The sequence below is a fragment of the Chlorocebus sabaeus genome, chromosome 27 (assembly GCF_047675955.1).
Source record: "Chlorocebus sabaeus isolate Y175 chromosome 27, mChlSab1.0.hap1, whole genome shotgun sequence".
Lineage (NCBI taxonomy): Eukaryota > Metazoa > Chordata > Mammalia > Primates > Cercopithecidae > Chlorocebus > Chlorocebus sabaeus.
Window position 1 is genome coordinate 10,734,578 of NC_132930.1, and position 264,661 is coordinate 10,999,238.

General features: G+C 42.5%; 1 protein-coding gene and 2 pseudogenes across 2 annotated transcripts; 1 reads left to right on the forward strand and 2 right to left on the reverse strand.

The window, feature by feature from the left end:
- Positions 1 to 2,566: 2,566 nt before the first annotated feature.
- On the reverse strand, positions 2,567 to 4,669 carry LOC103246193 (keratin, type I cytoskeletal 18 pseudogene; annotated as a pseudogene).
- A 56,321-nt stretch (positions 4,670 to 60,990) lies between these two features.
- Positions 60,991 to 228,863, forward strand: PDS5A (PDS5 cohesin associated factor A). 2 transcript variants are annotated; one of them, XM_008017599.3, is made up of 33 exons: positions 60,991 to 61,439; positions 62,288 to 62,465; positions 115,274 to 115,477; positions 116,594 to 116,680; positions 117,218 to 117,315; positions 120,417 to 120,543; positions 122,732 to 122,812; positions 125,969 to 126,109; positions 129,667 to 129,782; positions 132,647 to 132,741; positions 134,390 to 134,535; positions 138,561 to 138,712; positions 140,276 to 140,389; positions 142,205 to 142,286; positions 143,663 to 143,711; positions 143,953 to 144,092; positions 154,010 to 154,125; positions 167,063 to 167,168; positions 169,713 to 169,873; positions 172,459 to 172,582; positions 173,699 to 173,857; positions 177,628 to 177,696; positions 180,061 to 180,197; positions 183,900 to 184,023; positions 184,288 to 184,492; positions 185,027 to 185,141; positions 198,676 to 198,808; positions 199,345 to 199,464; positions 202,530 to 202,592; positions 203,613 to 203,758; positions 206,303 to 206,411; positions 213,186 to 213,538; positions 226,227 to 228,863. In XM_008017599.3, exons 2-33 carry the CDS (start codon positions 62,328 to 62,330, stop codon positions 226,228 to 226,230), a joined length of 4,014 nt encoding a protein of 1,337 aa, XP_008015790.1. In that variant the 5' UTR covers positions 60,991 to 61,439; positions 62,288 to 62,327; the 3' UTR covers positions 226,231 to 228,863. The 2 variants fall into 2 exon arrangements, with proteins under 2 accessions (XP_008015790.1, XP_037864544.1); XM_038008616.2 differs by lacking the exon at positions 60,991 to 61,439 and adding an exon at positions 61,536 to 61,647.
- LOC140710550 (polyadenylate-binding protein 1 pseudogene) lies at positions 64,230 to 65,154 on the reverse strand (annotated as a pseudogene).
- Positions 228,864 to 264,661: the final 35,798 nt, after the last annotated feature.

Sequence of the window (264,661 nt, forward strand, 5' to 3'; positions counted from 1 at the left end):
TTTTTTTGTATTTTTTAGTAGAGACGGGGTTTCACCATGTTAGCCAGGATGGTCTCGATCTCCTGACCTCGTGATCCACCCGTCTCGGCCTCCCAAAGTGCCGGGATTACAGGCTTGAGCCACCGTGCCCGGCCTATTATTATTATTATTATTATTATTATTATTATTATTATTATTACTGAGACAGGATCTCACTCTTACCTAGGCTGGAGTGCAGTGGTACAAACACAGCTCACTGCAGCGTCCTGGGCTCAAGGGATCCTCCCACCTCAGCCTCCTGGTGGTTGGGACCACAGACACGCACCATCACGTCTGGCATTTTTTTTTTTTTTTTTTTCTGGTAGAGACGTGGCCTCACTATGTTGTCCAGGCTGCCTTGAACTCTGAGTTCAACCTATTCCTCCCAGCTCAGCCTCCCAAAATGTTGAGATTACGGGCATGAGCCACCTCACCTGGCCCTAAATTCATTTTTTCCTCTTTTTTTTTTTTTTTTTTTTTTGGTTTTTTTTGTGTGAGATGGAGTCTGGCTCTGTCCTCCAGGCTGGAGTGCAGTGGCGCAATCTCGGCTCACTGCAACCTCCGCCTCTTGGGCTCAGGCGATCCTCCCACCTCAGCAGCTGGTACAGGCAGGTGCCATCACGGCTGGCTAATGTTTGTATTTTTAGTAGAGTCGGGGTTTCACCATGTTGCTGAGGCTGGTCTCAAACTCCTGACCTTAAGTGATCCTCCTGCCTTGGCCTCCTAAAGTACTGGTATTACGGGTGTGAGCCACTGCGCCCAGCCCTACTTTCTAAATAAATCTGTAATATATCCACTTTTCATTATCTCTACTGACACCTCTCTACTTCAAGCTGTCAGTCTTCTCCTTCCTACTTCATCTTCTTCATAAATCACTACAATAACTTAATTAATTCCTCCATATTCACTCTTGTTTTACCTCAGTATATACATGGCCATGTGACACACATGTCTTACAACGTACATCTATTTTAGATAACTTGCCACATTCCCTCACATCATGTGTGGGCCTTTACATATGCCACTTCCTCTGCCTGGAATGTTGTCTCTTCCCTCTTTGCACAGCCAGCATCTAGCCATTCATCAAGCTTCAGTGTAAATGTCATTTCCTTAATAATATCTTCACTAATCATATACAAATCAGAAGTTATATTCTCCCTTACTCTTCCTTCATAGACCAATTGCAATTGTAAATTAAATATTTTATTTACGTTATTATTATTATTATTATTATTTTAAGGTGGAGTCTCACTGTGTTACCCAGGCTGGAGTGCAGTGGCATGATCTCAGTTCACTGTAACCTCCCACTCCCGGGTTCAAGAGATCCTCCCACCTCAGCCTCCCAAGTAAATGGGACCACAGGTGCATGCCACCATGACCTGCTAATTTTTGTATTTTTAGTAGAGCCAGGGTTTTACCACTTTGCCCAAGCTGGTCTCAAACTCCTGGGCTTAAGTGATTCTCCCGCCTTGGCCTCCTAAAGTGCTGGGATTACAGGCATGAGCCACTACAACCAGTCTCACTATTTTAAAACTCTGTCACAGTGCTTGGCACACGATAAAGGTCTAGTAAATATTTGTAGAAAGAATGCAGTTTTTTTTTTTTTTTTCCGAGATGGAGTTTTGCTCTTGTTGCCCAGGCTGGAGTGCAATGGCTTGATCCTGGCTCACTGCAACCTCCTCCCAGGTTCGAGCAATTCTTCTGCCTCAGGCTCCCACGTAGCTGGGATTACAGGCCTGCACCACCATCCCTGGCTAATTTTTTTGTTTTTAGTAGAGATGGGGTTTCACCATGTTGGCCAGGCTGGTCTTGAACTCCTGACCTCAGGTGATCCTCCTGCCTTGGCCTCCCAAAGTGCTGGGATTACAGGCATGAGCCACCGTACCTGGCCTCACTGTTGTATTTCAAAACTCTGGCATAGTGTTTGGCACATGATAAATGTCTAATAAATATTTGTAGAAAAATGAATAAATAAATATTTGTAGAAAGAATGCAGAAATTTTTTTTTTTTTTTTTTTTTTCTGAGATGGAGTTTTACTCTTCTTGCCCAGGCTGGAGTGCAGTGGTGCAATCCTGGCTCACTGCAACCTCCAACTCCCAGGTTCAAGTGATTCTCCTGCCTCACCTTCCCAAGTAGCTGGGATTACAGGCATGTGCCACCACGCGCCCAGCTAATTTTTGTGATGTTTTCTTTTGTTTTGTTTTGTTTGAGACAGAGTCTGGCTGTGTCGCCCAGGCTGGAGTGCCGTGGCACAATCTTGGCTCACTGCAACCTCCACCTCCCAGGTTCAAGCGATTCTCTTGTCTTAGTCTCCCAAGTAGCTGGGACTACAGGTGCCCACCACCACGCCCAGCTAGTTTTTGTATTTTTAGTAGAGATGAGGTTTCACCACATTGACCAGGCTGGTCTCAAACTCTCGACCTCAGGTGGTCAGCCTCCCAAAGTGCTGGGATTGCAGACGTGAGCCACCATGCCTGGCAATTTTTGTATTTTTAGCAGAGATGGGATTTCACCATGTTGGCCAGGCAGGGAAAGCATGCAGAATTTTTAAATGAATATTTAAGTAGCCGAAAAAATGAATGTTTGAATAAAACATCAAAAAGTGGCCAGGCACAGTGGCTCATGCCTGTAATCCCAACACTTTGGGGGGCCAAGGCGGGTGGATCACGAGTTCGAGACCAGGCTGGCCAATATGGTGAAACCCCCATCTCTATTAAAAATACAAAAATTAGCTGGGCGCGGTGGAGTGCACCTGCAGTCCCAGCTGCTCCAGAATGTGAGGCAGGAGAATTGCTTGAACCCCAGAGGCGGAGGTTGCAGTGAGCTGAGATGGTGCCACTGCACTCCAGCCTGGGCAACAGAGCAAGACTCCATCTCAAAAAAATCAAAAATCTTAAAAATATTTATTTATTTTACCTCTGAACTGATTATTGGCCTCCTGCTCCCCAAAAGGTACCCTGCTTCTGCTGGCTTAATGTCTCAGAACTTTGGTGTCGTTGCTCTCATACACCACTTTGCCATCCACTGTCCTGCGGGTGGCGGTCTTCTGGATGGTTTGCATGGAGTTGCTGCTGTTCAGGGCATCGCCAAGATTGAAGTCCTTGCCATCTTCCAGCAGACGGCGGTAGGTGGCAATCTCAGCCTCCAGCTTGACCTTGATGTTCAGCAGGGCCTGGGCCTGGGGCTGTCCCTCTGCCCGGGTCTGTGCCAGCTCTGACTCCAGGTGCAGCAGGATCCCGTTGAGCTGCTCCATCTGCAGGGCATAGCGGGCCTCCACCTCCCTCAGGCTGTTCTCCAAGCTGGCCTTCAGATTTCTCATAGAGTCCAGGTCGATCTCCAAGGACTGGACTGTATGTCTGAGTTCCATGAGTGGCATCTCAGCAGCTCCAACCTCAGCGGTCTGAGTGGTGACCAATGTGGTGTTCTCCTCAGTCTGCTGAGACCAGTACTTGTCGAGCTCCTCTCGGTTCTTCCAAGCCAGCTCGTCATATTGGGCCCGGATATCTGCTATGATCTTGGCAAGGTGTTGAGATTTTGGGGCATCTACCTCCATGGTCAACCCAGAGCTGGCAATCTGGGCTTGCAGGCCTTTTACTTATTCTTCGTGGTTCTTCTTCATGAAGACCCGGTCCTCCTTGAGAGCCTCCATCTCTGTCTCCGGCTGCAGCGAGTGACATTGGTGTCATCAGTGACCTTGCGAAGCCCATGGATGTAGTTCTCCACAGAATGGTGCATGACCAGCTCTGTCTCATACTTGACTCCAAAGTCATCAGCATCAAGATGGGCATCGTCAATCTGCAGAACGATGCGGGCATTGTCCACAGTATTTGTGAAGATCTGAGCCCTCTGGTCCTCGATGGTCTTGAAGTAATGGCCTGGGGTCCCTTCTTCTCCAGGTGCTCCCGGATTTTGATCTCCAGCTTCCGGTTCTCGGTCTCCAAGCTCCTCACTCTGTCCAGGTAGGAGGCCAGGCTGTCGTTCAGGCTTTGCATGGCCTCTGTATCGTTCTGGATGCCTCCCATTCCTGCCAGACCCCTAGCCATCCCGGCGGCCAGGCCCACGAACACAAAGCTGTGCCGGAAGCTGGTGGAGCGGGGCACGGAGATCCAGGAACCAGAGCCCCCGGGAGCCCCCGGCACCTGCATAGATACTGACTGAGCTGCTGACTGGCCGAGCACCATAGCTGGGCACCTGGACAGAGCCCAGGGACTGGTAGTTGGTGGAGAAGGTGGAGCGAATGGTGAAGCTCATTCTGACTGGGGAGGAGTGAGAGGACAGGACTCAGGCTTTGCCAATGACCATTTATTTATTTTTAAAATTTATTTATTTATTGAGATGGAGTCTTGCTCTGTAGCCTAGGCTGGAGTGCAGTGGTGCGATCTCAGCTCACTGCAACCTCCGCCTCCTAGATTCAAGCGATTCTTGTGCCTCAGCCTCCCAAGTAGCTGGGATTACAGATGTGTGCCGCCACACCTGGCTAATTTTTTTGTTTTTAGTAGAGACGAGGTTTCACCATGTTGGCCAGGCTGGTCTCAAACTCTTGACCTCAGGTGATCCTCAGGCATGAGCCACCACGCCCGGCCAAAAATATTTCTATTTTTGATTCACCATTCATTCTTTTGAGACTTGTATTATGCGAACAGTATTAAATATGGGCAAGACTTTATATGTAACCATCTTTATTTCAGTCTTATTTATAAGGACAAAATGTACAGATGATCTAAATATCCAATAAAAATGAAACATCAGTATATTAAGATGAGGTAAACGGTGCTTTCTTTCCCAAATCTAGCTTATCATCACAATCCCCTGAGGAACTTTTATAAAAATAGAGATTTATGGGTCTTACTCTTGACCCACTAAGTTAAGATCTCTGGGAGTGGAAATAGATTTCTCTCCCTCTCTCTTTTTTTTTTTTGAGACAGAGTCTCACTCTCTCACCCAGGCTGGAGTGCAGTGGCTCGATCTCAGCTCACTGCAACCTCTGCCTCCCAGGTTCAAGTGATTCTTGTGTCTCAGCCTCCCAAGTAGCTGAGATTACAGGTGTGCACCACCACGCCCGGCTAAGTTTTGTATTTGTAGTAGAGATATGGTTTTGCCAGGTTGGTCAGGTAGTCAAAAGCTCAAAAGATCTGCCTGCCTCAGCCTCCCAAAGTTTTGGGATTGCAGGCATGAGCCACCGTGCCAGCCAGATTTTTCTCTTTCATGGTTAGCTAGGCTTTGGAACCACTGGGTTTAGTGGGAAGAATACAGATTCTGAAGTAAGACTGACCTTGCTGCTTATAAGCTCTGTCACTTCAGGCAAATAAGTTTTCAGCCTTCCATGAAGTCATTTTCCTCATCTGTAAAATACTAATCTCTGGAGGTGCTAATTACTGAATAAAATGATGTCTATAAAGCACCTGACATGCACATTAAGTAATTGCCATTGTTGTTGGTATATTGGCACTCTAGAATATTATACAGCTACTAAAATTAATCTTCCTGAAAAAAACTTTGTTCTTCTCCTATGTATCAAAGTCCTAGAAGAAAGGACATGGTACACTCAAACTGGGTAATTTGAGGAGATTTAGCAAAGGAATCATTTACAAAAGGTTCAGGGAAACCAATAAAGATTATTGCAGAACTTGTTGCAGCTGTCTATCAACAGCAGTTACCAAACGTAGGCTGAAATGGAGATCCCAGAAAGCATGGCCATATGGAAAGAGCCTCTGACAAGAGGTGAGACCTTCAGTAAAGGGGCACAGCCAACCCACCCCACTTCCTCAAAGGAGAACTTCCTCAAAGGAGAAGGGAAATTAATACCCTATCACAGTGTCCCTATTAGGTAAACCCAAATAGAAGAGCTCAGTATAATCCATTGATGGAGTCCTCATGAGTCCCTCCTGAGACACAAAGCAGAATGAAGACGAGAAGAGAGGCTCTGGACTAAAGAAGAGACAAATCAACTGGGCGCGGTAGCTCACACCTGTAATCCCAGCACTTTGGGAGGCCAAGGCAGGTGGATCACCTGAGCCCAGGAGTTTAAGATCAGCCTGGCCAACATGGTGAAACCTCCTCTCTACAAAAAATACAAAAATTAGCCAGGTGAGGTGGTACATACCTGTAGTCCCAGCTACTGAGGCAGGGGGATGAATCTCCAGCCTGCATGACAGAGCAAGACCTGGTCTAAAAAATAAAAATAAAAAATAAGATACAAATCACATGCATAAGTATTTCCACTGGGTACAAATATCCATGGAAATTTTATTGTAAGTAAATACTTCAATATTTTAATATTGGCTGCCTTTGGAAGATGGATTACTGATTACCTTTTCTTGCTCTTCCTAATTTTTTGAATTTTCTAAAGTTTCAACCACAATTATAGCATTTATTGAATACTTACTGCTCTATGTATTTATGGGTGTATAAATACATTTCATCTTTTTTTTTTTTTTTTTTTTTGAGAAGGAGTCTTGCTTTGTCTCCCAGGCTGAAGTGCAGTGGCACGATGGCTCACTGCAACTTCCACCTCCCACTTTCAAGCGATTCTCCTGCCTAAGCCTCCCGAATACCTGGGGCTACATGCATGCACGACCACTCCCAGCTAATTTTTGTATTTTTATTGGTTTTTTTTTTCTTTTTTTTTGGAGACAGAGTCTCACTCGACATGTCGCCCAGTCTGGAGTGCAGTGGTACGATGCTGGCTCACTGCAACCTCCACCTTCTGGGTTCAGGAGATTCTCCTGCCTCAGCCTCCCAAAAAGCTAGGATTACAGGCGTTCGCCACCACACCCAGCTAATTTTTGTATTTTTAGTAAAGATGAAGTTTTACCATGTTGGCCAGGCTGGTCTCAAATTCCTGACCTCAGGTGATGTGCCTGCCTCAGTCTCCCAAAGTGCTGAGATTACAGGTGTGAGCCGCTGCATCCAGCTAATTTTTGTATTTTTAGTAGAGATGGGTTTTCACCATGTTAGCAAGGCTAGTTTCGAACTCCTGACCTCAAGTGATCTGCCCTCCTCAGAATCCCAAAGTGCTGGGATTATAGGCGTGAGCCACCGCACCTGGTCCATTTCATCTTCGTAGCAACCCTGTGAGGTAGGTACTATTATCCTCACATTACAGACAACAAAATTGCAACTAGAGAGGTGAAGTAAGTGACTTATCCAAAGTGTACAACTGCAAGTAAACTGTGGAGCCATGACTTAAATATAGCCATTCTGCTACAGTCTTCATTCTTTTAAAAACACTACTTCGTTATATTCACAGTAGGTAACAAGAAAGATCTTTACTAGGGGAAAAATAATTAATGTTTTTTGTTTTTTGGTGTTTCTCTGTAGCCCAGCCTAGAGTGCAGTGAGTCACTACAACCTCAACCTCCCAGGTGCGAGCTATCCTCTTACCTCAGTCTCTCGAGTAGCTGGGACTAAAGGCATGCCCCACCATGCCTGGCTAACTTTTTTTTTTTTTTTTTTTTTTTTTGAGATAGAGTCTCCTTCTGTTGCCCAGGCTGGAGTATAGGCGCACAGTCTCAGTCCACTGCAGCCTCAACCTCCTGGGCTCAAGCAATCCTCCGACCTCAACTTCCCAAGTAGCTGAGATTACAAGCAGGCACCGCCATGCCTGGCTAGTTTTTGTCTGTACATAAGGGTCTTACTACATTGCCCAGGCTGGTCTCAACCTCCTGAGCTCAAGCAATCCTCCTACCTGGGCCTCCCAAAGTGCTAAGATTATAGGCATGAGCCACCATGCCCAGCCCACTTTAATTTGTTTTAAAGAAAAATATTTTTATTGTATATTTTCCTGGTATTCAATAAATATTAAAAGCATACAATGATATAATACTATGTATAATAAACAGTAATATATAATAGAAATATGTATAGTTTTGATTTACTAATCTTATTTCTTCTTCCTTACTAATAAAATCCTGGCGGGGCGCAGTGGCTCATGCCTGTAATCCCAGCAATTTCGGAGGCCAAGGTAGGTGGATCATTGAAGTCAGGAATTCAAGATGAGTCTGGCCAACATGGTGAAACCCCGTCTCTACTAAAAATACAAAAAAATTTAGCCTGGTGGCCAGGTGTGGTGGCTCACACCTATAATCCTAGCACTGTGGAAGGCCGAGGCAGGCAGATCACTTGAGGTAAGGAGTTCGAGACCAGCCTGGCCAACATGGCGAAACCCCTCCTCTACTAAAAAAACAAAAATTGTCAGACATAGTGGCTTACACCTGTAATTTGGGAAGCCGCGGCAGGCGGATCACAAGGTCAAGAGTTTGAGACCATCCTGACGAACATGGTGAAACCTGTCTCTACTAAAAGTGCAAAATTAGCTGGGTGTGGTGGTGCATATCTGTAATCCCAGCTACTCAGGAGGCTGACGCAGGAGAATCGCGTAAACCCAGGAGGCCAAGTGCAAACCCAGGTTGCACTGAGCCAAGATTGCGCCATTACACTCCAGCCTGGGCAACAAGAGCGAAACTCCGTCTCAAAAAAAAAGAAATTAGCGGGGCACGGCCGGGCGCGGTGGCTCATGTCTGTAATCCCAGCACTTTGGGAGGCTGAGGTGGGCAGATCACGAGGTCAGGACTTCAAGACCATCCTGGACAACATGATGAAACTCCGTCTCTACTAAAAATACAAAAAAAAAAAATAGCTGGATGTGGTTGTGGGCACCTGTAATCCCAGCTACTCGGGAGGCTGAGGCAGGGGGGAATCGCTTGAAACAAAGGCAGAGGTTGCAGTGAACCAAGATCGCACCACTGCACTCCAGCCTGGACAAAAGAGCAAAACTCCGTCTCAAAAAAAAAAAAAAAAAAAATTAGTGGGGCATGGTGGCACATGCCTGTAATCCCAGCTACTCAGGAGGCTGAGGCAGGAGAATCCCCTGAACCCGGGAGGCAGAGGTTGCAGTGAGCCAAGATCATTCCATTTTATTTCAGCCTGGGCAACAGAACAAGACTACATCTAAAAACAAAAACAAAAACAAAAAAAATTAGCAGTCAGGTGTGGTGGCTCACACCTGTAATCCCAGCACTTTGGGAGGCCGAGCAGGCAGATCACCTGAGGTTGGGAGTTCAAGACCAGCCTGACCAACCTGGAGAAACCCCATCTTTACTGAAAATACAAAATTAGCTGGCCGTGGTGATGCATGCTTGTAATCCCAGCTACTTGGGAAGCTGAGGCAGGAGAATTGCTTGACTCAAGAGGTGGAGGTTGCAGTGAGCCGAGAATGCACCATTGCACTCCAGCCTGGACAATAAGGGCAAAACTCCATCTCCAAAATAAAAATATTATGTTGGCATGGTATTGGGCTCCTGTAGTCCCTGCTACTTGGGAGGCTGAAGCAGGAGAATTGCTTAAGTCCAGGAGGTATATGTTGCACTGAGCCAAGATTGCATCACTGCACTCGAGCCTGGGTGACAGAGCAAGACTCCTCTCAAAAAAAAATACAATAGGCTGGGCGCAGTGGCTCACACCTGTAATCTCAGCACATTGGGAGGCCAAGGCAGGCGGATCACCTGAGGTCAGAAGTTCGGGACCAGACTGGCCAGCGTGGTGAAACCCTGTCTCTACTAAAAACACGAAATTAACTGGGTGTGGTGGCACGTGCCTGTAATCCCAGCTACTAGGGAGGCTGAGGCAGGAGAATCACTTGAACCTGGGAGGAGGAGGTTGCAGTGAGCCAAGAGAGCACCATCGCACTCCAGCCTGGGCAACAAAAGTGAAACTCCATCTCAAAAAAATTTTTTTAATTAAAAAAAATTAAAAAGGCCAGGCGCGGTGGCTCACGCCTGTAATCCCAACACTTTGGGAGGCCAAGGTGGGTGGATCACAAGGTCAGAAGATCAAGACCATCCTGGCTAACATGGCAAAACCCCGTCTCTACTAAAAATAGAAAAAATTGACCGGGTGTGGTGGCGGGCACCTGTAGTCCCAGCTACTTGGGAGGCTGAGGCAGGAGAATGGCGTGAATCTGGGAGGCAGAGCTTGCAGTGAGCTGAGATTGCACCACTGCACTCCAGCCTGGGCGACAGAGCGAGACTCCATCTCAAAAAATAAATAAATAAATAAATAAATAAATAAATAAATAGAAAAAAGAAAAAAGGACCAAAAAAGAGAAACTAAAAAAGAAAAAATAAATTAAAAAAAAAAAAAAGGCCAGGTGCAATGGCTCACACCTGTAATCCCAGCACTTTGGGAGGCCAAGGCAGGAGAATCACCTGAACTCATCAGTTCAAAACTAGCCTGGCCAACATGGTGAAACCCTGTCTGTACTAAAATACAAAAATTAGCTGGGCATGGTGGTGGGTGCCTATAATCCCAGCTACTGAGAGACTAAGGCAGAAGAATCGCTAGAACCAGGGAGGCTGAGGTTGCAATGAATCAAGATCACGCCACTGCACTCCACCCTGAGCGACAGAGTGAGACTCTGTCGCAAAATAAAATAAAATAAAATCCCTCGTTTTCTTTGATTTGTTTTGTTTTGTTTTTGTTTTTTGAGATGGAGTCTCGCTCAGTCGCCCAGGCTGGAATGCAGTGGCACGATCTCGGCTCACTGCAAGTGATTCTCCTGCCTCAGCCTCCCAAGTAGCTGGGATTACAGGCACACACCACCACGCCCAGCTAATTTTTGTATTTTTAGTAGAGACGAGGTTTCACGATGTTAGTCAGGCTGGTCTGGAACTCCTGATCTCATGATCCGCCCACCTCATCCTTCCAAAGTGCTGGGATTACAGGCATGAGCCACCACACCTGGCAAAATCCCTAGTTTTCTTTCTTTTTCTTTCTTTTTGTTTATTTCTTTCTTCCTTTTTTTTTTTTTTTTTAATTTAACAGAGTTTATTTGAGCAAAAAGTGATTCACGAACTAGGCAGCACTCAGTACTGAAATGGGTTTAGAGCACTGCGCTCTGCAGTGTGAGCAGTGAGCTTTTATAACCTGAATAGGAAAGTAGAGTACAGAAATAGCTTGCTTGGTTACAGTTCTGTGTTTGCCTTATTTGAACTTGGTCTGATCAATCAACTGCCTGTGATTGGGTGAGACACAGTAGTCTGTTACAAAAAACATACTTCTAGATTAGGTTTGAGTTTGTTTATATACTAAGTTATAACAGTTGCAGTTTGTTACATAGGAACTCAAAGTATGGAGATAGTGTCAAGCCACTAGCCTCTTATTTCTTTCATTTAATAACTCCCTCCTCTTTGTCAGCCTGTCAATTTTAAGAGATTGACCAAAACCTTAGGCATTGACATCACTTTCTGTCACCATAATAATGGACTTGTTTGGTTTTGGTATGCAACTCACAAGTCACAATATTATGAGATTCCTGATTTTCACTTGGGCGTGAGATGGTCCAGAAGAAAGACTACATTTCCGGCACTGCCTTGTAACTAGGTGCAGTCACCTCTAAATTCTGGACGGTGAATTGTAAGCAAAGATAATGTGCGTAACATCCAGAAATTGTCCTTGAAGGGAGGTATAGGCACTTCTGTCCTTTGTTTTTCCTGTTGACTGGAATATGGACATGATGACTGAAGGTCAAGCAGCTTTGCTGGTCATGAGGTGAAAACCACATCTGAAGACTGGCTAAGTAGCAAAATAAGAATTAGTGAAACCCTTTTGTCTTAGCAGCCCTAGAATACCTGCATCCAGACCTTTTTTTTTTTTTTTTTTTTTTTGAGACAGGGTCACACTTTGTCACCCATGCTGGAGTGCAGTGACACAATCTTGGCTCACTGCAGCCTGGACCTCCTGGGCTCAAGCAATCCTCCCACCTTGGCTTCCCAAGTAGCTGGGACTACAGGTTCACACCACAACGCTCATCTAATTTTTTATGTTTTTAGTAGAGACAGGTTTTGCCATGTTACCCAGGCTGGTCTCCAACTCCTGGGCCACTGGGATTACAGGCAACTCTACTTCTTTCATAATACACTTATCTGTTTTTGTTTGTTTGTTTGAGATAGAGTTTCGCTTTTTTTTTTTTTTTTTTTTTTGAGACAGAGTCTCCCTTTGTAACCCAGCCTTGAGTGCAATGGCACAGTCTCGGCTCGCTGCAACCTTCGCCCCCTAGGTTCAAGAAATTCTCTTGCCTCAGCCTCCTGAGTAGCTGGGATTACAGGTGCCTGCCACCAAGCCAGGCTAACTTTTTTTTTTTTTTCCTCCAGACAGTCTTGCTCTGTCGTCCAGGCTGGAGGGCAGTGGTGCGATCTTGGCTCACTGCAACCTCTGCCTCCCAGGTTCAAGCAATTCTCCTGCCTCAGCCTCTCAAGTAGCTGGGATTACAGGTGTGTACCATGATGCCCGGCTAATTTTTGTATTTTTAGTAGAGACGGGGTTTCTCCATGTTGGTCATGCTGGTCTCCAACTTCCGACCTCGGGTGATCCACCCACCTCGGCCTCCAAAGTGCTAGGATTACAGGCATCAGCCACCGCACCTGGCCATAACTTTTGTATTTTTAGTAGAGATGGGGGTTTCATGTTGGCCAGGCTGGTCTTGAACTCCTGACCTCAGGTGATCTGCCCACCTCAGCCTCCCAAAGTGCTGGGGTTACAGGCATGGGCCACTGCACCAGCTATTTACCTGTATTTTTTTAAAATCCTAGCATACCTAAACTAAGTTATGGTGATATAAATCAAAATAGTGCAGTTAGCTGCAGTGACTCACACCTGTAATCTCAGCACTTTGGCTAGCTGAGATAGGAGGATTGCTTGAATCCAGGAGGAGTTCAAGATCCCGTCTCTAGTAAAAAAAAAAAAAAAAAGACTTAAAAAAAAAATTAGGTGTTAAGGCGCGGTGGCTCACGCCTGTAATCCCAGCACTTTGGGAAGCCAAGGTGGGCGGATCACAAGGTCAGAAGATTGAGACCATCCTGGCTAACACAGTGAAACCCCATCTCTACTAAAAATACAAAAAAATTAGCCGGGCATGGTGGCGGGCACCTGTAGTCCCAGCTACTTGGGAGGCTGAGGCAGGAGAATGGCGTGAACCCAGGAGGCGGAGCTTGCAGTGAGCCGAGATCGCATCACTGCACTCCAGCCTGGGTGACAGAGCGAGACTCCATCTCAAAAAAAAAAAAAAAAAATTAGCTGGACATGATGGCATGCATCCATAGTCCCAGCTACTCCAGGGGCTGAGGCGTGAGGATTGCTCAAGAATTTGAGGCTGCAGTGAGCTATGATCACACCACTGTACTCCAGCCTGGGTGACAAATTAAAACCCTGTCTTGAAAAAAGAAAAAAGAACAGTGTTTGCCTGTGGTAGGCACAGAATTGACTGGAGTGCACCTAAGGGAATTCTCTGAGAATAATGAAAATGTTCTTTATGTTCTTTTAGGTAGCAGTTACTTGTATGTACACTATTGTCAAAATGCGTTGAACTGGCGGGGCGTGGTGGCTCATGCCTGTAATCCCAGCACTTTGGGAGGCTGAGGCTGGCAGAACACCTGAGGTCAGGGGTTTGAGACCACCCTGGCCAACATGGTGAAACCCATCTCTACTAAAAATACAAAAATCAGCCAGGCATGGTGGTGCGGGCCTGAAATCCCAGCTAAATGGAAGGCTGAGACAGGAAAATCACTTGAACACAGAGGCAGAGGTTGCAGTGAGCTGAGATTGAGCCTCTGCACTCAATAAAGAATTAAAGAACCTGTAATCCCAGCACTTTGGGAAGCCGAGGTGGGCAGATCATGAGGTCAGGAGTTCGAGACTGCCCTGACCAAAATGGGGAAGCCCTGTCTCTACTAAAACTACAAAAATTAGCCGGGCATGGTGGTGCTCGCCTGCAATCCCAGCTACTCAGGAGGCTGAGGCAGGAGAATCACTTGAACCCAGGAGGCAGAGGTTGCAGTGAGCCGAGATCGCGCCATTGCACTCCAGCCTGGGCAACAGAGTGAGACTCCATCTCAAAAAAAAAAAAAGAATTAAAGGCCGGGCACGGTGGCTTATGCCTGTAATCCCAGCACTTTGGGAGGCCGAGGTGGGCAGATCACCTGAGGTCGGGAGTTCAAGACCAGCCTGACCAACACAGAGAAACCCCAATTCTACTAAAAATACAAAATTAGCCAGGCTTGGTGGCTCATGCCTGTAATTTCATCTACTCTGGAAGGCTGAGGCAAGAGAATCGCTTGAACTCGGGAGGCAGAAGTTGCGGTGAGCCAAGATCACACCACTGCACTCTAGCCTAGACACCAAGAGCAAAACTCCGTCTCAAAAAAAAAAAAATTGAAGAGCAAATAATAAACCAACAAGCAGAAAACCCTCTAATCTCACGAATTCTGATTCAGTAGCTCTATGAAGGATACCAGCATGTGCATTTATTTATTATTTATTTATTTATTTATTTTTTTGAGAGGGAGTCTCACTCTGTTGCCCAGGCTGGAGTACAGTGGTGTGATCTCAGCTCACTGCAACCTCCATATCCTGGGTTCAAGTGATTCTCCTGCCTCAGCTTCCCAAGTAGCTGTGATTACAGGTGCCCACCACAATGCCCAGCTAATTTTTGTATCTTTGGTAGAGACAGGGTTTTACTATGTTGACCAAGATGGTGTAGATCTCCTGCCTGACCTCGTGATCCTCCTGCCTCAGCCTCCCAAAGGGCTGGGACTGGTGGCGTGTGCCTGTAGTCCCAGCTACTCAGGAGGCTGAGGCAGGACAATCAATTGAACCTGGGAGACGGAGGTTGCAGTGAGCCAATATCGTGCCACTGACTCTAGCCTGGGTGACAGAGCAAGACTCCGTCTCAAAAAAATAAATAAATAAAATAAAATAAATAAAGACCATGTGCCTACCTCCCAAGAGTTTAAGGAAAAGTACCTCCTCAGTGATGCTAACAGAGGGATCAAATTCAACCTAAGCTGGATCAACGTTCTTTCTGGGATAGCCTCCTATTGTAGCCATTCCCTTGGTGCATTTCTGCATAGTGTCCTGGTTACTGGTCTGCATCCTACCTGCCATGTTCTCACTTCACTATTGAAAACCCTCTTCAAATGGCATCTCTCCAGCTGGACATGGTGGCTCACACATGTAATTGCAGCACTTTGGGAGGCCAAGGCAAAAGCATCACTTGAGCCCAGGCATTTGACACCAACCTGGGCAACATGGTGAAACTCTGCCTCTACAAAAAATACAAAAATTAGCTGGGCATGGTGGTGCATGCCTGTGGTCCCAGCTACTGGGGAGGCTGAGGCTGCAGCATCATCTGAGCCTGGGAGGTAGAGGCTGTAGTGACCCCTAATTGCATCACTGCACTCCAGCCTGGGCAACAGAGTGAGACTCTGTCTCAAAAACATAAATAGGCCGAGCGCGGTGGCTCACGCCTGTAATCCCAGCACTTTGGGAGGCCAAGGCGGGCAAATCACCTGAGGTCAGGCGTTCGAGACCAGCCTGGCCAACATGGTGAAACCCAGTCTCTACTAAAAATATAAAAAATTAGCCGGGCATGGTGGCGCATGCCTGTAATCCCAGCTACTTGGGAGGCTGAGGCAGGAGAATCACTTGAACTCGGGAGGTGGAGGTTGTGGTGAGCTAAGATCATGCCATTGCACTCCAGCCTGGGCAACAAGAGCAAAACTCTGTCTCAAAATAAATAAATAAATAAATTAATTAATTAATAATAAACCTTATAAGATAGTTACTACTATTCATCTCTATATCATAGGAAAAGAAACTAAAAGACAGAAATGCTAAGCAGCTATAGAACCAGGCTTGCTGGCTCTAAAATTCAGGCTCTTTCTAACTCACTATGATATGACTTTAATCAGGGAAAAAATATATTCCCTTTCAAAATTTATACATATGAGGCCGGGAGAGGTGTCTCACACCTGTAATCCCACCACTTTGGGAGGCTGAGGCAGGCGGATCACCTGAAGTCAGGAGTTCGAGACAAGCCTGGCCAACATGGAGAAACCCCATCTCTACTAAAACTACGAAAAATTAGCCGGGCGTGGTGGCAGGTGCCTGTAATCCCAGCTACTCGGGAGGTTGAGGCAGGAGAATCGCTTGAACCCAGGAGGCAGAGATTGCAGTGAGCCAAGATTGCACCACTATACTCCAGCCTGGGCAACAAGAGTGAAACTCTGTCTCATAAAATAAAATAAAATAAAAATTACTCTGGTAAAAGCATAAAAGAATTTGGGCCGGACATGGTGACTCATACCTGTAATCCCAGCACTTTGGGAGGCTGAGGCAGGTGGATCACCTGAGATCAGGAGTTCAAGACCAGCCTGGCCAACATGGTGAAATCCCATCTCAACTAAAAAATACAAAAATTAGACAGGTGTGGTGGCAGGCACCTTAATCTTAGCTACTTGGGAGGCAGAGGCAGGAGAATCTTTGAACCCCGGAGGCAGAGGTTGGAGTGAGACGAGATCAAGCCATTGCACTCATACCTGTGTGACAAGAGCGAGACTTCTCTCAAAAAGAAAAAAAAAAAAAAAAAGGAAGAGTAAGGGTGTGGCAGTGGCAAGCAGGTAAGCAGAGTGGTATGAATGAATGAATGATGGGAGAAGGTAAGACACGAATAAGAAGACTACTGTCTCCTTATTCTATAGTGATCAGAGTAAATGTTCAGACCTAAGCCAGGAGGGTGGCAGGAAGGATGAAAAATAGAACACAAATGGAGCGGCAGGGGAAGGTAACAGAACGATCAGGACTGAGTGACTTAAATCCTGGCCCATGAGGCATGCCATGGAGAGGCTGGCTTGCCCCATGCTCTGTGTGTGTAACAAGTGTTGGGGGTCAGCGGCTGTGGTGATTTAGGCCAACTACAGAGAGAAGCAAAGGGGACTTATCATTTTATTGTTGATCTTCATACTTACAAGATATACAGGAAATGCACAGGGAGCTTGGGGGGAACAGTTATTGAGATTGCAGGAGTAGTGGGGGTAACAGGCCCACACAAATAGTACACTGAGCCCCCACTGTCTTTCTGGCTACCCATGGTGGTGCTGAGAAAGTAACTATGGCACTGGTAGCCGACTCTCAACTTCACGGGGGAGCATTTGAGCTTTAGCCCCTAAGTTTCCTTGGGAAACTCAGTGGACAGGGTCCCTCCGTGGCTGACGCAGCAGTCAGTAAAAAGCAAATGAAGGCCAGGCGCGGTGGCTCATGCCTGTAATCCCAGCACTTTGGGAGGCCAAGATGGGCAGATTACTTGAGCCCAAGAGTTCAAGATCAGTCTCAGCAACATAGCAAAACCCCATCTCCATAAACAAAGCAAAGGGAATAAGCCCACTGGTTATTTGGAGGCAATTGTTCTCAGGCCAGAGTAAACCACTGGGGTTACTGGATTTATCGTGCATATAGAAACTCTTTGGAGAAAATAAACCATCCATTAACTGCAAAATGGAAGTTCTAGCTATTTCATTTAAATCAGAGATCCCCAACAGGTACCAGTTCTGTCCTCGGCCTATTAGGAACTGGGCTGCACAGCAGGAGGTGAGCGGAGGGTGAACCAGCAAAGCTTCACCTGTGTATACAGCCGTTACCCGTCACTGGCATTAATGCCTGAGCTCACTCCCTGTCAGATCAGTGGTGGCATTAGATTCTCATAGAAGTGTGAACCCTATTGTGAGGGATCAAGGTCGTTCACTCCGCATGAGAATCTAATGCCTGATGATCTGTCACTGTCTCCCATCACCCCCAGATGGGACTGTCTAGTTGCAGAAAAACAAGCTCAGGGCTCCCACTGATTCTACATTATGGTGAGTTGCATAATTATTTCATTATATATTTCAATGTAATAATAATATAAAGTACACGATAAATGTAATGTGCTTGAATCATCCCAAAACTATGCCCCAACCCAGCATATGTCTGTGGAAAAATTGTTTTCTGTGAAACCAGTCCCTGGGGACCAATGATTTAAATACCTTAAAAACGGCCAGGCGCGGTGGCTCATGCTTGTAATCCCAGCACTTTGGGAGGCCGAGGAGGGTGGATCACCTGAGGTCAGGATTTCAAAACCAGCCTGGCCAACATGGTAAAACCCCGTCTCTACTAAAAGTACAAAAAAAAAAAATAGCCATGCATCATGGCACTTGCCTGCAGCCCCAGCTACTCAGGAGACTGAGGCAGGAGAATCATGTGACCCCGGAGGCGGAGGTATCAGTGAGCAGAGATTGAGCCACTGCATTCCAGCCTGGGTAACAAAGCAGGACTTTGTCTCAAAAAAACAAAAGAAGAAATTACTTAGGCAAATAGTAAGGGTACAGAAGTCCTGGATAAGGTTTTCTTTTATTCATTTATTTTCTTTTTTGAGATGCAGTCTCCCTCTATTACCAAAGCTGGAGTTAGGTGGTGCAATGTCGGCTCACTGCAACCTCTGCCTCCCAGGTTCAAGCTATTCTTCTGTCTCGGCCTCCCAAGTAGCTGGGATTACAGGATGACAGGAGTGAGCCACCGTGCCCAGTCAAGGTTTTCCTTTTAACGAAAAGTAGCCCCCAAGACCAGCCTGGCCAACTGGTGAAACAAGAAAGTAGGTGTTACAGATCGTTAGTAGAGACGGAGTTTTGCCACGTTGCCCAGGTTGGTCTTACACTACTGGGCCTAAGTGATCTGTCCACCTGTGTCTCTCAAAGTGCTGGGATTACAGGCGAGAGCCACTACGCCTGGTGCTAAGATATTTCCAACAGTGGTTTAGCAGCAGAGAATAACATGAAATGGAATATTCAAAGAGATGTCTCAGAATATTCTAGTCAGTGGATGACAATGAATAATGATATTTTTACATAGCCTATAAGACCTCAATTGATAGCCCCTCTTACACTTTTTAATTTTTTCCTGCCATCATTCCCTCAACTTTATATGTCACTCATTAACTAGGGCAAGCTTGTTCAACCTGCAGCCCCAGATGGCTTTGAATGCAACCCAACACAAATTCGTGAACTTTCTGAAAACATTATGAGATTTTTTGGCGATTTTTTGGTGGTGTCTGATTTACATAGGGCTCACAGATTGGTTCAATCAGGTATGATGTTTACATACCTCTCAGGGAAGGCTGGCATCATGGATATACCACGATCTATTATCTTGTTGATTCAGCTCTGCATTTAAAAGAATGTTAAGGCCGGATATGGTGGCTCAGGCCTGTAATTCCAGCACTTTGGGAGGCCGAGGTGGGTGGATCACTTGAGGCCAGGAGTTTGAGACTAGCCTGAACAACATGGCAAAATCCCATCTCTACTAAAAATACAAAAATTAGCTGGTGGTGGTGGCACACACCCGTAATCCCAGGTACTAGGGAGGCTAAGAAAGGAGAATTGCTTGAACCCAGGAGGCTGAGGTTGCAGTGAGCCAAGATTGTGGCCATTGTACTCCAGCCTGAGTGACAGAGGGAGACGCTGTCTCGAAAAAAAAAAGAGAGAAGAAGAAATACAGCAAAACAAAAAGAAATTAGCTTACAAAAAGGCCTTAGGAGTCCTCCCTTGAAAGAAAATTCCTGCAAGATGTGTTTCTTTTCAAAGGAAAAAAAAAATGTTTTCAGCCTGGGCAACATGGAGAGTTTCTGTTTCCACAAAAACAATGGAAAAATTAACTGGACTTGGCCAGGTGGGTGCTTTGGGAGGCCGAGGTGTGCAGATCACCTGAGGTCAGGAGTTCTAGACTAGCCTGCCCAACATGGGGAAACCCGGTCTCTATTAAAAATAAAAAAATTAGCCGGGTGTGGTTGTGGGTGCCTGTAATCCCAGCTACTCGGGAGGCTGAGGCAAGAGAATCATTTGAACCTAGGAGGTGGAGGTTGCAGCGAGCTGAGATCATGCCACTGTACTCCAGCCTGGGCAACAAGAGTGAAATTCTGTTTCAAAAAAAAAAAAAAAGGTGGGCTGGGTGGATCATGAGGTCAAAAGATCGAGACCATCCTGGTCAACATGGTGAAACCTCATCTCTACTAAAAATACAAAAATTAGCTGGGCATGGTGGCACATGCTTGTAGTTCCAGCTACTCAAGAGGCTGAGGCAGGAGAATCACTTGAATCTGTGAGGCAGAGGTTGCACTCCAGCCTGCTGACAGAGCGAGACTCAGTCTCAAAAAAAAAAAAAAGAAAAAGAAAAAAGAAAAAAGGCCGGGCGCGGTGGCTTAAGCCTGTAATCCCAGCACTTTGGGAGGCCGAGACGGGCGGATCACGAGGTCAGGAGATTGAGACCATCCTGGCGAACACGGTGAAACCCCGTCTCTACTAAAAAATACAAAAAACTAGCCGGGCGAGGTGGCGCGCGCCTGTAGTCCCAGCTACTCGGGAGGCTGAGGCAGGAGAATGGCGTGAACCCGGGAGGCGGAGCTTGCAGTGAGCCGAGATCGCACCACTGCACTCTAGCCTGGGCAACAGAGCGAGACCTCCATCTCAAAAAAAAGAAAAAGTTTAAAAATACTGTGTTTGTTTATATATAGAGAGAAATATGAAAAATTCACTGATGACTGATATTCTTAATACTATCATATTTGTATAGTGTTGTAATTAATTTATAGTGACTACAATTGTGATAATCAGAAAGCATTCCATGCATATGGGAGTAGCACTTGACCTTACACAGCCAACTCACCATTACTAGTTGTTGCAACACAGGGACATATCTAGCTTCTGCTGAACATGCAGATATACTAAAAGTGCCACGGGCTTGCACAGTAAGGCTAGAGTTACAGATCTTTGCTTTCAGGTCAGTCCTGTAGGGGAAGTAGGAAAGAGGAAGTAGGATTAAGACTATTTGGCAGCAGATAAATAATCTCTTCTATACTTAGGAATTCTTTATTAAACGTGAGGGTATAGACAAGATCGGTTCTCCACCTCCAAGCATCAGCAAGGACCCTTTCATATCTGGACACCTTCCATCTCAAAGTATGGTTCATATATCAAATTTTGGTGATACGGACTCAGGCCAGGGAGATGCTATGGCTGTGTTGAATTACTTGACCTAGCTCTTCTTACCTGCAGTTGCTAGAACCCAAGTGCTTTCATGAGGTCAATGAAAGGATCAGATAGGGCCGGGTGCGGTGGCTCAAGCCTGTAATCCCAGCACCTTGGGAGGCCGAGACGGGCGGATCACGAGGTCAGGAGATCGAGACCATCCTGGCTAACACGGTGAAACCCCGTCTCCACCAAAGAAAAAAAAAATACAAAAAACTAGCCGGGCGAGGTAGCAGGCACCTGTAGTCCCAGCTACTCAGGAGGCTGAGGCAGGAGAATAGCGTGAACCCGGGAGGTGGAGCTTGTAGTGAACTGAGATCCGGCCACTGCACTCCAGCCTGGGGGACAGAGCGAGACTCTGTCTCAAAAAAAAAAAAGAAAAAAGAAAGAAAGGATCAGATAGGTATTAAACTATTCCTAGCTCTTTTATTAAAACTGCTGTACAACGAAGAGTATATTCTTGCTTTTACACTGCAGTGAGGTGGGAAAAACAGTGGACTAAAAATCTCACATCTCTTATACAAGAATGTTCATAGCAGCTCTATTCACAATGGCCAAAATCTGGAAATAACCCAAATGTCTATCAACCTATGAATAGATAGATAGATCATGGTATATCCTTACAATAAAATAATGTTCAGGAACAAATACCTACAAATACAACAGCATGGATGAAACTGAAAACATTATGCTAAGTTTTTTTTGAGACAGAGTCTTGCCCTGTCACCCAGGCTGGAGTGCAATTGTATGATCTCAGCTCACTGCAACCTCCATCTCCCAGGTTCAAGCAATTCTCCTGCCTCAGCCTCCCGAGTAACTGGGATTATGGACGTATGCCACCACACTCAGCTAATTTTTTTGTAATTTTTAGTAGAGAGGCCCAAGCATCGGCCTCCCAAAGTGCTAGGATTATAGGCCTGAGTCACCGCGTCGGGCCCACATTCCACATTATGCTAAGTTTTAAAAGCCTTATACAAAAGCATATATGTTGCATATTCTTTAAATTTCACTTATCCAGTCGGCTCTCCTTATCCATAGGTTCCTTATCTATAGATTCAACCAACCACAAATACAAAATATTCAGGCCAGGTGAGGTGGCTCATGCCTGTAATCCCAGAACTTTGGGAGGCCTAGGCATGCAGATCACCTGAGGTCAGGAGTTTCAAACCAGCCTGACCAACGTGGAGAAACCCTGTCTGTACTAAAAATACAAAATTAGCCAGGCGTAGTGGCGCATGCCTGTAATCCCAGCTACTTGGGAGGCTGAGGGAGGAGAATCGCTTGGACCCAAGAGGCGGAGGTTGCAGTGAACTGAATCACATCATTGCACTCCAGCCTGGGCAACAAGAGTGAGACGCAGTCTCAAGAAAAAGAAAAAAAAAACAAAGCAGTTGGGCATGGTGGCTCAGGCCTGTAATCCCAGCATTTTGGGAGGCTGAAGCATGTGGATTGCTTGAGCCCAGGAGTTTTGAGACCAGCCTGGGCAACATGGTGAAAACCCATCTCTACAAAAAATACAAAAAGTAGCCAGACGTGGTGGCCTGAGCTGTGATCCCAGCTTCTGGGGAGGCTGAAGTGGTAAGATCACTGGAGCCTGGGAAGTTGAGGCTGCACAGAGCCTGGGTCACAGAGCAAGACCCTGTCTCAAAAAATTAAAGTTTAAATGTAAATTTAAATTTTAAAAAATGTTTAATCTTTATTTACTTATTTCTTTGGAGTCTCCCTCTGTCGCCCAGTCTCCCTCTGATGGTCCACTGGAGTGCAGTGGTGCCATCTTGGCTCAACACAACCTCTGCCTCTGGGATTCAAGAGATTCTGGTGCCTCAGTCTCCTGAGTAGCTGGGATTACAGGCATGCACCACCACATCCAGCTCATTTTTGTATTCTTAGTTGAGACAGGGTTTTGCCATGTTGCCCAAGCTGGTCTCCAACTCGTGACCTCAAGTGATCTACGTGCCTCGAACTCCCAAAGTGCTGGGATGACAGGCGTGAGCCACCGCGCCTGGCCTAAATGCTATATTTAAAGGAAAAAATAATAATAATTACAGCTTAATACCAAGGCCAAAAAATAAAAAAAAGATTGTTTGGAAAAACAATTGTAGGCTGCGCGCGGTGGCTCACGCCTGTAATCCCAGCACTTTGGGAGGCTAAGGTGGGCGGATCACGAGGTCAGGAGATCAAGACCATCCTGGCTAACATGGTGAAACCCGGTCTCTAATAAAAAATTACAAAAAATTAGCCGGGCGCGGTGGCAGGCACCTGTAGTCCTAGCTACCCGGGAGGCTGAGGCAGGAGAATGGCATGAACCCGGGAGGTGGAGCTTGCAGTGAGCCGAGATCGCACTACCGCACTCCAGCCTAGGCAACCAAAAAAAAAAAAAAAAAACCACACACACACAGAAAAACGTATGTGGGAGGAATGGGAGGAACATCTAGTCTATGCAAATACTAGGCCTCTTTTATATAAGAGGCCTTATATGGAAGTTGAGCATTCGAGGATATTTGGTGTCCATACAGCTCTGAGAACCAATCCCCAGCAGATACCGAAGGATGACAGTATGAAGTTTCAGAACAGGCAAATTAATTTGTTGGATTCATTCACCACTTTCCGATTGCTTATGGCACACTAGTGTCAACCTGAAATAATCAAAAGGATCAGAATCCACCTTAAAGACTTTATTCAAGCAAAAAATTGGAAATAGCCATTTGGGAGACAAAGCCTACAGAAAAATGGGGTCAGTGCTCCAAAGTTAAAAGTTAGGTTTCTGGGCCCGGTGCAGTGGCTCAAGTCTGTAATCCCAGCACTTTGGGAGGCCGAGACGGGCAGATCACGAGGTCAGGAGATCGAGACCATCCTGGCTCACATGGTGAAACCCCGTCTCTACTAAAAAATACAAAAAAAAACTAGCCGGGCAAGGTGGTGGGCGCCTGTAGTCCCAGCTACTCGGGAGGCTGAGTCAGGAGAATGGCGTGAACCCGGGAGGCGGAGCTTGCAGTGAGCTGAGATCCGGCCACTGTACCCCAGCCCGGGCGACAGAGCGAGACTCCGTCTCAAAAAAAAAAAAAAAAAAAAAAAAAGTTAAAAGTTAAGTTTCTTTCCTTCTATTTTTCCTTATTTTTAATTTTAATTTTATTTATTTATTTATTTATTTTGAGACGACATCTTGCCCTGTTGCTGAGGCTGGAGTGCAATGGTATAATCTCTTCCCACTGCAACCGCCGCCTCCCGGGTTCAAGCGATTCTCGTGCCTCAGCCTCAGCTAGGATTACAGGCATGCACCACCATATCTGGCTAATTTTTTTGTAATTTTAGTAGAGACAGGGTTTCATCGTGTTGGCCAGGCTGGTCTCGAACTCCTGACCTCATATGATCCACCCGCCTTGGCCTCCCAAAGTGCTGGGATTATAGGCCTGAGCCACTACGCACGGCCTTATTTTATTTCTTGAGACAGAGTCTCGCTCTGTTGCGCAAGCTGGAGTGCAATGGCATGATCTCAGCTCATGGAAACCTCCATCCCCAGGTTCAAGTGATTCTCCTGCTTCAGCCTCCCAAGTAGCTGGGATTACAGGCGCCCACCGCCATGCCCCACTAATTTTTTGTATTTTTGGTAGAGACGGGTTTTCCCATGTTGGCCAGGCTGGTCTCAAACTCCTGATCTCACGTGATCCTCCTGCCTCAGCCTCCCAAAGTGCTGCGATTACAGGCATGAACCACCGTGCCTGGTCAATTTTTAGTTTAGTTTTTTTAAGAGATGGGATCTTACCATATTGCCCAGACTGGTGTCAAACTCCCAGGCTCACAAGATCCTCCTGCCTTGACCACCAAGTGCTGAGAGTATAAGCGTGAGCCACTGCACCCTGCCCTTGAATTCCTTCTTACAAAGACAGAAGAAAGCAAGTTTAGTAGGATTATAACATTTTCTATACTAGCCTGGTTTATGAATTACAACAATTTAATTAATTATAGTTTACTTTTTTCCCCATATGGCTTGTTTTCTTTTTTCTCGCTTTGCTTTTCTTTTTTTTTTTTTCTTTAGACAAAGTCTCACTCTGTTGCCCAGGCTGGAATGCAGTGGTGCAATCTTGGCTCACTCCAACCTCTGTTTCCCAGGTTCAAGCAATTCCCCAGGCTTAGCCTCCCGAGTAGCTGGGACCACAGGTGCCTGCCACCACACCCAGAAAATTTTCGTATTTTGTATTTTCAGTAGAGATGGAGTTTCACCATATTGGCCAGGCTGGTATGGAACTCAAGGCCCACCTTGGCCTCCCAAAATGATGGTATTACAGGCATGAACCACGGCTCCCAGCCTGTCTTCTTTTCTTTGTGCTAGTTTTCATTACCTTTCCAATTTAAAAGAATGTACTTAACATTCCATCTTAAGAGGATGTGATAGCCATGAAATCTCTGTGTGTGAGAAAAGTAAGAGGGAAGTTAATCTATGATGAAGATTAACTGTGAAGAGGGAAGAGGTCTGCCCTGGCCCTTTAGTCTTTTGCAGTATTTCAAAAACAATGTAGATAAGGAATAAGAATAATCTATAGGGCCGGGCGCGGTGGCTCAAGCCTGTAATCCCAGCACTTTGGGAGGCCGAGACGGGCGGATCATGAGGTCAGGAGATCGAGACCATCCTGGCTAACACGGTGAAACCCCGTCTCCACTAAAAAATACAAAAAACTAGCCGGGCGAGGTGGCGGGCGCCTGTAGTTCCAGCTACTCGGGAGGCTGAGGCAGGAGAATGGCGTGAACCCGGGAGGCAGAGCTTGCAGTGAGCCGAGATCCGGCCACTGCACTCCAGCCTGGGTGACACAGCGAGACTCCGTCTCAAAAAAAAAAAAAAAAAAAAAAAGAATAATCTATAATCAGATAAACAAAGTTTCTAGTTGCCTAGGTAACAGCTGCCTGTCACATGATTCAGGCCTTATAATCTCACTCCTTTAAAGCTCAAAATAATTTACAGTTCCAACATGCTAGATTTTAAATGTATTTTCACAGTAGCTACACTAGCATTTTTTTTAAGTTAACAAGTACTTTTCTACCTCAGAGCCTTTTGTTCTGCTATTCCCCCAAAATAGGTTATTCTTTCTTCCCCTTTTAATCTGGATTACTACCCCAATTTAGACATCCTGTTTTTCAAGGAATCTTTCTGGTTAGCTCTCTTGCACTTATTTTCTGTCATAATTATATACTAATTATAAATAAGTAATAATTGGTAAATTTACTTGTTAGGGGCCTATTCCACCTTAGACTGTGAATTCCTTGATGTGCAGGACTATTTACATGTATTTAGTGTTCTACTCCCAACCTCTATCAGCATTTTTGAAAATACTGTGGCAGCCGGGCACAGTGGCTCACACCTGTAATCCCATCACTTTGGGAGGCCAACGCAGGTGGATCACCTGATGTCAGGAGTTCGAGACCAGCCTGGCCAACATGGCGAAACCCTGTCTCTAATGAAATTACAAAAATTAGGCTGAGTGTGGTGGCAAGTGCCTGTAATCCCAGCTCTTTGGGAGGCTGAGGCAGGGGGATCATGAGGTTGGGAGTTTGAGACCAGCCTGATCAAGACTGTGAAACCCCATCTCTACTAAAAATACAAAAATTAGCCAGGGGCAGTGGCAGGGGCCTGTAATCCCAGCTACTCAGGAGGCTGAGGCAGGAGAATTGCTTGAACCCAGGAGGCGGAGGTTGCAGTGAGCCGAGATGGTGCCACTGCACTGTAGCCTGGATGACAGAGCAAGACTCCATCTCAAAAACAAAACAAAACAAAACAAAAAAACAAAAAACTAGCCAGGCATGGTGGTGGACACCTGTAATCTCAGCTACTTGGGAGGCTGAGGCAGGAGAATCTCTTGAGCCTGAGAGGCGGAGGTTGCAGTGAGTCAAGATGTTGCCATGGCACTCCAGCCTGGATGACAGAGCAAGACTCCATATCAAAAAAAAAAAAAAAAAAAAAAAGAAAGAAAAAAGAAAATAAAAATAAAAATAAAATATAGTGGGCAACTAATAAATATTTACGGATTAAGCCAAACAGTCGAATGAATCCATGTTTCCATCTTCTCATTTTCCAAAAATTTGGTGATCTTTGGTCATCTTTTCATAGGGCAAAAATTTGTAATATTATTTTCCATATAGAGAATGAAAAGATAGTCTCAATTAGTCAGGCATGGTGGCACACACCTGTAGTCCCAGCTTCTTGGGAGGCTGAGGCAGGGGAATCCCTTGAACCAGGAGGCAGAGGTTGCAGTGAGCCAAGATCGCGCCACTGCACTCTAGCCTGGGCAACAGAAGGAGACTCCCTGTCCAAAAAGAAAAGGAAAGAGAGAAAAAGATATACATTTCTATGGTCCAGAAAGGGGGGACAACTCAAAGGGGTGGGAGGGGGCACTTACAGGCTATAGGTAAATTTGAACATTTTCTGGTTGACAATTGGTTGAGTTTGAGTAAAGACCTGAGATTGATAGAAAGGAAATGTTCAGGGTAAGATAAAGATTGTGGAGACTGCTGGGCGCGGTGGCTCACACCTGTAATCCCAGCACTTTGGGAGGCCAAGGTGGGCGGATCACAAGGTCAGGAGATCGAGACCATCCTGGCTAACACGGTAATACCCCATCTTTACTAAAAATACAAAAAATTAGCCAGGTGTGGTGACGGGCGCCTGTAGTCCCAGCTACCTGGAGGCTGAGGCAGGAGAATGGCATGAACCCGGGAGGTGGAGCTTGCAGTGAGCCGAGATTCCGCCACTGCACTCCAACCTGGGTGACAAAGCGAGACTCACTCTCAAAAAAAAAAAAAAGATTGTGGAGACCAAAGTTCTTTGTAAGTCTTACAGTGGCTGCCTTTAAAGACAATAGATGACAAATGTTTTCTATTCAGATCTTAGTTAATCTCTTCTGCATTGGGAGGGTCTGGAGGAAAAAGATATAGCTATGTTAATAGAGATCTTTTAGAGTTGCAAATTTCCCCCACAAGGAACAGCTTTGCAGGGCCGTTTTAAAATACGACAAAGAAACACATTTTGGAGTAAAATACTTTGATTCTGGCCAGGCGTGGTGGTTCACGCCTGTAATCCCAGCACTTTGGGAGGCCGAGGCAGTTGGATCATGAGGTCAGGAGATTGAGACCAGCCTGGCCAACATGGTGAAACCCCATCTCTACTAAAAATACAAAAATTCTCTGGGCATGGTGGTGCATTGCTGTAATCCCAGATACTTGGGAGGCTGAGGCAGGAGAATCTCTTGAACCAGGGAGTCAGAGGTTGCAGTGAGCTGAGATCATGCCACTGTACTACAGCCTGGCAACAGAGCGAGACTCTGTCTTAAAAAAAAAAATACGCACCAGGCACGGTGGCTCACACCTGTAATCCCAGAACTTTGGGAGGCCGAGGCGGGCAGATCACAAGGTCAGGAGATCGAGGCCATCCTGGCTGACACAGTGAAACCCCGTCTCTACTAAAAATACAAAAAAATTAGCTGGGCGTAGTGGCAGGCGCCTGTAGTCCCAGCTGTTTTGTTTCTCTATTACTATTATTAATAGACGCAAAGACTAAATATCAATAAAGGCCAAAATGAGCGAAGAAAGTGGTAGCCCTTTTATTTGCAAATATGCACGCACTCTCGGGCGAGGTTCACTGGTCCGCCGGAAAGGGCCAGGGAAGTCGTGCTGGCGCTCTCGGGTGAGGTTCTCCAGTCCACGAATGCGGGGGCCGAAGAAGTCACATCGGCGCTTACCAGAGGCGGACTTTTATGCCTGGGAGCTGGACGGGGAGGAGTTTGGGGCATGTGTGTAGGAGTGGCTTCTTGAATTTCAGTGTCCCTGGCTTGACGTCACTCTGCGCATGCTCAGTTGATTTGGTTCTTTTCCTGGGTGCGGGAAAATCTGTGATGAAGAACCCGGAAACAACAGGGACTGCTCCATCTTGTTCACCTTCCTCCATCTTGTCCCTTCTCCCTCACCCAAACAGTCCAACCTCTTATTGATTATAAGAATTTAGGGCGGGCTGGGTGCGGTGGCTCAAGCTTGTAATCCCAGCACTTTGGGAGGCCGAGACAGGCGGATCACGAGGTCAGGAGATCGAGACCATCCTGGCTAACACGGTGAAACCCCGTCTCTACTAAAAAGTACAAAAAAACTAGCCGGGCGAGGTGGCGGGTGCCTGTAGTCCCAGCTACTCGGGAGGCTGAGGCAGGAGAATGGCGTAAACCCAGAAGGTGGAGCTTGCAGTGAGCTGAGATCCGGCCACTGCACTCCAGCCTACACGACAGAGCGAGACTCCATCTCAAAAAAAAAAAAAAAAGAATTTAGGGCGCCGTGGTCTGTCTGGCTGCTTCCTGCTGTTAAGGGGCATAGTTAGGGTCTGAGGTTGGCAGTTGGGTGTAGGGATGCAGGAGCATTTGGTTGAAGGTGGCTTGGGTGATCTCTTGGACCCTGGCTCGGAGAAATTTTATTAGAATGGGAGCAAGACATAACATAAGGCAGAGGATTAGTATGGGAATTAGGAATGGAAGCATCTGCTGTACTACAGGCAGCAGCCATACCGGTGGTCCGGGGGTGAAGGGGGCGTTAAATTGTTGAAACTCCTTTTTGATTTTGTTTAATGTTTGGACGTTGGTGTCAACCAGGCCTGATTCATTTACGTAGTAGCAACACTCCTCTCCTAGGAAGAGGCACGTTCCTCCTTTTTCAGCTGTAAGAAGATCTAATGCCCGTCTATTTTGTGCTGCTACCTGGGCCACTGAGGTGATTTGACGTTGTAAAGTGGCTAAGCTTTCAGCTGAAGCCTCTATAGCTGCCTGGACCTGAGTGGAGAGGGTCTGTGTGGATTGAATTGAGTGGGTGAGGGCCCCTGTTCCAAGTCCTGAGGCTACTAGGGACGATGCTAGGGAAACTCCGACAATTAAGGGAAGAAAAACGGCCCGCTTTTGGATGTTATTGCTGGAGCTGAGCTGGGAAGCTAGTACGGACAATTCTCCTTCGCTATATAGGGTTAAGCTAGGCACTAAAGATACCGGAATGCAAAGGGACTGGGTGATGGAGGTATGGTTAAGAGTTTTAGATAGAGTTTGGTTACACCAAAAGTAGCCTCCAACGGGGGCTGTCTGGGTCCTGCTGGGAGCTTGAGTGCAATCACACCATGAAGAGTTTGGAGTAGAGTAGCAAAAAGGAAGAGTTTGACTCTGTGGATTACAGTATAATGGGACTTGAGGCAAGGATGTTGCTTGAGAGGAGCTGGTAGAGTCGGTGGTGATATTGAAAGCGGTTGGTAGCGGGACTGCCACTAAGGGAGGTTTTCTGAGTGCAGCGCAAAGGAAGCAGTGGGAGAGGTTCCTTACTCCAGCAGCCTGGGTTAAGTCAAGTCCCTGGCGAATAAGTTATAGCCATGAGAATGGGTCCTCATTGTTAGAAGGGCTTGGGGGGCTTAACAGCTTCTGTATTTTCTGTTCATGAGATTTTACAACTGAGGTTAAATTTTTTAGGGCCTGTACACTCTTAGGAAGATGTACTTGTTTACTCTTAGGGAGGGGTACTTGTTGCACGTATACTCTCTTTATTTGGAGGGTTGCAGTGGGATACAAGGACCAAGATGTTGCATATAGTCCACCTTTAACTCCCTGAGCCCAGCAGGGGTCCTAGGGATCTTTAATATTAAGAATATATCCTCCTGATATTCTATTTCTTACAAAAGGTAGATCATTGGGGGTGCAAATGCCATTTGCACACGTTAAATCTATCTCATGCATGTTGCAATAGTTGTATGGACACCCCAGGTTGGTTTCTTGCCAGTAGTTCTTACAATTATATTCTGTTTGGTCGTACAAGAAACATGTGACTGGGTGGTCAGTTGCCGACAGAACTCAGGTGAAAGTTAAGGAGGAGGGCAGCTTGACAGCCCTGGGGGGAGCAATCTGCAGCACCTTGTGTTTGTGAGTGAGCCTGGTTGTCAGTAGACCAGGTTTCAGTTATAGAAAATCTCCATACAAATTTAGGATTAGTAAGGCTGGCAGGAATAATTAGAGTGAGCCATAATAGTGGTAACAAAGGTGTAGAGGGTAAATTGAACATTGCTGAAATCATAAAGGGCACCTTGCCAAGCTAGGTCCTCTATGATAGTAAAAAGTAGGGAAACCTACTGGTCGGGGGAAGGGTCAGGAAGGAAGGTTTCTAGAGGGTCTATGAGGGGAAATTCAGTTAAGTTGAGATGGAGAATAGTGAGAAAGCAGGAGAATTTCAGAAGAGCGTAGCTCATTTAGTTTGTATTTAGTCTGGTTATTCTCAGACGGGTGGGTGACAGTTCAGTGGACTGCCACTGAGCCTGAGGGGGCGGGGCTCTTTTCAGTTGAGTAAGGTGGACCCAAGAACTGTGGCCTAAGAGTTTGGCTGCTGTGGAAGTGGCAAGAATTACTGTGTATGGACCTTTCCACTTAGGGGTAAGGCCTTTTGCGTGCAGGTCCTTGAGTAAAACCTGGTCACCTGGTGAAAGGGCTGAGGGGGCTTCCGAATTTCCTTGTGTAGGGTGGGGAAGTGAACTCTCAGCGTGTTCTCCAAGTAATTGTCTTAAGAGAGAAAGGTATGGAAGGTAGGGTGCTAACGGTGTGGGGAGGGTAGGGAGTTCTTGTAGTGTGAGGGGGTGCCCGTATACTAATTCAAAAGGACTGAGGCCTGTGGGGCCTCTAGGTGTAGCTCGTAGCCAGGTAAGTGCAAGGGGAAGCAAGGTTACCCACGATTGATGTGTCTCTATGGAAAGTTTGGTTAGTTGTTGCTTGATGAGTCCATTTGCCCATTCAACCTTTCCAGATGACTGGGGATGGTATGGAATATGTAGCTTCCAAGTACTGTTGAGAGAATCTGTCACCAGCTGGATCACTCTGGAAATAAAAGCCAGGCCGTCATCAGATTGGATGGACCGGGGAAGCCCAAAACGAGGAATGATTTGTTCTATGAGAATGGAGGCTACAATGGATGCACTTTCTCCTGTGGTGGGGTAGGCTTCTATCCATCCTGAAAAGGTATCTACCAGGCAGAGTAGGTAACGAAGCTTTTTGTGCCTAGGCATGTGGGTGAAATCAATCTGCCAATCCTCTCCGGGTTGATGCCCTCTAAGCTGATGACTTGGATGGGCGTTGCGTATTCCCCCTTGAGCATTTGCCTTTAGGCAGATTAAACACTGTTGGCTAATTATCTTGAGGTGAGAAAGAAGGGATGGACACTCAATGATGGGATTTAAAAAGTTGTATAGGGCCTGGTGTCCAATGTGTAAAGAGTTGTGAATATCTCTTAAGATGTGTTGTGTTTGAGCTTCATGGAGGACGACACGGTTATGGATAAAGATACATTGGTCAGGGGTAATAGTTGCATGTGGGTTCTGTAAAAGCTTGTTTTTTTCTTCTGAGGAATAAGAAGGGGTGTATTGAGGAGTTAAGAAACATAGGGATTGAGGGTTTTCTGTAGATAGTGCTATGGATTTTGCAGTGGTATCGGCCAAGTTGTTGCCTTGGGCAATGGGGTTGGTAGGTTTTTGATGTCCTCTACAATGAACTATAGCTACCTCTTTAGGGGAGGTTAGAGCTTCTAGCAACCGTTGGATATGTTTCCCATTTATGATAGGGGTTCCTTTGGTGGTTAAAAAACCACGTTCTTGCCAGAGGATGGAGTGTGTGTGCGCTATCATGTATGCATACTTGGAATCAGTATATATATTAACTGTTTTTCCCTCAGAGAGATGGAGTGTCCGGGTTAAGGCAGTAAGTTCTGCCTTTTGTGAGGCTGTGCCTAGTGGTAGAGGCTTGGCTTCTATTACCTGTGTGTTAGTGACTACTGCATATCCCGCGTGTCTGTTTCCATGGGGGTCAACGAATGAACTCCCGTCCACAAAGAATGTCAGTTGTGGGTCTGGGAGGGGTTGATCCCATAAGTGGAGATGGGTTGGGAGAGCTAACTGGATAATCTCTGGGCATGAGTGTTCTGGGGTGTGTGAGGTATTTGGGGTAGGCAGGAGAGTAGCAGAATTGAGAGAAGAACAGGTGGCTATTTTAATGTCAGGATTTTCTAAAAATAGGACATGGAATAACTGCATGCGGGAAGGAGTGAGATGACTGATGCATTTGTGGGAAATTAAGTCTTGAAGATGATGTGTGGAATGGACCGTAAGGGGGCCTCCTAAGGTAAGTTTTAAAGCTTCTTTGGTTAGTTCTGCCGCTGCAGCAAGAGCACGTAGGCAGGGCTGCCATCCCTGTACTGTGGTGTCTAGTTGTTTGGAGAGATAAGCGACCAGTCTGAAGGTTGTGCCTATTGGCTGGGCCAGGAGACCTATAGCTATCTTGTGACATTCATCAGTGAAGAGGTAGAATAGGTACAGGGGGTTGGGTAAGGAGAGAGTAGGGGTGGACAGGAGACATGATTTAAGGCATGTGAAGTGTGTAGCTATTAATTTTGGGTCTGTTAGGGGTCCTGTTGGGGATTCCTTGGCAGCTTGGTAGAAGGGTTTGGCCAAGACCCCAAAGTTTGGGATCCAATGTCAGAAGAATCCTACAAGACCTAAGAAAGATAGGATTTCTTCTCCGTTAGATGCGGGGGTGAGACTCTGAATGAGACTTAATCTATCTGTAGTCAGCAATTTGGACACTGGGGTAAGTTCTATGCCTAGGTATATAACCTTGGGAAGGCAACGCTGGGCCTTTTGTTTGGTAATCTTATAGCCCAGCCTACCTAAGAAGTTAAGTAGGGTGGCAGTATCCTATAAGGAAATGTCATGTGAGGGGCTACATAAAAGTAAATCATCAACATACTGGATAATGGTGCTGGAGCGGAATGGGCACTGGGCTAGGTCTTTGGCCAATGCCTGCCCAAAGAAGTGGGGGCTGTCTCGGAAACCTTGGAGAAGAACCATCTAAGTGAGTTGAGTAGAGACATGGGTTTCGGGATCTTCTCAAGTGAAGGCAAAGATAAAGTAGCAATCAGGATGTAAAGGAATAGAAAAGAATGCATCTTTTAGATCAAGGACGGTGAAGTGGGAGGTCTCAGGAGGTATGCGTGAAAGAAGGGTATAGGGGTTAGGAACTACTGGGTGTGTTGGGATTACTGCCTCATTAATGATACGTAAGTCTTGAACTAGTCTGTAAGCTCCTGAGGGTTTCTTAACAGGGAGGATGGGGGTGTTGCATGGAGAATAGGTAGGGATTAAAATCTGCTGTTGAAGCAGACAGTCGATGATGGGTTTGATTCCTTGCCGGTGACACAGTGGGAGAGAGAACTGAGGACGAGACGGGAAGTGGGTAGAGTCCTTCAGGTGGGTAAGGACTGGTAAGTGATGTCGAGCAACAACTGGGGTAGATGTATCCCACACCTGAGGGTCAACTGGCACCAGGAACACCAGGGAAGGTGAATTGGGGCCCTGATTATGGGTACACAAAGGCATTACTAGGGTAATGTTGGAGCTGGGGAGGGGATGAGAGGGCAGGTTAATGGAAGCCTTGAGCTTGGTTAAGATGTCTCGTCCTAAGAGGGGGGTGGGACAGGAGGGCATGATGAGGAAAGAGTGGGCAAAATATGCATAGTCCAGGCAGCAGTTTAACATTAGGGTCTGGCGAGGGTTAGATGGCTTACCGTCTACCCCCACTAATGAAATAGTGGAGGGTTGACTAGGTCCACTATAGGATGGCAAAACTGAGTAGGTAGCCCCCGTATCGATGAGAAAAGAAATTGGCTTACCCGCTACCTGTAGCGTTACCCTGGGCTCAGCGAGGGTGACTGGGGTCTCCAAGTGAGGGCACCGTCAATCGTCGTCAAGGTGTAGGAGCTGGAAGGAGCCTTCCGACCTTTGAGGAGAGGCACCACGTTGAGGCGCGGGGCCTGTCCTGACAGCGGGGCAATCAGACTTCCAATGCCCTTCCTGATGGCATACTGGACATGGCGCGGTAGGCAAGCAAGGATTTGGGCACTTCCTGGCCCAATGCCCAGTTGTGCCACACTTGAAACAAGGATTGGACGGTAGACTCCTCTTTGCCTGAGGGCACTTATCAGCCCAATGCTTGGGGTCTCTGCATTTGAAGCAAGTGCCCTTAGGAGACTTTCCCTGTGTCTTCCCTGCCGGCAGAGTGGCAACACTGGTTGGAGGGCAGCCACTAGAGCTTGCGCCTGAAGCACAGCCCTTCTTTTCTCCTTGTCTAGCTCTGCAGCCTCAACTGCTTCTTCTCTGGAGTTAAAAACTTTAAAGGCCAATTTTACTAAGTCCTGTATGGGGGTTTGAGGCCCATCTTCAACCTTTTTTAGCTTTTTTCGAATATCTGAGGCTGACTAGGAGATAAAATAGGAGGCTAAGACAGCTGTTCCGGCTGGGGAGGTGGGGTCTAGCCGAGTAAATTGGGCTAGTGCCTCTGTAAGGCAATTTAGGAAGGAAGCCGGGTTCTCATCTGGGTGCTGGATGATTTCCTTTAGTTTATCAAAATTGACCACTTTGTTAGAGGCTGCCTGCATACCGGCCAAGAGACATTGAACCATAATGTCTCTCCTATGGCGGCCGGACTGCTGTGGTTGGTAATCCCAATCTGGTTCTATGGACGGGACAGCCATCTCTCCTAACGGGACGGTGGTGTCAGTTAAATGCCATTGATCTGCATGTTGCCTGGCGGCTGCAAGAATACGCTCTCTTTCCTCTGGGTTAAGGGAGGAGGACAAAATGACCTGTAAGTCATGCCAGGTTAGATCATATGCCTGACATAGGTATCGAAACTCCTTGGAATATAGGGTGGGGTTGGCAGAGAAATCGCCGAGCCATTTTTCAATCTTGGAAAGGTCTGCCAAGGAAAAAGGGACAGGGACTCTAACTAGTCCTTCGGCTCCGGCGACCTCTCGGAGGGGGGCCAACAAACTAACAGGGGAGGTTGAAACAGACTGACCAGTTGGGTAGGTTGAGAGCGGCTGACCGGTAGAGGGGGTTGAGGCAGGCTGACTGGTAGAGGGGGTTGGGGCAGGCTGACTGGTAGAGAGCTGACTAGTGGGGGCCGCTACCACGGTCTTGGAGCGAGTGTGGGGGAAATGGGAGAGGTAAGAGGAGTGGCTGAGGGAGGGGCGGTAGGAGGAGCATAGGGAGGGTGTTGGTAGGTCGGGAGGGAGGTGCCCCACCGTCGGCCTCATCTGAGATGGAAGTAGAATCTTCCTCTGCTTGTGGTGTGGGGGCCAAGGGCTGGGTTTTAACTAACAAGACCTGGGCCATTGAACACTGGGCGCACAGGTCTGGGTGAGAGCGCAAGTCCCAAAAGCCTTGGACATAGATAATCTCTGACCACTTTCCAAGCCTTTGGCAGAAATTAGAGAGATATAATAGAATGTTATAGTCAAGTGTGCCGTCTGGTGGCCATTGAGATTGGTTGTCTAATTTATACTGCGGCCATGCCACAGTGGAGAGGAAAATTAGCCGCTTTCATTTTAAATCTTGAGCTAAATGTAAGACTTCCAAGTTTTGGAGGAGACACCCTAAGGGGGTGTTCCTAGGGATTTTCGATTGTGAGCTTCCCATTGTTTAACCACCAGAAATGGAAACTGACCTCATGCAGTGGCAAAGCGTCCTTTGCCGCTGCTGGAGACCGGGGGCTCCTGGAGCCACTAACGGAGAATTGAGGATCTTCAAGACGAATGTCTCTGGGTTGAAGACCTCACTGCGCCACAGGGTGGCTACATCCTTGGGTGTACGTACGACTCTAGGCCAAGGACACGGAAACGGACGGAGATGGTTAACAAAGGGGAGTACTCACCGAAGAAGAAATTCTCAGAGCGGCACCAGTGGAAAGCTGGAACACTTGTTTGGTGTTGGTGGCTGGTTGGGTTGGGAGCCGGTTCGCTGGGGAGGAGGTTCCTTAGACCCCTAGGGGATGTTGAGGAAGGGTCTCCTCCCGGGTTTCGGCACCAACTGTTTTGTTTCTCTATTACTATTATTAATAGACGCAAAGACTAAATATCAATAAAGGCCAAAACGAGCGAAGAAAGTGGTAGCCCTTTTATTTGCAAATATGCACACACTCTCGGGTGAGGTTCACTTTCCCACAGGAAAGGGCCAGGGAAGTCGCGCTGGCACTCTTGGGTGAGGTTCTCCAGTCCAGGAATGCGGGGGCTGAAGAAGTCACACCGGCGCTTACTGGCAGCGGACTTTTATGCCTGGGAGCTGGACGGGGAGGAGTTTGGGGTGTGTGTGTAGGAGAAGCTTCTTGAATTTCAGTGTCCCCAGCTTGACATCACTCTGCGCATGCTCAGTTGATTTGGTTCTTTTCCCGGGCATGGGAATTTTTCCCGGGCGTGGGAAAATCTGTGATGAAGAACCTGGAAACAACAGGGACTGCTCCATTTTCTTCACCTTCCTTCATCTTGTCCCTTCTCCCTCACCCAAACACCAGCTACTCGGGAGGCTGAGGCAGAAGAATGGTGTGAATCTGGGAGGCGGAGCTTGCAGTGAGCCGAGATCGCGCCACTGCACTCCAGCCTGGGAGGCAGAGCGAGACTCCATCTCAAACAAAAAAAAAAAAACAAAAGTTTGCTTGGCATGGTGGTGGGCACCTTTAATCCCAGCTACTCGGGAGGCCGAGGCAGGAGAATTGGTTGAACCTGGGAGGCAGAAAACTTGCAGCGAGCCAGGATCGCAACACTGCACTCCAGCCTGGGCAACAGAGGGAAACTCTGTCTCAAAATAATAATAATAATAAAAAATAAAAATAAAATAAAAACACTTTGATTCCTCATCTGTTAATGTTATGCAAGAGTCAGGTTGGGAAATAAGTCAAGATACATAGGGATAAATAAAACCCATCTGGCCAGGTAGGGTGGCTCACTCCTGTAATCCCAGCACCTCGGGAGGCCGAGGCAGGTGGATCACCTCAGGTCAGGAGCTGGAGACTAGCCTGGCCAACGTGGTGAAACACCATCTCTAGTAAAAATACAAAAACTAGCTGGGTGTGGTGAAAGGCACCTCTAGTCCCAGCAACTCAGGAGGCTGAGGCAGAAGAATCACTTGAACCCAGGAGGTGGAGGTTGTAGTGAGCCGAGATTGTGCCATTGCACTCCAGCCTGGAAGACAAGAGCAAACCTCCATCTCAAAATAAAAACAAAAACAAAAACCCATCTAATGAGAATGTATGATTTGTAGGACATAACTCCCCAGACCCTTTGGATAGGAATTTGGGCAAGATAAAAAACAAAAACAAAAAACAGTTTAGTCCTCACAGGTCACACCTTGTAACTCATCTTTAGGGGCCTGCTCGGACTTGAGTCTAGTTATACATCTAGAAGCAAAGTGGGTGGTGGAGGTGGGTCTTGAGGAGAATCAGCATTGATTGACATGGCAACTGCCTCACTGAAGGCCATTCCCATTCCTCAGCCATTACCAAAGCAGGGTTAATGCAAAGCCTAGTATCACTGCCACTGAGGCTACTTCCAGGGAGATGGGGGAGGCCACTTTCACTGGGGGTGCGGAGACCTCTTCCACTGACAAAGACTCATCAGAATTTAGGGGCTCAGAATCCACAGTTTCATCAGGGTCTTTCCACACATTCCTATCTCAATATATACAATGGGATTCCATTCTTTCCCAATTCATGCTCTAGCTTTAATACTGGATACCCTTGAAAAGCTGGGATTTCAATCTGCGTCATCATTCAGCCAATTGCAGATGATTTTCAGCAATTTCAGTCCTGAGGCTACAAGTGATAAGGCTCTTTAGGGCGCACCTACAAGCTCCTAGGTTATGTATATTGTGCTTGAGTTGGGAATTTGAATTCCTGAACTTATTCTTTTCCTTTAGCACTTTATCCAGCAACACTAAGAGCAACCAACCAACATCATTATATCCCTTAGTTTTCCAAAAATATTTGGAAGTATCATATACAGAGTTACTTAGCTCCTTGCTGCTCATACGTGGTTGACAAGGAGTATCCAATGCTGATATCTCTGTAAATAGTTCACTCCATAGACTATCAGTGCTCTCTTTCCTCCTGAAAACAGAGTCATTAGCATCTCTAAATCTAATCAGATTAAAGATCCAATTCCAGAGACCCCAAAGCCAATTCAGAAAACTCATCCTTAAAATTCTGCTCCTGGCTAGGTGCGGTGGCTCACGCCTGTAATCCCAGCACTTTAGGAGGCTGAGGCGGGCGGATCACGAGGTCAGGAGTTTGACCTGCCTGTGCAAGATGGTGAACCCCCATGTCTACTAAAAATACAAAAATTAGCCAGGCGTGGTGGCGGCTGTAACCCCAGGTACCGGGGAGACTGAGGCAGAAGAATCGCTTGAACAAGGGAGGCGGAGGTTGCAGTGAGCCGAGATCGCGCCTCTGCACTCCAGCGTGGGTGACAGTGGGAGACTCGCTCAAAAAAAAAAAAAAGAAAATTTATGTTCCTTGGCTGGGAGTGGTCGCTCATAGGCCTGGCACCTGTAACCCCAGCACTTTGGGAGGCCGAGGTGGGTAGATTGCTTGAGTCCAGGGATTCTAGATCAGCTCAGGCACCATAGTGAGACCTTATCTCTACCAAAAGAAGAAAAAGAGTTACCTGAGCATGATGGTGCTCACTTATGGTCTCAGCTACTCTGGAAGCTGAAGTGGGAGGATTACTTGTGCCCAGAAGGTCGAGGCTGCAGTGAGCCATAATGGTGCTTGGGTGACAGAGCAAGACTCTATCTCACAAAAACAAACAAAATTATGTTTCTCTAGGACCACTCCCGGTAACAAAATATATATCAGCAGAATTCTCCAGAGAAACAGAACAAATAAGATACACGTAAGTATATGTATAAGAGAATATTTAGGCCGGGTGCGGTGGCTCACTCCTGTAATCCCAGTACTTCGGGAGGCTTCAGCTGGCAGATTACCTGAGGTCAGGAGTTAGAGACCAACCTGGTGAACATGGTGAAACTCCGTCTCTACTAAAAATACAAAAATTAGCTGGGCATGGTTTGTAATCTCAGCTACTTGGGAGGCTGAGGCCAGAGAAGCACTTGAACCCGAGAAGGGGAAGTTCCAGTGAGCTGAGATCGTCCCATTGCACTCCAGCCTGGGCAACAAGAGTAAAACCTGGTCTCAAAAAAAAAAGAAAAAAAAGGAGAGAGAGAATATTTCTTATGGGAATTAGCTTAGCTTATATACTTATGGAGGCCTAGAAATCTCACAATCTGCCTTCTGCCAGCTAGAGAACCTAAGAAAGCCAGTGGTCATTCAGTTTGAGTCTGAAGGACTGGGAACCAGAGGAGCCAGTAGTGTAACTGTCACTCCAAAACCAAAAGCCTGAGAACCATAGGAACTGCTGGGGTAAGTCCCAGAGTCTGAAGGCCTGAGAACCAGGAGCTCTGACGACAAGAGAAGATGAGTGTCTGAGTTCAAAAGAGAGAGAGTCTAGCGTGGTGGCGGCTTACGCCTGTAATCCCAACACTTTGGGTGGTCGAAGAGGGTGGATCACTTGAGGTCACTAGTTCGAGACCAGCCTGGCCAACATGGTGAAACCTCATCTCAACTACAAATACAAAAATTAACCAGGCATGGTGGCACACCTCTGTAATTCCAGCTACTCAGGAGGCTGAGGCACAAGAATTGCTTGAACCCAGGAGGCAAAAGCTACAGTAAGCCAAGATTGCACCACTGCACTCCAGTCTGAGTGACAGAGCAAGACGCTATCTCAAAAAAATTGAAAAATAAACAAAAGAGAAAGGAATAATTCATTTCTCCTTCACTCTTTTGTTCTATTAGAGCCCTCAAGGAATTGCATGATGCCTACCTGCACTGATTAGAGTAGATCTTCTTTACTCAATCTATGGAATCAAATGCTCATCTCTTCTAGAAATATCCTCACAGACACACCCAGAAATAATGTTTTACCAGCTATCTGAGTATCCCTTAGTCTGGTCAACTTGACACATAAAATAAACCATCACAAGCAGAGTTTACATCTAAATTTCATTTTATTGTTATTTTTTAACAGGGTCTTGCTCTGTTGCCCAGGCTGGAGTGCAGTGGCATTATGTCAGCTCACTGCAGCCTCAACTTCCTGGGCTCAAGTGATCCTCCCTGCTCAGCCTGCAGAGTAGCTATAACCACAGACTTGCGCCACCACGCCTGGCTAATATTTGTATTTTTTGTAGAGATGACATTTCACCATGTTCCCTAGGCTGCATCATTATCATTGTGATGATTATCATATATATACAAACTCTTGAGCTCGAGTGATCTGCCCACCTTGGCATCCCACAGTGCTGGGATGACAGGTGTGAGCCATTGCACCTCATCTACTGGTTGATTTCTTTTTTTCTTTTTCTTTTTCTTTTTTTTTTTGAGATGGAGTCTCACTCTGTCGACAGGCTGGAATCCAGTAGTGTGATTTCCATTCACTACAACCTCTGCCTCCCGACCTCAAGCGATCCTCCCATCTCAACCTCAGCCTCCTAAGAAGTGAATAGCTGGGATTACAGTTGTGTGCCCCCATGTCTGGCTAATTTTTGTATTTTTAGTAGAGAAGGGGTTTCACGATATTGGCCAGGCCAGTGTGGAACTCCTGACCTCAAGCGATCTGCCTGGCTCTGCCTCCCAAAATGCTGGAATTACAGACTCGAGCCACCATGCCCAGACCTGCTGGAGCGCAGCTGCGCAATCTTGGCTCACCACAACCTCCATCTCTTAGGTTCAAGTGATTCTCCTGCCTCAGCCTCTGCAGTAGCTGGGACTACAGGCAAGCACCACCATGCCCGGTTAATTTTTGTTTTTTATTTTAATTTTTGTATTTTTAGAAGAGGTGGGGTTTCACCATGTTGACCAGGCTGATCCTGAACTTGTGACCTCAAGTGATATGTCCTCCTCTGCCTCCTAAAGTGCTGGAATTACAGGCGTGAGCCACCGTGTCCGGCTGATTTCTAATGAAACGTCAGAATTATGGCCTGAATAGGAAATGCAGAGGTGGTACAATCCAATACAAAACAATCCCTCTGTTAGCCAGTCAAGCATATATATACAATCTAGAACTTATTTAATTGAACAAATATTTGTTGAGTAACTATAGGTGCCAGGCGCTCAGGATATATCAGTGAACAAAATAAACAAAGATCCTTGCCCTCACAGAGCTTTATTCTTACAGAATGTACATAATAGTCCCTTGCTTCAAGTTAGTGTCAGAGCTCCCAACTCCAAGCCCCAAGGGAGTAAGAGTTTGGAAAGAGTTCCTCCATTCTTTTCATATCAGCTTTCCCATTTATCCTTAATGGGCAGTGGTCCATTTAGGACACCTTCTTTTAGGTCCATTGAGCTGCCCTACATGGCCACGCCTCTTTTTGCCCACAAATACACACTCTCCCTTTGGGATCTTCTCTTTCTTTTCTCCTCCCTCCATGACAGAGACTTGCACCCTTTCCCTAGGATCCTATCTCTTCTCTACGTTTGGCACAGGCTTGAGCCATTCAGCTCTGCTCCACTTTAGATGAGATCAGGAGTGTATCAATCCTATCCGTGGTGTATATACAATCAGACTGTTCACATTGAAAACACTGCCCTTCTCCAATAATATTAAAAAAGAATCTCTGTCTGTCTCTCTCCCTGCATTTAGTCACATTGCCAAATATCCCTTCTGTTCCCCATGGCATTTGCTAAATACCCCAGAAAGGAAATGGCACACAAGGAGGAATAAAAGTCTGTCTTGCGACACCAACTGTGACAGACTCAGGGATGCAGATCATGGGCCAGCCATGGAGTTTCTTATGAGTAATAGTTTTCTTTCTTCTTCTTCTTCTTTTTTTTTTTTTTTTTTTTTTTGGTTGTTGTTTGAGATGGAGTCTCGCTGTGACACTCAGGCTGGAGTGCAGTGGTGCAATCTGGGCTCACTGCAACCTCTGCCTCTCAGGTTCAAGTGATTCTGGTGCCTCAGCCTCCCAAGTAGCTGGGATTACAGGCATGCACCACCACGCCCAGCCAATTTTTCTATTTTTAGTAGAGAAAGGGTTTCACCATGTTGGCCAGGCTGGTCTCCAACTCCTTACCTCAAGTGATTCGTCTGCCTTGGCCTCCCAAAGTGCTGAGATTAGAGGTCTGAGCCACCGCGTCCAGCTGTATTATTAATTTTGAATCTATAAAATATATTAAGGATTACTTGTTAAAATGTGAATAGTGGGCCAGGGTCGGTGGCTCAGACCTATAATCCCAGCACTTTGGGAGGCCAAGGCGGGTGACTCTTTTGAAGTCAGGAGTTTGAGACCAGCCTGGCCAACATGGTGAAACTCCGTCTCTACTAAAAATACAAAATAGCCAGGCTTGGTGGTTTGCACCTGTAATCCCAGCTACTCAGGAGGATGAGGCAGGAGAATCGCTTGAACCTGGAAGGCCAAGATCTCGCCATTGCGCTCCGGCTTAGACAACAACAGCGAAAATCCATCTCAAAAAAAAAAAAAAAAAAAAGAATTTAAAAAGTCAAACTCTGAAAATTTCATTTAAATAATTAAATGTGATGCTGAGAGAGATTTTATTTTTAACAGATTGGTGGGTACATTGTGAATGTTGGGTGTGTGTAATATAAAGAACACCAAGTTGGTGCTACTTTAACAGAAATAAAACTTTGGTGGAGATCTTTTGGAGGATATAGCTGGTACATGATTCTTCCTTTCTCTGAAAATTGCTACTGGTTTCCCAATTCATTAATGGTGGTTCACTTCATGTTTTAGACATGACCCTGCACACTTGGCCCCAGTTGATTAAACAAGGCATGTGCATCTGGAGAAGCAAACCATAAATAATCAAAAAAATAAATAAGTAAATTATTTTGTATTCTAGATGGTAAGTTCTATGGGAAAAAGAAAAAAGAATTCCATTTATTATCCTTGGCATTTCGTATTTGGACTAAGAGATTCTAGTTTAGTCTGGGCTAGTCTAAGATGTAGGAGATGTAAACTCAGAAGATGAGAGGTGGCTGGGTGTGGAGGCTCACACCTGTAATCCCAGCATTTTGGGAGGCAGAGGTGGGCAGATCAATTGAGTCCAGGAGTTGGCCTGGCCAACATGGCGAAACACTGTCTCTACTAAAAATACAAACAAGGCTGGGCACAGTGGCTCATGCCTGTAATCCCAGCATTTTGGGAGGCTGAGGCAGGCGGATCACAAGGTCAGGAGTTCGAGACCAGCCTGGCCAACATAGTGAAACTCTGTCACTATTAAAAATACAAAAAATTAGCAGGAGCTTGGTGGCTGGCACCTGTAATCCCAGCTACTCGGGAGCCTGAGGCAGGAGAATTGCTTGAACCTGGGAGGCAGAGGTTGCAGTGAGCCGAGATCGCACCTTTGCACTCTAACCCAGGCAACAGTGAGAGACTCCGTCTCAAAACAAACAAACAATGAGAGGTGATTCTCTACTGCATGTCATGCGGACTGAAAAGCAAAGAAGGAGCTCTTTTTTAAAAGCAAAGTATGAAGGGCCAACTGCAGTGGCTCACACGTGTACTCCCAACATTTTAGAAGGTCAAGGCAGGTGGGTCACCTGAGTTCAGGAGTTCGAGACCAGCCTGACTAGCATGGTGAAACCCCATCTCTACTAAAAATACAAAAATTAGCCTGGCATAGTGGTGCATGCCTATAATCCCAGCTACTTGGGAGCCTGAGGCAGGAGAATCACTTGAAGCCAGGAGACAGACATTGCAGTGAGTGGAGATCACACCATTGCACTCCAGCCTGGGCAACAAGAGCGAAACTCTGTCTCGGGAAAAAAAAAAAAAAAAAAAAAAAAAGGGAATGAAGGAGATGTTGAGAGGAAAATTAGGAGTAGAATGTATTCCTGATATCATCTTTCAGTTCTTACCTGACTCTTTTCTTGAAGTCTAGCTATAATTTTACTTGGGTTCCATGAAGCACCCCTGTTATCATTATCATACATATGATGATGATTTTATATATATATACATTTTTTTCCTTGCTTAAGCTAGCTTAAGTTCATTTCCTTTGCTCCCGGAAACCAAAGAGAACTAACAGCAATAGTGGCAATAATATGAACAATATTAACAATAGTAGGCTGTGCATGGTGGCTCACGCCTGTAATCCCAGCAGTTTGGCAGGCCAAGGTAGGCAGATAACGAGGTCAGGAGTTCGAGACCAGCCTGGCCAACATAGTAAAACCCTATCTCTACTAAAAACACAAAAAATTAGTTGGGTGTGGTGGCAGGCAACTATAATCCCAGCTACTCGGGAGGCTGAGGCAGGAGAATCACTTGAACCTGGGAGGCGGAGGCGGAGGTTGCAGTGAGCCGAGATCGCACCATTACTCTCCAGCCCAGGCAACAGTGTGAGACTCTGTCTCAAAAAAAAAAAAAAAGAAAAGAAAAGAAAATAGTAGACAACAGCTATTAAGCACATATTATGCTCCAGGCACTGTGCTAAGCACTTCAGGTACTTTATCTCATTGAGATTATAGGGGTGAGCCACAATGCCCAGCCTATCCTGTGCTTTCTAAGGACTGAAAAAAGAACTGATATATTCTAGAAATATTTCCAAGAGTGGAAAGAAAAGGAGTTTTCTAGTTAAGATGCAATTTATCAAATAATTCAATTAACAAGAAACTTGCTGTATCCTGAAAATTATGATATATCTCAGTTATGATTAGAAGGTGAAATTAGTCCTTAAATTTCCTGCAGACTCTGCTTAATTTTCTTTAGTCTCTAGACAAGCCTCTGCATAACTGAACCCTGTAGAGTTTTCCCAAAACAGTATTTATCTAGGTAGTCCACATTCCAAGAACTGAGCAGTTTCTATAATTACTTGGAAAAATTTATAAGGCAAAAGTTGCGCAAATCCTTGGCACATCTCTCAGACAAGTCAAATAGTGTTGGCTACCAGTTCTAATTTGGTTACATTTCCAGTTAAACTAGAAATTTGAAGTTCAAGTACTTAACAATCTGCTGGTTATTATATAACGACTTTTTTTTTTTTTTTTTTTTTTTGAGACAGAGTCTCACTCTGTCCCCCAGGCTAGAGTGCAGTGGCATGATCTTGGCTCACTGCAACCTCTGCCTCCCAGGTTCAAGCAATTCTTCTGCCTCAGCCTCCCAAGTAGCTGAGAACACAGGCGTGAGCCACTGTGCCCAGCCTATAATGACATTTGATTGGTTAGAAATAATAGAAAATGCTTTTCTTGGCTGGACTCTGTGGCTCACACCTGTAATGCCAGCACTTTGGGAAGCTGAGACAGGAGGATTGCTGGAGCTCAGAAACAAGATCAAGGCTGCAGTAAACTGTGATTGCGCCACTGCACTCCAGCTTGGGCAGAGTGAGACTCTTCCTCAAAAAAAGAAAAACAGGCGGGGAGAGAGCAATGGTTCACGTCTGTAATCCCAGCACTTTGGGAGGACAAGGCAGGTCGATCACCTGAGCTCAGGAGTTTGAGACCAGCCTGGGCTACCTAGTAAGACCCTGTCTCTACAAAAAATACAAAAATAAGCCAGGTATCCTAGTGAGTGCCTGTAGTCCCAGCTACTACTTCAAAGGCTGATGTAGGAGGATTGCTTGAGTCCTGGAGGTCCAAGCTGCAGTGAACCGAGATAATGCCACTGCATTCCAACCTGGGTGTCAGTGAAGCACCGTCTCAAAATAACAAAATAAAACAAAACAAAATAAAGTAACTTCCTTGACTTTTGTCCTTTCAATTTTGCACAACCTCAGTTATTCATTATATTCTTCCATTCTTTTTTTTTTTTTTTTTTTTGAAGTGGAGTCTCGCTCTGTCGCCAGGCTGGAGTGCAGTGGCGCAATCTTAGCTCACTACAACCTCTGCCTGCTGGGTTCAAGCAATTCTCCTGCGTCAGCCTCACGAGTAGCTGGGACTGAAGGCGCGCACCACCACACCCAGCTAATTTTTGTATTTTTAGTAGAGGCAGGGTTTCACCATGTTGGCCAGGATGGTCTCAATCTCTTGACCTCCTGATCCGCTTGCCTAAGCCTCTCAAAGTGCTAGGGTTATAGGATGAGCCACTGTGCCCGGCCTTTTTTTTTTTTTTTTTTTTTTTTTGAGACAAAGTCTGGCCCTGTCATCCAGACTGGAGTACAGTGATGCCATCTCAGCTCACTGTAACGTCCGCCTGGAGGGTTCAAGCAATTCTCCTGACTCAGCCTCCCGAGTAACTGGGACTACAGGCACACACCACCATGCCTGGCTGATTTTTGTATTTTTAGTAGAGATGGGGTTTCATCATGTTGGCCAGGCTGGTCTTGAACTCCTGACCTCGGGTAATCCACCTGCCTCGGCTTCCCAAAGTGCTGGGATTACAGGCATGAGAGACTGGGCCCAGCCTATACTTCCATTCTTCTTCTTTTTTTCCCCCCCTGGAGACGTAGTTTTGCTCTGTCACCCAGGCTGGAGTGCAGTGGTGTGATCTTGGCTCACTGCAAACTCTGCCTCCTGGGTTCAAGCAATTCTCCTGCCTCAGCCTCCCGAGTAGCTGTAATTACAGGCACCCACCACCACATCTGGCTAATTTTTTGTATTTTTAGTAGAGACGGGGTTGCATCGTGTTGGCCAGGCCGGTCTCGAACTCCTGACCTCGTGATCTGCCCGCCTGAGTCTCCCAAAGTGCTGGGATTACAGGCGTGAGCCATCACGTGCAGCCTATACTTCCATTCTTAAACTGCTTTTAAAATTTTAGTTTGAACTTTTGCACAGCTGAAAAATGACAAATCAATACTTGTAGCTAGGGTTTGGTAAAGCTGTCTGCCATACAACAGTTCCATTTTTGCAGTTTTTCCACATTAGTTGTATAATTATTTAAATATTTGCTTGCATATTGTTCTATTGCATAAGAATGTGTGTAAATGGGCCTGGCACGGTGGCTCATGCCTGCGGATCACCTGAAGTCAGGAGTTCAAGATCAGCCTGACTAACATGGTGAAACTGTCTCTACTAAAAATATAAACATTAGGGGGCTGGGCGTGGTGGCTCACACCTGTAATCCCAGCACTTTGGGAGGCTGAGGTGGGTGGATCATGAGGTCAGGAGTTTGAGACCAGTCTGACCAACATGGTGAAACCCCATCTCTACTAAAAATGCAAAAATTACCTGGGCATGGTGGCATGCTTCTGTAATCCCAGCTACTCAGGAGGCTGAGGCAGCAGAGCTGCTTGAACCTAGGAGGCGGAGGTTGCGGTGAGCCAAGATGGCCCCACTGCACTCCAGCCTGGACGACAGAGTGAGAATCCGTCTGAAGAAAAAAAACAAATTAGCCAGGTGTGGTGGGGGGCTCCTGTAATCCCAGCTACTTGGGAGGCTGAGGCAGAAGAATCACTTGAACCTGGAAGGCAGAGGTTGCAGTGAGCCAAGATCGCGTCATTGCACTCCAGACTGGGCAACAAGAGTGAAACTCTGCCTCAAAAGAAAAAGAAAAGAAAGAAAATGAGAAAATATACATGGACATAAAGCTGGGAACACTAGCCACTAGGGACTCCAAAAGGAGAGAGGGAGAGGGGAAAGGGCTGAAAAACTTCCTACCGGGTACTATGTTCACTGTCTGGGTGATGTGATCAATAGAAGCCCAAACCTTAGCATTACACAATTTACTCTTTTTTTTTTTTTTTTTTTGAGATGGAGTCTCACTCTGCCACCCAGGCTGGAGTGCGGTGGCACGATCTCGGCTCACTGCAAGCTCCGCCTCCCAGGTTCACGCCATTCTCCTGCCTCAGCCTCCCAAGTAGCTGGAACTACAGGCGCCCACTACCATGCCTGGCTAATTTTTTTTGTATTTTTAGTAGAGATGGGGTTTCACCATGTTAGCCAGGGTGGTCTCAATCTCCTGACCTTGTGATCCACTCGTCTTGGCCTCCCAAAGCGCTGGGATTACAGGTGTGAGCCACTGTGCCCAGCCACAATTTAGTCTTATAATAAACCTGCACATGTACCCCTGAATCCGAAATTTTAAAAAGAGCAAATAAAGAAATTGATTTATGCTCACAAAGTTAACACAACTGAAAAAAATGTAGAAATCAGGTAAGCTGTTGTTTACAGCTATATAGATGTTTCACAGTTCTTTAAAAGCAAATGTTTAGGTCAACATGAGAATGACGACATTTTTCTCTCAGACGGTAAATGTTTTTGCTTTCTTATGGCTACTAACTACTCCACTTTAAGACAGGTTTTTTTTCTTCTTCTTCTTCTTTTTTTTTTTTTGAGACAAAGAGTCTCGTTCTGTCACCCAAGCTGGAGTGCAATGGCGTGATCTCAGCTCACTGCAACCTCTGCCTCCTGGGTTCAAGCAATTCTCCTGCTTCAGCCTCCTGAGTAGCTGGTATTACAGGCACCTGCCACCTCGCCTGTATAATTTTTGCAGTTTTAGTACAGATGGTGTTTTACCATGTTGGCCAGGCTGGTCTCAAACTCCTCACCTCATGATCCGACCACTTCGGCCTCCCAAAGTACTGGGATTACAGGGGTGAGCCATTGTACCCAGCCAAGACAATTTTTACATATGGCTGGTGTATTGGTTTCATAGGACTGTTGTATTGAAGTGCCACAAATATGGTGGCTTAAAACAACAGAAACTTACACTTTTACAGTTTCAGAGTCTAGAAGTCCGAAATCTAGGTGTGAACAAGGCTATGTTCGCTTTGAAGACTTGAGGAAAGAATCCTTCCCTGTCTCTTTCTCTGTTTCTGGTGCTTGCTGGTGATCCTTGTCATTCCTTGGCTTGCAGTCATCACTCCGTTCATTGCCTCCATCCCCACATGGGACTTCATCCCTGTGTGTCTTCATATCTTCTTATTAAGACACTGGTCAGTGGATTTAGGGCCTACCCTAATACAGTATGAATTTGTTTTAAATAATTACATCCGCAAAGATGCTGCTTCCAAATAAGACCATATTAGGAGGTTCCAGGTGGACATGAATTGTGTGTGTGTGTGTGTGTGTGTGTGTGTGTGTGTGTGTGTGTGTGTGGTGGGGCACTATTCAACCCACTACAGATGGGTTCATGAATCTTGGTTAAGATTTCATAAAGTCCAATTGTTCATTCTAAGTTAGGTCATATTTGGTGGTTAACATCAGAAATGTACTCAAATTAGCTCAGATAAAAGATATTTTACATGAAGAAAACAATTTTTTTGTGTTGACAGTCTTGCTCTGTCGCCCAGGCTGGAGTGCAATGGTGCGATCTCGGCTCACTGCAAGCTCCACCTCCTGGGTTGATGCCAGTTTCTCATCTCAGCCTCCTGAGTAGCTGGGACTACAGCTACAGCGTGCCCACCACCATGCGCGGATAATTTTTTGTATTTTTCAGTAGAGACGGGGTTTCACCATGTTAGCCAGGATGGTCTGGATCTCCTGACCTCGTGATCCACCTGCCTCGGCCTCCCAAAGTGCTGGGATTGCAGGCGTGAGCCACCGCACCTGGGCATGATTATCTTCTCTAATACCTTTGATAAATGAATCTATTCTGCCCGTAACTGTAGTAAAGAAGTACATGTCATAAGTTTACTTTCTTATTTTATTTTTATTTTTTTGAGACAGGGTCTTACTCTGTCACCCAGGCTGGAGTTCAGTGGTGTAATCACAGCTCACTGAAGCCTCGATCACCTGGGCTCAAGTGATCCTCCCACCTCAGCCTCTTGAGTAGCTAGAAATACAGGTACATGCCATGATGCCTGGCTAATTTTTTTTTGTCCTTTTTTAGACTGAGTCTTGCCCTGTTGCCCGGGCTGGAGTGCTGGAGTGCAATGGCACGTCTTGGCTCACTGCAACCTCCACCTCCCAAGTTCAAATAGTTCTCTTGAATCACACCAGGCTAATTTTTGTATTTTTAGTAGAGAAGGGGTTTTCACCATGTTGGCCAGGCTGGTCTCGAACTCCTGACTTCAGGTGATCTGCCTGCCGTGGCCTCCCAAAGCGCTGGGATTACAGGTGTGAGCCACTGCACCTGGCCCTATTTATTTATTTATTTTTGAGGAGGAGTCTCACCCTGTCGCTCAGGCTGGAGTGCAATGATGCGATCTCAGCCCACTGCAACCTCCACCTCCCAGGTTCAAGCAAATCTCCCACCTCAGCCTCCCGAGTAGCTGGGATTACAGGTGCATACCACCACACCTGGCTAATTTTTGTATTTTAAGTAGAGACAGGGTTTCACCATGTTGGCCAGGCTGGTCTCAAACTCCTGAAGTCAGATGATCTGCCCGCCTTGGCTCCCGAAGTGTTGGGATTACAGGCATGAGCCTCTGTGTCTGGCCACGCCCAGCTAATTTTTTATTAGAGACGGGGTTTTACCATGTTGGCCAGGCTGGTCTTGAATTCCTGACCTCGTGATCCACCAGCCTTGGCCTCCCAAAGTGTTGAGATTACAGGTGTGAGCCACTGCGCCTGGCCTTTTTTTTTTTTTTGAGAAGGAGTCTCACTCTGTCACCCAGGCTGCAATGCAGTGGCATGATCTCAGCTCTGCAACCTCCGCCTCCTGGGTTCAAGCGATTCTCCTGCCTCAGCCTGCCAAGTAGCTGGGACGACAGGTGCGCCCCACCACGCCCAGCTAATTTTTGTATTTTTAGGGGAGACGGGGTTTCACCACGTTGGCCAGGGTGGTCTCGATCTCCTGACCTCATGATCCGCCCGCCTCGGCCTCCCAAAGTGCTGGAATTATAGGCGTGAGCCACTGCACCCGGCCTAATTTTTTATATTTTTAGTAGAGACGGGGTTTCACCATGTTGGGCAGGCTGGTCTCAAACTCCTGACCTCAGGTGATCCACCCACCTCAGCCTCCCAAAGTGCTTGGATTACAGGTGTGAGTCATTGCGCCCAGCCTAATTTTTTATTCTTAGTAGAGACAAAGTATCACTATGTTGCTCAGGCTGATTTTGAACTCCTGGGCTCAAGTGATCCTCTTGCCTTGGCCTTCAAAAATGCTGGGATTATGGGCATTAGCCACCTCACTTGGCCAATTATTTTAAGTTTTTTAAAAAAAATTTTTATTTTTTTGAGATGGAGCTTCATTGTTGTTGTCCAGGCTGGAGTGCAGTGACGTGATCTTGGCTCACTGCAACCTCTGCCTCCCAGGTTCATGCCATTCTACTGCCTCAGCCTCCCGAGTAGCTGGGATTACAGGTGTGTGCTACCACACCCAGCTAATTTTTGTACTTTCAGTAGTGATGGGGTTTCGAGATGTTGGCCAGCCTGGTCTCAAACTTTTGGCCTCAAGTGATTTGCCCACCTTGGCTTCCCAAAGTGCTGGAATTATAGGTGTGAGCCACCACGCCTGGCTTACTTTAGTTATATAGAACAACAGGAGGCTGATATCCCAAGCTTCATAACAAAAATACACTGTAATGTGATTGTTGAAATTTTATTTACCTTGAAAACTCTTTCAGTTTTATAATCATCTGTCATCCTAATACTAGCAACTTGAGAAAGGGTTAAAAGGTGGCATTTGTACAAAATATAACTCTAAATAATTTCTTATGGTACTACCATTACTAGACAAAAATTGTAATTATCATGAGGGTATAATTTCTTTGACTTCAGGGATATAATTGAAAAAATATTAAATTACAATATTAAAATGTTTGGAAATTTGTTGAGTTTGGTTTTATTTTTTTCTCTTCTGGACCTCATGTGCCCCAACTAGATTAATTATAATTCTTGGGTTACGAACACATCCCTCATTAGTCCATTGGCTGCCTTTAGTCATTCACCCATTCATTCTTTAGCATAGTTAGCATATGTGAAATCACCATCTTGCCCAAGAATAAAACTTTAACAGAATACATCTACCAATATATTCATTTTCCCATGTTGTCCCACTGTGTTCCCTGCTTCTCCTCGTACTCTAAGGGTAACCACTATCCTGAACCTTGCTTTTGAACTTTATGTCACTAAGATTTATCCATGTCACTTATACCTGCAGTTTTTTTCATACTTGAAAATATTTAGGATTAGGCTCAGTGGCTCACGCCTGTAATCCCAGCACTTTGGGAGGCCCAGGTGGGTGGATCATTTGAGGTCAGGAGTTCAAGACCAGCCTAGCCAACATGGGAAACCCCATCTCTACTAAAAATACAAAAATATGCTAGGTAGTGGCGGGCACCTGTAATCCTAGTTACTCAGGAGGCTGAGGCAGGAGAATCACTTGAACCTGGGAGGCGGAGGTTGTAGTGAGCCAAGATTGTGCCACTGAACTCCAGCCTGGGTGACAGAGTGAGACTGTCTCATAACAACAACAAAAGAAAATAATCAAAATCAAATTAAATTAAAAATTCACTTCTCTTGTGGCACTAGCCACTTTCCAAGTGCTGTACAGTCACGTATGGCTGGTGGCTACTATTTTGGACAATGTATGTGTGGAACATTTCTATTGCTGCAGAAATTTATGTTGGACAGAACTGCCCTAGATTTTTGCTCTAGAATTTCTTCCTCCTCCTTCTTTTTTTTTTTTTATTTTTATTATTTTTTTTTTTTGAGACGGAGTCTGGCTCTGTCGCCCAGGCTGGAGTGCAGTGGCGGGATCTCAGCTCACTGCAAGCTCCGCCTCCCGGGTTCATGCCATTCTCCTGCCTCAGCCTCCAAGTAGCTGGGACTACAGGCGCCCGCCACCTCGCCTGGTTAGTTTTTTGTATTTTTTTAGTAGAGACGGGGTTTCACCGCGTTAGCCAGGATGGTCTCGATCTTCTGACCTCATGATCCACCCGTCTCGGCCTCCCAAAGTGCTGGGATTACAGGCTTGAGCCACCGCGCTATTTTTCTTTTTTTTTTTGAGACAGAGTCTCACTCTGTCGCCAAGGCTGGAGTGCAATGGCACGATCTCAGCTCACTGCAACCTCTGCCTTCCAGGTTCAAGTGATTCTCATGTCTCAGCCTCCCGAATAGCTGGGATTACAAGTGCCCTTTACCCTGCTTAGCTAATTTTTGTATTTTTAGTAGAGACGAGGTTTCACCAGGTTGGCCAGGCTGGTCTCAAACTCTTGACCTGAGGTGATCCACCTGCCTCGGCCTCCCAAAGTGTTGGGCGTACAGGCGTGAGCCGCCATACTCAGGTCTTTTTTCTTTTTCTTTTTTTTTTTTTTTTTAAGACAGAGTCTTTCTCCGTTGCCCAGGCTGGAGTGCAGTGGTGCAATCTCAGCTCACTGCAACCCCTGCTTCCCAGAGTCATACAATTCTGATGCCTCAGCCTCCCAGGTAGCTGGGACTACAGGTGTGCACCACCCCACGAGGCTAATTTTTGCATATATATATATATATATATACATATATTTTTTTTTTAGTAGAGATGAGGTTTTGCCAAGTTGGTCAGGAGCTCTAGAATTTATATATAGAAGGAGTTGTAGTGAAATTGGGGGTCGGAGTTTGTCCTCAAATTGCACTGGACGCAATTTTGTACATTGATTATATAATTGAATGTGTGTGTGAGGGGGACACTGATTGAAATTATGTGGGGGGTAGAATAAAGACTCACAAAGCCACCCCTTTGTGCAATTATTAACCACAGAAAACTCTTTTTTTTGTTTTTAATTGAGACCATGTCTTGCTCTGGGGTCCAGGCTGGAGTTGGGAGTACAGTGGCATGGTCTTGGCTCACTACAACCTGCGCCTCCCAGGCTTAAGGGATTCTCCCACCTCAGCCTCCCAAGTAGCTGGGACTATGGATATGTGCCTGTAGACTAATTTTTGTATTTTTTTGGTAGAGACAGGGTTTTGTCATGTTGGCCAGGCTGTTCTTGAACTCCTGGGCTCAAGGCATCCTCCTGCCCTGGCCCCTCCAATGTGCTGGGATTATTAAAACTTTTTCCTCCAAAACAAATTGGATTAAATCACTTCTAAGCCTTGTGTGGTTTTTTTGTGTGTTTTTTTTGTTTGTTGGTTGGTTGGTTGTTTTTGAGACAGAGTCTCACTCTGTTACCAGGCTGGAGTGCAGTGGTGCGATCTCAGCCCACTGCAATCTCCGCCTCCCAGGTTCAAGCGATTCTCCTGCCTCAGCCTCCTGAGTAGCTGGGATTACAGGCACACGCCACCAGGCCCTGCTAATTTTAGTATTTTTAGTAGAGATGGGGGTTTCACCATGTTGGCCAGGATAGTCTCAAACTCCTGACCTAGTGATCTGCCTGCCTCTGCTTCCTAAACTGCTGGGATTACAGGGGTGAGCCACCGTGGCCCGGCTGTTGTTTTTTGTGTTTTACCCTGTGGTTACGTTTATTAGCTATTCTCTCCACAACAACTATTCGCTGCAACTCATTCTTCAAGGACTAGCCTCAAATGCCTCCTTTGTGAAGCTCCCTAGCATCGCTTTTCCAGGCTCCCAGACCATGTGGTTCACATCTCCAATATAAAACACATCACAGTGGCCAGGCGCGGTGGCTCGTGCCTGTAATCCCAGCACTTTGAGAGGTTGAAGCAGGCAGATCACTTGAGGTCAGGAGTTTGAGACTAGCCTGGCCAAAATAATGAAATCCTGTCATCCCTATTAAAAATACAAAAATCAGCTGGTTTTGGTGGTGCATGCCTGTGATCCCAGCTACTCAGGAGGCTGAGGCAGGAGAATGGCTTGAACCTGCAAGGTGGAAGTTTCAGTGAGCCAAGATTGCACCACTGTACTCCAGTCTGGGCAACAGAGTGAGACTCCCTCTCAAACAGAAAACAAAATCAAAAACAAAACCAAAAACAAAAACATATCGCAGGCTTGTCTCAAATTGGGATTAGATGTATGTCTCCAGTTCCTCCAATAGACTGTGATCCTGTAAAGCATAGGGACTTTGTCATGGTTTTTTTTTCTGAGATGGAGTCTCACTCTGTCACCCAGGCTGGAGTGCAGTGGTGCAATTTTGGCTCACCGCAACCTCCATCTCCTGGGTTCGAGTGATTCTCCTATCTCAGCCTCCTGAGTAGCTGGGATTACAGGCACGTGCCACCATGCCCAACTAATTTTTGTATTTTTAATAAAGATGAGGTTTTCACATGTTGGTCAGGTTGGTCTCGAGCTCCTGACCTCGTGATCCACCCGCCTCCGCCTCCCAAAGTGCTAGGATTACAGGTATAAGGCACCCAGCCCGGCCTTTTTTTTTTTTTTTTTTTTTTTTTTTTTGAGATGGAGTCTCACTCTGTCCCCCAGGCTGGAGTGCAGTGGTGTGATCTTGGCTTACTGCAACCTCTGCCTCCTGGGTTCAAGAAATTCTCCTGCCTCAGCCTCCCGAGTAGCTGGGATTACAGGTGCCCACCACCATGACCAGCTAATTTTTTGTATTTTTAGTAGAGACAGGATTTCACCATGTCGGGCAGGCTGGTCTTGAACTCCTGACCTTGTGATCCATTCTCAGCCTCCCAAAGTGCTGGAATTACAGGTGTGAGCCAGCATGCCCAGCCGGATTTTGTTTTTAACATATTCTCTCAGTGCCTAGTTAAATGCCTTACCCAGTATAGGAGCTCAGTGACTGTTTAATTAACTTTTATGATAGCATGGATATCTTTTAGGCCCTAAATCTGATCTGATCCAAGCACAGTCCTCATTATCTTGATAGTGGTTCTAGTTACTCAGGCTGAAAACTTTCAAGAGTCATCTTTGATTTCTTTCTTTTCTTCTTCTTTTTTTTTTTTTTTAACAAAATTTTATTCTTAAATGTACAACAGCTCCAAAACAACACTTAATTCCAGCTATCGGTGGCAAAAGATGTTATGGCAGGGAATACTGATGTTTAAATACTGATGAAATAAAGGGTCATCATTTCCTCAGGCACAAGGAACAGCTTACTTTTTGCCAGATTTCTTAATTCCACCTGTGGCCAGGGGCCCCTTCCCTGCCACCTTCGCTTTTAGCTCCTCGAGTTTCTTTTGCTCCTCTTTTTGTTTCTGCTTGAAAGCCTTCTCTTCCTTGTGCATCTCCTTGGCCTGCTTCTTGGGCTGTTTCAGGGGCTTCTTCTTGCCACCTTCGCGGCTGGACATGGCACCTGCTGTCATCCCTGATTTCTTGTCTCTTCTTTTCTTCTTCTGCCCCTTTTCACCACCTCTACTGCCATTACCTCTATTAGCTATCATTCTAAGAAATGGTTGTTGTTACCATTTTTCCTTGGGATTTTTATAGTTGTCTTACACCTACCGGGCTACCCTTCTTCCGCATTTGCATATCTACTGCTATTTTCAACCCAGCAGCTATAATGATTTTTTTTTCATTTTATGAAAAAAAATTATGTAGAGCTTAGCATATGCGAGTTACTATTCTAGGCACTTTGCAAACATTAACTTATGGCCAGGCGCAGTGGCTCACACCTGTAATCGTAGCACTTTGGGAGGCCAAGGTGGGCAGATCACCTGACATCAGGAGTTCGAGAGCAGCCTGGCCAACCTGGTGAAATCCCATCTCCACTAAAAATACAAAAAATAGCTGGGCATAGTGGTGCGCGCCTGTAATCCCAGCTACTAGGGAAGCTAAGGCAAGAGAATCTCTTGAACCTGGGAGGCAGAGGTTGTGATGAGCCAAGATTACAGCACTGCACTCCAGCCTGGGCGACAGAAAAAAAATAAATTAACATATTTATTCCTCAAGATAATCATCTGAGGAAGATACTATTATTATCCTTGTTTTACAGATGAAGAAAATGAGGGACAGAAGGATTAAGTGGTTTGTCCAACATTGCCTAACTCAGGACACACATCAGATCACCTCTTTGCTTAAAACAGTCCATTAGCTTCCCATCTCAATCAGAGGATAGCCACAGTTCTACCAGAGGTCTAAAAGGCTATGTGTGATCTGTACTCTCTCTCACTCCCGGGAGTCTCACTCTGTCACCCAGGCTGGAGTGCAGTGGTGCTTTCTCAGCTCACTGCAACCTCCATCTCCCCGGTTCAAGCGATTCTCCTGCCTCAGCCTCCCTAGTAGCTGGGATTACAGATATGTGCCAGCGTGCCTGGCTAATTTTTGTATTTTTAGTAGAGACAGGGTTTCACCATGTTGGTCAGGCTGGTCTAGAACTCCTGACCTCAGGTGATCCACCCGCCTCGGCTTCCCAAAGTGCTGGGATTACAGTCCTGAGCCACTGCATCTGAGCCACTGAGTCTAATTTTTTTGTGTTTTTAATAGAGATGGGGTTTCACCATGTTGGCCAGGCTGGTCTGAAACTCATGACCTCAAATAGTCTGCCTGCCTCCCCCTCCCAAAGTGCTGGGATCACAGGTGCAAGTCACCGTGCCCAGCTCTTCCCTACTTCATTTTCATATACATGTATTATTGTTATTTTGGTCTATTTCTCCCCAAACAAATTAAGGTCCACCAGGAGGGCAGGCCTTCATTTGTGAAACAATTATTTAAAGAGGCCTACAATATAAGGCATTGTTTTGGGCACTGAGTGGGGAAGAAAAGCTTGGTGGAGGTTGGGTGCAGTGGCTCATGCCTGTAATTCCAGCACTTTGGGAGCCCAAGGCGGGTGGATCACCTAGGGTCAAGAGTTGGAGACCAGTCTGGCCAACATGGTAAAACCCCATCTCTACTAAAAATACAAAAATTAGCTGGGCGTGGTGGCGCATGCCTGTAGTCCCAGATACTTGGGAGGCTGGGGCAGGAGATTTGCTTGAACCCAGGAGGCATAGGTTGCAGTGCGCCCAGACTGCACCACTGCACTACAGCCTGGGTAACAGAGCAAGACTTCGTCTCAAAAAAATAAAATAGGCCAGGCACAGGGGCTCACACCTGTAATCCCAGCACTTTGAGAGGCCGAGGCGGCTGGATCATGAGGTCAGGAGTTCAAGATCAGCCTGGCCAGTATGGTGAAACCCCATCTCTACTAAAAATATAAAAATAAGCTGGGCGTGGTGGTGTGTGCCTGTAGTCCCAGCTACTTGGGAGGCTGAAGCAGATGATTCTCTCGAACCTGGGAGGCAGAGAGGTGCAGTGAACCAAGATCACACTACTGCACTCAAATCTGGTGATAGAGTGAGACTCCATGTCAAAAAAAGAAGAAAAGATACAAAATCAACCAGTAAGGCCAGGCACGGTGGCTCATGCCTGTAATCCCAGCACTTTGGGAGGCTGAGGCGGGCAGATTACCTGAGGTCAGGAGTTTGAGACCAGCCTGACCAACGTAGTGAAACCCTGTGTCTACTAAAAATACAAAAATTATCCAGGCATAGTGCCGGGCACCTGTAATCTCAGCTACTTGGGAGGGTGAGGCAGGAGAATTGCTTGAACCCAGAAGGCAGAGGTTGTAATGAGCCAGGATCACACCACCACACTCCAGCCTGGGCGACAGAGGGAGACTCTGTCTCAAAAATAAAGTAAAATAAAATAAAAATTAGCCTGGTATGGTGGCGCACACCCGTAGTCCCAGCTACTTGTGGGCTTGAGTCACAAGAATCGCTTGAACCTGGGAGGCAGATGCTGTAGTGAGCTGAGACCATGCCACTGTAATGGAGCCTGGGCGACAGAGTGAGACTTCGTCTCAAAAAATAATAAAATAATAAAAAAAATAAAATGTATGTACATATACAAAACTCCATTGAATAATGGGCAAGCTACTGAGGAGAATGAAAGATAAAATCATTGCTGTTTAATTAAATGTAACACAGAAAAAAATATCAAAAGTTGGCCGGGCGCAGTGGCTCATGCCTGTAATCCCAGCACTTTGGGAGGCTGAGGTGGGCGGATCATGAGGTCAAAAGATCGAGACCATTCTGGCTAACACAGTGAAAACCTGTCTCTACTAAAAATACAAAAAGATAAAATTAGCTTGGCGTGGTGGTGGGCGCCTGTAGTCCCAGCTACTCGGGAGGCTAAGGCAGGAGAATGGTGTGAACCCGGAAGGCAGAGCTTGCAGTGAGCCAAGATCGCACCACTGCACTCCAGCCTGGGCGACAGAGCAAGACTCCGTCTCAAAAAAAAAAAAAAAAAGAAATATCAAAAGTGACAGGGAGAGCCTAAAAAGAGAGCAGCTTTTGGTCCACTTAATAGTTTGAATGAAGACAATTTTAAATGGATTCTGCCTGGTACTGTAAATGCCCAAGAACAAACCACTGACTTTTGGGCACAGTTCTAGCAAATCAGCAACTGGAGTGTCAGATTCGCAATGACTGCTCTCTTGTGTAATACGTCAAAAACAAGTCAGTGAGCTGCAGTACCTTTACTATTTTTAAGTTGACGTTAAAGGATGTAGGAAAAAAATAGACCAATGGATATCCATCAAGAATAATTTGAATAAACAAACGAATATCATTTTAAACTATGGTAGTGGTCAGTTTCAAGAGCTGAATGCGATTTCATATTATTGTATCCTTTTTTCAACTTCCTCTTCGGAAATTTTGTGTATGCTCTTGATTTTTTTTTAAATAGGTAAGTGTATGCTCTTGCGTTCATTTATTTCACAAACATCAAAATGCTCAAACACTGCTGCGTGCACTTTTTTTACCTGATAGTTTTTTCCTTTGGATGACAGAAAACGTTAATGCTTGGTAGGTTTAAAACATTTAAAAAAAATGAGTTCTTCCTTTTTGACAAGAATCACCTACCTAATTAATAAATGCTTATTTCTGGGTTCCACTCTCAGAGATCCTCGCTTTTTTATGTTTGGAGTTGGAAACCTATGTTTTCAGCCAGTACCCAAAGCGATTGTGAGGCCTGGTGGCCCAAAGATCATACCTTGAGAACGACTCGACCCAATGCTATTTTCATGTTTTGCAGCTTTCAAAATATTAACTTCAGAAATCTAAGGACGCTGGGCAACTCGGGTGGCTGTCAGAAGACCCGAGAGTGAGCAGCTCACGCTGTGCCCCGTTGCACAACTTTCCTTGACTTTGCAGATCTCTCCCTGAGGAGGAAATCAGTTCATTTTCACCGAGCAATTAACTACTCCCAACCAGTTCCGTCTATGTCCCTCAGGATGACCCCCCAAAGTCACCAGCTCATCGCCGCTGCGAAAAATAAAGCGCTGTTTGCCCCGCGTGCCCTCGCAGGACCGCGGGAACCTGGGCTCGCTTCCCGCCACCCGGGCTCCTCCTCCTCTCGCCCTCTCCGGTCGGGTCCTCCCGGAGGCGCCCCGCGCGGCAGGTATTGGCGCCAACCGGGTGGCGGCGCTGTCCGCCCTGCGCGCGGCCGCCTCGGGCCCGAGGGAGGCGGATGCACGGCCGGCGGAGGAAGGGGAGGGAGCGAGGAGCGCGCGCTGCTCTCGCGTGCTCTCGCGCCGCTCGCGTGACCGGCCGGTGTGTGCGCGAGGGCCGGCACCCGGGGCACGGACGGCCGGGCGCGCGCCGCTGCGAGGGGCGTCCGGGTCCGAGTCGGCGGTCCGGGCCCGCGCGAGGTGCGTGCGGGCGGGCTACGGGGGTCCCGGGCGGACACACGCGCACACGTTCCCGGAGGAGCCTTCGAGGCTGCTCTTCCTCGGCCAGACGGAGAGCGGCACTGTCTCCCCGCCCAGAGCTCACTCGCCCCGAGTCTCCCCCCGCAGCGGCTGCTCCTCCTCGGCACCGCCAGCCCCAGCGCCGCTCCCGGGCGGGCGGGCGGCGGCGGCGGCGGGACCCGCGGAGCCGCTTTGTGTGCAGCCCGACGAGGGGCGGCGGCGCAACCACCTGACAGAGGCCCGGGCGCTCGATGCACCTTCCGCCCGCATGAGGAGGAGGTAAAGGCGGCGGTGGCTCGGCTCCCGCCCTAGGCTGCTGGAGGGAGGGGACGGAAGAGGAGACCGGAGGGGGGGCCGCGGGTCCGAGGCCCGGTGGGGCCGCCCGGGGGTGCCGGAAAGGCCTTGGCGGTGCCGGAGGCGCCAAGCGGCCGGGGGCCAGAGAAGCAGCTGGGGTCCCTCAGCCGAAGTTGAAGGAACAAAATGTGAAGTGCGGAGCCGCGTCAGCCGCTTCCTGGCGTGGGGCTCGGGGTGGAGGGCGGCTTGTTTTCCCATCCCGCGGGGGTGAGGGAGCGGAACAGGGGAGGGGCGGCAGTGCGGCGGGGACTACCCCGGGTCCGAGGCTCGGCTGGGCAAGGGCGTTTTGTTCCCGGGAGCCGCCGCTGCGCGTGGGTCCGCTGGGTCCCTAGTTTTGCGGCCTAAGCCGAGCCGTATAGGCCTCGCGTCTGCTTTCCCGGAGGGGACTGGCCGGGCGGGACTGGGCGCTTCCCCACGGCCGAGCGGGGGCCTTGGGGTCCTTGCCGGCCTCCTGAGGCCGCCAAACTTCGGACCTTGGTCCTCGGGGCTGGATTTCATTGTGAAAGGCGGAATGGGAAACTCCTGGCGCTATTCGGCGCCTCCCGCGGCCGCGGCTGCTGGTGCCGAGGAGCCCCGTGAGCCTGGGGCTGGCTGGGCTGGGGCTGGTGGGGGCGGCGGGGTTCGAGCCCCGGGAAAGAGCGGGTGGCAAGGCCGCTGCCGGGTCCCTGGCGTCCGGGGAGAAAGGGCCTTTTCCAGATTAGAAAGATTTGAAATGAAAAAAGAGGTTACAAAGTCGCCCCTTTCCCGCTGAACTTTGGTTTTCTGACCGATAGAGGCCGGTAGAGGACTGTGAACCAAAAGTTGTCCCCCAGGATGGACTTCACCGCGCAGCCCAAGCCTGCCACTGCCCTCTGTGGCGTCGTGAGTGCCGACGGGAAGATCGCTTACCCTCCGGGGGTAAAAGAGATCACCGACAAGATCACCACTGACGAGATGATCAAACGCCTGAAGGTAAGCGTCTGGACGGATTGTTCGCTCTTCAGATGTCTTTGGTAGGAGGCGCTTTCTCCTGTCATATTGCTACCCTGCTCGTTCTGGCCTTTGGAGTTCCAAGTGTTTTAGATCTCTTACGCCCTGTGAAAGGTACTGTTGTATCTCAGATAAGTTATCTTTGAGTAAGCTTTGTAAGGACATAACCATTGTGGGAAATTTAAAAAGAGTGTGATTTTTCAAAAACTTCCTGGTTTTCAAGCATAAGAATTTGTGTGTTTTTAGAGTTTTTTCTGGAGGTATTTAATGAGAATACTGTTCAGAGTGGCTTGCACACTTACGTGTAGGCAGTAATTTGCCCAAGAAGTTTCCTATTTTCAACTTCTGAGGAGGACTGATTAAAGCGCAAAGTCCTTTTTAAAAATTTGCATAATTTTCTAGTGTCCAGAAGCTTAAATATGTATATATGGTGGTTAAACTTTGACAGAAGGTACACTTTTCATAATTCAGGCTTAAAGTAAGATGATTTAAGTCTATACATAGTTCAAAGGAGTTTAAGAGTATTATGGCTCTTTTTATGAGGTGTCAGCTAATTTCGTTTAAGCATGGCAGTCCTAAGGTTAAGGTTTTAAATTTCAGCCTCACGTTTGTAAGTTTTTTTGGTTTCTGTTCCACTGACATAGATTGTGGCCAGAATCTTACCAGATAAGTGATACTCTTCTTGTAGGATCAGCTTGAAGCAGTGGTTCTGAGTCAGGGCAACTTTGACCTCCAGGAGATGTTTGGCAATGCTGGAGACATTTTGATTGTCACAATTGGTGCTAGATTGGAGTAGGGAAACACCAGAGGCAGTGAGTCCAGCTAGGAAACTATGAACAGTAGTCTAGGTGAAAGATGTTGAAATCTTCAGATAGGGCTATGGCATTGGTAATAGTGACTAGGAAATGATTTAACAACTTTTCAGAGTTAGAATCAATCAGAATTGGTGGGAGGTGAGGGAAGCAACATTGTTGACAATGTTTCCATCTTGGGCGACTTGGCAAAATGTATTTTAGGGAATGAGCTTGGCCTCTTGCTCTTGGAGCCCAGTAAATGTACCTAATGTTGCATTTTAATTAGTACAGTGTTTAAAATATTCATGTGGCTTAGTTTTCAAACTCTAATTTGGTTGTGCTATTTGTTGCCTTTTTGGAAGGAATAAGACAACAGTTTCTTTCATTAAAACAAATCTATGTGCAGTGGTGTTAGCTCACTGCAACCTCCACTTCCCAGGTTCAAGCTGTTCTGCCTCAGCCTCCCAAGTAGCTGGGACTACCAGCGTGCGCCACCACACCTGGCTTATTTTTTTTTTTTTTGAGACAGAGTCTTGCTCTGTCACCCAGGCTGGAGTGCAGTGGTGCCGTCTTGGTCCACTGCAACCTCCACCTCCTGGGTTCAAGCAATTCTCCTGCCTCAGCCTCCCGAGTAGCTGGGATTGCAGGCGCCCAACCCCACGCCCAGCTAATTTTTGTATTTTTAGTAGAGATGGGATTTCACTGTGTTGGTCACTTTGGTCTCGAACTCCTGACTTCGAATGATCTGCCCGCATCGGCCTCTCAATATGCTGGGATTACAGGTGTGAGCCACTGCGCCCGGCCCCTTTCATTAAAACAAATCTTGGGCCCGGTGCGGTGGCTCACGCCTGTAATCCAAGCGCTTTGGGAGGCTGAGGCAGGTGGATCACCTGAGGTCTGAAGTTCTACTAAAAATACAAAATTAGCCGGGTGTAGTGGCACATGCCTGTAATCCTAGCTACTGGGAGGCTGAGGCAGGAGAATCGCTTGAACCCGGGAGGCAGAAGTTTTGGTGAGCGGAGATTGCGCCATTGCACTCCAGCCTGGGCAACAAGAGTGAAACTCTGTCTCAAAAAAAGTAAAATAAAATAAATAAAACAAATCTTGATACTAAAGATTATATATGAATTGAGGTGCTTGATTAATGCTTCTAAAAGTTATACTGTTTTGAGAATGATAAATTATGAAATATAAAACTGCTAAACAATTTATGTATCTTTAACATTAAGTTTTCAAATTAAGAATATTAAAACCTTGAATTCTAATGTTGGATAATTTTGGTTAAAAAATGGAAAGTTGATGTGTTAGCAACACGCTCTGTTGACATGACTCGTGGAACCTGTGAAGAAGCTGGTCTCATAGTACTGAGTGGTGGTCTAGGAGCAGCTGGGTGGATAGCACCAGGCATATTGGAATGGATGAGGTGTGGCACCCTGAGCAGTCCAGCGAGGACTTGGTCTTAGTGGAGCAGTTTGGCCAGGAGGAGAGTATGCAGCATAGTTCTGAGTGTGGAATAGCTGCCATGAAGTAACCAGGTGCTGTCTGGTAGGGGCTGATTACATGGTTGGGTACAGCTTGTACACTTGGCCATTCTCTGCGTATACTGGTTAGTGAAATGAGCCTGGCACTCTTCTTTGCTCTGAGCTAAATCTACATACAGTGGTTTTTGTGGCCACAATTCTACCGTTCATTTCTGTAACTGCTTTAGTGGCTTCTTCCGGGAAGGGGAAACACAGAAAACCAAACCCTTTGCTGCGACCACCCTCCATCATAGCCTTTGCACTAGTGATTGTACCAAATGGAGAAAACTCTTTCTGGAGACGGTCATCATCAATACCATTATCAAGATTTTTCACATACATATTGACACCCTGGTGTCTGCTGGTATCTGCTGCAGCTACTCCTGCTGTCTGCACCGTTCCACAGTATAAATACGCTGCGGGAGTTCGCAGTCCTCAGCAACATCTTAATGCACAGCCACAAGTTACAATGCAATAGCCTGCTGTTTATGTACAAGGTCAGGAACCTTTGACTGCTTCCATGTTGGCATCTGCCCCTCAAGAGCAAAAGCAAATGTTGGGTGAACAGCTGTTTCCTGTTATTCAAGCCACGTACCCTACTCTTGCTGGTAAAATCACTGGCATGTTGTTGGAGATTGATAACTCAGAACTTCTTCATATGCTTGGCTGGGCACAGTGGCTCACATCTGTAATCCCAGCACTTTGGGAGGCTGAGGCAGGTGAATCACAAGGTCAGGAGATTGAGACCATCCTGGCTAACACGGTGAAACCCCGTCTCTACTAAAAATAACAAAAAATTAGCCGGGTGTGGTGGTGGGTGCCTGTAGTCCCTGCTACGTGGGAGGCTGAGGCAGGAGAATGGCGTGAACTCAGGAGGCGGAGCTTGTGGTGAGCTGTGATCACGCCACAGCACTTGAGCCTGGGCGACAGAGCAAGACTCCGTCTGAGTCTCCAGAGTCACTCGGTTCTAAGGTTGTTGAAGCTAGCTGTATTACAAGCCCACCAAGCTAAAGAGGCTACCCAGAAAGCAGTTAACAGTGCCATCGGTGTTCCTACTGTTTAAAATTGATCAGAGACCACAAAAGAACTTGTGCTTCACTGAAGAAAAATATCTAAACATAGGAAAACTTAAATAGGGAAAAAAATTGCGAAATATAAAATAAATTAAATGCCAGGTCTAGCAAACATAATATTAGTCCTAGATTACTTACTGATTTTTAAAAAAAAAAACCCACAAAAAAAAATAAAATATAAAAACAAATTAATGTTTTATAGATCCTGAGAAAAATAATTTTCAGCAAAGTACAACAATTTAAAGTATTCCTTTCTTTAATTTTGTAATTCTTTACTGTGGAATAGCTCAAAATGTCAGTTCTGTTTTAAGTAACAGAATTGATAACTGAGCAAGGAAATGTAATTTGGATTATAAAATTCCTGCTTTAATAAAAATTCCTTAAACAGTGAAAAAAAAAAAAAGGACAGTTGTGGCTGGGTGCAGGGACTCATGCCTGTAATCCCAGCACTTTGAGGGCCAAGGCGGGAGGATCATTTGAGCACAGGAGGTTCAGACCTGGGCAACATAGTGAGACCCTGTCTCAATTTTTTTAAAGGTATAGTGAGGAAGTTTATGACTACTTACATACATTTTCTGTTTGAAAATAGATTATCAGAAGTGCTGTTAACTATAAATGTACATATATCAGTGGAGAATGAGTATCGAGTTAGATTATCCATTTGTTATTCTTTTGGAAGTTAAAATCAACATTCCTATCAACCAACTTCAATGTCCTACTGCCAAAATTTTGATTTTCTGAAAAATTCTTTTGATTTTGTATTTCTTCTGCCTGCCTTTCTATTTTGACTTTGTGCTTATTACGGATCCCTGTTTAAAGTGTTATGTCTCATTGGAAATGCAGATTTTTAACAATACTTAAAGTATTTTTGAAATTTTGTTAATTTTTTATTAGAACCTTAGTTATTGGTAATTTTATAAATTTGGGAGTTTTTTATTATTATAGCATAGCAATAGTGTTGAAATGCTATACAAATACAAAGAGAGCTTAAGCCCGGACACAGGGGCTCTTGCTTGTAATCCTAGCCCTTCGGGAGGCCAAGGCAGGTGGATCGCTTTAGCTCAGGAGATCGAGACCAGCCTGGCCAACATGGTGAAACCCCATCTCTACTAAAAATAGAAAAATTAGCCGGGTGTGGTGGCATACCTCTGTAATCTCAGCTACTCCTGTGGCTGAGACATGAGAATCACTTAAACACAGGAGGCAGAGGTTGCGGTGAGCCATTATCGTGCCACTGCACTTTAGCCTGGGTGACAGAGTGAGACTCTGTCTCTTTAAAAAAGATCTTAAAGAGGCCGGGCGCGGTGGCTCAAGCCTGTAATCCCAGCACTTTGGGAGGCCGAGACGGGCGGATCACGAGGTCAGGAGATCGAGGCCATCCTGGCTAACACGGTGAAACCCCGTCTCTACTAAAAATACAAAAAACTAGCCGGGCGAGGCGGCGGGCGCCTGTAGTCCCAGCTACTCGGGAGGCTGAGACAGGAGAATGGCGGGAACCCGGGAGGCGGAGCTTGCAGTGAGCTGAGATCCGGCCACTGTACTCCAGCCTGGGCGGCAGACCGAGACTCCGTCTCAAAAAAAAAAAAAAAAAAAAAAAAAAAAAAAAAAAAAAAAGATCTTAAAGACAGGCCCGGCACAGTGGCTCACGCCTGTAATCCCAGCACTTTGGGAGGCCGAGGCGGGCGGATCACGAGGTCAGGAGATCAAGACCATCCTGGCTAACACAGGTGAAACCCCATCTCTACTAAAAATACAAAAAAACTATCCAGGTGTGGTGGTGGGGCCTGTAGTCCCAGCTACTCGGGAGGTTGAGGCAGGAGAATGGCATGAACCCAGGAGGCGGAGTTTGCAGTAAGCCACCATGGCGCCACTGCATTCCAGCCTGGGCGACAGAGCGAGACTCCGTCTCAAAACCCTGCTCCCCCCCGCAAAAGAAAAAATAAAACATCTTAAAGGCAAGTACAATCTCGGTCAAAGGAATTCAGCGGTGTTTGGTCCTGTTCTCATCAGTTTTCAAGAATGGAGCAAGGCTGGGTGTGGTGGCTCATGCCTGTAATCCCAGCACTTTAGGAGGTCAAGGTGGGAGGTACGCTTGAGCCCAGGAATTTGAGATAGGCCTGGGCAACATGATAAAACCCTGTCTCTACAAAAAATACAAAAATTAGCTAGACATGGTGGCATGCAAATGTGGTCATAGCTACTCAGGAGGGTGAGGTAGGAGGATCACTTGAGCCCAGGAAGGTCGGGGCTGCGGTGAACCACGATCCTACCACTGCACTCCAGCCTGGATGACCGAGTGAGACCCTGTCTCAAAAAAAAAGGAACAAGCAGTTTTACAGTGGAACCATAATTTTAGAATTAGAAGGATCTTAAAGGAAATTCTGGGACCTCCCCTTACTTCACAGATAATAAAAGTTAGGCCAAAGTATCCAAGTAACTTTTACCAAAATCAGTCACAGGTCAGTTTGGTGACAGAGATGGGGCAATAACGCCATATTTACTTTGGTTCTTATATAGTTGCTGTCTTTTAAGGAATCTAAACTAAGTAGAACTAAAAAGTTGTGATTTTTATCATGTAGTTGAAGACATTGCAGTGAAATGTGAAGAGAATCAATGAGAGTTAGTTTGGTCTTTTGTAGGGAGAAAAAGGACAGCTTTTTTTTTTTAATAAAACATTTGAGAGAAACTATTGTGAAGCTTTGAAGCTTCGTTGACAATCAATTTTAGAGTATGTCTTTGAAATAGCTAAGATATGCTTTTGTATACTAGAACTTTTCATTCCTGTTTCCAGGGCACTACTTTACCTATTTTTGTTATGTGAGGCCACACTGGTCTTCGGTCAGTTCCCCGAACATGCTTTACTTATTTCTGTCTAGACAGATTCCTCACATTAAATAGCCCATAAGATAATTTGTCACTCATTTGTTACTTCTTAAGGGAAGCCTTTAAGATTCTACATCATGGGCTGGGCGCGGTGTCTCGCGCCTGTAATCCTAGCACTTTGGGAGGCCAAGGTGGGCGGATCATGAGGTCAAGAGTTCAAGAACAGCCTGACCAACATAGTGAAACCCCATCTCTACTAAAAATACAAAAATTAGCTGGGCGTAGTGGCACGTACCTGTATGTGCCTCCCATCTACTTGGGAGGCTGGGGCAGGAGAATCGCTTGAACCTGGGAGGCAGAGGTTGCAGTGAGCTGAGATCACACTACTGCATTCCAGCCTGGGCGACAGGGTGAGACTCCGTCTCAAAAAAAAAAAGAAAAGAAAAAGAAAAGAAAAAAAAGATTCTACTCTTTAACTTCTTCATATTACATTTATTCATATATTTATTTGGTTTATCTCTCCAGCTTCTCTGTAAACCTTATTAATACAGATACCATGTCTGTTTTTGATTCCTCTCAGTGCCAAGCTTAATGCCTGGCACATAGTTGGGTGCTGAACAAATATTTGTTAAGTGAATGAGTGAACATTTTGTATTAATATTGGATCAGAGAAATGTTTTTATTTTTTAAAGTAAAGGGTAATTTGAAAAAATTTCAAATTGCAACTAAGAACTTTTTTTTTTTTTTGGAGACCAAGTTTTGCTCTTGTTGCCCAGGCTGGAGTGCAATGGTGTGATCTTGGCTCACTGCAACCTCTGCTTCCTGGGTTAAAGTGATTCTCCTGCCTCAGCCTCCTGAGTAGCTGGGATTATTGGCGCCCACCACCACGCCGGCTAACTGTATTTTTAGTAGTGACAGGGTTTTACCACACTGGTCAGGCTGGTCTCGAACTCGTGACCTCAGGTGATCTGCCCTCCTTGACCTCCCAAAGTGCTTGGATTACAGGCGTGAGCCACCGCGCCCGGCCAGGACTTTTCAAACTAAGGAGTTTGTGTCTTAGAGATGGTAACATAGGTACAGTACTTAGAATTTTGGAGTCAACAGGTAGTTTAGAGGTTATATATTTCTCTTCTAATTTTTCAGCTGAAGAAACTATTTGAGAGGTTGTGAACAACTCTGGTCACATAAAGCTGAAAAGTGTCATTAACTTCTGCTACTTAGATAAGTTACAATTATATATTAATTGACAAATTTTAAAACCATACTAAAGTTAGCTGTGTGGAAGGACGGCCAATAGTTTAGTATCATTGTTACATTAAGAATCACAAATAGCTGGGCACTGTGGCTTACGCCTGTAATCCCAGCACTTTGGGATGCTGAGGCAGGTGGATACCTGAGGTCAGGAGTTTGAGACCAGCCTGACCAACATGGAGAAACCCTGTCTCTACTAAAAATACAAAATTAGCCAGTGTGGTGGCGCATGCCTGTAATTGCAGCTACTCAGGAGGCTGAGGCAGGAGAATTGCTTGAACCCAGGAGGCAGAGGTTGCAGTGAGCCGAGATCATGCCACTGTGCTCCAGCCTGGGGAACACTGTCACAAGGAAAAGAAGAAAAAGCATATACTGAACAAGTGATTTTTTAAAAAAATTCATACTGTAATTAAGTAATCTAAGCACGATTGCACTCCAGCCTGGGCAACAAGAGTGAAACTCCATCTGAAAAATAAATAAATAAATAGTAAAAAAATTAAAAAAATAAAAATGATAATCACAAATAGCCATCCTTCCATATAGTTGTGGGTTCTGAAACTAATGCAGGGTTCACATCTGATAAGTGACATTTAAAATACACTTATAGGTCTGGTGTCCTGGCTTATACCTGTATTTCCAGCACTTTGGGAGGCTGAAATGGGCAGATCACTTGAGCTCAGGAGTTTGAGACCAGCCTGGGCAATATGGCAAAACCTCATTTACAATAAAAATTTTAAAAATAAAATACGCTTATAAATAGCTGTGCAAATTCCATAAATGGCTTAATGGAATTAAGTTAGTTATGTAGTATATCCTATGTCATGGATTGCTACAGAGCTATTTGCTACACACATACTTTGTTGTTTCTTTCTTGCTTGCTACTTTGGAGGTGGGAGGGCCTTGATAATTATTGATCTTTTTTTTTTTTGAAACAGAGTCTCTCAGTCTTTTGCCAGGCTGGAGTGCAGTGGTGCGATCTCAGCTCAGCCTCCTGAGTAGCTGGGACTACAGGCGCCTGCCATCACACCCACCTTACTTTTGTATTTTTAGTAGAGGTGGGATTTCATCATGTTGGCCAGGCTGGTCTCGAACTCCTGACCTCATGATCCGCCTGCCTTGGCCTCCCAAAGTTCTGGGATTACAGGAGAGAGCCACCATGCCTGGCCTTTTTATTTTTATTTTATTTACTTATTTTTTTGAGATGGTGTCTTGCTCATAAGCCACCGTGCCTGGCATTTCTTGGTTTTTAAATGGAGGGATGGATAGAGTGAAATTTGTTTCTTTTCTTTTCTTTTCTTTTCTTTTCTTTTCTTTTCTTTTCTTTCTTTCTTTCTTTCTTTTTTTTTTTTTTTGAGACAGAATCTCGCTCTGTCGCCCAGGGTGGAGTACAGTGGCAAGATCTTGGCTCGCTGCAACCTGTGCCTCCCAGGTTCAAGCAATTCTCCTGCCTCAGCCTTCTGAGTAGCTGGGATTACAGGTGCGTGCCACCACATCCAGCTAATTTTTTATATTTTGGTAGAGACAGAGTTTCATCATGTTGGCCAGGCTGGTCTCGAGCTCCTGACCTCGAGTGATTCACCTGCCTCGGCCTCCCAAAGTGCTGGGATTATAGGTGTGAGCCACCGCACCCAGCCTGAAATTGTGTTGTTTTTTTTTTTCTTTATTTTTTGAAACGGAATTTCACTCTTGTTTCCCAGGCTGGAGTGCAGTGGCGCAATCTCAGCTCACTGCAACCTCCACCTCCCAAGTTCGAGCAATTCTCTTGCGTCAGCTTCCCGAGTAGCTGGGATTACAGGTGTCCGCACCATGCCTGGCTAATTTTTTGTATTTTTAGTAGAGACGGAGTTTCACCATGTTGACCAGGCTGGTCTCGAACTCCTGACCTCAAGTGATCCGTCCAGCTTGGCCTCCCAGAGCACTGAGATTACAGGCATGAGCCACCATGCCTGGCCTGAAATTTGTTTCTTATATTCATCTCTTAACTATCTGATCTCAGAGAGCAGTGCTCCAGACATTAATACAGCTACTCTGGTCTGCTATATTATTTTGTCACAGAAACAAATAAAAGTACCTACTATCTTGATCTAAGAATTAGAACAATTAAATAGGGTTTTGTGAAAGTATCCCCATTTTTTTCCCACCAGGTTTATTTTCCTTATCTCTAATCTCTAATCTTATCTCTAATGTTTCTTCCTGTATCAACCATTCTCATCTGGCCTATTTGATGGTTTAGTAGAAATTAGGATATAGTGGAATTGATTTTAATGTAGGGCATCCCCTTTTCCTCACAAACCTTGTTAGAGGTAATGAATAGATTAAGGGCAGGAAGGCCATAATTCTTTCCCTTTGCTTTTCTCCAGAAGGACCCCAGAAGTACTGGTTTGGTCGTAATTGTTTTTACTTCCATAAATGATTTTTATTTATCCCTCATTGCCACACAGTGTGATAATTTTGTATGTGATTAAGTATATAATTTTAACTCTAAATTCTGTTCATATGTTTTAATATTTCTATTAATGTAGAAGATTCTGCTCAGAACATTAAAAATTAAATGGAGAGGCAAGACTTCTTAAAATCATGTCCTAAAATAATAGCCAATATACATTTGTGAAAGGAGACTTAGTGCAGTATAGTTCTTATTTCAGACTTCTGTTTGTGTATAACTGTTCTGGATATCTGTTGCTGTGTAACAAGCTTTTTAAAAGATATTTTAAAAATTTCATGATAAAATATACGTAACATAAAATTTATCATTTTAATCATTTTTAAGTGTACAGTTCTTTGGCATTAGGTACATTTACATTGTTGTGAAACCATCACCACCATTCATCGCCAGAATTTTTCATCTTCCCTAACTGGAACTCTACCCACTAAACCCTAACTCCTCATTTTTCCCTTCCCCAGCTCCTGGCAACAACTTTTCTGCTTTTTGTCTAGATGACTTTGACTTACTGTCCACTTGATCTTAGCCAAAAGGCTCAGAAGCGATTGCCTTACTCTCAAATAATTGAAATCACACAACATCTGTCGTTTCGTGATTGGCTTATTTCACTTAGCATGTACCTTTAAGGTTCATCCGTATTTTAGCATATGTTATTACTTCCTTCCCTTTTAAAGCTGAATAATAATCCATTGTATGTGTGTATCACATTTTGTTTCTCTGTCAATGAACACTTGAATTGTTTCCACTTTTTAGCTATTGTGAGCAACTTTTCTTATTATCTCACAGTTTTGTGGATCAGGAATTCAGGCAGGGTTTGTCTTGCGTCTGCTACACATGGCTGCTGGGCTTACTCATTGGTATTCAACTAGTGACTACATTGGTCTAGAGGATCCACAGTGGCTTTACTTAAATTAAACACTTGATACCTTAGTGGGAACAACTGAAAGGCTGGACTCAGCTGGGTTCTTTTCTCTAAGATGTAGTCTTAGGGTTTTCCACATAGTCTTTCTAGTAGAGTAGTTGGGCCAGGGGTTCCAAGACACCATGGAGGAGGTTGCCAGAAATTGGTCCAGAAATGGCATTGTCACCTCTACCTTACTCTGTTGGTTAAGAGAAAGTACCGTTGTCATAGCCTAGCCCACGTTCAAGGGGAGAAAAAAAGATGGGCCTTACCTCTCAATGGAAGCAGGAAAGAAAATTTGTAGCCATCATTAGTCTACCACAGGAGCTCTTGTGACAAGTCAAAGTATACTAACCATGTGTACTTTAAAATTTTTATTTTATTGTTATTATTATTTTGAGACAGTTTTGCTGTCGCCCAGGCTGGAGTGCAGTGGCGCGATCTCAGCTCACTGCAGCCTCTGTCTCCCAGGTTCAAGTGATTCTCTTCCCTCAGCCTCCCGAGTAGCTGAGATTACAGGGATGTGCCACCATGCCCAGCTAATTTTTTATGTTTCACCATGTTGGCCAGCCTGGTCTCGAACTCCTGACCTCAGGTAATCTGCCCACCTCGGCTTCCCAAAGTGCTGAGATTATAGGCGTGAGCCACCACACCAGGCCATATTTTATTTTTTGAGATGGAGTCTTGCTCTGTAGCCCAGGCTGGAGTGCAGTGGCACGATCTCGGCTCACTACACCTCCCGGGTTCAAGTGATCCTCTTGTCTCAGCCTCTGGAGTAGATGGGACTACAGCTGCAAAACCCCACCTTGTAATTTTTAAATTTTTTGTAGCTTCGGGAGTCGCTCTATGTTGATCAGGCTGGTCTTGAACTTCTGGCCTCAAGCGATTTTCCCACCTCAGCCTCTGAAAGTGATGGGATTATAGGCATAAGCCACTGAGTCTGGCTTGCATTGCTATTAGGATATAATTTCTTCAGGCCCTTTCAGTGTATACGGTTGGGAAATACACCCCCTTTATTTATATAACTTAATTTAATCAGCCTGTCAACCATGTTACTCCAGTTGAACCTCCAGCACAGAGTACTTCTGAGCTTCTTCCATTCCATATTTCTGTCTTCTACAGTCAAAACCTGGATTTTCTCTAACATTCATAAGGTTGTTTGTACTACCTACCCTACTGTAAACACAATCTAAATTCAGATCTGCTTTACCAGTATCCTTTACAGAATTTCTTTGCAGTTCTTTTTGTCCCATGAAAAGTATATGAAGTACCATGTTTGTTAGTTACTTAAATTTGAATTCTTTATGTTAATCAATTTTTAATTATAGCTCATTTCAGGCTGAGGTAGGAGAATGGCTTGAACTTGGCAGGCAGAGGTTACAGTGAGCCAGGATTGCACCACTGCACTCCAGCCTGGCAACAGAGCAAGAGTCGGTCCAGGGGAAAAGAAAAAAAGCTAATTTCTTTGTGTTCTGTTTATCAATTTATATATATATTTCTTGACACTCCGTCCCACCCCCGGCTTTTTGAGACAGAATCCCACTCTGGTACCTAGGCTGGAGTGCAGTGATGTGATCGTGGCTCACTGCTGCAGCCTGGTTCTCCATAGGCTCAGGTGATCCTCCTACCTCAGCCTCCCCAGTAGTTGAGACCACAAGCATGCACCACTAGGCTGGGCTAATTTCTGTAGGTTTTGAAGAGACAGAGTTTTGCCATGTTTCCCGGTCTGGTCTTGAACTCCTGGGCTCAAACATTCTACCTACCTCAGCCTCCCAAAGTGTTGAGATTACAGGCATGAGCCACTGTGCCCAGCCGACCTTTTATTTCCGCTGTTAAATGTAATCCTTGCTTTATTATTATTGTTATTTTGAGAGTGACTCGGGTTACAGGCCACCATGCACAGCCTTTTTTTTTTTTTTTTTTTTTTTTGAGACAGAGTCTGGCTGTTGTTGTCCAGGCTGAAGCACAGTGGCGCAATCTCAGCTTACTGCAACCTCTGCCTTCCAGGTTCAAGCGATTCTCCTGCCTCAGCCTCCTGAGTAGCTGGGATTACATGCGCCTGCCACCATGCAGCTAATTTTTTTATTTTAGTACAGATGGAGTGTCACTGTGTTAGCCAGGCTAGTCTCGAACTCCTGACCTCAGGTGATCCGACTGCCTCGGCCTCTCAAAGTGCTGGAATTACAGGTGTGAGCCATTGTGCCTGTCCTAATTTTTGTATTTTTAAAAGAGATGGGGTTTTACCATGTTGGTCCATGCTGGTTTTGAACTCCTGACTTCAAGTGATCCACCTGCTTCAGCCTCCCAGAGTGCTGGGATTACAGGCGTGAGCCACCACTCTCGGCCTGATTTTTTTTTTTTTTTTATTGCCATAAACAGATAAAATTTACTCTCTTAACCATTTTTATTTTTATTTTTTGTTTTTTTGAGATGGAGTTTTGCTCTGTCACCCAGGCTGTAACGCAGTGGTGCAGTCTTGGCTCACTGCAACCTCCACTTCCTAGGTTCAAGCGATTCTCCTGCCTCTGCCTCCATAGTAGCTGGGACTACAGGCATGTGCCACGATCTCTGGTTAATTCCCCTGCTCCCCGTCAGACAGTCTCGCTCTGTTGCCATACTGGAGTGCAGTGGTGTGTTCACTGTAACCTCTGCCTCCTGAGTTCAAGCGATTCTCGTGCCTCAGCCTCTTGAGTAGCTGGGATTACAGGCTCGCGTCACCACACCCAGCTAATTTTTGTGTTTTTAGTAGAAACGGAGTTTCACTATGTTGGCCGGGATGGTCTTGACCTCATGACCTTGTGATCTGCTCGCCTTGGCCTCCCAAAGTGCTAGGTTTACAGGCATGATCCACTGTGCCCAACCTCCCTACTTTTAATTTGCAGTCAAATAAACTAATTAATGTTTTCCAATGAAGCCAACTTACTGCTTCCTGGCAACAAGAGTAGTTCTGTGTGAGAATAATTAAACGTAAGTGTCACATTGAGGTTCAGAGGGGTAAGAACTCTATTTAGATTTCCTTAAAAACTCAGAAAGAATTGAGCGATACGTTTTTAGTTTGGAGAAATTAGGGTAGGAAGGGATGGGGACAGAATTTTAATAACAAATAATGTTGAAAGCTTCAAGCCTCACTTAGGTCTTAATTGAAGATCTTGAATTAAATAGAAATTAGGTTAAGGCTTATTAAAAACCCCATATATGAAGTAAGTAATATTGACATGTATGAAGGCCAATACCATGATTTATATCTCTTGTATCAGAAATCTGTATAATGCTCACAGTAAGAGAACAGGTTTAAGGATATTAATGAATTTTATTTCTGTTGGCTTTTATTTTCACAGTTAATTGTTAAACAATTTGACTGAGGTTATTGGCACATTAAAATATGTCCACATGGCTGGGTGCGGCGCCACATGCCTGTAATTCCAGCACTTAGGAAGGCCAAGGCAAGAGGATCAATCGAGCTGTGTAGTTCCAGACCAGCTTGGGCAAAATAGTGAGACCCAGACTCTATTAAATATAAAAGGAAAGATGACCAGGCACGGTGGCTCATACCTGTAATCCCAGCACCTTGGGAGGTCGAGGTGGGCTGACCACAAGAGGTCATCTGTTCGAGACCAGCATGGCCAACGTGACAAAACCCCGTCTCTACCAAAAATACAAAGAAAATTAGCCAGGCATGGTGGCGGGCACCTCCCAGCTACTGGGGAGGCTGAGACAGGAGAATGACTTGAACCCGAGAGGTGGTGCAGTGAGCTGAGATGGCGCCACTACACTTCAGCCTGGGCGATGTAGCAAGACTCCATCGCAAAATAAATAAATAAATAAATAATAAAAAATAAAAGGAAAGAAAAGATTTCTTGAATTCCCTGGTGCAGAAAGATAAAATTCATGGAGCTAGTGGAGTTTTTACAATGTGTAAAATCCAAAATTATACTTTTCAGGGATCAATTCTATAGTTCGTTACAATCTATGAAATCCTAATAGTTTTTATTTGCTGAAGACAACAGATCAAGAAAGTTCTACCTAGGTGTGGCTCATGCCTGTAATCACAGCACTTTGGGAGAGTGAGGTGGGAGGATTGCTTGAGGCCAGGAGTTCAAGACCAGCGAGACCCCCACATCTACAAAAAATAAAAAATTAGGCCAGGTGTGGTGGCTCATGCCTGTACTGCCAGCACTTTGGGAGGCCGAGGCAGGTGGATCACGAGGTCAAGAGATTGAGACCATCCTGGCCATGATGGTGAAACCAGGTTTCTGCTAAAAATACAAAAATTAACGTTGTGTGGTGGCGGCAGGTGCCTGTCGTCCCAGCTACTTGGAAGGCTGAGGTGGGAGTATCACCTGAGCAGTGAGCCAGGATTGCACCACTGCACTCCAACCTGTGTGACAGAGCAAGACCCTGTCTCTTAAAAAAAAAAAAAAAAAAAAAAGTTCAAGATAACTGTTGCAATAGAAAGTTGAACGTAAGCATAATGAAGAAATTTTCTACATTTCTTTCCCTTGCTGTTGGCATTTGGTCTTTGACATTAATTCATGGCTTCCTAACTAGTTTGCTTCCACACAGTTACAATTGTGCCTAGACCCAGAGTCCCTCACCCTTTGGAACTTATACACATATCATTGTTTTTGTGTATTATGTGATATTTTAAAAGTTGGCAACCTCTATACTATATGTGGTTTTTGGTTTTTTTTTTTGTAGTTGGTTTTTTTTTTTTTTTTTTTTTTTTGAGATAGAGTCTCCCTCTGTCACCCAGGCTGGAGTGCATTGGTACAACTTCGGCTCACTGCAACCTTCGCCTCCTGGGTTCAAGCGATTCTCCTGTCTTAGCCTCCTGAATAACTGGGATTACAGCTGCGTGCCACCACGCCCAGCTACTCTTTGTGGTTTTTTTGTTTATTTTTTTGAAACAAAGTCTCACTCTGTTTCCCAGGCTGGAGTACAGTGGCGCGATCTCACCTCATTGCTACCTCCACCTCTCAGGTTCAAGTGATTCTCCTGCCTCAGCCTTCCAAGTAGTTGCGACTACTGGTACGCACCACCATGCCAGCTAATTTTTGTATTTTTAGTAGAGATGGCGGGGTTTCACTATGTTGGGCAGGCTGGTCGTGAACTCCTGACCTCATAATCAGCTTGCCTTGCCCTCCCAAAGTGCTGGGTTTATAGGCGTGAACCACCACGCCTGGCCTAATTTTTGTATTTTTACTGTAGACAGGGTTTCACCATATTTACCAGGCTGGTGCCGAACTCCTGACCTCAGGAGATCCACCTGCTTCGGCCTCCCAGTGTGCTGGGATTACAGGTGTGAACCACCATGCCTGGCCTTATGTGTTGTTTTTCTGTTATAAAATTAATGCCTGGCTGGGTGTGGTGGCTCATGCCTGTGATCCCAGCACACTGGGAGGCCAAGGCAGACGGATCACTTGAGCTCGGGAGTTTGCTACCAGCTTGGGCAGCATGGTACTAAAAATACAAAAAATTAGCTGGGTGTGGTGGTGTGCATCTGTAGTCCCAGCTACTCAGGAGGCCAAGTTGGGAGGATCACCTGAGCCTGGGGAGGTAGAGGCTGCAGTGGTCATGATCGTGCCCCTCTGCTCCAGCCTAGATGACAGTGAGATACTTGTCTCCAACAACAACAACAAAATTTAGATTCAACATTTTTAGCTTGCTAGTAGGGTATAAAATAAAAAACTTTAAAAAAAGATAAACATTTAACATTTCCTACTAAAGTGGGGGCATTGTTATTTGTGTTGGTAAAGCCAGCCCTTAAATAACAGCATTAGTTCAGTAAGGGAAAGTGATACTGGGAATAACAGTAGAATGGATTTCCATGTGAGATTATCATATTTTGAGATTATTGTAATCTACAATGTAAGTGCCAATTATGTGGTTGGATTGCATTTGTTTCTTTAGATAAAGTGAAAAGATCACTAAGAATTTTGATTGTCAAGAAATTCATAGAGGTGACAATTGAGCTGGGATTTGAAGTCTCAGACTTGGGTAGGCAAATGAGTGGTAAAACATTCCAAGCAGATGAATGGCAGAAAGGCAGAAGCATGTTTGGTGTGTTTAGGGAAAATAAATAAGTACAGCAGGGCGCAGTGGCTCATGCCTAATGCCTGCTCTTTAGGAGGCCAAGGCAGGCGGATCACTTGAAGCCAGGAGCTTGAGACCAGCCTGGCCAACATGGTGAAACCCCATCTCTACCAAAAATACAAAAATTAGTTGGCGATGGTGATGTGCACCTGTAATCCCAACTTCTCAGGAGGCACAAGAATAGTTTGAACTCATGATGCAGAGGTTGCAGTGAGCAGAGATTGCGCCACTACACTCCACCCCAGGTGATAGAGTGAGACTCTGTCTCAAAAAAAAAAAAAAGAAAGAAAAAGACGAAAAATGAGTACTACTATTTTGCTAGTGCTGAGGCAAGTTAAGGCTAGGTAAGGCTTAGGTAATTCCCTAACCGTACTTTTTTTTTTTTTTTTTTTTTTTTGAGAAAGCAGTTTCGCTCTTGGGCTGGAATGCAGTGGCGCGATCTCAGCTCACTGCAGCCTCCCCCTTCCGGTTTCAAGCGATTCTCCTGACTCAGCCTCCTGAGTATCTGGTACTACAGGCGCACACCACCTTGCCTGGCTAATTTTTGTATTTTTGGTAGCGACAGGGTTTCACTGTGTTGGCCAGGCTGGTCTTGAACTCCTGACCTCATGATCTGCCTGCCTTGCCTTCCAAAAGTGCTGGGCTTACAGGCGTGAGCCACTGCACCCAGCCAGATTTTTGTATTTTTAGTAGAGATGGGGTTTCACCATGTTGGTCAGGCTGGTCTCAAACTCCTGACCTCAGGAGATCCGCTTGCTTTGGCCTCCCAATGTGCTGGGATTACAGGTGTGAATCACCATGCCTGGCCTTATGTGTTGTTTTTGTTATAAAATTAACACCTGCTTGGGCATGGTGCCTCATGCCTATGATCCCAGCACTTTGGGAGGCAAAGGCAGACGGATCGCTTGAGCTCAGGAGTTTGCTATCAGCTTGGGCAGCATGGCAAAACCCTGTCTCTACTGAAAATACAAAAATTAGCTGAGTGTGGTGGTGTGCATCTGTAGTCCCAGCTACTCAGGAGGCCGAGTTGGGAGGATCACCTGACCCTTGGTTTCTCCATGTTGGTCAGGCTGGTCTCAAATTCCTGACCTCAGGGGATCCACACACCTCAGCCTCCCAAAGTGCTGGGATTGCAGGCGTGAGCCACTATGCCTGGACTGTGGAGTGTTTTTTAGCCTCATGTCCAGATGACATAGCATCTTTGTTTGAACAGGAATCATTTCTTTTTTTTTTTTTTGAGACGGAGTCTCACTGTGTCACCCAGGCTGGAGTGCAGTGGTGCAGTCTCAGCTCACCGCAAGCTCTGCCTCCCGGGTTCATGTCATTCTCCTGCCTCAGCCTCCCGAGTAGCTGGGACTACAGGCGCCCGCCACTATGCCCAGCTAATTTTTTTGTGTTTTTAGTAGAGATGGGGTTTCACTGTGTTAACCAGGATGGTCTCGATTTCCTGACCTCGTGGTCCACCCTCTTCGGCCTCCTAAAGTGCTGGGATTACAGGTGTGAGCCACTGCGTCTGGCCCAGGAATCCATTTCTAATTGATGCTGTCTGAGTAAATTTGTTAGTTGCTGAGATTATAGTCATCTGACAATAAGTGTGAAAGCCGTGGATGAGTAAAATTTAAAGAGTGGCTAGCAACATTTTATGTACTTAGATTACTTAATTATAATACTAATTTAAAAAATAACTTAGTGAATGCTTTTTCTTTTTCTTTTTTTTCTTGTGATGGAGCCTCGCCCTGTCCCCCAGGCTGGAGTGCAGTGGTGTGAACCCCCACGCTGGCCCTAAGTAAACCTTAATAGTAAATTGATGCCATTTTTTTATTTTGTTAAGTTTAATACTTGAAAATTGGGTTAAGTTCAGTGGCCATGTATAATTATCCTGTAACTTCAAATGCTCATTGAATATCCTTCATGTAGCCACTATAGAATAAGTAGACGTGACTTCCTTGTGTGTGAAAAGAAAATTATTGAATAAAAATTTTTTCCTAAGATTCATGAAGATTGAGTCAGTGTGGATAGAGAGAATACTTTGTTTCTGGCAGAAGTTATTTAGAAAATGTCTTTTGGCTGGGTGAGGTGGCTCATGCCTGTAATCCCAGCACTTCGGGAGGCTGAGGCAGGCAGATCACTTGAGCCCAGGAGTTTGAGACCAGCCTGGGCAACATGGCAAAACCTCATCTCTACAAAAAATACAAAAATTAGCTGGGTGTGGTGGCAGGTGCCTATAGTCCCAGCTACTCAGGAGGCTGAGGCAGGAGGCTCGCTTAAGCCGAGACAGTCAAGTGTACAATGAACCATGATTGTGTTGCAGCACTCCAGCCTGGGTGACAGAGTGAGACCCTGTCTCGAAAAAGAAGTAAGAAAATCTGTCTTTCTTCTTGAAGCATATACCTGTACAGCTTTGAAGAAAGGGTAAAAACCAGATAGTAATAAAATTGTCTTTAGTTGTTTTTTGAAATGTTGTATAATTTTGTTTGTTGCCAGGCGCAGTGGTTCATGCCTGTAATCCTAGCACTTTGGGAGGCTGAGGTGGGCGGATCATGAGGTCAGGAGATTGAGACCATCCTGGACACCGTGAAATCCCATCTCTACTAAAAATACAAAAAATTAGCCAGGTGTAGTGGCGGGTGCCTGTAGTCCCAGGTACTCGGGAGGCTGAGGCAGGAGAATGGCATGAACCCGGGAGGCGGAGCGTGCAGTGAGCCAAGATGCGCCACTGCACTCCAGCCTGGGCAACAGAGCGAGACTCTATCTCAAAAAAAAAAAAAAAAAATTTGTTTGCTGTGTTCAGTTCTCGTATTTCCTTGCTATTTTATCAGACTTTTTTTTTTTTTTTTTTTTTTTTGAGACAGTGTCTCGCTCTGTTACCCAGGCTAGAGTGCAGTGGCACAATCTTGGCTTACTGCAGCTTCGCCTCCTGGTTTCAAGCGATCCTTCCACCTCAGCCTCCCAAGTAGCTGGGACTACAGGCTTGTGCCACCATGCCTGGCTAATTTTTGTATTTTTTGGTAAAGATAGGGTTTTGGCTTGTTGGCCAGGCTAGTCTCCAACTCTTGATCTCAAGTGATTTGCATGCCATAGCCTCCCAAAAGTGCTGGGATTGCCAGTGTGAGCCATCGCACCCTGCTAGATGTTTAATACTGTAATCCACTGCTGCTATGTCAGTTGTTCTATACATTTTTCTTATAAATTTTTTGTTTGTTTGTTTGAGAGGCAGTCTCAGGCTGTTACCTAGGCTGGAGTACAGTGAAGAGATTGCGGGTCACTGCAACCTCTGCCTCCCAGGTTCAAGCAATCCTCCCACGTCAGTCTCCCGAGCAGCTGGGACTACAGGTGTGCACCACCACCGTGTCTGGCTAATTTTTGTGTTTTTAGTAGAGATTGAGTTTCGCCATGTTGGCCAGGCTGGTCTCGAACTCCTGACCTCAGGTAATCCACCTGCCTTGGCCTCCCAAAGTGCTGTGATTTCAGGTATGAACAACCACACTGGCCTTAATTGTTCAAATTTTTAAACAGACTTTTTTTTTTTAGGGCAGTTTTAGGTTCACAGCAAAATTGCTGGGATGTACAGAGTATTCCCAACAAACCCCCTGGACTCACCCCTCAGTAACACTCCCGTCCCCCAGGAAGACTCCCCCTCCCCAGTCATACCTCCCTCCCACAGTAATGCCTCCCCTCAGTCACCTTCCAGAGTGCTACAATTGTTTGTTTTGTTGTTGTTTGTTTTTTTATGACAGAGTCTCACTCTGTCACCCAGGCTGGAGTGCAGTGGCATAATCTCAGCTAACTGCAACCTCCGCCTCCCGGGTTCAAGCTATTCTCCTGCCTCAGCCTCCCAAGCTGGGATTACAAGCATCCACCACGACACCTGGGTAATTTTTTGTATTTTTGGTAGAGACAGGGTTTCACCATGTTGGCCAGACTGGTCTCGAACTCCTGATTTCAGGTGATCTGCCCGCCTCAGCCTCCCAAAGTGCTGAAATTACAGGTTTGAGCCACCATACCCAGCCCTAGAATACTACATTTCTAAACCAACATCACAACATTATCACCCAAAGGCCATATTCCTGTTTTGTTTCCCTGTGTATTTTTTAGCATGATAAATCCCAAATGTTCTATTCACATAATGCTCTTGGTTTAAACTCTTAAGTTAGATTTAGCATATTGTCCTTTAATATTCCAAATTTTGGCTTTTGTTGTTTGGCCAGGGTGAGCTCTAAGTGCCGATTTACTTTAAATCCTGAAGATAATCAGCATGCTTTATTTATTTATATTTTTTGTTTGCGACAGGGTCTCACTCTATCACCCAGGCTGGTGTTCAGTTTCATGAGCATGGCTCACTTCCGCCTCCACCTCCTGGGATCAAGCCATCCTCCCATCTCAGCCTCCCAAGTAGTTGTGACTACAGGCGTGTGCTGCCACGCCTAGCTAATTTTTGTATTTTTTGCGGACACTGGCTTTGTCATGTTGCCCAGGTCTCGAACTCCTGAACTCACGTGATCCTCCTGCCTCAGCCTCCCAAAGTGTTTATGCCTATTAACGGGCATGAGCCACTGTGCCTGGCCTCATAGTTATTTTAACATCTCTGTCTGATAGCTTTAGGGTTTGGTCCACCTCTGTTTCTGGTTTTTTTGACTTATCTCTTGACCATGGATACTTATTTATCTCTTGACGATGTGTTTCAGACTGGGCACGGTGGCTCACACCTGTAATCCCAGCACTTTGGGAGGCTGAGGCAGGTGGATCACCTGAGGTCAGGAGTTTGAGACCAGCCTCGCCAACATGGTGAAACCCCACGTCTACTAAAGATACAAAAATTAGCCAGGTGTGGTGGCACATGCCTGTAATCCCAGCTACTCAGGAGGCTGAAGCCAGGAGACTTGCTTGAACCTGGGAGGTGGAGGTTGCAATGAGCTGAAATCACGCCATTGCACTCCAGCTTGGACGAGAGAGCAAGATTCCATCTCAGAAAAAAAAAATTTATTTCAGACTGGGCATGGTAGCTCACGCCTATAATCCTTGCACTTTGGGAAGTCAAGGTAGGCAGATCACTTGAGCCCAGGAGTTTGAGACCACCCTGGGCAACACAATGAAACCCCATCTCTACAAATAGCCAGGTGTCATGGTGTGTACCTGTAGTCCCAGCTACTTGGGAGGCTGAGGTGGGAGAATCACTTGAGCCCCGGAGGTAGGGTCTGGCTGCAGTGAGCTATGATCGTGCCACTGCAGCCAGTCTGGACTACAGAGTGAGACCGTCTCCAAAAGAAGACATATTTCAAAGTAAGTTGCAGTTATCCATGTGTTTCACTCCTAAACACTTCAACATGAATATCATTAAGAGTACACCATTCATTTACAGTATTTTTACAGGGGTGTAAAATTTATGTGCAGTTAAAATGCACATATCTGAATTGTGTCACTTGATGAGTTTTAACATATGCATACTTTTGTGTAGCCCAAATTTACAACATTACCATCACCCCAGAAAGTTACCCCTTGTCCTTTTTCAGTCAGTCCCTTTCCATCGCCGCCGCCACCATCCCTCCACCCCGCTGTCACCCTCATGTAGGCAACCACTCTTCTGTTTTTGAGACAGTCGCGCTCTCTTGCTTAGGCTGGAGTGCAGAGGCGCGATCTTGGCTCCCTGGAACCTCCATCTCCCAGGTTCAAGCGATTCTCCCATCTCGGCCTCCCAAGTAGCTGGAACTACAAGCATGCACCACCATGCCCGGGTAATTTTTTGTATTTTTAGTAGAGATAGGGTTTCACTACGTTGGCTACGCTGGTCTCGAACTCCTGGCCTCAAGTGATTCGCCTGCCTCGGCCTCCCAAAGTGCTAGGATTACAGGTTTGAGATACTGTGCCCAGCAGAATGTTGTATTTTCAAGGAATTTGTCCATTTCATCTCAGTTGTTCTAATTTATTCACATAAAGTTGATATTGATAATATACTATCCTTTTAACGTCTATAAGATCAGAAGTAATATTCCCCTCTGGTAGTCTTCATTTGGCTCTTTTGTTTTTGTTTTTGTTTTTGAGACGAAGCCCCGGTCTGTTGCCCAGGCTGGAATACAGTATCATCATCTCGGCTCACTGCAACCTTCGTCCCCTAGGTTCAAGCAATTCACCTGCCTCAGCCTCCTGAGCAAACTGAGATTACAAGCATGTGCCACCACACCTGGCTAATTTTTTGTATTTTTAGTAGAGATGGGGTTTCACCATGTTGGCCAGGCTGGTCTCAAGCTCCTGACCTCAAGTGATTCACCTGCCTTGGCCTCTCAAAGTGCTGGGATTACAGGCATAAGCCACCACGCCCGGCCTGGCTCTCTTTTTTTAGTCTGTCTACAAGAGACTTATGAAATCTGTTTCTTGGCCGGGCACAGTGGCTCACGCCTGTAATCCCAGCACTTCAGGAGGCCGAGGCAGGTGGATCACCTGAGCTCGGGAGTTCGAGACCAGCCTGACCGACATGGAGAAACTCCATCTCTACTAAAAATACAAAATTAGCCGGGCATGGCAGTGCATGCCTGTAATCCGAGCTACTCGGAAGGCTGAGGGAGGAGAATCACTTGAACTTGGGAGGCAGAGGTCACAGTGAGCCAAGATCGTGCCACTGCACTCCAGGCTGGGCAACAAGAGCAAAACTCCATCTCAAAAAAAAAAAAAAGAGAGAAATCTGTTTCTCTTTCCCTACAGACCTAACGTTTCCCTTTGTTAATTTGTTCTATTAATTGTTTTTATTTTATTTCATTAAATTTTGCTCTTTATTATTGCTTTCCTTCTATTTTGTTTGGGTTTTCTGACACAGTGTTTCCCAACCTAAGCACTGTTGACATTTTAGACCGTATAATTCTTTGGAGAGATGTCTTGTGCCTTGTAGGATGTTTAGTGGCTTACCTGTCTTGTACCCATTAGATGAGATGACAGTAGCAACCCTCCACTTCCCAGTAATGGCAACTAAAAATGTTTCCAGACATTGTCAAATGTTTCTTGGGGAGCAGAATCGTCTTTGTATTGAATACTACTGTGCTGACATAAACTTTTAAAGCGATTTCTTTCTTTGGAAACACTGTCTTGTGTCCCACTAGTTTTGATAAATTTTCATTACCATTTAGTTAGAAATGCTTTTCATGTTCCTTGTGATTTCTTCTTTGACTTTTAAGTTACTGGGAAATGTGGTTTAATTTCCAAATATTTGAAGTATTTATAAATACTTATTTGTTAATGATTTCTGATTTAAGTCTACTGTGGCTAGAAAACATACTTGTAAGATTTGTCTTTGACATTTATTAGGATTTGGCTTTTTGGCCCAGCATATACTCTGTTTTTGCAAGTATACCATGTACACCTGAAAAGTGTGTATTTTGCTGCTGTTGGATGACTCTTTTATTAGGTCATTTACTGTTCTTTAGGCCAGGAAATTGAGATTTTTATTCATTTTCTATGTTTTAGTGACTTTTTTTTTTTTATTTTTTTAAGACAGAGGTTTGCTCTTGTCGCCCAGGCTGGAGTGCAGTGGCGCAATCTTGGCTCACTGCAACCTCCACCTCCGGGTTCAACCGATTCTCCTGCCTCAGCTTCCTGGGTAGCTGGGACTACAGGCGCCCGCCACCACGCCCAGCTAATTTTTGTATTTTCAACAGAGATGGGGTTTCACCATCTTGGCCATCAAACTCCTGACCTCGTGATCCACCCACCTCAGCCTCCCAAAGTGCTGGGATTACAGGCACGAGCCACCACGCCCAGCCCAGTGTTTTACTGACATTTTAATTTAATTTAATTTTATTAATTATTTTTTTTTTATTTTTTTTTTTTTTTTGAGGTGGAGTTTCACTCTTGTTGCCCAGGCTGGAGTGAAATGGCGCAATCTCAGCTCACTGCAACCTCCGCCTCCCAGGTTCAAGCGATTCTCCTGCCTCAGCCTCCCTAGTAGCTGGGATTATGGGCATGCGCCCCCACGCCGGGCTAGTTTTGTATTTTTAGTAGAGACGTGGTTTCTCTATGTTGGTCAGGCTGGTCTCAAACTCCCGACCTCAGGTGATCCACGCATCTCGGCCTCCTAAAGTGCTGGGATTACAGACGTGAGCCACTGCGCCTGGCGGCATTTTTATTTTTATGCTTAGTTCTCTTGCTGAGAAGGGGGTGATAAAGCCTCAAACTGTGATTGTGGAATTGTCTGTTTCTCCCTTTAATTCTGGATTTTTTGTTTTATTTATTTTGAAACACTTTTTAGGTATGTTTGCATTTATGATTATTAGACCTTTCCAATATATTGACCCTTTTAGCATTATAAAATGTTCCTCATCTCTCAACTGTACCCTTTTAGTGGTTTCTATCTGTATTACATATTTTTCCACACTTTCAACCTCGGTGTGTCTTTAAAATGTATCCAGCATATAGTTGGGTCTATTTTTTCTCCTGTTTTTAATTTTTTAACTATCTTGACAATCTCGGCCTTTAAAATTACAGGGTATAGTTTGCTTATATTTGATAGTATTAAGATTGAATATATGCCTACCATTTTGTATTTTTTTGTTTGTCTCATCTTTTTGCTGTTCTCCCTCCTTTCCTGCCTTCTCTTTTTGTGTGTTTGTGTGTTTGTTTTTTCTTTTTCTTTTCTTTTTTTTTTTTTTTTTTTTTTTTTTTTGAGACAGAGTCTTGCTCTGTCACCCAGGCTGGAGTGCAGTGGCATGATCTTGGTTCACAGCAACCTCTGTCTCCCAGGTTCAAATTATCCACCCACCTCAGTCCCGAGTAGCTGGGACTACAGGCAAGCAGTACAAGGGATAATTTTTGTATTATTATAATTTTTTGGTAGAGACAGGATTTCGCTATGTTACCCAGGCTGGTCTTGAACCTCTGGTCTCAAGTAAGCCTCATGCCTCAGGCTCCTGAGTTGCTAGGATTACAGGAGTGAGCCATCACGCCTGGCCTTTGTTTTTATTTTTATTTTTTATTTAATGTTATTTCACTTTATGTTATTTTATGTTATTTTATTTATTTATTTATTTTTGAGACGGAGTCTTGCTCTGGCGCCCAGGCTGGAGTGCAGTGGCGTGATCTCGGCTCACTGCAACCTCCGCCTCTCGGGTAAAAGTAATTCTCCTGTCTCAGCCTCCCAAGTGGCTGGGACTACAGGCATGGGCCACCATGCCAGGCTAATTTTTGTATTTTTTTTTGTTAGAGACAGTGTTTCACTATGTTAGCCAGGCTGGTCTCAAACTCCTGACCTCAGGTGATCTGCCCTCCTCAGCCTCCTAAAGTGCTGGGATTACAAGTATGAGCTGCCACGCCAGCCTCTTTTGTTTTTTTAAGAGACAGGGTCTCGCTCTGTCACCAAGGCTGAGGTGCAGTGGCACTGTCATGGCTCACTGCAGCCTCAAACTCCTGGGCTGAAGCAGTCCTCTCACCTCAGCCTCCTAAGTAACTGGGACTACGGGCACATGCCCCCTGCCCAGCTAATTTTCTTTTTCTTTCTTTCTTTTTTTTTTTTGTAGAGACAGAGCCTCCCTGTGTTATCCAGGATGCTGTCAAACTCCTAGGCTCTAGCAGTCCTCCCACATCGGCCTCCCAAAGTGCTGAGATTACAGGCGTGGGCCACCATGCCCTGCCTCATCCCACTGTTTCTTTTTCCTTCACTTAGTACCTCACTTGGGGCCTATAGCATTTTGTTTTGTTTTTAAATTGGTAGATTGTATGAAAACTTCATTCCAAGGGATTCTGACTTCATTAGGACACTGAAGTTTCCTATGAACTTTTAATATTGCATATTGTGCCTTGGCTATTGAGAGTGTGGTGTCAGTTCACAGTAGGACAAATGCAGAAATTGAGAGTAAACAGAAACATTTATAGGTCATTTGCTATTGATTACAACAACATCTAAGTGCGTCTCAGTGTTTTATATTTTACAAATGTGTTGGAATTTTACTTTACTTATTCTTTTGAGACAGGGTCTCGCTCTGCAGCCTAGGTTGGAGTGCAGTGGTACGATCATGGCTCACTGCAGGCTTGACTTCCCAGTTCAAGTGATCCTCCTGCCCCAGCCTCCTGAGTGGTTGACATTGCAGGCATGTGTCACCATACCCAGCTACATTTTAAATTTTTAGTAGAGACAAGGTCTCACTATGTTGTCCAGGCTGGTCTTGAACTTTTGGGCTCAAGTGATCCTCCCACCTTAGTCTCCCAAAGTGCTGGAATTACTTTGAGCCGCTACTCCCAGTGTGTTGGAATAAAAAAACCACAACTGATTCTTCACCATTGATAGTTTGAAAAACACTGCCCTACACCACCTGATGAGCTCCAGAAATAGTTCCCCCTGCCTTTATTTCATACTAACAACCTAGGTTTCTCACAATAGTTGAGATCAGTTACCCCAGCCACAGTAAAACTTTTCTTTAACTGTTGTTTCAGCTGGCATGAATAGCTCGAAATGGTCAGGTGACAAGCTCAGCTTCACTGTAGTGGAACGGTGGTTGTGTCCTAAGGTAGAAGTATTCCTCTTACGGAAACCAAGACCTCTAAACCAGCTGACCAAATGTTTTAGGGATGGAGGCAAAAAATTTTTTGAGTAGGTTATTAGGTATGATAATGAGAGGGGGCACTCTGATTCAACCTTTAAATTTCCAGATCTGGGCTGGTGTGGTAGCTCACACCTGTAATGCCAGCACTTTGGGAGGTCAAGGTGGGTGGATCACCTGAAGTCAGGAGTTCCAGACCAGCCTGGCCTGACATGGCAAAACCCTGACTCTACTAAAAATAAGAAAATTTGCCAGGCATGGTGGTAGGCGCTTGTAATCCCAGCTGCTTGGGAGGCTGAGGCAGGAGAGTCGTTTGAACCTGGGAGGCGGAGGTTGCAGTGAGCTGAGATCATGCCATCGCATTCCAGCATGGGCGACAAGAGCAAAATTTAGTCTCAAAAAAAAAAAAAAAAAAAGAAATCCGGATCTATGTACTATGGGACAAATAGCACAATTTATTGGTCACTAATTTAGACAGTGTATCACATCTTATAAAATAAGCACCTCATCTTCTCAATGCATTATCTTTCAGCTGGTATTATCACAGTAAGCTAGCTATTCCACTTTACTATTAAGCTGGCTGTCCAGAATGATAGGATAGAAAGACCAAGGATTACTATGAGCCCATCATTAAAAAGAAAAAAAAATTAACAAATTATGATCTGGTGATTTTTAACACTTAGAAAATTTTAATTTTATACTTGTTGAAAGAGCTCCTATAGTTAACTCATGTAGACAAATTTTTTTCCACATCACCTTTTTACATATGTAAAGGAAAATAAAATTGAAATAATTGGTTTTTGTTTTGTTTTGTTTTGAAACGGAGTCTCACTCTGTTGCCCAGGCTGAAGTGCAGTGGCATGATACAAGCTCACTGCAACCGCCGCCTCCCGGATTCAAGCAATTCTCCTGCCTCAGCCTCTGGAGTAGCTGGGACTACAGGCACGTGCCACCACACCCGGCTAATTTTTGTATTTTTAGTAGAGACAGGGTTTCACCATATTGGCCATGCTGGTCTCGAACTCCTGACCTCAGGTAATCTGCCCGCCCCTGCCTCCCAAAGTGCTGGGATTACAGGTGTGAGCTACCGTGCCTAGACAATTGGTTGTTATTCCTATGTTCACATTCATAGTTTGACCATTGTGATCTTTTTTGTTAAAACTAGTAATTGATGCTTGTGTTTTTCCACAGTGTTGTCATCACCAATGGTGTTAGTGACACAGATTTTTTTTTTTTGAGACAGACTCTGCTCTGTCACCCAGGCTGGAGTGCAATGGCGTGATCTTGCTCACTGTAACCTCCGCCTTCCAGGTTCAAGCGATTCTCCTGCCTCAGCCTCCTGAGTAGCTGGGACTACAGGTGCCTGCCACTATGCCCAGCTAATTTTTTGTATTTTTAGTAGAGATGGGGTTTCACCATGTTACCCAGGATGATCTAGATCTCCTGACCTCGTGATCCGCCCGCCTTGGCCTCCCAAAGTGCTAGGATCACAGGTGTCAGCCACCACTCCCGTCATGATATAGAATTCTTTTGAGTGCTCCAACTATTGTTACTGAGATGTTCTTCTGAGCCATTAACACTTAATGCTGCAAGCTGTGATGCTTGTGCTTTGTAAATGTTATCAGTTGTTATCAGCACAAGATTTTCAAGGTGAAATTTGTGTAAGTGCAAGTAACAGTAGTTTCCTTACAATTGCTTCTGGCTGTCACTGATTGGAAAACCACTGATTTTTGAGACACATCCCAGTTTCAGAGATGTGAGCCTTAGAATTGATAAAACATGGTTATTTAATTTGTCGCAGCCCCCATGTATGCCAGACAGTAGATCTGGCACTTATCATCTCTAAATATCACAATCTTACAAGATTATATTGCTGTCTTCATTATGTAGTCACAGAAAGACTAAGTAATTCAGATTACCTATCCATTAAGAGGCAGAACAGAGACTGGATGGAGTGGTTTATTTCTGTAATCCTAGCACTTTGGGAGATTGAGGCAGGAGGATCACATGATCCCAGAAATTTGAGAAACATAACAAAACTCTGTCTTTACAAAGTGGGGAAAAAAAAAAAAAAAATTAGCCAGGCATGGTGGTGTGCACCTGTGGTCCCAGCTACTTGGGAGGCAGCAGTGGGAGAATTTCTTGAGCCTGGGAGGTGGAGACTGCAGTGAGCTGAGATCAAGCTGCTGCACTGCGGCCTCCAGGGCGACAGTGAGACCATGTCTCCATAAAGATGGAAAACATTGATGAGAGGTGCGTTTAACAATTATGCTGAGATAATAGGTATGAATGGGGACTATATGAGTAAATTGGAGCATATGGTCACTTTATGAATACGGAACTGTAATACCGGGATATTAATTTGGTCTTTGATCTAGAGTGGATTATAAATTTTAATTCTTAATCTGGGAACTGTGAATTTGAATGTAAAGATTTATGTCTGAATCCTGGATCTTCTGCTTACCAACAATCAGTGTGACCTGTGTGAAATCTATTCTCTAAAGTTCACTTACTTTCTTTTGTAGAATTTTTTTTTTTTTTTTTTTTTTTTTTTTTTTTAAAGACAGAGTCTTACTCCATCACCCAGGCTGGAGTGCAGTGGCATGATGTCGGCTCACCACAACCTCTGCCTTCCAGGTTTAAGCGATTCTCCTGCTTCAGCATCCCGAATAGCTGGGATTACAGGCGCCTGGCACCATGCATGGCTAAATTTTGTATTTTTAGTAGAGACGAGGTTTCAACATGTTCGCCAGGCTTGTCTTGAAATCCTTACCTCAGGTGATCCAACAGCCCTGGCCTCCCAAAGTGCTGGGATTACAAGGGTGAGCCACCGCACACAGATCTTTTGTAGATAATTAAGTATATGGACATTTGATGGGGATGTTGCAGATTTGGTACTAGAACACCACAGACAAGCAAATGTGGAAATAAAGCAAACATTCCAATAAAGCGTGTCACGTGAATTTTTTGGTTTCCCAGTGCATAAAAAAGTTATGTTTATGCTATGCCATAGTATATTAAAGGTGCAATAATATATATATATATATATATATTTTTTTTTTTTTTTTTTTTTTTTTTTTTTTGAGATAGATACTTGCTCTGTCACCCAGGCTGGCGTACAGTGGCGCAATCTCAACTCACTGCAACCTCTGCCTCCCAGGTTCAAGCGTTTATCCTGTCTCAGCCTCCCGAGTAGCTGGGATTACAGGCATGCACCACTATGCCTGGCTGATGTTTGTAATTTTGGTAGAGATTGGGTTTTACCATGTTGACCAGGCTGGTCTCCAACTTCTGACCTCAGATGATCTGGCTGCCTCAGCCTCCCAGAGTGCTGGGATTACGGTCGTAAGCTACTGCGCAGGGCCTATTATTTTCATTTTTAGAGACAAAGTCTCACTCTGTCACCCAGGCTGCAGTGCTGTGGTCTAGTCATGGCTTATCATAGCCTCCAACTCCTGGACTCAAGCCATCCTCCCACCTCAGAGTCTCTTGTAACTGGAATTACAGGTGTGTGCCACTGGGCCTGGCTAATTTTTGTATTTTTTTCTAGAGACAGGATTTTGTCATGTTGCCCAAGTTGGTCTTGAACTCCTAGGTTCAAGCAATTCGCCTGCCTCAGCCTCCCAATGTGTTGGGATTACAGGCATGAGCCATGGTGCCTGGCGTTTACCTTAGCTTAAAAAATACTTTATTGCTAAAAAATGCCAATGATTACTTGAGCCTTTAGCAAGTTATAATATTTTTGCTGATGGAGGAGAAGGGGAGCTTGCCTTGATACTGATAACTGCTGACTGATCAGTGTGGTATTTGCTGAAGTTGGGGACACTGCCAGTTTCCTAAAATGAGATAGCAATGAAGTTTGTCACATGGATTGACTCTTCCTTTCACAAAAGATTTTTCTAGCCTGTGATGTATTTTATCCACAGTAGAATTTCCTTGATAGCATAGTTAATCCTCTCAAACCTTGCTACTACTTTATCAACTAAGTTTATGTAATAGAAGTCTTTTGTTGTCATTTCAGCAGTTTTCACGGTATATTCACCAAAGGTACATTCCATCTCAAGAAATTACTTTCTTGGCTCATCTGTAAGAGGCAACTCCTCATGCATTAAATTTTGTTGTGAGATTGCAGATGTTCAGTCCCACTTTCGGCCTCCACTTCTAATTCTAGCTCTTGCTCCTTCTACCACATCTGCAGTTACTTCCTTTATTGACATCTTAAATCCCTCAAAGTCATCCATGAGACTTGGAATCAATTTTTTTTTCTTGGAATCAACTTTTTTTTTTTTTCATTTCCACAGCTTGACTTCTTCCAAAACTCCAGTTAATGTTGATATTTTGACCTCCTCCCATGAATCATAAATGTTCTGAATGGCATCTAGAATGGCAAATCCTTTCTAGAAAATTTTTAATTTGCCATGTCCGGATGCATCAGAGGAATCACAATCTACAGCAGTTTTAGCCTTACAAATTGTATCTCTTAAATAATAAGACTTGAAAGTCAGAATTATTCCTTGATCCGTGGATTGCCAAATAGATGTTGTGTCAGCAGGTCTGAAACCATTTATGTCCTTGTACATCTCTGTCAGCACTCTTGGGTGACCAGGTGCATTGCCAGTAAGCAGTAGTATTTTGAAAGCAATTGTTTTTTCTGAGTAGTAGGTCTCAGCAGTGGACCTAAAATATTCGGTAAACTGTCTGGGCATTGTGGCTCATGCCTGTAATTCCATCACTTTGCAAGACCAAGGCCAGATGATTGTTTGAAGCTAGGAATTTGAGACCAGCCTGGGCAACGTAGTGAAGCCCCGGCTATACACAAAAAAGCAGAGTATGGTGATGCATGCCTGTAGTCCCAGCTACTTGGGAGGCTGATGTGAGGATTGCTTCAGCTCAGTAGGTCGAGGCTGCAGTGAGCTATGATTGTGCTGCTGTATTCCAGCCTGATCCACAGAGGGGAGACCCTCTCTCCTTTAAAAATTAAAAAAAAAAAAAAAATCAGGCTGGGCGTAGTGGCTCCCACCTGTAGTAATATCAGCATTTTGGGAGGCCGAGGCTGGTAAATTACCTGGAGTTAGAAGTTGGAGACCAGCCTGGCCAACATGGCGAAACCCTGTCTCTACTAAAAATACAGAAGTTAGCCTGGGGGGCAGCATAGACCTGTAGTCCCAGCTACTTGGGAGACTGAGGTAGGAGAATCTTTTGAACCCATGACCTGGTAGAGGTTGCAGTGAGCTGAGATGGTGCCATTGCACTTCAGCCTGGGCGACAGAGCAAGACTTTGTCTCAAAAACAAACAAACAAAATTCTTTTTTATTTATTTTAGTAGAGATGGGGTTTCATCTCTACTAAAAGTGTTGGCCAGGCTGGTCTTGAATTCCTGACCTCATCCACGTGCCTTGGCCTCCAAAGTGTTGAGATTACAGGCAGGGGCTACCGCACCTGGCCATCTTAATAATTTCTAACTTTTGTTTTTTTGAGACAGAGTCTTGCCATGTCACGCAGGCTGAAGTATACAGTGGTGTGATCTTGGCTCACTGCAATCTCCACCTCCCAGGTTCAAGTGATTCTCTTACCTTAGCCTTCTGAGTAGCTGGGATTATAGGTGTGACCCACCGTGCCCGGCCTAAATTTTCTTCTTTAAAAACGGTTGTGTTGAGATACAATTCTCATACCATAAAGTTAACCCATTTAAAACGTACAATTGGCTGAGTGCGGTGGTGGCTCACACCTATAATCCCACCACTTGGGAGGCCGAGGTGGGCAGATCGCCTGAGGTCAGGAGTTCGAGACCAGTCTGAACAACGTGGAGAAACCCCGTCTCTACTAAAAGCATACAAAATAAGCCTAGCGTGGTGGCATATGCCTGTAATCCCAGCTGCTCTGGAGTCTGAGGCAGGAGAATCGCTTAAACTCGGGAGGCAGAGGTTGTAGTGAGCTGAGATCGCACCATTACACTCCAGCCTGGGCAACAAGAGCAAAACTCTGTCTCAAAAATAAACTAAAATGTACAGTTCTTTTTAGTATCATCACAGATGCTTGCAATGATCGCCACAGTCAGGTTTTTTATGGTGTTTTTCTTTTATTTTGGGTTTTTTTTTTTTTTTGAGACAGTCTTGTTCTATCGCCCCAGCTGGAGTGCAGTGGTGCAATGCACTGCAGCCTCGGCCCCTGCAAGTTCAGTGATTGTCCCATCTCAGCCTCCTGGGTAGCTGGGTGTGCACCACCATGCCCAGCTAATTGTTAAAAATTTTCTTTTTTTTAGAGATGCGATTTTTACCTGTTGCCCAGTTCCGTTACCCAGAACCCCAAAGAGCTGGGATTGTAAGTGTGAGTCACTTTGACCAGCTCATAGTCAGTTTTAGAACAGTTATCATCTCAAAATGAAATCCCTGTGTCCATTAGATATTATCCTCATATTCCTCACCACAGTCCTAAGGAATCACTAATCTACTTTTTGTCTATGTACATTTCCCCAATCTGGACATTTCATTTAAATAGAATCATAAGCAAGTGGTCTCTTGTGGCTGACTTATTTCAGTTAGCATAACATTTCGCCCAGTCATACCGTCAGTACTTCTTTTTTTTTTTTTTTTTGAGATAGGTTCTTGCTCTTTCATCAATGCTAAAATGTAGTGGCCCCATCTGGGTTCACCGAAGCCTTGACCTCCCACGTTCAAGCAATCTTCCTGCCTCAGCTTCCTGAGTAGCTAGGACTACGGACATGTGCCACCACACCTGGCTATGTTCTTTTTTTGGTGTTTTTTGTAGAGACAGGGTTTTACCCTGTTGTCCAGTCTCAAAATCCTGGGCTCAGGTGATCCTCTGGCCTTGGCCTCCCAAAGTACTGTGATTATAGGTGTGAGCCACCACACCTGGCCTTTATTATACTTTTTATGGCCAGATAATACTGTGGTATATAGGTGTAGCAAATTTTGTTTATCTATTTGTTTAGTTGATAATAAATGGGGTTGGGCTGGGTGCAGTGGCTCACACCTCTAATTCCAGCACTTTGGGAGGCCAAGGTGGGCAAATAACCTGAGGTCAATAATTCAAGACCAGCCTGGCCAGCATGGTGAAACCCCGTCTCCACTAAAAATAAAAAAACTATCCAGGCATGGTGGCACATGCCTGTAATCCCAGCTACTAAGGAGGTTGAGGCAGGAGAATTGCTTGAAGCCGGGAGGCCGGGGGTGGAGATGGCGCCACTGCACTCCAGCCTGGGTAACAGAGTGAGACTTGGTCTAAAAGAAAAAAAGGTTGAGCGTGCATGGTGGCTCACACCTGTAATCCAGCACTCTGAGAGGCTAAGGCAGGTAGATCACGAGGTCAGGAGTTCAAGACTAGCCTGGCCAAGATGGTGAAACCCCGTCTCTACTAAAAATACAACAATTAGCCGGGTCTGGTGGTAGGCACCTATAATCCCAACTACTCGGGAGGCTGAGGCAGAGAATTGCTTGAACCTGGGAGGCGGAGGTTGCAGTAACGCAGTGAGCCAAGTTCGCACCATTGCACTCCAGCCTGGGCAACAGAACGAGACTCCATCTCAAAAAAAAAGGTTGATTCACCTTTTGGCTATTGTGAATAAACATTCTTGTGCAAATTTCTCTGTTTCTTTTCTTTTCTTTTTTTTTTTTTTTTGAGAGAGAGTGTCTTGCTCTGTTGCCCACCTCCTGAGCTTAAGGAATCCTCCTGCCTCACTCTTTCAAGTAGCTGATACTACTGGTACGTGCCACCATACCCAGCTAATTTTTTAATCTTTAGGAGAGATGGGGTCTTGCAGTGTTGCCCAGGCTAGTCTCGCATTCCTGGTCTGAAGGCATCCTCCCTCCTTGTCTTTCCAAAGTGCTAGGGTCATGGGAGTGAGCCACCATTCCTGGCTTATGTGCAAATTTTTGTGTGGACATTGCCTTTATTTGGATATGGTTTGTCCTCATCAAAACTCATGTTGAAGTTTCGTTCTCATTGTAGCAGTGTTGGGAATTGGGGCCTACTGGGAGGTGTTCCATCATGGGGCCAGTCCCTCATGAATAGATAATGCCATCTTGTGAGAGTGAGTTCTCATTCTTCTGGGACTGGATTAGTTACCCAAAGAGTGGGTTCTTCTAAAGCAAGCTTCGTCCAACTCACAGCCCGTGGGTCACATGTGACCCAGGACAGCTTTGAATGTGGCACAACACACATTCATAAACTTTCTTAAAACATTATGAACCTGTTGTGCAATTTTTTTTGTTTGTTTTAAGGTTATTAGCTGTCATTAGTGTTAGTGTGTTTTATGTGTGGTCCAAGACAATTCTTCTTCCAATGTGGTCCAGGGAAGACAAAGGATTGGACACTCCTGTTATAAAGCAAGTTTACTCCCTCATGTTTGTTTCATGTTTCCTCTCTCACTCTCTTTTTTTCCCCCTTTCAGACAGAGTCTCTTTCTGTTACCCAGACTGGAGTGCAGTGGCATGATCTTGGCTCATTGCAGCCTCCGCCTCCTGGTTCATATGATCTGCCTCAGCCTCCCGAGTAGCTGGGAGTACAGGCACCATGCCAGGCTAATTTTTCGTATTTTTAGAAGAGATAGGGTTTTGCAATGTTGGCTAGGCTGGTCTTGAGCTCTTGACCTCAAGTGGTGCGCCAGCATCACCCTCCCAAGTTGCTGGGATTACAGGCGTGAACCACCATGCCTAGTTATGTTTGTTTAATTTCTTTGTCAGATTTTTCATTCCAAGTATATAGAAATAGGATTTTTAAAATATATATTTTATTAATTTTTTTTTCCCAATAGAGATAGGGTCTTCCTGTGTTGCCCAGGCTGATCTCAGACTCGTGGGCCTGAAGTAATTCCCCTCACCTCATCCCCTCACAGTGCTGGTTTTACAGGTGTGAGCCACCACTTCCAGCCTATAGTAATCCTTTATGATGAGTTTTTTTGTTTTGTTTTGTTTTGTTTTTTTTTTTTTGAGACGGAGTCTTGCTCTGTAGCCCGGGCTGGACTGCAGTGGCCGGATCTCAGCTCACTGCAAGCTCCGCCTCCCGGGTTTACGCCATTCTCCTGCCTCAGCCTCCGGAGTAGCTGGGACTACAGGCGCCCGCCACCTCGCCGATGAGTTTTATTTATTTCTTTTTTTTTTCCGAGACACAGTCTCGCTGCAACGCCCAGGCTGGAGTGCAATAGTGTAGTCTTGGCTCACTGCAACCCCCACCTCGTGGGTTGAAGTGATTCTCCTGCCTCAGCTTCCCAAGTAGCTGGGATTACAGGTGCCCGCCACCACGCCTGACTAATTTTTTGTATTTTTAGTAGAGACGGGGTTTCACCATATTGCCCAGGCTGGTCTCTAACTCCTGACCTCAAGTGATCCGCCTGTCTTGGCCTCCCAAAGTGCTGGGATTACAGGCATGAGCCACCACGCCTGGCCAATGGGTTTTATTTCTGTAAGGTAATTAGTAACTTTTCTATTTTCTTTCTGAATCTAGTAATTTAGTCTTTTTTTTCTTGGTCAGTCTAGCTGAAAAGTCATCAATTTTGTTGATGTTTTCAAAGAACCAGCTTTTTGTTGCCCTTTCTCTAGCTGCCATCAAGTTCTTCTGGGTGGTAATATTTTTGGCAACTGATATAGGAAGGTGGTGCCCATTTCTGCTTCTCTGCCACTGTCTACTTTTTCCCACCACCCCCTTTTCATCGTGCTTGTAGGGGAATTTCCCTATACTTACTGTTGATTTTTCCTCTAACTCTCACTGCTTCAGTGCCGTAATTAATTCCATCTGTCTTTTTCCCACATATGTACACTTGTCGGCTTGAATCTCTTTTCGTTTCCTTTTTTTCTTTCTTTTTTTTTTTTTTTTTTTTTTGGAGTCTCACTCCATCACCCAGGCTGGAGTGCAGTGATGCAATCTCAGCTCACTGTAACCTCCGCCTTCTGGGTTCAAGCGATTCTCCTGCCTCAACCTCCCGAGTATATGGGATTACAGGCACCTGCCACCATACCCAGCTAATTTTTGTGTTTTTAGTAGAGACAAGGTTTCGCCTTATTGACCAGGCTGGTCTCAAACTCCTGACCTCAAGTGATCCACCTTCCACAGCCTCCCAAAGTGCTAGGATTACAGGGGTGAGCCACTGTGCCTGTCCTCCTTTTTTTCTTTCAACTCTTAATCCATTTAACCTTAGAAAAACTGCTGTGTTTTATTTTTGAGCAAAAATACCTTACATAATGTTTGATCATTTTAAGTATAAGGCAAACGATTTACCTTTATGAAGGAAAAGGAAAGCCAGGGTACTTGACATTCAGTTAATGGATTAAGAGATCTATTAAGTTGCTAGATGCTCCCATCTAAATTTTCTACTATAGTCTTCAGCTAACTAAATTGTGACAAAGTGGGCTTTTTGAGTTTGCCTGGGAACATAATCACTTAGTAGTTATAACTAATACAGTACAGTTTTTATAGTATAATGTGTGTATTTCAGTAGTCATTTGAGTAAGCATTCCTCCTATATATAACATATAGGATGGCCGGGCACGGTGGCTTAAGCCTGTAATCCCAGCACTTTGGGAGGCCGAGGCGGGTGGATCACGAGATCAGGAGATCGAGACCATCCTGGCTAACATGGTGAAACCCCGTCTCTACTAAAAAAATACAAAAAAACCCCCAAAAAACTAGCCGGGCGTGGTGGCGGGCGCCTGTAGTCCCAGCTACTCGGAGGCTGAGGCGGGAGAATGGCGTGAACCCAGGAGGCGGAGCTTGCAATGAGCCGAGATCGCGCCACTGCACTCCAGCCTGGGTGATACAGCGAGACTCCGTCTCAAAAAAAAAAAAAAAAAACATATAGGTAAGAGTACTAAGTAGTGATTGACTAGCTACATTGCCTGCATTTAAATTTTTATGCCCTTGCACAACTTACTTGGCCTGTTTCCTTATCTGTTAAACGGGGGTATTAGTAATAATGCTTCTCATAGGTATCGTTGTATTACATAAGTTAATAGTGTATTTAAATTATTTGAAATGTGCCTCACACATAGCAGGAACACAATACATGTTAGCTATTAGTACTATTGCAAGTAGTTCTTACTAAAAAATAGGCTTTAAGAATTGAGAATTCGTAAAGAAAAGAAAATGGAAATAGTTTGTGTTGTAAAGAAAAAAAGAATAGAGAATTTATTATATGAGGGTCAAAGTATAGAATGATTGGTTTGTGTCATATTGTCTTCACTCACTTTATTCTTCCATCTCACAAATACCTGAAGATTAGAGAGCATCTGAGGTTATGTTAAAACCAAGTCTCAAAGCCTTTGAACCCGCCATGCACGTGTCAAACTCTCAGCCTTTTTAAAATTTTGTTTTTTTGAGATGGAGTTTCACCCTTGTTGCCTGGGCTGGAGTGTAATGGCGCGATCTTGGCTCACCACAACCTCCGCCTCCTGAGTTCAAGCGATTCTCCTTCCTCAACCTCCGAGTAGCTGGGATTACAGGCATGTGCCACCAAGCCTGGCCAAGTTTTTGTATTTTTAGTAGAGACGGGGTTTTTCCATGTTGGTTAGGCTGGTCTCAAACTCCTGACCTCAGGTGATCCACCCACCTCGGCCTCCCAGAGTGCTAGGATTACAGGCGTGAGCCACCGTGCCAGGCCAAACTCTCAGCCTTTAAGGCTACTCAATGTTTTAGGACCTTATGAATTCCCCTTGAGGCTAAAAATAACTTCTATGATGCTCTGTTATAGTCAGTATCCTGGTAATTTTTAAGAATCTTATTTGTGGGTTATCTGGAAGGCAGAAATAAATGGAGTAAACCCTTTTTACCTACATTAGAAACCTTCCATAATGATTAATAGTATATTTTGTAGTATGTGCTTGTTAAATGGTTTAGGTCCGATAGAATGGATCTTTTTTTTTTTTTTTTTTGATACGGAGTCTCACTGTCCCCTAGGCTGGAGTGCAATGATATGATCTCGGCTCACTGGTTCAAGTGATTCTTGTGCCTCAGCCTCCCAAGTTACTGGGATTACAAGTGCACACCACTACACCTGGCTAATTTTTTTTTTTTTTTTTTTTTTGTATTTTTTGTAGAGATGGGATTTCACCATGTTGGCCAGGCCGGTCTCAAACTCCTGACCTCAAGTGATCTGCCCGCCCCGGCCTCCCATAGTGCTGAGATTACAGGCGTGAGTCACTGCACCTGGCCAGAATGTATCTTTAAAGTAGAATTGGGTTTGGAGTTCAGGAAGAAGCTAGTAAAATGTGTGGCATCTGATTTTTCTGCACCACACAATTTAGGTATGAAATAATAACCTTGTCTTATTAAGTAATGCTAACCTTGACTAAATATATTCGTAATAAATTATATATTCAAGTAATTTATGCTGGTTTATTAGAAAAATGCCAAATGCGAGTTTTGGAGGCATTTCTGTTCTCAGACTTGGTCAATCACTGAAATCTAGAACGTGTAAAAAATATACTAATAAATTTCATTCCTTCAGAAAACATCTTGTACATATATCTTAGTATGTAAGGCAGATGTGGAATATGTAAAACACAGCCCCCATCCTTTAGGAGATCCTTTAGGAGTTCACTGCAGCCTTGAACTTCTGGCCTCAAATGATCCTCCCACTTAAGCCTCCCAAAGTGCTGGGATTAGTGTCTTGAGAAGATATAATTTTTATACTAATGATCACAGCATTAGATGCTGTAAAACAATTGCTTCATAATTGGTACAGTGTTTCCAGTACAAAGGAGTCAGTGATCCCTTCAGAAGAGGAAGTTGACTGGGCGTAGTGACTCAAACCTGTAGTCCTAGCACATTGGGAGACCTTGGCAGGTGGATCGCTTGAGCCCAGGAGTCCAAGACTAGTCTGGGCAACATGGCAAAACCCTTCTCTACAAAAGATACAAAAATTAGGTGAGTGTGGTGGTGCATGACTTTAGTCCGAGCTACTCCGGAGGCTGAGAGCTTAAGGCTGTAGTGACCTGTGATTATGCCACTGCACTCTAGCCTACGTGACTGAGTGAGACCCTGTCTCAAGAAAAAATGGAATTTGGGCAAAAACATTAAGGATGGGTAAGAATTTAGTAAAAGTATATGTTTGGGTAGGGTGGCTTGTATTGAGGAGCAGAAGCAATTCTAGGACATATTCACATATTTTAAAAAGTGTCAAACTCTATGAGCTTTCTTTTTTCTGTGTAAAGCTGTAAAGAGGCTCAAGATATTTTTGGAATATAATGAATTAACCCAGTTTGACTAGAGTGGAGAGTTGACATTACATAATGTTTTATAATTATATATAAACATATACATATGTGTAAGTATACACGTGGAAAAGGCAAACAAAATTATAAAATCGATTATGATATTTAAAATGTCGTAAGGAATTCGGCAATAGGAAATCACTGTTTGAGTTGGGATAACATTAATTTAGGAGCACTGTGTTTGGTTTTAAAATCTAAAGAGACTCAAGTTGGGTATAATGCAGTAAGGGCCTAAACTAGGCATTTTGGCAGTGGAATCTAAATGTTACCAACTTTATTCAGTATGAAACTAGCTCGCTGTTTTTGTTGTTGCTGAGATGGGGTCTTGCTCTGTGGTTCAGGCTGGAGCAGCAGTGGTGCAATTATAGTTCACTGTAGCCTTGAACTCCTGGCCTCAAGAGCTCCTCCCTCCTCAGCCTCCCAAAGTTTTGGGATTACAGACATGAGCCACCACTCCTGCCTGTGAGGTTTTCTTAAAAGGAATTTACAATCTAGGTGCAATGAAAAGGCATAATAATGATGTGATAAACTTGGTCAGTAAGCCACTTGAACTTTGAGCCTTGGGCCCAAAAGTTGCTCTAATGTGCTAAATTCCAATATAGGGAGTTTGTGTGTATTCAATTCTAATGGCTTTATGCATTAACTGTGCTCCTGCACCACCTGCCTTAAGTGTTCACCTTGAATGTGTATTAAATAAATAAAAGGGCTATGTTAGAAATAATGGTACAAAATAGAAAAGGAAGCTGCAAAGAGGCACATGTTGGCAAATAGGTTGTTCATTCTCAGTCTGAGCTGGCAGTCCATGTATATGCTTAGTGAGTAAACTGCCATTTTAATATAAAAATTAGATGGCCTGTTTAATTCAGAACTCACATTGTCTTTACACCTGACAGGTGAATTTTTGTTGTTGAAAGATTGGTGTACATGTAAAGTTTTCTGGGATAATAGTTTCATTAATTCAAGAAATACTGAGTACTTACTCTGTATGAGGCACATTTTTTATAGACTCTAGGACTACACAAACAAATTTTAAATCTATTGCCTTCACAGAACTTAAAAGTCTAGTACAGGAAAGACAGAGTAAGCAAGTAAAATGTAAGAAAAGTGAAGAAAAGTAAAACTAAGAAACAGTGCTTTTACAGCATATGAGTTAAAATGGTGTCCTTGCAAGTATTAGATTGGCAATACTGAAACCTGGGTTTTAGTTTTCAGTTCTAGACCTACCATTAACTCATGTTTCTTCAGTTAATATCTCTAGGCTGAGCATAGTGGCTCACACCTGTAATTTCAGGACTTTGGGAGGCCAAGATGGGCGGATTGCTTGAGCCCCAGGAGTTTGAGTCAGCCTGGGCAACATGATGAAATCCTGTCTCTACAAAAATAAAAACAAACAAAAAGACACTAAAAATTAGCCAGGCATAGTGGCGCATGCCTGTAGCCTCAGCTACTCGGGAGGCTGAAGTGGGAGGATTGCTTGAGCCCTGGAGGTGGAGGCTGCAGTGAGTCCTGTTCACACCTCTGCACTCCAGCTTGGGTGACAAAGCAAGACCTTGTCTCCAAAAAATTAAAGTAAAATAAAAATCTGTAGGTCTGTTTCTTCCTCTCTTTCTCTCCTGTTCCTCCTCCTCTCTATTTTTATGTGAAGGAGTTCACATTTCTGAAGCCCCTACATTATCTAAATGGTGATTAGATTAACCGCTTTAAAGAGAACCTGAGATTCTTATGTATCTAAAATTCTTACGTATCTTTAGATTCCTATATATCTGAAATGTAACATAAAAGGTGCATAAAACAAATGCAGTTTGGTAAATAACCACAAAGTGAATATATGAATAAATAGAATATCATCAGCACCCCCAGAAGTTGTGTGTTCCCTTCAGTTGTAAGTTTCTTCCTTCATACGTAATTCCTCCATTACCATATTAATGCAATCTCCTTGGTTTTCTGATATTTTCACTATATATCTCTACAAATAATAGGTTCTTTTTTTCTTTTCTTTTTTCTTCCAGACAGGGTCTCGTTCTGTCACCCAGGCTGGAGTGCAGTGGCATGATCTTGGCTCACTGCAACCTCCACCTCCCGGGCACAAGTGATTCTCTCACTTCAGCCTTTCAAGTAGCTGAGATTACAGGCGCCCACCACCATGCCCAGCTAAATTTTGTATTTTTTTTTTTTTTTTTTTTTTTTTGAGACAAAGTCTGGCTCTGTCTCCCAGGCTGGAGTGCAGTGGCGCGATCTCGACTCACTGCAACCTCCGCCTCCCGGGTTCACACCATTCTCCTGCCTCAGCCTCCCGAGTAGCTGTAACTACAGGCGCCCGCCATCACGCCCGGCTAATTTTTTGTATTTTTAGTAGAAACGGAGTTTCACCGTGTTCACCAGGATGGTCTCGATCTCCTGACCTTGTGATCCGCCCGCCTCGGCCTCCCAAACTGCTGGGATTACAGGCGTGAGCCACTGCGCCCGGCCTAAATTTTGTATTTTTAGTACAGATGGGGTTTCGCCATGTTAGCCAGGCTCATCTCAAACTCCTGACTTCAAGTGATTCTCCTGCCCTGGCCTCCCAAAGTGCTGGGATTGCAGGAATGAGACACTGCTCCTGGCCAGTTTCATTGTTTTCTAGTTTTATTTATTTTTCACTCTATTTAGACAGAGTCTCTCCTGCCCAGGCCAGAGTACACTGGTACAACCATAGCTCAATTTAAATATATCCAAATTATTGTACAGTAGTTGAGCTATACCTTAATAAAGCTATTTTTTGTTTGTTTATTTTTGTTTTTTTTTTTTTTTGGAAATGAAGTCTTGTTTCGTTGTCCAGGCTGGAATGCAGTGGTGCAATTTCAGCTCACTGCAACCTCCGCCTCCTGGGTTCAAGCGATTCTCCTGCTTCAGTGACCCGAGTACCTGGGATTTCTGCAGGCGTGTGCTACCATGCCTGACTAATTGTTGTATTTTTAGTAGAGAAGGGTTTCAGCATGTTGGCCAGGCTACTGTCCAACTCCTGACCTCAAGTGATCTACCTGCCTTGGCTTCCCATAGTGCTGGAATTAAGGCATGAGCCACCTCACCCAGCCCCAATAAAGCTATTAAAAAAATTTTTTTTAATTTTATTTTTTGAGAAAGGGTCTCACTGTGTCGCCCAGGCTGGACTGCAGTGGTGTGATCAGAGCACATTACAGCCTCACCCTCCCAGGTTCAAGCGATCCTCCTGCCTCATTCTCCCGAGTAGCTGGTACTACAGGTGCATGTCACCATGCACACCTAGCTTTTATTTATTATTAGTAGTAGAGATGAGGTCTTGTTATGTTGCCCAGGTTGGTCTCCAACACTTGGACTCAAGCAGTTTTCCTGCCTTGACCTCCCAAAGTGTGATTACAGGCATGAGCCACTGTACAATGTACAACCATAGCTCAGCCATAGCCTTGATCTGGGCTCAAGCCATCTTCTTGCCTCAGCCTCCCAAGTAGCTGGGGCTATAGGCATTGGCCAACATGAATGACTTTTTTCTAGTTTTACTTTTTCAATTTTATATGGCTAGAATCATATTATATTCCTTGTATTACTGTGTCTTCAGTGTTATGTTTGAGTTTCGTGTTACTGCATTTTTTTTTTTTTTTTTTTTTTTAGATGGAGTCTCGCTCCGTCGCCAGGCTGGAGTGCAGTGGCGCGATCTCGGCTCACTGCAACCTCAGACTCCCTGGTTCAAGCAATTCTCCTGCCTCAGCCTCCTGAGTAGCTGGGATTACAGGCATGTACCACCATGCCCAGCTAATTTTTGTATTTTTACTAGAGATGGGGTTTCACCATGTTGACCAGGATGGTCTTGATCTCCTGATCTCGCAATCCATCTGCCTCAGCCTCCCCAAGTGCTGGGATTACAGGCATGAGCTACTGTGCCCGGCCTAACTATATAGTATTTCATTATACAGTTTAATCATTCTTCTGTTGACATTTTTCACTTGTAGATTTTTGGCTTTTACAAACCACATTGCTGTTGTTAAAATAAAAACTTTAGACATATTATTTTTGAGACGGAGTCTTGCTCTGTCACCCAGGCTGGAGTACAACGGCGCAATCTTGGCTCACTGCAACCTCTGCCTCCCAGGTTCAAGCAATTCTTCTGCCTCAGCCTCCCGAGTAGCTGGGATTACAGGCACCTGCCACCATGCCTGGCTAAGTTTTGTATTTTTAGTAGAGACAGGTTTTCACCATGTTGGCCAGGCTGGTCTCAAACTCCTGACCTCAGGTGATCCACCCACCTCGACCTCCCAAAGTGCTGGGATTACAGGCGTGAGCCACCGTGCCCGGCCCAGGCACATTAAATTTAACAGAATTTAATTGAGCCAAGAATGATTCACAAACTGGGCAGCCCCCTCCAAACTTGAGTGGGTTCGGAACAGTTCCAGAGCTACCAAGTGGTCGGATAGCATTTATGGACAGAAAAAGGAAAGTGATATACGGAAAACGAAAGTGAGGTACAGAAATAGCTGAATTGATTACAACTCAGCGTTTGCCTTATTTGATCACGGTTTGAACAATTGGCCACCCATGATTGGCCACAATTCTGTGTGATTGGTAGGAAAGTAGGTTACAGTCTTTTTACAGTCTGGTTAGGTACAGCTCACTATGTATGGAGAATCCTTTAGGCTGAATTTATGCAAGGAGGCAGCTTTAGGCTAAACTTAACACTCCAATCATCCTTGTATGCATACTCTAGCTGCTTTAGGGCACCACTAGAGGTGAAATTGTTGAATCATTGGTCATGCATGTCTTCTGATTAACTGAAAGCACCAAAGTGGTTGTACCAACTTACATTTCAATTAAAAAGTGAGTGAGAGTTCTCATTTGCTATGTTGGACTTACAAAAAGTTCATTTGGCCTGACACAGTAACTCACACCACTTTGGGAAGTCAAGGCAGGAGAATCGCCCGAGGTCAAAATTTGGAGACCAGCCTAGGCAACATAACAAGACCCTATTTCTGCAAATAGTAATAAATAAAAATCAGCTGCGCATAGTGACATTCGTCTGTGGTCCCAGCTACTCAGGAGACTGAGGCAGGAGGATCCCTTGAGCCAGGGAGGTTGAGGCTGCTGTAAGCACTGATCACACCACTGCAGTCCAGCCTGGGCAACAGAGTGAGAACCTTTCTCAAAAAATAAAATTAGAAAAAAAATTTTAATAACTATATTGAGGTATAATTGAATTACTGTACAATAATTTGGACATATTTAAATTATATGACATATAATAGTCTATCTGATCTTTGTTCTGATTCTTGGCACAGAGCCTCAAAAACCCTTGGAACTTCCCAAGTGAGAGTATCTTTGTTACGCTAATGAGGCAGCTTCTGGCAGTGCCACTAGATAACTTCAGGATGGGGCTGGTCACTTAAATTAGAGGATTGGAACTTTCTCCCAGGAGGAGAGGGAGGCTGGAGATTGAGTTCAGTCTTGATTTTATCATTCATGCCTATGTCGTAAAGCCCAATGAATCCTGTGAACACTATAGCTCATGGGAGGTTACTGGTTGGTGAACACAGTGATATGCTGGGAGGATGACACGTCCGGATTCCATGAGAAGAGGGAATGAAGCTCTGTGTCCCCATCCCATCCACACACCCCTCTTCACCCCCAAGACTTTGGCTTATGTATCTCTTCAGTTTGACTGTTCTTACGTTATATACTTTTCTTCCACTTTGTTATTTTCTGTTTCTTTTTCCTTCTAGCTCACAGCACCTGGTATTCCCCAGTGGTCTACCATCCAAGATCAAGCCTGCTCAATCCTGTTTAGGCTTCCAAGTATTTCCTTTATAATAAAACTGTGACAGTAAACATAGTGCTTTCAGGCTGGGTGCAGTGGCTCACACCTGTAATCCCAGCACTTTGGGAGGCCAAGGTGGGCAGATCACCTGAGGGCAGGAGTTCAAGACCCACCTGGCCAACATGACGTAACCCCATCTCTACTAAAAATACAAAAAAAATAGCCAGACGTAGTGGTATTCACCCAGCTATTAGGGCAGGCTGAGGCATGAGAATCACTTGAACCTAGGAGACGGAGGTTGTAATGAGCCGAGATTGTGCCACTGCACTCCAGCCTGGGTGACAGTAAAACTGCGTCTCGAATAAATAAATAAATAATACATAAAAATATAGTGCTTTCCTTGAGTTGTGAGTTATTCTAGCAAATTTTTAAACCTGTGTGTGTGTATACATACATACATACATACATACATACATACCACAACAGAGAAAATCTTTGCAACTTTTGGTTAGGTAATGATTTGTTAGGTAGGACACACAAAGCACAAACCATAAAAGAAAATAGTTGATAAAGTTAGATTACATTAATTAATCTTTCATCAATTAAATTTTTCTATGCTGTTAAAGACAAGCCTCAGACTGCGAGAAAATATTTGCAATACACATATCTGATAAAGGATTGGTACCCAGAATATATGACAGCTGAAAACACATAAGGAAAAAAGAAATTTGGAGAGGCATATCACCAAGAAAATGTAGAGTGATGGCAAATACGTGAAGAGATGCTTAATTTTGAGTTAATTTGTCTCAAAAAATAATATTTATAGAGTGCTGGAATGTAAATATTCAGTAAATGTTAATCATTATTAATAGTATTGGTGTTAGTGTTTCTTTTTTATCAATATTATAAAAATCTAGCTCTGGGCAAAATACTTTGATTTTTTCCTGCTCGTTTCTTCGAAGACAGAAAGAAATACTGAGACCACAATAGATAAATAGCCGGAGGGTATTAAAACACAATCCACAGGAAAAAACCTCACACAGACATACCAAGAAATTGTTTCTCATAAGTGTATGATAAATTAGATGAGGTAAGAAGAGATTAGTCTACAAAGAGCCAATAGCATTTAAAAAGGCCCAAAGGGCACAGGGGATTCTGATGTGTTTAAGGATCTGAGAAAATCAGAGTCATGTTTCAAATACCAGTCAAGCTTTAGTTATGTTATTTTAAGCAGACAGGGAACTTGGTATTTAAAAAGTGATTTGGAGTTGCTGGAAGAGCACCCTTAATTCAGGCTTACAGGACTAGACTCCCAGAACACTTCATATAGCTGGCCCACAAGAAGACCTGAATCATTCGCTCTAATCAGAAAGGGGGGGAAATCAGGAAGCCACCCTGGAGCTCTTAAGTAGGGACACACTTATAGCCGTAATCCAGTGATTAGGAAGTCACCATTGGTACAGTTTGCTACAGAGCCTCACGCAGTTTAATAGATTAGTACCAGCACAAAATGGGTGATTCTTCCCTCTGTCTTCACAATACTAACACCCAGTCAGTAGAAAGCTGCTGTGTATGTGCATGCCCACACGCACACACACACACAACACCTCACGCCATACTTGCCATATGACAACAGCAGAAACTACACCACCACCTCTTCTGAACTTTCACCTTCCAAATCTTGAATAAGTGCCTCTGATGGGCTATACCAGAATTACAACTTCAACTCCATTGCAAGGGAATCTAGGAAATGTAGTTTTTAGCCTCAGTACAGCACATTAAAAATGCGCACAGACCGACATATTTTAAAAAAGGGAAGAATGAATGGAATTTCATTTGTGTTCCTGTGTGGTAAAGCAAAATCTAGTGGCTTAAAGGGACCACAAAGTCTATTCACAGAATTGTAAGAAACAGTTATTCAATAGACTTTATGGTCCTTCTTTTCCATGTGGTGCCTGCCGGGCTCACTTTTTTTTTTTTTTTTTTTAACAGTTTATTTGAATTTAATAACAATCTGGGAAGTCTCCATCAGCTGTTCCAGTGCAATATCAAGTGCAATTGGGAATTCAGAAATCTCAGTTGACTGTTAGTGTAGCGAACCTTGTAGGTAAAATATATGTATACTTTAACTCTTACTTTTCTAGAGATAGCGTTTTGTTCTGTCACCAGGCTGGAATGCATTGGCATGATCATAGCTCACTGCAGCCTAGAACTTCTGGGCTCAAGCAGTCATCTAGAGTCAGCCTCCCAAGTAGCTGAGATTATAAGTGCAAGCCACCATTCTTGATAATACATACATACTTTTGATAGCACACAGGAACAGATCTCTCTAAAATTGCCCTCAATGATTTCATTCTCAGCAAACTGATATGGGTCACTCAACATGTTTTGGTTTTGGTTTTGAGACAGAGTTTTGCTTTTGTCACCCAGGCTGGAGTGCAATGGCACGATCTTGGCTTATTGCAATCTCTGCCTGCCAGATTCAAGCGATACTCTTGCCTCATCCTCCCGAGTAGCTGGGACTATAGGCACCCACCACCATACCTGGCTAATTTTTGTATTTTTGGTTGAGACAGGGTTTCACCATGTTGGTCAAGATGATCTCGAACTCCTGACCTCATGTGATCCACCCACCTCAGCCTCCCAAAGTGCTGGGATTATAGGCATGAGCCACTGTGCTCGGATTCAACATGGCTTTTGATTGTTCCTCATGTTAGTGCATGTTCTCTCTCTCTCTCTCTTTTTTTTTTGAAATGGAGTCTTGCTCTTGTAGCCCAGGCTGGAGTGCAGTGGCGTGATCTCAGCTTACTGCAACCTCCGCCTCCTGGGTTCAAGCGATTCTCCTGCCCCAGCCTCCTGAGTAGCTAGGATTACAGGCGCGCACCACCAGGCCTGGCTAATTTTTTTATTTTTAGTAGAGATGGGGTTTCACCATATTGGCCAGGCTGGTCTCGAACTCCTGACCTCATGATCCGCCTGCCTCAGCCTCCCAAAGTGCTGGGATTACAGGTGTGACCCACCGTGCTTAGCACTGCATGTTCTCTTTTTATAATAAATTCATGACCATCGGAAGATACCAGTTTGACATACATGGCATCAGGACCTTCACAGCCACCACAGGTTTTCTCCCCTTCATTGTGTGTATTTATGAAGCTCTACTTTGCTTCTACAGGGCCACTCTTGTGGCTAAATTTAGATGACAACTCAAACAGGTCACCTTAGTTCTGTTCCACGTAGTCTATGTGATATACACAGCCTCTGTTTTTTGAATAGTCTGGGATTCCTAATAGCATGGTGGGTACATTCCCATAGGGGCATTGCAGTCTCAATGTACAAATGCTAATCAGGCCTGTTCTTACATCAGGCTGACTAATGTCTCTTTGGTCAAAATAAGTCACCTGGACTGGGCACGGAGGCTCATGCCTGTAATCCCAGCATTTGGGGAGGCTGAGACAGGTGGATCACCTGAGGTTGGGAGGTTGACGACCAGCCTGGCCAACATGGTGAAATCCTGTCTCTACTAAAAACGCAAAAATTAGCCAGACGTGGTGGCGAGTGCCTGTAGTTCCCAGCTACTCAGGAGGCTGAGGCAGGAGAATCTCTTGAACCTGGGAGGCAGAGATTGCAGTGAACCAAGATCATGCCAGTGCAGTTTAGCCTGGGCGACAGAACAAGACTCTTTCTTTAAAAAAAAGAGTCACATGGCCAAATCCAGAGTCATTGTGGGAGAAGACTATACAAGGTATATATATGAGAAGGCGTTGTATCATATAGCTCCAAGATAGCCCTGAATGATCCTTATTTCCTTGTATTTACTCCGTACAACACTGAACAGGGCTGACCTGAGTAACCAACAGGCTGTGGTAGAAGTGACAATGTATGCTTTTCAAGGTTAGATCATAAAAGACTGCCGCTTCAGATTTGCTCTCTTGGATCTCGCACCAGGGGAAAACCAACTAACTGCCTTTTCACTCGAGCTCTCAAGAAAGGCCCATGTAGTGAGGAACTGAGGCCTTTCAACAACAGCCAGTGTCAACTTAGAACCGTAAGAGTGAGTTACCTTCAAAACATACCCTCCATACCCAGTCAAGCCTTCAGATAACTGCAGCCTTGACCAGGTACAGCCTCTTGAGAGATTCCAGGCCCACACAACTTAGCTAAGCCACTTTCCAATTCTTCAACTACATATGATAAATGTTATTGTTTTAAGGCACTGAGTTTTGGGATAGTTTATTACATAGCAATAATTTAAAAATATTTTTTAGCCTGGGCAACATATGGCAAAATCCCATCTCTACAAACACACAAAAGAAGTACAAAACTTAGCCAGGTGCGGTGGTGTGTGCCTGTAGTACCAGCTGCTCAGGGGGCTGAGGTGGAAGGATCTCTTGAACCTGGGAGGTAGAGGTTGCAGTGAGCTGAGATTGTGCTACTGTCCAGCCTGGGTGGCAGAGCCAGACCTTTGTCTTGAACTCCTGGGCTCAAGCAGTCCTCCTGACTTGGCCTCCCAAAGTGCTAGGATTACAGGTGTGAGCCACCACACCCAGCCCTTCTCTATCTTTTGCTTCACAAACCCTGGTTCTAGTTTATTTGGATTTATCTAATTTCTCCAGATGGAAATATAGATGATGGATTTTTCATTCTTTCCTTTGTAAAATATACATTTAAGATTATAAATTTTCTTTAAGTACAGTGGTAAGTGCATCCTATGAGTTTTGGTAGTTCATATTTACATTATAATTCAGTTCAAAATATTTTCTTATTTCCATTATGATTCCTTCTTTTATCAGTCATACTTTCCTAACTATTTAAGGAAGAAATAAAACCAGCCTTACTAGCACACTTTTGATATACTGCGATAGAAAAAAAGAGGGATTACTGCTTATTTTGTTTCAAGCCAGTATAATTTAGTACTAAAACCTGATACGGTTGTCTTTAGAAGTTATAAGCCAGTTTCTTTCATATAATTACAAAGAAATAGAAATAATGTAATAGCAAATAAAATATAATACATAAAGTGTTATGACCAAGTTTATTAAGTGTTAATTCACAAGGCCCCACAATAGGTTGTCTGCAAACTGAGGAGCAAGAAGAGCCAGTCCAAGTCCCAAAACAGAAGAACTTGGAGTCTGATGTTTGAGGGCAGGAAGCATCCAGCACGGGAGAAATATGTAGGCTGGGAAGCTAGTCCCGCTTTCCCTTTTCACGTTTTTCTGCCTACTTTATGTTTACTGGAAGCTGATTAGATTGTGCTCACCAGCTTAAGGTGGACCTGCCTTCCCCAGCCGGCTGACTCAAATGTAATCTCTTTTGGCAACACTCACACAGGAACACCCAGGATTAGTACTTTGTATCCTTCAATCCAATCAAGTTGACACTCAGTTTAAGACACACAGATTAAGTAAACTATGATTTATAATTAGACAATAATTTTTAAGGTCTGGGGAAATTATTGTGATTTGGTACATAAAGAATTATAGTTATTTGCATAATTACAGAGAAAACAGGCCAGCATAAAGTACACAAAAATGTGAATAGTAGTTTCTGGAGTTGATAAATTATGGATTTTTCTTTTATTATTTTTTTCATGATTCTTTGCATTTTATAATGATTCCAAGGTGTGTGTTGGTTAAGTTTATAACCATAAATAACAACAGGTTAATTATACCTAAGTATTTTACTTAGAAATACAACTGCATTAAAATTATTCTAAAATGCCTTTTTTTTTTTTTTTTTTAAAGACAGTGTCTCTGTCACCTAGTCTGGAGTGCAGTGGTATGATCTTGGGGCACTGCAGTCTCCGCCTGCTGAGCTCAAGGGATTCTCCCATCTCAGCCTCCCATGCAGCTGGGACTACAGACACATGCTACTATACCCAGCTAATTTTTGTATTTTTTGTAGAGACAGGGTCTTGCCATGTTGTCCGGCCTGGAAAATGACTTTTTATTGTGAAATGTAAAAGTCATTAAAGCATGCAATGAAGTAGCAATTTTAAGGAGCCTAAACAATGCACCTTTAATCATAAAATATAAAAGAAACATAGTCAATGATGTTGCCAAATATCAAATGAATATTATTGTCCACATGGGGCCAGGGACTACCTGGGCTAGATTTAAAATGAGTAATAAGAGGCTTAAGTTCTTCATAAATGAGGTGCTAGTTCAGATAATGTGTCTAAGAAGTTGATACTTGTTTATGGGTTTTTTAGACTAGCTGTTTCATGCTTGTGATCTTTTCTGAAATTCTTAAATGAAGATTTATAAAAAGTTGACTGAATTGTCTGGTGGCCACTGATTGCTAATGGAAATGACTTTTTTAAGAAAAAATTACATCCTCCACTGATTTCTAAATGCCAGGAGTTGATATTTTGTGTTTTTGCACATTTTTACAGATGGTAGTGAAAACTTTTATGGATATGGATCAGGACTCAGAAGATGAAAAACAGCAGTATCTCCCACTAGCCTTGCATCTTGCATCTGAATTCTTCCTCAGGAACCCTAATAAAGATGTGCGTCTCCTTGTAGCATGTTGTTTGGCTGATATCTTTCGTATCTATGCCCCGGAAGCTCCATATACTTCCCATGATAAACTTAAGGTAAATACAGTCTTTTTCATTTTATTGTATTTTTCATTCACCGCTGTGCAGAAGGTATACTTTTATTTTTATATTTTACCTTTATGAACATAGGTTTCGTATTAGTCTCTTCATCTTAAGAATATATCATAAGTTGCAAAACTATTCATTCAGTTAGTATTTCCACAAATAACTGGGTTAGTTGGTTGTTTGATTTGAAGCACAGAAAGGTGTAGTTCAGAACTAGTCCCTGTGTGCTCAAATCCAATTTTCGGGTTAATACATCACAAAAGCCCAGATGGCTATGTTCCAGGGATAAATAGCAGATTAATGATACTTTTTAAAATAATAGCATACCAGAATTTACATATTCATATGACTGTTTTCCCCTATAAGTTATTCAGCATGCAAAACTATAGCTCATCTTGGTCATTCTGCCTTTGTTCAAGTGTTTGTGGAACTCATATTGATCTCTTGAGGAGATTTTGTATTTTGAATAATTTTATTTTTGGCAAATTTTAATCCTGTAGGCTGCTTTCTTTAAAAATAGTCCTAAAATTATTTTGTATTATTTGTATTATTTTGTATTATATTGATACTACTGTGAGTTAAAACTTCTAAAGAAAGCTTATTAAGAAATGAAAGACTATCATGAAACATAGTACCATTGGACTAGTCTTTTGCCTTTTTTCACACTCAACTTCGTAGTCATACATCAACTTCAAAACAAGTTCCAAATGGCTAAAAATTACTGTTTACTTGCAGGAAATAGTAATGGAAATACTCATATCCAACTCTTTAAAATGAAGATAGTTTTTGCCACTATGCAAGGTGGAGATAGTGAGTAAAGTGAAAGCACGATAGTAGAAGAAAATATAGTGAGATACAGAGCCCGTGGTCCTCTCTGAAAGAGAAAGCCTAAAGATTTGTGGTTTATTTTTGCTTCTAGAGAGTATAATTTTATTTGATTGGATCTTTTGAATCATTTTGAATAATAGACTAGGCCAATCCCAAGACATTCATCTAAAGGAGAATTTTCTTTTATTGTAGTTTGTACACAAATAATAAATTTACATACTATTAGTGTGTTGTGAAAGAAAAGTATTTGTGTCTAATATGTTTTATTTTTTTTAACAGGACATATTTTTGTTTATTACCAGACAATTAAAAGGTTTGGAGGATACAAAGAGTCCACAGTTTAATAGATACTTTTATTTATTAGAGGTAAAAAACCAAAAACTTTATTTAATAACTGTTATATTATTTCACATGATAGAAAATTCTTCATGTTAACTTTGTAATGTAAAATGAGTCTTTTTGTTTTGTTCAAAGCCTATAATGTCTTTTACATTTCATAAGGAAAATATTATTTTATTTTTCTTCCTATCCTGAAGAGATAAAGTATATTCTGATGGAAAAACTGTAGATTATTTGAAGCTATGCCTTTTGTTTGTATCTTTCTATTTTATTATTTTCTATTCTAGAAACAGATTTTTTAACTGCTTCTTAAATTTTGTGTGTAAATATATCTACCAACTTAAAATATTGAGTATTTTTCAGTTCGAGAAAATTGATGGCATCAGGTATATATCTTTTTCAAGTCAGAATATGTGATTAATTTAACACTTAAAATTTTATATGTTGAGTCTTTATAGACTTTAATATGTTTCTAACTCTAAAAATTAATTTTTACTGAATTTTTATTATATAACTATTCTGTTTATATATGTATAATTCAATAATTATTTTTATTTATTTAAGAATTTAGCTTGGGTTAAATCATATAACATCTGCTTTGAATTGGAAGATTGCAATGAAATTTTTATTCAGCTTTTTAGGACTCTCTTCTCAGTGATCAAGTAAGTTATTTTTCAAGCATTTCTGCTTGTCTCTTTTTCTTGATGTATATATTCAGATGTTGTATACTCTACATCTACACTAAGATATTTCAGAGTTATAAGGAATTGTTTTCCTTAGAAAACTTAACATGAAGGGGAAAGTAAAAATTCTGTTGTCCGAACACTGCCTTTGACCTTCTACTACCATTTTAAATTACGCTATCAGTTTACTGGTTGGCCCTTCAGTGCCCCAGTCTCTCCTGGAGGCTGTGGACCAGTAGAGAAGTATAAAGTGGTGCTCTTGTTTTGAAGGAACTTACTATCTAATAGAGGCAACCACATATGGTTGTAAAGCAAATCCTCTGAAACCTTACATTAATACAATGAAGTATTAAGTTATGAGGTAGAAATTATGCATATTGTATATACCATTAGTGCTGGGAGACATAATAGCTCAGTCTTTAAGCTCACTAACTTTGACAACTTCATATTCTAGACCTAGAAAAAAAGTCTTAAACATTGCCTAAATTGGCCTTCTCTTTATAGAAATAGGGAAACTAATCCAGAGCCAGGAAGTGTAGTGGCTTGCCCAAGGACCAGTTGCTGAACACGAGGCTCAAATTCTGATTTTAGCCCATGGTTTTTGGTTTGTGGGTTTTTTTGTTTTTGTTTGGTTTGTTTTTTTTGTGTGTGTGGGTTTTTTGTTGTTGTTGTTGTTTTCTTCTGTGTGGGTTGTTTTGTTTTGTTTTTTTGAGACAGTGTTTTGCTCTGTGTCACCCATGCTGGAGTGCAGTGGTTCCGTCTTGGCTCACTGCAACTTCCACCTCCCGGGTTCAAGCAGTCCTCCTGCCTCAGCCTCCTGAGTAGCTGGGACTACAGGTGTGTGCCACCACACCCGGCTAATTTTTGTATTTTTAGAGAGCCCTGTTGGCCAGGCTGGTCTCAAACTTTTGACCTCAAGTGATCCACCCACCTCAGCCTCCCAAAGTGCTGGGTTTACAGGTGTGAGCTCCTATGCCCAGCCTGGTTTGTTTTTTGTATAGTAAATCAAGCACTGCTATGAGATGTGTTCTAGAGCATTACATTATATATAAACATATCTCACGTAAGTTTTCTAGTAGTCACATTAATAGAAAATAAAAACAAGTGAAATTCATTTTGATAATATATTTTATTTATTCCACTGTATCCAAAAGTATTTTCATTCCAACATGTGGCCCTCGTCATGTTTCACATGTTCACCAGCCATATGTGGCAAATGGCTTGCATATTGAACAGCACATTTCCAGAGTTTTCTGGAGATTTTTATGAATGCTGTATCGTATTTTCTTTTTCCTTAGATGGAATGGTAGGATTAGACATGATCCTGAAACAAACAGGAAAGGATCACTCCAGCTTGGCATAGGATAGAAGCTTGTAGAAAGACAGCATGAGAAAAAACTTCCTGTGGCATTTGACTAGCAGTAAGCCTTTAAAGTAAATGATAGAACATATAAACCTTACCTTTGTGTTTGTTAGCTTTTGCTGCATTACAAAGTAACCTAAAACTTGATAGTTTAAGACAGCCACCATTTTATTTAGCTCGTGATTCTGCTTGGCAGTTGATTTTATTTGGGTTGGATTGCACCTGTGTTTGTAGTCAGTTGGCAGGATATCTGGCCGATACCTGGCTGTTGGCTGAGGTGGGCTGAAGTAATAGAACTGTGTCACATGTCTCACCCATTCAGGAGGTCAGCCCAGGCCTCTTCATATGCTGACTAGGTTCAAAAGTAGCAAGAAAGGGCAGGCCTCACTGTGGAAGCACTTGAAACTGATTCTTGGCCTTATAGTTTATACTTTATTGATTTTTCATTTGTCTGTCTGAAATTCTTTGAGAGATACTAGGATGACATTTTCAGAAAAACCTTCTAGGTATTGAAAGCATTTTAGATGAAACTTTTGATTTTCAGTATTGGTGAATTAAAACTTCTAGTGGCAAGGATACATCAATAATTGCTTATGTTGGCTTATGCATTTGGGGGTATTTAAATAGGTTTTTATCTTAATTTGAGGAATTTATTAAGACCTAAGGTGTGGGAGTTGAAAAAAGTGTCTGCCTTTATTATCATACTTTTTGTTTGTTTCCTTAAAATTTTATCACCTTTAAAAATCTGGGGCATGTGAGCAGAAGTGTCCTTTCTTTGAAGTGGACGTGTGTGTGTGTGTGTGTTTTGAGACAGGGTCTTGGTCTGTCACCCAGGCTGGAGTGCAGTGGCATGATCATGGCTTGCTGATGTCTCGACCTCCTGGGCTCAAGTGATCCTCCCATATCAGCCTTCTGAGTAGCTGGGGCTATAGGGACACACCACCACGCCTGGCCAATTTTTAACTTTTTAGTAGAGACAGGGTTTCGCCACGTTGCCCAGGCTAAAATTGACATTTTTATTAGGCAGAATTTAATTTACTCTTGGAATCCTAGTTGTATAGAGACTTAATTTATTTTAAAGGTCTTTTTTTCCCTTTTCCTTTTCTTTTCTTTCTTTCTTTTTTTTTTTGATACGGAGTCTCACTCTGTCGCCCAGGCTGGAGTGCAGTGGCATGATCTCTGCTCACTGCAAACTCTGCCTCCCAGTTTCAAGTGATTCTTCCACCTTAGCCTCCCCAGTAGCTGGAATTCCAGGCGCCCGCCACCACGCCCCACTAATTTTTGTATTTTTGTAAAGACGAGATTTCACCATGTTGGTCAGGCTGGTCTCAAACTCCTGATGTCAGGTGATCCACTCGCCTTGGCCTCCCAAAGTGCTGGGATTACAGGCGTGAGCCACTGTGCCTGGCCTTTTTCTTTTTTAAAAAAATGTGAATTGAGGAAAACATAGTTTATTAGAAATTAGGTTTGTGTTTGTTTTTATAAAATACAACAATACCTTACAACTGTTGTAATAGTCAACAAAAGGAGAAAGAAAATAGAGCCCCCCAAATTTCTCTGCCATTATTGGCACTGTCCCTCAAGTGAAAATCCTTTACATGTGAGATTGTTGTTTTAAACTAGGAAGTTTAATTTCCTATTGGAAGCTTGAATTCTCTTATTCTTTTCCTCTTCCTCATACTTATTCTTTTTTTTTTTTTTTTTTTTTTTTTAATAGCAATAGCCACAATAAGAAGGTACAAATGCACATGCTAGATTTGATGAGTTCTATCATCATGGAAGGTGATGGAGTTACTCAAGAGTTATTGGACTCCATTCTTATTAACCTCATTCCTGCACATAAGGTCTGTAAAGTATGAAGATATTAAAGGTTAATATTTAACAGTGATGCTACACATAAGAATGAACAGTTGTTTTCAGGCCATTTGCAATCCCATATAATTGTTCCCATGACCATTCTCCACCTCAAATAAAATAGGTTAACATACATTAGTCTTGTGGCTATTATTTTTACAAAATATATTGATTAACATATCATGTAAGAGTTTCATTCAAGAAATTGAATACGGAACTGAAAATGTTTCGTATTCACACAAATAATCTGAGAATTGTAAGGGGTTAGGGGTGTTGTCTTTTTGGTTAATTGTGTTTGGAAAAGAAATGTATTTCCTCCTTATTAACATAGATGTGACACATAGGAATTTGGATTTCTTTTCAGAATCCGTATCATACCTTTTTCTTAGGTACTCTCGGAAAAAGATTTGGGCAGAAGCTGTATGGTTAATGTTAAGAAGAAAAGGATGATTCAGAGGTGTATCATTCTTCCCCATTTACTTTTTCTGTTTATCTCCACCAGATCCTCCTAAGAATCTGAAGGACTTGGCTGCCCTCAGGCTCCACCACTGGGCTCTACTCAAGCCTACCCCAGTGTTGATATTTGCCCTCCTGCTCTTTTCTTCTAATGGTTCAATAACCTGTTATCAGACATTAGAGGAAAAATATGTACTCATTCACAGAAAGATATAATTAATTTTAAATTATTGAGTCTAAATATTATTTACATTTTATTCAAATGTAGTTTATAAAATTCTGAGACTGTGGCAAAGGAGAGTATATTTTGGCAGATTAAGACAGTATATTTGGTTTTTATATGCTAGGTAAGTAGGTTGGTGGTATGTTTTTGGGACGGGGTGTCACTCTGTCACCTAGGCTGGAGTGCAGCGGCACAATCTTGCCTCATTGCAGCCTCTGTCTCCTGGGCTCAAGTGATCCTCCTACCTCAGCCTCCCAAGTAGCTGGCAATACAGGCATGTGCCACCATACCTGACTTTTTTTTTTTTTTTAAGTTTTCTTTGTAGAAACAGGATTTCGCAATGTTTCCCAAGCTTATCTCAAACTCCTGGGCTCAAGCGATCTCCCGCCTTAGCCTCCCAAAGTGCTGAGATAACAGGCATGAGCAACTACACTGGGCTTGAGAGAATTTTTATTAGTAGTAGGAAATAGACTTCTTTTAATAAATAGAAATGTTAACTTAATTTTAAGCAAATCTTGTCCTTTGCCAATGAAATAAAAGTGTAGAGCAGGGGTCAAGAAGCTATGGCTTGTTAGTCAAATTTGGACCATTGCTTATTTATGTAAGTAAAATTTTATTGGAACACAGCCATGTTCATTCATTTTCGTTTTGTTTATATCTGCTTTCATGCTACAACAGTAGAGTTGTGTAGTTGTAGCAGTGATTTGTATGACCCACAAAACCTGAAATATTTACCATGTGGCCCTTCATAGAAAAAGTTTGCCGACCCCTGGCCTAGAGTGTAGGGTTTCCTAGCCTCATTTTGGAAGAGGTATGAGATGGTGGTGAATGAATAATCTGTTTGGTCCAGAACTTCAAGATATAGCGGTGTTACTCAGTGTTATTCAAAACAAGAATTTCCTTTTCAGGCATTAAAAAAAAATTAAATATATATTTTCTAAGGTCCTTCTCAGATCCTTTAATTTATTTGAGTACATTGGGACTCTTTAAGCAGAAGCATATTATTCAGCATTTCAAAATTATAATTGATCAGTAACTCTGTTTATTTGAAACACTTACCAGGTCTACTCTTCTCCAGAGCAAGCATTGATTAAACAATGAAATAATTGAGCATGTTGTGTTAGATTGGGGAGTGTATGTGTTTAAGATACATGGGTGTAGTTGTCAGTTTACATTGGTTAACACATAAAAACCAAAAAGCATTAGGTCTATTTTGAGTTTAGTAAAACTTAGTATAGGGTTGTGCTTTTGCTAACTAATCCATTTTAGTTTTTGATTAATAAATGAGTTTGATTTGCAACGTCTGCATTTAAGACCACTTGACTAGAGGATATTTGCAAAACCTTGAAGAGAATTCAGTTATTTTTATTTTTGCTTCGTATTTTAGTGAAGAAAAATTCGTATTTTGTTACAGATTTGAAGACTACAGTATTCTAGTGTTGCTATCTCATAAATTAACAAATTCATTTGTAACTTTCCATGTTTTTATTATTTTTCAGAACTTAAATAAACAGTCCTTTGACCTTGCAAAAGTGCTATTGAAAAGAACAGTCCAGACTATTGAGGCATGCATTGCTAATGTATGTATTTCTTTCTGTGTTCATTCTGTATTTTGTAATTCTTAATCCTTTGTACTAATTTATTAGAACCTCTTACGTAGAAGTTTATTTAGCTTATAAATGTAGAAGAACTTATGTCCAAATGTGACCAAGGTTAGAGAAATGCAGCATTAGCTTCATGACGTTTTTAAAGGGTGGATGTTACTATAAGAAAAGTTGTCTGCAACTCCCATCCCCTTATCTACATTTGTATTTATATTTATTTCATTGTCTCCCAGATATGCTGATCTCTTTCATTTTTTCTCTGCATCTTTATCCTTGGGTCTCTGTGTCTCTATATATTTTCTTCTTTGTGTCTTTTGGGTCATTCTTCTGAAGTCCTCTAATGTTTCTTCCTTTTTTTTTTTTTTTTTTTTTTAAAGATTACAGAGATTTATTTAGAAAATTGGTTGTTTTGGCTGTTGTTTTTGGCAAACATTTAAATACTTTGAGTAATGAAAGATTGTGATATTTGCTATATAGTAATAGTTTTAAAAAACTGTACTGAGGAATTTGTTGCTGGGTTTTTTTGTTTTTACTAAAAAAGTTAATAATTTGGGAAAAAAGTTTGCAATTTCACTACCTTATAACAACTAATTCCATTGTATATTGGCTCATATTTATAACTATTTTCCCACATACTTTATGAAAAAAAATTTTTTTTTTTTTGAGACGGAGTCTTTCTCTGTCCCCGAGGCCGGAGTACAGTTGTGCAATCTTGGCTCATTGCAAGCTCCGCCTCCCGGGTTCACACCATTCTCCTGCCTCAGCCTCCCGAGTAGCTGGGACTACAGGCTCTCGCCACCATGCTTGGCTAATTTTTTGTATTTTTAGTAGAGACAGGGTTTCACCGTGTTAGCCAGGGTGGTCTCGATCTCCTGACCCTGTGATCTACCCTCCTCAGCCTCCCAAAGTGCTGAGATTACAGGTATGAGCCACTGCACCCGGCTAGTTTATGTAAAATTTTTATTGACTTACTTGTATTTACATATTTTGACATTCTTTTTAAATATATAAGAATGACTAGAAATGTTTCTTGATATGTATTTCCTTATTGTCATAGATTTAGGTCTTTTCAGTGTTTCTTTCCTTTCCTAATCATCTTTGTGAATCTTAACATTTGTGTGTTGTTGAATTATTTTCCATGGATAAAAATACAAAGAGGCTTTTAATTTAAATGTTATCCTATTAATATTGCTTGGATTGCTAAATTAATATTTAAACAGATTAAACAATAATGGTACTAAAGAAGTGTCTGTCTTCAGCCTTGAATACATTTCTCAATTCTCAGAAATAACCATCCCCAGTAGTTTTTCTTATATCCTTTCAGAAGTAGTATTCTATGCTTTTTTGTGTGTGTGTATGCATATATTTTGATAAAACTGTCTTCTTCATTATTTTCAACATCTGCATAGTAAATATGAATTTTTTGGTATTATTCTTATGCAATGGGAATGATTTTTTTTTCCTTTTTTTTGGAGATGGAATCTCACCTTGTTGACCAGGCTGGAGTGCAGTGGTGCAGTTTCAGCTCACTGCAACCTCTGCCTCCCAGGCTCAAGTGATTCTCCTGCTTCAGCCTTCTGAGTGGCTGGACTGCAGGCGTGTGCCACCACACCCTGCTAATTTTTATATTTTTAGTAGAGATGGTGTTTCACCATGTTGGCCAGGCTGGTCTTGAACTCCTGACCTCAGGTAATCTGCCTGCCTCGGCCTCCCAAAGTACTGTGATTACAGGTGTGAGCCACTGTGCCTGGCCAATAATGAGCATTTTCTAACTCTTAATTTATGCTGCTTTTCAAATTATGTTACTACCAGAAATGTATGCTTGTTTCAGTTGCGTACAATTGCCCCTGAGACATTTTAAAAATTGAATTCTTCTGCATTTGTGGCGGTCGTGGTGTGCAATGCTGGTATCTTTTAATCTGTGTTCTTGGCCTTGTATACTCTTTATTTCCATCTAGCATTAAAAAAAAAAATCAGTTAGCTTTTGTATTACCAACTTTTTGTTCTTTTTGTCATGCGAGCCAAAACATATTTGACTTTCTCTGAGTATTAAAAGAACCAACCCAACAACAACAACAAATCCTTCCCCTTTAAATACTCTTTATTACTAAACTCATGGGAACATTATTCTGATTTTTTCTTTTTTTTTTTTGAAACAGGGTCTTGTTCTGTCCCCCATGCAGGAGGAGTACAGTGATGTGATCACAACTCACTGCAACCTCGACTTCCTAGGGCTTAAATGATCCCACCTGCCATGGCCTCCTGAGTAGCTGGGGCTATAGGCATGCACCATCACGCCCAGATAATTTTTTAATTTTTGTAGAGTCAAGGGTCTCACTGTGTTGCCCAGGCTGGTCTCCAACTCCTGGGCTCAAGATTGTCATGCCTTGGCTTCCCAAAAGTACTGGGATTATAGGCGTGTGCCACTGTACCTTTGATTTTTTAAAAAATCAAAGGTTGAGGCCAGGCTCAGTGGCTCACACCTGTAATCCCAGTACTTTGGGAGGCCAAGGCTTGTGGATCACCTGAGGTATGGAGTTTGAGACCAGCCTGGCTGACATGGGGAATCCTTGTCTCTACTAAAAATACGAAAATTAGCCGGCCATGGTGGCGGGTTCCTGGGGCTGAAGCAGGAGAATTGCTTGAATCTCGGAGGTGGAAGTTGCAGTGAGCCGAGATCACGCCACTGTATTCCAGCCTGGGCGACACAGCCAGACTCCATCTCAAAAAAAGAAAAAAAAAAAAATCAAAGATTGAGACTTTGTAATATTTCTCTGCTACAAGGAAATTTTTCTAAAATCCTTTGTAATGAACTACACAAACGGTCTAAATTGTTTTAATGAAAACAAAGATTCCTAGAAAAGTCCTTATTTGAAATATACCCAACAAACCAATTTTGTGTTTTGCTTTTCTCCTTGTAACATTCATGATTTGATATTATTAGGAAATTATTTCTTCCGCTGTTTAGATGATTGTCCTATTGTATATTAGTAATCACACATGTATTTGTATCACCTCCTTCAATTGTATGTGTAAAACCTAATTATATAGTTTATAAAAATGTTTATAAAAATGTATCCATGTTTTTAAGTGAACTGGATGTTTTATTTTTGTTTTTAATATCTCTTACAGTTTTTCAATCAAGTCCTAGTGCTGGGAAGATCATCAGTAAGTGATTTGTCAGAACATGTATTTGATCTGATTCAGGAACTTTTTGCTATAGATCCTCATTTATTATTATCCGTCATGCCACAGCTTGAATTCAAACTAAAGGTAAGATTGACCAATTTTCTTTTCTATTTTGTTTTTCATGTTTTTCTTATTTCTAGAGCAAGTACAATGTAAAATTGACCAATTTTCTTGCCCTTTAAACTTTCCAGGAAAAATGTATACCGCATAATTTTTCGGTAACTGTAGAAGAATAAAGTATGACTTCAATTTATCTTTTTCTTTGTTTTTTTTGGACGGAGTTTTGCTGTTGTTGCTCAGGCTGAAGTGCAGTGGCGCAATCTTGGCTCACTGCAACCTTCGCCTCCTGGATTCAAGCGATTCTTCTGCCTCAGCCTCCCGAGTAGCTGGGACTGTAGGCGCACACCACCATACCCATATAATTTTTATATTTTTAGTAGAGACGGGGATTTGTCATGTTGGCCAGGCTGGTCTCAATCTCTTGACCTTGTTATCTGCCCACCTCGGCTGCCCAAAGTGCTGGGATTACAGGCATGAGTCACCATGCCTGGCCACAAAATTATGATACTTCTAATTTTTAAATATCTCCTGATAATCACAGTGACACAAGCAATAGATAGGAAAAATGGTATTATCTTAGAATTTTTTTTTTTTTTTTTTTTTGAGACGGAGTCTCGCTCTGTCGCCCAGGCTGTAGTACAGTGGCACGATCTCAGCTCACTGCAAGCTCCGCTTCCCAGGTTCACGCCATTCTTCCACCTCAGTCTCCAGAGTAGCTGGGACTATAGGTGCCTGCCACCGTGCCCGGCTAATTTCTTTTTTTTTGTATTTTTAGTAGAAACGGGGTTTCACCTTATTAGCCAGGATGGTCTCGATCTCCTGACTTCATGATCCGTCCTCCTCGGCCTCCCAAAGTGCTGGGATTACAGGCTTGAGCCACCGCTCCCGGCCTATCTTAGAAATTTATAGTACACGTTGGTATTAAATGGTATCCATTATTAGATAGATATGTTTTAGAACATCCAAAGATTTTAAATGGAATCCTAATATGGTATTGCTTACAATTTTATGACCTTTTCATGGTACAGATTAAGGACAGAAATTTGACTGTCCTAAAAATAGTGTATCTATTTTTTATAGACAACTGAGCAAGTAATTTGTAATTCTTGCTCATTTGATATTTGTAAAAGTTTAATACTGCCTTGAAGTCTTGGGCTCAAGTGATCCTCTTGTCTCAGTCTCTTGAGGAGCTGGGACTATAGGTATACCTCACCATTCGTGGTTATATATATATATATTTTTTTTTTTTTTTGGTTGAGAGGGGTTCTCAATATGTTGCCTAGCTGGTCTCAAATTCCTGGCCTAATGCGATTCTCCTGTCTTGGCCTCAGATTACTGAGAAGGCATGAGCCACTGAGTCTGGTCAAGGAATGTATTTTGACTTTTACAAATAGCAGAGGGGCGAGTTTTCGGTTAGTTTTACTTCTGTGGTTAATAGATGTTAAATGTCACCTCGTTTGAAATAATCACCGATCTACTAAAATAGTTACTTGCTATTAGAATAAAATTACCATATATTATTTCATATTTAAGGGGCAGATTACTTTTTCTTTAAGAAATAAATCATATTGGCTAGTAAATTGAACTTATTAGAAGGTTGTGCTACTCTGCATTATTGTCACCTTGCTTGAGAAAAATTTTGTCAAGGAAAATCAATCTGGGCCAAGTGCTGTAGCTCATACCTGTGTAATCCCAGCACTTTGGGAGGTGGAGGCAGGCAGATCTCTTGAGCCCAGGAGTCTGAGACCAGCTTGAGCAACATGGTGACACCCCATCTCTACAAAAAATACAGAAATTAGCCAAGGATAATGGCACACACCCATAGTCCCAGCTACTCAGGAGGCTGAGGTGGGAGGATGGCTTGAGCCTGGAAGGTGGAGGTTATAGTGGACTGAGGTTGCTCCACTGTACTCCAGCCTGGGTGATAGAGCCAGACCCAGACCTTGTCTCACAAAAAAAAGAGAAAGAAAATCAGGCCAGGTGTGGTACCTCATGTCCATATAATCCCAGCATTATGGGAGGCTGAGATGGGAGGCTTGCCTGAGGCCAGGAGTTCAAGACCAACCTTGTCAACGTGGTAAGATTCTGTCTCTATAGAAAAATAAAAAATTAGCCAGGTGTGGTGATGCACACCTGTATGTCCAGCTACTCAGGAGGCCAAGGTCGGAGAATCACTTGAGCCCAGGAGTTCAAGGCTGCAGTGAGCCATGATCATGCCAGTGTACTCTAGCCTGGGCAACAGAACAAGACTCTACTTCTTTTTTTAAAAAAAATCATTTTTGTCATTTGTAATTAAAATAGTTAATACTTGATGTAATTTTCATTTTTACATTGGTTAAGTGTGCCTGTTTTACACACAAAACCCCTGTTCTTGAGCGTTAAAACATTCATAAGGAAAATATTTTATCCTGTTGTCTTTATTTTTCTATTTTTACTTCTCTTTTGCCAAAAATATTTTGTTTATTGGATATCTGGTATTGCTTTAGCCACATATTGTATGTGAACACCTAAAAAAAAAAATTAGCAGTTGCTTTTAGATGTTGTGTTTATTTTCCTAGCGAATATGATTTTTGAAAAGTTTCACACAACATATGGTTTCAGAATAACTTATTTTACATTAAAGCATGGCATCACCACTGAAACTGAAACAGAATTTTTATCGCATATACTGTTTCAGGATAAGAAAATAAGAGACTCTTACTAGAAAACAATGAAGTTTTGCCTTTTTATAGTATTTAAGTTGACCTTCAGATCGTCTTTTTGATTCTTGGGCTGCTATTAAAATGAGTTTCCACGAATCATGAAATTCTGTAGTATCGTATTCACCAGTCAGTAGGGGATTCTTCATTAAAACTTTGTATATCGGCCAGGCGCGGTGGTTCATTCCCATAATCCCAGCACTTTGGGAGACTGAGGTGGGTGGGTCACGAGTTCAGGAGTTCGAGACCAGCCTGGCCAAGATGGTGAAACCCCATCTCTAAAATGTGAAAATTAGCCGGGCGCAGTGATGGATGCCTGTAATCCCAGCTATTCGAGAGGCTGAGGCAGGAGAATCTCTTGAATCTGGGAGGCAGAGGTTGCAGTGAGCTGAGATCGCGCCACTGCACTCTAGCTTGGAAGACAGAGCAAGACTCCTCAAAAAAAAAAAAAACTTTGTATATCAAAACTTGAATTGATGTGTATTTATGTTGGAATGTAAATTGCAGATTTCGTATAAAGTAAGTTTATTAGGGTGGTAACTGTAGCTTTGTCCTTCATAGACGTTTTTATAGGGTTCGTAATGTTAGAAGTGAATTATATGTCTGTATTTACAATGTCCATAACCAGTGTATAGAATGCAATTAATCAGTGAAGTAGACATAAATTAGCAGTTGGGAAGGTGTGAAATAAGAGCAAAAACCCAGATGATCTAACATGAAATCAAATCAATTTCTGCATAGTAAATGAGGACATATGATATTTTAAACTTCTCACAGTTATAAGCAGAAATATGAAATTGTATCTTCTTGAGAATGTTTCAAGATATTTTCTGTAATCTGATGAATAAAGCGCAGGCTTCACTTTCTGTTTTCCCTTCTTAGAGCAATGATGGAGAAGAGCGATTAGCTGTTGTTCGACTTCTAGCTAAATTGTTTGGCTCCAAAGATTCCGATTTGGCAACACAGAATCGTCCTCTTTGGCAATGTTTTCTTGGACGGTAAGAGAACATATAATTCTGATGTTTATATTTTGGAAAATAGTCAGTAGGGTGCAGTCCACTTGATTAAAACTATACATATCAGAACTTTCTTTGATAGATGTTGGTTTCATTGTCATCTGTGTTGCCATCCTTCTTATGGAATAAATTGTAGGAAAAATTTTTTATGGAGAAAGCTTAGTATTTTATCTGTGTAACACTTTTTAACTTCTTGTTAAAATAATGTCATGGCCAGGCCTGGTGGCTCATACCTATAATCCCAGCACTTTGGGAGGCTGAGGTGGGCAAATCACTTGAAGTCAGGAGTTCAGGAAACCAGCCTGACCAACACGGTGTCTCTACTAAAAATACAAAAATTAACCGGGGGTGGTGACCGGCACCTGTAACCACAACTAGTCAAGAGGCTGAAGTGGGAGAATCCTTGAACCCGGGAGGCGGAGGTTGCAGTGAGTTGAGATCGAGCCACTGCATTCCAGCAGTATATTCTAAGTCTTAAGATTTTTAAATCATGAAGCTGAATACATACTGATCCAAATTTAAGAACCTGTGCCATTTGTCAGCCTACCAACTTTTTCATTTACTAGTGCTTGCCTTTTGGGTCTGTAACTTATCTGAACACACTGTATGGTGTTTTTTAAGTAATTTGGTATAACTGTATAATTTTTAAATGGAAAATATTATTGCCCTTAACTCAGATAGTTTTTAATGTTTCTTCTCAAGAGCTTAGAATGACTGAATTCTATTTGGCTTGATAGTAGTGTTGACAAATTTATGAAATTCATTACATTCCTCCTTGCGTTCCATTTACCTGTTTTGCTTTTAAAGCTGATTGGAAAGTAGATATTTACTATTAATATTCTGGAGATGTTTGAGATTCCCCATTATTTAGTTCAACTGATTCAGAAGTTGGTGCCAGAATTTTTCTTGATGTAAATTCACCACAATAGTTCTCATACTAATCCTAGGTTCTGAGAAATCTCTGACAAGGCCAGAACATGCCATTTTGAAGGCCTTATAGGAATAAATACTAAATATTTGAATAGCTAAATGTGACTCCATGAGAATTTTGAATGGTGGGAATGAAGCAACTGCACTTTCAAAGTTGTGGGGGAAGGAATTCCCTATCCCAGGATGGACATCAAATATTTTTTGTAAATAATTTAAGCAAAAATGCAAGGCTTGATTTTTACTTGGGTTACTTACGAAAATGAAATCACCCATAGTAGGTTTCTGACACTCATTATTTTACACTCACTGCTAACTGTAGTGGTGTCTCTGATCCATAGAAACAATTCATAGTCTGCAGTATTATTTTCCATAATTATAACTTATGTATTTTCCATAATTAAGTGTCTTGATACTTTGTAATTACTTGATCATTAATAATGTATAATTTTTCTCTGCCAGCTAGAGAATTATAAATCCTAAATGCAAGATTTTATTAAGACATGAAAATTATATCTGGGTAAGAAAGTAGGAGGCCATAGACATTAAGACATTTATTAAACAACTTTCTTTTACTTGATTATTTCATGAGATCATTTCAAAAATAAAAATATTTCCAGCTATTTCAGGTCACATTATTTATCATTAATCAGCATATTTTAAAAGTTGCCTAATAATCTATTTTAAATTTGAGGGTTCCTTACCTTATCCTTAACATGTGCATTTTTGAGTCTACATATTGTGTTGCGTGTTAATTGAATTCGTACACATACTAGACCTTTAAAAGAGCATTGTAATACAAGGTGGTGCTGGCCAAAAGAAACTTACGTCAGGCAGTGCAACACACATTTTTTTTTTTTTTTTTGAGACGGAGTCTCCCTTTGTCACCCAGGCTGGAGTGCAGTGACGTGATCTCTGTTCACCGTAACCTCTGCCTCCCGGGTTCAAGCAATTCTCCTGCCTCGGCCTCCCAAGTAGCTGGGATTACAGGCACCCGCCACCACGCCTGGGCTAGTAACACATTTTCTGCACTCATCTTTGAACTTCCAGATCTGCCCCTTATATATGGTTTGCTCTCTACCTCAAGTTCCCCAGTGTTTGTCTCATATAAACCTTTTGTCTTGTTTTGTTTTGAGACAGGGTCTATTACCCAGGTTGGAGTGCAGTGGCACAATTATGGCTCACTGCAGCCTCGACCTCCCAGGCTCAAGCAGTCCTTCTACCTCACCCTCCCGAGTAGCCGAGACTACAGGGGAATGCCTCCACGCCCAGCTAATTTTTGTGTTTTTTTGTAGAGACAGGGCTTTGCTATGTTTTCAAGGCTGATCTTGAACTCGTGAGTGCAAGCAGTCCACCCACCTCAGCTTTCTGAGTAGTAGCTGGGACTACAGGGGCATGCCACCATGCCTGCCTAAGTTTTGTATATTTATAGAGACAGGGTTTGCCATGTTTGCAAGGCTGGTCTTAAACTCGTGGGCACAAGCAATCTACCTGTCTCCGCCTCCCAAAGTGCTGTGATTACAGGTGTCAGCCACCGTGCCTGGAATCTCCTATAAACTTATTCTTCAAGAAGATTTTGTGTGTTTTGAATATTTTTACTTTGTAGCATAATATTAAGCTCTCAAATTATAACTCCATAAAGTGTATAGTTTGGTTTGAGGGATGTGTTTGTTTATACTGTTTTTTGTTAGTTTTAGCATGGTAAATAAATTCTCTTTGTGAAAATGTTTTTGTGAAATTGTGTCGTTTCACCTTGTAGTGTACTTTATATTCTTCCTCCAGAATACCTTAGCTCATATAACAAATTATCTAATCAGTAACTATTGTTGTGTATAAGCATTTTCATGTTAGATATACCTGTGATTTGAGAATAATTTTTTTGCCTTACAATTAATGTTTAGTAATCTTTTTCTATGTAGATTTAATGACATTCATGTTCCTGTGAGATTAGAAAGTGTGAAATTTGCCAGTCATTGTTTAATGAATCACCCAGATTTAGCGAAGGATCTCACAGGTAAGTTAGCTGGTTTATTAGAGATATTAGCATAATCATAAAACTGTTTTGTAGATACGGCTTGTGACCTAACTTCACTTTCCAGGTAGATTTTAACTCTAGTATGGTCTCGGGTTTTCATTTGTTGTACACTAAGAAATGATTTCATGTTCATGTAATAAAATTACACTTAAAATCTTTTTATTTATTTGTTTGTTTAAAAGAAAGGCTTTCAGTCCTGGGCTCAAGTGACCTCTCACTTTGGCATCCCGAGTATTACAGGCAGGTGCTACAATGCCCAGCTTAAAATCTTCATATTTTAATCCTTTGAGATTTTTTGAAAATCATAATTTAAGGAAGTAGCGTATTTCTTAAGACATTGGATTTGGGTAGAAATCATTAAGTCTATTTAATTAAATATAGTGGCATTTAATAATAAGTGGGAACACGATTATCTTCTGCACTAGACTAGAATTTTTCATTCTTTTGAATCTAGAGCATTTAAATCTGCCTGTTTGGTAGCAGCACATAAGTGGTTTTATCAACAGGCTGTTATTTACCAAAAAGAACAGGGGAAACATTTTTTTTGTTTAGATTTAGTTTGTATTATAAATTATTTAAGAATTTTTAAAGAGATTATAAAGTAGTCTGGATTTTATAGTGTGTAATTTGTAGGTATATACCTATCAGTTAAATTGCCATAAGCATTTTCACTGTTTTTCTTTTAAGCCTTTTAATTTGTAACTGAAATTCAAACTGACATAGATCAGATACTGCATTGTGAATTGACTTTTCCAGGATAACTGATGAAAATACATTATTAAAATGTAACTATAGGCGTGGTGGCTCACGGGTGTAATCCCCTGCACATTGGGAGGCCAAGGCAGGTATATCACTTGAGGCCAGGAGATCAAGACCAGCCTGGCCAACATGGTGAAACCCCATCTCTACTAAAAATACAAAAATTAGCCAGGCATGGTGGCAGATACCTGTAAGCTACTCGGAGGCTGAGGTACGAAAATTGCTTGAACCTGGGCAGCAGAGGTTGCAGTGCACCGAGATCACTCTATTGCACTCCAGCCTGGGTGACAGAGTAAGACTGTTTCAAAAAAAAAAAAAAAAAGAAGAAGATGTAACTATGAAGTATTTTATTTTATTTTATTTATTTTTTGATACAGGGCCTCACTCTGTTACGCAGGCTGGAGTGCAGTGGCTCGATATTGGCTCACTGCAGCCTTGATCACTGGGCTGAAGTGATCCTCCCTCCTTAGCCCCCCAAGTAGCTGGCACTGCAGGGCCAGGCCACTACACTTCTGGCTAATGAGTTTTTTTATTTGGTAATTTTCATATAGATGGGGTTTTGCCATGTTGCATAAGCTGGTATGAACTCTTGAGCTTGTGTGACCTGCCTGCCTCAGCCTCCCTAAGTGCTGGTATTACAGTTGTGGGCCACTACACCTGGCCAACTTTGGAGTTTTAAGTGCAGTTTTGTGATTACAGTAGAGTACTGCTGCTGTAAAAATAACATGATTTAATTTCATTTCATATTTTACAAACTTTGCTTTAGTATGGACAAAAACTTAACGTATTTCTGTTCTTTTTTTGCCATTCCAAATCATGACAAATTACACAGCTAACATTTAGCCTAAGTTTTTTTCTCTTATTACAGAATATTTAAAGGTTAGATCACATGATCCAGAAGAAGCTATTCGTCATGATGTCATTGTTACTATAATAACAGCTGCCAAGAGGGACCTGGCCCTAGTAAATGATCAGCTGCTTGGATTTGTAAGGGAAAGAACACTGGATAAACGGGTAAAATCTGAGGCATTTTATTCTTCTGTAATTTACTGTTTAAATTGCTAAATACAATTGGGTATCATTTTCTGTTACATTTAATATCTTTCTGTGTGAAAATCAAATTAATAACAATGATAAAGGCTCCTAATTTGTATGTTTCCTGCATATCTTTTAATTATCCTTATGAGTAAATACATGAGATTCTATACTTTTTGAGATCTTAAGCATGGGTTTCTTTTCTAGCATACCTTTATAAGAGAACCACTAAGTTAATCAAAATTTTACCTTTTTATTTACATGATGAGTTTCGAAAGAATAACAATTGATCATATATTCTTATAGTTAACATTTTCACATATGACTTTCTTGTATAACTTAGCTGTGTCTGTCATTCATTGAACTAAAGAAAGTGACTTTAGGAAAGTCACTTTCCTAAGAAAGTGACATTTACATATTGATGTACCAAGCTAAGGACGATAGTGATGGTTACATGTTTAGTTATTTTTCCTGTGATTTTCTCCATTTGATGCAGTTGAAAATATGGATTGCTGGGCGCGGTGGCTCACGCCTGTAATCCCAGCACTTTGGGAGGCCAAAGCGGGTGGATCATGAGGTCAGGAGATCGAGACCATCCTGGCTAACACGGTGAAATCCCGTCTCTACTAAAAATACAAAAAATTAGCCAGGCGTGGTAGCGGGTGCCTGTAGTCCCAGCTGAGGCAGTAGAATGAGGCAGGAGAATGGTGTGAACCTGGGAGGCAGAGCTTGCGGTGAGCCGAGATTGAGGCACTGCACTCCAGCCTGGGCGACAGAACGAGACTCCATCTCAAAAAAAAAAAAGAAAACATGGATTGATAAGGAAAAGGATAAGTAGTGCTAAGAATACAACTAACGAATAGGGTCAGGTATAAACAAGAGACATACCTGTAAGGCAGGCTGATTAGGCCTAACATTTCTAACATGTTTCATGATTGCCTTGCAACATACTATTATTTTATTTGAGGTGTAGTTAAAAATTACTTTCCTCTGCAAATGACTATTATAGTTTCAGTGTAGAAAAATAATTGATTTTGGTTTTAAAATATAGAAGGAGGTATTATTTAAGTTTTTACTTTTAAAATTGTCATAGGAGCCAGATGTTTAAAAAAAGGTGGATACTTTTTAACTTGTTCAACAGTGTTAGTAATTCTAACTTTGAAGATTTTTTTTCCCTTGGCTTTAATTTAAATGAAATTACTCTCCCCCTAGTGGTTATTTGACATTCCTCCCTTCCCCCTTTTAAAAAAGTTTCACTACTATTACAGTTTTTCCATAGTTTCAGAAGGTTGAATAAATGAATCTTCCTAACTGAAACTGTATGATGTGGTAACAGTAACACCTACTGGATATTTTCTGACCCAGATTTTGGTTTAATAAGTTAGATGACCTTTATAGCCTTTCTGGGAAAAAATTATTTTATCTCTGGAAATTTGGGAACAGGATTTCATCTTAAGATTTTATTGCTCGTTTTTTTTTTTATTTCATGTAAGAAATGTCAAAATGCTTTTGCTAATCTGTTATATAGGGACAAAATTTTATTTCATCTAATAAGTGGCCTAAAAAATGAGAAAATGATACAAAACATTTATAAGAAAGTATTGACTTAAATACACCAAAGATAACATACTCCCACCCACCTCTCTTTTTTAGAGGTGACGTGTTGCTATGTTACCCAGGCTGAACTTGAACTCTTGGATTCAAGTGATCCTCTTGCTTCATTCTCCTGAATAGCTGGTACTACAGACACCCACCACCACACTCAGCTGCTTCTGCTGCTGCTTCTGCTTCCTCTTCCTTTTCCTCTTCCTCCTCTTCTTCCTCTTCCTCATCTTCCTCATCCTCCTCCTTTTCCTCCTCCTACTCTTCCTCCTCCTCTTCTTCTTTTAATACACAGATATATTTTTTTACTACTATTTTTCTTACATCTTATGATGATCCTCATTCTGAGTTTTTATGGTCTCCTTTTTCCTATCTCTTCTCTCACAGCCTTTCTTTCCTACCCTATTAAACCTTCCCAACCTCTAAAAGTCCCAAAGAGTCTTCTGCTAACTAGCTAAATCGTTTGCCTTTTAGGCTTGCAAGGTAAGGGTGTTCACTTACGGTGATCACTAAGGTCTTTTTTTTTTTTTTTTTTTTTTTGAGACAGGGTCTCACTTTGTTGCCCTGGCTTGAGTGCAGTGGTGTAATCTCAGCTCACTGCACCCTCCTCTTCCCAGGCTCAAGTGATCCTCCCACCTCAGTCTCCCAAGTAGCTGGCACTACAGGTGTGCGCCACTACTCTTGGCTAATTTTTGTATTTTTTGTAGAGACGGGGTTTCACCATGTTGCCCAAGCTGGTCTCGAACTTCTGGGCTCAAGGGATCTGTACCTGTTTCCACCTCCACCTCCCAAAGTGTTGGGATTACAGACGTTAGCCTGTTCTCTCTTTTGGGAACTCTTTAATTTGATGTTGAAATTCTTGGACTGATAGTTTGATTTTTTTATCTTTGTTGTTTTACTTCATCTCCATTTTTAATTTCCAAAAACTCCTCTCATTATCTAATTTTTCCTTTTTTTTGTCTTTTCTTTTTATTTTTTAAATCATTTTCCTCAGGTTGAATTATTAATTTTTCTAACTTCCTTTCTCCCTGCCTCTTCTCCTTTTTTTCTTCCCTCCTTTCCTTCCTTTTCTTCTTCCTTGCTTTCTTCCCTCCTTTTCTCCCTGCCTCTCTCCCTACCTTCCTTCCTTTCTTCCTCAGAGGAATTGAGTCTTATTTTATGGTGTAAAATCTTATCTCCCTGAGAATATTTGAAAGTGTCTTCTACTGCCTGTATTATCTCTGTTTCTGCTGAGTCCTGTTTTCCTCTTCTGGCCTGTTTGTTTTAGTCCCTCTCGTTTACTGTTGAAAGCGTTCCTCAAAGGTCTGATGATCTTTGAATATTTGGTCAGTTTTTTGTTTTTTGTTTTTTTGTTGTGTCGCCCACGCTGGAGTGCAGTGGTGTAATATTGGCTCACTGCAACCTCTTCCTCTCAGGCTGAAGTGATTTTCCTGCCTCAGCCTCCCAAGTAGCTGGAATTACAGGTGTGTGCCACCGTGCCCAGCTAATTTTTGTGTTTTTAGGAGAGACTGGGTTTCACTATGTTGACCAGGCTGGTCGTGAACTCCTGACCTCAGGTGATCCGCCTGCCTCAGCCTCCCAAAGTGCTAGGATTACAGGTGTGAGCCACCATGCCCACGCTTGGTCAGATTTTTAACTGAATCCCTGCACAGCTGATTGGAAGCTCTGTGTGAGTGGGCAGGTTTTGTCAGCTTGTGAGCGTATTTTTAGATTGACTGGGTAGTCAGCCAGCTCAACTCCTAGATTCAGTACAATTTTAGATTTACTAGGATTTTAGATTCACTGGGTCGTCAGTTCCCCAAGTCCTGAGCTCAAGTGATCCACCTGCCTTGGCCTTCCACAGTGCTGGGATTACAGGCGTGAGCCACCGTGCCTGGCCCAGAATTCTTGATAGTGAACTTTGTTCTTATCCGAAGTTAACATCTAAAGGGATGTAACTGGCAATTAAAACATTCCAGATAATAGGGGTTTTGTTTGCAAGGAAAATTATAATCACCTCTAAAACTTGGTGAATTTTCTTTCAATAGAATCAAATGAAATCTCCCGTAAGATTATTACTGGTTTTCAAGGGAAATAAAAAATCAGTAGCCTGTAGTTCTAGCTACTCGGGATGCTAAGGCAGGAGGATTATTTAGCCCAGGAATTTGAGACAAACCTAGGCAACGTAACGAAACCCCAATTCTTTAAAAAGGAAAAAGTAAATCATTAGCAATATTTGCATTGGAAAATTTCTAAATAGGAACAGATTCAAAATTGTTTGTAAAGCCTTTTATGAAGAGAAATAATGTGCCAGTTTATAAAGGCACACATAAGATTGTACAACCTAATGAACCCAGGCAATCTCTGGAAATTAGTACAGAGTTTTGTTATCTTTCTCATCTAATAAATTTTATGCTTTTTAGTGGCGAGTAAGAAAAGAAGCTATGATGGGTCTGGCTCAGCTTTATAAGAAATATTGTCTTCATGGTGAAGCAGGAAAGGAAGCTGCAGAGAAAGTCAGCTGGATAAAGGACAAACTTTTGCATATTTATTATCAGAACAGCATTGATGACAAGTGAGTTTAATATGTTGGTAGAATGAGTATAAAACTACTTTTTACTTTAAAAATGTCTAATATTTTAGTAATTTCTTATTTTTATGTATTTACTTCATAAATAAAATTAAGTTCAGTCAACTTGATTAGTCATTTATTTCTAAGTTTAGAGATAACTTTACATATTTTTATATACTGTGTTTAAACAAGACTCTGTCCGTGATTATAAGGTAGCCTTTTAATAGTGAAATAGGCATGGACTTTGGAGTTAGAGACCAAATGTTCACTCTGCCCTTTATTAGATGTGTATTCTTACAGAGGTTCGTTAACTTCTTGTGCACTTCAATTTTATATAAAAAGGAAAAATAATAATGCCTTTCCTATAGGATTATCATGTAGATTAAATAAAATAAAGAATATAAAGCATCCTAGCCCAATGTGTGGCAAGAGAGTACTATTCAATTAACTACTAGTTACTTTCCTTTTTACACCACTACCAATAGAGGAATTACTAAGTTGTTTTCATTTTCTGAATATTACTTGTAATTCTGTATTGGATCATACAGATGATACTTGGTTTGTGCAGAATAGTTTCTTTTGTTTTGTTTAATTAAGCTAACTTCTTTGGCATCACTGGATATGTATTTCGTTTGTTAATTAAGAGTCCTTGTATATTTTTAATCCAGTGATGTTAAATAATAAAAGCAAGAAGATACAAGCAATATGCACTAGCAAGAAGGATATTCCAGTATTGGTAAGGAATTTAGATTATGGAGAGAAGAATGATCAGATATACACAGGAATAACTACATTTTCTGGAAGTAATATGAAGCAGGGGGGACCCTGTTTTTAACTATGTGACAACATGGGAAATGAGCTGAACTGTAATCAGAGGAAATTTAAGGAGTTTCTTGAGAATTAGCTCTACTGTGGATCATAGCTTTATATGTTGCATTAATGCATTCGCTGTTGTTCTAGACTGCTGAAGAGTAGGTGGAACAGCCTAGCACCCTGTATTTAGGAATAACATTTAAACCTTCTAGAACAAATGTTTCGTACTGACAAATTATAAAGCCACAGATAGTAACCATGTCTCTGAAGTTAAACTGTACTGAATGTTTTCCAAGGAAGGAAGTCATTATAAACTGATACCTTCCGTTGTATGTGCACACATAGCTATTATCTTGGTATGGTATCTTGGCACAAGATGGTTAAAACTTAAAATGTTGGCTGGGTGCGGTGCCTCATGTCCGTAATCCCAGCACTTTGGGACGCTAAGGCAGGTGGATTGCCTGAGCTCAGGAGTTCCAGATTAGCCTTAGCAACATAGGGACACCTTGTCTCTACAAAAAATGTAAAAATTAGCCGGGCATGGTGGCACACGCCTGTAGTCCTAGCTACTGGAGAGGCGAGGTGGGAGAATTGCTTGAACCTGCGAGGCAGAGGTTACAGTGAGCCGAGGTCACACCACTGTACTCCAGCCTGGGTGACACGGCAAGAACCCTGTCTCAAAAAAAAAAAAAAATTGCTTCTTAAAAATAGAATAATTGTGTCACTTAGGTTTTTGTTGTTGTTATTTCCTAGACTGTTGGTAGAGAAAATCTTTGCTCAGTATCTTGTCCCCCACAACCTGGAAACAGAAGAGAGAATGAAATGCTTATATTACTTATATGCTAGTTTGGATCCAAATGCTGTAAAGTAAGTTACTTTTCAAATAACTGCTGTATTTCCTAAGGATTTCATAAAACTACTTCATCTTATCTAATTAATTGTTACTGATTGGGTTGTTGCTGCTTCTATAGTTGAATCAAGAACCTCAGGTAAATCTTTATCAACAAAATATTATGATTTATGTTCAGGTCAGTTAACACCAAAAGTTTCTTATTCGTATATGTGAAGGCGTGTTTGGCATCTGGGTCAGTAGTAAGATGGTTTCAGGTGTTCAAATAAATGACCATGTCAAAATACCTGTGGCTAGTGTTTGAAACTGCTGGTGCTTTATCCTTCCAGACTAAATATTAAACCTAGTAACTGAATAGTGATTCTTTGTTGGGTGAACATATTCAGATCTTCTCTATGTAGGATGGCCATATGATTGATGGTCCAGCTGGATTATTTTCAGAGTGAAAGGGATCACTATTGGTATTTTTGTTCAGATAACCAGCATAATCAAACTGTCCCAGGCCAACCAGGATGTGTGGTCATTTCACTTCAATATATACATATATTATGTTGTACATCATAGTATATGTAATTTTTGTCAAAAATACACAAAGTAAATGAGTGATGTCATTAGAATTCTGATCTCAAGATGGAAGGGTCTTTTCAGCCTAGAAGTTTGACTGTCCTGGGCAATGTAGTGAGACTCTGTCTTTAAAAAGAGAAAATTCTGAGTTAGGAATTTGTCTGTTTGCCCTTGTGGCTTCTTCAGGTGTTCCTGCATTATTAGATTAAGACTGCATTTTTAGGCCAGGCGTGTTGGCTAACCCCTGTAATCCCAGCACTTTGGGAGGCTGAGGCGGGCAGATCATTTGAGGTCAGGAGTTCGAGACCAGCCTGGCCAACATGGTGAAACCCCATCTCTACTAAAAATACAAAAAAGTTAGCTGGCGTGGTGGTACACACCTGTAATCCCAGCTACTAGGGAGGCTGAGGCAGCAGAATTGCTTGAACCCAGGAGGCAGATGTTGCAGTGAGCCGAGATCATCCCATTGTACTCCAGCCTAGGCGACAGAGTAAGACTTGTCTCAAAAATAAAAATAAAAAAGACTGCCATTTTGGCAGAAGTTCTATTAAGATAGCGTTGTATCGTGGTTACTAATGCCTTTCCTTGCTCAAGGTTTCGATGTTTGTTTACATTTCAAAATATCTGACAAAGAGTGCTTAGAGATTAGTGATTTCTCAGAGCTCTGTCACCTGGGCACCTGGAAATATGGATGGTATTTCTGAGAGAAGAAAATCTGTGTTCCTGGAGAGAGAAAGTTTAGAATGAACACAATAATGCAAATTTGGCATCTTGAATCTGCATCATTTTTGATATTTCATTTTTCAAAATAGTCTATAGTGCTTCATGTATACGCCTTAGCTTGTATAATAAGGCCTTCATGATTTGATCTGTGTCTGTGGAATGCTCCAGCTTCCTTATGCTCCACACACATGCCCTGTGCTCCAAGTATATACATGGTTTTCAGTTTGTTGTATGTCCCTTATGCTTTGACATTTTCTTTCCTTGTACCAGAACTTTCTAGCTACCTGTATTTAGTACATCTTTCAATCTCTTTATTACCTATTAATCTTTCTAAACCCGTCAAATATTTTCTCTCATAAGAAGGCTTATATTTACCATTTGTACTAAATTGTTTTAAATCCTAATAAATATATTTCCCAGTGTTTAAACTTTTAGTTAGATGTGGAAGAGTGGTGTATATACAGCATGCAAGAAGAAAGGTTGTAATGCTGAATAATTTCCAGTATTGTTATGTAATGCGTTTTTTCATATACATAACTTTACAGAGCTCTCAACGAAATGTGGAAGTGTCAGAACATGCTTCGGAGTCATGTACGCGAACTATTGGATTTGCACAAGCAGCCTACAGTAGGTTCATGATTTGTTTAAATTCATAGTTTATTATATCACTGTTCAGATTTTCTGTAGATCTACATAATGAAGCAAGGAAAAAGTATCTCAGGTGTTTTATTTTCCAAATGTCAGTTAAATATAATTTCTGTAGTTGTCCAGGCTAAATTTCCATTTAAAATAAATATAACAAACTCTTATTTTCCAGTGTAAGCAAAGAAATGGTGGTTTCTAGTTTATATAAAGTTTTCAGACACTAAGAGTTTATATATAGTTAATCAGTTTTCAAATAATTAGAATTAAATTTCAAGATAAAATTACATTGGACATCATATTTCTTTTTCACTGCCTGATTCATGGTCTCTCAGTGTAGAGTGAATATTCAGATATCAATCCTGTAAATATGCCAGTGGCAAACTAAAAGAAATAATGCCATTAAATTTTTGCAAGGTGGGGAAAAAAACTTTACATTTTTTAGTATATTTACTAGAATAGGTGTTCTTAACCAGGGGACCATATATACAGACCCCTCAAGGACACATGGATGCTGGAACAGGGGCGGGAAACTTTTTTTTTTTTTTTTTTTTCTCTTAAATACGCAGGATCTTAGTCTGTTGCCCAGGCTGTCACATAGTGGCACAGTCACAGCTCACTGCAGCCTCCATGTCAATGGGCTGATCCTCCCACCTCAGCCTTCTGAGTAGCTGGGACTACAGGTATGCTTACCCAGATAAGTTTTGTATGTTTTTTGTAGAAGTGAGTTTTCACCATGTTGCCCAGGCTGGTCTCAAAATCCTGGGCTCATGCAGTCCACTTGCCTAGGACTCCCAAATTGCTAGGATTACAGGTGTGAGACACTGCACCTAGCCTGGCAAACTTTGAAATATAAAGTAATGCTTTATGGGATAGAGGAAAGGGAAGTACATTTTAGAAAGGAGGTTTTCCTGAAGTTATTTAAGTAATGGGCCACAAAGTAGCTAACAGAACTCTATTCCAGAAAAAAGAGTTTCTCCTCTTTATATTTTTAATTTTTTGTGGCATGTAGTTTCATAGTAATTCTGATATGATAATTTTATATGTTGATTACTTCATTGATCTTTTTCCAATCTTCTGGCAATGTAACTTTCATGTGAAAGTTGTATACTTGTGTTTTTTTTGGTACCTTCCTCCTAACATCTCCTTTCCTTTTATTTGTCTTAATAGTTGCTACTGTGTAATTCTTTGTTGTTAATTTAGTGTATATATGTGGTAAAACCATTTTACAGTGAGCAGACTGTGATGAACTTTTTTTTTTAACTTCATGAAAAATGTACAGTAATGAGTATTGATTTTTGTTACAGAAATTTCTTAACACATATGACTAGTTGTTCTTTTGTTTCTGTTTTAAATTTCAGTCAGAAGCTAACTGTTCTGCCATGTTTGGGAAACTGATGACCATAGCAAGTGAGTATGTTTATTTACTCACTAAACGTGTAATAAATGTCAATACAGACAAACAAATTATTTACCCAGTGGGACTATTGATTTAATGTAAAGTAAAAAAAAACCTTAATTTTATTTCTAAGAACTAGTTAGGCTGATTTTCTTTTAGTAGCCCCACAATATTTTTATGGCACCTGTTCTTTAGCTTAGTAGAATAGTTTTTTTTTTCCTTCTTTAATATTGATTCTCTTTAATTTTATAGAGAATTTGCCTGACCCTGGGAAAGCACAAGATTTTGTGAAGAAGTTTAACCAGGTTCTCGGCGATGATGAGAAACTTCGGTCTCAATTGGAGTTATTAATTAGCCCAACTTGTTCTTGCAAACAAGCAGATATTTGTGTGGTTAGTAAATCATACTTTACGCTTTTTCTCTAGCTTTACTTTCAGAAATATGTATGTCATTAAAGCCTGTTTTACATACAGTGATTTGTATAAATTTAAGAATATCGTGAGCTCTGAATTACTTTGAAGTATATCTGTTGTCAAGTTAATTCTCTATTTACCATTCACTCTCCAGCCACATTCCAGGAAAATAACTAAAGAACTAAGCCAGGGAGATTGGTCTTAGGAATTTTACAAGATAACGTATTTTGTGTTTAGTAGACATTCATTGAGTAGTTGATAAGTATTTTCTGAATACTTGCGTGCATGTGCATTTTCTTCTTTCATGTATTAGAATGGAAATAATCGTCAATAAATTAGTAGTAGTAACATTGCCATATATCTGATTTCATTTATAGATAAAGTAAATTCCTATCTAGACTTTTGTCTTCATTCTACTCTTGAACTCATTTCATATAAAACCAATATTCTTAAAGCTATCAGGAGGGAAAATGTATCCATTCATCTATTCAGCCTTTTTTTTTCCCCCTAAGATAGTCTTGCTTTGTCACCCAGGCTGGAGTACAGTGGCACAGTCATAGTTCACTGCAGCCTTAAACTCCTGTGCTCATGTGATCCTGTACCCCAGCCTTCTGAATAGCTAGAACTATTGGCACACGCATCCACACACAGCTAAGTTTCTAAATTTTTTGTAGGCCGTGCACGTTGGCTCACACCTGTAATCCCAGCACTTTGGGAGGCTGAGGTGGGTGGATCACCTGAGGTTGGGAGTTTGAGACCAGCCTGGATAACATGGTAAAACCCTATCTCTACTAAAAATATAGAAATTTGCCAGTTGTGGTGGTACATGCCTATAATGTGAGCTACTCATGAGACTGAGACAGGAGAATCGCTTGAACTCGGGAGGTGGAGGTTGCAGTGAGCTGAGATCATGCCATTGCACACCAGCCTGGGTGACAGAATGAGACTGTCTCAAGAAAAGGAAAAAATATATGTTGCCCAGGGTGGTCTCAAACTCCTTCAAGTGATCTTATCACCTCACTGCAACCTCCACCTCCTGGGTTCAGACAATTCTCGTGCCTCAGCCTTCCGAGTAGCTGAGATTACAGGCATGTGCCATCACATCTGGCTAATTTTTGTATTGTTAGTAGAGACGGGTTTTCACCATGTTGGCCAGACTGATCTTGAACTCCTGACCTCAGGTGATCCACCCACCTCAGCCTCCCAAAGTGCTGGGATTACAGGCATGAGCCACACACCCAGGCAAAAGATTCTTGATGTATCTAAAATCATATACTGCATAGCAACGTTTTGGCCAAAGATAAGAGCACATATATTTTGGGAATCCCATAAGATTATAACAGAGCTCGGATTGATGGGTGTAGCAAACCACTATGGCACATGTATACCTATGTAACAAACCTGCACATTCTGCACATGTATCCCATAACTTAAAGTTTAAAAAACAAACAAACAAACAAAAGATTATAACAGAACTGAAGGATTCCTATCACCTAGTGACATCTTGGTGATCCTGACCAAGTGTAGGCCTAGGCTACTGTGTGTGGTTGTATCTTAGTTTTGCACCAAAAAAAGTTTTAAAACTTTTTTTTTTTTTTTTTTTTTGAAACAGGGTTTTGCTCTGTCACCCAGACTGGAGTGCAGTGATGTAATAAGGCCCACTGCATCCTCAGCCTCCTGGGTTCATGTGATCCTCCCACTTCAGTCTCCTAAGTAGCTGGGACTATAGGCACATGCCACCATGCCCAGCTAATTTTTTATTTTTTTTAGAGACAGGTTTCTCCTTGTTGTCCAGGCTAGTCTGGAACTCCTGAGCTCAAGAAACCTACCTGCCTCAGCCGCACAAAGTATTGGGATTACAGGTGTGAGCCACCACATGCAGCCAAAAAAATTTTTAATAGAAGCTAGTAGGATAAGGATATAAGGAAAGAAAACATTTTGTGTACAGCTGTACAATGTGTGTTTTAAGCTAAGTGTTACTACAAAAGAGTCAAAAAGCTGAAAAAGAAAAAAAAGACCAGTACATTGCCTCACACCTGTAATCCCAGCACTTTGGGAGGCCTAGGCAGGAGGATCACTTGAAGCCAGGAGTTTGAGACCAACCTGGGCAATATATCAAGACCCCAGCCTCTACAAAACATTAAAAAAAATAGCTGCATGTGGTGGTGCACACCTATAGTCCTGACTACTCCAGAGGCTGAGACGGGAGGGTCACTTGAGCCCAGGAGTTTAAGCCTACAGTGAGCTTAAATGGAATACATCGCTGCATTCCAGCCTAGGTGACAGAACAAGATCCTGTCTCCAGAAAGTTTTTTAAAAGTTAAAAAAAAGCCCGGCCAGGCGCAGTGGCTCACACCTGTAATCCCAGCACTTTGGGAGGCCAAGGTTGGCGGATCATGAGGTCAGGAGATCGAAACCATCTTGGCTAACACAGTGAGACCCTGTCTCTACTAAAAATACAAAAAAAAAAAAAATTAGCCGGGCATGGTAGCGGGTGCCTGTAGTCCCGGCTACTCTGGAGGCTGAGGCAGGAGAATCGCGTTAACTCAGGAGGTGGAGCTTGCGGTGAGCTGAGATAGTGACACTGCGCTCCAGCCTGGGCGACAGAGCAAGACTCCGTCTCCAAAAAAAAAAAAGCCCTTGAGGTTTAGTAAAAATATTACAAAAAAACTGGAATAATTCATCATTGAAGAAAGAAAACAAGTTTAAATAAATTTAGTGCTGCCTAAGTGTACAGTGTTTATAAACTCTACCGTAGTGTACAATAATGTCCTATTTCTTCATATTCACTCACCACTTACTCACTGACTTACTCAGATCAACTTCCAGTACTGTAAGCTTCATTTATGTTAAGTGCTCTTTATGTAGGTGTACTGTTTTTTATCTTTTATGTGGCATTTTTATTATATGGTTTATATTATGTTTTTATCTTTCATATTTTTACCCTATGTTTACATAATGTTTACACAAATACCACTGTGTTACAGTTCCCTGTGGTGTTTAGCATAGTAACATGCTGTACCATTTTGTAGTATAGAAGTAGTACATTATACTGTTTAGGTTTGTGTGCATGTACTCTGATGCTCACATGATGAAATTGCCTTAACAACACATTTCTCAAAATCTGTCTCCACCGTTGAGTGATGGATAATTCTTTGTGTTTGTAGGCAGGGGGAGGGTATATATTTCTCCGTATAAGGGTCCCGCCCTGCCCTATTGGATTTAAATAAATAATCCTTCTTACAATATTACGCATAAACGTCAAGTACTATGCTTGGGACCAGGCTTATAGAGACAAATAAGAGAAACCTAATTTCAATTACATAGGTCTAACTTTGTTCTAGAAAGGATTAGAGTTGATAGTTTTAAAATAACTTATAAAGGATACAGACTGTATTAGATGTATATGCAAAGAGGTCTAGCTGCCTAGAACATGTATCTTTTATTCAGCATAGAGATCTGAATACCATTACAAATACCAATAATTAGGAGGACATGGGGAGGAAAACCAATTTAGGGAAGAGAAAAGAGTGGGCTTGTCTCTCAGGGCTAGGAATGTGGATGTACCAAATTCCCAGACTGCCTCAACCTTTGCATTTGCACTTCTTTTTAAAATTCTATTTACTTTTTTATTTTTTTGAGATAGGGTCTTGCTCTGTCACCCAGGCTGGAGTGCAATGACACAATCTCAGCTCGCTGTAACCTCTACATCTAGGGCTCAAATGATCTTCCTGCCTCAGCCTCCCAAGTAGCTGGGACTACAGGCATGCACCATCATGCCTGACTAATTTTTGTATTTTTAGTAGAGACGAGATTTCACCATGTTGCCCAGGCTGGTCTTGAACTCCTGGACTCAAGTGATCCTACCCACCTTGGCCTCCCAACGTATTGGGATTATAGGCATGATCCACCATGCCCAACAAGTTTTGTACTTCTGAGCTGAATAACTTGCTGAAAACGCTTAAAAGTTTCATTGACTTCTTTGGCATTTAGAAGTCTAGTTTCAGAGTACTGTGTCCTGCAGAGAATCTACTATTATAATTAGATCAGACAATGAAATAACTTGAAAAGGCTGGTTGCGGTGGCTCCTTCTTGTAATCCCAACACTGTGAATGCAACAGCCACACAGCATAGCCAATCAGTGCTCTTGACATTAGGAGCCAGTGAGGTAGAAATGAATACTGCACTTGCAGCGGTAAGAGCATGGGTTCATGATACCTTCTTTTCTAACTCATATATTAGCATTGTGTGACTTGAGTATGTTATTTATATGCTCTCATATGTAAAGCGGGACTTAGAATACCCCTTAGACACATATGAAAACAACCTCTGTTAGAGTACCTCCATGAGTTTTTCCTTTCCTCCATGGGCTACTGAATATTATTTACATATTTCCTCTATTATCCCCATTCCTCTTCTGATGTAGAAGAATAAAGAAAAATATGCGAATATAAAATTTAGTTTCTCTCATTCTGTGTAGCTTTGCATTCCATCCTTGAGAGTTCCTTCTCTGTACCCTAATGTGTATTTATCACTACCTCCTTATTTTCATAAATTACAATCATATCTCACTTCTCAAGAGGTAGATATTACTTAGTAAGAGAGTTAGTAGGCATAGACATCTAATATTTTCTTCCCTCTTTGTCCAAGTTCCATTTCTGAAAAATCTTAGCAAAAATACTTTGAGCAAAGATTATCAACAGACATGTGTATTTGTGTGTGGGGTGGGGGATATAATGAATGAGAATGAGAGGTGGAATTGAAATGTGATGTATAGATTTACTTTCCCTTTAGAATTCAGGTTTTAAGTTTCTACACCTTGACCCTAGAGAAGGACCACATATTTGCCATAGCTTCAGTGGTGCATCCTAGTTTATGCTCCATTGCCCCCTCTATGAGAATGGTCCCCAAATTTTAATATTTTCCAGGAAGCTTGTTTATTCAGCATTTAATGAAACAGCCCTCAGTTTGAATATCAGCTATACAGTTTACTACCAATATGACCTTTGGTAAGTTACTCAGTATTTTCAAGCCTCCTTATTCATTTTTTTCACCTATAAATATAATGTAAAATGAAATTTTATATGTGGCCTAATGCAGGGCCCCCTTGCACTGCCTGCAGGGTTTCAATAAATGGTCATTCTTGTAAGTCTTACCCTTACAAAGAGTAGGGATCTTTAAAATAGGTATAATGTAGGATCATGAATCTCTCTATCTTTTAACCAAGTCTCAACATGAGTGTTTTGTGGACTACAGTTTTAAAAACTCTCCTCTACCTAATAACCTGCATATGTATTGTATCTTCAGAAGTCCAAATATCTTCTTCCTTGGTCAAGCACATACTGTTATAATTCACTGCATGATTTAATACATTTCATAATTCATGGTTTCTCATGGAGCTTACAGAGTAAGTGACAGAGACTGACAAATATTTCCATTGAATTATGTGCTTTGGTAAAATAAAGGAGCATTACTCATTCCAGGCAGGGGTGGAAATAGGTCCAGGAATGGCTTCTTCCAGAATAAGTGACTCTTTAAGTTGAGTCTTAAAGGGTGAGTAGGAAGTAGACCATTGTGTGAAGAATGACTGCTATATTTCTAGTTTGACTGACTGGATATCAGAGGAGATGCGTTAGGGAAGAAGATAGCGTCTTAGCAGTTGTGTTCAGAAGTGTTCAGATTCAAGCCTGGTTCTATATATTAGCACAGTTATATCACTTGGAGGAAGTAGAGAAGAAATGAAAGAGGAGACAAATCTGAGAATGCCCGCTCTCTCTCTCTATCTCTCTCTCTCTCTTTGTGTTTGTGTGTTGTGTGTGTGTTTAGACAGCATCTCACTGTGTTGCCCAGTCTGTGGAGTGCAGTGTTGTGATCATAGCTCATTACAGCCTTGACCTCCTGGGCTCAAGTGATCCTCCTACGTCAGCCTCCAAAGTAGTTGGGACTACAGATGTGTGCCACCATGCCCAACTAATTTTTTGATTTTTTTTTTTTTTAAGAGAAGAGATCTCACTATGTTGCCCAGGTTGGTCTCATACTGCTGAGCTCAGGTGATCCTCCTGCCTCAGCCCTGTTTCTGTTTAGTTATATCTTTTTATAATTAAATGAGTATAATGCACATCTCACTGTAATATGAAAGTTAAAACTTTGGAAGTTGCCTTTTTTTGGGGGGGGGGGGGGACAGTCTCACTCATGTTGCCCAGGCTGGAGTGCAGTGGTATGATATCAGTTCACTGCAACCTCTGCCTCCCAGGTTCAAGCAATTTTCCTGCCTCAACATCTTGAGTAGCTGGGATTATAGGCACCCGCCACCACGCCCGGCTAATTTTTTTGTATTTTTAGTAGAGATGGGGCTTCACCATGTTGGCCAGGCTGTCTCGAACTCCTGACCTCAGGCCATCTGCCTGTTTCGGCCTCCCAAAGTGCTGGGATTACAGGCATGAACCACGTGACCAACCTAAAACAATTTTTTTTTCTAATTGTCAAAAGGAAAAGATGTACAAAGAGGAAAGGGGTAATATATGGACACAGTGTTTTTTAAGCTCTCTCAATATTTTATTTTAAAAATTGGATTGATAAATTATAAGCATATTGAAAATGGAGCTTAATCTTTTTGATATTTCTTAAGAGTACTTAAACAATGTATGCAATTAATAAATATATACTAGTAGGAGTAATATACATTGCTACTGTAGATTTTATCAGAAATTTCCAAAACATTGTCATGCATACAGACAACTATTTGGTTTTGTTTTAAAACTTTCTGCCAACTGTCCTTTCCTAAAAGATATTGTTATGAGTGATTACCTTAGTGTAAGATTGTTATGTGAGAATACAAAAATGTCACTTTAAATGCTGTTTTTCTAGTATTAGTGTTTATATATGTAGGTGTATTTCTGTTACTGTATTTAAATGATTGTGCATTCCTCTTTTTCCCTCAGCACTTTAAAAATTCTATGTTTACATATCATAATTGTCTTTTTTTTAATGCCTACTTTTTTCACTTATTAGTGACCTTTTCTAAGGCACTGGTAATACAGCTGGCCTAGCAGTTTTCCAGTAGTCATATTGTTAGATAATCTGTAACATATTTTTCTTAGGTTAAAGCAACTTAACTTTGTACTAGAGGGGAAAATAATCCCCTTTTAGGAATATTTTCTCCCATAAGATTTCTAAAGACAGTATAGTATTTAAATTCAGATTTTAAATGTGAACCTGTAGTTTAAAGGAAAGTATGTAAGGGATTAAGCACTGAATATTTTTCTTTTCTCTAATGCTGAAATATTGCTCAGCTAATTACAGCTTGTTACAATGAGTTAGACATCTGCTAGTGACTAAGAAATTTCCTTCAGAATCTCAGTCCTTTGGACTTAGACTATTAACAAGTATCTATGATATCGAATTTAATGTAACCTTTGTAATTCATATCAAGATATAACTGTTTAATAGAAATCTTTTCTCCCTTTGTTCTGAACATTTCACTAAAATATATTTTTATGAGAAAATCTTATAAATAGAATGATATAATTTGTTACTGCTTTGTAGTTTAGAATGCATATTTAATGTTCATTATCTCCTCAGCTAAGATACCTATTTGTGCATTTTTATGATTAAAAGCCTTGTTCTTAAATATCTTTCCCAAGGGTCCAGTACATTATAAATTTAACTCTGTCTTTGGAGGAGTCAGTCTCTATAATTACTAAGTCCTCATCTTCAGAAACTTCCAGCAAGAATGTCTTTCTTGGTAGGAACTTTTGATCTAATACCGTAATCTTTGCTTTTTTTTTTTTTTTTTTGACACAGAGTCTCACTCTGTTGCTCGGGCTGGAGTGCAGTGGTGTGATCTCAGCTCACTGCAGCCTCCACCTCCTGAGTTCAAGTGATTGTGCTGCCTCAGTCTCCTGAGTAGCTGGGGCTACAGGCATGTATCACCACCCCTGACTGATTTTTTAATATTTTTAGTAGAGATGGGGTTTCACCATCTTGGTCAGGATGGTCTCAACTCCTGACCTCAAATGAGGTCCACCTCGGCCTCCCAAACTGTTGGGATTACAGGCATAAGCCCCTGCGCCTGGCCTAATACCATAATCTTTGAGCTTAAATGGATAGTTACTTTTTTGTTAGTTTGTTTTCTTTTTTTGAGAGAGGATCTGTGCAGCTGTGCAATCTCAGGTGGTCACTGCAACTTCCGCCTACCAGGCTCAAGTGATTCCCCCCTCCACCTCAGCCTCCTGAGTAACTGGGACCACAGGCATGCACCATCACGCCTGGCTAATTTTTTGTATTTTTTGGTAGAAACAGGATTTTGCCGTGTTTCCCAGACTGGTCTCAAACTCTTGAGCTCAGGCAATCCACCTGCCTTGGCCTCCCAAAGTGTTTTGATTACATGCGTGAGCCAGTGCACCTGGCTGAGAGTTACTTCTATTATTGGGGTCATCTATTAGCCTTCCATAATTATATGTCTAACTTATTTAAAAAATTGTAGGGGTGTGCAGGGTTCTCATTTATCCTCCATCTAGGTTCTTCCAGAACTGAAAAATTTTGCAAGTATTTATATATGTATGAATATGTTTTTGTTTTTGTGTCTTTTGAGACGGAGTTTTGCTCTTGTTGCCCAGGCTGTAGTGCAATGGCACGATCTTGGCTCACCGCAGCCTCTGCCTCCCAGTTTCAAGCAATTCTCCTGCCTCAGCCTCCCAGGTAGCTAGGATTACAGGCATGCGCCACCAAGCCCGGCTGATTTTGTATTTTTAATAGAGACGGAGTTTCTCCATGTTGGTCAGGGTGATCTCAAACTCCCGACCTCAGGTTGATCCACGCACCTCGGCCTCCCCAAGTGCTGGGATTGCAGGCGTGAGCCACCCGTGCCTGGCCAGTTAATTTGTTTTTTAAAAAATACATATTCAGGCCAGGCGCAGGTGGCTCACACCTGTAATCCCAGCACTTGGGGAGGCTGAGGTGGGTGGATCACCTGAGGCTGGGAGTTCGAGACCAGCCTGGCCAACATGACGAAACCATGTGTCTACTAAAAATACAAAATTAGCCGGGCGTAGTGGCGCACACCTTTAATCCCAACTACTATGGAGGCTGAGGCAGGAGAGTTGTTTCAATTTGGGAGGCAGAGGTTGCAGTGAACCAAGATTGCGCCATTGCATTCCAGCCTGAGTGACTGACAGAGCGAGACTCTGGCTCCAAAAAGGAAAAAAAAAGAAATTAACTGAAACAAAACACAGTATTCTGTCAAATTATGAAATAATTAAAACCAATAAAGCATACCCATAAAAGTACAAATTATTTTTATTCTAAATTAGAGTATTAAAATGGTTGCAATAGGCCAGGCGTGGTGGCTCACACCTGTATTCACAGCACTTTGGGAGGCCGAGGCAGGCGGATCATTTGAGGTCAGGAGTTCGAGACCATCCTGGCCAACATGGTGAAACCCCATCTCTACAAAAATACAAAAATTAGCTGGGCATGGTGGCCTGTGCCTGTAATTCCAGCTACTCTGGAGCCTGGGGCAGGAGAATCATTTGAACCCGGGAGGTGGAGGTTGCAGTGAGCCGAGATCGTGCCACTGCACTCTAGCCTGGTGACAGAGTTAGACTCCGTCTCAAAAAAAAAGGTTCCTATATTAGCCAATAATTTTCATCAAAGAATTGTGAGGCAAGGCTGTGTTCACTCAGAAACCACATCATACTTCTTTTCTCTGCTGTCCAGATTTTTGCAGTCATTGCTCGGTGGGTGTAAAATTTTTAGTCAGAGTCTAGAGCAGACAATTCTTAACCACTTATGCTGGTTTTGAATATTTCAGTTCCTTCTTTTGGCCTACAGTCATTTTTCTTTTCAAAAATATGAAAGCAAATCACATTTTTGGTAAAACTCTTTTTCTTCTATAGAGAGAAATAGCCCGGAAACTTGCAAATCCTAAGCAACCAACAAATCCTTTTCTAGAGATGGTCAAATTTCTGTTGGAAAGAATCGCACCTGTGCACATTGATTCAGAAGCCATAAGGTAAGCCAAGAAGTATATTCACTCAAAAACAGATAATAATCTGAAACTACAATTGTTGTTAATTTAAATTCTGGGCTCCTAAAGATACCTAAAAACCTCCATATGTCTCTTTTTAATCACAGGGGTGTACATCATTCCAGTTGAAGGGAAAGCCTTCTCATTTTATGATCTTTGACTTTATTTAATGCTTTCTGTTTTTAAAGAGTTCTTGTGTTTATTTTTAGCTTACACGTTCTCATTAAAGAAAACTTAGAACAAAGAAAAAGACAGAAAAAGCAATATTTTAGATCTGTGTGACTGTTGACCAACCTCTCAGTTTGCTTAAGCATTTTAATGGCCCTACAGTATTCTGTAGTACATACTATACCACTGTTCATTTAATATGTGAGAACAGAATGATATATTGGAAAGAGGACAGGATTATCTTTAGACAAATTTGGTTTCAAAACATAAGTCTACTTTGTGGCTTTGGATAAAGTCTTTGAATTTCATTTATTTTCAACTTTAATGTGGGCATAAAATCGTGGTGGATGATTATGTTAATTTGAGATAGTATATAAAGGTAAGCAGCCTGGCATCATAGACGTTAGTTAAGAGCTATTGATTTTTTATTACATATTCTCATGATTTCAGACTTTTCAAACTTCTGGTAATGCTTTTCTCTTGCACCAATCATTTTTCCAGTAGATAAGCTATATATCTTTCCATATTGAGTTACTGTGCAGCACTTGTTGGTTCTTTTTCCAAACAACTTAGAATTCAGAGATCAGTTCCAGTGCCCAAGCTTAACTGTTTGTTTCACCTTAGGTGAATCACTGACGTGGCTGTATTGAAATGCTGATTGTCATTTGCTAGGGCTTTCATAACAAAATACCCCAAAGTGCCTAGCCTGAACAAAAGGAATTTATTTTCTCACAGTTCTGGAGGTGTAAGGCTGAAATCCAAGGTATCAGCAATTTTTAATTTTTTTCCTGAAGCCTCTCACCTTCATTTGCAGATGGCTTCCTTCGCACTGTGTCCTCTCATGGTCTTTTCTCTGTGCACCCAGCATGTCTATGTCCTAATCTTTTATAAGAACAGTAGTCCTATTGGATTAGGCCCCACCCATTCAGTTTTATTTTACCTTGATTATCTTTTCAAAGGCCCTGTCTCTAAATACAGTCACATTCTGAGATACCAGGGATTAGAATTAATATGAATTTGGGAGAAACACATGTCAGCCCATAACATAATAAATGTACATGTATTTGGGCTATGTCTGATAATTTAATACATTTATACAGTTTGTGAAGATCAGATGAGTATATGGTGATATACATCACCGTAAATATTCATCTTTATGCTAGAAACATTCAAATTATCTTCTAGCTATTAAACTACAGTCACTCTCCCAATCTCTAAAACACTAGTCGTTCTATATTAATTAACCTCTCTTCATTCGCCCTTTCTCACCCTTCCCAGCTTCTTTTAACTACCAGTCTACTGTGTCATCATGAGATTCACATTTTTAGCTCCCACATATGACTGAGAATATGCAATATTTGTTTTTTTGTTCTTGGCTTGTTTTATTTAACGTAATGAGCTCCATTTCCATACGCATTGCTACAAATGGCAGGATTTCATTCTTTTTTTATGGCTGAATAATTTTTCACTGTACATATATACCACATTTTCTTTCTTCATTCGTTGATGTGCACTTAGGTTGATTCCATATTGGCTGTTGTGAATAGTGGCACAATAAACATAGGAGTGCAGATATCTCTTCAATATGTTAATTTCCTTTTTAAAAAATATGTACCCAGTAGTGGAATTGCTAGATCATATGGTAGATCTAGTTTTAGTTTTTTGAGGAACCTCCATACAGTTTTCCTTAGTGGCTATGCTAATTTACATTTCCAACAACAGTGTACAAGGGTTCACTTTTCTCCACATCCTCGCCGGCATCCGTTATTCCCTGTCTTGTTGATAAAAAGCCTTTTTTTTTTTCTTTTTTTTTTTTTTTTTTTTTCTTTTTTGCTGGAGTCTTGCTTTGTCACCATCTGAAGTGCAGTGGCGCCATCTCAGCTCACTGCAATCTTCGCCTCCCAGGATCAAGCAGTTCTCCTGCCTCAGGCTCCCAAGTAGCTAGGACTACAGGTGCACGCCACCATGCCCAGCTGATTTTTGTTTTTTAGTAGAGACCGGGTTTCACCATGTTGGCCAGGATGGTCTCAATCTCTTGACCTCATGATCTGCCTGCCTCAGCCTCCCTAAGTGCTGGGATTACAGGCGTGAGCCACCGCACCTGGCCTCTTTCCCCACTTTTAAATTGGAATTTTTGTGTGTGGTTTTGATTTTTTCGTCTGTCTTGTGTTTTTTTGTTTTGTTTTGTTATTTTGCAGTTGAGTTGTTTGAACTCCTTATATGTTCTGGTTATTAATCTGTTGACAGATGGATAATTTGCAAATATTTTCTCATTCTGTGGGTTGTCTATTCGCTTTTTTTATTGCTCCCTTAGCTGTGCAGAACCATTTTAGCTTAATGTAATGGTATTTTTCTATTTTTGCTTTGGTTGCCTGTACTTTTGGGATGTTAACACAAACTTGGCTCAGATCAACGTCTTTAAGCATTATCCTAGCATTTTCTGCTAGTAGTTTCATCCACTAGGTCTTAATCCATTTTGGTTTATTTTTTTAGAGGGTGAGGGATAGGGGCATATCACTGATGAACGTAAATGCAAAAATCCTCAAAAATACTAGCAACCTGATTTCAGTAACACGTTAAAAATATCATTCATCATGATAAAATGGAATTCATCCCAGGGATGCAGGGATAGTTCATAAATCATATGTCAATAACTATGATTCATATGAATGGAACCAAGAATAAAAACCGTATAGTCATTTTAATAGGTACTTAAAAAACATTCAATAAAATTCAACATTACTTTATGATAAATACCCTCAACAAAATAGGTATAGAGGGAACATACCTCAAGATAATAAAGGCCATATGTCACACTGAACATTGTGCTGAATGGGGTAAATTGAAAGGCTTTCATCTAATATCTGGAATAAGATATGGAAGCCAGTTCTGCCACCTTTGTTCAACAAATTACTGGAAGTCCTGGCCAGAGCAATTAGTCAAGAGAAAAAAGGCCATCCAAATTTAGCAAGAAAGAAGTCAAATTAGCCTTGTTCGCAGATGACATTATCGCAGAAGAAGCTAAAGACTCCACCGAAAAACTGTTAGAACAGATAAATGAATTCAGTATAGTTGTAGGATACAAAATCAACATACACAACTCAGTAGCATTTACATATGCCAACAGCAAACAATCTGAAAAATCAAGAAAGCAGTCTTATTTACAATAGCTACAAAGAATATTAAATACCTAATAATCAACTTAACCAAATAAGTGAAAGATCTATTACAAGGAATACTTTAAAACACTGATGGAAGAAATTAAAGACAACACACAAAAAATGGAAAGATAGTCCATGCTCATGAAATGGAAGATTTTTTTTAAAACTTTTCTTTTTTTTTTTTCTTTTTTAAGACGGCGTTTGGCTCTTGTTGCTCAGACTAGAGTGCAATGGCGTGATCTCGGCTCACTGCAGCCTCCACCTTCCGTGCTCAAGCAATTCTCCTGCATCAGCCTTCCTAGTAGCCGGTATTAACAGGCATGTGCCACCACACCTGCCTAATTTTGTATTTTTAGTAGAGACACGGTTTCTCCATGTTGGTCAGGCTGGTCTCCAACTCCTGACCTCAGGTGATCTGCCTGCCTTGGCCTCCCAAAGTGCTGGGATTACAGGCATGAGCCACCATGCCTGGCCAAAATTAATCTTGTTTAAAATGACAGTACTACTCAAAGTAACTTACAGACTAAATGCAATTTCTATCAAAATACAAATGACATTCTTCACGGAAATAGAAAAAACAATCCTAAGGCCGGGCGCGGTGGCTCAAGCCTGTAATCCCAGCACTTTGGGAGGCCGAGACAGGCGGATCACGAGGTCAGGAGATCGAGACCATCCTGGCTAACACAGTGAAACCCCGTCTCTACTAAAAAATACAAAAAACTAGCCGGGCGAGGTGGCGGGCGCCTGTGGTCCCAGCTACTCGGGAGGCTGAGGCAGGAGAATGGCGTAAACCCGGGAGGCAGAGCTTGCAGTGAGTTGAAATCCGGCCACTGCACTCCAGCCTGGGTGACAGAGCGAGACTCCGTCTCAAAAAAAAAAAAGAAAAAAAAAAAAAAAAAACAATCCTAACTTTTACATGGAACCACAAAAGACTCAAATAGCCAAGCAATATGAGGAAAAAGAACAAAAGCTAGAGCGATCACACTACCTGACTTTAAAATATACTACAAAACTACAGTAACCAAATCAACATGATACTGGCATAAAAACTAGACACATCTAAAGGAACAGAATTGAGAACCCAGATACATGTTCGTGCTTTTTTGGCTAGCTCATTTCCAACAGAAGTGTCAAGAACATACAAGGGGGGAAGGGATAGTCTCTACAATATTGTGCTTGGAAAACTGACTAGCAGAAGAATGAAACTAGACCCCTATCTCTCATCTCTCAACATATAAAAAAATCAAAATTGACTTTTTTTTCTTTCTTTGTTTTTGAGACAAGGTCTTGCTGTGTCACCCAGGCTGGGGTAGAGTGGCATGATCATAGTTCACTGCAGCCTTGACCTCTTGGGCTCAGGTGATGCTCCTCCCTCAGCCTCCAGAGTAGATGGGACCATAGCCCATGCCACCACAACTGGCTAATTTTGTGAACGTGCTTTTTTTGTTTTTGTTTGTTTTGGTTTGGTTTTGGTAGAGACGGGGTTTTACCATGCCATCCAGGCTGGTCTCAAACTCCTGGACCCAAACGATCCACCCACCTTGCCTCCAAGAGTGCTGGGATTATAGGCATGAGCCACCAAACCCAGCCCTTTTTTGTTAAGATTTTCTTTTTTTTTTTCTCTTTCCTTTTTTGGATATGGGGTCTCACTCTGTCACCCCAGCTGAAGTGCAGTGGCACAATCCTGGCTCACTGTTGTGTAGGCTCAAGCAGTCTCAGACCTCAGCTTCCTGAGTAGGTGGAACTATAGATGTGCATCACCATGCTCGGCTAATTTTTTAAAAGTTCTTTTGTAGAGAAGCAGTTTTGCCATGTTGCCCAGGCTGGTCTCGAGCTCCTGGGCACAAGCGATCTGCCCACCTTGGCTTCCTAAAGTGCTGGTATTTCAGGCATGAGCCACCATACCTAAGTCTCGTCTCATCTCTTCTCTTCTCTTCTCCTTTTTCTTTCTTTTTCTTTCTCTTTCTCTTTTTTTTTTTTTTTGAGAAGGAATCTTGCTCTGTCACCCGAGCTGGAGTGTGCAGTGGCGTGATCTTGGCTCACCAGCACCTCTGCCTCCTGGGTTCAGGCGATTTTCCTGCCTCAGCCTCCCGAGTAGCTGAGTCTACAGGTGTGCGCCACCATGCTAGGCTACTTTTTTGTATTTTTAGTAGAGACGGGGTTTCACCATGTTGGCCAGGCGGGTCTCGAGCTCCTGTGCTCAAGCAATCTGCCCACCTCGGCCTCCCAAATTGCTGGAATTTCAGGCATGAATCACCGTGCCTGGCCTAGAATTTTGAAAGAAAGGATTGGGGTTGATATAAAATCATTCTAAATATAATCCATTTTCCCCCCCATACATATGTCCATATACCTTGACATATGTGTGCTACAGTTAGTTAATGGTTTATAGGTAGTAGATGAAAATGAAGTAGTCATTGTAATGATGGCTGGAACCCAGGTAAAAGTAAAATTTTAAAACAGAAAGGGTTGAGGACTGAATCCTGAGGGAAATTAGCAATTAAGCGGCTGGCAGAAGATAATGGACTTAAATTTTTTTTTAAGTTTTAAGCAGACATAGTCAAAAGCAGAAAATTGGGAAAGAGTTTTATCACAGAAACCAAAGTGGGGCTAAGGAGGAGTCAGATGGTATCCAGAAGTTGATTAAATACTAAGAATCATCGACTGGATTAGGAAATGGGAAAAATTCACAATGACCAGAGCAGTTTCTGTGGAGTAGCAAGGACAAAGCCAGATTGCCATGGATTCAGAAGGCATAGGACAGTCTTTCCAACATCTACATCATGGTACACAGAGGTGATCAGTGTTCCTTAGGCAGGGAAGACTGCTGAGTCTGTTTTTTACTGACCCAGCTCGACAGAAAGCCACTAGGTACCACTTGGCTACACTGAGGCTTGAGCATATTAAAGGGATACATAGCCTTGTCACCCTTCTAAACCCTGCTTAGGAGATAAATTGACAGCACCAGTGGGGACAATCAGTGCAGACAACACCAACCTTACATAAAAAGCAAAGGAGGGCCAGGCATGGTGGCTCATGCCTATAATCCCAGCACTTTGGGAGGCCGAGGCAGGCAGATCACAAGGTCAGGACTTTGTGACCAGCCTGACCAACATGGTGAAAACCCCGTCTCTACTAAAAATACAAAAATTAGCCTGATGTGGTGGCATGCAACTGTAGTCCCAGCTACTCAGGAGGCTGAGGCTGGACCCACTTGAACCTAGGAGGTGGAGGTTGCAGTGACCCGAGATCACGTTATTGCACTCCAGCCTGGGTGACAGAGCGAGACTCCATCTTAATAAAAAACAAAGGAGAAGACTGGGTGTGGTAACCCCAGCACTTTGGGAGGCAGAGATGGGTGGATCACTTGAGTCCAGGAGTTCAAAACGAGCCTAGGCAATATTGGCAAAACCCCATCTCTACAAAAATCCAGAAGTTAGCAGGACACCAGGGCATGTGCCTGTGGTCCCGGCTACGTGGGAGGCTGAAGTGGAAGAATGAGCCCAGGAAGCAGAGGTTACAGTGCGCTGAGATCACAGCACTTCACTCTGTCCTGGGCAACAGAATGAGACTGTGTCTCAAAATAAGACAAAACAAAAAAACTGAGCTAAAATCAGAGTTTGAGCCTCAAAAGAAAAGTAACAAGAGAAAAATAAGATGATGGAAAGGGAGGGAGTAAGCTTTAAGAAGAATCTTCTGTTGTTTTTGGCTAAATAATTTTGAATGTTTAAATACCTTGAAAATGTGCTAGCTGAGGTTGGGTGCAGTGGCTCACACCTGTAATCCCAACACTTTGGGAGGCTGAAGTGGGCGGATCACCTGCGGTCAGGAGTTCAAGACCAGCCTGGCCAACATAGTGAAACCCCATCTCTACTAAAGATACAAAAATTAGCCAGGTGTGGTGGTGCGTGCCTGTAATCCCAGCTACTCAGGAGGCTGAGGCATGCGAATCACTTGAACCTGGGAGGCGGAAGTTGCAGTGAGCCGAGATCGCACCATTGCACTCCAGCCTGGGCAAAAAGAGTGAAACTCCATCTTTTTTTTTTTTTTTTTTTTTTTTTAAGGTGCTATTTGAAGACAGATTTCAGATAAGGGAAAGGGAATATAGGTATGAGGGAGCAGCATTCCTAAGGAAGCAGAGTGGAAAGAACGACATCTTAGCCTATGACAGGACAAAATAATACACACAAGTTAGAGGAGGTTAGAAAATTAGGTATGGAAAATTAGAAGAGTTTTCACTCAAGGCTTCCATTACTAGTCTCCCTTCTGTTCAAGATGAAGTTGCTCAGTGGGAGTATTTAGACTTCGGTTAGAATGGTGAAGATTTGTAACAGTGGTTGTATAGCGTAGACTTCCCTAGCAGTTTTGAAGAGGCAGTTGGATTGGTGATTATCTTTTGCATCTTGATAGCCCTGTGAAGTATATATTATTTATCTAATTTACAAAAGAGAAAAAATACTTTATAAGAGGAAGGACGGTGAACCCGGTTTGAAGACTTTGGTCTTTCACTTATAGCTCCTTGACTTATACTGGTGATTACCAACATTACAATGATAGCAGAGATTATGTCTCTCATTTCATTCACACTGTATTTCTCAGGGAGACCTTAAGACTTGACAGATGACAGGTAGTTAATAAATACTCATTAAATAATCATATGCATGGAACCTATCATAGGTATTCACATATTTATGAATTTTTTTGAAACACACTTGTAATTTTGTTAAATTCAAGCAATGTTTACTAGGATTTCATAATAAAAAGCTCAATCTGGAATAATTTTCTCAAATTGAATAAATCTTTAAAATACAATATCAGAGCTAGAATTTCCAGAAAACATATAGGGTAGACAAAGATTTCTTAGAGGGCACATAATAGCCCCAGACTAGGAGAAAATACTTGAAAAGTGTGTATTTGGTCAAGTATTATATCCAGGCTATGTAAGGAACTCTGACTACTCAATAAGACAAATGACTTTGTGTTTTTTTTGTTTGTTTTGTTTTGTTTGTTTGTTTTGAGACGGAGTCTCGCTCTGTCGCCCAGGCTGGAGTGCAGTGGCCAGCTCTCAGCTCACTGCAAGCTCCACCTCCCGGGTTTATGCCATTCTCCTGCCTCAGCCTCCCGAGTAGCTGGGACTACAGGCGCCCGCCACCTCACCCGGCTAGTTTTTTTGTGTTTTTTAGTAGAGATGGGGTTTCACCGTATTAGCCAGGATAGTCTCGATCTTCTGACCTCGTGATCCGCCCGTCTCGGCCTCCCAAAGTGCTGGGATTACAGGCTTGAGCCACCGTGCCCGGCAACTTTGTTTTAAAATGGCCAAATTTGAACAGATACTAGATAAGATGGTAAATAAGCACAAGAAAGGACAGTTAGTATTAGTACTCATTTGGGAAATGCAAATTCAGATTTTTACTTTTTTTTTTTTTTTTTTTTTGAGATGGAGTCTGGCTCTGTCACCCAGACTGGAGTGCTGTGGCATGATCTCAGCCCGCTGCACCCTCCTCCTTCTGAGCTCAAACCATCCTCCTACCTCAAGTAGCTGAGACTACAGACACACACCACCACGCCTGGCTAACTTATTTTTATTTTTGTTGTTTATTTTTTTGGTAGAGATGGGGTTTTGTTACATTGCCCAGGCTGGTCTCAAGCGATCCTCCCTCCTCAGCCTTTTCAAAGTGCTATTACTATTGGCATGAGCCAACGTGCCTGGCCTATTTTTATGTATTTATTTTGACACAGGGTCTTGCTCTGTCTCCCAGGTTGGAGTGCAGTGATGCAATCATGGCTCACTGCAGTCTTGACCTTCTGGGCTCAAGCAATCCTCCCACCTCAGCCTGCTGAGTAGCTGGGACTACAGGGGTGTACCACCACACCTGGCTCATTTTTTTATTTTTTGTAGAGATGGGTTTTGCCATGTTGCCCAGGCTGGTCTGGGCTCAAGTGACCTACCCTACTCAGCCTCCCAAAATGCTAGGATTATAGGTGTGAGCCACTGCGCCCAGTCAGAATTCAAATTATAATGAGAAATGCCACTTACACACTCACTAGAATATTTAGAATTAAAGATTTTAACCATACTAATTGTTGGTGAATTGGAAAATAGTTTCTTGTTACATTAAATGTACATACATTACCATCCAACCCAGGAATCCTAATACTAGATATTTGTCTAAGAGGAAAGAAAACATACATTCCCTTGTGTTTAACTGCTTTTAGCAGCTGTGTTCGTAATACCTATAAATCAGAAATACCCAGAAGTTCATCAGTGGGTAATTGGATATTCATTATGATGGAATACTCAGCAATAGTAAGGAGTAAACTACTGATTATATGCAACAAGTTGGATAAATCTCTAAAGTATTAGCATTATGTCACATGGAAGATGTCAGACACTACATACATGAAGTTCTAGAAAAGTCAAAACTATAGCGACAGAAACCAAACCAGTGGTTGCCAGGGTGAGGGTAGGGAATTGACCACAGAAGAGGTTTAGAGCAATGTTTTGTGGAGGTGAGAATGTATTTTATATCTCTCTCTCTCTGTCTCTCTCCACAAAGAGATACCACTTCACATCCACTAAATTGGCTATAAGTAAAAAGACAGACTTGTTGGTGAGGATGTGGAAGAATTGGAACCTGTCATAATCCTGGTGGGAATATGAAATGGTGACACTGCATTGGAAGACAGTTTGGTAGTTCCTCAAAAAGTTAAACATGGAGTTAACCATATGACCTAGTTGTTCCACTCAAGTGTAGACTCAAGAAAAATAAAAACATGTTTATGCAAAACCTGTACAGAAATGTTTGTAGCAATGTTATTCATAATATCACCCAAAAATGGAATTAACCTAAATGTCCATCAGCTGATGAATGGATAAATAAATTTTGGCCGGGCGCAGGGGCTCATGCCTGTAATCCCAGAACTTTGGGAGGCCAAAGCAGGCGAGTCACCTGAGGTCAGGAGTTCGAGACCAGGCTGGCCAACTTGGCAAAACCGCGTCTCTACTAAAGATACAAAAATTAACTGGGTATGGTGGTGGGCACCTGTAATCCCAGCTACTCGGGAGGCTGAGGTGGGAGAATCACTTGAACCCGGGAGGCAGAGGTTGCAGTGAGCCGAGATCATGCCACTGCACTTTAGCCTGGGCGACAGAGCAAGACTCTGTCTCAAGGGGGAAAAAAAAAAAGAATCTTAATTCCATATACTGGAATATTATTTGGAAATTTATTTAAATGATGCTACACTTGATTCATGCTACAGTGTGGATGAATGTCGAGAACATTATGCTAATTGAGAGGAGTCAGTCACAAAGGATAACAGTTGTTTGTTAGTCTATTCTCATGCTGCTGATAAAGCCATACCCAAGACTGGGTAATTTATAAAGGAAAGAGGTTTTAATGAACTTGCAGTTCCACATGGTTGGAGAGGCCTCACAATCATGACAGAAGACGAAGCAAGAGCAAAGGGATGTCTTACACGGTGACAGGCAAGAGAGTATGTGCAGAGGAACTCCCCTTTATAAAACCATCAGATCTCATGAGATTTATTCAGTACCACAAGAACAATATAGAGGAAACTGCCCCTATGTTCAATTATCTGGCCCTGCCCTTGACATGTGGGGCTTATTACAGTTAAAAGTGAGATTTGAGTGGGGACACAGCCAAACCCTATCAAATTGTATGATTTCATTTATATGAAATTTTCAGAATAGGCAAGTGTATAGGGGAGAAAATAGATTGGTAAATGCCTAGGGCTGGAGGGACTAATGGTGAATGAGTTCCTGCTAACAGGTAAGGGGTTTGACTTAGGATAGTGATGAGATGTTCTATAATTAGGTAGTACATCCCTGTGAATATAGTAAAAACCATTGAGTTGCACATTTTAATTCAGTGAATTGTGTGGTATATTATACTTAATGTTTATACACATATACACCAGTTTAGTTTTTTTTAATGTTATCAGATTAACTGAAGATAATGAATTTTAAAATAATTGTTGTGATGTAAGAGGAGAAAGGAAAGGATGTGCTAAACTTAGTTTCAACAGCCATTATGGAGAACAGTGGAGGATCCTCAAAAAAACTAAGAAATACAACTACCATATGGTCCAGCAATCCCACTACTAGGTATACATCCAAAATAAATAAAATAAGTTTATCAAAGGGATATCCGTACACCCATTATTATTGCAGCATTATTGACAATAGCCAAGATTTGGAATCACCCTGTGTCCACCAAGGAGTGAATGGGTAAAGAAAATATGGTACATAGATAAATGGAATACTATTCGGCCATAAAAAAAGAATGAAATGCTGTCATTCGCAGCAATATGGATGGCATTGGAGGACATTATGTTAAGTGAAATGAGCCAGGACCAGGAAGTTAAATACCACATGTTCTCACTGGTAGGTGGAAGCTAAAAAAAAAAAGTAGATCTCTCAGAAGCAAAAAATAGAACAGGAAACAAAAGGCTGGAAAAGGTAGTGGGAAGGAAGGATTAGAGAGAGATACAAAATTACAGAAAAGGATATAAAATTACAGCTAGATGGGTGGATGAATTCTAGTGTTCCATAGCATAGTAGGCTGACTGTAGTTAATAATAACATAGTTTCAGGTAGCTAGGACAATATTGAATGTTCCCAACACAAAGAAATGATAAGTGTTTAAGATAATGGATATGCAAATTATCCTGTTCTTATCACCATGCATTATATGTCTGGAAACATCACTCTGTACCCCGTGAATATTTATAATTTTTGTTAATTTTTTATAAGTGAAAATAATTTCATCTGTATCCTATACATATTTGATACTTTTTTTAAATGAATAATTTGACTTATACATAACACCAAAGGAAAAAGAATTAACCAAAATCTTGTTTTGAACATTTGTAATAATAATTGAATGTTCTCATAATAGGGTAATACCTTCTTCAGTTTACTGATCTCAAAACCAGAAATCACATTTGTTTTTACTTAAAATAGTACCATGTTGCTACATCTGATTTTTATTGACCAGATAATATTCTATTTCCTGGTGGTATTTTGAAAAAACTAACTCCCTAATTTTTGACAATTAAATTGTTTCTAATTAATGAATCTTTATAAATATGGCATGATGCTTCTGATGACTTGCTTCTTTGCTATAAGTTTATAGAAATAGTTACTGATTCAGTAAATTGCCAGCAATTAATTCATTTGTCCATATATATGTTTATTATTTGTATTTTTTTGAGTCAATTGTCATTGCCCACTTAACTACTATATTATTGTTTTTCTTAAAACTGAAAATGATCTGTGTATATATGGAAATGAATATTAAATTACTTATGTGAATGTGTTACCAGTGTGTTGTGTCATTTAATTTTAGTTTTGTTATTTTTTAGAAGATTTACTCTTAATACATTAAGGTTTTTAGGGGGATAAACTAAGTAGAAGTTTAGTTATCAAGTAGATGATAAAGTTGAACTTTTTTCCCTCACAGAAACTCCTTTGAGTTTAATATTTTAAGGTTCTATATATGTTCAGTCACAGTGTGATTAGGATATAGTTACTACTCTAGTGGTTACTGATTTATATTTTCTTCTCTTTATAGTGCACTAGTGAAATTGATGAATAAGTCAATAGAGGGGACAGCAGATGATGAAGAGGAGGGTGTAAGTCCAGATACAGCTATCCGTTCAGGACTTGAACTTCTTAAGGTATTTTTGAAACAGTTTTGTTGCCATGTATTTCCGTGGGGTCATAATTTGCCTTCCCTTCAGGATATGCAAGAGTCAGGCTTATTTCATAGGAAACTATTTGAAAGATTTAAAACCTGTGTTGGAAATCAGATTATGTAAAAGTAATATTTTTATGTTATATAATAATGTAATTATTTTACATTATAAATTAATATTTGTTTCACTGTTTATCATTTTCATGCCTTCTATGCTCGGTAGTGATTACTGTACAATCTATTCTTAGTAATAGCAAGGTGTGACTTAAGACTTAGTGGACAGGGTATGTGACTAAATCTAGGGGAGGGAATATCATCATTAAAGGGAATATTTCTTGGCATATTTGTGGGATTCATGGGAGACTGGCATGACTAGAAAAAAGCGGTGTTTTGAGGAATAATGGGAGACAAGGTTGGTTCCAGATTGTCGAGTGCCACTGGGTAAGAAAGGTACTGTCACGAGCGTTTAACCTGGCTTACAACCAGCTGCAGCCCTTGATAGAACTTTCATTGGATTGAGTAAAAGAAGGGAAGAAATTGAAGGCAAAGAGACGTGATACCACTGTGACTTACAGGAGAAGAGACAAACCAGTGCAATGGATGTTACATAGAAAAAGAATTATGGGCTCATATTCCGAGGTTCTTAAATGTAATTTCATTGAGCTGGGCTCAATGCCTGTAATCCCAGCACTTTGGGAGGCCGAGGCGGGCAGATCACGACGTCAAGACCATCGTGGCCAACATGGGGAAACCCTGTCTCTACTAATAAAGTACAAAAATTAGCTGGACATGGTGGCACACGCCTGTAGTCACAGCTACTTCGGAGGCTGAGGCAGGAGAATCGCTTGAACCCGGGAGATGGAGGTTGCAGTGAGCCGAGATCGTGCCACTGCACTCCAGCTTGGCTTCAGAGTGAGACTCTGTCTCAAAAGAAAAAAAAAATCATTTCATTGATAGAATTGATATGATGCCTCATGAATAAGATTTTAATTAATTTTTTTAGTAATTGAGTTGTATTTTTAAGTTCTCTTAAAAGTGAAACCACCTTTAAGGTAACATTTTTTAATAGATTGGTTTTTATTACATTTTTCTAATTTAATTCTCCAGTTTTCTATAAATAATTAAAACCACGTAAGTAAATATTATCACTGCAAACCTTGCCAAATGAGACAGTAGCACTTAATGACCATTAAATAAGTGCTTATTGAAAAATTAATGAAGACCACCTGCTCATTCCCCTTTCTCCATGCTTCTCTATTTGCATCCCTAATCTTGATACTACACTAACTGAATTGTTATGAATTGTATGGAAGGTTAACTCTTTAGACATGTATCTAACTTGCTAAAAATTATTTAAGAACAGGCTCGTGCTCATGTCATAATAAGGGAATAATTATGTATTGTAATCATAATTAAAAGTTCACAATAGTGGCTTCTTTGTTGATAATTATGATGAGTGATTTCACTTGAAATATTTTCTTGCCTTGGTACAGTGGTTTATGCCTGTAATCCCAGCCAAGGCAGGAAGATCTCTTGAGCACAGGAGACCAACCTGGGCAACATAGCTAGACCTCATCTCTACAAAAAAAAAAACAAAACAAAAACGCCGGGCGCGGTGGCTCACGCCTGTAATCCCAGCACTTTGGGAGGCTGAGGCGGGCAGATCATGGGGTCAGGAGATCGAGACCATCCTGGCAAACACGGTGAAACTCCGTCTCTATTAAAAGTACAAAAAATTAGCCGGGCATGGTGGCGGGCTCCTGTAGTCCCAGCTACTCAGGAGGCTGAGGCGGGAGAATGGTGTGAAACCAGGAGGCGGAGCTTGCAGTGAGCTGAGATCAGGCCACTGCACTCTAGCCTGGGCGACAGAGCGAGACTCCGTCTCAAAAAAAAAAAAAATTTTTTTTTTAGCTGGGCTGGTGCACCTGTAGTCTCAGCTCAGGAGGTTGAGACCACAGTGAACTGTGATGTTCCACCGCACTCTAGCCTAGGTGACAGAGTGAAATCCTGTCACAAAAAAAAAAAAGAAAAAAAATTCTCATAGATTATCTTTTTGCCAAAGAAAGCTCTGAGTTAGCATTTTGTTTACATTACACAAAGATTGAGTCATTACGTATGGAGGTTTTATTTCAAGTAAGCATTCCTTCATCTAAATACAATATATTTATAAACTGATGATAGTTATTAATATTGTAAATCACATTCCATAAAAAAGGAGTTTTGTGTTCTAAGTAGCAGAGTAGACTAAGAGGTGAAGAAGAAAATAGGACAAAGGCTGTCTGTCAGTTGTGTGAAGGAATAACTGGGAGCTACTACACCACACAGTATTTCTGATAATGTCTAATTAGCCATAACTAACTGCAAGGGTGGCGAGGAGATGTATCTCTATTCTGTGTAGCTAGCATATTTACCCCAGAATTTATTTATGTGTTTATGTATTTATTTATTTATTTATTGCGGGAAGTATTTCTTTTTTAATGGATTAAAACAATTGTCTGTACTTCTAAAGCTGTATCTGTTTTTTCAGGTTCTGTCTTTCACACATCCTACCTCGTTCCACTCTGCAGAGACATATGAGTCCTTGTTACAGTGCCTAAGAATGGAAGATGACAAGGTGGCAGAAGCTGCTATTCAAATTTTTAGAAATACAGGTCACAAAATAGAAACAGACCTTCCCCAGATACGATCGTGAGTACATTTTTTGTCCCATGGTAAATACAAAAGTTTCTAAGTGTGGGAACCATAAAATCATTGTTTTCCTTTTGTATAGGAAGTTAGGAGAGAGGAAAGACAATTTTGATTTAAAAGCTACTTTTCTGTGTCCTCCTCTGTTTTGTCTTTCCCTTGCCTTACACCCCTGTCCCACCATTAGAATGTAGGCAGCAGAGTAAACTGAAACTACATGTTTGTTTATAACAAAATCATTTTAAGATATTAAGAATCAAAGGTTATCCCATAGTTTAGTGTTTTATTTATGATTAATATCTTTCTAATCCATGTATATTCATCTTTTTTTCTGTAAATGGGTTATAAATTCAATAACTGTCACACTGCTATCCTACCAAAAAATGGGGCAAATAGTTCACTTTGGCATCTTAAAAATGTTAAGGTGAAACTTGTGCTGAGATGTTATATTTAGACTTAAAATATGCAGAAGACATCTTCTGGAGGAAAAAATACATTGCAAATGGCTGTTGAATCATATGTATTTGCAAGTAGTTCAAGGTATATTGAACTACATACCATTTTCCTCTTATGGTAATCATAGGACAAGTGGTCTCCTGAAGTTTTTATTAAATTTATGAGCTTATAGTTTAACTTGTGAAAAATTCAGTGTTCATTGTACATTCTCTCCATTCTCAGCATTGTCTGGCTAATAAAAAAAGTTACCACAATCAGTCCCTGCCCTCGAGGAGTTTGTAGACTAGAAGTTATAAACTTTATATGTATACATTATTAAAAAAAGATTATTGACACAATAGGATAGATTTTGATAAGTTTTTCAAGGGAGGAAATCCTATACATTTTTTTAAGGCAAAGGATCTATTCTTAGAGAAATTCTACCCCAAAGGAAGCAATTGAAAATGGGTATAGGTAGAAGAGGTAACTTTGGACGTGAGGAATAAAATACCTTCATTCATAAGATTCATGGAGGAGAATGGAGATAATCACTGGAAAGAAGAAAAGCACAACACTAAAGACCCAATAACATCTCTGATGGCATCACTGGATTATACTGCTCTATAAAAAAACAAGAAGAAAGGTTAAAGTTGACTTTCTGTATTATTTTATTTGACTAATAATAATAATACATTTAACAACAGTTTGATTGAAACTGTCTTCCTTTGTCATTCACCAGTGTTATTTTATAAGAGATCATAGTCTGGTAAATGGAATGGTGAAAGACTAAACAGATAGGAGAGAGGAAAGACATCTTCCATGTAGAAGTGTGGTCAAGACTCAGTCAAGGAAGTCTATTTGGGCATGGACATCCCTATCTCATAATTCCAAAGTCCATAGAGACAAACTTCAGGCATATTTATAAATGTCACATCAGACTTACACCAACTAGCATATGTTCCCATTTTTGGTTAAGGTGCATGGCCTGGAGCCTGCAGTATAGCTTTTCATATCTAGCCTTCCATTATCATAAGAGGGCATTGTCACCCCTGCATTTGATACCACTAACTTTATAATCTATGAAACAGACTCTTCTCTAATAACATTAAATATATGACAAATATCTTTCCTTCAATGTTTGTTTCGCTTTATCAATTTTCTTCTGATTATAAAAATACTTAATGTTCATTGTAGCAAACTGAAACTAGAAAAGATGTAATGAAATAGTCACCATTAACATTTGATATGTATACTTTCTATGAATGTTCATCTACTAGATGTGTTTGTCTATTTTTTATAAGTTCATATATGCACACTGTTTTCATTCTACCTAATGTTTTTTCATGTGATCAACATTTAATTTTTGGAGAATGTTACATGTTTTTCCATCTCGTCCTGAAAGAAGACTGTTTTAGTTTACTTTTCATTGTCAGTGTAGAGGGTAAGTGTATGGATTTTGAAAGAGGTGCTAATTTTCAAATCCCAACTCCCAGTTTCCTAACTTCGTCATCTTAGGAGGCTTAAATAACATCTTTGTGCTTTAATTTTCTCATCTGTGTAATGACTATAATAGTCGTCTTTGGATGGATGTGAACATTAGTTGAATTAATCCATGCGGAAATACCTAGAATGGTGCCTGGCACATAATAGTTAGATATTTATATTGCCATCCTAGTGATATATATGTAGCTGTATCTTTGCATACTTTCTTTCACTAGTATTATTTCAGCTGCTTAATACAACTTAGCCTTTTGCTACTCTCTTTCCATAGCTACTTGAAATAACTGAAGGGGATTATAAAAGGGAATTGAAAAATTAGCAATCTCCTACTTAGAAGGCAAATGTAAAAATATGTCATGGGATAAGCTTTAGATTATGAATTAAGGGTTACTTGTTATTTTGCATATTGTTAGGTAGCTTTAAAATGAAAATTGTCTCCTGAAGTAGGCTTTTTCTTGAGGCATTGTATTTCTTGGTTTATACTTGGGGGCAGAGAGGGAGCTTTTTTACAAGTTTCTTTAGATCAGATAATTTTTAAGAGAGCCTTCTCTACCAGCATCCATCCATATAGGGGACGTGGAAGTCAACCAAAGGAATAATTGTTGGTTTATGGGTTTAAGAAAAAAAAAAAAAAACTATATTATTTTTTGCAGGACCTTAATTCCCATTTTACATCAAAAAGCAAAGAGGGGTACTCCACACCAAGCAAAACAGGCTGTGCACTGTATACACGCCATATTCACAAATAAAGAAGTCCAGCTTGCACAGATTTTTGAGGTATATCTAATATATAGGTTGTGTTTATATTGGTCTTTATTTTTTAAGTTCTATAGTTTGAAGATGGAAGCTAGATTTTTTAAAGCTGTTTATATGAAGTCCTACCCTAGAATATAAATTCCTTGTGAGCAAGGATTCTGTCTATTTTATATGGTACTGCATTCCCGGCCTGTGGATCAGATTATATGTTCACACACCTCATATTGAAGGGTTTTGTGGTTTTTGTTTGTTTTTTAGTTTGTTTTTGAGATAAGGTTTCACTTTCTCACCAGTGCTGGCGTACAGTGATGCGATCTCTGCTCACTGCAGCCCCGAATTCCTAGTTTCAAGCATTCCTCCTGCTTCAGCCTCCCAAGTAGCTGAGAGTACAGGCACTGCCACCATGCCCAGCTATTTTTGGATTTTTTATAGAGATGGGGTTTTGCCATGTTGCCCAGCCTGGTCTAACTCCTAGACTGAAGCGATCCACCCACTTCATGCTTTCAAAGTGCGAGGATTACACACACGAGCCAGCACACCTGGCCTTACGTGTTTATGTTAGAACATTTTACTTAATTTTAGCCTTATTGGTTCAGTGGTGCATTTATCCTCAAAGTATTAGTAGATAATTTTGAACAATCCAGTTTTAAGTACCTAAGAACCTTACCTGACAATCCTGTTTCCCTTTCTTTACTTACAATGACTGGCCTCATTTTACTATTAGAAATGTATTCCTATTATCATAAATTGGAGGTAGTGTGACCAAAACCCAGTGAACTCTTACTTTGTATGATTTAAGGTCATTTAAAATGTTCCCACAGGATAAGAAATCCACCAATATAGCAAATCCATTGTTGTAAATTAGTCAAAAATAATGCTGATTTCATGAAGCAAAAATTTTTTTTAACTTCTTTTGAGTTTTATTTTTTATGTTTTTTCTACATTCTTTCAATCTTGCTAAATTTTAGTAGGTGAATTAAGTACCAGGTGTCTTAGGTTGAAGTTAGTTATGATCATATTAGAGAAGATTGGTTTAGGCATGATAAATTCAGGAGGACTCAGGAAAATGTACTGTTTCAGTAGAGTGTCTAGATATTTATCAAACACATGGTAATTTTGTCTGTTTTATTTTTATAGCCACTCAGTAGGAGTCTGAATGCTGATGTGCCAGAACAACTTATAACTCCATTAGTTTCATTGGGCCACATTTCTATGTTAGCACCAGATCAGTTTGCTTCCCCAATGAAATCTGTAGTAGCAAATTTTATTGTGAAAGATCTGCTAATGAATGACAGGGTAAGTTTCTCATTTAATTAAATTGAGAATCATGAGATTAAGACTGTTTACATCTTCATCACAGAAACACTTCTGTTTCTATGTAAATCTCTTTTTGTTTTAAATTATTCTATATTGGTTCTACTTATTTATTATTTAAATTCCAAACTACTTCCTTATTTCATGGTAGCTATTACTACTAGAGTTTCACACTTAAGAAACAAAAATTAGAACATGGGATTGGTGAATCATGGAAGTTAAATATAAGTAAAAGCTATTTTCCTGACCCTCAAAAGACAGTTTATTATTTTCTGGAATGTTAGAATTGGGTTATTTTTGTTTTTTGTTTTGAAGACAGAGTCTTGCTCTGTACCCCAGGCTGGAATGCAGTGGCTCGCTGCAACCTTGGCCTCCTCTCATTCCTCAGCCTCCCAAGTAGCTGGGATTACAGGTGCCTGTCACCACGCCTGACTAATTTTTGCATTTTAAGTAGAGACGGAGTTTCACCATGTTGGCCAGGCTTGTATTGAACTCCTGACCTCAGGTGATCTGTCCGCCTTGGCCTCCCAAAGTGCTGGGATTACAGGTATGAGCCACCATGCCGGGTTAAAATTTGTTTTATCAGACATTGTTAGAAATCTAAGTGGATTAGCCAGGCGTGGTAACGGGCGCCTGTAATCCTAGCTACTCAGGAGGCTGAGGCAGGAGAATCACTTGAACCGAGGAGGGAGAGGTTGCAGTGAGCCAAGATTGCACAGTTGCACTCCAGCCTGGGCAACAAGAGGGAAACTCTATCTCCAAAAAAAAAAAAAAAGTAAGTGGACTTGAATTTGACTAATTTTTAAGATAATACACTGTACTTTTGGCACTAGATTTATTGATGTCTGTGTGCTCTGATTTATTACCTCTGCCTAGGTTGGAATGTATAGATGGAAAAGACTCCCCAAATGATTTCGGAAACACACCTTAATTAAGAATCACTGCTAGCAGGGCGTGGTGGGTCACGCCTGTAATCCCAGCACTTTGGGAGGCTGAGGCGGGTGGATCACCTGAGGTCAGGACTTCAAGACCAGCCTGGCCAACATGGTGAAACCCCGTCTTTACTAAAAATACAAAAAAAGTAGCCGGGCATGATGGCGAGTGCCTGTAGTCCCAGCTATTCGGCAGGCTGAGACAGGAGAATCGCTTGAACCCAGGAGGCAGAGGTTGCAGTGGGCCAAGATTGCGCCATTGCACTCCAGTCTAGGCAACAAGAGCAAGACTCTGTCTCAAAAAAATTAATAAAAGAATCACTGCTTTACCAAATGGATCTGAATTAAATCTGTTGTTATTGAATAAAGACACAGATATGCTGGATCATTATGGATAACTTTCAATTAAGTGCTAATTTGTCACAAATCCAACTTATCCAAAGTTCCTAACTCTCACATGGTTCGGTAGTCTTGAGGCCTCAATATCAGGAACTTAAAGACACCAGCTAGTGTACTTTCTGTATTTGTACCACCTCCCACTTTTGAATGCAGCAGATAAGAAGAGAAGAACATGGCCTAAGTCTCATTTCCCACACCACATATCCTTGCTGCTGTTTTTACTTTTGGTAGATGTGGTTGTCAACAAAGGTGAAATTTAAGATACCTCTTAAATGATGATTGTTGATAGATTGTGTTTTCAGATGGTCTTTTTTATTGTGGTAAACTATACATAATATCAAATTTGCCATTTTTAAGTGTTAACATAATAGCCACATTGTTATCTAATCATCACCATCCCATCCAGCTCCAGAATTTTTTCATCACCCCAAACAGAAACTCTGTACCCATTAAGCAACAACTCTCCATTGCCCTCTGTTCTACCTTCTGACTCTATGACTACCTGTTCTAGGTATCTCTTATATGATAGGTGTCCTTTTGTTTCTGTTGTATTTCACTTAGCATGTCCTCAGGGCTCTTCCATGTTGTAATATGTATCAGAATGTTGTTCCTTTTGTGGCTAAATAGTGTTCTATTATATGTATATTTTTGTTTGTATATATCCCACATTTTGTTTGTCGATTGATAGATACTTGGGTTGCTTCTATGTGTTGGCTGTTGTGAATAATGCCGATATAAACGTTTATGTTCCTGTTCTCCCATTTCTTGGGTATATATCTAGGAATAACATTATTGGGTTACATGTCATTTTCCTTTTTAAAAAAGCAATAGCCGGCTGGGCGCAGTGGCTCACGCCTGTAATCCCAGCACTTTGGGAGGCCGAGGCGGGAGGATTAAGAAGTCAGGAGATCAAGGCCATCCTCGCTAACACGGTGAAACCCCATCTCTACTAAAAATACAAAAAATTAGCTGGGCGTGGTGGTGGGTGCCTGTAGTCCAAGCTACTCGGGAGGCTGAGGCAGGAGAACGGCGTGAATCCGGGTGGCAGAGCTTGCAGTGAGCCTAGATCGTGCCACTGGACTCCAGCCTGGGCGACAGAGCAAGGCTCCATCTCAAAAAAGAAAAACAAAAGCAATAGCCATACTAGTGCATAAGAAGTGGTATCTCATTGTGATTCTGATTTGCATTTTCCTAATAAATAATGATGTCAAGGATATTTTTTCTGTGCTTATTGACTACCCTGTATATCTTCTTTGGAGAGCTATTAAATTCCTTCACCTACCCCACTCTTCTTTTTTTTTTTGAGACATGGTCTCACTCTGTCACCCAGGCTAGAGTGCACTAGTGCAACCTTGGCTCACGGCAACCTCCGCCTCACAGACTCAAGCAATACCTCCTGCCTCAACCTCCTGAGAAGTTGGGTCTACCAGCACATGCCACCATGCCTGGCTAATTTCTGTAGTTTTTTATAGAGACAGGGTTTCGCCATGTTGCCCATGCTGCCTTCACCTGCTTTTAGTTGGGTTGCTTCTTGTTGAGTTTTAAGAGTTGTTTACATTTTCTGTGTATTAAACCGTTATCAGATATTTACCAGATCCAAGATCATGAAGATTTCTCCCTATGTCATCTTTTCAGAGTTTTATGGTTTTAGCTATTAAATTGAGATATTTGATTCATTCTGAGTTAATTCTTATATATATTAACAATCTAGTTTCTTTTTTTGTTTGTGTGTTTGTTTCTTGTGGATATCCATTTATGTTTTGTTTTTGTGTTTTTGAGACGAAGTCTCACTCTGTAGCCCAGTCTGGAGTGAAGTGGTGCAATCTTGGCTCACTGCAACCTCTGTCTCTTAGGTTCAAGCAGTTCTCCAACCTCAGCCTCCTGGATAGCTGAGACTACAGGCATGCACCACCATGCCCAGCTAATTTTTTGTATTTTTAGTGGAGGCGGGGTTTTGCCATGTTGGGCAGGCTGGTCTCAAACTCCTGACCTCAAGTGATCCACCTGCCTCAGCCCCCCATAGTGCTGGGATTACAGGCACTGACCCTCTGCACCTGGCTGAATATCCAGTTTTTCTAGCACCATTTGTTGAAGAGACTGTTCTTTCCCTAAAGGTGGTCTTGGCACTCTGGTCAAAAATGAACTACTATATATGCAAGGGTTTTCTGGGTTCTTTATTCCATTGGTCTGTATGTCTGTCCTTGCCAGTACCAGCCACACTGTTTTGATTACTGTAGGTTTTATAGTAAGTTTCAAAACTGGGAAGTATGAGTCTTCTAACTTTGTCCTTTTACAAGCTCTGGTTGGTGATGTTCCCATCGGTTTCTCAGAGGCTGTGTTGATCAACATGAAAAACTTAATCAGCAAAAAGTTAAACTTTTTTCTTCATGCTAATAGCTAAATTTATTCAATTGTCTATAGTCAACAGGTGAAAAGAATGGAAAACTGTGGTCTCCAGATGAAGAAGTTTCCCCTGAAGTACTAGCAAAGGTAAATTTGTTTAGGCCTTGATAATCTTCATGTTTAAAAAAGGAACATTCGTAGTTATCTTCCTCACCTTTTAAACATTTAATAAACAGAGATGGGATCTTGTTGTGTTGCTCAGTTTGGTCTTGAACTCCTGGGCTCAGCTGATCCTCCCACTTCAACCCCCATGAGCTTGAGCCATCGTGCCTAGCCGAGAGCCTTTTTTATTCAACAAGCTTTTCTTAAGGAAGTGCTTTATTTTAAAATTTATTTTAAAATTATTTGCAAAAAATTGTTTCTTGAGACATTGTAGTTGTCATTGTTTATTATATGTCAGTATCTTCTGCCTGCTAAAGCAGTCTCAATAAGGCTGTTTTTTAGAGAGGTTGTTTATAGAATGACGGTGCTCAGAGGCATCTTAAATCCAGCCTCACCACCACTATCTACAAGCATATAAATATTAACTTGGCAAAGACAGATAATTGTCAAGCTGGTCACTGTGGCAGATTTGGGATTTAAAATAAGATTGTATCATCTTTGATAATCTGTTTCACTTTTTGTTGCTTCATAGTCATCATATATTCTATCAATTCATTTTTCCTGGTTGTCAATAAATACAATATATAACACTTTGGTTTTTTTTCACACCTATAATCCCAGCACTTTGGGAGGCAGAGGCATGAGGATCGCTTGAGCCCAGGAGTTCAAGACCAACCTGGGCAGCATAGTGAGCCGTGTCTCTACAAAATATTAAAAATAATTTAGTTGGACTAGGTATGGTGACTCACGCCTATAATCCCAGCACTTTGGGAGGCTGAGGCGGGCAGATGGCTTGAGATCAGTTCAAGACCAGTCTGGCCAACATGGTGAAACCCCTTGTCTACTAAAAATACAAAAACTAGCCAGGCGTGGTGTTGCACGTCTGTAATTCCAGCTACTTCGGAGGCTGAGGCATGACAGTCGCTTGAACCTGGGAGGTAGAGGCTGCAGTGAGCCAAGGTTGTGCCACTGCCCTCCAGCCTGGGCGACAGTGAAACTCGGTCTCAAATAATAATAATAATAATAATAATAATAATAATAATAATTTGGCCGGGTGTGGTGGTGCATGCCTATAGTTCCACCTACGCAAGGAGGAAGCTGAGGCAGAAGGATCGCTTGAGCCCAGAAGGTCAAGGCTACAGTGAGTTGTGATCATGCCAATACACTCCAGCCTGGGCGACAGAGCAGATAGATGATTGTTACTAAATTTGTGGATTTAATAAATGTAAAGCTCAGTTTAAAAGTGGTGGGTTTGGGATTTAAAATAAGATTGTATCATCTTCCTTGATAATCTGTTTCACTTTGTGTTGCTTCATAGTCATCATATATTCTATCAAATTCATTTTTCCAGGCTGTCAATAAATAAATAATACCTTGATTTTTTGGCTGGCTCTTTCACGTATATATTGGTAACAATCTTTTGACTAGACATTTCTAAGTAATTATGACTACCAATAATTATAGCAATTCCCTTTTTTTTGGGGTCAGAATGTTAAATGAGACTGAATCAGACTTGATGGTTTCTTCAAAGTAGTCTTTCAATACCACAAAACTATGAGACTCGAAAGTTATTTTCAGTCACTACAATCAGTACAGTTTTTTTGTTTGTTTTGTTTTGTTTTGTTTTGTTTTTTTATGAAACAGAGTGCTCTGTTACCCAGGCTGGAATGCAGTGGCACAATCTCGGCTCACTGCAACCTCTGCCTCCCGGGTTCAAGCAGTTCTCATGCCTCAGCCTCCTGAATAGCTGAGACTACAGGCATGTGCCACCATGCCTGGCTAATTTTTTTTTTTTTTTTTTTAAGTATAGACAGGATTTTTTAGTATATACAGTGTTTCAACATGTTGGCTAGGCTGGTCTCAAATGCCTGACCTCAAGTGATCCACCTGCCTTGGCCTCCCAAAGTGCTGGGATTATAGGCGTGAGTCACCACGCCCGGCCTGTATAGTTTAAATTGTTTTTAAAGTATATGTTTTCAAATAGTTTCAAAATCTTGGACAAACATCTAAGTATGAAAAGCCTAAATCCTGGAAACAGACTTTTGAGCAAGTTATCTATCATAATAATGTGTCTCAATTGCCTTACCTGTTGGGAAAAAAATCTTCCTCATAAGAGTTTTTTGAGAGATTAAGTAAGTTAATACATGTACAGCTCTAAGAAAAGTATCTGGCACTGGTTAAGCACAGAGTAAGTATTAGTTCTTATTGTTACTGTTATTATCCCATAGATTTATTTAATGAAATGTCTGCTGATGGAGATGAATAATCTCATTAATTAATATAAATTAATTTTCCCTTTAATAGGAATTTTAAGTTGCTCTCTTTTTTTAGCATGTTAATATTTTATAGGTACAGGCAATTAAACTTCTGGTAAGGTGGCTGTTGGGTATGAAAAACAACCAGTCTAAATCTGCCAATTCAACCCTTCGGTTATTATCAGCGATGTTGGTTAGTGAGGGTGACCTGACAGAGCAAAAGAGGATCAGGTGAGATTTGTCTTTCTTTCCAGTTTTATTAGTGCTGAAATTTTGGTAGAATTTACATAGGAATTATTTACCTAATGAATACTGAATGGTGTAATTACACCATGTTCTTCAGGGTCAAATCTTATGTACTCATTTAGGGCTTGTCTGTCTGTTAGTATTGTTATTTTAATAGTGCCAATATATTTTTCTTCATTCCTAAAGAAGAGGAACTTTTTCCAGTAAATATGTAATCATAATCACTGTATTGTACTATTACAGTTAGCATCAACATTTAGTTCAATTAAACAAATATTTGTTAAATTTCTGCTCCATAAAACAGTGTGAAAAGCATTGCAGCAAAAATAAGTAGGAAAAGTGCCTGCCTTCAAAGAGCTTCCCTGTATTACAGTGATTAAATAAGCGGAGTGACTCAAGTCTCATGAAAGTAATAAAAATTTCAGTGGCAGCCAGGCACGGTGGCCCATGCCTGTAATCCCAGCACTTTGGGAGGCCAAGATGGGCGGATCACGAGGTCAGGAGTTCGAGACCAGCATGGCCAATGTAATGAAACCCCGTCTCTACTAAAAAAAACACAAAACTTAGCCAGAGTGGTGGCACATTCTTGTAATCCCAGCTACTAAGGAGGCTAAGGCAGGAGAATTGCTTGAAACCAGAAGGCAGAGGTTGCAGTGAGCTGAGATTGCACCACCACACTCCAGCCTGGGCAACAGAGCGAGAGCCTGTCTTAAAATAAATAAATAAATAAATAAAAATTTCAATGGCGGCTCGAGAGAGTTTAAGCCTTCTTCTTCTTATACGAATTCGGGTGTGTACACATGTGCACACAGAGATTGTTTACATTGTTACACATTTTCACTTTTAATCTGTAAAATTGCCATCTCATTTTAAGATGAAAATAGAAGCTCGATTTTTCATGATCCTGGTTTCTTGCAAATTCTTGATTTAGTAGGGGGCCAAGATTACCAACATAGATAACTAAAGTATTCTACATATGATGCATTCCTGTTTAAAAATTTGTTTTAGAGGACAGAGGTTTAATCATTCCTTTATGAGGCTGAGCACAGTGGCTTACGCCTGTAATCCCAGCAGTTTGGTAGGCCAAGTCAGGCGGATTAATTGAGGTCATGTTGAAACCCTGTCTCTACTAAAAATATAGAAATTTAGCCAGGTGTGGTGGCACATGCCTATAATCCCAGCTACTGGGGAGGCTGAGGTATGAAAATCGCTTGAACCCAGGAGGTTGAGGTTGCAGTGTGCCGAGATCATGTCGTCGTACTCCAGCCTTGGCTAGATATGTGATAGTGCTATGCTATTAATTTTTTAAAAAATTATTATAATTAGGAGTAGAATCTTACTATGTTATCCAGGCTAGCTGGGCTCAAGCAATCCTCCTGCCTCAGACTCCTGAGTAGTGGGACTATAGGTGTGCACCACCACACCCTATTTTTATCATAGAATAAGCCAAGGGCAGCCTTTTATAACACTGTTTAGAACTGTGTTAGGGATAATGAAAGCTTTAAATTGGAGGTAATTATGTACAGTATATGGCAAAGGCATAATAATAACAAGCTCTTACAAGTTAGTGATACCTAGGCAGGGCCCCCAGTGGAGAGGAAGATTAGCTATTATCAGTTTACTTTTAAAAGTTTAACATCACTAAATGCAGTCAATACAATTTGAACTTAAGCAGTACCTCTTTTCCTTACAAATCAGAAAGAAAAAAAAATTTTATAAGCAATAATTCCTCAGTATGATCATGGAAATGGGTTCCTTCATTACTCCTATGAGTATAAATTGGCAGGACTCTTCGGCATTTGTGCATCGAGATCCTCAAAAATGTTATCCTTGACTCTTTATTTTTACACTCATAATTCATGAGTATAAAAGAATCGTATGGGCCGGGCGCGGTGGCTCAAGCCTGTAATCCCAGCACTTTGGGAGGCCGAGACGGGCGGATCACGAGGTCAGGAGATCGAGACCATCCTGGCTAACACGGTGAAACCCTGTTTCTACTAAAAAGTACAAAAAACTAGCCGGGCGAGGTGGCGGGCGCCTGTAGTCCCAGCTACTCCGGAGGCTGAGGCAGGAGAATGGCGTAAACCCAGGAGGAGGAGCTTGCGGTGAGCAGAGATCCGGCCACTGCACTCCAGCCTGGGTGACAGAGCCAGACTCTGTCTCAAAAAAAAAAAAAAAAAAAAAAAGAATCGTATGAAAGCATATACACAAGCATGTTCCTGCAGCATTATTTTCCATCACAAAAAATAGGGGAATGGTTAACCATGGAATGAACACCCATTAGACAGATCCTAACTGGGTATCATATAATATAGTATTACCTTTTCTAAGCTGCAATTTCCTCATCTTATGGAGTGAAAATTAATTGAGATAAAGCCTATAAAGTGTTTTTCACACCTGCCTGGCATGGAGTAAGCACTCACATAATAGCTATTAATTTTGATTCCTGAATGAATGCCATAGAAACCATTTGAGGCTCCCTCATTGTTACCAGTGCTCATTGTAACAATTCTGTTGTCCAAGAGTGCCAGGTTTTTTCCTCTGTATGCTTAGCAACAATCCCAGTGGGTTCCGGCTAGCTTTCTGCATTTCGTGAAGTGGTCACAATAAATATAAAAGCCATGCTGTGTTCCACATAGAAGTCGAAGTAGAAAGACTCCCATGTCATCCCGTTCATTACCACATTTTACCACATAAGTAATAAAAATTCATACTGTGGGGGTGGGAGTGCCAAGGCTTCATAGGTTCCATTTGAAAACTGTATTCTGCAAAAGGAGGTCAGCCCCAGAAACTCAGACAGACACTGGCTCTTATATTTCATATCCTTTAGGTATTTGTCTGATACTTCTTCCCTCTTAACTGCAGCCCTGCCATTTCAGCATGCATAAAGCTAGATTCCTGTTACACGTTTATATGCAGGAAATAGATTTTAAATTATGATAGGTGATTTTTTTTTTTTTAATTCTTTGTGGTTTTTTAAATCAAGTTTTCTTTTTTTTTTTTTTTTTTTTTTTTTTTTTTGAGACAGAGTCTCACTCTGTCGCCAGGGTGGAGTGCAGTGGTGTGACCTTGGCTCACTGCAACCTCCGCCTCTCAGGTTCAAGCAATTCTCCTGCGTGAGCCTTCCGAGTAGCTGGGAGTACAAGTGCGCACCACCACGCTCAGCTAATTTTTTTGTATTTTTAGTAGAGACAGGGTTTCACCATGTTGGCCAGGATGGTCTCAATCTCTTGACCTGTGATCCGCCCACCTCGGCCTCCCAATGTGCTGGGATTACAAGTGTGAGCCACCATGTCCAGCCACTTTAATCAAGTTTTTGACAATCAATATGTATTTCCCTTAAAATGAGGGATACTCCTGATGTAAAGAGCTTTTCCTAACCTTGCAATTACTGTGGTTGCAAGAATAAGCAGAGTTGTTGGGATGTGGTAAAGTATCTAACTTAGAGCTGGACTAGAAATGAAGGCAGGTACATTTGTAATCAGAAAGTCACAATGATTTGATTTGATTATGAAAGTCACAATCCCTTGTGTTAAGTTCATGGACTCAAAGTAACTTTCCCATATTTGTACTTCATTTTAAGCATAAATTATCCTCTAAGGACCCTATATTCAAAAAGGGACAAAAGCATTTTTATGAATGATAATGGTTATAGGAAATGTTTATTTCTTTTTTGTTTGTTTATAGTAAATCTGATATGTCTCGCTTGCGATTAGCTGCTGGTAGTGCCATAATGAAGCTTGCTCAGGAACCTTGTTACCATGAAATTATTACCCCAGAACAGTTTCAACTCTGTGCACTTGTTATTAATGTAAGTAACAATCTTATTTTTGTCAATTACTTGTCTTCAAAGTTGAATACATTACTTTTCTATGGATACAAATCCATTTATTATGTGAATATATGCACAAAAGGTACTGCTATTATTACCTGTTAACTGTCTTCCAATTATTACATTATTTATTCCCCCATATAATTATCTTTTTTTAATTGAAGAAAACATTAAGAATACTTAAACTACTGGGTTTTTGTTTAATAAATGGTTGCCAATTTAAGTTTTTCTGTGCTGCTGTAGGATGAATGTTACCAAGTAAGGCAGATATTTGCTCAGAAGCTACATAAGGCACTTGTGAAGTTACTGCTCCCATTGGAGTATATGGCGATCTTTGCCTTGTGTGCCAAAGATCCTGTGAAGGAGAGAAGAGCACACGCACGACAGTGTTTACTGAAAAATATCAGTATACGCAGGGAATACATTAAACAGAACCCTATGGCTACTGGTAAGTAACTCAGAGTTCTCTGTGTGCAAATATATTTTGTCAGTGTATCAATTTTTAGTTTTTTTTTCTTGTCATGTGTTTCTATTATAGTTTATAATAAAACTGGGAGTTTTATAGAATACTGTCATTGTAGTTATTATGTACTTAAAAACTGAACTTCTCAGTCCTGTTTATGCTGCATTAACTCCTGGCAAACTGCATTTTTCCTACAGGATCAGGAGTGTGGTTTAATTTGAACATATTGCTCGGATGTCAGACTAAATAATTTTTTCCTAGCTTTGCCAGGGACCTGTTGTTTAATGGGTTTAATATCTGATACCTTTGACTTTAATATCTTTCAAAAGTGAAATATAACTCCATACCAGGTACCAGAAAAAGAAATTGAAAAGTGAAGTGCAAAGTATTTTAGTATCCAGGTATCATATTGCGCCTAATTTAGAAATAACTGAGGGAAAAAATGGAAACCTAAGTGGTTAGAACTCAGTCCACTAAGGCATTTTATAAAGATTGTTTTTAATAATGTTTTTACTTCAGAGAAATTATTATCACTGTTGCCTGAATATGTAGTTCCATACATGATTCACCTTCTGGCCCATGATCCAGATTTCACAAGATCACAAGATGTTGATCAGCTTCGTGATATCAAAGAGTAAGTCTTGTTTTTCGAGAACTCTAAAAATTATGTTTAGTTTTCAATAAATGGTAAATTATGTATTATTATGTTTATATTTCCATTAGAATTAGAATCTCCTTATGGTTTTATTCATTTATTATAAATTGCCAGTTTCATCTTTCAAAAATTTTCCCATCTGCCAGGTTTTGGTTGTTCCTTTTCTGTTTGTTTGCAGCTAGTCAAGCTATCTAAGTCTTTGAAATAGGTTAGTTTGGTTATCTTAGATATTATATTTGATTTTTACTATTTATTTTGAGAGGGTTTGAATATGGGAAGAGTACTGAAGTGTGTGAAATAATTGGAGTTGGAACTGAAAACAGTGGAGCATATTTTTTATTCTTTGTTCTGTCTAGCATGCAACAGCTTCGAGTATCTTTAAAAATTTTTTTGGATACATAATTGTACACATTTATGGGGTACACATAATATTTTGGTACATGCATATAGTGTGTAATGAGAAAATCAGAAGAATTAAGATATCCATCCCCTCTTCATCCCAGGCAATCGGGGCTGCAATGAGCTATGATCAAGCCACTGCACCCCAGCCTGGGTGATAGAGTGAGACCCTGTCTCTAAAAAATAATAGTAACAATAAAATTGTTAAAATACAAATAAGTTATTGTTAACTATAGTCACCCTACCGTGGTATCAAATGTCAGAACTTACTGCTTGTATGTAAGTGTATTTTTGTACCCATTAACTAGTCTCTTTTTTTTCCCCCGAGATAGAGTCTTGCTGTGTCACACAGGCTGGAGTGCAGTGGCACGATTTTGGCTCACTGCAACATCTGCCTCCCTGGTTCAAGTGATTCTCCCATCTCAGACTCCTGAGTAGCTGGGACTACAGGTGCTTGCCACCACTCCTGGCTAATTCTTTTTTTGTATTTTTGTTAGAGATGGGGTTTTACCGTGTTGGCTAGGCTGGTCTCCTGACCTCATGATCCGCCTGCCTCAGCCTCCCCAAGTGCTGGAATTACAGACATGAGCCACTGCACCTGGCACCCAGTCTCTCTTTATTCCCCGTTTCCTTCTACACTTGACAGCCTCTGGTAACCACCCTTCTACTCTCTGCCTGTATAAGATCTTCATTTTTATTTTATTTTATGTTTTTAATGAGACAAGTTCTTATTCTACCCCCAGGCTGAAGTGCAGTGGTGTGATCAGGGCTTATTGTACCCTGACCTCCTGGGCTAAAGCAGTCTTCCACCTCCGCTTCCTGAGTAGCTGGGACTACATGTGCCACCATGCCCAGCTAATTTTTATGTTTTTTGTAGAGATGGGGTCTCACTGTGTTGCCCAGGCTGGTCTCAAATTCCTGGACTCACGTGACCCTCCTGCCTCAGCCTCCCGAAGTGCTAGGATCTTCACTCTTTTAGTGCTCACAAAAAAAGTGCCTTCACTCTTTTAGTGCTCACATATGAGCGAGACCATGTGATATTTGTCTCTGCTTGGCTTATTTCACTGAGCATAATGACTTCAAGCTCTCTTCATGTTGCTGAAAATGACAGAATTTCATTCTTTTTTATGGATGAATAATTTTTCATTGTGTGTGTATATATCCTACATTTTCCTAATTAATTTATCTGTGGTGGGACACTTAGGTTGATTCCATATCTTGGCTGTTGTGAATAGTGCTACAGTAAACATGGAAATGCATCTGTCTCTTAGATGTACTAATTTCCTTTCTTTTTTTTTTTTTTTTTTTTTTTTTTTTTTTTTTTTTTTTTTGAGACAAATGTCTTACTCTATTGCCCAGGCTGGAGTGCAGTGGCATTAATTTAACTCACTGTAACCTCTGCCTCCCCACTTCAAGCTATTCTCATGCCTCAGCCTCCCAAGAAGTTAGTACTACAGACGTGTACCATCACGACCAGCTAATTTTTGTATTTTTAGTAGAGACCAGTTTTCACCATATTGCCCAGGGTGGTCTCCAACTACTGGCCTCAAGTGATCCACCCGCCTGGGCCTCCCAAAGTGCTGGGATTACAGGCATGAGCCACCATGCCCGGCCAAGATGTACTGAATGCCTTTATTTTGGATATATATCCAGCAGTGGGATTGCTGGATGATATGGCAGATCTGTTTTTGGTTTTTTTTTGTTTTGTTTTGTTTTTTTGAGAAACCTTTTTTCTCTCTCTCTCTCTTTATAGAGATAGGATCTTGTTATGTTGCCCAGGCTGGTCTTGAACTTCTGGGCTCAAGCAGTCCTCCCACCTTGGCCTCCCAAACTTCTGGGATTACAGGCATGAGCCACCACACCCAGCCTGAGAAACCATCATACTGTTTTTCCATAGTAGCTTCAACATGGTGTCGCCACTGACTGGAGCACTGAGTAGTCACGGAAGTTCAAGCACAATCAGTGCCCTGCTCTTTGTCCCCAGTTCATCCCAGATGGTTCTGCCCATCTAGCACTCCCAGTGGTTCTCATGGGACAGGACTGGAGTGGGCTTCCCAGACTTGTGGAGAGCTCGGAGTTCCACCTCCAGTTCCCTCCTCTCATCTCAGAATTTCTGGGGAAATTGTGTGCAAGTGATGTTCTGACAGTTTAGGAGATCAGGATGGTGCAGTCTGAAATTGAACTGTTTCTCTTACCAGTGGTGGCATCACTCAGTTCTTCTCCTGCTTCTGGTGCATTAAAGATGGTATTCTTGTCTTAAATATTTTCTAGATGTTCTACCATCTTGCTGAAATCATTTCCATTTTTGTGTATCTTTAAACATAATTTTTAAATTACCATGTAATTTGAAGTTCCAAATAATGTTTTTCATGGCGGGTGTGGTGGCTCTCACCCGTAATCCCAGCTACTTGGAAGGCTGAGGTGGAAGGATTGCTCGAGCCCAGGAGTGGAAGACTGCAGTGAGCTCTGATCCAGCTACCACATTCTATCCTGGGTGACAGGAAACCTGGTCTGTTTTTTTTGTTTGTTTAAGGTTTTCAAAATGTAGTTACATAACTTTATGGAAACTAGTAAGTTATTTTGTCAGAAACAATTTTTTTTGTTAATTGTGTTAAATATATATAGCAAAATTTGCCATTTTTAACCACTTTTAATCATACAATTAAGTGGAGAAATGTCCAGTGACTTTGCCCTTTTATATTAATTGGGTTATCTTTTTGTTATTGAGTTGTAAGAGTTCTTTTTGGATTTGGGTGTTTATCTCTTATCAGGTATATCATTTACATTCTTGATAGTATCCTTTGATGCACGAAAGTTTTCACTTTAATGAAGCCCAGTGTATTTTTTCTTTTGTCGCCTATACAGTACTTTTGTTATCATAATTAAGGAGCCAAATCCAAGTTCATAAAAATTTTTTACTGTGTTTTTAGCCAGGCACAGTGGCTCATGCCTGTAATCCCAGCATTTTGGAAGACCGAGGCAGGTGGATCACCTGAGGTCAGGAGTTCGAGACCAGTCTGACCAACATGGTGAAACCCTGTCTCTACTAAAAATATAAGAAATTAGCTGTGTGTTGTGGCGGGCACCTGTAATCCCAGCTACTCGGGAGGCTGAGGCAGGAGAATCACTTGAACCTGGGAGGCGGAGGTTGCGGTGAGCCAAGGTCGCACCGTTGCACTCCAGCCTGGACAATAACAGCAAAATTCTGTCTTAAAAAAAAGAAAATTTTACTGCATTTCCTTCCATGACTTATAGTTTTAGCTCTTTAGTTAAGATCTTTGATCCATTGTAAATTCATTGCTGCAGGTGGTATAAGGTAAACATTCAGATTCAGTATTTTGTTTGTGAATATCCAATTTTTCCAGTACCATTTGTTGAAGAGACTGTTCTTTCCCCAAAGATTGGTTTTGGCACCCTTGTCAAATATCAACTGACCGTATATGCAAGGGCTTACTTCTGGGCTCTCAATCCTATTTAATTTGTATGTCTGGCCTTATACCATGTAACTCTGTCATTACTGTAACTTTATAATAAGTTTCAGAATTGGAAGGGCTGATTTCTGTTCTTTTTCAAGATTGTTTTGGCTTTTGATATTTCCTATGAATTTTAGGTTGCATTTATCTATATTTCTAAAAAATTCCATTGTTCTTTGATAGGAATGGCATTGAATCTGTATATTGCCTTGGGTGATATTATCTTACCAGTATTAAATCTTCTAATCTGTTAGCACAGGATGTCTTTGCATTTATTTAGGCCGTTAATTTTTTATTTTTATTTTATTTTATTTTATTTTATCTTATTTATTTTTCCAGCACTGTTCTGTAGTTTTCTGGGTACGGGTCTTTGTCTTCCTTGGTTAAATTTATTTCTAAACATTTTATTCTTGGCCAGGCATGGTGGCTCCCACCTGTAATCCCAGCAATTTTGGGAGGCCAGAGCGGGAGAATTGCTTGGGCCTGGGAATTTGAGACCAGCCTGGCAGCATAGTGACACTCTGTCTCTTTTTTAAAAATTAAACAGAAAAAAGAAAATGGGTTATTGATGTCTCCAGTTCTTATTAAAGCACTCTATTTCTCCCTTCAATTCTGTTGATTTTTTGCTTCATAGATTTGGGGACTTTCTTGTTTGTTTTGTATATATTTATTACAGTCACATTTTCTTGCTAGATTGACCTTTTATCAGTATAGTCCTTGTGGTCTCTTGTTAGCTTTTTGACTTTAAATCTGTTTTATCTAATAATAAAATAGCCACTTATCTCTACTGTTACATGAAATATCTTTTACATTAAAAGTAATTACTGGCCGGGCGCGGTGGCTCAAGCCTGTAATCCCAGCACTTTGGGAGGCCGAGACGGGCAGATCACGAGGTCAGGAGAGGAGACCATCCTGGCTAACATGGTGAAACCCCGTCTCTACTAAAAAATACAAAAAACTAGCCAGGCGAGGTGGCGGGCGTCTGTAGTCCCAGGTACTTGGGAGGCTGAGGCAGGAGAATGGCGTGAACCCGGGAGGTGGAGCTTGCAGTGAGCTGAGATCCGGCCACTGCACTCCAGCCTGGGCGACAGAGCGAGACTCCGTCTCCAAAAAAAAAAAAAAAAAAGTAATTACTGATAAGGAAGGAGTTTTGCTAAATAGCTGTGTATTTTCTTCTGTTTTTTTTTTTTTTTTTTTTTTTTGAGACGGAGTCTCGCTCTGTCACCCAAGCTGGAGTGCAGTGGTGCGATCTCTGCTCACTGCAAACTCCACCGCCTCCTGGGTTCACGCCATTCTCCTGCCTCAGCCTCCCTAGAAGCTGGGACTAAAGGCGCCCGCCACCACGCCCGGCTAATTTTTTTGTATTTTTAGTAGAGACGGGGTTTCACCGTGTTCGTCAGGATGGTCTCGATCTCCTGACCTCGTGATCCACCCGCATCAGCCTCCCAAAGTGCTGGGATTACAGGCGTGAGCCACCGCGCCTGGCCTTAGCTGTGTATTTTCTGCATGTCTTGTTTTTTGTTGAATTCCTCCAATTTTGCCTCTTTCTTTTGTATTTAGTTGACTTTTTTGTGGTGAACCTTCTGACTTTTCTTTTGTAAAATTTTTAACTGTTTCATTAGGTTTTAGATCACAGCTGACACCTCAAATTTATAACAACCTAGTTCAAATAATAGCAAATTTGTTTCAATAGCTTACGGACACATTGCTCCTCTACATCTGTAATTTCCCTCCTTTTATTTTTTATTATCACAAATCACGTCTTTATAGGCTGTATTCCCATTTACTTAGATTTACAGTTACTGTTTTATGCATTTTCCTTTTATTTTTATTTTATTTATTTATTTTTTTGAGACGGAGTCTCACTCTGTTGCCCAGGCTGGAGTGCAGTGTCACGATCTCGGCTCATTGCAACCTCCGCCTTCCAGGTTCAAGCAATTCTCCTGCCTCAGCCTCCCGAGTACCTGAGATTACAGGTGCCCACCACCAAGCCCGGCTAATTTTTGTATCTTTGGTAGAGACGAGGTTTCACCATGTTGGCCAGGCTGGTCTCGAACTCCTGACCTCAGGAGATCCACCCACCTTGGCCTCCCAAAGTACTGGGATTACAGGCATGAGCCACCACGCCCAGCCGCATTTTCCTTTTAAATCATGTATGAAAAAAATGAGTTATGAGCCAAAGTACAATAATACTGTCTTTTAAATGTACCTATATGGTTACTTTTACCAGATTTACTTATATCTTCTTGTGGCTTTAAATTACTCTCCAGTGTTCTTTCATTTCAGCCTGATAGACTCACTTTAGCATTTCTCATATGACAGGTCTACTAATGACAAACTCCCTTTGCTCTTGTTTATTTGGAAAATGTGTTGATTTTGTATTTATTCTTGGACAAAGACAAATCTTATATAGGATATAAGATTCTTTTTTTTTTTTTTTTTTTTTTTTTTTTTGAGACAGAGTCTCGCTCTGTCGCCCAGGCTGGAGTGCAGTGGCCGGATCTCAGCTCACTGCAAGCTCCGCCTCCCGGGTTCACGCCATTCTCCTGCCTCAGCCTCCCGAGTAGCTGGGACTACAGGCGCCCGCCACCTCGCCCGGCTAGTTTTTTTGTAGTTTTAGTAGAGACGGGGTTTCACCGTGTTAGCCAGGATGGTCTCGATCTTCTGACCTCGTGATCCGCCCGTCTCGGCCTCCCAAAGTGCTGGGATTACAGGCTTGAGCCACCGCGCCCGGCAGGATATAAGATTCTTTAAAAAAAAAAAAAAAAAAGAAAAAAGAATTCTTGGTTGACGAGTTGTTCGTTGACCCCGTTCATCAACGGGGTTTTTTGTTTTTTGTTTTTATAGAACTTGAGGATGTCATCCCACCACTGCCTCTTGGCCATTCTGGTTTCTGATGAGAAATCAGCTGTTATTCTTATTGAGGATCCTTTAACATGAGTCACTTCCTTCTTGGCTGCTCTGAAGAGACCTTTATCCTTTATCTCTTTATCACATGTTCAACCATTTGACCCTAATGTGTCTCAGTGTGGGTCTCAGATTTCATCCTGCTTGGAGATCACTGAGTTTCTTGGATGTATAAATTCACATCTTTCATAAAATTTGCAAGTTTTTGACCATTATTTCGTCAAATATTTTTTTCTGCCACTTTCTGTCTTTCCATTTGGGAATTCCATGATGTGTATGTTAGTATTTCTGATTGTGTCTTGCAGGTTCTTTAGATTTTGTTTTTCTTCATTCTCTTTTCTTTCTGTTCAGACTGAGTATTTTCAATTGCCTTATCTACAGGTTTGCTGAATCTTTTTTCTGCCTGCTATAGTCTGCCATTGAATCCTCCTAGAATGAATTTTTAATTTCAGCTGTTATACTTTTCTGTCCTGGAATTCCTGCTTGGTTTGTTTTAATTATTTCTGTCTCTTTATCAGTATTCTCTGCTTGTTCATACATATAATTATCTTTGTTTCTTTTATCTCATTGAGTATATTTAAGACAGTTGATTTAATGTCTTTGACTAGTCACTCTAAAATCTGGGCCTCCTCAGGGTTAATTCCTAATTCTTTCTTCTCCCCTGTGAGTTAGTCATATTTGCCTGATTATGTGATTTGTAGTTTTTTGTTAGGAATTGGACATTTTAAGTACTATAATGTGATAACTCTAAAAATCTGGTTCTTCCCCTCTTTCTAGATTGCTTTTGGTTCTTGTAGGGCGCAGTCCACCATTCTGACTTTTCTAAACTACTTTCACAAAGTCTGTATTCCTTGTTTTGTGTAGGCCTTGAAGTTATAGTTCTGTTATCTTTATGGTCAACCTGTGACCCTGACATAGATTCCCTTCACTGTTGAGATTCATGCCCTCTCCCATCAAACCAGGTGTTTACCTCCTGGTTGCTGGGTCCCATGAGCTTCCAGAGTTCTGGACAGGTGATTATGATTGGTTTCCAGCTTTCGTTTTGTTGTTGCAATTGATATCTGAAATTTCTTAACTCTGCCGTTTTTCTGACATCAGTAATAATTTATTTGAATTTGAAAAATCTTACTTAAATATAGCCTTTAATGTTTATTTAATTTTTTTTTTGCTCTGTTGCCCAGGCTATAGTGCAGTGGCGCCATCTCGGCTCACTGCAAGCTCCACCTCCCAGGTTCACACCATTCTCCTGCCTCAGCCTCCCGAGTAGCTGGAACTACAGGCACCAGCCACCATGCCCGGCTAATTTTTTATATTTTTGGTAGAGACGGGTTTTCACTGCGGTCTCCATCTCCTGACCTCGTGATCCGCCCGCCTCGGCCTCCCTAAGTGCTGGGATTACAGGCATGAGCCACCGCGCCCGGCCGCCTTTAATGTTTAATGATTACCTTTCTCCTTTATTGATATTCAGTAAGATAAAATTGAAAATGAATTAATTAAGAAGAAAATAATTATTCATAATTATACCCCCTAAAAGCCCATCATTGCTATTAACAGTTAGGTCTGTATCTTTCAACACTTTTTCTTCTTTATATGTTCATACTTCCTTAACACATATTTATAGAGTACTTTCGATGTGCCAGGTATGCTAGGTTCTTGGGCTGTGAGGTTATGTAATATGAGTATCCTCTATATTCCCTTAAGGTTTACAATCTAATGGAAGATGAAGAAAGGTAAAGAGGTGGTTACAATATGGTATGTGATATATGCTCTGCTATTGTGGGAGTACCTAGAATAGGCACATAACTCACACTTGGAGGGAGTCAGAAGTTAAAAAGAGGAGGAAGAAAAAATAATCTGTAGAGCAGAACTTCTAATAGTGTAGACTTCAGACATATCACTGCTGGAAAGAACAGAGAATCAGAAAACGACCTAGAGGAAGAATATTGGAGGTCAAAGGAGCAGCAGTTTGGAAAAATGATCAGGAACCTGCTAACTTTCATTGGCTTTTTATTATATGTTAAGTGTACTGGAAATATTACCTCATTTATTCTTTAGAACAATGGGATAATTACTGTTGTTCCCATTTTATTTTTGTTTTTGTTTATGTTTTGAGATGGAGTCTTGTTCTGTTGCCCAGGTTGGAGTGCAGTGGTGTGATCTTGGCTCATTGCAACCTCCGCCTCCCAGGTTCAAGCGATTCTCCTGCCTTAGCATCCCGAAGTAGCTGGGACTACAGGCATGCACCACCATGCTCGGCTAATTTTTGTATTTTTTTAAAGAGATGGAGTTTCACCATGTTGGCCAGGCTGGTTTCAAACTCCAGGCCTCAGGTAATCCACCCGCTTCGACCTCCCAAAGTGTTGGGATTACAGGTGTGAGCCACCGCACCCATCCCATTGTTCCCATTTTACAAATGAAGATACCAGCAAGGGTAAAGTCACACAGCTAATAAGTGTCCTTTGAATTTAACAACAAACTGTATTTATTTGCTTACTGGTTGGAAAAATTGTTTAAAATGTGTTTAGCAACAAAGCACTCACTGATAACCTTGGCAGGGGCAGCTGTAGTAAAGCAATGCAGATGAAAGCCAAATTGCCAAAAGATAAGGAATACATATCGTTTAGACAAATCTTTTTTAAAAATTGGCTATGAACTGGGGAGGAAGAAGGCAATGGAAAGTATTTAAGGAGCCAGGGGATAAAGTGTGGTTGTAGGTAAAAGAAACGATGGTAATAAATTGAGGTGAGGACATCTAAAAGAAGAATTTGTGAGGCGGTGGGATCTTAAAGATAGATAAAGGGAAGGCCAGGAAATAAAAATAATTTTCCAGGACTGCTGTTAAGTAGTTGAGGAGGTCTCATCTAATGACTTAGGCTTCTAAATGATAAAGGAGCAGAGTCTACTGGTAGGTGAGGGTGATAGAATTAGATATGAGTAGTGTAAATATTGGAAACAGCTGCTGTGAAGAAGTAGCTAAAAATCCTGGTGACACATAGAATAGCTGGCTAGCATAAAGTATCAAGTTAAAAATTTTAAATTTATAATTATATCAAGCTTCTCAGCTACATGGTTTTTCTGTAGCATTAAACAATTCTAAATATAGCTGTCAAGAAGCCAAAGACTTGGATTGTTCTTGAGTTTTTCAAAGCAAGTGTACCAGAAGAAAAATTGGTAAGAGAGTTGACACTGTTTTCAAAAAAGTGATTAAAATGTTGAGAGGCCATGACAAGAGGATTATTTGAGTCCAGGATTTCAGGACCAGCCTGAGCAACATAGCAGGACCCTATCTCTACAAATAATTTTTTTGAATTGACTTGGTGTTGTAACATGTGCCTGTAGTCCCAGCTACTCGGGAAGCTGAGGCAGGAGCATCGCTTGAGCCCAGGAGGTAGGCTGCAGTGAATTTATAATTTCACAGATGAACAATTTCTAAAGATTAACCAAGTCTAGGAATGTCTGAGGCAGTGAAATGTCTTAGGCAAAGAAAATTTACCAGGATTGGAACCGCCAAAGAATTAGGAAATCGTGTTGAGTAGGTTGCCCAGAAAATAGGCAGGACTTAAAGATGGAGTCGAGGAAAAATGTCATCCAGAAACTAAATGAACGCAAGGAACATAGGGAAGCTGATAGATAAGTTGACAAGGAGAGGAAGGTAGAAGCAGCCAAATGGCACAAGCTTCCTTGGAGTAATTGTACATAAACATGAAAGAATAACTGGAATCAGCATTGGGGATGATAGAAGCTGAACCCACTCTCTGACCCTGAGTATGCATCATCTAATAGAACGAGCAGTTACAACTTTAGGGGAATGCAAGGCAAGCATTCTTGGAGTGGGGGTATGGTTTCAGTTATGGCAAAAAGGTGAAGTGAGCATTCATTGAAGTTTCTTTTTGGGGGGAAAGTATATTCCAGAGAGCTCAGTGAAAAGACATTGAGGTAGAGAGGAATTAGCTCCTTTGGATAAGGCAAGAAGAAGCAGAGGGTTATGGGAGTCTGTGTACTTCGTAGGGTGGGTAAACATTAATGATTACATTTCTTGGGCAGTATTGAGGATGCAGAAGTGAGACACGGCCCCAGGGTTTTCATCATATTCTAATTTCACAAAATGCCATTTTAATGTCTATTTTATATTGTTTTATAATACGTTTTGTTTTGTATTGTTTTGTGTCCTGTTTTAAACGTAACATTATATTGAACAGCTTCCAAGTACTAAAATTTATTGAGTCAATTGGTTCATGTTAGGTAGCACATTAGTCTCAGCATGTTTGCATAAAATTAAGGTGGAATTGGCGTTCTTATCACAAAACAATCATACTTTTTTCCAGTTACTTCAAGGAATAAATTCTCTATTATGTTGATGTGCATTCAAGTATTTTATATATATACTAATGTTTAAAACCTTATTGCAAGATTTTTTTGTTACAACTTTTTAAAGAAACGCTGCATAGGAATGCTTCCTCACCTTATCCCCTAAAACTGAGAGTAATCCTAACCCTATACTTTTGTGAAAAGGGATCAAACAAATCTTCAAGTTAATAGAAACTCGACAGAATTCTGACCTAAGAGTTAAGGAAATGACTTCAGTGTTTACATAAATAAATAGAATCCTCAAACCTGTAGAACCGATGTGTTCAGTGTTGCCACTTTTGTCTAGTACATAGTTACTCAGATAATGTTTATTATATTTATTTTGTGTATTTTTGTTAAAAGTATAAAGGCAGACCTGGTTCTAATCCTAGCTCCGTCTTTTTATCTCTGTGACCCTAAACAGGTAACGCCTCAAAAAAAGTACTTAGACAGCCAAGCATGGTAGCTTACGCCTGCAGTCCCAGCACTTTGTGAGGCCAAGGCGGGTAGATTGCTTGAGCCTAGGAGTTCAAGACAGTCTGGGCAACCTGGCGAAACCCCAGCTCTATAAAAATTAGCCAGACGTAGTGGCGAACGCCTATAGTCCCAGCTACTCAGGAAGCTGAGGTAGGAGGATAGTGTGAGCCCAGGACACCATGGCTGCTGGGGCTGTGATCACGCCACTGCACTCCAGCCTGAGAGGCAAGCAAGACCCAGTCTTAAAAGACAGACAAAAAAAAAATAGGTTCTATATATAATGGTGATGATTTTTCATATTCTTTATAGAGTTATGAGGATTATATGAAGGTAAAGTGCTTAGCCTAATGCTTATTAGATAGTAAGCACTCATTAAATATTTGCTGATTTTTATTATATGTGTTGTTATTCATTATTCTGCTCGTTTCTTTGATCAGGATTCTAGCAGCTATCCAATATCTAACTAGAGTTGACAACTCTTTGCCAAAGTTAATAAATATTATTGAAACAATCAACTATCATTTAAGCCATTAAGCTAAAAAACTAATGCATGCTACAGTAGTTTCTTAAAACAGTTACGTGGAATGTAGGAGAAGAAACTTTTACAGAGTATCATCAAATAATTTCTCCCCTATTGATGCAGTAATGTAGTAGTTGTGTCACTGCCTGAAAATCCCGGGATCTTTATAAAAACAGGCCCCATTTCCAGATTTGTGTATTTAAGTTCTCCAAGCAATTCTAATGTTCAGCCTGATTTGGGGTTCACTTTCACTTGGAAATTCAAATGTTCCCTTCAGACACAATGTGTTAAATGAATATACAGTGACAAGTGTAGAATAGCAAAAGTGGTTTGAGATTGTGACTCCTTAACTGAGTGGCTGAGTACCACACACATCAGCCTCATAGCACATGCAGTTTAGATTTGTTTCTCAGCAGAGCTGCATACCATTTGTAGAACTTCTGCATAGCTTATAAATAATCAAAATACCAAGACTGCTGTGTGTTGATTTGTTCATCATTGCTGGGTGTTAAGATACATCGGATTATCTAAATTTACCTATAGGGTGAATCTGTGTTTTCTTCTGAGAGGGTGTCACTTTTTTGTCCAGGCTGGAGTGCAGTGGTGTGATCATGGCTCACTGCAGCCACAAGCGATCCTCCCACCTCAGCCCTGCAAGTAGCTGAGACTACAGGCACCCACCACCATGCCCAGCTAATTTTTGTATTTTTTTGTAGAGATGAGGTCTCACGGGGTCGGTCTCGAATTTCTTGTTTTGTTTTTTTCCATTTGAGACGGAGTCTCACTCTGTCACCCAGGCTGGAATGCAGTAGCGCAGTCTTGGCTCACTGCAAGCTCTGCCTCCTGGGTTCATGCTCTTCTCCTGCCTCAGCCTCCCAAGAAGCTGGGACTACGGGCGCCCGCCACAACGCCCATCTAGTTTTTGTATTTTGGGTAGAGACAGGGTTTCACTGTGTTAGCCAGGATGGTCTCGATTTCCTGACCTCGTGATCCGCCTTCCTTGGCCTCTCAAAGTGCCCAGATTACAGGCATGAACCACCACGCCCGGCCTCGAATTTCTGGTTTCAGGCAATCTACCCACCTCAGCCTCCCAAAGTGCTGAGGTTGTAGGCATGAGCCACCATGTCCAGCTAGGGTGAATCTTTATATGCCTTATGAAACTGTCAGAATTTCTCATATTAAGCTATGTTTTCATTTTTTATATATTATTTTATGCTTTAATTTTCCATTTGAATAGAATATTATTAATAGGATAATAACATGTACTAGTCATTAAGGTTGATCATTTTACTTTATTTTATTCAGACAACAGAAATTCCTGTTAACATATTTATTGCTTTAAGCTAAAACATCTATCTATATCTAGTCTCTTTAATGTGTTTACGTTTAGGTGCCTATGGTTCATGCTTGAAGTTTTAATGACAAAGAATGAAAACAATAGCCATGCCTTTATGAAGAAGATGGCAGAGAACATCAAGTTAACCAGAGATGCCCAGTCTCCAGATGAATCAAAGACAAATGAAGTAAGATGAGTCTTAGGCCAGTGGGTGTTAAGATGTAATAGAAAAATATATTGTCCCACTTTTTTTGGGGGGGGGGGCCATACATAATTTAAATTTTAGAATGTTTACAAAAGTAAATGAATAGTTTTTATTGCACTTCATTACAAGTGAATTTTATTTCAAGAATCTTTAGTGCTCTGAAAAGACATTTTAACCTTAGATCTAGAGGATAAGAATAAAATGTACAACTATGCTATTTTACAAACTTACAGTAAGAGTTACAGACAAATGCTTGTCCTTTTTGTGTGCTTTCTTTGGGTTGGTTCATTCATTTGTTATTTTCCATGCATATTGGCATTCATGTTAAATTCATATAGAGGGATTTTTCTTTACCAGAAGGCTGCATAAACAATGCTGAACAGAAATACGGAATGTTCAAGGAATAAATAACAACCACAGTATCCTTCTTCTAACTCTAATGTATACATTTAGTGGAATTGGTAATTGTGATTATTTCGCAATACTAAAAGTTATATATGATTCGTTTTCTTCCCTAGAAACTGTATACAGTATGTGATGTGGCTCTCTGTGTTATAAATAGTAAAAGTGCTTTGTGCAATGCAGATTCACCAAAGGACCCAGTCCTCCCAATGAAATTTTTTACACAACCTGAAAAGGTAATTTTCTTCCTCTCATTTTTCCTACCATACTAAACTGATTTAAATTTCAGTTACCATCAACCATTGTGGCAAATACTGAATTGTCTTGACTACAGAGTAAAAAAAGAAAATCAGAGTTTATCAAAGAATGGGAGATTGTCTTACACAGCCCTGAACATTATTCTGACTTGAACAGAAGACTACAAATATTGTTGATCTTATGTTTATTCTAGGAATTTCTAGTATTGGAGTTTTCAGATTTTTAAAATTATTTTAATCTCATTTTATTGAAACATATTTTTGCAGACAAAAATTTTTAATATTTGGCACACTGTAAGGAGGAACAAGTTCCCTCCTCTAAGCCTCAATTTCTTCATCTTTATAATGCAAATGTTAATACATATGGACAATTACTAATATCTAGGTTTATATGAAGAGTTTATCACATAAAACCATTCAATAAATGGTGTTATTAATTAATATACAGTGTATCTATTCTGCTTTCAGCAAGTTGTTTCCCATGTAAGTAAAATTTTCAGGTAACCCAGGTTCTGTTAAGTATTTCCAGCTAATTTGGATTTTTAAAAGGTTTTATTTATTTCCTGCTTTTAGGTAGTATTTTAAACTTGTTTAACTTTCTCCTGTAAATGTATATGTATATGCCTCAGTAATGACCCCTTTAGAGCAGTGATTCCCAACCTTTTTGACACCTGGGACCAGTTTCGTGGAAGACAATTTTTCCACAGAGAAATTGAGGTGGGGAGATGGTTTCAGGATGAAACTGTTTTACTTCAGGTCATCAGGCATTAGTTAGATTCTCATAAGGAGCACACAACCTAGCTCCCTCACATGCATAGTTCACAGTAGGGTTTGTGCTTCTGTAAGAATCTCATGCTGCCATTGATCTGACAGGAGGCAGAACTCAGGTGGTAATGCTTGCTGGCCAGCCACTTACTGCCTGCTGTGCATCCCAGTTCCTAACAGGCTGCAGACCCATGACCTATAACCCATACCGGTCTGCGGCTCGTGGGTTGGAGACCCCTAGCTTAGAGAATTCTCCAAATGCACATTCCAAGAAATAAACGAAACTTCCTACTTTGAATGCCGTACTTTACTAAAAGTTTGCTAAAATGTAATGATTTTTATTATTGATTTAGTATTAAACACTTAACTGTGCCTTGCTTTTGATAGAAATAATGAGAATTGCAAAAGTATGCTCTCTAATTGAATCCACTGATCTGTATAAAATTTTTTTTTTGTTTTGTGTTTGTTTTTGGTTTTTTTGGTGTTTTTTTTTTTTGTCTCCGTCACTCAGGCTGGAGTGCAGTGGCTTGATTTTGGCCCACTGCAGCCTCCAACTCCCTGGCTCAAACAGTCCTCCTACCTCAGCCTCTCAAGTAGCTGTGACTGCAGGCATGTGTCACCACACCTGGCTAATTTTTTAACTTTTTTGTAGAGAGGTGGTTTCATCATGTTGGCCAGGCCTCAAACTCCTGGGCTCAAGTGATCAACCCACCTCCAGCATCCCAAAGTGCTGGGATTACAGGCATGAGCCACCATGCCCAGCCTGTAAAATGCTCTTAAGTGAGCTGTTGAATTAAAATTAATCCTGTTGTTGACCCAGGACCATCATGAATAGAATAATACCTGAATAGAATCTTCGTAACAGTGGTGATACCATCATCAAGAATTAAATTCCTACATGTCACTACACCTGTCTGGCCTCGTAAATAACAATTTTTGTGTTTTTTTTTTCTTTTGATATTTTCTGTGTTGTAGTGTTTTAGTCTTCTTAATAATAACTTAGGTTTTTCTGTTTTCAGTATACAGCATTCCTTATTTTTCTAACATGTTGCTTTCAATGTGTTATAAATTCATAAACACTAGAAAACTAGGTTTGTGAAGTCAGTGAGCCTAGTGAAGCTAGAGTATATCTTTATGAATGAAGTGAATGAACTTCGGTACACAGGCTCCTTGATGTTTATTGTAGCTGCATAGAAGACTGTGCAAAAGAAATGACACGGCTTTGCCTAGCACACATGGCAAAACTGTGATTTCCTCACAGGCACACTTTGTTCTTTCCTACTTCTGTGAAGGTAAATTTAATACAACTAAAAAATATTTTTTAATGGGATTACTTAAAACTTACTTATATTTCCTGAGTTTAGTAGCTGGTTTTGCTTCACTGACACAACATTGTGGTTTATTTGTTTGCCATTTTCAGATATTAAGCAGGAAGAGGCATCAAGAGATCAAGTTTGAACTCCTAATTTGTATATAGATACAACTCTCAAAGTGCTATCATTTTCCACATTTCGTTTAAATCGTTTATTTACTTGTTAATATCATAGCTGTCAAAGAACATAATTCACTTAATTGTATTTTGACAGTTGGTCTACTTATGGTTCTAAGAAACAGTTTTATGTGTTTTTTGTTGTTGTTTTTGTTTGTTTGTTTGTGTTTTGAGATGGAGTTTCACTCTTGTCACCCAGGATGGAGTGCAATGGCACAATCTTGGCTCACCACAACCTCTGCCTCGCAGGTTCAAGTGATTCTCCTGCCTCAGCCTCCTGAGTAGCTGGGATTACAGGCACATGCCACTCGGCCCGGCTAATTTTGTATTTTTTGTAGAGATAGGGTTTCACTGTTGGCCAGGCCAAGCAACTCCTGACCTCAGGTGATCTGCCCACTTTGGCCTCCCAAAGTGCTGGGATGAGGCTCACAGGCGTGAGTCACCACACCCAGCCCGAGTTTATGATGTAGTGGAATTCAATGAATAAATTTAACGAATGAACTGCATTGAACCATATGAAAACATGGGTGTGCTTTATTTATGGTGTGATTTAGGAAATTTATCTTTGACATTTGCCTAAGTGTGTGTGCCATCAGTTTAATTTAAAGCTAGACTTATGGTATGGCTCATTAAATGTTTTGTTTGTTTGACGAACTGGTATATGTGTTAGCACAAGTATTTATTATTGCAAGGCACAATACCTAAAAAACCTTATTGGGATAATTAAAATACTCATGTTCCCTTTGATTGATGTTTCTTTCTTCTTTTTCTTTTTTCTTTTTATTAATAGGACTTCTGTAATGATAAGAGTTATATTTCAGAAGAGACAAGAGTACTTCTGTTAACAGGAAAGGTATTATGTACTTAATAATTTTGAGATCTTTGTTTCATGTGTATATTGCTTCTGCTATTCCTAGAAATACCTTTAAATAACCACTAGATTATATAGTTCCTGATTCTTAGGGATCACATTATGGATTTAAAGCATCTAAAGCAGCCATGCTTTTAGACTTTTTCTGCCAGCAACCACTCTTCTGAATTGCCACTGTGTGTTCTCATCAGTAATGTTAAGCACAGTTTATTTACAATTCACAAAGAAGGCTTTCCTGGGAAATGCTATAACCAACTTAGGTATATAAGATAAAAGAAATAATTTTATACTACTAATGAATTAGATAATTCATGTTCTATATAAGTAATATGGTGACACCTAGAACAGCAAAAGGAAATTTAGTTTTTTGTAAACAATTCCTAAAGTATTACTCTATATATATATCTCCAATAGTTTGTTTATAGGAGCGTTTATTATGTGTTTTGCTGTATTTTAGGGGAACTTTGTATTTTGATTGAATAATAAAGGATAAATTAATATTACCTAGTTATTATTAAGTAGAGATATGCTTATGACTTTTGATTGTATTAAGGCAGCCAAACACAATTTTACAGAATGAACTTTTTTTTTTTTCTTGAGACAGTCTCATTTTGTCGCCCAGGCTGGAGTACAGTGGTGCAATCTCAGCTCACTGCAACCTCCACCTCCTGGGTTCAGGCAATTCTTGTGCCTCAGTCTCCCAAGTAGCTGGGGCTACAAGCTTATACCACCACACCTGACTAATTTTTATGTTTTTGGTAGAGGTTGGGTTTCACTGTGTTGGCCAGACTGGTCTTAAACTCCTGGCCTCAAGTGATCCACCTCCCAAAGTCCTGGGATTTATAGTCAGGAGCCACTGTGCCTGGCCCAGAATGAACATTTCTGATAAATTTAACTAATTAGCATTTAACAATATCTCTTACTTTTGTCTAAATTTATATGTATACATGGTAAGATATAAACGTGTATGTTTTGCGGGGGGTTTTTTCTTTTTGTTTTTAGCCAAAGCCTGCTGGAGTACTAGGTGCAGTAAATAAGCCTTTATCAGCAACGGGAAGGAAACCCTATGTTAGAAGCACTGGCACTGAGACTGGAAGCAATATTAATGTAAATTCAGAGCTGAACCCTTCAACCGGAAATCGATCAAGGCAACTTTTCTCTCCAATTATTTTGTTACTAGCACTCACTGCTTGGTTTATCTTTTATTCCTAAAGCACTGTCTCATAAAATAGTCTTCTGTCGTTAGAGGTGTTCTGGTACAAAATAATACTGATGGATTTTAGTATTTTCTTTTTCTTTTTTCTTTTCTCTTTTTTTGATACGAAGTCTCGCTCTTGTCCCCAGGCTGGAGTGCAATGGTGCAATCTCGGCTCACTGCAACCTCCACCTCCCGGATTCAAGCGATTCTCCTGCCTCAGCCTCCCAAGTAGCTGGGATTACAGGTGCCTGCCACCACGCTGGGCTAATTTTTGTATTTTTCGTAGAGACAGGGTTTCGCCATGTTGGCCAGGCTGGTCTCAAACTCCTGACCTGAGGTGATCCATCCCCTTGGCCTCTCGAAGTGCTGGGATTACAGGCATGAGCCACCACACCCGGCCAGTATTTTATTTTTTTTCTCAATTTTATGTAATTATTATTTTTTTAAGAGACAGGGTCTCACTTTGTTGCTTAGGCTAGAGGGTAGTGGCAGGATCATAGCTCACCATAGCCTCAGACTCCTGAGCTCTAGGAATCTTCTCGCTTCAGCATCCCAAGTAGCAGGGACTACAGGCATGCACCACCAACCCCCAGTCAATTTTCTTTTGTACTTTTCGTAAAGATGGGATTTTGTCATCTTCCGCAAGTCGGGCTCGATCTCCTGGACTCAAGTGATCCACCCACTTCAGCCTCCCAAAGTGCTGGGATTACAGGTGTAAACCACCGCACCCAGGCACATTTTAGTATCTTCAATGAGGAAATGAAGAGTGTACTGCACACTTTGAAACTATTAATATATAGCATTCTAAGTGTGTAGAAAAGTTAACAGAAAATAATATAATAATACAACCAATTTATATCAAAATGCTTTTTTTAATATTTTTGAGACAGAGGGTCTCTGTCCGTCACTCAGGCTGGAGTGCAATGATGGGATGTCAGCTCACAGCAACCTTCACCTCCCGGTTTCAAGTGATTCTCATGCCTCAGCTTCCTGAGCTTACAGGCGCACACCACCACTCCCAGCTAATCTCTGTATTTTTAGTAGAAACGCCCACCTTGGACTCCCAAAGTGCTGGGATTACAGTCATGAACCATCACCCCTGGCCCAAAGTGTTTATTTTTTATACATAAGAAAATTCAACACTTAACTATGAAAATTCAACGGAAAACTATGAAAACATAACTTTTAAATAAAATGAAATGCTTTTTAATTTTTAACTCAAATTAGTATAGGAGAGCTGGGTATAGTGCATTACGGCTGTGATCCCAGAACTTTAGTAGGCCAACACAAGATTATCACTTGAGGCCAGAAGTTCAAGGCTAAAGTGAGCTATGATGCCACTGCTACACTCCAGCCTGGGTGACAAAGCAAGACCCTGGCTCTTTAAAAAAAGAAAAGGCCATGTGTGATGGCTCACACCTGTAATCCCAGCACTTTGGGAGGCCGAGGAAGGATAATCACTGGAGCCCAGGAGTTCAAAACCAGCCTGGGCAACATGGGGACATAACACTTGTAGTCCCAGCTACTTGGGAGCTCAGGAGACAGAGGCAGGAAGATCACTTGAGCCGAGGAGTTCTAGGCTGTATCAGCTATGATTACACAATTTCATTCCAGCCTGAGTAAGACCCTGTTTCTTTTAAAAGTATAGGATAAGTTTACATTGTTCTAACATTTTCCACTTATAAAAATATTCCATGTTTGTTTTAACATACTAAGTATTCAGTGTATTAGCTACTACATAAGAATTTCTACCTGCAATTTTTTTCATAAACATAATTATTTTGATACATAATAATTGTGCATATTTATGGGGTGTTTGTGATATTTTGGTATATGCATACCATGTATAGTGATCAAATAGGGTAATTAGGATATCTGTCACGTCAAACCTTTATCATTTCTGACCCTACTGGTAGGAACGTTTAATATTGTGGTTTTTATAGATATTGTTCTTACACATGAAATCTTAAGAATAAATTCAACCAATGATATTTTAAACCACTTTTCGCAAAAATGAAGCCCAAGATATAAGATCAATTAATGTGGTTTAAAGAATAGTGGGGCCTCAAATACCTACCAAATAGCCTCTTCTGACAGCCCCCTTTTTTGTAGAACACTATGGAAATGACAACTATACTATGGTCTGTGGTTTTATTTTTGTTTTAGGATTTTCTATTCCCAAAAGATAAAGTTTACAATAGTTGTGTTATTTTGTCTCTTGACAATTAACCCTTTTATCAGGTAGTCTTAGGCAGTCATTTCTGTCTTAATGTTATTAAGACAAAATGGAAATAGATACCACTTTATCAAAGCTAAATGGAAAATGGTATTTTTAAAGCAATAGTCTATAACTACAGAATATCCGAATCTTGCTATTGTTGCTTCATTTGTCTAGATTTTGAAACCATCCTAAGCCTTTTTTTATTGGTTTAGGTGAGAGAGTGAACTTTCTCTTCATGGAGATATGAAGTCTTGGTTTATTTGTCTTAAACAGGGAACAGAGTTCAGAGGCAGCAGAAACTGGAGTTAGTGAAAATGAAGAGAACCCTGTGAGGATTATTTCAGTCACACCTGTAAAGAATATTGACCCAGTAAAAAATAAGGTAAAGTTAAATTTTTTTTTTTTTTTTTTTTTTTGAGACAGAGTCTCGCTCTGTCACCCAGGCTGGAGTGCAGTGGCCGGATCTCAGCTCACTGCAAGCTCCGCCTCCCGGGTTTACGCCATTCTCCTGCCTCAGCCTCCCGAGTAGCTGGGACTACAGGCGCCCGCCACCTCGCCCGGCTAGGTGTTTGTATTTTTTTAGTAGAGACGAGGTTTCACCGTGTTAGCCAGGATGGTCTCGATCTCCTGACCTCGTGATCCGCCCATCTCGGCCTCCCAAAGTGCTGGGATTACAGGCTTGAGCCACCGCGCCCGGCCAATTTTAAAATTTAACAAGTGGATTTTTTCCATGGAGATTATGACAGTTTTTCCATAGGGGTAAGAAATCTACAGCCAACATGTTAATCCACATGCTACATTTTAAACTTGTGTGTATTACCACCCCTGGCTATACACTTTCCAAAATGTACACTTTGTGTTACACTTTCCAAAAATGATTCGGCTTACCTCCATCCACTTTATTTTACAAGAATTTATGTGGTCTGGCTGGGCACAGTGACTTACACCTGTAATCTCAACACTTTGGGAGGCCAAGGAAGACAAATCACCTGAGGTCGGGAGTTCAAGACCAGCCTGGCCAACATGGTGAAACCTCATCTCTACTAAAAAAAAAAAAAAAATTACCGGGATGTGGTGGTCGGCAGCGAAATCCCAGCTACTCGGGAGGCTGAGGCAGGAAAATCTCTTGAGCCCAGGAGGCAAAGTTTGCAGTGAGCCAAGATAACGCCATTGCACTCCAGCCTGAGTGACAGAGAGAGACTCTGCCTCCAAAAAAAAAAATTTATGTGGTCACCCATAATGGTATCCTTTTCCTATACTACCCATTTCAACTCTTAAAGAATAGGAATTGAGGCCCAGCACGTTGGCTCATGCCTATAATCCCAGCACTTTGGAAGGCTGAGGTGGGCGGATCATGAGGTCAGTAGTTTAAGACCAACCTGGCCAACATGGCGAAACCCGGTCTCTATAAAAGTAAAAAAATTAACTGGGCATAGTGGCAGGCACCTGTAATCCCAATGACTCAGGAGGCTGAGGCAGGAGACTTGCTTGAACCCAGGAGGCAAGACTCTGTCTCAAAAAAAAAATAGGAATTAAGAGTTTTTGAAATCTTTCAAAAGTTTATTGATTCCTACCAGTGATCAGCCCTTTACTTTGTTTCTACTGTGTTTTTAAAAGTTCATTTTGGCTGGGTGCGGTAGCTTACACCTGTAATCCTAGCACTTTGGGAGGCAGAGGTGGGTGGATCACTTGAGGTCAGGAGTTCAAGACCAGCCTGGCCAACATGGTGAAACCCCATCTGTACTAAAAATACAAAATATTAGCCGGGTGTGGTGGCACACTCCTGTAATCCCAGCTACTCGGGAGGCTGAGACAGGAGAATCACTCGAACCCTCAAGGTGGAGGTAGCAGTGAGCCAACATCATGCCATTGCACTCCAGCCTGGGCAACAAGAGTGAGACTTGGTGAATCATTTGAAGTGAAACCCTGTCTCTGCTAAAAGTACAAAAAATTACTTGTCTGCAGTCCAAGCTACTTGGGAGGCCAAGGCACTAGAATCACTTGAACCTGGGAGGCAGAGGTTGCAGTGAACCGAGATTGCACCACTCACTGCTCTCCAGCCTGGGCAACAGGGTGAGACCCTGTCTCAAAAAAAAAAAAAAAAAAAAAAAAAGACCGGGCACAGTGGCTCACACCTGTAATCCTAACACGTTGGGAGGCCAAGGCAGGTAGATCGCCTGAGGTCAGTAGTTCCAGACCAGCCTGACCAACATGGTGAAACCTCATCTCTACTAAAAATACAAAAGTTAGCTGGGTGTGGTGGTATGCACCTTTAATCCCATCTACTCGGGAGGCCAAGGCAGGAGAATTGCTTGAACCTCGAAGGTAGAGGTTGCAGTGAGCTGAGATCATGCCACTCCAGGCTGATCTTGATCTGCCCGCCTCAGCCTCCCAAAGTGCTGAGATTACAGGCGTGAGCCGTGCTTGACTTTTTTGTTGATCTTTAAACTATACCACCCAATTTTGTTTTGTTTTGAAAGTGGATCTCACATGCCCAACCCAATTTCTTAATTTTTTGACAGGAGACAAAGGAGTCGTGCATAATTGATAGGAGCATCACACAGATCTGACTTTTGCCTCTTTTTTCTGCTACTCACTGGCTATGTGTTGACTAGAGCAGGTTGCTTGACTTCTCTGGTCTTCTATTCAGTTGTTTTTGTTTTGTTTTGTTTTGTTTTTTTGAGATGGAGTCTCACTCTGTCACCCAGGCTGGAGGTGCAGTGGCACAATCTCGGCTCACTGCAACCTCCACTTCCCGGGTTCAAGCAATTCTCCTGCCTCAGCCTCCTGAGTAGCTGGGATTACATGTGCGCACCACCATTCCCAGCTAATTTTTGTATTTTTAGTAGAGACGGGGTTTCACTGTGTTGGCCAGGCTGGTCTCGAACTCCTGACCTCGTGATTCACCCACCTCGGCCTCCCAAAGTGCTGGGATTACAGGCATGAACCACCGTATCTGACTCAACTGTTATGAAATTGGTAATTTATCTCAGTAAGAATGGCTTGAAAATACTATTAAGTATTCCCCCCTCCCTCGCCACCCAGGATCATATTCTTGAAGTGCTTATCTTTTTATTGCTTGCCATATACTTACAGTGGTCATCAAATATTTTAGGTATTACCCTTGCATACATAAAATATACTAGGATTATGCAGTTACACCACAGTAGCTTAACTTTTCCTATCCAAACTCTCATTTTCTAAACTTAGCTACATGAGGATACTTTCCGAGATGGAGTCTTGCTCTGTCGCCCAGGCTAAAGTGCAGTGGCACGATCTCAGCTTACTGCAACCTCCACCTCCTGGGTTCAAACGATTCTCCTGCCTCAGCCTCCCAAGTAGCTGGATTACAGGCATCTGCCACCATGCCCGACTGCTTTTTGTGTTGTTAGTAGAGATGTTGTTTCACCATCTTGACCAGTCTGGTCTTGAACTCCTGACCTCATGATCCACCCACCTCGGCCTCCCAAAGTGCTGGGATTACCATGCCCACCCAAGGTTACATTTTTAGATCAATCTCTTGCTATCTAAACTCTTTTTGCTTGGTGTTTGAAACACAGCATGTTAATGGATTCAGGTAACAAGTTACCTCTTACTATCAAAATTCTTAGAATCCAGATACCAATAGATTAGAATATTGTGGGATCCTTGTGTAAAATTAAGCAGTTTTGACTTAAACAAACTTACATACAAAAATGCATATTGCCATAGACATTGAGTTACATCATATACTTACAATACTTACTAAAGGGTGGTACATTTGCAAAGGCCTAAGTGTTTATCTAGTACAACCAGCAATCTGTTACCTTTATGGCCTTTTCCTAAAAGTCTATGTAATTTTGAAATTGGAAATTTAAATTCTAATTTCTATTATATCCAAACCTTCCTTTCAGCTTGATCTGTAATATTGCTCCAAACCCTTATTTCAACTTTCTTTTCTTTTTTTTTTTTTTTTTTTTTTTTTTGAGACAGAGTCTCACTTTGTTGTCCAGGCTGGAGTGCAATGGCATGATCTCAGCTCACTGTGGCCTCCACCTCCCAGGTTCAAGCGATTCACCTGCCTCAGACTCCCGAGTAGCTGGGATTACAGGCACCTGCCACCATACCCAGCTAATTTTTGTATTTTTAGTAGAGATGAGGTTTCACTATGTTGGCCAGGCTGGTCTCAAACTCCTGACCTCAGGTGATCTGCCTCCCTCAGCCTCCCAAAGTGCTGGGATTACAGGCATGAGCCACTGCACCTGGCCCTCTTTTTTTCTTTTTCAACAGTTTAATCTTATTTTCACATTTGTATACACATATACTTTCCCTTTTTTTCTACTATGATGTCGCAATATTGTTTATAAACTTATTGTGTGTAAAATAATAAAATATACACACAAGCAGCCGGGTGCGGTGGCTTACACCTGTAATCCCAGCACTTTGGGAGGCTGAAGCAGACAGATCACGAGGTCAGGACTTTGAGACCAGCCTGCCCAATATGGTGAAACCCAGTCTCTACTAAAAATACAAAAAATTAGCTGGGTATAGTGGCATGCTCCTGTAATCCCAGCTACTCAGAAGGCTGAGGCAGGAGAATTGCTTGAACCTGGGAGGCGGAGGTTGCAGTGAGCCAAGATTGTGCCACCACACTCCAGCCTGGATGACAAGAGCAAAACTCCGTCACCAAAAAAAAAAAAAAAAAAAAAAGACATATACACACACACACACACACACAGAAGCACACTTACTGGTGCTTTTATTTCTGTGGGCTGAGTATCTCAGAGTAGTATTAGTGGGTCAAAGGATAAATGCATTAGAGCTTTTAGATATTTCCATACTGGTTTCATGAGAGATTGGAACATTTGACATTTCTAGCAGCAGGGTATGAGAGTACTTTCTTCTCTATATACCAACAACAACATGTTTTACGATTCATTTGAATTTTTTTCTGTCTCCACTTACCAGATCTAATGCCCTGCTACTTTAATTTGCATTTCTCTGACAGTATGTTTATCGACCATTTGATGTGCTGTTCTGTAAATTGCCTGTTCATATTTTGCCCATTTTAAACTTGTTATCCTTGTCTCATCTAACTCAGCTTCTTTACCCTGTTAGCACACAGGTGTGTGCTTAAGTATTTACCTTTTTAAAAATCAGTTACCTGCCGTACTAACCTACATGAAGAACCATACCTGTTTTGTTCCTCAATCTATGCCCAAGAACCCCCACACCTATTAAACTTTCAGTTGAACAAGTGGTTCCTACTCCAGGTTAAAACCTTGATAGTGTTTAGACCAATACTTGGTCGTGTTGTTGATCCGTTCCGTTATGTCCAGCAGTCGCCATCATTCCCGAAGATGACTTTGCATATTTCTTCTCTGATCCGTTATGTATTGTTTTCACAGTTCAATTCCTGCAAGCCATCTTACTCTTGTCCTTTCATGGATTATCTGTTCACTAAAGTGAGGCTTAACATTAAAGGAGACTCCAGGCTGGGCATGGTAGCTCACGCCTGTAATCCCAACACTCTGCGAGGCTGAGGCAGGTGAATTGCTTGAGTCCAGGGGTTTGAGAACAGCCTGGGCAACTGGGTGAAACCCCATCTCTACTAAAAATAGAAAAATTCGCTGAGCATGGTGGTATCTGCCTGTAGTCCCAGCTGCTAGGGAGGCTGAGGTGGGAGAATGACTTTAGCTGCAGTGAGCTGAGATTGCGCCACTGCACTCCAGCCTGGGCAACCAGAGCGAGGTCCTATCTCAAAAAAAAAAAAGGAAACTCTAAAGTAAAACACTGATTTGTGGGTTTTCTCACTTAAATTGTTACTCCTGGGAATTTTCTTTGAACTAAATTTTCTTGAAACATGGAAGATTTGTCATTTATTTTCCCTTGTCTTTCTGGGAATATTTTCTGGGGAAAATGAAAATTAGTTAATTAAAAAGATTTAATCTAATTTTTTCGATGATTGTATTACTCTCTTTCTCTTTAATCAATTAGAATTATGTCAGTTAAAATAATAATTTCTGTATTTTGTTTTGTTTTGTTTGAGACAGTCTTTCTCTGTCACTCAGGCTGGAGGGCAGTGGCATGATCTCAGCTCATTGCAACTGGGATGAGATGAAAAGTTAAAGAACTTCACGTTACAGAACTACAAAGATTATTATACTTAGATGTACTTATAGACAAAACGTTAATAGCATGTAGAATTCTGAAAATACTCTTCTTTTAAAAAGTGACAGATTTAGTACATACCATCAATAAGAAGAACCTTTCATTTGGATGGAGTGTAACAACAAAACCAAGTAAATTTTATTTTTCAAGTACTATTTGTGCTTTATATTTTTATTATTGCAATTTTTTTGTCCCCGAGACAGAGTTTCACTCTTGTTGCCCAGGCTGGAGTGCAATGGTGCAATCTCGGCTCACTGTAACCTCTGCCTCCGAGGTTCAAGCTATTCTCCTGCCTCAGCCTCCCGAGTAGCTGGGATTACAGACATGGGTCACTACGCCTGGCTAATTTTGTATTTTTAGTAGAGACGGGGTTTCTCCATGTTGGTCAGGCTGATCTTGAACTCCCAACCTCAGGTGATCCGCCCTCCTCGGCCTCCCAACATGCTGTGATTACAGGTGTGAACCACCGTGCCAGGCCTGCAATTATTATTTTGAGATAAGATCTCCCTTTGTCACCCAGGCTGAAGTCCAGTGGCATAATCTCTGCTTACTGTAACCTCAGCCTCCCAGGCTTAAGCAATCCTCCCACCTCAGTCTCCTGAGCAGCTGGGACTACAGGCATGAGCCACCATGCCCAGCTAATTTTTAAAATTATTTGTAGAGATAGGATCTCACTATGTTGTCGAGGATTGTTTGGAACTCCTGGGCTCAAGCGATCCTCCCGCTTTAGCCTCCCAAAGTGCTGCAATTACAGGCGTGAACCACTGTTCCAGCCTTTGCTTTTTAGTGAGCATTTATAGAGCACATTATATATGCTATTCACCATGGTGGGTACCAGACACAGTCACTCTCCTCAAGGAGCTTACTTTCCTAATGTGATGTAAGCAGTTAACTGGAAGCCCTCGAATCCAGACTCCTTTAAAATACTTTCAAAACACTCTTTTCTAATAGAGATTATTAATATTTAAGGAATTTGTGTTTATGGAATTGTTTTGTGCTTTTTTAGGAAATTAATTCTGATCAGGCTACCCAGGGCAACATCAGCAGTGACCGAGGAAAGAAAAGAACAGTAACAGCAGCTGGTGCAGAGAATATCCAACAAAAAACAGATGAGAAAGTAGATGAATCGGGACCACCTGCCCCTTCCAAACCCAGGAGAGGACGTCGACCCAAGTCTGAATCTCAGGGCAATGCAACCAAAAATGATGATCTAAATAAACCTATTAACAAGGGAAGGAAGAGAGCCGCAGTGGGTCAGGAGAGCCCTGGGGGTTTGGAAGCAGGTAATGCCAAAGCACCCAAACTGCAAGATTTAGCCAAAAAGGCAGCACCAGCAGAAAGACAAATTGACTTACAAAGGTAATGTATGCCATTCTTCCTGAAGTGGGAATTTAGACATTCTGTTTCATTCCTAGTATATCCTTAGTGCCAGTCACCCCAACACCTAAGCATTTGAGAGTGAAACCTGCATCTGGTTTTCCTGGGTCAGTTTATAATAGCATCTGTTATTATCTCATAACCTCCAGTTTTAAGGTACGAATTTGAAGAAAAATCTTTTTTTCTTTGTGTAATTTTTTTTAGTATATGGCATTTTGATATTTCTATTTTCATTAACAAGACAAGTATTTCTTTCGCTTAGTGCCTTTCAAGTGGTTGCAGAGGTTTACATAAAATAAGGGCTACCTTTTGGATACAATTTCCCATAATGGAGAAAACAGTCATGAAATGTCAATAGGTAATAGGCCCCACTCTTTAATTCTTCATTAATTCTAACACAGGTCAACAACTTACATCTTCCCCACCCTGCCCAGAGAAACGGCTTACCAAACTGTTCATCTTTGATCATTCTTGGGCCGAGATTTCAGACTTTTCCTTTTGGAAATCTAGAAGGTGGCTCCTTTGACCTTGGCCTTAGAACTTAACTTGTCCTCCTTTTTTCCTTACATACCTAACTCATTTACCCCTGAAATTAGACTGCAGGTATTTGAGTTCCTTCTAGGGAAGAGTCCCAGATTTGATCAGCTCAGGATACCCCCACTATCCTGCTTCATTATTTTTATAAAACTCAATGTCAGGCCGGGCGCGGTGGCTCATGCCTATAATCCCGGCATTTTGGGAAGCCTAGGTGGGTGGATCACCTGAGGTCAGGAGTTCAAAACCAGCCTAATGAACATGGTAAAACCCCATCTCTACTAAAATTTAAAAAAAAAAAAGAAAATGCAGAAAGTTAGCCAGATGTGGTCATGTGTGCCTGTAATCCCAGCTACTTGGGAGGCTGAGGCAGGAGAATCACTTGAACCGAAGAGGCAGAGGTTGCAGTGAGCCAAGATTGCGACACTGCACTCCAGCCTGGGCAACAGAAGGAGACTCTGTCTCCAAAAAAAAAAGTCACTGAAGCATGTGTATAAAAACATTTAAAATATTGTCATTTATGAGCTGGGCCCCAGTGGCTCACACCTGTAATCCCAACACTTTGGGAGGCCAAGGCGGGCAGATCACCTGAGGTCAGGAGTTTGAGACCAACCTGGCCAACATGGTGAAACCCCGTCTCTACTAAAAATACAAAAAAATACAAAAAAAAAACCTGGATGTGGTCATGGGCATGGGCACCTGTAATTTTAGCTACCCAGGAGGCTGAGGCAGGAGAATCGCTTGAGCCCAGGAGGCAGAGGTTGCAGTGAGCAGAGATTGCGCCATTGCACTCCAGCCTGGGCAACAGAGTGAGACTCATCTCAAAAAAAACAAAAAAATTAGCATTTATGAAATTCTGAAATTTTGAACTATTAAATTTCTACATAATCTAAGTGCCCTCTTGGCAACCTTTCACATCCTCTCATGGCATCTGAACCAGAAGGCTCAAACCTGATCTGAGTACTAGTGTGTTTCTCCTACTCACTTCTGTTTCTATTAACTAGTAAGTGTAGTAATGAAAGCCAGTATTAGGGGCAAATTTTACATGACTTTCTTCTCAAACCTGGACCTTTATTGAACCTCTGCCTCCCTTTTTCATTAGTATGACAGTATGTATCTTAAAGGGTTCCTCTAAGAATTAAATGGATCAGTAAATATAAAGAAAGCACCTAGCAAAAAGCCTAGTACAAAATAAATGCCCAACTGTTATCGTTACTGTTTTGAATTCTAGTTTCCTTACCCCTTAACATACATATTTCAGTTATACAGAAGTTGAATGTTTCCCTGGAGATTGCCAAAATTCTCTAAACAGTTTCAAGAGATCTGTCCTTTTCTTCACCTACACACAAAAAAGTACTAATCATCACACACAGGTTACCTAAGCCACCTGACCTTACCTACCATTAGCTGTCCCTGTACCATCTAACTAAAACGTACAGATACATTCTTGAGGCCGGGTGCAGTGGCTCATGCCTGCAATTGCAGCACTTTGGGAGGCCAAGGCGGGCGAATCATCTGAGGTCAGGAGTTTGAGACCAGCCTGGCCAACATGGAGAAACCCCGTTTCTACTAAAAATACAAAATTTAGCCGGGCATGGTGGTATGCACCTGTAGTCCCAGCTACTCGGGAGGCTGAGGCAGGAGAACTACTTGAACCTGGGAGGCAGAGGTTGCAGTGAGCCAAGATCCGGCCACTACACTCCAGCCTGGACAACAGAGTGAGACTCTGTCTCAAAATTAAAAAAAAAAAAAAAAAACAGATACATACTTGAACCCTGAAAACTTTTTCAGTAGCAATTAGACCTTCTCTCATTTACGGCATTGTAAAATGCATTGCTTTGCTTTAGCTACACTATGTGCCCCAGTATCATCAAACGGCATTTGGCCTTCTCTTTACAGAGTGAAAAGGCACATTAGAGATCTTAAATATGCCAGTAGTAGATCAATGGGCAGTGTGTCATTCAGGATACAGTATTCTGTGATGGTTTTCTGGTCTCAGTGGCAATGTTTATGGCCAGGTGCGGTGGCTCACACCTATAATCCCAGCACTTTGGGAGGCCAAGCCAAGGTGGGCAGATCATTTAAGGTCGGGAGTTCAAGATCAGCCTGACCAATGTGGTGAAAGCCTGTCTGCACTAAAAATACAAAAAATTAGCCAGGTGTGGTGGCATACCCCTGTAATCTCAGCTACGCGGGAGGTAGAAGTTGCAGTGAGCAGAGATTGTGCCACTGCACTCCAGTCTGGACAACAGAGTAAGGCTCCATCTCAAAAATAAATAAAATACAAAATTAGGCATGATGTTGTGTGCCTATACTCAGGGGACTGAGGTGGGAGGATTGCCTGAGCCTGAGACTGAGGGTAGTGGGGATAGGCTTTAGTGTTTAATGGGGATGGAGTTTCAGTTGGGGAAGGTGAAAAAGTTATAGAGATGGATGGTGGTAAAGATTGTACATAATATAAATAATTGACCACTTCAGAAAGGTCATGGAAAAGTGGAGTTAAGAGATAAAAACATAAACTTTATTTCTCAACATAAGCTCCATCAACTTCAAGACACTTTTGTAAGCAATGATAAAAGCCATTTAGTCCATCCCCAAAGAACTGAGCGTCCTGGGAGTTTAACCATTTCAAACTGTTTTTTTCATTATTGACCAAAAGAAATTGGTACTCTTTAAAGATTTTTTTAAGATTAAGACGCAAAAAGAAGTCAGAAGGAGCCAAATCAGTACTGTAAGCGGGATGCCTAATGATTTCCCATGGGAACTCTTGCAGAATTGCCCTTGTCTGATTAGAGGAATGAGCAAGAGTGTTGTCATGGTGGAGGAGGACTCTGGTGAAGCTTTCCCGGGCATTTTTCTGCTTAAGCTTTGACTTTGATCGAACACTCATAATCAGATGTTATCATTTGTTGGCTTTCCAAAAACTCAACAAGCAAAATGCCTCGAGCATCCCAAAAAACTGTTGCCATGACCTTTATTCTTGACCAGTCTACTTTTCCTTTCACTGGATCACTTGACCACTTTCACCTCTTAGTACCCTTTTTTTCTGAGACAATATCTGACTCTGTTGCCCAGGCTAGAGTGCAATGGCGTGGTCTTGCCTCACTGCAGCCTCAACCTCCCTAGTAGCTGGGACTACAGGCACATGCTGTCATGCCCTGCTAAATTGCTTTGATTGTGCTTTGTCTTCAGGATTGTACTGGTAAAGTCATGTTTCAGTTCCCATTGCAGTTCTTTGAAGAAGTGCTTTAGGATCTTGATCCTACTTGTCTAGACTTTCCATCAAAAGCTCTGCTGTTGTCTACAGCTGATCTAGGTGCAAAGGGTTTTAACAGCCATTGAGTGGAAAGCTTACTTAATTTTAATTTTTCAGTCAGAATTTTGTAAGCTGAACCAATTGAAATGACCACAGTGTTGACTATTGTTTCTGCTTTTGTCAGTCCTCTTGAATTGGCAAAAACAAGATGAATTTTTTTCCTCATAAATTAATGTGGAGGGCATGATGTTCAACATCGTCTCAGCCTTTCCTGAAACAATTTATCCAGCTGGGCATCATGGTTCATGCCTATAATCCTACCACTTTGAGAGGCTGAGGCTGGCAGATGACTGGAGCCTAGGAGTTTGATACCAGCCTGGGCGATATGGCAAAACCCCATATCTACAAAAAAGAAAAAAAAAAGAAAACTTAGCCAGCTGTCTGGTATGTGCCTATAGTCCTGGCTACTTCAGAGGCTGAGGTGAGAGGATCATCTGAGCCTAGGAGGTCAAGGCTACAGTGAGCCATGATCATGCCACTCCTCACTGCACCCTAGCCTGGTTGACAGAGGATACCCTGTCTCACACACACGCACACATAAAATTTACCAATTTTAAGCTACCGATTTCTTTGGGGCATTGTCCCATAAACTTTTCCTAAAGCATCAATGATTTCACCATTCTTGTACCCAAGCTTCACCAGACATTTGATGCTTTTCTTGCTTCAATTTTAGCAGAATTCCTATTGCTCTGATAGGGACTCTCTTCAAACATTTTTGGTTTCTTTTTTTTTTTTGAGTCGGAGTTTCACTCTTGTTGCCCAGGCTGGAGTGCAGTGGCACGATCTCAGCTCACTGCAACCTCCGCCTCCTAGGGTCAAGCGATTGTCCTGCCTCCATCTCCCTAGTATCTGGGATTACAGGCACCCGCCACCACACCCAGCTAATTTTATTTTATTTTACTTTATTTTTTTTTTTTAGTAGAGATGGGGTTTCACTATGTTGGCCAGGCTGGTCTTAAACTCCTTGACCTCAGGCAAACCACCCACCTCGGCCTCCCAAAGTGCTGGGAGTATAGGCGTGAGCCACCATGCCTGGTCTCTGCACAACTTTTTTGAGAGACCAGTCTCACTCTGTCACTGAGGCTGGAGTGCAGTGGCACCATCATGGCTCACTTTGTTCTATGAGAGCACTGAGGCTCAAGCAGTCCTCTTGCCTCAGCCTCCCAAGTAGCTGGACCACAGGTGTGCACCACAATGGCTGGCTAATTTCTTTTTAAATCTTTTGAGTCTTGCTGTGTTGCCCAGGCTGGTCTCAAACTCCTGGACTCAAGCAGTCTTCCTGCCCCAGCCCTCAAACTTTTCAGACATTTTCAGTGCCTCATACTAGATCCTGTTGAGACGTAACAAGTTAGTATGAGTTTATTTTGGTGCAAAAAAAAAAAATTTTTTTTGAAATCCTTGCATAATTATTTCATAACATCCATTTTCCATGAACTTTTTGAAGACCCCTTATATTCTTATTTTGGGTTTTTGTTTTGTTTTTGAAATGGAGTCTTGGTCTGTCACCCATGCTGGATGGAGTACAATGGGGAGATCTCAGCTTACTGCACCCTCTGCCTCCTGGGTTCAAGGATTCTCATGCCTCGTCCTCCTGAGTAGCTGGGACTGCAGATGTGTACCACCACGCCCGGCTAATTTTTGTTTTTGTAGTAGAGATGGGTTTCACTGTGTTGGGCAGCCAGACCCCTAATATTCTTTTTTTTTTTTTTTTTTTTTTTTTGAGACGGAGTCTCGCTCTGTCGCCCAGGCTGGAGTGCAGTTGCCGGATCTCGGCTCACTGCAAGCTCCGCCTCCCGGATTCACGCCATTCTCCTGCCTCAGCCTCCCAAGTAGCTGGGACTACAGGCGCCCACCACCTCGCCCGGCTAGTTTTTTGTATTTTTTAGTAGAGACGGGGTTTCACCGGGTTAGCCAGGATGGTCTCGATCTCCTGACCTCGTGATCCGCCCATCTCGGCCTCCCAAAGTGCTGGGATTACAGGCTTGCGCCACCGCGCCCGGCCGAGTTTTGCTCTTATTGCCTAGGCTGGAGTGCAATGGTGTGATCTTGGCTTACTGCAACCTTCACCTCCCATTTCAAGCGATTCTCCTGCCTCAGCCTCAGCCTCCCTAGTAGCTAAGATTACAGGCACACACCACCAACCCTGGCTAATTTTGTATTTTTAGTAGAGACGGGGTTTCTCCCTGTTGGTCAGGCTGGTCTTGAACTCCCCACCTCAAGTGATCCGCCTGCCTCGGCCTCCCAAAGTGCTGGGATTGCAGGCGTGAGCCATCGCGCTAGTCCCTTTATATTCTTAATGCCATTAAACTCTACTTAAAAATTGTTAAAATGATAAATTGTATTTGATATATATTTTATCACAATTTTAAAACTTACTGTGTTAAAAAACAGCTAACAGTAATATAGTGCTTATTATAAGCCAAGCTCAATAATAAGCTCTTTGTTTGTGAACCCATGGTATCCTTAAAACAACTCTATGGCTGGGCACGATGGCTCACACCTGTAATCCCAGCACTTTGGGAGGCCAAGGCGGGCAGATCACGAGGTCAGGAGTTCAAGACCAGCCTGACCAATATGGTGAAATCCCCTCTCTACTAAAAACACAAAATTTAGCTGGGCATGGTGGCACGTGCCTCTAATCCCAGCTCAGAAGGCTGAGGCAGAAGAATTGCTTGAACCCAGGAGGCGGAGGTTGCAGTGAGCCAAGATCGCACCATGTACTCCAATCTGGATGACAGAACAAGACTCCATCTCAAAAAACAAAAACAACTCTATGTGGCTTAGTACTGTCATTCTCCCCAGTACTGTCGTTTCCTCCTCAAAGTGGAGGAAACCCAGGTATAAAGGGCTATATAGCTTTTGATCCCTTATATAAATGGGATTATAGGCATGAGCCATTAACTAAGTAAAAACAGTAGTTTATTTGAAATAATCACCAGTTAAATTAGATCAACTCTACTCATCTTTTTCACCTCTTTTGGTAGTATATGCGAACAAAATCCTTGCATTTTAGGGTCAGAGAGGAAAACTGAGAGATAGATCAGATGTTTTTGAAAGTGGCATACTTTAATTGAATGTAATACCCAATGCCAAGAACAAGACTGGGGTGAAAATTAAAAGTTAAATTAAAAGTTAAACTTTTAAAAATTAAAAGTTCAGATGGGCTGGGCATGGTGGCTCACACCTTTAATCCCAGCACTTTGGGAAGCCTAGGCGGGCAAATCACTTGAGGTCGGGAGTTTGAGACCAGCCTAGCCAACATGGTGAAACCCTATCTCTACTAAAAATACAAAAATTAGCTAGGCGTGGTGGCACACACCTGTAATCCCAGCTACTCGGAGGCTGAGGCAGGAGAATCGCTTAAAACTGGGAGGCGGAGGTTGCAGTGATCCAAGATCATGCCAGTGCACTCCAGCCTGGTCAACAGAGTGAGACTCTGTCTCAAAAAAATGAAAATTAACAAAAATTAGTTCAAATGATATTTGGTACTATAACAAGACCCTGTCTCTACAAAAAATTTAAAAAGAAATTAGCCAGGCATGGTGGTGTTCACCTGTGTAGTCCCAGCTACTTGGGATGCTGTGGCAGGAGAACTGTTTGAGCCTTAGTGTTCTTAGCTCCAGTGGGCCATGATGGTGCCACTGTACTCCAGCCTGAGTGATAGCTGCCTGGCATCTCTATTAGTAGTGACAGTAGGAAATGTTTTATGAGCAGATATCTGACCTGCCAACATCCATTATGAAGCAAGTACCACACTGTATGAGCGGTAAGGAAATGAAGACCTGAAAGGACTTTGCTCAGGTCACTTGGCTAGTGCTACACAGGGCATGGCTTAAGATCCCAGCATGTTACTTATTATCTGGTCTGCCTCACATACTGCTCACAACAGTAGCTGCAGCTGTGTTTCTCCTCTAATTTATTAATTTATGTAGTATTTGGAATTTTTTTTTTTTTTTTGAGACGGAGTCTCGCTCTCTCGCCCAGGCTGCAATGCAGTGGCTCCATCTCAGCTCATTGCAAGCTCCACCTCCTGGGCTCACACCACTCTCCTGCCTCAGCCTCCCAAGTAGCTGGGACTACAAGTGCCCGCCACCACGCCCAGCTAATTTTTTGTATTTTTAGTGGAGACGGGATTTCACCGTGTTAACCAGGATGGTCTCATCTCTTGACCTGGTGATTCGCCCACCTCGGCCTCTCAAAGTTCTGGGATTATAGGCTTGAGTCACCGTGCCTGGCCAGAAATTTCTTTTCTTTCTTTCTTTTTTTTTTTTTTTCCTAGATGGAGTCACCCAGGCTGGAGTGTAGTGGCACAATCTTGGCTCACTGCAATCTCTGCCTCCTGGATTCAAGCAATTTTTCTGCCTCAGCCTCTCTAGTAGCTAGAACTACAGGTGTGTGCCACCACACCAGCTAATTTTTGTATTTTTGTAGAGATGGGGTTTCATCACATTGGTCAGGCTGGTCTTGATCTCCTGACCTCGTGATCCACCCACCTCAGCCTCCCAAAGTGTTAGGATTACAGGTATGAGCCACCACGCCCAGCCTCAGCTGATGTTTTGAATGTCCTTCAGTTGAATGGTCAAAATCCTGAAGTGCTAACTATTTTTATTTCATGTGGAACTGCAGCTTCCACCTTGCTACAAGATTCTAAACATAGCTCTCATAAACTGCTAGTATTCCCTGTGAGTGATTTGACATTCCACCTGCATTTTCGTGAGACCTGGTGAGGATCATCCTGTTCAGGTTTTATATCATTACAGTTTCGACCAACTAACTGGTAAGAGAAGACATAGAGGTGCCAAACCTGAGAGCAGTCAAACACATTACTGAGCTACAGATGAACCTAGGATGATAGAATTAGCTCTCCTTAAGGGCCTTACTTTGTGGAGTCTGATGTGGATTGCTGCACTAAGTTCAGCCCTAGGTTTTACTTGATAAATAAGGCCCGGCACACTTGTGCTTCTCTGTGTGTCTGCATTCTAACCCCAGATGCCCAATTTATCAGTCTTATTTTTCCTTGCATGATTCTCCACACCTTTCACTTGCTTTATTTTTCACTTCCCAGATGATCATTTCCTGCTCTAATCACAACTCTGCAGTAATACCTTAAAAGAGCTTACCTCCTAACCTCACCCCAGTCTTTTATAGGTGCTCTTTTGTCGATCTGAGTACAGAATCCCCCCCAGAATGGTACTTCACACCAGCACCACCTCCAGAAAGCTTGTCCAGTTGTATTACTTGGTATTTGCTATCATATTTTATGATTAATCATTAATTAGTGAAAATCATTTTTGAGGCCCTAGTATATGCCAACTACAGTTTACACTTTAGGTTTGTTAACTTCATTTCATCTTCAGCTTTTTTAGATAGATTTCTGATGTGTTAAGCTTCTAGAGCCATTTTAATACCACAGCCATAACTTCTAATATGTGGCAAGTGCTAACCCTTGTAGAATTCCTCTTACTAGGTTTTTACTCACAACATTAGGTCAATAATGTTTATTTTTAGCTTGATTCCTGCCTATATGGTTCAAGGATACTTTATACCACCAAAACAGAGAGAGGATACGCAAAATCCTACTGGCCTCAGTTTTAGCTGGGAGTTGATGCTGAGGGTTTTAACTTGTAAAGTTAACATTAGAATTTTTAGATCGGATTTTTGTGGTAAATGTGTTCTCTCAGCTATTTGCATGTATGTGGGTTTCAGTAAGTAGTCCTGTTTATGTTTTGGGCTGCATTTGGACTTGTTAGTCCTTTTGCAAAAATTCGTTTAGTTCACCCAATAAAACCAATAAAAATCAGCCATTTTCACTGCGGTCAGGGAACAGTCAACAGTATTAGCTGGACATTAGTGTTGGGTCTCTGAGTTTCCGGTGAAGGAATGGTCATTTCAGTAGTTTAGTTCAGTTGTTTTTCCTCTTTGTGTTAAGGCTATCATTCAAAGGGCAAACAGTTAATGTTTTGAATTGAAAATATGTTCTGAATAGATTTGCTGATTCTTGAGTATGTTTTGCTTACAGTTAAGGCCAAATTCTTCCTTGAAGATGAGCTTGTCAATAAACATCAGTGGAAAAATAACCCCAAATTTATGACTTCTGAGGAATCTGAATTTAAACAGAATATCTGTAGGGTAACAGACTGTGGGTTTCTAGTCTTTGGATTAACATGTTTTGTTTAGCATGCTTAGTGTGGGAGTGTTCAAGGATCTTAGAATTTGTTTTTCTTAAAGCAAAGAATTTACTGAGTTTTTGTGCTCATTTGTATATTGAAGTTTCCTCCCATCATGTGGGTTCATATCTCAAAATTAACCCCTAAGTATATATCCTCAAGTGTGTATCCTCATGTGTTAAACATCTCTATATTAGTTCAGTATGAATTTTTTTTAGGAACAAGTGAATTTTTCTCAAAATAACATGAAATTTTTCAGAAGCCAAGTGCTTTCAGTGATGGCAGTTCATCTTGGTACATCTTGGTACATAGAATCAAGTCCAGGAGGCTCTTCCAGTGACCTGGGTCTTTCACAAGTCTGTGAGAGCAGCCCAGGAAATACAGAGGACTCAGGGCTAGGAAAGGGAAGCTTCCTGAAAGTATAGCAGGCAGCTTGTAAATAATTCTTTGGCCAGTACGGTGGTTCACGCCCGTAATCTCAGCACTTTGAGAGGCCAAGGCAGGCTGATCACAAGGTCAAGAGTTCAAGACCAGCCTGGCCAACATAGTGAAACCCCATCTCTACTTAAAATACAAAAATTAGCCGGGCGCGGTGGCTCAAGCCTGTAATCCCAGCACTTTGGGAGGCCGAGGCGGGTGGATCACGAGGTCAGGAGATCGAGACCATCCTGGCTAACATGGTGAAACCCCGTCTCTACTAAAAATACAAAAAACTAGCCGGGCGTGGTGGCGGGCGCCTGTAGTCCCAGCTACTCGGAGGCTGAGGCAGGAGAATGGCGTAAACCCGGGAGGCGGAGCTTGCAGTGAGCCGAGATCGCGCCACTGCACTCCAGCCTGGGTGACACAGCGAGACTCCGTCTCAAAAAAAAAAAAAATACAAAAATTAGCCGCGCTTGGGAGCGCACACCTGTAGTCCCAGCTACTCAAGAGACCAAGGCAGGAGAATCACTTGAACCTGGGAGGTGGAGGTTGTGGTAAGCCGAGATCATGCCACTGCACTCCAGCCTGGGCAATAGAGCAAGACTCCGCCTCAAAAAAAAAAAAAAAGAAAAGAAAAAAATGCTTTAATAGCATATTGTTAAAATTGCTTCAAATAGTATAACAAATTAATAGTCTATGAATTATAATAATCACTAATAGTCTCTATATGAATTGTAATAATCACTTAGCTCTTTTGGCATTGTTACCATTATAAAATATGTACATAGTAAAGGAGTTTGGGAATATATCTTTCTTTCTCTTTTAGGTGTAAAATTTGTTGAAAAGGAGACAGTCTTACTTTTGATCAGGCTGATTAAAAATGTAGAATGGGCCAGGCATGGTGGCTCACGCCTGTAATCCCAGCCCTTTGGGAGGCCAAGGCAGGCGGATCATGAGGTCTGGAGTTCAAGACCATCCTGGCCAACATGGTGAAACCTTGTCTCTACTAAAAATACAAAAAATGAGCCGGGCATGGTGGTGCACACCTGTAGTCCCAGCTACTCAGGAGGCTGAGGCAGGAGAATCGCATGAACCTGGGAGGCGGAGCTTGCAGTGAGCCCAGATCACACCACTGCACTCCAGCCTGGCAACAGAGCAAGACTCCATCTCAAAAAACTAAATAAATAAATAAAAATAAAAATGTGGAATGAATTAGGCAAGTTGGGCTGCTAATGCCTTGCCGCTGAATTGAACAGCCACAGACAAACCAGAATGCACTTCTCAGGGCAAAAGAACAAATCTTGGTGAAGCCAAACCCAACATGCTCGTTCCTTTTCCCCAGTCGCATCTATTAGACGAGTTCCTCCTCCTCCCAAAGAGGAGCAGGTGAGAGGAGTTGAGAAAGAGGCCATGTCCCACTCTCCTGTGCTTCCAGGGATCAGAATTTCCCTCCCTATTAGGGAAATGCGATGGGGGAATTCCTCCTTATCTCTTTAAAAAAAAAAAAAAAAAAAAAAAACAACGCTGATTTTTCCTCCTGGTTTGGTTGGGGTGTTTTTAGTATGCTAAAACGTATATGCTTACCCAGCTCAGGAGTCTCGGAAGTTATTTTGCTTCTTATAAATTCATTTTGCCATAGTGTCATAAATAGCTTTTATTGTTGTAAGCAAATAGGGCATTGGATAGCAGCACTGTCATTGAAAACAAAAACTCCTTTATTGGTGTTTTGTTTTTATATAGTTTAGGGAAAGGCTCTTTCAACCAAGTTTTAGGTGAAAAAATGAAAAAACTTTTTAAGGATTTTAGATAACATGCCAAGCGCAGTGACTCATGCCTGTAATCCCCATAGTGAATCTGAGAAGCATAGTGAATTCCCAGATCACTTGAGCTCAGGAGTTGAAGACCAGCCTGGGCAACATAATGAGACCCTGTGTCTGTACAAATAATTTAAAAATTAGCCAACGATGGTGGTGTGTGCCTATAGTCCTAGTGATCTGGGAGGCTCAGGCTGGACGCTGAGCGTGGAGGACCACTTGAATCCAGGAGTTGGGGCTGAGTGAGCCATGATCGTACCACTGCACTTCAGCCTGAGTGAAAGTGAGAGCCTGATGCTTAAGTTTGAAAAAAAAAAAAAAAATTTTTTGTATAACAACTATAGAAATGAAATCATTTTAGTTTGGTTTATATCTTCTCCACATCTTTTCTAACTGTGCATTCTATTCTTATCCCTAAGGTAAAAACGCATTCGCAGAGGGAGAAAATGAAGGCCAAACAGAAGCAGGCTCCAGCTTCTGCAAAAACTTGGATTCACAAATGTCCCTGAACAGAAAATGAAGCTCACTTCAGAACACACACTCTCTGCCTTGAAAACTACAGAAACTATTACTTCCTTTTCACATGACCACAAGTCCTCTGATGGAAATGTACAGCAGAAACTCTTGAGAGAGAGGCTAAAAGCAACTCTGTTCTCCCCCTTCCCCTAGACTTTTCTTATGAAAAGTCAATAATTAAGCAAATTGCTTAACACTTGGTTCCAGTTCCTGCCTATCTGGAGTTTAAATGCGTAATACACCATTAATTTCCACGCTGCAGTTTTTATTTTAAAGAAAGTAACAAGATGTCTTTACACTGACACTGAAAATTCATCCATTTTAGAGCCAGGAATTCCCATGTTACACAGGAAAAAATAGAAGTCTACTGAATTAATTTTTTAAAAGAAAAGAGATCAGATTAAATATTTCTTTGTTTTTCCTTTTGGAAACTTTTATGTATAATTCTTTCTGCCTGCCTACTTTTCTGCAAAAATGAGATGTACAGATTTCGGTTCCCTGCTATGAAAAGTGATGTGGTGGCAATTTTATAAATGTTGCTTTCTGATTTTTATCAGAGTGAGAAAATAATTAAAATTATTGATTTGCAAGTAGTAAACAGTTCATATTTTGATTTCCCCTCATTTTAGTTTAATATAATTTGCAATAAGTGTACATATTGTTGTTTGTTTCATAAAGCATATCACTTTAAAATGGTTTTTACTCCTGTGATTATGTTGGAATATTTGGAATTTTAAAGGAGTAAAGACTGTCCAGCATTTGGTTTTATAATGTTTGTCACCAGATTTTTATTAATGTAAAAAAAGTCAATTTTTAAAAAATAGTTGGACTTTGGCAGCTTTATAAGGAAAGTTGGAGGTGTTTTAGGATTGCTATCAATTTTCAGCATTGTGCTACTGGGAAATAAGTGTTTTGCTTTTGTCTGATGGTCTGGGCTCATTTTTATGTTTATTTTAGAAAACTTGCATCAATATATTATGTCTCGGCATTGTTCAGCATAGGTAATGTGTGCACTTTTTGTGTACACATAATCATATTTAAGTTTTTTGCATAAAATAAATGCTTCTAGATGTCATGGCAGTCTTTTTAATCTTTTTTATCATATGCTTGTGAATTTTTTCATGTTAAAGAGCTAAAGTCATTACATGATGACAGTCAACTCTCCATTATCTATATAAAATAGTGACTATGCCTCAGTTTTTAATTTTAATCATAAACTTAGAACAGAATAACGAAGGCATGTAAGACCTGATTCTGGAAGAACGTGAAATTTGTCTTTTCTCATGTCCAGAGTTCTATCCTGCCCCCATTGTCCACTGTAGGGTCATCTGCAAAGCCCTAGCAGAATGTGCTCACTCCATTTCCTTACACATTCCTAGCATGGGTCAGAGGAAACAACGTTTGTGTTATAACTTGGTCTTGATAGGCTGTAGTGTACATGGGATGTAAAACAATGAAGTGTATCAAAGGTGGATGATTCTGTTAGAGTGAAGTTTGAGAGTAAATGTCACTTACCTTTCTCATAGATAATCAAGAGTTGGCTGTGTATTGATTGACTGAAAGATGGGTAATTATTTTAAATATGCATATACATACATTTAGGTATCAGAAGATTCTTAGGGAACAATGGATACCAATGATAGAAAACGATACCTTTACAGGGGCAGAAAAAGCCCTACTCTTCCTTATTGCCTCTTCAGAACCCTTTAGAAAGTATAAAATATTGCCTCCAACATGGTGAAAAAGAGTATCTATGCATAAGTATCAGAGAAGTCCCTCAAGCGGTCAGTGGGTGTGTTCTATTTAGAAAGAGTTTAAAGTTCTCTTAGCATCAGACAACTTGATTCCTAAGGTTTCCAATGTGTCACCAACAAAAAGTGCATTGATAGGGACCTTTATCTCTTCCTCCCTTTGATTAATTGCCCGACGTCAGTTTACTAGATTACCAAGAGTTACATCATGTTAAACAAAATGTAGCAGAACTATCTGCATCAATACATTCTTGTTTAGATTTTTGCAGGAGAGGAGTTACTCAAAAGGATCTGGTCTTTGTCTGATGTAAATGGCCCACCCCAATTCTGTAACATGATGCAAGTGTCTGGCACTAAGGGAAGCAAGAGCAGGATTGTAGAAAGATCAAGCTGATGGGGAGGGACTTGTTTACGGGAATTTTTTTAGTTTTCCTTTTTGAAGGAAAACATAAAAATCCCTTAGGAATTTGGTATTCACATCTCAGAGAACTACAACACAAAAGTGCAGACTTATATTTGAGAATTAATGTTAACCCTTTGTGTCTAGTTTGAAGCTTCTTGTATTTGTCTAAAACTACAAGCCAGAATTTTGTATCTCCTTTGATAAAAAGTGTGTATAATGTAAAGTAGTTTTGCATATTCTTGTGCTGCACATGGGCTGAATTTTTAAATTTTTTTTAAAAACTTGAAGCAGAACCTTGTAATTTGTGTAAATGACAAGTGTAAAATCCTACCATAAAATGCTAAAAATATGCACTGTTTCAAATAAAACCAAGAAATGCAGCATTATATAGTAGTGTGGAGCCCTGAATATTCATGTACCCCTGGTATGTCACAAGTTGATAGAATGTCTCTGCATATTTTCTGTTGAGATGCTGGAGTCTGAATATCCTAATTAGAAATCAAAAGCCACTTTCAAACTTCCTGGCTGGGTACTCGGATGTAGCTTACAGTGGCTAAGGAAGAACATAGTGGATGATAAATTCTGAGGGACATTCGGAATTTCCAAACAAGAAATTGGTTTTAGGGGGTGGCTTTTTTTTGAGATGTTATCTTACCCTGTTGCCCAGGGTGGAGTGCAATGGCATGATCATGGCTCACTGTAGCAATCCTCCTGCCCTGGGCTCCTAAAAAAGTGCTGGGATTACAGGCCTGAGCCACCAGGCCTGGCCAAGAGGTTATTTTTTTAACCTAAGAATTTAATAGCAGCCTTTGATTCATATTAGTCTATGGTTCATCCATTCATTGCAAGTTCTGCACTCACATATTTAGTTTCACAACAAATTCAAGGCCAAGTGCGGTGGCTCACGCCTATGATCCCAACACTTTGGGAGTCTGAGGCGGGTGGATCACAAGGTCAGAAGATTGAGACCATCCTGGCTAACATGGTGAAACCCCATCTCTACTAAAAATACAAAAATTACCCGGGTGTGGTGGCATGTGCCTATAGTCCCAGCTACTCGGGAGGCTAAGGCAGGAGATTGCTTGAACCTGCGAGATGGAGGTTGCAGTGAGCTGAGATCACACCATTGCACTCCAGCCAGGGCAACAGAGTGAGACTCCATCTCAAAAAAAATAAAAATAAAAAACCAAGAGAGCAAGCAGATTACATAAACACATCTGGGAAAAGAGGTGACCAGAATGGAGGTAAGAAAAGCTATCATGGCTGGGTGCAGCGAGTCACACATTTAATCCCAGCACTTTGGGAGGGCAGCCGAGGCAGGTAGGTCACTTGACCTCAAGAGTTCAACCGGCCTGGGCAACATGGTGAACCCTGTCTCTACCAAAAATACAAAAATCAGCCAAGTGTGGTGGTGCACACCTGTAGTCCCAGTTGCTCAGGAGACTGAGGTGGGAAAATCAGTTGAGCCTGGAAGTCGGAGGTTGCAGTGAGCCAAGATTGTGCCACTGCACTCCAACCTGGGCAATAGAGCGAGTCTCTATCTGAAGTCTCAAAATAAGTAACTAAATGAAGGCCTGAAACATGTACATTTGCACCACTGCACTCCAGCCTGAGTGACAGTGAGACCCTGTCTCAAAAAAAAAGGAAAAGCTATCATGCCTAGTTTTGTATTTTACCCATAATGGGTTGACCTTCCACCCCCAATACTTGCACTGACAAGACTTTTTTTGTCTTTGCTACTCACATAAACTGTCCTGCTCTGACAAGCAGCTTTGTAGCCTGCTTAGGTGACATTGACAGCATTTCCTACAAGGAGTTAGCCATAAGCCAGCAAGGTAGGGAGGATGGAAACTAGATTGCAGAATCAAGCACATTTCTACTCTAAACCACACCTTCAACTTTTCACTCCCATGAGAGTAATAACCTTCATTTATTTCACTACTGTATCTTATTTCAAAGTCTTAGCAGGGCAACATAGAACCCATCTCTACCAAAAAATTTAAAAAATAAGCCAAGCATGGTGGGACGTGCCTGTTTCCGCAGCTTCTCAGGAGACTGAGGTGGGGACGATTGCTTGAGCCCAGGAGGCAGAGGCTGCAGTGAGCTGAGATCGCACCACTGCACTACAACCTGGGTGACCGAGACCTTGTCTCAAAGAAAAAAAGCCTAACAGGAACCTGTACAAGTATCATGTCTAAGGAACCTGGGCCAGGCTGCTGATCAGTACCAGTTTTGGGGTGTTTCTCAAACGTTTCTTTATCAATGCTGATTGCTAACTTAAAGCACCTTTCTCCCCTGGTTCTCTGGTACTCTTGTTGTTCTTGAGCAAGGACCATGTCATTCTGAATAAAACCTGTTATTTTTAGTAAACAGCACTACATCCATTCTTCTTGAAGAAGCTTGAATAGTGACATGGTTTGGCTCTTTGTCCTCACCCAAATCTCATCTCAAATTGTCATCCCCACATGTCGAGGGAGGGACCAGGTGGGAGGTGACTGTATCGGGGGCGGTTTCCCCCATGCTGTTCTCTTGATAGTGAAGCTCTCACGACATCTGATGGTTTAAAGGTGTGGCCCTTCCTTGCTCTGGCTCTTCCCTGCCGCCATATAAGATGTGCCTTGCTTCCCTTTCCCCTTCCACCATGATTAAGTTTCCTGAGGCCTCCCCAGTCATCTGGAACTGACTCAATTAAACCTCTTTCCTTTCTAAATTACCCAGTCCCAGGCAGGTTTTTGTTTTGTTTTGTTTTGTTTTTTGAGACGGAGTTTTGCTCTTGTTGCCCAGGCTGGAGTGCAGTGGTGCAATCTCAGCTCACTGTAACCTCCGCCTCCCAGGTTCAAGCGATTCTCCTGCCTCAGTCTCCCAAGTAGCAGTATTTCTAGTAGAAACGGGGTTTCACCATATTGGTCATGGTGGTCTCGAACTCCTGACCTCAGGTGATCCACCTGCCTCAACCTCCTAAAGTGCTGGGATTACAGCCATGAGCCACTGCACCCAGCTTCAGGGAGTTATTTACAGCAGTGTGAGAATGGACTAATAGAAAAACACACTAGAAGTCAGTAAGACATGTAAGGAGCACCATAGTGCTGAGTCTGGAGCTGCAAAAGCCAACTAGAAAATGGGGAGTCGTCATTTTTCATCATTACCGGCATTTGTGAACTGTAAAGACTAGGCATGATGCCAGGGGCAGATATTAAAACACCAAGATTGGTGCCTCACAAGGACTAGCAACAGGTAACACAGGCAGCTGCGACTGTTCCAGGGGATACATTTCGTATGAACTTCAGAACCCTGATGGATGCTGTAGAAGCAGAAAATCCTCACCTTTTCTACACAGTGAAGTGCAATTCTGAGACCTATTATGAGCATGTAGGTGCCTGTAATCCCAGCACTTTGGGAGGTCAAGGCGCGCGGATCACCTAAGGTAGGGAGTTCGACACCAGCCTGACCAACATGGAGAAACCCTGTCTCTACTAAAAATACAAAATTAGCTGGGTTTGGTGGCACATGCCTGTAATCCCAGCTACTCAGGGGGCTGAGGCAGGAGAAACGCTTGAACCCAGGAGGCAGAGGTTGTGGTGAGCCAAGATCGTGCCACCGCACTCCAGCCTAGGCAACAGGAGCAAAACTTCTCAAAAAAAAAAAAGTGACTGGCCTGAGCAAACTGCCTCAGGGGACAAGGAGCTGGACCTGAAGCTGGAGGTGGCTCTCCAGGCTGAGGACTGGGGAAAGACAAGAAGGCCACCATTTCAGTGATGACCAACACTCCTTAAACTTCCCGGGGCCCGGCCATGTTGCTCTGTGGAAGAGCTGGTCCCAGCCCTCACACCTCTCTACGCATTGCAGTCCTGAGGGACATGGGACACGCCCCACTCTAAGCACAAATTCTGGGGTGTCAGTCATTCTGGGGTGTCAGTCATTCCTCTGTCTTCTTTGGACAAACTTTGTGCCACCTTAGGAGCTTAGTGGACTTCTCCAAAGCAAGGCAGCCCATGAAGCATCCATGTTTTGGAGTCTTTTTGAAGAGATCCACCTTGGTGGCCCCCAACCCCTACCCCAAGGAAACCCTGGCAGTTTAGTCTTCTGAATGCCTCTGGCATGTCCCCTCCAAGAGGAACGTCAACCGCAGGGACTGAAAGGAAGCTGTCCCTTTGCAACCCACCTCAGGCTAAAAGCTGAAAAGCAAAATACTGGTCACCCCAAAACTACCTTACTTTTAGATGTAGGCCAGACCCAGGGACTAAACCCTCTGCATTTTTTGACCATTTGGCAGCTTGGCTGCCCATGGAAGCTTGTAATTGTGAGCAGCAGGATGTGTCTTTTTAGAAGCCATGGCTTATTAGGGATATTAAAAGTAGACTGATTCTCATTTTCTTCTCTCTACACATACATAGCTTGGAGGTTGTCTTAATGACAAGGCATCCACACAGCATGGTAGTCAAACATTTCTCAGTCCCCACAGCTGATTCAGAGGAGAACATTCACAGACATTATAAACTCTGGCGAGGCGCTAAATTTTCCTTAGTTTCCTTGCCTGTAAAATGGGGACTTTCAGATTAAGTAGGGCTGGTCATGGTGGCTCATGCATGTAATCACAGCACCTTAGTAGTCCAAGGCGGGAGGACTGCTTGAGTCCAGGAGTTTGAGACCAGCCTGGGCAACATGGCAAGACTCCATCTCTTTAAAATAAATAAATAAATAAATAGCTGGGCATGGTGGCGGGTGTGCACCTATAGTTCCAGTTTTCAGGAGACTGAAGTGGGAGTATCACCTGAGCCCAGGAGCTACAGGCTTACAATGAGCCATGATCACACCACTGGGTGACGGAGATTGTCTAAAATATATATATACACATACATATATATATATATCTCAAATATTACATCATCTCCAGTCTCACGGTAATTCCACTTTTTCATGGAAATGGCAGAGACGTGTGAGTTGTCTGCAGGCCGTTTTTTTTTTTTTTTTCCAAGACGGAGTCTTGCTGTGTTGCCCAGGTTGGAGTGCAGTAGCGCCATCTCGGCTCGCTACAACCTCCACCTCCCAAGTTCAAGCAATTCTCCTGCCTCAGCCTCCCAAGTAACTGGGGTTACAGTCGCGCACCACCACGCCTGACTAATTATTGTATTTTTAGTAGAAACAGGGTTTCACCATGCTGGCCAGGCTGATCTCAAACTCCTGACCTCGTGATCCACCTGCTTCAGCCTCCCAAAGTGCTGGGATTACAGGCTTGAGCCACTGCGCCCGGCCTCTGAAGACCTTATTCTTCACTGATGATGCATGATTTCTATTTTACTGACAATTATTGTGTTTTAAGCATCACAGTTACCTAGCTTTTACAGTTCGTATAGAAGGATGAAGGGAATTACAAATATTCAGAACAGGTAGAAACAAGACTGCCATTTGGCTTTGGGGAGAACAGGATTCTGACAACAGAGGAAGAGCAAATCAGGATTTCTGCCTGAGTTCATTTCCATTTTAATGTCCTGCTTATGATTAATATCATTCAACAATGATAATTCAGCAGAAGCCCAGAAAGGGCTGGCATTGCAACTCGATTCTCCGCCCCTTAGGAATCCTCAAATATAGGAGAAACATTTGCTGTGTAAATTCCGGCAGGAATCCTGTAAGGTAAGGGTTGGATACCTCATGGTGTCAGTCAAGTGGTACCAACCAGGCAGGGGGGAAAATGTGCCTTTAAAATGATGCAGGGCCAGGCATCGTGGCTCACACCTGTAATCCCAGCACTTTGGGAGGCCAAGGCAATCAAATCACCTGAGGTCAGGGGTTCAAGACCAGCCTGGCCAACATGGCAAAACCCCAGCTCTACTAAAAATACAAAAGAATTAGCCGGGCAAGGTGGTGCGTGCCTGTAATCCCAGCTACTCAGGAGGTTGAGGCAAGAGAATCACTTGAATGCAGGAGGCGGAGGTTGCAGTGAGCGGAGATTGTGCCACTGATATCCAGCCTGGGCGACACAGCAAGACTCCATCTCAAAAAAAAAAAAAAATGCTCAAACCGTTGGCCACATACAATGTCTAGCTCTAATATTCTCCATCTTTCTGATGCACTTAATGTCACTGATGGCACCCTCCTTAGTCCCATTTCCTCTGCTCCTCTTGACTTTTATGATGAGTTTAATAAAGCTGATATTAATTGACTGTTAAATGCCATGACGTAAAAATATTGTGCATAAGGAGTTTACAATCAACAGACAGCTAACAAGAATACAGAAGGTGAGGCTGGGCATGGCGGCTCAAGCCTGTAATTCTAGCACTTTGGGAGTCTGAAGCAGGAGGATTACTTGAGGCCAGGAGTTTGAGATCAGCCTGGGCAACACAGCTCACTGTTTTTTTGTTTCTCATTTTTTGTTATTTTATTTTATTTTATTTTATTTTATTTTATTTTGAGACAGAGTCTCATCTTTCGCCAAGGCTGGAGTGCAGTGACGCGATCTCAGCTCACCGCAACCTCCACCTCCTGGGTTCAAGTGATTCTCCTGCCTTAGCCTCCTGAGTAGCTGGGACTACAGGCACATGCTACCACGCTTAATTTTATTTATTTATTTATTTATTTATTTATTTATATTTTTTATTTTTATTATTTTTTATTTTTAGTAGTGATAGGGTTTCACCATGTTAGCCAGGATGATCTTGATCTCCTGACCTTGTGATCTGCCCACCTTGGCCTCCCAAAGTGCTGAGATTACAGGCATGAGCCACCGCGCCCAGCCAAGACCCCTATCTTTACAAAAGAAAAAATTAGCTGGCACCCACCTGTCATCCTAGCTACTTGGGTGACTGAGGTGGGAGGATCAATTGAGACTAGGAGGTTGAGGCTGCAGTGAGCCATGATTGTGCCACTGCGTTCTAGCTTGGGCAACAGAGTGAAACCCTGTCTCAAACAAACAAACAACAGGTGGAATGTCGATCACTACTGGAACAGTTGAGTCCTATGGGAAATTTGGACCATGGGACTATCTCCTAGGGGAGATAAGATTTCGATTTATAGAAATGGAAAGCCTGGGTAGCATGGTGAAACCCAATCTCCACAAAAAACTACAAAAATTAGCTGAGCGTGGTGGCTTGTGCCTGTACCCCAGTTTCTAGGGAAGCTGAGGTGGTAGGATTGCTCGAGCCCAAGAGGTCAAGGCTGCAGTGAGCTGAGATTATGCCATTGCACTCCAGCCCGGGCAACAGAGCAAAACCCTGTCTCAAAAATAAAAAAGAAGAAATGGGGGGCCGGGCGCGGTGGCTCAAGCCTGTAATCCCAGCACTTTGGGAGGCCGAGATGGGCGGATCACGAGGTCAGGAGATCGAGACCATCCTGGCTAACACGGTGAAACCCCGTCTCTACTAAAAAATACAAAAAAAAAAAACTAGCCGGGCGAGGTAGCGGGCGCCTGTAGTCCCAGCTACTCGGGAGGCTGAGGCAGGAGAATGGCGTAAACCCAGGAGGCGGAGCTTGCAGTGAGCTGAGATCTGGCCACTGCACCCCAGCCTGGGTGACAGAGCCAGACTCCGTCTCAAAAAAAAAAAAAAAAAAAAAAAAAAAAAAAAAAAAAAAAAAGAAATGGAAGAGAATCACATTACAAAAGAAGAAACAGTAATTTTAAATGTGCAGTGACAGGAAGCACAATGTATACTTGGAGAAATGTAATTACAATACAGAGAAAATGAAAGATCTTTGACTATTAACTTTTATTTTTATAAAAAGAATACACAGTGGCTAAAGAAACAAAAGGGTTATAATGAAAGTAAATCTTCTGTCCTAGTGTTTTCTAGTCCCAAAACTTACTCTTGACAAGATTTCTTAGCCGTTTCTTCAGATAGTTGCCGTATTTTAAAATAATATGCTTTGAATATTCTTTCTTTTTTTTTTAGGTACATCTATTGAAATGGGAACTATTTCTTAATTTATAAATTTTGAGTATTAGTCTGTTTTTCTTTCTTTCTCTTTCCTTCTTCCTTTCTTCTTCTTTCTTCTTTTTTTTTCTTTTCTTTTTCTTTTGCTTTTTTTTTTTTTTTTTTTTGAGATAGTCTCACTCTTATCTCCCAGGCTGGAGTGCAGGGCTCCACCACCTGGATTGAAGCAATTATCCTGCCTCAGCCTCCCGAGTAGCTGGGATTTCAGGTGCCTGCCACCACACCCAGATAATTTTTTTATTTTTGGTAGAGGTGGGGTTTCACCATGTTGACCAGGCTGGTCTCAAACTTCTGACCTCAGCTGATCCATCTGCCTTGGCCTCCCAAAGTTCTGGGATTACAGGCATGAGTCACTGCACCCGGCCTACTCCTTTTTCATATTACTATAAAGAACTGCTGGAGGCTGGGTAATTTATAAAGGAAAGGTTCACAGTTCAGCATGGCTGGGGAGGCCTCAGGAAACTTACAATCATGGGGGAAGGGGAAGCAAATATGTCCTTCTTCACATGGAGGCAGCAAGGTGAAGTGTAAGAGGGAAGCCCCTTATAAAACCATTAGATCTGGGCCAGGCGAGGTGGCTCAAGCCTGTAATCCCACCACTTTGAGAGGCCAAGGTGGGTGGATTGCTTGAGGTCAGGAATTCCAGAACAACCAGGGCAACACGGTGAAACCCCATCTCTACCAAAAATACAAAAATTAGCCGGGAGTGGTGGTGTGCACCTGTAGTCCTAGCTACTTGGGAAGCCGAGTCAGGAGAATCACTTGAACCGGGGAGGCGGAGGTTGCAGTGAGCTGAGATTGCACCACTGCACTCCAGCCTGGGCGAGAGTGAAACTCTGTCTCAAAAAAAAAAAAAAAAAAACTACATCAGATCTCATGAGAACTCACTGTCATGAGAACAGTATGGGGAAAACCAGGAAACCGCCCCCATGATTCAGTTACCTCCACCTTGACACACAGGGATATGGGAATTACAGTTCAAGGTGAGATTTGGGTGAGGACACAAAGCCTAATCATATCAAGTATAGCAACAAATGTGCCCTGGAAGATGAAAACTTGACATTCTTACAAATAACTATTGGCAGGGAGCCGTGGCTCACGCCTGTAATCCCAGCACTTTTGGAGGCCGAGGCGGGCAGATCACGACATCAGGAGATCGAGACCAGCCTGGCTAACACAGTGAAAACCTGTCTCTACTAAAAATACAAAAAATTAGCCGGGTGTGGTGGCAGGTGCCTGTACTCCCAGTTACTCGGGAGGCTGAGGCAGGAGAATGGCGTGAACCCGGGAGGTAGAGTTTGCAGTGAGCCGAGATTGCGCCACTGCACTCCAGCCTTGGCGAAAGCAAGACTCTGTCTCAAAAAAAAAAAAAAAAAAAAAAAGCACAAAAAGAACTATCAATCTTGCAATACAGATTTATCACTACATTTGGTTAAATCACTTAGTAGTAGTTGTTACCTTGCAAATGTTGTTCATGAAGAGCCAAATTCTTTATTTTAACTATATGTCCTCTCTTAAGAGGATCTATAGAATATGAATTAAGAGTCTATCAGCTCTGGCTGGGTGCAGTGGCTCATGCTTGTAATCCCAGCACTTTGGGAGGCCGAGGTGGGCGGATCATCTGAGGTCAGGAGTTTGAGACTAGCCTGGCCAACGTGGTGAAACACTGTCTCTACTAAAAATACAAAAAATCGGCTGGTCCTGGTGCCGCATGCCTGTAATCCCAGGGAGGATCCTAGTTGGGGAGGCTGAGGCAGGAGAAACGCTTCCTGTGGAGGTTGCAGTGAGCCGAGATTACACTAAGACAAGAGTGAAACTCTGGGTGCCAAGAGCGAAACTCTGCCTCAAAAAAAAGTTTATCAGCTCTTGGAGCCCTGCGAGGGTCAAACCCTAGGAAGTGCTTGAGCACCCCCTAGTTGTATTAATTCTGAGCAAGTTATTTAACCTTTCTGTCCCTGTTTCCTCATTGCAAAATGTGGATAAGACCTACAGGGCTCTCGTAAGGATTAAATGAGTTAATACCTGTAAAAGGACTTAGAACAATTGGCACTTAGTATACGCTCAAAAGTGTCACCTTTTCCTAGAGTTTATAATTGTCTTTCTCTTAGGCATTTCCAATAGTTCCTTTCATGTAGGTCATGAACTGCACACCTCCAAGGTCTCATTCAAATAGAAAGAATAAACAGGGTTCTGCAATAAGGCAGTCTGTCTCCATAGCAGGTATTTCATCAAGTCCCCCCTTCCCAGAGCCGTCTGTCCTGAAGCCCTCGTCCAGCTCTAACAAAGGTAGACTCTTTCAGTGCTGTCATCGCAAGTCTTTCCGGTATGGCGCTCCTGAGTTAGAGCCACTGTTTCTTCGTTTCTTTGACTCCAAGTGTCTTTTCTCTTTTTTTTTTCTCCTTTCTTTTTTTTTTGAGAAGGAGTTTCACTCCTGTTACCCAGGCTGGAGTGCAGTGGGACAATCTTGGCTCACTACACCTTCCACCTCCCGAGTTCAAGTGATTCTCCTGCCTCAGCCTCCCTAGTAGCTGGGATTACAGGCATGCGCCACCACGCCCGGCTAATGTTTTTTGCTTTTTTTTTTTTTGAGACGAAGTCTCGCTCTGTTGCCCAGCTGGAGTGCAGTGGTGCAATTTTGGCTACTACACTACACCTTCCACCTCCCAGGTTCACGCCATTCTCCTGCCTCAGCTTCCCAAGTAGCTGGGACTGCAGGCTCCCACCACCACGCCCAGCATTTTTTTTTTTTTTTTTTTGTATTTTTAGTAGACATGGGGTTTCACCATATTGGCCAGGCTGGTCTCGAACTCCTGGCCTCAAATGATCCTCCCACCTCAGCCTCCTAAAGTGTGGGATTACAAACGTGAGCCACTGCGCTGCCAGATGCAATCTTTTTTTTTTTTTTTTTTCCTTTTCGAGATGGAGTTTTGCTCTTGTTGCCCAAGCTAGAGTATAATGGCGTGATCTCGGTTCACCACAACCTCCATCTCCCGGGTTCAAGCGATTCTCCTGCCTCAGCCTCCCAAGTAGCTGGAATTACAGGGCATGTGCCACCATGCCCGGCTAATTTTTTTGTATTTTTAGTGGAGACGGGGTTTCTCCATGGTGGTCAGGCTGGTCTTGAACTCCCCACCTCAGGTGATTCACCCGCCTCTGACTCCCAAAGTGCTGGGATTACAAGCATGAGCCACCGCGCCTGGCTGGCTGGCTTCCTTCCTTCCTTCCTTCCTTCCTGCCTTCCTTTCTTCCTTCCTTCCTTCCTTCCTTCCTTCCTTCCTTCCTTCCTTCCTTCCTTCCTTCCTTCCTTCCCCTCCCTCCCTCCCTCCTTTTCTTTCTTTCTCTTCCTTTCCTTCTTTCTTTCTTTCTTTCTCTCTCTCTCTCTCTCTCTCTCTTTCTTTCTTTCTTTCTTTCTTTCTTTCTTTCTTTCTTTTCTTTCTTTCTTTCTCTTTTCTTTCTTTTTCCTTCCTTCCTTCTTTCCTTCTTTATTTTTCTTTCTTTCTTTCTTCTCCTTCTTTCTTTCTTTCTTTTTTTTTGAAACAGAGTCTTGCTGTGTCACCCGGGCTGGAGTGCAATGGCACCATCTCAGCTCACTGCAACCTCTGCCTCCTGGGTTCAGGAGATCTTCCTGCCTCAGCCTCCCGAGTAGCTGGGATTACAGGCATGCACTACCAGGCCCAGTTTAGTTAGTTTAATTTAGTTTTCTTGTTTGTTTGTTTGTTTGTTTTTTGAGACAGAATCTTGCTCTTGTCGTCCAGGCTGGAGTGCAATGGCATGATCTCAGCTCACTGCAACCTCCACCCCCCAGGTTCAATCGATTCTCCTGCCTCAGCCTCCCGAGTAACTGGGATTACAGGGACCCGCCACCATGCTCAGCTAATTTTTGTATTTTTAGTAGAGACAGGGTTTCACCATGTTGGCCAGGCTGGTCTCGAACTCCTGACCTCATGATCCATCTGCCTCGGCCTCCCAAAGTGCTGGGATTACAGGCGTGAGCCACCACACCTGGTCTAATTTTTGTATTTTTAGTAGAGACAGGGTTTCACCAGGTTGGCCAGGCTGGTCTCGAACTCCTGAACTCAAGTGATCTGCCCACCTTGGTCTCCCAAAGTGCCCGGATTACCAGCCCTTCTTTTTTTTAAGAGACAGGCTTGCTCTGACACCCCAGCAAGGAAGCCTGGGAGTACAGTGTCACAGTCCTAGCTCACTGCATTCTCTATCTCCTGGGTTTATTCATTGCTCCATTTTGCCACAGTATACCTACAAGCAATTTAAAATGATGTGCCTAAGTAGAACTTCTGAATATTTGTTTTGTTTTGTTTTGTTTTTTTTGAGAGTCTCGCTCTACTGCCCAGGCTAGAATGCAGTGGCATAATCAAAGCTCACTGCAGCCTGACTGGGCTCGAGTGATCCTCCTGCCTCAGCCTCCAGAGTAGTTGAACTACAGGTGTCCATCATCACACCTAGCTAATTTTTAAAACTTTTTGTGGCAACAGGGTCTCACTGTAGTGCCCAGGCTGATCTCTAACTCCTGGCCTCAGGTGATCCTCCTACCTCAGCCTCCCAAAGTGCTGGAATTATAGGTGTGAGCCACCATGCCCAGCCCTGAATCTTTGAATGTAAAAAAAAAGATTGCATCTGGGGCCAGGCATGGTGGCTCACACCTGTAACCCCAGCACTTTGGGAGGCCGAGGCAGGTGAATCACAAGGTCAGGAGATCGAGACTATCCTGGCTAATGCAGTGAAATCCCTTCTCTACTAAAAACACAAAAAATTAGCCGGGCGTGATGGCAGGTGCCTGTAGTCCGAGCTACTCAGGAAGCTGAGGCAGGAGAATCACTTGAACCCAGGAGGCAGAGGTTGCAGTGAGCTGAGATTGTGCCACTGCACTCCAGCCTGGGCAACAGAGAAAGACAGCATCTCAAAAAAAAAAAAAAAAAAAAAAAAAAGATTGCATCTGGAGTTCTCTGGCTTACACTTGTAACCCCAGCACTTTGGGAGGCCGAGGTAGGTGGATCACTTGAAGTCAGGAGTTCCAGACTAGCCCAGCCAACATGGTGAAACCCTGTCTCTACTACAAATACAAAAATTAGCTGAGGCTGGTGGGGAATGACTGTAATCCCAGCTACTCGGAGGCTGAGGCAGGAGAATCACTGGACCCAGGAGGCAGAGGTTGCAGTGAGCCAAGATTGCACCACTGCACTCCAGCCTGGGGGACAGAGTGAGACTCTGTCTCAAGACAAACAAAATATTGTGTCCTAATAAATGACTTACAGCTTGGATGAAAATTTAGATTGAAAATAAAACCATTGGCCAGGCGCGGTGGCCCATGCCTGTAATCCCACCACTTTGGGAGGCCGAGGCGGGTGTATCACTTGTGGTCGAGACCAGCCTGAGCAACATGGCTAAACCCCATCTCTACTAAAAATACATAATTAGCTGAGCACGGTGGTGCACACCTGTAATCCCAGCTACTCAGGAGGCTGATGCACGAGAATTGCTTGAACTTGGTGGGTGGAGGTTGCAGTGAGCCGAGATTGCACCATTGCACTCGAGCCTGGGCAAAAAGAGCAAAACTCCATCTCAAAAAAAATAAATAGGCTGGGCATGGTGGCTCACACCTGTAATTCCAGCACTTTGGGAGGCCGAGGCAGGTGGATCACCTAAGGTCGGATGTTTGAGACCAGCCTGATCAACACAGAGAAACCCCGTCTCTACTAAAGAAAAAAAAAATTAGCCAGGCGTGGTGGCACATGCCTGTAATCCCAGTTACTCGGAAGGCTGAGGCAGAAGAATTGCTTGAACCTGGGGGGCAGAGGTTGCAGTGAGCCGAGATCACATCATTGCACTCCAGGCCCAGGCCACAAGAGCAAAACTCCGTCTCAAAAAAATAAATTAAATAGATAAATAATAAAGACTGGGCACAGTGGTTCACACCTGTAACCCCAGCACTTTAGGAGGCTGAGGCAGGCAGATCACGAGGTCAAGAGATCGGGACCATCCTGGCCAACATGGTGAAACCCTGTCTCTACTAAAAATGCAAAAATTAGCCGGGCATGGTGGCGTGGGCCTGTAGTCCCAGCTACTCGGGAGGCTGAGGTAGGACAATCGCTTGAACCCAGGAGGAGGAGGCTGCAGTGAGCCGAGATCACGCCACTATACTCCAGCCTGTCAACAGAGCGAGATTCCGTCTCAAAAAAATAAATATAAATAAATAAATAAAACAATGTCACTGTCTTCATAATACAGTGTATTAATAGTTTATAAGAAATCTGATTGGCTGGGTACAGTGGCTTATACCTGTCATCCCAGCACTTTGGGAGGCCAAGGAGGGCGGATCACTTGACATCACGAGTTCGAGACCAGCCTGGCAAATATGATGGAACCCTGTCTCTACTAAAAATACAAAAGTTAGCCAGGCATGGTGGTAGCTGCCTGTAATCTCAGCTACTCAGGAGGCTAAGGTACGAGATCACTTGAACCCAGGAGGCAGAGCTTGCAGTGAGCTAAGATCACCACTGCACTCCAGCCTGGGCGACAGAGCAAGACTCTGTCTCAAAAAAAAAGAAAGAAAAAGAAAAGAAAAGAAAAGAAAAAAAGAACGAAATTGGATTGATTCATGCTCTTTTCTTTCGGGGGGCCCTTAGTGTCCTCTCCTCTACCCAGTGCTCTAAAATTAGTCAAAGATGTGTAAGTCTTTTTTTTTTTTTTTTGAGATGGAGTCTCTCTTTTGCCAGACTGGAGTGCAGTGGTGCAATCTCGGCTCACTGCAACCTCTGACTCCAGATTCAAGCGATTCTCCTGCCTCAGTCTCCCAAGTAGCTGGGACGACAGGCACCCGCCACCACACCCAGCTTATTTTTGTATTTTTAGTAGAGACGGGGTTTCACCATGTTGCCCAGGATTGTCTCAATCTCCTGACTTCGTGATCTGCCCACCTCAGCCTCCCAGAGTGCTGGGATTAGAGGCATGAACCACCGTGCCTGGCATTTTTTTTTTTTTAAATTGCACTGAACTAGTAAGTTTATCTGAAAATTTGTGTCCTTTAGCTCTGCAAAATGTTTTGTCCTCTTTCTTTGGTAATGTAAGCCTCATTTTCTTTTTCTTGGTGGAGCTCAATTGTTCTCTGTTTTCTCTCTGGGATGATCAGTTATCAGAACTTCTGGGTTGATATATTTCTCACATTCTTGCTCCTATTTTTTTTTTTTTTTTTTTTTTTTGAGATGGAGTCTTGCTCTGTCACCCAGGCTGGAGTGCAATGGCGCGATCTCGGCTCACTGCAACCTCCACATCCTGGGTTCAAGCGATTCTTCTGCCTCAGTCTCCTGAGTAACTGGGATTACAGGCGCGCGCCACCATGCCTGACTAATTTTTGTATTTTTAGTAGAGATGGGATTTCACCATATTGGCCAGGCTGGTCTTGACCTCCTGACCTCGTGATCTACCTGTTTTGGCTTCCCAAAGTGCTGGGATTGCAGGCGTGAGCCACTGCTCCTGGCATCTTGCTCCTATTTTTTAAATCAGCCTCCTTTTTAAAAGTTTTTCCATTGAGACCTCCTCTATTCATGAATCCTTCAGTTAATTCATTTACTCATTTACGGAAACAGGTATTTACTGATGACTGACCTACAGTATTCTTCTGTGTCCAGGTAATGTTCTGGGCAGTGTAGATACAGCAATGAATAAGACAAATCCTCATCCTCATTTTGGACAAAATTTAAAAGTGGATTAATAATAAGTGCCAAAATGTGCCATAAAGGAAAATTAAGCCAGGAGAGGAAGAGAAGGAGAATGGGGCTAGAAGCTGTTTTAGCTAGGATGGTCAGGGAAGGAAGGCTTGACATTTGAACAGCAGCATGAATGAGATGATGGAACAAGTCCTGTGAAGACCTCCAGGAAGAACATTCCAGGCAGAAGGCCTGAGTTTGCAACAAGGTTAGTGTGCTTGATAAACAGCAAGGGGTTAGCATGTCTAGGGCAGAGTGAGCAAGGTGAGAGATGAAAGAGGCTGGACATGGTGGCTCATGCCTGTTATCCCAGCATTTTTGGAGCCTGAGGCATGAGGGTCGCTTAAGCCCAGAAGTTTCAAACAAGGCTGGGCAATATAGTGAGATCCTGTCTCTATTAAAAACAAAACAAAACCAAAAAAAACCAGGAATGCAGGCATAGTGGTAGATGCCTGTGGTCTCAGGTACTTGGGGGCTGAGGCAGGGGATCACTTGAATCCGAGAGTTCAAACTATGATGGTGTCACTGCATTCCATTCTGGACGACAGGAGACCCTGTCTCAAAACCACCACCATCAAAAAATAAATAAATAAATAAATAAATAAATAAAGAGAGAAAGAAAAGAGATAAGGTCAGCGAGGTAGTCAGGAACAATGGAGGTAGTAAGGCCGTGTAAGGTATTGTGGCCATGGTAAGGAGTATGGATATTATTCTAATTTAGTTAAAAGGCATTTTAAGCAGGCAACTACCATTAAAAACAACATTCTGGCTGGACATGGTGGCTCACGCCTGTAATCTCAGCACTTTGGGAAGACGAGGCAGGTGGATCACTTGAGGTCCAGAGTTCCAGACCAGCCCGGCCAACATGGTGAAATCCTGGAGTTCCCGTCTCTACTAAAATTACAAAAATTAGCCAATCCCGGTGACCCACCTGTAATCCCAGCTACTTGGGAGGCTGAGGCACCAGACTTGCTAGAACCTGGGAAGCGGAGGTTGCAATGAGCCCAGATTGTGCCACTGCACTCCAGCTTGGGTGACAGAGCAAGACTTAGTCTCAAAAAAAAAAAAAAATCAGTTTGCCATCTGGCAGATGGACTGTAAGAGCTCAAGAGTATAAGTAGAGACACCTATATAAGTCTAGCGTAGTGGTCAAAGCAAATGTTACACTGGCTTGGTTAGAAAGTAGCAGACAAGTAAATGGAAATCAGAACTAGAATATATTTTGAAGGCTGAGCTAATAAGAGTTGCCGATGAATATGGGCAGTTAGTCAGGCAAAGGAGCGAAGGATGATTTGGGAGGTTTTAGCCTGAGCGACTGAATAAATAATGGTCCCATTCAATTGCCTAAGGACAGACAAAGAAAGCAGCAAGTCTGGGTGATGGTAGAGTGGAATAAGGTTTTTTTCCGTTATTTTCTTTTTCTTTTTCTTTTTCTTTTCTTTTTTTTGAGACAGAGTTTCGCTCTTATTGTCCAGCCTGGAGTGCAATGGCGCGATCTTGGCTCACCACAACCTCCGCCTCCCGTGTTCAAGAGATTACCCTGCCTCAGCCTCCCGAGTAGCTGGGATTACAGGCATGCGCCACCACCACAGCTAATTTTGTGTTTTTAGTAGAGATGGGGTTTCTCCATGTTGGTCAGGCTGGTCTTGAACTCCCAACCTCAGGTGATCCGCCCGCCTCGGCTTCCCAAAGTGCTGGGACTACAGGAGTGAACCACCACGCCTGGCCAGGTTTTGTTTTGTTTTTTCTTTTTTTTTTTTTTGGAGATGGGAGTCCCATTCTGTCACCCAGGCTGGAGTGCAGTGGCACGATCTCGGTTCACTGCAACCTCCGCCTCCCGGGTTCAAACGATTCTCCTGCCTCAGGCTCCCGAGTAGCTGGGATTGCAGGCGTCTGCCACCATGCCCAGCTAATTTTTTGTATTTTTAGTAGAGACAGGTTTCACCATGTTGGCCAGGCTGGTCTCAAACTCCTGACCTCAAGTGATCCACCCACCTCGGCCTTTTTTTTTTTTTTTTTTTTTTTTTTTTTTTTTTGAGACAGGATCTCACTCTGCTACTCAGGCTGGAGCGCAATGGCATAATCATGGCTCACCACAGCCTCAACCACTGAGGCTCAGGTGACCCTCCCACCTCAGCCTCTTGAGTAGCTGGACTACGGGTGCCCGCCACCACTCCCAGCTAATTTTGTATTTTTTGTAGAGACAGGGTTTCACCGTGTTGCCCAGGGTGGCCTCAAACTCTTGGGCTCAAGCGATCCACCTGCCTCAGCATCCCAAAGTGCTAGGATTACAGGCATGAGCCACTGCACCCGGCCAGGAATTTGTTTCTAAGACGTAAATTTGAAGTGTCCCACCACAGTGTTTAAAAGAGTGGATTCTGGAGGGAGACAGCATTAGATTAAATTCTAGACTGGATAGGGCGTGGAGTGTACAAAAATATCTTTTCTCTCCTTAAAGTGGAGATATTATAGCAAGTATGCATGCTAAAGCAAAAAGAGAGAAATGAACAATTCTGGAGAAAAAGAAGGATTAATTATAGGAATGAAGTCCTTGAAGAGACGAGAGTGAAAACAGGCCAGGCGCGGTGGCTCACGCTTGTAATCCCAGCACTTTGGGAGGCCGAGGTGGGTAGATCACGAGGTCAGGAGTTCAAGACTAGCCTGGCCAATATGGTGAAACCCCGTCTCTACTGAAAATACAAAAAAGTTAGCCAGGTGTGGTGGTGCACGCCTGTAATCCTAGCTACTCAGGAGGCTGAGGCAGGAGAATTGCTTGAACTTGGGAGCAGAGGTTGCAGTGAGCTGAGATGGCGCCACTGCACTCCAGCCCTGGCAACAGAGTGAGACTCTATCTCAGAAAAAAAAATAAAAAAAGACAGTGAAGACAGACCATATGACCACTGGTGCAGATAGGATACATTTGATGATGAGATGCATCACTTTTTGCTTCAATTTATTAGCAATATAAGAAATTGGTTCGGCCGGGCACAGTGGCTCACACCTGTAATCCCAGCACTTTGGGAGGCCGAGGGGGGGTGGATCACGAGATCAGGAGATCAACCCATCTTGGCTAACCCGGTGAAACACTGTCTCTACCAAAAACACACACATAAAATTAGCCGGGCGTTGTGGCAGGCGCCTGTAGTCCCAGCTACTCAGCAGGAGAATGGAGTGAACCCGGGAGGGGGAGGTTGCAGTGAGTCGAGATCGCACCACTGCACTCCAGCCTGGGCGACAGATAGAGGCTCCGTCTCAAAAAAAAGAAAAGAAAAGAAAAGAAAAGAAATTGGTTCATGAGTTGTAAGGGATTCAGATAAGTTGTTGGAGATTCAAAATGAGAGAAGTTGTGAAATAGTCACCTCGGAGAGTGAACAGGGAGACATACAATTCTGCTAGGAGTTGACTAGGAGAGAACTGAGACTTTGCAAGGTCAGTCAGGAAGCAAGGGAAAAGAAACTTAATACATTAAGTAATGGCCTATGAAATCTAAGCTGCATAAAGGAGATGTATAACAAGGACTGTATCTGTCTCACCTTCATTAATGTGGGGCATGTGATCCAAAATAGTTAATAGAGACTGGGCATGGTGGCTCACACCTGTATCCCAGCACTTTGGGAGGCCGAGGAGGGCGGAACACCTGAGGTCGGGAGTTCGAGACCAGGTTGGCCAGCATGGTAAAACCACATCTCTACTAAAAATACAGAAATTAGCCAGGCATGGTGGCACGCGCCTGTAATCCCAGCTACTCAGGAAGTTGAGGCAGGAGAATTGCTTGAACCTGGGAGATGGAGGTTGCAGTGAGCCGAGATCACACCATTGCACTCTAGCCTGGGCAACAAAAGTGAGACTCCATCTCAAAAAAAAATAATAATAAAAATAAAAATAGCAACTAGGGACTAGGGACTAGGTGCAGTAGCACAGGCCTATAATCCCAGCAGTTTGGGAGGCAGACACGGACGGATCACCTGAGGTCAGGAGTTCAAGACCAGACTGACCAATATGGTGAAACACTGTGTCTGCTAAAATTGCAAAAAAATTAGCCAGCCATGGTGGCACATGCCTGTAATCCCAGCTACTAGGGAGGCTGAGGCAGGAGAATCACTTGGACCCGGGAGGCAGAAATGCCTGTAATCCCAGCTACTAGGGAGGCTGAGGCAGGAGAATCACTTGGACCCGGGAGGCAGAATTTGCAGTGAGCCGAGATCATACCACTGCATTCCAGCCTGGGTGACAAGGTGAGACTCTGTCTCAAAAAAAAAAAAAAAAAAAAAAAAAAAAAAAAAAAAAAAACCTACTAAAAAAAGCATGGACATGGTCTAAACACATCAGCTAAAAGAGAGATTATCAGACTGGATTAAAAAGAAAGACTCATGGCCTGGTGCGGTGGCTCACGCCTGTAATCCCAGCACTTTGGAAGTCCTAGGCAGGCAGATCGCCTGAGGTCAGGAGTTCGAGACCAGCCCGGCCAACATGGTAAAAATCCAAAAATTAGCCTGGCATGGTGGGTGGTACGTGTCTGTAGTCCTGTCTACTCGGGAGGCTGAGGCAGGAGAATCACTTGAACCCCAGAGGCAGAGGTTGCAGTGAGCCAAGATTGCTCCACTGCACTCCAGCCTGTGTAACAGAGCGAGACTCTGTCTCAAAAAAACAGAAAGAAAATAAAATGACAGAGGTCTGGCCAAGGCAGGTGGATCACTTGAGCCCAGGAGTTCCAGACCATACTAGGCAACATGGCCAAACCCCACCTCCACAAAAATTAGCCAGGCTTGAGGCTGGGTGCGGTGGCTCATGCCTGTAATCCCAGCACTGGGAGGCTGAGGCAGGTGGATCACCTGAGATTAGGAGTTGGAGGCAAGCCTGGCCAACATGGTGAAACCCCATCTCTATTAAAAAATACAAAAAATTAGCCAGGCATGGTGGCATGTGCCTGTAATCCCAGATACTTGGGGGCCTGAGGCAGGAGAATTGCTTGAACCCTGGAGGCGGAGATTGCAGTGAGCCGAGATTGCGCCACTGCACTCCAGCCTGGGTGACCAAGACAGACTTCATCTCAAAACAAAACAAAACAAAACAAAACAAACAAACAAATTATCCGGGCTTGGTGGAGTGCATCTGTAGTCCCAGCTACTTGGGAGGCTGAGGTGGGAGGATCACCTGAGCCTGGGAGGTGGAGGCTGTAGCTGTAGTGAGTTGAGATCACCTCACTGCACTCCTGCCTGGGCGACACAGTGAGACACTGTCTCAAAAAAAAAAAAAGAGGTCAATTCTCTAAGAAGACAGAACAATCCTAAATGTATATGCACCTCAAACAACTGAGGCAAGAATAATATATCTGGACCAGGCGTGATGGCTCATGCCTGTCATCCCAGTACTTTGGGAGGCCAAGTCGGGCAGATCACCTGAGGTCAGGAGTTTAAGACCAGCCTGACCAACATGGAGAAATCCTGTCTCTACTAAAAAATACAAAATTAGCCAGGCGTGGTGGTGCATACCTGTAATTCCAGCTACTTGGGAGACTGAGGCAGAAAAATCGCTTGAACCCGGGAGGCGGAGGTTGCAGTGAGCTGAGAACACACCATTGCATTCCAGCCTGGGCAACAAGAGCAAGACTCCACCCCAAAACAAAAAGAAAGAATAAGATATCTGAAAAGAAAATATGTAAATCTGCAATTATATTTGAGGATATCAATATTCCTGTCAGTAATTGATAGAGGAAGCAGGCTGAAAATCAGGAAGGCCATAGATGACCTGAGCAACATCACTATCAACTAAAGTGACCTGACATTCAGAATACTCCACCCAATAATGGCAGATTATACATTATATTTTTTCTTTTTTCTTTTTTGAGACAGAGACTTGCTCTGTCACTCAGGCTAGAGTGGAGGGCAGTGGTGCAATCTCGGCTCACTGCAGCCTCCACCTGCCAGGTTCAAGTGATTCTCCTGCCTCAGCCTCCTGAGTAGCTGGATTACAGCCGCCCGCCACCATCCCTGGCTAAATTTTTGTATTTTTAGTAGAGATGGGGTTTCTCCACATTGGCCAGGCTGGTCTTGAACTCTTGACCTCAGGTGATCCACCCGCCTTGGCCTCCCAAAGGGTCAGGATTACAGGCGTGAGCCACTGCACCTGGCCTTTTTTTTTTTGGTATTTTTGTAGAGACGGGGTTTTACCATGTTGGCCAGGCTGGTCGTGACCTCCTGACCTCAAGTAATCCGCTGCCTTAACCTCCCAAAGTGCTGGGATTATAGGCATGAGCCACTACGCCCGGCCTCTACAAAAAAGTTTTAAAAATTAGCCGGGTGTGGTGGCATGCCCCTGTAGTCCTAGCTACTCAGGAAGCTGACGAGAGAGGATTGCTTGAGACTAGGAGGTTGAGGCTGCAGTGAACCATGACTGCACTACTGCACTCCTGCCTAGGTGATAGAGCAAGACCCTGTCTCAAGAAAACCCCAAACACAGCTAGCCAACACAGTGAAACACTGTCTCTACCAAAAAAAACAAAAACAAAAACAAAAAATCTAGCTGGGTATGGTGGCGAGTGCCTGTAGTCCCAGCTATTCAGGAGGCTGAGGCATGAGACTTACTGGAACCCTGGAGGCAGAGACTGCAGTGAGCCAAGATCACACCACTGCACTACACCCTGGGCAAAATAGTGAGACCCTGTCTCAAAAAAAAAAAAAAAAAAAAGAAGGGGGACCATATTCCGGGTCATAAAAAAAACAAAAAAAATTTTTTTTTCTTTTTTTTGAGATAGAGTTTTTTTGCTCTTGTTGCTGCTCTTGTCGCCCAGGCTGGAGTGCAGTGGCAGAATCTCGGCTCACTGCAACCTCCGCCTTCTGAGTTCAAGTGATTCTCCTGCCTCAGCCTCCCGAGTAGCTAGGATTACAGGCGCCCGCCACCACACCTGGCTAATTTTGTATTTTTAGTAGAGACAGGGTTTCACCATGTTGGTCAGGCTGGTCTCGAACTCCTGACCACAGGTGATCCACCGACCTCAGCCTCCCAAAGTGCTGGGATTACAGGTGTGAGCCACCGTGCCCGGCCAAAAAAACAAATCTTAACAAATTAAAAATAACAAAGTTCAGCTGGACATGGTAGCTCATGCTTGAGGTTAGAGGACGGCTTGAGCCCAGGAGTTCCAGGCTGCAGTGAGCTATGATCATGCCACTGAACTCCTGCCTGAGTGTCCCTAAAAAAATATCGTGGAAAATACATTTTTAGGCTATAACAGAATTACAAATCAATGACAAAAACGTCTGGAAAATCCCCTAATACTGAGAATTAAACAACATAAAATATGTATTTTGAGACAGGGTCTCACTCTGTTACCCAGGCTGGAGTGCAGTGGCTCACACCTGTAATCTCAGTAGTTTAGGAGGCTGAGGTGGGAAGACTGCTTGAGGCCAAGAGTTTGAGATCTCCCTGAGCAACAAACCAAGACCTCTACTCCACAGAAAAAAAAAAATTAGCCTGGCATGGTAGTGCATGTCTGTAATCCTAACTACTTGGGAGGCTGAGGTGGGAGGATCCCTTGAGCCTAAGTGATTGACGTTATGATGAGCTATGATCACGCCATTGCACTCCAGGCTGGGTAACACAGCAAGGCTCTATCTCTGGCAAAAAAAAAAAAAAGAAAAAAGAAAAAAGAAAGAAAGAAAAGAAAAAGGTAAAAGTCTTCTATTCATGCATGCCATGATTGTCAACGTCAAAAACAATATATAGCCACCAACTGAAGAGGCTCTAGTGGAAACAGTAGCTTCAGGGAATAGTCATGTTTGAGTTAGAAGTTGAATGGAGGCCGGGTGCGGTGGCAAACAAACAAACAAAAAGAAGTTGAATGGATAAAGAGGTGTGGTGATAGTTATTCTACTCCAAGCTGTTTTTTGTTTTTTTTTTGTTTTTGTTTTCTTGAGATGGAGTCTCGCTCTGTCGCCCAGGCTAGAGTGCAGTGGCCTGATCTCAGCTCACTGCAAGCTCCACCTCCCGGGTTCACGACATTCTCCTGCCTCAGCCTCCCGAGTAGCTGGGACTACAGGTGCCCGCCACCTCGCCCGGCTAGTATTTTTGTATTTGTTTTTTTTTTTTTTTTTTTTTTTTTTTTTTGAGACGGAGTCTGGCTCTGTCGCCCGGGCTGGAGTGCAGTGGCCGGATCTCAGCTCACTGCAAGCTCCGCCTCCCGGGTTTACGCCTTTCTCCTGCCTCAGCCTCCCGAGTAGCTGGGACTACAGGCGCCCGCCACCACGCCCGGCTAGTTTTTTTGTATTTTTTAGTAGAGACGGGGTTTCGCCGTGTTAGCCAGGATGGTCTTGATCTCCTGACCTCGTGATCCGCCTGTCTCGGCCTCCCAAAGTGCTGGGATTACAGGCTTGAGCCACCGCGCCCGGCCTGTATTTGTTTTTAGTAGAGACGGGGTTTCACCATGTTCGCCATGATGGTCTCGATCCCCTGACCTCGTGATCCGCCCGCCTCGGCCTCCCAAACTGCTGGGATTACAGGCGTGAGCCACCGCGCCCAGTCTACCCAACAGAAATTAAAGCATGTTTCCACAAAAAAAAAAAAAAAAAAAAAAAAAAAAAACAGCTGCGGTTACATGGAATTTTGCTCATGACTGTTCCTAAGAATTTGAGAATGGAGGAAGCAGGCAGATAGGGGGCTAGCTAGTAAGACTAGATAAAGATTAGGAAATATACAGGGCACAGTGGCTTATGCCTGTAATCCCAACATTTTGAGAGGCCAAGGCAGGTGGATTGCTTGAGCTCAGGAGTTTGAAACCAGCCTGAGCAACATAGTGAGACCCCATCTCTACAAAAACTACAAAAATTAGCCTGTTGTGGTGCACACCTGTAGTCACAGCTCCTCCAGAGGCTCAGGTGGGAGGATCACTTGAGCCCAGGAAGTGGAGGTTGCAGTGAGCTGTCATCAAGTCTCTAGCCTGGGCAACAGAATGAGGCTCTGTCTCAAAAACTAATGAATCAAAAATTAGCCAGGGATATGTGCTGTGTGCCCATAGTTCCAGCTGCTTGAGGGGGCTGAGATGGGAGGATCACTTGAGCCTGGGGGTCGTGGCTACAGTGAGCTCTGATGGCTCCACTGCACTCCAGCCTGAGAAACAGAGTGAGACCCTGTCCACCACCCCCCACCAAAAAAAAAAAAAAAAAAAAAAAAAAAGAAAGAAAGAAAGAAAGAAAGAAAGAAAGAAAGAAAGAAAGAAAGAAAGAAAGAAAGAAAGAAAGAAAGAAAGAAAGAAAGAAAGAAAATACAGAGTTTTGTGTCAAATACCGGGAAAGTACTGAAGTGAGTGACCAAGGTAAATTGAGATGAAAAGCATGATTAGTTCCCTAGGCAGTGGTAAAGTGGGTAACATTTTCATAGTGGTCTTATCCATATAGATAAGACTATACCCCCTATTCCCTACAAGGAACACTGTGGGTCTCCCTTAAATCCTGTCAGAACAGAAATAAAGTTGGAGGTCTGGTAGCTCACGCCTGTAATCCCAGCACTTTGGGAGGCTGAGGTGGACGGATCACAAGGTCAGGAGTTCGAGACCAGCCTGGTCAATATGGTGAAACCCCATCTCTACTAAAAATACAAAAGTTAGCCAGGTGTGGTGGTGGGCGCCTGTAGTCCCAGCTACTTGGGAGGCTGAGGCAGGATAATCCCTTGAACCCGGCAGGGGGAGGTTGCAGTGAGCTGAGATCGCACCACTGCACTCCAGCCTGGGTGACAGAGCAAGGCTCTGTCTCAAAAAAAAAAAAGAAAGAAAAAAAAGAAAGTTGGAGAAGAAATTTATAGATTTTTTTTTTTACTTCAGTGATTACTTTTAAAATTCCTAACAGCTCTTATTTTCTTAAAATTCCTTTTTATAGCATCCTGTTTCTGTATGGGTGCAATGACTTCTTCGATGTCAATAACTAGTTTTTTTTTTTGTTTTTTTTTTTAATTCTTTTTTTTGAGACAGAGTCTCGCTCTGTCACCCAGGTTGGAGTGCAGTGGCCGGATCTCGGCTCACAGCAAGCTCCGCCTCCCGGGTTCACGCCATTCTCCTGCCTTAGCCTCCCGAGTAGCTGGGACTACAGACGCCCACCACCTCGCCCGGCTAGTTTTTTGTATTTTTTAGTAGAGACGGGGTTTCACCGTGTTAGCCAGGATGGTCTCGATCTCCTGACCTCGTGATCCGCCCGTCTCGGCCTCCCACAGTGCTGGGATTACAGGCTTGAGCCACCGCGCCTGGCCTGTTTTTTTTTTTTTTTTTTGAGACAGAGTCTTGCTCTTGTTGCCCAGGCTGGAGTGCAATGGCATGATATTGGCTCACTGCAACCTCTGCCTCCAGTGTTCAAGTGATTCTCCTGCCTCAGCCTCCAGAGCAGCTGGGATTACAGGCGCCCGCCACCACACCCAGTAATTTCTTTTGTATTTTCAGTAGAGACAAGGTTTCGCCATGTTGGTCAGGCTGGTCTTGAACTCCTGACCTGGTGATCTGCCCATCTCGGCCTCCTGAAGAGCTGGAATTACAGGCATGAGCCACGGAACCCAGCCTGGATTTTTGTTTTAATTATTCTGATCCCTAGATTAAGTTTCATCCAGGTTATTTTTCTTCTTGATTTCTTTTATGTTGAAGGCTCTTGTAAAAAAAAAAATTTGTTTTTTACATTTTTTTAATGAGATAGAGTCTTGCTCTGTCACCCAGGCTGAAGTGCAGTGGCAACATCTCACCTCACCACAGCCTCGACTTCCCAGGCTCAAGTGACCCTCCCATCTCAGCCTTCCTAGTAGCTGGGACCACAGGCACACACCACCACCACACCTGGCTAATTTCTTGTAGAGACGGGTTTTTGCCATGTTCCCCAGGCTGGTCTTCTCAAAGTTTTCATCTTAGTTCCCCTTATGGTTAAGAGTGAGGCACTAAAAGACTGATTAAGAGCAGTATGACTATAAGATAATCATGGAGGGTGGGGAATAATTCCAATTTTCAGTTAATTCTTTTCTTTTTTTTTTTTTCTTTTGGAAGACAGGCTCTCACTATGTCATCCAGGCTGGAGTGCAGAGGCCACAGTCCTCTGGATGTGTGGAGTGCAGTCTTGACGTCCCGTGCCCAGGCAATCCCATCACCTCAGCCCTCCAAGTAGCTGGGACTACAGGTGCACGCCATCACACCTGGCTCTTTTAAAAAACTCTTGTAGAGAAAAGGTCTCACTATTTTGCCCAGGCTGGTCTTGACCTCCTCAGCTCAAGGGATCTGCCCCCTCGGCCTCCCGAAGTGTTGGGATTACAGGCATGAACCACCGTGCCTGGGCCAGTAGCAAGAGTTGTGGTTTCAGGAAGTTTGAAACCTGGTTTGGTCAGGTTACGCTTTGTTGAGTTCTGGTGAGTTGTATAGACTATTTCTTCAGTTGTAAAAACACTATAATAAAAAAAAGTACTGATATATTCAACCACACCAAATCTTCACTTAAACACAAATCCCCATTACTGTCACCTTCATATGAACTTTTTTTTTTTTTTAGATAGGGTCTTGTTCTGTCGCCCCGGCAGGAGTGCAGTGGTGCCCTCACAGCTCACTGTAGCTTTGACCGCCCACCTCAGTCTCCATAGTAGCTGGACTACAGGTGTGGTCCACTGTGCTCAGCTAATTTCTAAAATATTTTTAGAGATGAGGTCTCATTACGTTGCCCAGGCTGGTCTCAAATTCTTGGGCTCAAGCAATCCTCCCACCTCAGTCTCCCAAAGTACTGGGATTACAGGTGTGAACCCACCATGCCCAACCATGTGAGTATTTTTGAAGAGAATACTTATATTTGCCATGAGTAGTGTGAACTTTTCATATATATGAATGGTTTTACATATACATATATATACACACACATATAGTTTTTTTTTTTCTTTTTTTTTCTTGAGACAGAGTTTCGCTCTTGTTGCCCAGGCTGGAGTGCAATGGCACAATCTCGGCTCACTGCAAGCTCCACCTCCCCGGTTAAAGCGATTCTCCTGCCTCAGCCTTCCGAGTAGCTGGGATTACAGGCGCCTGCCACCAAGCCAGGCTAATTTTTTGTATTTTTAGTAGAGACGGAGGTTTCGCCATGTTGGCCAGGCTGGTCTCGAACTCCTGACCTCAGGTGATCCACCCACCTTGGCCTCCCAAAGTGCTGGGATTATAGGCATGAGCCACTGTGCCCGGCCATGAGTGGTAATATTTACTAGTACAACGTGATGGGGAAATACTGTCAATAAAGGAAGGTTCTGAAGAGTGCCCTTAAGGAAATAATCTGAAATGCACACAGTGGTTCAAGACAGCATTATTTTTTGTTTTATCAAAGAAATATATAAATTTTAAAAGTCAAATATTGCTAAAATATTATTTTAAAAAACAAAGCATGACTGCCAAGGGGTGCTGGGTTTCTTTTTCAAGCAATGAAAATTTCTAAAGTTGATAGTGGTGATAGATGCACAACTTCGTGAATATACTAAAAGTCATTGAATTAAACTTTTTTCTCCAGCTTTATTAAGGTATATAATTGCCAAAAATTATGGATACAGTGTACAATATGTCCCAATGTATTGTACACTGTATTTAAAAAATTTTAATTTTGTAGAGTCTCGCTTTGTTGCCCAGTCTGGTCTTGGATTCCTGGCCTCAACAGATCCTTATCAGCCTCCCAAAGTGCTGAGATTACAGGAATAAGCCACCATGCCTGGCCTGTATTGTACTTTATTTTTTGAGACAGGCTCTCCCAGGCTCAAGTGCAGTGGTGTGATCACAGCACATTGCAGCCTGGACCTCCTGGGCCCAGGTGATCCTTCCACATCAGCCTCCTGAGTAGCAGGGATTACAGGTGTGCACCACCACACCCAGCTAATTTCTGTGTGTGTGTGTGTGTGTATATATATATATATATTTTTTTTTTTTTTTTTATTTTTTTTTTTTTGAGACAGAAGACAGAGTCTTGCTTTGTCACCCAGGCTGGAGTGCAGTGGCACGATCTTGGCTCACTGCAAGCTCCGTCTCCCGGGTTCATGTCATTTTCCTGCCTCAGCCTCCCGAGCAGCTGAGACTACAGGCGCTTGCCACCATGCCCGGCTAATTGTTTTGTATTTTTAGTAGAGATGGGGTTTCATCATGTTAGCCAGGATGGTCTCGATCTCCTGACCTCATGATCAGCCCGCCTCAGCCTCCCAATACAGGCGTGAGCCACTGCGCCCACCCTAATTTTTGTATTTTTTGTAGAGATTGGGTTTCGCCATGTACCCAAGCTGGTCTCCTGGATTCAAGTGATCCACCTGCCTCGGCCTCCCAAAGTGCTGAGATTACAGGCATGAGCCACTGCACCCTGCCCTTTTATTCACTGGATTTAAAACATACTTTTTGAAGGTAGTTGAGTACTTACTTGGTTCTTTTACATGGTCCACCCTCACTTCCATTCTTCTTACATTATGACTAATTATTGGTTGTTTAATGAGCATACTAAAAATGGTTCTTTACATCTTTTTCTATTTGATTAGTTTTCTGTTTCTACTAGTTCTTCCTATTTTTGCTAATTCCTTCTTTGCACTTCATCGCAATGTAATTACACACATAAGATGTATGTGATAACCCATTAATTTCTTTTGTTGATCTCCATTCTGGAGTATTTTACAGTTCTGGTCCTATGGATGGGAATAGCTGCATGTAAGGCTGCTGCACAGCTGGCATTCTGGACTTCACTCATCCCGGAAACAGCCAGCTCCTGTGTTGAGTCCCGTTTCATTTGCATGACTTACTCTCCTCCTTTTTGGTGGAGTATATCACTCAGGTGCTTCCTGAGAAAATCCAAATGGAAGATAAAATTTGAGATCTTGAGTATCTGACAGAATCTAACTTTTCACTCAGAACTTAAACATTTTTTATATATTTTCTAAGAGACAGGGTCTCACTCTGTTATCCAGGCTGGGGTGCAGTAGTGCGATCATGGCTCACTGCAGCCTTGACCTCCTGGTCTCAAGAGATCCTCTTGCCTGAGCAACACCACATCTGTTTTTTTTTTTTTTTTTTTGGCAGAGATGTTGCCAAAAAACAAACAAACAAAAAACAGGTGTGGTGTTGCTCAGGCAACACTATGTTGCCCAAGCTGATCTGGAACCCCTGGCCTCTAACACTCCCCCTGCCTCGGCCTCCCAAAGTGCTGGGATTACAGGCATGAGCCACCACACTTGGCCTCACTCAGAACTTAGAAGTCATTGCTTCCTTGTCTTGTAGCTTCCCATGTTGCTGAGAAAGTTGATGCCATTCTCATTCCCAATTCATTTAGCTTTTTTTTTTTCATAGACGTAGTATTTTACCTTTGAAGATGGTTGTCTTTTCAGGTTTTCTTATCCCTGTAGTTGAAACTATTTTGATCTTGGTTATTAGTGTTGGGAAACAATCTTTAAAAATCTAGTGACATTTAAAATTGCTCACGTTTTGGAATTCGCCGGGTGAAAACTCAGTTTTCTCACTGGAAAAACTTCTCTTCTAAAGTCTGAATCCCTTTGAAGTTCTTTTCTCTGGGAACACCGAATTTCTACAGAAAAGGATCTTTCCTCCTCCCTGAGACTTAACTGCAAGCATTGTAGAAACTAAGAATCTACCACCCTGTATAGTTAGTTGATCTTCATTTTCAGTTTATGCCTGGCATTTCTCAGTCTGAAGATTTCTGTTTCAAATTCTCAAAAGAGCAATTTTCCTTCCATGTTAAGAGCACAGTAGTAACCTAGTTACCTATCTCACTGGGTAGAAAGAATACAAACTTTTTTTTTTTTTGAGATGGAGGCTCGCTCTGTCGCCCAGGCTGGACTCCAGTGGCGCCATCTCAGCTCACTGCAAGCTCTGCCTTCCGGGTTCACACCATTCTCCTGCCTCAGCCTCCCAAGTAGCTGGGACTACAGGCGCCCGCCACCACACCAGCTAATTTTTTTGTATTTTTAGTAGAGTCGGAGTTTCACCGTATTAGCCAGGATGGTCTCCTGACCTTGTGATCCGCCCGCTCTGCAGGGCCTGTTTTTCTCCACTGTCTAGTTCTAAGTTGTAAGGAGTAAATTGGCTTGCTTCTAATCAGTATTCCTACAATTAGGTTTGAACTTCCTCTACTGTACTATGTCAGTACCTACTTTCCGTCTACTTTTCATCTCCCAAAAGTATTTTGACCTTTTAGCTACCATTCTTTGTCCCTAGAACTTTGTATCTCTGAATGTCATTTTGCTGAAGTCTCAAGACACAACTATAGTATTAAAACATTTGTGCTACCCACCATGTTTAATCAGAAGTCCATGGACCAATATTGTAATAGAGAAAAATCAGAAACAATCTAGATATCTAATAGGTTAACTGCCATAAAATATAGCAGCCCTACTCAATGGTCTCCTTATAGTTCAATGTTTATGTAAAGAAACCTTACATAAACCATTTGAATGTTTATGTAAAGCAACTTTAAAGAACTATAATTTCCATGGTTTTAAAAGATGAATATTAACAATTATATGCCCAGGCTGGAGTATTAGCTCACTTGTACTGAGCTAAAAATAGTACAATGAAAGAATACTTCAGAATACTAAGTGAATTCAAGGAGGTATGGTTAGACCTTATGATTTCTGAAAGGAGCACATTTTTATTACTAAAATTGCTTAGGAAAATAAAAGCAAAGCAAGCAGTTTAAGAGACAGAAAACCTGAGTTCTTAGTTTGACAATGCCAGTCATCATCATCTGGAAGGGCAGCAGAATTTTCAGACCAATTTTAGTATCATGATGCAGGCCAGGCCCAAATTGTAAGAGATAAAGAATAAGAAAAGGGGCCAGGCTGCCGGGCGCGGTGGCTCAAGCCTGTAATGCCAGCACTTTGGGAGGCCAAGACAGGCGAATCACGAGGTCAGGAGATCGAGACCATCCGGGCTAACACGGTGAAACCCCGTCTCTACTAAAAAAATACAAAAAACTAGCCGGGTGAGGTGGCGGGCGCCTGTAGTCCCAGCTACTCGGGAGGCTGAGGCAGGAGAATGGCATAAACCCGGGAGGCGGAGCTTGCAGTGAGCTGAGATCCGGCCACTGCACTCCAGCCTGGGCGACAGAGCCAGACTCTGTCTCAAAAAAAAAAAAAAAAAAAAGGGGCCAGGCATGGTGGCTCATGCCTGTAAATCCCAGCACTTTGGGAGGACAAGGCAAGCGAGATCACCTGAGGTCAAGAGTTCAAGATCAGCCTGACCAACATGGAGAAACCCCGTCTCTACTAAAAATAAAAAATTAGCCAGGCGTGGTGGCACATGCCTGTAATCCCAGCTACTCAGTATGCTGAGGCAGTAGAATCGCTTGAACCTGGGAGGCGGAGGTTGTGGTGAGCCGAGATTGAGCCATTGCACTTCAGCCTGGGTAACATGAGCAAACCTCCATCTCAAAAAAAAGAAAAAGAAAAAGAAAAGAAAAGGATAAGGAAGCAATCTATTCAGGACGCAATATTTTTCAAATGTGATGGGAAACAGAGTAGGGAAAAGAGGAGAAATACACAAACATATTTAAATAGTTTAGGGGATGAAGTACTGGAGGGAAGAACATCAGATGAAGGAAAAAAAAAAAAAAAACCTGGCCGGGCGCGGTGGCTCAAGCCTGTAATCCCAGCACTTTGGGAGGCCGAGGTGGGTGGATCACGAGGTCAGGAGATCGAGACCATCCTGGCTAACACGGTGAAACCCCGTCTCTACTAAAAATACAAAAAAAAAAATTAGCCGGGCGTGGTGGCAGGCGCCTGTAGTCCCAGCTACTCGGGAGGCTGAGGCAGGAGAATGGCGTGAACCCAGGAGGCGGAGCTTGCAGTGAGCTGAGATAGTGCCACTGCACTCCAGCCTGGGCGACAGAGCGAGACTCCGCCTCAAAAAACAAAACAAAACAAAACAAAACAAAAACCTGAAATAAGACAATGGAAAGTAGTAAAGAGTACAATAAGTTATCCTTCGAAAAAGAGAAAGCTTCCCAAAGAGAAAAGGCCCAGTGAAGAGTTATCTTTTCTGGAGACAGGGTCTTACTTTGCACTTTGTCCAGGCTAGAGAGTAGTGATGCAATCACAGTTCATTACAGCCTTGACCTCCTGGGCTCAGGTGATCCTCCCATCTTAGTCTCCTGAGTACCTGGGACTACAGGTGCCCATCACCCTGTACGACTAATTTTTGGCTAATTTTTTTGTAGAGACAGAATTTCACCATGTTGCCCAGGCTGGTCTTAACTCCTGGGCTCAAGCAATCCACCTGCCTCAGCCTCCCAAAGTGCTGGGATTACAGGCATGAGCCCTAAGAGAGTTTTACTGCACTGAATGGGGGATAGAAAGCAGTACTGGCAACATTTTAATCAACTAGACTTTAATGATTTTTTTTTTTTTGAGATGGAGTCTCGCTCTGTTGCCCAGGCTGGAGTGTAATGGCGTGATCTTGGCTCACTGCAACCTCTGCCTCCCCGGGGTCAAGCGGTTCTCCTGCCTCAGCTTCCCGAGTAGCTGGGATTACAGGTGCCTGCCACCATGCCTGGCTAATTCTTGTTTTTTTTTTTTTTTTTTTTTTTTTGAGACGGAGTCTCGCTCTGTCGCCCAGGCTGGAATGCAGTGGCCGGATCTCAGCTCACTGCAAGCTCCGCCTCCCGGGTTCATGCCATTCTCCTGCCTCAACCTCTCAAGTAGCTGGGACTACAGGTGCCCGCCACCTCGCCTGGCTAGTTTTTTGTACTTTTTAGTAGAGACGGGGTTTCACCGTGTTAGCCAGGATGGTCTCGATCTCCTGACCTTGTGATCCGCCCGTCTTGGCCTCCCAAAGTGCTGGGATTACAGGCTTGAGCCATCGCGCTCGGCCTAATTTTTGTATTTTTAGTAGAGACAGGGTTTCATCATGCTGGCCAAGCTGGTCTCGAACTCCCGACCTCAGGTGATCCACCCACCTCGGCCTCCCAAATTGCTGGGATGAGCCATTGCGCCCGCCCTTTAACGATTTTTAACAAATTAAAAGGATTAGCAAAGCATTTGGGGCCAAGATTTTTAGTTGTACTCTCTACACAGAATCTTCCTACATAAGCACTTTTATCCTTCCTACTCTGCCTTCAATAGGAACCTAGATTTTCTTTTACCACACCTTGCCTTTTTGTTCTTTTTATAATCTCTCACCTATCAATCTTTTTTTTTTTTTTTGAGATGGAGTCCTGCTCTGTCACCCAGGCTGGAGTGCAGTGGCGCGATCTCAGCGCACTGCAACCTCCACCTCCCGGCTTCAAGCGATTCTCCTGCCTCAGTCTCCTGAGTAGCTGGGACTACAGATGCACACCACCACGCCCGGCTAATTTTTGTATTTTTAGTAGAGACGGAGTTTCACCATGTTGGCCAGGCTGGTCTCGAACTCTCACTGTGTTGCCCAGGCTGGAGTGCAGTAGCATGATCTTGGCTCACTGCAACCTCTGCTCCTGGGGTTCAAGCGATTCTGATTCAGCCTCTAGAGTAGCTGGGACTACAGACGCCCACCACCACACTTCGCTGATTTTTGTATTTTTATTTTGAGATGGAGTCTCACTCTGTCTCCCACGCTGGAGTACAGTGGCATGATCTTGGCTCACTGCAACCTCTGCCTCCCAGATTCAAGCAATTCTCCTGTCTCAACTTCCCAAGTAGCTGAGACTATAGGCGCACGTCACCACACTCATCTAATTTTTGTATTTTTAGTAGAGACAGGGTTTCACCACTTTGGCCAGGCTGGTCTTGAATTCCTGACCTCAGGTGGTCTGCCCGCCTCAGCCTCTGAAAGTGCTGAGATTACAGGCATGAGCCACTGTGCCCGGCCTGATTTTTATTTTTAGTAGAGATGCGGTTTCACCATGTTGGCCAGGCTGGTCTTGAACTCCTGACCTCAGTGATCCACCTGCCTTGGCCTCCCAAAGTGTTGGGATTACAGGTGTGAGCCACAGCACCCGGCCTATCTCTTCATCTTTTAATTACTACTTTTATCTAGGTACCATAGTCCCCTTGTTGCAGTTACTCATTTTCCTTTCCTCTGCCCTCAGTCCAAAGCAATTTTACTTCAGTGAGTAGGTGCCCCTTAGCTATACATACTTGTCCCCAAAACCATCTGATTTTCTCAAGGTTTTTCTGCATATGACAGCCCTCCTTTAACCTGAACTCCACTGCTGAGCGAAGATAAAGTTCAGGATAAAAACATGGAGTCAAGAGATAAGCAGGTGTAACCGACAGAACAGAAATGAGTTACTGAAACAGGAATAAGCACCTTATTTAGTGATCTGGAGGTAACCTAAAAACAAAAATCCATTATTTAAAAACTGTTCTGTGTACTAGTAGTAGAGTTTCGTAGACAGTTTTTTTCACTATGAACTCTTACTACTGACTTTTAAAAAGCAATGTTTATTTGGAATAACAGCATTTTTTTGAGACGGGGTTTCACTCTTGTCGCCCAGGCTGGAGTGCAATGGCGCGATCGCGGCTCACTGCAGCCTCTGCCTCCTGGGTAGCTGGGATTACAGGCGTCTGCTACCATACCTGGCTAATTTTTATGTTTTTAGTAGAGATGGGGTTTCGTCATGTTGGCCAGGCTGGTGTAAAACTCCTGACCTCAGGTGATCCCCCGGCCTCCCAAAGTGCTGGGATTACAGGTGTGATTAGGCGTTAGCGATTGTGCCTGGCCTAATACCTTTTTTTTTTTTTTTTTTTTTTTTTTGAGACAGTGTCTTGCCCTGTCGCCCAGGCTGAAATGCAACGGTGCAATCTCAGCTCACTGCAACCTCCGCCTCCTGGGTTCAAGCAATTCTCCTGCCTCAGCCTCCAGAGTAGCTGGTATTATAGGTGCGTGCCACCACGCCTGGCTGATTTTTGTTTTGTATGTTTAGTAGAGATGAGGTTTTACCTGGTCTCAAACTCCTGACCTTATGATCCACCCAGCTCGGCCTCCCAAAGTGCTGAGATTACAGGCATGAGTCGCCATACCTGGCCAAGAATAATTTTTTTTTTTTTAAATTTTATTTGGAGGCAGGGTCTTGTTCTGTTGCCCATTCTCATGTGCAGTGGTGGATCATGGCTCACGGCAGCCTCCAATTTGGGCTTACGTGATCCTCCCTCCTTAGCGTCCCAACGTGCTGGGATTAGTTGTGAGCCACCGCACCAGCGAAGAAAATCAACCATGCTCCAGCTAATAATCACCTCAGCAATTATCCTGAATTAGTGTCATTTTGCAAATTTTGCCATTTGACTTTATCTGATACCTTGTTATCCTTAATAACTTGCATATTAGCCACTAAAAAAAACTAATTCACTGATGATCAAAACAAGTACCAAATGTCTGATGCTCTTTAAATTTGACTATTGCCAGGGCATGAGAGCTCCTTAAATTCTCACTGTTGCCCAGGCTGGAGTTCAGTGGTGCAAATTTGGCTCACTGCAACCTCCGCTTCCTGGGTTCAAGCAATTCTCCTGCCTCAGCTTCTAGAGCAGCTGGGATTACAGGCGTGCACCACCATGCCCAGCTAATTTTTATGTTTTTAGTAGAGATGAGAT

What these genes read in the sequence shown, in the direction of transcription:
- PDS5A (XM_008017599.3), top strand. Translation starts at nt 62,328, where the DNA reads ATGGACTTCACCGCGCAGCCCAAGCCTGCCACTGCCCTCTGTGGCGTC. An exon ending in GATACTTTTATTTATTAGAG is followed by an intron (nt 116,681 to 117,217) that starts GTAAAAAACCAA and finishes TATTTATTTAAG; the next exon opens with AATTTAGCTTGGGTTAAATC. An exon ending in ATTTGCACAAGCAGCCTACA is followed by an intron (nt 142,287 to 143,662) that starts GTAGGTTCATGA and finishes TTTAAATTTCAG; the next exon opens with TCAGAAGCTAACTGTTCTGC.